Below are 238,932 nucleotides of genomic sequence, written 5' to 3' on the forward strand. Positions count from 1 at the left end.
TTCAAAATGTTTTACTATCTTAAGAGGGAAAGAAACCTGGGCACGCAGCTTAATTTTAGGAATAAAGAATGGTGTGAAGAGAGAGCTGTAAATTTTGGGGTTTCTATAATAAACTAGCAAAGTGAAGAGCTAAGCCTCAGAAGTAGAATCCCAGTTCTTTGTAAGTAGCCAAAGAACTGTAAAAAGAATTGCTCTTTTTCACTTTTTTTTTTAAAAAAAACATCCTCTGGTCCAGATGCACTAGTTATTTCCAAAGCTTCCCTGACACACGACTACTGCATGTTGCAGTGGCACCATCCATAGGTAACGCCACCAGATTCTATGCTCCAGCATCTTTATGCCATTAAGGTAAGGTTAGTCCAAGATTTCAGACCGGCAGATTGCAATAGTGGTGAATGTTCTTAGCCATTCTCTACCGATGGCATTCAACGCCTCTTAAAGTTGTTCAGCAGTAGCGATGTTGAAGGCTTGTCTTTCTTTTTTTTTTTCCCTTCTCCAAATTGCTTTTATTAAATACTGTCCAGAAAGGGTTGGGGTTCCTGTGCGTTATTTCACGTTCGCGTTATGAAACCTGGACGTGTCGGGTTTTTTAAAAACGGCTTAATCTTCAGCAGCAACTGAGGGTGGGTGGGTGGGAAAAAGAATTTCCCCCGCGCTGCTCCTTTTCAGGGGTGATACCAAGGAGAGGGATCCGGAGCTTGCGAAACTGAAACGTGCTAATCCTGCCCCATCGATTTGCCAATATCGTTAGGGCAGCGAAGAGCGCGTTGTTAACTCCAGCCCCCTCCCCCAACCAAACCTTGAAAATTGGCTCAAGGAAAAATCTTTTCTCTCTCCGACGCGGCAATAGATCCCTTTCTCCCGTTTCCACCCACACCTGGAAGACCATTGAAAAACCTAAAGGCAGTTTTCCTTCCTTCTCTCCCCCCCTCCCGCTCGCTCTTCAATGGTGCAGCCCATAACGCTACCCTTTCCTTCTATGTCACGTAGAAAATGTTCTAGGCTTCGTCGATGCCATTCTGCAAATGGGGCGGGGGGGGGGAAATGCCGAGATTGCATATACGCCCAGCTGCACGGGCTGCAGACTCCGACGCATGCGCACCCTCGGCAGGGAACACGCACCTTCGTAGCGGGCGGGCGTCCATTTCTCTTTTTGCCTCTCTCTCCCCATTCTCCCCCCCCCCGTCGTTTCTCTGCTTCTCCCGGCCCGCTGCCTCACGTGGCTACGCCGACGGGGCGCATGCGCTTAGCGGCGACAGCGGAGGCGGTTTGTTGTGGTCGCCATTTTTTGTTGCATTACTGGGAAATCCCGGCGCCGGAGCAGCCGCCGGAGAACGCCCCTTGCGCTGGGGGTGGGGGCGCAAGACGCCCGCCTGCCGCGCCCCGCCCCCAGCGCGCTTCTCCTCCTCAGCCCCAGCTTTGAAACACGCCGCGGGCCGCAGCCGCCTCCTCAGGTAAGAGACCCGCCCGGCTGTAGCTCCCTCGCCTCCCGCCCTCCCGTTCACCTTAGGGCCCTTCCCAGCGCGAAGAAGGGAGCGGGAGCGGGGCGGGCGGGAGAGCCTCCGGGTCGCCTCAGCGAGCTCCCGCCCGCCTTCCCTCCACCTCACAGCCGGGCTGCGGCGGGCAGCTTCGCCCAGCGAGCCGGGTTGCCTCGTCAGGCCCCGCCCCTGTCCGGCTCTCCGGCTTCGCCTCGGGCGGAACCCCGCTCGGCCTCCCGTCCGTCCCGCCCCGCCCTCGTCCCCTCCCCGCCGCCCGACCCCACCCTGATTCCCCCGCCGCCGCCGTCGCCTTTTTCTCCCAATTCCTGACCCCCAAACTTCTGCCCGCCGCAACCTCCCGGCTGCTGCCTTCAGAATAGGCCCGGCCCGCTGGATCGCATTCGCCGCCGCCGCCTCCTTTTTTTTCTTGCGCGCTGCTGCTGCTGCTGCTGCTGCTGCTGCTGCTTCTCTGGTGGTGGTGCATGGACGGCCCATCTCTCTTCTCCCTCTTTTTCCTTGCCTTCGTGATAGTCAGTTTCAACCAGGCGCTCTCTGCCTCCTTTCCTTTCTCGCGCCCCCCCTCCCCCTTTTGGTACCTTTTCCAAAAGGAATGAGATCTGTTCTGGCATTCATCCATTTCTCTTTCGGAGCTTTTTTTTTTTTAAATAAAAATGCCATTATGATTGCTGATGCTGTTACAGTTGCTAGAGTCATTGCTGCTCAAGATCAGCGATGTACTAGTAAAATTGAGGTTCCAGTCAATTCGGTAGCCTTTAAGATACCACACGATTTGGTGGTGTTCTCTCTCCCCCCCCCCCCTCCGTCCCACTTTTATTTTTTCAGAATTTGTGATGGATAAATATCTCTGGGTGAGCTGATTGCTCTGTACTGTGCTTAAAAACGCTAGCACAGATTGTGTCTCTGATATGTGTGTGTTTTATAATCTTGTATTACAATAAAATGCATTTGCAATCCTTTAACCATTATTTCAATGTTTGGTATTCAGGATACACGAAGAGATAGTTAGCTCTCCTAACTTTGGACAAGTTAGGATCTAAAGGCCCTTGTTTTTCCAAAAGTGTAAATTGTGCCTCAGTGTGCCCCATTATTTTTAGGAGACTGTTGGTTGAAGATTTAAGTTGGATAAATCTGAACCTTAAAATTAAGTGTTATTATTGATCTTAATGGGATGAATTGATTTCTTTAGGATTTATCTTTAGGGAAGCCAAATTATGTTTCCCTCACATCATTTAAATATTGTGACATGTAGTATATTTGCTTCTGTTTCTGTCACTCTTCTTGAAATACATGATCTTCAAATGCTTTCCTTGTCCTAATATATATTGTATTTTCGCCATTGCCCCCAATCAAATGAAATTTTAAAAACTCAGTATTACTTATTCTAGTGTGACCTGTTCCTTATCTCCTGTCTGAGTTTATTATGTTAAATATAAATGCCACCATAAATAATGCTAGCAACTGTAATGATATAATTCAGAATAGTTATGAATTGTAGGAGCAGAGAATGGAAAAACTCCTTGATGCCAATAACTTTGAGGAGAAATTCATGGTGAACCTATTAGTGCTTCTCAGAAATAAATACCATTGTGTTCAGTCAGGCAATGCAAAGCTGCAATCCATTTTTGCCTGGATATAAACCATAAAAATACAATGAAACTTATTTTTGACTAAACATTAATAAAATTATGCAATGTAGATAATTCACAATAAAGCTAGGGAAATAAATTGCACTACATATCTGCCAACAGTAAGTGATGGAATTAACTTAATTCTCTAATCTGGACAGGTACTGGCATATATAAACATGCTTTTATGACAAAAATGTTACAAAAAGTAATAAATCAATATGGTTTTTGACTATTATAAAATAAGCATTTAGCAAGTAACTCAGCTGCTGAGTTCCAAAAAATGCTGTATTGGTTTGTCAAACTGTAGTAGCACAGAGTGATTTTGTTTGTTTGGAAATATTGTGGATGTTGATGGTAGATTGGATTCCTGGAATTCTCAGCTGTTCCTGAGTTGAATCTGATGTTCATTGAGGTTAGGATTGGCTTATGTGGTGTTGTATACAGCCTTCACATTTCTCTGTTAGTATCCAATTTGTGCAAAAACATATCATGAAACTCTTCCAAAAGCATAAATAATTATGGTTTCAGACTAAATTGTTGTTGTGCTTCTTGTTTAGTCTAACTCTTGTATGGTTTAATTTGTGAGGATTTAGTTTGATTTTTGTGGAACCCTGTTCTTGATCACATTTTGACCTGGATCATTAAAAACCTGGAAGCCTTTGTGACCAAAAGCTCATGCCCAAAAAATTGGAGGAGCTTTTGGTCACAAAGATTCAAACCTGAGTGATTTTGTGTGTGTGTGTCTGTGTTTGTGTGTATCCAACCCAGATTTAAATTTCTTGTGAATGCTGCTCTAAGATCATAATACCCTATATAACTATACTAGTGGTATTGGGTAGTGAAAACAAGTAATATAATTGTCTGCTTGGTTATTGGGAGGCAAAATAAAGAGCATCACTGATAAGTGAATTCTGTTATGCAAAAGTGAATGTAAACCAGGAAAGCTCAGAAAATTTAATGGATATGAGGCAATGGAAATCATTGGCAAAGGACCATGGGATGATAGGTTATACAGTCCATGAACTTTAGCAGGTAGAATAGGGAGTTGAAATTTTGTTAGGAGAGAAAAGCAGCCTTGGAAGTTTAAAGAATACATTGTGGACTTGGTTACTTCTGAAGATGAGGATGAGGGGACGGATACTTCATCTTGAAAATCCAAGTAGATAATTTCTGTAGCTTACTCTGCTGTTCAGGTATGTTTTGCTTATTTTTTGTAGTTATAGAACCTTTCATATTTGGGCTAAAGTTCAGGGTACTTTCTGCACTGAAGAAATGAAATTGCCCCAGGGAACATATAAAGGTTACCACATTGGAGGCATTTCCTGTTGTTGCAAACTGATACTATGACATTTGCTGATATGTTGATAAACATAATAAAGATAAGTTCCAGTTATTTCTGTGACAGAGCTGAATGATTTCATAAATCTGTATATAATGAAAGGTAACATACTTGAGAGTCTGTAGCCCAATATAAATGATTTTGAATAACAAGCCACTGTTTCATTGCCCCAAAACAAGAATTTGGATTTTTCATTTGGATATTGAGAGGCTAATACTTTTACATGTTATTAATGAGAAATATCTCTAGTGTATAAGAGACATCATTTTTGACAATCACAGAGCTGAAGGAACAACAGAAAATTTAATTACTCTGTTACAAAAGGGTTAATTCACATGTCAATTTAAAGTTAATTTTTGAATCCACAGTAGTACAATAAACCAAGAATGGGTATACTATAAAAAAGGTTCTGTAAGAACATCTAATTTGGTAATTCAACAAGCAAGTCAAGATGCATACTTCAAATTCATAATGATTACATTTTCCCTTAAAGTGAAATAGTTTGTTGCATGGGTCATATTCAAGAATCTAATTCACTGGATGTAGCTTTCCCACCCAAATTTATCACTTTTGCACTGGTTGTCTAGAAACCAGTTCATTGAAGATGCCAAATCATAATTTCCTATAGGCAACCAAGGTAAACTGCTGTAGAGACTAAAATACAAGTGTCCTACAAAGACATTTATGGAGTATGGCTGAATTGCAGTCACCTCTATGACTAACCTAGAGTATCACTGTGTTATGTAGAAATAGCTTGGATGAGGTCTTAAACTTGGATGGAACATGGAGTCATGTTAGCCAACATTTTTTATTTCTAAAGAGAAACTAAAATGCCATAGGATATGAAAAATGCAAACTAATATTAACCTATATTTTATCATCTTGAGAAATTATTTTCTGTTAAATGTAAGCATGGACAAGAATGTTGTAACCTGAAAGTTATAATTGAATCCATGACTTTTAAAAAGTTTCTGTTTCTGTAAATAGAGAGTTTTCATTACTAGTCTGGTAGGCTGCTTTAATTTTCCTGAATACTATGAAAACACAAAACTCTTAGCTGCTTAATTATTCTAATACTGTATAGTTTTAAGACTTGGGTCAACACTGTATGTTAATTTAATAGGAGTTATAGGAGTTTTAGAATTCGGGAAATGTGTAAGGTTTGCATATAATTGCTGATAACCTATTCTTTATTCATATTTCAGGCAAGAGGTTGGATGTTATGGCAAATCTTATTTTACAATCATAGTATAATAGTGCATATATTAGGATCAATGTTTGTCTTTAATAGAGAAAAACTACAACCGTATTAAACTTTGAAAGAGTATAGCTTGGGAAAATCATACAGGTATTGTTGGTTGTACTTCCGAACCAACAATTCACATAAAGCAACATGAGAATATGGAGCTAGTAACATATATAACTCCAATAAACATTGTACATTGACAATCTTAGAAATTTCAGATGCAGTCGTATAGGCCATTCGTGTTTCATTACTATTTGTCTAAATTCTAGTCTGATTCATTTCTCCAGCAGTTTAAACCACTAAAACTTGCTCCTAACCTACATAGCCTTCACTTTAGTATATTCTGACAATTCATGCAAACGGATGTTTTGGGGGTTCCTTTAGCTCCAAATTGGTGACATAGATTCAGATTTGCTATAAAGAATTTAGCAGAGAAGAATTACTGTCTTCTCCAAAAATCTAAACCTATTACATTTAGAGGTTATGATAGACTCTCAAATGTTCTTTTTTTCTACAATGTAACTTCATTGACCAACATTCCTATGATCTGTTCCTTACATGCTTAATTTTGGGGCCATAAATTCTTTGATATGGATTTTTTACCTTCTTTTCTGATGCCTTTTAATGTCTATTTGCTGGTATTTTTTATATTTGATGCCTTTTATAGCTTATTAATAATAGTACATTTAATGTGAGAAACTTGTTTTGGTTCAAGAGGAGGATTAGACTAAAACTTGGCATTTATCTTTTCGGACTTAACTTCTGGCTACTCCAGCATCTATCAACCTTGTGAACAAAACTTGCAGTTAGGTAGGAAAAAGAGAATTTTCTAAAGAAAAAAGGATTTAAAGTGCAGGTATTTTTAAGTCTTATGAGTCCAAAAGAATATTTATGATATAGTAATCATTCAAATTCTTGTAATTTAAGATTAATTTTGTAATATTTCAGATGTACAATAGAAGTAAGAAGTATGTATGACTTTAACTCCAAGTGCCTTATGATTTATTTTACAATTAAGATGCTAAGAGCAGGTCATTTCTGATATTCTAAAAGGAATAGGTAAATTCAGTTGTTTAGTTTTGGTTATCCTGAATGTAATTAGGAAAAAGTCCTGAAGGTTATTCCTATAAATGTCAATTTGAGATATCCTGTATCAGAAGAGAGAAAATAAAATTTCAACTTTAAACTTAGTTTGAAAAGAATCCCTAAAAATAAACTTTAACATGACTCATGTATGTATTCACATATTTTTACTGCGAACAATCTTGGCTCACTCACATCTAAAAATGTGATCAGTTTATCCATTTCAATAAGTGCTAAAAATGTTAGAACCCTTTTCCCTGAAAGTGCTAACAACTTGATTAAAAAGGTAAATTTGGAAAGTTTTGTTCATATGATAAAACTTTCAGAAAGGCTCAGTTTTGATGTAGCACCTATCCGTTAAATTCTGTTACATGAAGTGGTTTTAAAAGATTCACCTATAAATTTATGGAAAAGTAAGTAAAGGGCTGATATTTTAGCATCTTGAGCTATTAAAATATATTGGCTACCTTTCCCCGTCTTCGCTGTATTTTCTTTAGCACACTAAGCCCAACTTATGTGTATCTCCAGTATACATGTCTTCCCTCCTTCCTATGAAGTTATCCAGAAGTGTTTTTATTCCATTTTTGAACATTAGAGGTTGAGTTTTGTCAGAACTCAATGTACTACTTAATTTTAACTATGATTCAATTTAAACAATTCTGTCTTCAACGTTTGAGATAATGAAGCTGGCTTGTGATTTATTATGCCATCTGAATGATGTCTTGTTAACACTCAAATGTAATTACTGTTGGCAATGAGTTACTTGGCTGATAAACTTTCAGTTTATCCCAGAATGGCTTGTCTGTTCAAGGTTTCTGCACCGAGGCAGGATCTTTCACACCCAAACATGGCTTGTAGGTTAATCATGTCATCTATGTTACTGCCAAGTATGGTGTGCACACTTTTCCCGCTATAACTAAGCTCCATTCACTCGCTATTTGAGCTTTCCCTGTACCTTATTCAGTAGGAAAGCTGGCAGCAATTCTAGGTACTGTATTTTCATTTACAGTTTGTTTTCTGCTGTATGATATCTTCATACATTTTTGTGGTGCACTGAAAATATTCTTTGGGCTTCTGTAGATCTTGAAGCTTGTGATGTGTGTCACAGTGCCCTGAGTCATCTCTGTAGAGTCTACCTTTTACTCAGAAGTGTAGCTCATAAGACTTCCCAGTAAGTGTGCTTACTGTTTCAAAACATGCTGCTATCTTAAGCACATTTGGAAGTAACTTCTGTTAAAATCCAAGAGGTGAATTCAGATTTACAAACCTTTTTTTAAAAAAGATTTTCCTTTACCTAATCATTCCTATTTTATTTTAGGTATTTATGATATTATTTTTGAGTTTCTGATAAGGACAGGTTTAGGAATGACTTCCTTATGTTATATTTGGGTTCCATGTAATTTAATAATTATGCAATTGATTTTTCGATTCCCCCCCCAATAATTTGTAAATGAAGCTGATATGTCTGCTTTATTGTTATGAGTTCAGTTGAAGGTGAGTAATTCAGGTGCTTTCGGGGGAAAAAAATTGTGACATATAAACTTGGTTTAAATATTGTAAAGTAATTACATACACTTTTAATAAATTTTTATACGATTTTCTGTATAAAAGCAGTTTACAAACTATATGCTATCTCTTATTGACAGGTTGCAATATATTTGAAATTATTAAACAGTGGGGAGTGAAACAGTTGTGGAGCATGGAATGAACTTTTCCTTAAAGAAGGAGATATTTCTCATCATGTATTGTTTAAAATAAAAGGAAATCTGAAACCTTTCAAGATGGGAATGATCTGTGTACCTTTTTGACATAAATTATAACCATAGCTTAAAAAAAATCCCAAAAGACTGTTTGGCATCCTTCCTCATGAGATCATATGCCCTTAAAATGTTCTGCAAGGATTTTGCTTATTTTAATTTTTCAATGTGTTTCTGAAACGCACATTTAGGACTGCAATTGCATGACCTTTTGGGGCTTTTCCTCACCTCCAGTGGGTTGCAGTAGGTTCCCAGGTGCATAATTCTCTTGCCAGGAAATAACTACACTATGTCAGGGGGGAAAACTGCTCTTTCTGGCTAATTAGGGCAGTCCTAGAGTAGAAAGACGTGGCTTGATCCAGACCTTGATTTATCTAAGGGAAAGGTTCACAGTTTACTCCAGTGGCCTTTGGCTACAGTCTGAAGCCTGGAGAATATACAGTCCTTCTTTTAACTGCCCAATATTATAGCACAGCTGTTTCCTGTTCGTAGGGCCATTCATTTTGGCCACCTATCTTCCTTAACTATATAAAACTCACATAAGCGTCTGATCTGGCACTGAGCCTCTTCTGAGAAAGATACTGGATGCTTTGTGGTTGGCACAAAAGGACGCAGGACCTGCTAGGGCATTGTGGCCAAACCAAGAAGCCCTTTATGATGGAGTTGCTTGTTACGCTGAAGATGGAGAAAGATACGAAATGTGATTCAAGCACCACTTGGGATTTTTTTGGGGGGGGGGTTGTGGAGGGCTTCTGACCCAGCTTGGCTGTAAGAGTCACCACGCAAGAGAGATCACGGCTGCAGTGAGTGGCTATGGCGTTCTGCCAACACTGTGAACCCTGTTGTTGCTGGGTCTCCCTTTGCAGGTTATTTCTAGCCCCTGTTCCTGGAAGGAGAGCCAGTTCTTCACCGAGGTATTTTTGGAGACTCTCGCCTTCTCTTTCTTGCTTTGTTTGGGCATAATCAGCCCATTGCATCCCGGAGAACCTAGCAACACCGCCTGGCTTCTCATTGGCTCCTCGGCAGCTCTGATTGTCCAATGAGAAGCTTGTTGCCATGGCAGAGATAGCATTGCACAGAAGCAAATGAAGAGGCGGGGATTGAATTTGCTGCCTGGTGGAAATCTGCAGGGCAGAATAGGGACCAGGCAGAGGGTTAATGTGTAGCCTGTGGCCTGGAAGCAGAGTGCAGGCTTGGCCCAGTGCCAGTGACGTACAATGCCAGGGTGGGCTGACAGACTGAAACTCCCCTAGGTAACCCTGCATACATGGCAGTTTGGTTCCTTGGCTAATATTTCCTCTGCTGCAAAGTGCCTGTAACATGCTTCTCTTTCCTTACCCCTCCTCACTCTCCTTTTCGTGTAAGCTCTCCTCTCTTCCTCCCTTCCCTCCCCTCCTCCCCCCCATCTACTCTGAACAGCAAGAGTGTTCTGACAAGAGACATATGCAGCCTCAAAAAGCTTGTTGTGCATTCTCCTTGTGTAGGGGCCATGTAATTGCACTAGCTACACAGTTCCATCAGAAGCCATTGCAGCAGCAGAGCTGGCAACGTTGATATGTATAGAACTCACCGGCAGCCATGAAAGTCTAAAATTTTAAATTTTTACTGGTATGCAGTGCAGTTTTTCAGCTTGTGCTGGCATCAAATTCTTATCTCTTTAGATGTGATTTGTTTAATGCAGCTGTTTCTAAACCAATCACTTTTTTACACTAGTGTATCTTTGCTCATTGATAAATGGAACACAATCCAAAATTGCATCAGAAGAGTCCCATTTAGTAAATCTAATTTGTTAATTATCAGGTTGCTTGCATCCACCTCCTTTTGGGATTATATGGTGGCCCTAGCATAGGTGTAATTTTTAATTACCACTAGTTAGTGTTGGGCTATAGAACAAGTCTTAGTCAGGAGTCAGGATCCTCATTAGAACTGCTCTGATAAACTGCATACTTTTTCATGGATTCAAGGAACTCAAATGATAAGCAGCTAGAGAATAGATAAATTGCCAGCTAAAGAAGAAAGATGGAAAATGTTGTGTTTTTGTTTCCAGTTGAGGGTGCCATGTATTATCTGGGCAAAAATCCAAATGACCACTAGATGGCAACTGAGGCTTTTCTGTATCATTCTTCTGCTATCCAGCGGTCATTTGGATGTAACTATGATGTAGTAACCTTACTTTTTGCAAGAAAAGTAATGTAATCTTCCAATTTAAAGGAAGGAGTTTTCCATTTTTTCTTCTGTCAGTAATTGACCAGATTACATTGAGAAAATGTACAAAAATAAGGCTTTTAAAAAATACTTTTTGATGAACACATGTCCTTGGCTCTCCAAGTTTTTGCCCCCAATGCTTCAAAACTTGGTGGAGATCAACATATGAAAAGGTAGAAAGCAAATAGAGATCTCCAGAAATGACAACTGTACTTATTTTGATTACATGTTTGGAATTCAATAGGCAGCTGGGAAAATTGTGGTATTTGCATACAGCTTCAAGTTCTTAGTTGAGTTCATCATATTGCCAGCTCAAATTGTATAAAATGCAAGTTTGATCTAGAAAGCATCTCTGAAACCATTTAGATGGCAAAATAATGTTATTTCAAATAAACATGAGGTTCCATCCTAGTATCTTTCCTAAAAGCTATTCCTTACTGTTCAGGTGGAGCTTTTACTGTGCAGTATATATATATATTATCTCAGTGATTCCAGATAGTACTTGTTTGTGGCTTGGAAACCATTCCTCCAATCACTAGCAGAAGATGTGGCAAGTACATACATGGGCACAGCAAAAGTATGGACGACACAATTTTGAAAGCTGTCAGGAAAAACACAGTACCTTCTCAAGACTTACAGAAATGCCTTAAGGGACCCAGAAGTTAAGGGAAAAATCCTGCAAAAAAGAAGCAGAAAAGTCTTCATTCCTTCCAGGAATGTAACTGGGACCTTTTTCATTGGAAGTTCTCTAGACTTCTGTTTTCCCGATAGGCGAACGTGCTTCAGATACTTAGAGTGGCATTGAGTATTAGCTACAGAAGTTATTTCATTTTTCTTTGGTCTCTTCAGAGAATATATCAACATGTACTTTAATTTACTTAGCACTGGTAAGACCTTATTTGAGGTTCTGCATGCTAGATTTTTTAAAATAAACATGTTAATATACTAGAAGGAATTAATCAGAGGATAGAGAGGCAATGATATGAGGGATAATCAGGTGTCATTGGGGTAGGAAAAACTGCAGGACTTTCAATATTCAGATGCGGGGGGGGGGACGGGGACGACACATATTTTACCCCATGCATTAATGGTTGGATAGAAAATAAATTGTATTTGGTTTAACACGGTTAAAACAGCATCAGCATCATCCCATCTTTAATGCCCATTAATAATGATATAATTTTACTGGCTTATTCTTCATCAGATGTTTCTAAGAAAGAGGGTTAATGGGACCTGGTGTTGATGTTAAAATTGTAGCAGGTTGCCAGAGGCAAGAAACTAAATTTCAAGGAATCCCTTCCAGATTTAGAATTGGATGTTTTATTATCACCAATGTTAGATTTGAACTAAATTTCACATTCTAAGTCTTTCAGATGTATACACAATGCCTCTCTTGTGATACCAAAATATAAAGATAAGGGCACATTTGCCTTCGCCCAATGAGCTCTCCTTGGTCTTTCTTTCTTAGAAATTTCTTAGGAAAGGCGGTGGTATTGGACTATAGTCCAGGGGTAGGCAACCTCGGCTCTTTTATGACTCATGGACTTCAACTCCCAGAATTCCTGAGTCAGCTGGGAGTTGAAGTCCATGAGTCATAAAAGAGCCGAGGTTGCCTACCCCTGGACTATAGGATGGGGCCAATTTATTGAAGAGCAGAAAAATGAGAGATCAGACAATTCCAGGAAGATAGTATAATTTGGCCTACAGCTCCATTCTTTTTTCTTTTTGCTATTTATAAAGTTTCTTTTCAGTTTTATCTCCCTTTAAGAAGGTCCTAAGACAGACTATGTTTGGGAATTGTGTTTCACCAATGCTGTGGCCAGCAAAGTTTACTTTGGGAATTTTCAAGACACAGCCTCTGTCATTTCTATGTGCCAGGCTGTTCTTCAGAAGTTAGGTTATACGTGAATTGGTAACAATAGTATGTCTATGCCAAAACATATACATTACAGTTTAATAAGGCCTTACGTCTCTGCAGATATTTTACACTAATTGTTTGAATAGTGTTTTTACTCATCAGTGAGTCAGTCATTAAAATTTAGCACTGGAGAAGTCGAACAGTTGCTTAAGAGCAGCATTTGTCTTTTCATGGATAGTAAAACTACCAGCCTTGTTTTTATGGGAGGCAAAAGATCGGATGTGACCAATCAGATTAAACTTGAAGTTGCTGGAAAACTTTTTGGGTTTGTTTTTTTTTTTAATTCCATTTATATCCCGCCCTTCTCCGAAGAAGTTGCAAGGTTTGTGCATTTGGATGCATCAGTTTGCTGCAAAATAATCGTGCAAAAGTGAGTGTGCCACTAATGCTCACTGTCTTGTTTAACCATGGTTTATTGAATAAAACATAAGCTGAACTTGCTCAATACATTATCAAAATACATTGAAACAGCATGCTTTATTTTGGCAGAAAATAAATATTTATATACGTCTCCTAAAATCTTGTGGCTCAGGCCTTTACCAACATGTGAATACCAGGGGCAAGTGGCAGCCTAGAGGAAGCATTTGTTAGAGGAGTTGAGAATTGGCACATTTCAGTCCTCTCCTTAGTGGCTTCTCTGGGCTGCATTTAGAAATCTTTTGTCAGCTGTTCCTCTGATCAGTTTCCACTTGGCCATGGCATGCAACCAGCTGTTTGCTTTGATCCAGGCAAAAGAGCATTCCAAGCCCACTGACCTTCCATAGCCTTTGCAATGACAGCTGTGTAGCACTGCTTTCTGGGTTAGCTCACTGTGGTTTTAAGACTCACTCAGGGGCACAACCTGGGTGAGTACTGTCCAAAAAGCCTGGCTGTCAACTCAGTGGATTGTATGTGGTTGAACAGAAGTGGCCTTTCCCTATGGTGATCCTCTCCATCACCAAGATCCGTCTTGTACAATGCTGCTGACATTGCAGACACATTGGGCCCGGCAAGAGCCTTCCTGTTTTCTGCCTTCCACTTGCTACAACAGAAAAATGGTCACAGGTAAGATCTGTTTGTGGTAGCAGAAGGATTCTTCGTAGCCATTTAATAATATCCTTCTCCTAAGCGGTCAATATGGAGATGGAGGATGAGGTATACAGTTGTCTATGATCATAGGGCAAAAAGACAGTGGATTATTTAGAGAAGGAAAAGGCATTTTGTTTTACAGTTGAAGGAGATGGGAGAGGAAGTTGTAATGTGAAAATATTTTTTAAGCCGTATAAAAGAGCAATATGAGAAACTGGAAGCATTCTGAGGAGGAAAGTCTAGCTCAGGGGTGTCAAACTCGCAATGTCCTTTGATGTCATGCGATGTATCGTGACTTTTTTTTCCATTGCCGGCAATGGGGTGGGTGCGATTTCGGCATGACACATCTGGCCCATGGGCCGGCAGTTTGACACACACACACACCACCACCCCGTCTAGCTGAAGTGTTAGGTTTTTTTATTTGATTTATATCCTGCCTTTCTACTCTGACAAGTACTCAAGATAGTTAAGAAAAGTTAAAAATATAGAGAGGAAGTTTAAAACATAGATTAAAATTAACAGTAAAATTGATATTAAAAATTATTTAACAGTTAAAATCTAGGTTAGGATGCCTTTTTATTCCTAAGATGAAGTGACCTAGTTTCTTGAAATGCAAGGAATAGATTGTCTTCAGTGTAATGAGAATGAAAATCTTATGAACCATAGCAGTACATCTTTAGGGTTTGCATGCCTAAGTTAAAAGTAACATGGCTGAGTTTGAATTTCTAAGACTTGACATGATGAATTCTACACCAATGCATCATAAAGATCATGCTTATAATTATTACTATATCAGAGGAATATTCCATATATGGAAGTTTTTGAATCTTATCACAGTTGCAGAATTTTACTTAGACTGAATGAGCAGTGAACTTAATGGGAGTTGCATATTATATTGCTGGTTATCTTTGTCACTTATCTGATGGAAACACTGTTTGATCTGCTTAGTTAAGGTGGTTGCAGTATTTTCTTAAAAATGGTATTGTATGAATAATTTTTTGTGAGAGGAAAAGTGCTGTAAAGAAACAAAATCTTTGTTTAAATGCATGAGTTCACATCCTCCTTTCAAGATATGGAAAGATACTTTGTTTTACTAAAGGGAAACACCTTGAGTAACTTTTATTTTACAAACACAAAAAGCCCTTAAACCATTGTAGGGCTACGAGACATAGGCTTCAACATGCAAGATAATGCATGTGGAATATGAAACTCAAGAAACCATTTGCGGTTGCGTTTAATAGCAGAACATTTGTTGGCTGGACCTAAAAATAAAATACTTCTAGGTCTAAATTATACTTAGATTTATTAATTTCATATTCAAGCCCCGGTTTGCTAGATAGAATCCAAGATACAGAAGTCTTAATAAACAGTACAAGTGCATCCAGAATTGTGTTTCTGAGAATTCACTTGTGACTATCCTTTTTTTTAAAAAGTAAAATTAAAGTGTGAAAGGTGAAGGGAGTGAGGTATCAGTGGGGAGAAAACAAGAGTACGGTCCATAGAGGTGATGCAACTCATAACTGGTAGAGACAGTGCCTCCATAGGCTTTAAAGGTTTTGATCGTCAGTTATTTAAGTCATAGAATCTGTACTGTTTGCAATGCCATATTCCATACTACATAATAAAGCCAATCATGGATGGTCATATATGTACCATGAATAGCAATTAATAATATATTCATCCTGGAGGATCAAAATATGATTTACATTTTAGCTTATTGTTGGAAAAGACTTGCAATTAACCCTAGGATTGGACTGAATTATAAATCATTTTCTGCATTATGTTTAGTAAAGAGTGCGTCGTCACCTACTTAACTGTGCTTTTGGTTGAGAAAAGAAATTAGCTGTCTTAGTTAAGCAAACTCTTCTGAGTTGGAATTTGGCTTTCTCTGCCTGACCAGAATTGTGAACTCAAGTTGTCTGCACAGGGCAGAAGCGCAGTACCAAAGCCCTGTTGCTAAGTATGCAGCTGTAGCTAGCATAACGTTATAGAGATGCTGTCCTGCTAAGAATTGCAGGTAGCTGGGCTGAACTTGCCAAGACAGTACTGGATTTTGTGCTTCAGTGGAGCAGAGCTAGGAATAGAAACAGCTAGCTCTCTAACATGTTTGCTACTGTAACCCATTCCAGCCACTCTTAAAACATCCCTTCCACATCTAAGAATAGCACTTAGTACTTTGAGTGTTGCTGGGGCACCATCCTTAGTAATAATAAATTCTATTTATTATTTATTTATCAAAGTTAACTGGCCACCGATCTTACAAAGAGTGATTCTGAGTGGCGAACAGCAAAAAAAAAAGTATAAAAAAAATAAACACAACAAACACATTTTAAACGTTTTTTTTAAAATAGCACACACAAGAGATTTGACCAGTAACGGCCATCTCAAGATCAAACCTCATAAATTTGCATTTTATATGCAAAGTGAACAGTTGCGCAGATCTAAATTATCTCTGTTTTGAGGAAAAGCAAAAAAAAAAATTCAATGGAAAGAAATCACAAACATAACTGAGAGATAGCCTATAACTTCAGTGCTAATTTTGAAGGCTCCCTTAATATTAGTTTAGTGCTGAGTGGGTTCTGCTGTTCCCTTGGTATCATATTATGTTAATATGGCATCTTGAGAGACATGGGAGCATTTGATTCAAATCCTTGTCCAATTTATTTAAACAACTATACATTTAAATGCATTGATTTAAATATATTGTAATTAATTGCATTATAATTAATTCCCCCACAGTGTCGAACCTACATGCTGTGCAGACATAGCCAGCTCCAGCCCACTGTTTTGACTACTGACTAATATGACATGTCACTGGCTTATGTTATTCGTGGGTACTCTTAAGGCAAGGCTGCATTTTAAACTAAACAGACAGCCTTGCCTCCTTGAATTGCAGCAGATGGTCTAGCCGCATACTTTTCACGTTGAGGTCAAGTCGGTAAAGGCTCAAATCCATGGATGGGACACCACCAGGATGAATATATGCAATACATTAAAAATCCTTCACAACTTATGTGACATCAAGGCATTGGAAGGACGGTACTTGACAGAGAGTCTAAAAGTGTTCATTGAGATCCTTGTTCCTGCAGCATTGCTCCATGGAATCCATTCTTGGGCTATCTTCACTTCAAAGTAGCAGAAATTAACCATTAGTTTGTAACACTATATATCATTTGCAGACTATGCCCTGGGTTCAGTCCTAGCATCTCTAATATAAGGTCTTTGATGATAGGTCTGAAGAAAACATCTCCTAAAAGCCCAAGAGAATTGCCTTTGAGTCAGTGTAGAGTAGACAATGCTGGCTTAGAAGTGTTACAAATCTAGCTCAGCTTCCAAAGAAACACTGTTCACATGGTAGCTAAATTACTTCCTGCCCCTGATGTGTCCTTATTCAGCTAATTTCTTTCTCAGCTGTGTCCCATGTCTTCTTACAGTGGTCCCTTGGAATGTATTGTGAATCATTAAGAATCAAATTTGAGCCTAGATTTACCGTTTTAGTCTAGAAAAGTTTCTTGTGAAGAGGGCAGGTCTTACTGTAAAGCAGAACTAATACACTGTTATGCCTTCTAAGGTCATGTTAGATTATATTGCTAGGAATTTTTGAATTCTGATAATATACAAATGTGACAGATAAATAAAACTATTTTCACCAGTATTGTGCATATCAAGGCTGTATATATTCCATTATAACAGAGTAACATGAAGAAAATGAAGTCAAAATCAGATTTCCAGTAGATATAAAACTAGAATTCTGTGACCTGCACTACCACTTCTCACAACTAGCAGAGAATTTGTGTGTGTGTGTGTGTGTGTGTGAGTGAGAGAGAGAGAGAGAGAGAGAGAGAGAGAGAGAGAGAGAGAGAGAGAGAGAGAGAGGAGAGAGAACTTGCATGCACAAAATTCCACTTCTCTTGGCATATAATTAGATTAATACCTTATATTAGTAAATCCTTCATGTTTTATTTTTTTCATAATTAGTAATGCTGGGAAGAAAAAAAAGTATCCTGTAAAATAGTTCTTCTTTGAAAAAAAAGAATTGATAATAGTAATCTGGTCTGGTCCTGCAGACGTTTTTCATCGAGAAGTTAAAAATTAGAGAAGTCCATTTATATATACTTACAGATTATTAGAAAACACCATGATTTCCTTATTAATATAACATGCAAATGGATGTAAGTTATTTGAGCAAAATTTAAGTTATTTTAAGTTTTGGGATTATTTGAATACTTTGAAAAAAGTGCTGTGATTAGTGTAAAATTGCAAGTAATTGCTGAGGGGGGTGGGAATCAGAGCTGGCCTTCCTCAGTCAAATAAGCAAAGTGCTAGAATTCTTGCTAGATCACATGGGCTGACCAAGAACTAGTTGAGTGAAATTATCTATAATGTCATGTGGAGCAGGTAGCTAGTTCAGAACAAAATATTTGCCTATATTCTTAGTGCTAGTTGTAACTTACAGTGATTCTGCACCTTATTGCCTTTGAGGCATGAACCATGTGAAGATGTCCAGGTCTTTTAGACTGATCTAGTGAAAATAAATGGTCAATTCTATCCAAGTCCCCTCACCACTATGATTGGGGCTGAGGCTGATAGCTAGAATAGCTCTTCCAGCTGAGGGGAGACATTGCCTCTTTGCACAGGGAATATGGGTGGCTTACCAGATCATAAACATCCTGCAACAGCTTCAGAATGAGCCCTTGGCCTTCATCTTTATATCAGTGTAATGGGGAAAATGCATCTGGGACATAAGGCAGCATATATATCATATGCGACATAGATTGAAATTAGAAGCAAGAAGGATGGACACTTGGCACTTCCAGATTATTCAATGAATTCTTGTTCATTACTTTTCTAGTAAAACTTGCTTCTTAAAATCATATTATGTGTTTTATCAGGACCTTGTCTGGACTGTTTGTAATATTTGTGTATTAGGAAAAGTGATTTCCACACATTCACATTGATAATGTTCTTGCACTGACAGTAAAAAGTTGTTTCTTGGAGAAGAGCAATAAACAATAGTCCAGAACCTCAAGGCAGTGCCAGAAATAGTTAAAACACTGATTACTCCATATACTCTTGGGAACTCTTTTATCTAACTATGTTCAAAATGTGATCTTATTTGTAGGGTTTATATTGCTATATGATTTAGATTTAATGATGTTAATGTCTATTAATTTTATATAGTTATTTATACTTTATCAGTTTTTCTGTTATTACATATAGATCATTTTAAATATTTTAAGATATTTAGGGGGTTTTTTCTTCACTGTGTAATCACTACATAATACTGATTCTTCTTTTGTATTTCATTGTTTTAATAAATAAAACTAATGTTAAAATGTGTAGGGGTGCATAAAACAACTAGAAAATGATACAAACTCAAGATTTAGTATTTGAAGATGGCAGGATTTGATTTTCATGTAAGATTCAGGATTTAGAAGCAACAAGATTAAAACTTGGAATTAAAACTTTTAGCTACTTTATTTGCAGAGTGGGATGAAAATAGCTGTGGTGATAGATCTTTTAGAGGACACCAACCTGCAAAATTTTGTCTAGCTACCTTACAGGGTTTAATTGCAATATATTTTTGAACTATTCCCCCTTCACTTCTTTTAAAACAGTCTGCAAGGGATGAGAAAACAGACTATAAAGAATTTTCCTGAATTGGTTTAGAAATAAAAACATCAAAAACCTGTTTTTAAAAATGTTATTATCAAAGATCAATGGGTTCACCACTCTCAGACCACCTGTTTTGCTGGGACGTTTGTTGGTATAGTTCACTACCCAGCTATTCATGTCACCATCAGGGAATCCAGTCGCTTCTACTACTTTGCTCCTCAGCTTTGTCATTTTTATGGAAGGAAAAATATATTTAAAACTACAAAAGCCAGAAGCTGCAAAGAATCTTTAGATCATCATCAAATCACTCCAAAGCTATCTGAAGACACCTCAGATCATAGGCTTGATTTGAAAGGGTATTCAATTGAATCTCATTTGAAATAAGTCATCACCTGAACATTTTGCATGGCCCTAAGCAATTTGGTTTGGTTGCATGAAAAAATGTTGCTTCTTGCCTAAGGCCCACCGAATCATCTGTTTCAATCCCTGTGGTCCCAGCCTACCAGAAAATGTATCTCAGAAGAGGTATTCACCAAAAATTAATGTAAATGCCTTCTTCTATGCCTTCTTCTCGTTTTCTACTTGTTGCCCCTCCTATATGTGTTTCAAACTTGGCCCCACCTTAGTTTCTCCTCCTGCTTTTCTTGTCTGCACCTATGATCCTCTAATCCTCCCTTTCCAAAATCCCATTACAGTAGTGATAGGATGTCCTCAGGAATGTATCTTTGATGCTAACAGGTAAAGAGAAACTCATTTTCGAGGCCTAGAATTGATTAAATTTCTATCCTGTCCTTCCTCTAAGACAGGGGTCTTCAAACTTGGTACTTTTATGACTTGTGGACTTCAACTCCCAGATTTCCTTAGCCAGCGTGCGTGGCTGAGGAATTCTGGGAGTTGAAGTCCACAAGTCATAAAAGGCCAAGTTTGAAGAACCTTGCTCAGAGGGCTATATATTGGGTCTTCCTTTGTTTGATCTTCTTAACCAGGGGTGTCAAACAAGCAACGTCACGTGACATGTCACATATCGCAACTTTTTCCCCATTGCCAGCAATGGGGTGGGCGCGGTTTCGCCATGACACATCCGGCTCGTGGACCAGCAATTTGGCACCCTGTTCTTAACAAACCTCTAAGAAAGAGGTAGGGAAACAGCCTTTTTATGATTTGTGGACTTCAACTCCCAGAATTCCTGAGCCAGCCATGCTCAGGAATTCCACAAGTCATAAAAGGGCCATAGTTCCCCACTTCTGCTCTAGGAGGATTAACTAAATGACAGTTATTGTTCTGAAGGTCACCCAGTAACCTTCAGGACTGAGCATGGAGTTTGAACCCAAATCTTAATGGATAGAGTCTTAACACCATACCTGCCAGGCTGTATTGCTTGATAGTTGAAAGCCATCTTTGTACTGAATGAGGTACTAAAAATGTTCTGGGAGGTATGATATATGCGTTTTCTTTCTCTTTTCCTTTTTCTGTGGTTTTAAATCTCGGTGCCAACATTTCATTCATCTCGTATTTGTCCCTCAAGTTTCCCATTTGGTGCTGTTCAGTAGTTACTTCTAGAAGTACTCAGTCTGAAAAATAAAAGACATGTCATTTATTTCTTAATGCAATACCTTGAAGCCGCACAAATAAATTCTTCTTGTTTGGCAAATATAAAGAGAAGTCAAGGTAAATAAAGAAAATGCTAGGGAATAATGAGCATTAAAATAGTGAATTGTATGTGCTGGACCCTCACTTTGTGGTTTTCAGTATTACTAAAAATGTACTTAATAGATAACGATTTGATGTACTTCTATTGTCATTCTGGGCTATTTTAGGAAATTAGATCCATTGGCACCCCTCCTTCTTTCCTACAGAAAAGCTAGGAATAGAACTAAATATCTTCACTCTAAATTGTAATGGAGATAATCTGACTCTCTTCTTAAACTGTAGTTCATTTTGCGGTCAAGGCATAATGTTATTTTGGGGCAGTACAACCATGTTTTGCAATATTTTTCATCTAGGCTTTTTTTTGTCCTCTAGGTGGCAGCAGCACCCCACAATGCCAGCTGCCTCCCTGCAGCCAGGTTGCCTCTCTGGGCCGCTCTCTTCCTACTGAGACAATCATGTCGAGCCAGCACAGCCATGCTCCCTTCTCCAGCATCCAGACCATGGCTGAGCATCAGCAGGTAGTTCCCTGGAAAATCCTGACTCTGCCTTCCTTAGACATCTCCCATTCAGCTCCTCGTCAGGAAGCATGCAGTTAAACTTAGCAGTTTTCCTGCTTTCGATCTGTGGCTATTCCAACCAAAATCTGCATGCATATCTTGCAGTTTTGAAGCCCTGGTTTTTAGCACCTGCCGTTAGAATCCAGGCACTAGTTCAGTCTGTAAACCAAGGAACATGGATGGAAATTCCAGAGGACGTAAATGGCTTCTATAGTATCAGCCATAACTTCCAACTGAAAGAAAAAATTGGTCAAGCTCCTGGAAGAAGCTGAAATTTGGTGACAGGCTCTATATTCCAAAATCAAAATTCGGTCATCTTAACATCATTACTGCACACTCTTTCCCTTGTGAATCTTTTTTCTCCTAAGGAAACTGCACGGTAAGGGGTGGCAGTTCCATTAGAATTATACCTACAGCATATCTAACTGTTGTCTTTTCATTATTTCTCTTCCATAGATCATGCCAGACCTGGCCATTCTGCAGAGAAGGATCCCACTTACATTTCGGGACTCTGCTACAGCCCCACTGCGCAAGCTCTCTGTGGACCTCATCAAAACATACAAGCATATCAATGAGGTAAGTTCTTTTGAGGACAGCTTTGCTTAATATATGAAATGAGGAAGAGCAGTAATGTCATAAATTCCAGACTCATTTTTCCTTCATTTTATACGTTGATGGTAACCGTTCCATGTTCTCTCAGTAGACAACCTGAGACCTTCAGTCATTGCCCTGAGAAAAAGTAACTTTCATCTTTTAAGAAGCACAGCGTACACATGCATACACACTTTTTCCTGTTTAATTGGGTGGTTGATTGGTTTTTAGTTACACCCTGATCTTTGCTATAATTGACAGGTCTATTATGCTAAGAAAAAACGCCGAGCCTTGCAGGTGGCACCTGAGGACACAAGTACCAAAAAGGAACGGAAAGTGCACAACGAAGGCTATGATGATGACAACTATGATTACATTGTCCGCAATGGCGAGCGCTGGCTAGAACGTTATGAGATAGACTCACTCATTGGCAAAGGATCATTTGGACAGGTCAGAGGATGTGGGCAGCAAAGAAAATAATTTTATATCTGAACTGTAACCCTATGTGGAGCTGTACTCATTTCCATTGTGAACAGGGGCTGGAAAACCCCCTTTGCTGCAGGTAGCGTCTTCCATCAGATTGAAGACAGTATAGAAATGGCAGCAAATTACCTTCAATCTGGCCAGAAAGAAAGAGCCACTGGCCAGTGGTAGAGCACGTGGTTTGAATGCTACGTAACACCACTTTGCATTCCAAAGGAGGGTGTGTAAGCATTCTGCTTGAAATCCCACAGAATTTTTGCCTGTCACAAAACAGTATTATGTGGACTGGTTATTTGTCTCTGTAAGGCTGTAGATCCTGTCTCCTGTAAGTGACTAGGATTTGTACTTCCACCTCATCCTAAGCTATGCTTCCTTTTCCAATTCCCAAATTTGTTGTTGGAAAATTAAGAGTTAACTACTAACATGGTACATGGTGGAATTGTGGCTTTAGACCTTAGTGACAAGCTAGGGATATTCACACGGCATTAGACTCCCTGTCACCAGCTTTATTCCTACCTAGGTGTGTTGGTACTGGAATTTTAGTTTTCCTTCATTGGGAGATGGGGATGCAGCTTTTGAATTCATGACCACTATGACATTCATGGACTTGTTCAAGATTGTGGCCCCGATACATATGGGTGGCTACATGTTCAGATTTTTTATTTGATTTTTGGTTTTGAAGCAGCTAAGATGCAGCTTAGGGATAGAATCACTCTCTGGTTACTATGGAATTGTTTGGCTCCCCACACTTATTTGAGGAAAGACTTGTTTGACTGGCCCATCCCAAGTGCCTAATGGTTCTTGTTGGTTTCCAGTGGACAGCACTACTGAATATTTGCTAAACCCGGGGGAACAGAGTGCAGCTGCAAGGGTTGACAGAATTGCTTCTGAGTAAGCTCACCTTAAGAGAGCTTATTGGAACTTTGAGAAGCTCTGGGAGATTATATGATTTAAGAGTCACATAGAGCAACTGTGGTGTAAGGCGAAAAACATGTGACTGAACCTAGGTAAAGTCTCAAGTTCCAGCCTACACTTGGATTGTAAGAGCAGTGAAGGATATTCTCCACTGTTACTGAATCTGTGAAACACCATACAGCAGTAGCCCTGTTAGGGGAAAAACCAAGCCAGATTGTCTGCTGGGCTTCATGTAGCATTTAAAGGATCCAATCAGCCTACTTCACTCAGAGTTAGTGAAGTCTGGGCAGGGCCATCTGAGTTGATCGAGGCCTCATCTTGCAATACCGTATGAGTTAGGTTTGTGCCAGTGAATCCTAAGGAGTTTCAACAGGATGTGCACTCATGCTGGTTGCGGAATTCTGGGAATTGAAGTCCACCCCTATTAAAATTTTTGAGGTTGAGAAATACTGCTCTAGGAGGAGCTTTTGGGGATCCCTGGAGATTTTGCGGTCCAAATGATGACACTTCAAGCTCCTTTTCATTCTGATACTGATTGGTTGTGCTTTAATTTTACACTGTTATTTGTAAGCTACTTGGGGTCTTCAGAAATGGAGGCATATACCAAAGTAATAAAGAATAAGCATAAATGCAAGGTAATTTTATTACTGTTTTTTTTTCTGCCCCTGCAGGTAGTGAAGGCCTACGATCAACAGGCTCAGGAATGGGTAGCCATCAAGATTATCAAGAACAAGAAAGCATTTCTAAGTCAGGCTCAGATTGAACTGCGGCTGCTGGAGCTCATGAACCAGCATGACACGGAGATGAAATACTACATTGGTGAGACTTTGTGGGAGAGAGATTCTGGAATTGGTTGAGAAACATTAAATAATATGTAGCCAAGACTGGAGGTCGATGAGAAGTTTCCATGCATTGGAGGACTTAATTAAAAACAGGGTGGAGAGAAGTGGCCAACAGCATACCTTTTGATAAGAAGAGAAGATTTCACTGACATGATCCTCTAGACTAGAGCAGGGATAGGCAACCTCGGCTCTTTTATGACTTGTGGACTTCAACTCCCAGAATTCCCGAGCCAGTGCTGGCTCAGGAATTCTGGGAGTTGAAGTCCACGAGTCATAAGAGAGCCAAGGTTGCCTACCCCTATTCTAGAGTAGCGGTGCCCAATCTTTTGGCCCCGGGAGCCAGTTTTGTGAAAGACAATTTTTCCAAGGACCGGAGGGAAGGAGAAGTGTGCAACCTAGATCCCTCGCATGCACAATTTACAGTATGGTTCGCGCTCCTATGAGACTCTTAATGCCTGATGATCTGAGGTGGAGCTGAGACTATGATGCTAGCACTGGGGAGCGGCTGCAAATACAGATGAAGCTTTGCTCACCTACCGCTCACCTCCAGTTGTGCGGCCTGGTTCCTAATAGGCCACGGACAGATACTGGTTTATGGCCTGGGGTTTGGGGACCCCCTACTGTAGAAAGAAATTTGTCACTAGTAGGGTACTTATTAAGGGACGCGGTGGCTCAGTGGGTTAGGACGCTGAGCTTGTCGATCAGAAGATCGGCAGTTTGGCGGGTCGAATCCCGAGTGTTGCGTAACAGAGTGAGCACCTGTTACTCGTCCCAGCTTCTGCCAACCTAGCAGTTCAAAAGCACATAAAAAAGCAAGTAGAAAAATAGGGACCACTACGGTGGGAAGGTAACAGCGTTCCGTGCGCCTTTGGCGTCTAGTCATGCCGGCCACATGACCACGGAGACGTCCTCGGACAAGCGCTGGCTCTTCGGCTTTGAAACGGAGATGAGCCCCTAGAGTCGGAAACGACTAGCACGCATGTGCAGGGGAACCTTTACCTTTTACCTTAGGGTACTTATTACTGAACACAGTATTTTATGAACCGGGTTCTTTCAGTGGGATCCCGTCAAAAGAATTAACCGAGAGTTGTAGCAGGCTAGCAGTGTTGTCATACCAGTTTGCTCTCTTTACGTCCTCAGTGCACTTGAAGCGTCATTTCATGTTCCGGAGCCATTTGTGCCTGGTGTTTGAGTTGCTGTCCTACAACCTCTATGACCTGCTCCGTAACACCAACTTCCGTGGCGTCTCTCTCAATCTCACTCGCAAGTTTGCTCAGCAGCTATGTACTGCACTGCTCTTCCTGGCGACACCTGAACTCAGCATCATCCACTGTGATCTTAAGCCTGAAAACATCCTGCTCTGCAACCCCAAACGCAGCGCCATTAAAATCGTGGACTTTGGCAGCTCCTGCCAGCTGGGCCAGCGTGTAAGTGACTCTCGCGCTCTAACCTGCCCCCTGAAACTCTCTCCCGGGGCCTGATCTTACACACCTCTCTGTCGGCTCACCTTGGCCCTTTCTGAGCTCGAAGAGGCCCCCTGGTTCTCAGATCTTCAGCATTTTGGTCTTGCCCAGTTGGGAGTTCATTTGATTCGGCCACCGTTTGACAAGAGAACCACAGAGAGGAATCCCGTCTGCCTTGGCTTTCTGATACTCTCATCACAGACGTTTGACCATCTCTTTATCTTTGGCCTTGCAGATCTATCAGTACATCCAGAGCCGCTTTTACCGCTCGCCCGAAGTGCTGCTAGGCATGCCTTACGACCTGGCAATCGACATGTGGTCCTTAGGCTGTATTCTAGTGGAGATGCATACAGGAGAGCCCCTCTTCAGTGGGGCCAATGAGGTAAAGTGGTCTTTACATTTCAAAGAACAACTCCCAGCCACCGGAATTGAAACTCTGTCGGGAGTCCTAGTCAGAGAGCTTGGCCAAGCATGGCAAAACCTGGGTGGTTCTGAGTGAAAAATGATGGGTGTGTCTGAGCGCCCTGACCAGTTTTCTCAGTCAGTAAGCCTATAGAATAGATGGATTCCAGAGGTCACTGAAGAAATAAGGACATCAGAAATGCATATCGGGGGATAAGGTCTGCAAGGTTGTGGCTGTCACCGGCTGCCTCTGATCCTGTGACACCCCCCCCTTTCCTCTCTTGCAGGCGGATCAAATGAGCCGGATTGTGGAGGTGCTGGGACTGCCACCACCTCACATGTTGGAGCAGGCTCCCAAGGCTCGGAAATACTTTGAGAAGCTGCCCGAGGGGGGCTGGGTCCTCCGGCGGGGCAAAGATGGCAGGAAGGTAATAACTCTGCATGACTCTTGGCTCTTGGGGTTTCTTCTGATTCCTAGTTCTGCTGCCCTTCAAGAAAAAGTAGACAACTGCGCTAAAGGTCTACCTGCTGTGTTATATCCGTGCCCGAAAATGCATCTGAAGTGAGGAGGAGGAGGAGAAGAATATTTGTAAGGCTGCTCTAATACACCCTCTTAAAGGTGGACACTGGAAAAAAAATGGGTTTTCATGATGAAATTCTTCATTCTAGCATGTTTCCTGTGGAGTACTTTGTTAAAGTAACGAGATGAAAATACACGGACAGTTAGTTGCTGATTAAATCCTCTTTTCTCTTTCTGCTCATATTCTGGTCTTTTTTTTCCCCCTTCAGACTTCTTGCCTGCAAAAGTGGGTGTGGGAAACAACTTCAAACAGCCATCCTGCTGTTCTTTGGGTTGGCTTTTAGGGTCACATTAAGCCTTTTGCTTGAAGGAGACGAGGGCATTATTTCTGGTGGAACTTACATTAAAAGAAAACATTTTGATTCTGTACAGTAATGAATATCGCACATTCTCTCCAACCTCCATTTAATTTTCCTGCTTCTTGATGTCTTTTAGGACTACAAGGTTCCAGGGACACGGCGGCTGCATGAAGTATTAGGGGTAGAGAGTGGGGGCCCAGGTGGACGCCGTGCAGGAGAGCAGGGCCATTCGCCTTCCGACTACCTGAAGTTCAAGGATTTAGTGCTGCGCATGCTGGACTATGAACCCCGTAGCCGCATCACTCCCTTCTATGCCCTGCAGCATAACTTTTTCAAGAAAACTGCTGATGAGGGCACCAATACGAGTGCCAGCACCTCGCCAAGCCTGGGAACAGAGCATAGCCACTCCACCAGCACCACCAGTTCTGTGTCCAGTTCGGGTATGTATCCCTCATTCCCTTCCCCTCCCCTTCTTTCTAGCTCTCCCTCCCCTCCTTACGTTCCCAGCACTCCAGTTCCATCTTCAGCTCAGAGAGTTCATACTACTCCATCTGACGAGTATTCTTTTCTCCTCTCTTCTGTCTTCCCACAGGTGGTTCCAGTGGTTCTTCCAATGACAACCGTGGTTACCGCTACAGCAATCGTTACTACAGCAACATGGGCACAGTGCATGCTGACTGTGAGATGCAGAGTCCCCAGGTATGTTTAGATATCAAGCCCCAGCCATTTAGGGTTGCGGGTCTTCTCTGAAACCCTAGCCCTAAAAGTAACGACGCTACCCCCTTCCTGTGTCTCCATCCATTCTATAATTATCCCTGTTTTCTCTTGTTTTCCTGTAGGCGCTTCCTCAGCAGCAGATGCGTCTCTGGGCCAGCGGTGACAACGAGGGTATTCCTCACATCTTACCTCATAAGCCCACACCTAGTCAGGCCATGCCATGTTTCCCCCCGAGCGGGCATCCTCCATACCAGCGCCCTCCTCTCCCGCTATCTCCTCCACTCCCGGAGGCCATGGAGGTGTCTCTGGGCCCTCGCCATCTGGACTGCAACCCCACCGGGCTGGGCTCCTCCGGCTTGCACTTGGGCGCCTCGGCCTTCCGGACTAGGACTGCTGGCGGCTCACGCCCTGAGGGACTTGGCCTCAACTACCCACTTCGTGGCCGTGGGCACCGAGACACTGACGAGACTGCACTGATGGGCGTCTGTGTGCCCCAGGGCACCGCTGCCAGCTCCTGATGATGGACTGGCCCGGCAGGCTAGGAGCCGGTGCCCAGCGAGAGCACTCCTTTGTTGCACCAGAGCCTGGACGGGCCGGGACTAACTGTAGGGCAGGGAACTAGTGCCCATAGAGCACTTCTCCACATGCGAGAATCTGAGTGGGCCAGGACTTGGGGTGGGATGGGTCGGTTGCCTGGCTATGGCCAGCCTGGAGACCAGGTCCTGCTACTACCCAGGACTCTGCTGCCAGTGGTAAGCATAACTGGGTGGGAACAAGGGAGGGAGGGGGGATTTGAGAGGGGGAAGCATGTGGAGCCAGCATCCTGCCGCCCTTGCAAACTGGATGCTGCCTTCCCCCTTTTCAGTCAGTGCTTTCTCTGACATGCGGTCCTTCCTGGCCACAGCCCCTCTTGATTCACTCAGCGACATGTGGCCTGCCAGCCATTCCCTTCCCTGGTGCGAGAGATTTCAACATTCTGTGCTTGGACGGACAGACAGACTCCTGTGCACTACATGGACTGATGGGCTTGGTGGCCTGTGTGGTCCCATGGGAATTGCTGCTAAAACTCCCTCCCTGCTTGGAAATAAAAGGGTTGCCCCAACCAGCGAATGTTTATGCTGACTCATGCACAGCCATCTTGGACCTGCCTCTTGTTATGTGTATGCCAGGGGATAGTGCCTAGGTCTGTGCTCTGACATCCTTGGGTGGAACCACACGTGCCAGGCTACCTTAGGAAAGGTGGCAAAGTGGGACCTGAGCTGGACCATGGCTGTGAACTGTTAACTCTGCCTTACTTGAGCTCTTGCATCTTTGCACAGTCGTCTGATTCTGCTTTCTTGAATAGGAAGTTTGGAAGCTGTGCAGAGAATGAGGGATGTGACCCGATATCACTATTCATTGTCACTTGAGATTGGTCCTTAACCTTAGCACCCAAGCATGCACCAATATATTAACTTCATATGGGTATTCCCCCCTCCCCCTCCCATTCCCTCCCTTTCCCTGTTGGATAGGCAAGAAACCGATGCACCAAGGCCAAAGGTCTCTTGGAGAACATATCTCCACTTTCCACTTGCTTCTTGTTACTCACCAGGTGCTTAGTGCTATCATACTATGCAGTCAAGAAAAGTGCTAGTGTCTGACCAGAGTTAGAGATGTTTTGTGTTAGTATTGTAGCACCAGCAGATTGCTCTGGAACGAGATGTTCTCTTTGTTCTCTAGTGCAGGACACGTAGTTCCAGGCCTGGCTAAAGTCAGACCAAAGGTGATGCCTCAGTGGAAATATCAAGTGGTTGAATGTGGCTTTTGTCTATGGCGCACAGCCTTTTTTAGTCTAGAAACTCATTCCAGTGGATCAGGGTTAAGAAACTTGTGACGTTCCCATCCCGTGGGCTTCAGCCATTATGTCCAGAGATAATGACAGTTCTAATTTAGCAATATCCGGAGAGCTACAGGTTTCACACACTGTGTTAATATTAGCCTTGCGCTTAGCTGTCATTACACATACACACAGGTACGTTGTAGCTTGACATTTGATATTAGGATCCAGTTTCCTGAAAATCCGCCATAAAGGCTAGCTTTGGAAGTGCAAACAGACCTGGTGAAGTGAGGAGAGGCAGCTCATTAGATTTTAGATGGTTGGAATGAGGACGCTGCAGTTTTTCTCTAGTGTCCATTGCCACCTAGAGAAAGCTGAAATAAAGCATACTTCACAGCCTACGCAGGTTTATGGTATTTTAAGTTTTCTCACTGGTAAGGCTTTGTTGTGTTATTTACAACAAGGTATGTACCTTGCACAGGTTGCTGCTACTTAAAGAAATTTGAAAGACGTGTTACCGCAGAGAAGGAGTGGCGTAGATACCCAGTTAGGGAGGAGAACTATGGAGACATCAATAGCTATAGGCAGTCTAACTGGAAAGAAAGTCGCAACCGTACTCAAGAACAATTCCACAATGGATTAAAAAAATTAAATTGGCACTCATTGATACTTGTACGAAGAACTTTCTACTGGAAACGGAACCCTCAGGCACTGCCACTCAGCAACAAGCATCACAAAAGTTGCACGCCCTGCAGTTTTGGGTGCTGATTCTGAGCTGAAGTTAGTTAGAATTAAACTAAACTTGGGAATGTATTGTTAGCTAGCAAGCCCGCCCTCCTTAAACGATAAATGTTTAGAAATGAGCATCAAAGGATTCTGTGTTCTTGCTTGCCTACCTGTTGTCTCTCCCTCCCCACCATGGAGTTCACATTTTCACGCCTTGTCATTCATCCCTCTATATTCTTCAGAATGAATTCACACAATTCACAAAGGAAGGAACTAGTTTTCATCTTCGGCAACTTGCCTCATGTGTGATTATCTTGGTACCAATGAATTGAAATGCTAGTTACCACAGGATAGCTGTAACTGCAAACACAGCTCTTGCTGTGTTTTAACGAATATTTTACAAGCTTGAAATGAGGAACCACAATAGTAGGTAGTCCGTGCAGGTGCACAAGGGAAGGAAATGATTTCTCAGTTCTGTAGAATTTTAACTTTCTTGAATTTTAACTTGCCCCACCCAAGGAAAGGTTGTCATTGCAAAGAGTCACTGTTAATTTCCGTTAGATACAGATCTAAGAAAAAGTGTGAAATCTAAAGGAAACGTTGACTTTCCTGTTTCAGTGGTTCAATTGCAAATTACCTGGATTAGGCCTGAGTGTTTATGCCCGAGTTTTAATTGGGGGACTTTAAAAATGACCATGGAGATTGGTTTTAAACAAGTTCAAATTAGAGTGGTGGGGGATAAAAGCTGCTGTAAATACAATCCCTAACACTATAAAGTTAATTTGGGTAAGCAAGAAGACTTGTAGCATAAACTTGACATGGGTATTTAAAAACCATTTGGATTTAAAAAGTGATAGGGCTGTTTCTTCTCCTGGGCTGATGTGGTTAAAGGCAAGGACTTACTAAAAGCATAGGAGAGGTTCACACATTGTACTAAGTCATAATTTGATTTGTTTAGATTTGGATTAAGGGTAGCATGTTGGGTTAACCAGTTATACACCATCTACCTGTCAGTCTTTCACTGTAGATCCCCACTGGGTTTATGCCATGAGACCTGTATTTTTGCTTTGGTGGATAGGAAACAAAAACAATAGCGTATTTTTGGTTCTTGAGGAGAGCTATTTTACCATCTTGTACCTCAAAGTGACAAATAGGGAAGAAAATGGAAATTTGCAATTTGCCTAGCTTGTACAAATCATAGCCTATATATAGGGTTGCTGAGGATATTAATGTCTAATCTGCTCAAGTCCCTTCATTTTTAATTCACCATTTTGACTAATGGGTGACATCCCCGGTGTTTCAGGGTGTGTGTTTGAGATAATTACTGTTTTGATTGGGTTAGCTTGATTTTCTCTTTCCAACTTCTAGTCTTGTCTGATTATATACAGTGAAAATACAGAATTCCACATGTTGGACTCCGCTATCGTTACTCTTGATGTATTGCTGTGGTCGCTAATGTAATGGTTCTTTTCATTGCGAGGATATTACATGAAAATGTAATTAGTTTAATCACAAGCAGGTTTTTCATGGCAAAAACAGAAGCTACACACACACACACACACACACACCAATGTTTTTGACCATATTCCTTTTCCAGTTAATAATTCCTACACAATATGTGCTACATTTTTCTAGTTCAATCTAATGTCTTGACAATAGGTCCATAAGAACAACTGTCACATATTCTTATAGGCCAGGGGTAGGCAACCTTGGCTCTTTTATGACTCGTGGACTTCAACTCCCAGAATTGCTCAGGAATTCTGGGAGTTGAAGTCCACGAGTCATAAAAGAGCCAAGGTTGCCTACCCCTGTTATAGGTTCACCCTGATGTGCGATACCGCTTCCTCTCACCTTTCCCTCCTTTTAAGTAAGTTCATTAAGCTCAGCCATGAACTCTACAATTTGTTTCCTGAGCCAAATCAGCTCAAATGTGGTAATCTTTAATATATATTTCACACCAGTTCTACCTGTACATCTGGAGGTTGAGAAAATGGATTATGTACATTACTAAAGGAACACAGAAAAAATATCTGAATAGATAATAATGAGCTAGCTGGATTAATAAACCCAATATAGCCTAACGGCTATTAATTTATCCAGCTCAATACAGCATAGCCATAGCTAGGCCAGTTTGGAAGGCTGTGTTCCCAGTTGACACTCCATCATCGCCCAGTTTCTTCTGCAAGTCAGTGGAAAAGCCAACGCACACTGCTAGGTGGGGGAAATCTGACTTGCCAAATGACTTTCCTTCACACACACCCCTTATCAGTTTTTAGCAGAGATCAATCCCTGCTGCCAAATTAATGGTGCTATTTAACGGAGGGAGAACTCCCTTCAAATCAATTTCTTCCCCTTCCCCTATTCTGGTGATAGTAGTGTGGATTGGGCTTGTTTGGGATAGGGAGATGGTTTTTCTTGGGGGGGATATGAACGAAAATAGTCAAGGTTGCCCCTAATGGGGACAGCCGATTTGTATAGACACAAAGCAGCCTAACAGATCCTTGTGATAACTTCCTTGTTCTTTAAATGTGTCATTTCTGGCCTTTTTGCAGATTCTTCTCCAATACATAGACACTATTTTTATCTGACGTACTCACAACAACACAGAGGTCTTTGGTTAATCAACAGTGAAGTTACAAGTTGATGTGCAAGTAGTCCTTGACTTACAACCACAAACTGGTCACCTTAGCGAATTTCTGTTGCTAAGTGAGGCGTGCCTGATTTTACAACCATTTTTGCCAGGGTGGAAAAAAACAAAAACAACTGTAGTCGTTAAGCGAATTGTGGTAATTAAGCTAACCTGGCTTCACACCTTTTATTTTGCTTGTTGAAAGCTGGCTGGGAAGGTTACAAATGGATGATCCCGTGACCTCTGCGATGCTGCAAGCTGGTTGCCAAGTGCCTGAATTTTGATCACACGACTGTCGGGATGCTACGATGGTTTTAAGTGCAAGGATCCCCAAGTCACTTTTTTCAATGTTGCTGTAACTTTTGGAACGGTTGCTAAATGAATGGTTGTAAGTCGAGGATTACGTATGTACATATGTATTGGGAATGATGCATTGGTATGAAAAAACAGCACGGCAGGAGTTTTAAGTGGCATGGCTACCTCATCCCTCTGATTTCAAACTTTACAATGTGTTACCCGAACAGTGACAGTTGCAGGTTTCCCTTGTTTATTTCTGCTGCTGCTTGTAAACACCTTAGGAGCGCCATCATTTTGTCCCAGGAGCAGCATTTCCACAGGAGCTTTAAATCTTCTGAACCACATGCTTGTTTCATATGCTCAAACTATTTCGAAGCAAAAACAATAGCAAGGGATAAATTGTCTTTGCAGAATCGACAATAATTATTTAGCAAAACTTCTCATGTTAATTTCAACATGCCATTTCCTATTTAAGGAATCATTGGTAAACCCTTGGTTACGTTCCAATTTCCATCTGCAATAACTGATAATAGCAGCAGCAGCAGCAGCAGCACAAATATTTAGGCTCGTTTTGTTTTGTTAAAGATCAGTACATATTAACACATCTCTACCTTTATTTAGGGACGCGGTGGCTCAGTGGGTTAGGAAGCTGAGCTTGTCGATCAGAAGGTCGGCAGTTTGGTGGGTCGAATCCCAAGTGCCGCGTAACAGAGTGAGCGCCTGTTACACGTCCCAGCTTCTGCCAACCTAGCAGTTTGAAAGCACGTAAAAATGCAAGTAGAAAAATAGGGACCACCACGGTGGGAAGGTAACAACGTTCCGTGCGCCTTTGGTGTCTAGTCATGCCGGCCACATGACCACGGAGACGTCCTCGGACAAGCGCTGGCTCTTCAGCTTTGAAATGGAGATGAGCACCGGCCCCTAGAGTCGGAAACGACTAGCACGCATGTGCGGGGGAACCTTTACCTTGACCTTTATTTAGCTCCTATTTTTGAAACTCCATCTTGAAAAGGCCTAATGAGAAACAGGTGTTTTACAGTGGTTTTTAACAGCGAAAAGAGTTCAGGAATTCTGTTCCTCGACAGCCTGTCTAGCTTGCCATTTAGAAGCCTAACTGAATCTCTGGCTATATTTTTAAAGGACATTTGTAAACACACATAATAGGTGTGTTTATAAAACCCACTAAACCAAAGCAAAGCATTTGGCTCAGTCCAGGGTTCAAACCATAATTTCCTGTTACATCTTTATGCTGGCAATATTCACCAGAGATTTTCCCCATTTCCCTAGCCACCAAATTTACATTTCTTGCACCAGATTATTCCCTCCTTCCCTCAATTGGAGTCATACTGTTTTCTCGGAAGTTTTTCTTAAGTTTTATTGCTTCCTTGATGAGCTTATTAATCACACTGGTATCCTTTCAAACTTCCCTATTTTGAAGTACAGATTATATCCAAGTTTCTATTTTGATTTCCTGACTTGTTCAGCTTCCTTTTAAGCTGTCTGTTCATTTAAAAAAAAAAACTTTCCTTTTTGAAAATAAATATGTGAACATCACGAAAATCACTAGGCAGGATAGCGAAGTTGCTGCTGTTATGCTATAGAGCTGACAGAATTCAGACCGCTTCTCCAGTCACTACTCTGCTGCTTCAACTACGACAGGAAAAAAGCATGCCTTTGTCCTCGCTCTCTCTGTATTTACATCAGGACCTGGATGCTATATAGTCCTTGCGCCTCGGCTGATGTATCTGCTGGTTTTAATCCATCTTTGGTCTTCTGAGTAAGTACAAGCTCCTCTTGTCAAAACTGGCCTGCAGAGTTTTTGCATAACTGAGAAATGTTAAAAATACAAACTATTCATAAAGGTCACTGCTATATTCATTGCAAGACAGGTTTTTTTTTGGGGGGGGGAGGAAAAACCCGTAATCTCTGGGCAGCAGAAGAGAGGAAAAAAATTAAAGGTGGCCACAAAATGGTAACAGATGGAAGTCTGTAGTGCAAGATTATCGCCGCCCACTCCCTCGGGAAGTGCAAACTGGCCTATTAGCTCGTTTTCAAGGGTGACAGAACAAACTGAGTTAACTCATAAATGACAAAAGCTAGAAAGTGATATTTTTTTTAAAATAAAATAGCCGGGTATCCATTTGCAGTTAGGAACTGTAGATATCCTGCATGTTTGATCAGACCTAGTGTGATGGCGGGAATCGCCTGGCATTTATGTGTACTTAGAACTGGCCAGATTCCTTTGAAAGTTAGTCTGAAATGGGCAAAAAAAAACCAAACCAGAATGCCATGTGCAACACAGGTACAGATGAATGAAAAATGGAGGTGTTTGCTGAACCACAGAGTTTGCAAAAAAAAAACAAAAAACCAAGAAGCTGAAGCTGGTGTAATTTTTGTCACGTTCACCTAGGCTAGTATTTTTCAACCTTAGCCATTTTAAAAATGGGTGGACCTCAATTCCCAGAATTCCCCAGCCAGCATGGCTGGCTGAGGAATTCTGGAAATTGAGGCCCACATAAAGTTGCCGAGGTTGAGAAACACTCATCTAGACCCTACTGAAGGTACACAAGCAAGCCTACTCTTCCTATAGCACCACTTAGCCCTCGCTTCAGCAGAACCTATGCCTACGTTAACGTGTCGACTTGCATCCACTCCACAAATTGAGCCACTAGCGCTGCCTCTCGTCCAGAAACGCAGCCCAGCTTCTCTCCTTGCTCCCAACCATTTCCTTCTAAAACCAGACTCCCGGAGGGGGGGAGATGGGAGGGGGAAAAAAAAACTGCCACTTGGCCACACCTTTAAAATAAATTGCACTTTAATAAGAAAAAAAAGAAGCCAAATCTGGCAGAACAGCTCTGAAAGTTCAGATTGCTAACGGGAGCCCCACGTGATGCTCCTCCAGCCAAAGTTCAAAAGGCATCCCAGGAAAAGTCAGAACCCACCTCAATCCCCAGGGTGAAAAGGCCCAAAACTGGGGTAAAAGGTTAGGTTGGGTTGGGTTGGCTGTGTAAAATCCTCATCCGGTCACTGCAATGCTGTTGCACACAGCAGCCTGACTGGACTCTGCAGGCAGAATATGATACAGCCAGCCAACTCTGGGCAAGATAATCCCTCGGTGGAATCTTTGGTTTCGTTCATCCAGAAGCAGTGGCAGAGTGGGGCTCCTGTCCCCGTGCCACTCCGTAGGATATGCATCATGTGGTGTGCTGCATGCCCTTCTCAGTCCCAATGAACACAGTGATGTTGGTGTAGAGAGGGTGGAGTTCCTTGGAGAGCAGCTGATACTCCAGGGTGTTCATACCGTCTTGTTTCCATGTCCTCCTCGTCTTGGCCAGCAAGTTAAATCTGCAGGAGACATGGGGAAGAAGTGATGCCTTAGCTTCTCCTTCTCTCTCCTCTTCCCTCCCCAAGAAGGCTTGACGTAAGGTCTCCCGTCTTGAGCAGAGGGTTGGACTAGAAGACCTCCAAGGTCCCTTCCAGCCTAGGATTCTATGACTTGTAAGATCACCAGCATCCCGTATTTACAAATCAAGAGAAGCTTTACGCACCCTCTTAATCACAAATTTCGAATGCCTTTTTAACAGTTTGCAACCAAATTCATTTTAAGCAATAAATCCAGAAACAGTCATCTTAGTATTCCCCCACCCCCCCAAAGACAACTGCTTGGGATCTGAAAAAAGATTGCAACTGAAGTTCAGGAACAAGTCATGGAAGGAGTGAGGGATACAGGAATCAAGGGTTAGGAAACGAGAGAATTGGTACTACAGGTAGTCACTTGTTAAGTGACCATAATTGGGACTGGCAACTCAGTCATTAACTGAAACCATGACTGTGTTATCTTCCTTCAGCTTTGCTTTTTTTTTTTAGACCCACAAAGATTGTAAATGTGAAGATTAGCCATAAAGTTACTATTTTCTTACCAGTATTACTATGTCATTGTATTATCACTGAGCTGTGGTGACGCAGTGGTTAGAATGCAGTATTGCAAGCTAACTCTGCATTCCACAGCCAGGAATCAGCTCAAGGTTGACTCAGCCTTCCATCCTTCCGAGGTCAGTAAAATGGAGACTCAAGATTGTTGGGGGCAATAGGCTGACTCTGTAAACTACTTAGAGAGGGCTGTAAAGCACTGCGGAGAAGGGTATGTAAGTCGTGAGTGCTATTGCTATATTGCTATAACTGAACAATCACTAGACAAGGTAGTCACTAAACAAGGACCACCTGTACTGATAAAGACACAAGAATTGAAGGGGGAAAGAAACTGGGCTGAAACAACAAGCTAGACCTATAGATAGAGGGGATTATGCCATATTGTAAAAAAAGCAGAAAGATGGCTATACGGTTACTGCTTTTAGAACCTGACAGATGATTATTACCAATTATGGCTTCTATTACTATAGACAAAACAGACAAGGGAGGACAAAGTTTAAAATTTGCTTAATTTGCTGTTCTAATGGCTATAGGTTTCTAGTCCATATTATTTTGCACAAGAAACTATTCTGACAAGATCTGCTGTGCAAGGAATATATTAACAATCAAGGGAGACTGAAAAACCTCTTGTCTGTCCGTCTGACTACACTCTGCTTTCTTGTCCTTCCATTTTTCTGCAGATCTTTTCGTGGTGTCAGTTTATCCTTATGCAATACTTCAATCCTCGACAAACTGACAACTTTCCATCAGAGAGTACGGACTTAAGATAAATGAGCAACTGAATATTCGGTGCTACCTGACCGAACTGCTGCATCTACACCAGAGGTCCCCAACCTTTTACGCACCAGGGACCGGTTCCATAGAGAGAGGTTTTTCCGCAGACCAGAGACTGTGTGGTTTTGTGTGCTGCCTGCATCCCACGGATGGGGCTTTGCTTGTTTGTGTGGACCAGTTGCTGGCATGCTGCGGCCCGGTACTGGTCCACAGACCGGGGGGTTGGGGACCCCTGATCTACACAACAAAATTGTTATTCACGATGGTACCTATTGTGGGTCTATACCCAGGCCCAGAGAATTCTGCAAATGTCATGGCTTTTATGAACAGAAGAATTACAGAAAAAGAAGAGAAGGAATCATACTGAACGGGTGAACTGCAGTTGATCTTAGGTGGGAGCAGTTTCTGTCTACAAATTCTTCTTAAATATTTCTTCTTTCTACTCACCTCTTGGGATTCTGTTCATTGCCCTTGTCATGTCCATGTTTGATCATGCGGTAACGGCCATACTGAATAGACGGGCGAGAGATTACCATCCCACTTAGGGCTACCCTACAGGAGAGGAATGATCAGCCTTAGCAGAAGCCAACGAGTGATCGCAACTGAGTCAAAGAGTTACCCAGGCATTGCCCCACTACCCCACCCCAGATGGAAACGGGCTTTTTAATCTCCTGCATAGGAAGAGTGGGAGAAAACAGACAAAACATTTGCTGCCTTAACTGCCTACGTGAAAGGGTTATCACACGAAAGCAGGACACCCGCTGGAATACACCTCTTATTAAACGTTTACTGACTTCTTAATACAGACAGTTAAATTAATAGCTTTGGGGTTTCTCCTTCCTTGGGCTAACTGCTTCCAGCCCAGATTGCAACAGCCCTGTCAGTAAGAGTCTTACCTGACGGCAATGTCATCATCTTCACCACCCCAGCCCCAGTAGTTGTTAGGAAATCCATTCATCTTCATATATTGCTCTGGACTAAGTGCTGAAACTCCTCCAAAATATGTCTTGTAGGGAAGCCTGCCAGAAGAATGTGAAGGATGTTGTGTCAACGCTCATCCAGACTAGTATTTCTCAACCTTAGCCATTTTAAAACGGGTGGACTTCAACTCCCAGAATTCCCCAGCCAGCGTGGCTGGCTGGGGAATTCTGGGAATTGAGGTCCACACAACGAGAACATTGGCTTACAAGAGGCAGCGTCTGTGCAGCAAGGAGGACCTTTATGAAATCTTAAAACCAGCACAGAAACCTATGGGCTGACATTCCTACCCCCAACTCACAAGTGTTAAAGTTTCACTGACAGCTGATTCCCACCAAACGCATAAAAGGAAAGGCCTTGCATTTGTACCCCTGGCTCTTTCAAGGCAGCCTCATCATAACACTGCCAATCCTAGGCACCACCTGCTTACAACTGTCTCCCCGTCTTGAGATGGATCGTAAGATGGGACAGTCTTGACATTCATAGTCCAGGATATCTAAAAGTCCCTCCTCCCACTCGTTTGACGGAAAGCATCGGCCTTTCCTCTCTGCTAGTCAGACAAGCCAATGGAGCCAGTAAGATTTTTCCCATCTAACGAGGCATCGTTTTTTTAAATCAGTTTTCCTCTTAAGAGTTCAAGGCTATGCTGATGGTTCCTATGCCACCAATTTTAACAATCCAGAAACTGTGGCTGGTTCAAAATATGGTAGTGTAGGCAGCCTCCACGTGTCACACCTCTGCTCTGCAAGCTGCACTGGTCGCTGGTATTTTTCTGGGTGCGACGGAAGGAGTTGCGGGTGTGAGACTGCCTGTCAAAGAGGCCCTTTGCAGATCCAGCAGTTAAGGAATATGATCTGGCGGGACCAGGAGAGGAGACTTTGCTGCTGCTGTACCTGCCCTGTGGAACATCCTCCTTGTGGGGATCAGCTTGACCTTAACTCAGGCATGTCAAACTGCCGGCCCGTGGGCCGGATGTGTCATGTCGAAATTGCACCCACCCCATTGCGGGCAACGGGGGAAAAAGTCGCGATACGTCGTGAGTTTGACATGCCTGCCCTAAGTCTACTGGTGTTTTTGCAAGGCCCCGAGTTCATGGCCGTGTTCCTGGATTTGGGGGCTGGACTGCCAGAATCCATTTACGTGGGAATCCATATAAAGTAAAAAGAATAAATAACAAATAAGCTGGGAAACAGCCAGCAACTAAATTTTATGGTTGAGCAAGGATTTAAACCCAGGGTTTCCTGATCTTAGTCACTCAAATTGCACCCTATTTCCAAGGCAGAGACTGAAAGAAATTAAAAAAAAAGAAATGAAAGAAGCTGAGGAACAATGAATTCCAGCCACTAAGTTCTATGGCTGAGGAAGGAATTAAACCCAGAATTTCCTGGTCTTAATCATTCAAATTGCACCTTATTTCTAGATAGGAGTTGAAAGAAAGCTCCCTTCCTGAATATGGTTTTGTTTCCGAAAAGAGTATTAGAATAGGGAAGGGGAAGCAATTACATATTTAAAAAAGAAATACCACTACCCTTAACCTTAAGCTTACTTGTAGCCAAACTTATCCATGGCAACAGCCACATGTTTAGGAAATTGATCGCACGTATAAATATTTCGATCATCCTCTGGAATGAGATCCACGTCATGGAAGAATATGCAGTCCCAATCCTCATCTTTCATAGCTTCCTTGAAGCCCACATTCAAAAGCTTGGCCCGATTAAAAGTATAACTTTCCGTCTGAGAAAGAAATGACAACAAAATAATTTACATGGACAAGCCATTGATATTAACGGGGTTTCCTTACGAGTGGTTTAATCTTGCATCTAGTCCAAAAGCCATTAGGCATTGCATCAGATCAGTCACATACCCATTGGCCGTATTTCCACAAGAACCAACTGCACGTTTACAGTATTCCACTTTACAGCCTGACTCTATTCTCTGTAGCCAAGATTATTTGGTTCATCTCTCCCTACTTCAAGGTAACTACAGTGGCACCTGGGTGCTCAATCGCTTTGAAACTCATCGAATTTGGTACTCAACACATTCTGATGTGAACAGTTTGTGCCAGTACTCATTGTTTGGTACGGTACTCAACGCACAAGCTAGAACTTGTCGTTGTCAATTGCCTTGTGACTCACTTATGGGAAAATTTGTTCGGAACTCATTGTGCCTCCCAGAACCAATGAACATTGAGTACCGAGGTCCCATCGTACTAGATACTGGTCACATCTTTATTTTCAGCTCCTGGTCCCAGTCCTCCTCTATTTAAAATTTGGATGTGTAATCTTAATTCTGATTCTTGGTTTCCCTTGGAGTCCTTGCTTAGACAAATGGCTGTCTAGTCTCTTCTTAAAAACTTCCAGTGTTGGAGCATTCACAGCTTCTGGAGGCAGGTTGTTCCACTGGTGAATTGTTCTAACTGTCAGGAACTTTCTCCTTACTTCTAGGTTGCTTCTCTCCTTGACTAGTTTCCATCTGTTGCTTCTTGTCCTGCCTTCAGGTGCTCTGGAGAAGAGCTTGACTCCCTCTTCTTTGGGGCAGCCCCTGAGATACTGGAACACTGCTATCATGTCACCCCGCCCCCCTCGTCCTTCTCTTCATTAGACTAGATATACTCAATTCCAGCAACCGTTCCTTTTAAGTTTTAGCCTCCAGTCCCCTGATCATCTTTGTTGCTCTTCTCTGTGCTCTTTCTAGAGTCTCAACTTTCTTTAACAACTAAGTTATTAAAGTTCTGCACAGCAGCAAAGCAGGACTCGCTTTGGGGGTTGAGGAGTAACTCCTGCAATCTTCTGCTATTACCTCTCATTGCGGCCTAATTTTGGCAGCAGCTTTGTGTGAATGCTTCTTTCCAACTGTCAAGTCCTTGAAGGCTGAAAACTCAGGAAACAGTTGGATTTCTAGAACAATCTTTATGGTTAGTAGGAGGGAAGGCGTGCCAAAGCAATTTTCCAGATCAACTTATACCTAGCACCGTGTTTCTCAACCGCAGCAGCTTTAAGATGTATGGACTTCAACTCCCAGAATTCCCCAGCTTTTTAAAGCTGCCAATGTTGAGAAACACTGACCTAGCAAAATTAAGGGTCAGTTGCGAATCCCCTTTTCACACTTCCTCTCTGCCCAGCACGAAGGAATCTTCTTGGGAATGGTCCGCCTCCTCCCTATTACCTGGTGGACATTCCATCAGAACAGCCTCCTTCCCATTGACTGAGACACAGAATCTTGGGCCACAGGGGTAGACTACACATCCAACTGGAGATTGAGACTGCCAATTTTCCACAATGGGAAAAATGGGGAGGAAGGACCCAGTCTCCTGAAACCCTGCCCTCCACTTCCTTGCTTTCATCCCAAGCACCTTTCAAAGAAATGTAGGAGAGTTTGTTCCCAGCTTCACCACTGAATCAATGCCGTACCTGATGGATGATATAGATGCCATAACTCAGCTGCTGTCGTTGCAGGAAGGGGTGCAAATAGTACAGCAAGTACTTAAGGTGTTGCTCCCGATTCCGGTGGGGAATGATGACAGCTGTTTTGTGAATGGCGTCACAGTCGGGGGGACGGTAACGCCCCCCTTTGGTCACATAGGGATTCCTCCGTAAGACGTCTTCCAGCGTCAGTCCTAAGGGAAGCGTGACTCGAATGGGCCCTCCTGCACACGAGCAGAGATGTTATTAGTCCATTTCTTTCCTGCTACCCCACAGATCAGCGAATTAGAGCAGGGTTTTCCAAGCTCGGCAACTTTAAAGATGTGTGGACTTCAACTCCGAGAATTCCTACCCAACACATCAAGGAAGGAAATGGGTCAGACTGCAGGAGTTTGAGGCTTGCTCTCCTCTTTTTGAACCAGCAGATTCATTGCGTGGCCAAGCCTCAACATATCAATCTCTGGGCAATTTTTTTCTTCTAAATAAGGCTTTCCAATATTCTATCCTGTGCCTGAAAAATGACCTGGGTCCCAGGCAGACCGCATAGAGGGGTAGGGGAATCTGTTTATGCAGACCTCGGTAAGAGTTACTCCAGCAGGGCATTTCCTGGGCAGGCTTCTCTTATTGGTTGTAATGCCTGCCTCTCCCTCTCCCATCGCCCAGTTCGCTCCCACAGAGTCCGCCTCCTCAGGGTGCCGTCGGCCAGGCAATGCCAGCTGGCAACCCCCAGGGGGAGAGCCTTCTCTGTGGGCGCACCGACCCTCTGGAACGAACTGCCCCCACAGCTGCGGACGGCCCCTGACCTTCGGTCCTTCCGCTGTGACCTGAAGACCTGGTTGTTCTAACAAGCGGGCCTGGACTGACTACGGTTTTTAATTAGGCTTTTTACCGGGTTAAATTGTCTCGTCATTTTGCATTTATTATTTAATTCTTTTTAAAAAAATTTATTCTATGTTTTTTTAATTTTTATTGTTGTGAGCCACCCTGAGTCCTAAGGGAGAAGGGCGGCATATAAATTTAATAAAAGCAAATCTATCAAATCAAATCTTCCCCAACCCCACCACACCTGCCCTTTCGACGTTTAAATTTAGCCGCCCATGAGTCTAGTCAGGAGCTATGGCTTATTTTCAAGAAAGCTGGCCTTTTCCCTTTTGCCACGCACCCCAGCCTTGAAACAAAACTCAAATTCTAGGTCAAAAGGAATGAGAACGGATTATCAAGAGTTCTGCTTCACTTACCGAGGAAAGGCGAGACTTCAGGGCAATAGGGAAGTTCCTCGGGGGGCAGAGGAGGCCGAGCGATCAGGCTGAGGTTGGCGTAGACATCCCCTGGCAGTGACGCGTTGGGGAAGCCACCCAGCATAGTCAATGTGCCCCCTTTGCAAAAAATGCCTAAGAAATAAGCAACCCGCTTCCGGTAGCCCTCGCGGTACAGCAGGGCCATCACCACCAGCTGCACCCCCAAGAAGAGCAGCAGGTAGCGGCCACGCATCTGTAGCATGGCGGCGCAGAGCCAAGATCATCTGTCCATGGTGTCCCTGGGCTGAAATGGCCGGCAGCAATTAGGAGGGCGGAAGAAAACCAACCTGTTGGGAGTTGAAAAGAGTGAATTAGAGAGCTCACCTTCAGACTCGCCCATTAAAAATGCAACCCTTGAAAGAAACTAAAGGTTGGTCCCTACTGAAGCCCTCTCAGTCTCTCTCTCTCTGTCTCTCTCCCTATCTATCTCTATATAAATCTGTCTGTGTTTATCTACATCTGTCTATCAATCTATCTACATCTATCTATATATCTATATATACCTGTCTCTCTGTCTGTCTGTCTGTCTCTATCTACATCTGTCTATATATCTATATATGTCTGCCTGTCTATCTCTCTATCTACATCTGTCTGTCTGTCTCTCTCCCTATCTACATCTGTCTATATATATATATATGTCTGTCTGTCTGTCTGTCTGTCTGTCTGTCTCTCTCTCTCTCTCTCTCTCTATCTATCTATCTATCTTGTAATTCTTCTCTCAGGGCTTTGATGAGGCAAAGGGGCTTGTGTGGGTAAATGAGGCATTCAGCAAGCTAAGCATAATTTTCAAGAACAACGTCCCCCCCCCATGCCTAAAGAGAAAAGTTTTCAATCAGCATGTGCTACCTGCTCTAACCTATGCCAGAGAAAAATGGACACCAACCTCACAATTGACACAAAAGCTACGAGTGCCACAAAGAGCCATGGAAAAATACATGCTTGGCATCACAAGATAGAAAGACCTCCACATGGATTAGAGAACTAACCAAAGTATACGACATCGTCAAGAGATTAAAAGAATGGAAATGGAAACAGACTGGTCACGAAGCAAGAAGAACTGAGTAGACCAAGGCAGCGATGGAATGGATCCCACTTCGAAAGAGACCTCAAACAAGACGGATCAACGACATCAGCAAGTATGGCGGGCCCAATTGGCAAAAGAAAGCTCAGGACTGTATCGGTTGGAAACATGCGGAAGAGACCTTCATCCTGCAGTGGAGAGACCGTGGCTAAAATGATGATGATGATGATGATGATGATGATGACATACTGTAACTAAACCTCTGTTATGAGAGGCATCCTCTCCTCGAAGAACGGAAAGCCTCAGTCAGAAGGTACGACAGCAGCACATGCTCGCATCACACAAAAACAGATTCCCTCCTCTGACTTATAAATTAATTTTTCTTAGGAGAAAATTTAGGGAGATTTGATCGTTTCATTGTCTTCTTTAAATCGGCCCTAGTTAAAGTGCTGGATTCGTATCAGATAACTACTCCAGTTTGGACTTCAACAATAAAATGTGCTTCATTCTGAGGTTCCTATCCTTGGGGTTCATGCTGCAATATTAGTCCATTCTTAGAACAGCAGTAGTATGTTACTGGCGAAATCTCCTGAGAGAGACAGCTCAAGGGGAGAAGCGGGCGCATGGCTGAAGTGTCTTCCTGCTTTGTCAAAGGCAAAATGCCCAAAGGAAAAAGAGAGGAGTGTGGAAATGGGTAGGCAAACACGTGATTGCAAATATGTGCACCAAAGAGGGGAAAGGATGCTAAACGGCAGATGAACAGAAAACAACTGGGTCTTTTTTTTTTGGGGGGGGGGGTGTTGTCATATTTCCTGGCACCTCATTTTATGCATTCTAAACTGCTTTGCTTCTGGATTGCCCCAGGTTGCAGTTCGGGTTCTTTAGGATGAACGGCTTCCACCCGAAACTCTTCACTTTCAATCCTTGCTGACCCAGTAGGTCAGGGACACCACGATAAGGCTTCTGCTCAAAGGACTGGATTGCAACACAGAAGGAGGGCAAATTCCTTGGCTGCAAGCAAGCATCGGTGTTACTTCCCTGTTCAGCTCGAAGAGACCCACTAGGATTGCATGGGTACACCTACCCTACTGAACACAATAGGTGTCTTGACATCATGCCAGTTTGCAACAACTAAGGAGGAACAAGGAAATGGCAGGAAAGATTTCTGAGTTAAGATGTCACTGGCTTATTTTGGGGGGAGTGGGGGGCGAGAGGAATGAGTATGTCTAAAGGGCTTCTTCCCCCAGGACAGGGGTAGGCAACCTCGGCTCTTTTATGACTCATGGACTTCAACTCCCAGAATTCCTGAGCCAGCATGGCTGGCTCAGGAATTCTGGGAGTTGAAGTCCATGAGTCATAAAAGAGTCGAGGTTGCCTACCGCTGCCCCTGGAGAATATTACCTTTGGAAAGAGTTTGCTATAGAAAAGTTGTCAGCTGTTTTGAAATCTCTCACACAATGCCCGACTCTCTACCTCTATTAAGAAGGCAGCTGTGTTCCAAAACTTAGGAAGGGACTTAGCATACTAAGAAGCTTCTTTAATTCCAGTGAGATCCTTTTTCATCTTCAAAAATTGCTATGCTATCCTAAGCTAGACTTTTATAGAATGTTTCTTTTGTCTGCTTTCAGGTTTTGTTGTTGTTTTTTATAAAAAAAATAATAATGTTCCGGCATTAATATGCAAATACATGATTTGCTTCATAACCGTCAAAAAAAGCATAAACTGATTTTACAGTTGGCACGCAAAGACGGAAAACTATTTGCTTCTAATTAAGGACATGTGTTTTGTGTGTGTATTACATAACAGCTTTTCAGCTTATTTCCTATTAGGAAACAATAGCGTTTCATTCATTAGCTATTTATCAACTCTCTAGATAAGCTTTAGCCTTCTTGCGTCATGTATGTCAAGTCATTTGGAACATGAATGCCAAATAAATTCCACTTTGACAGACATCCTTTTTGGAAACTGCCACTCCGCTATCTGAAGTGGTGGAGTTAATGAGTAATTTTTGGAGCCAAAACACTGTCAAGTATGTTGGGAATTACTTAGCTGGAAAAGAACACAATTGATCCTGAAGGGATGTGGATCTCTCTCTCTCTCTCTCTTCTCTCTCTTCTACAAATAATCTTGCTTCATGCCCCACAAAAAGGAATGGTGGGGTTGTAGCTGTGTACTGAAATGCAAAATGTTGAGCAGCCAGGATTTTTGTGCACACTACTCAACTTTGCAATGTGCCCTGACATAGCTTCCTGCCTACAGCAGAGTGAAATCCCCAGTTCACACTTTCAAGGCAAAGAGAGGAAAAGAAAAGGATGCAAGGAAGGGTAGAGCTGATCAGCAAAGCCAGGAAAGAAGAGATGAAAAATCAAATAATGCTAACTTGCTGCTTCTAATACAGCTCCGGGCTGCTAAGAAAGAAGAGATAAAAGCTGTTCTTGAGTCAATTAAAACTGATCAATGTTCGATAGAGATGATCTCGGCGCTATTGCTGAAATAAACACACCTCAGAGAAAGCCTGAGATTCAGAAAAAGAGACACGGGAGAAACCCTCCAAGTTTGGAAAAAGCATCTTCTTCCCCTTTTCAGAACAGAACGAAAGATTTTGATTTTGAAGATTTTGTCCCTTTGGCTTATGGAGGCAATGAACTGCATTCCCTTCCTTCCCCTGGAGGGATAAAATCCAATACTTGTGGCATTGAGTTCCTCAATTATGCCAAGCTCCCTGCAAATTCCTCGGTCCTATAATATCACACCCTAAACCAGGGGTCGGCAACCTCGGCTCTTTTATGTCTCGTGGACTTCAACTCCCAGAATTCTGGGAGTTGAAGTCCACGAGTCATAAAAGAGCCGTGGTTGCCGACCCCTGCCCTAAACCAATTAGTGTCTTTATTAGGCATTTATTGCAAGCCCGTGTTGGACTTTGGTGTGGAGTTTACAGTGTCATTATACTGTAAAATTGAGGAAACAGTGTTGATGCTTCTGAAATAAAACTGATCAATTCATGCAATAGAACAAGATGTAGACAGCTCATTAGCTGGTAATAAAGTCCCAATGGGCTGCTGCCCAACTTAAGACCAAGGCGTGAGAAAATACTGTTTATGTCTAACTTCCTGATCTGCATTTATCTCCTCAACCTTCCTCCTCTGCCCTCCAAAGATGCAGCCACCAGATAGAACTGTTGCAACATCTTCTAAAGCTCCTTGAAAATCCCCAAAGCCACCCACCCCCCTTTTCACTTTCTATTGCTCCTCTTCCTCTTCCTCTTCCTTTCCTTCACCATACTTTGCCAGCTTCCTCCACAAGCACATCAATCCAAGCACCACCCAAAGAGTGTCCAGAACATTGGCCAGCCATGTTAAAGAGACCTTATTCCTTGAACTTACATTCTGAGTCTCCAAGTTGAGGTAATATTGGACAAAGACGTGTGTGTGTGTGTGTGTGTGTGTCTGTGTGTGTGTGTGTGTGTGTCTTCAAGGTTAAATTTCCCCTCTAGGGAAAGAACAGTGATTGCCCAACCCTGACAGCCTTCTTCAATCAGTGACTAAGAAAGAATTGCACTCAAAAGTGTAAAACCAAAACTATTTGGCAAATAGTCCTTCCCAGCTCTTTCATATTTCTTCATCTCAAACACATCATCACTGAGGAATGAAAAGAGCATAACAAGAGATTTTTCACTTGCTGGGTCAACGCCTGATCCATCCCCTTTCCACCTCCAGCGAAAAACAGTTTCGAAGGACCCAGCTCCCAAAGACTGGGCCAAGACCACCCTTCTTACAATTTTCTTAATGATCTTGTTTCATTGACAGTATGCAGTTCAATCTGATTCTTATGGAAAAAGCCGGTTCTGCTTGGGATTTGGCTAATCCCCCACAGGAATGTTTGAAGGTTACTCTTTCACTACGAAAGGCCTTTATTTCTGCTTGGCAACGCTTCCTGAAGCATTGGGAGCAGGAGAAGGCCGGGACATCAACTAAGTGTGATGTGTGGTAGCTGGGAAGTAACCTATACATATACACCTCAGGGTTTGTATGTGGATCATATCTCCAGCAGCTTTGTAGGGGCACATAGACGTTTTGACTACGGTAGTCAAAAACCAGAAGGAATCTTGTGGCACCTTTTCAAACTACTGTAATAGAGTTTATTAAAAGGAATAAGCTTTGGTGAGCTACTGTTCCATGGCCACTCCCTAAAACTTATGAAGTGAGCTGTAGTTTAAAAACCAGTATGGCTTTTAATAAAAACTTCTTAACTCTGAAAAGATGGAGGCCAGACTCCTTCTGATTTCTGTATAAGCTGATGTATATTAATAGCTGGTTCACTCTTTACCCACTGGATGCCAGTTTGAGTTGGCTGGTCATACAACTCTGGTTTTATAAAAAATACTGATAATGCTAACTACAAACAAAGTTGCAACAATGGTCAATTGGAACCTCTGCATGAAATAACTGTCTACTTTAGAATTGAAACAGATAGGCACCTGCCACTTAAGACCCCAGACTTAATAACTGTTGATCAGAAAGGCAAAAATGTCTGAATAGTGGTGTGACAGCACCCGGAGACAGCAGAACAGAAGAGAACATCACAAAATTCAAAGACCTGCAAACAGAAGTAGAATGACTGTGGCAAAAGACAGCAAAGATAATACCAATAGTGATACATGCCTTGGGTGCAGTCCTTAAACATCTGGCGCACCACTTGAATACCTTTGGCATTGATAAAATCATCAGTCAATTGCAAAAGGCAATTTTACTTGGAACAGCTTACATCCTGCAATGACCCCTTTTAACACCATCAAACAATATCTCCCTATCCCTGATCTTTGGAAAGGACTTGATAAGGTAGTCCCAAAGGGTTTCGGAAAGAATGCAAACAACCAGACTGCAACGAATATAAATCCTTCCATTCCCCACCATTCAGTCAGAACTGAAGAAGCTTGGCAAAACATCTTCAAGGAAAAACAGTCCAGTTGCCTCTTGGAAAAAATCACCTTTGGAGCAACCATGACTTGGATGACTGAGAATCTCCATAGACTTGACTTGATAGGTAGATAAAAATGCCAAGTCCAGTCTGAACATTTGGCTGTCTATGCAACTAGCAATAATAATCCTTTTGCAAAGCCGAATGCTGCCCTCCCGTTCTTAAACAACATATTCTCTAAAGCAGGGGCCCCCAACCTGTGGGCTGTGGCCAAGTAATGGGCCATGGCCTACTGGCCACTGGGCCATGGGACAGGCTGGCCAGTGCGCGTACGTGTGTGCGCAACCCCCCCACTCATGTTAGTGCCACAACTGTGGGGTGCAAAAACAGGATGCCACCATGCCTTGGCGTGCAAAAACAGGCTGACACCGTGCTTCAGGGCACGAAAACAGGATACTGCCCTGCCGCTGGGTGCAAAAATGGGCTGACGCTGCACCGTGGGGCTCGAAAATGGGATGCCGCCGTGCCTTGGGGCAGAAATGGGGTATTGTGCCATGCAAGAATGTGGAAGGGCTAGCAGGTATCACACAAGCACTAGCCCCTACCCGTTTGCCTCACGTATGTGCTTGCGGCCCCATGCGCAGATGCGTAAAATCCGTCCCCCTCCCTTTCTCTCCGGTCCGCCAACCGGGACAGGCTGGTGACCTCTGCTCTGCAGCCCTGTCCTTGCCAAGGAGCCACTTCATACATCCAGCAGGAGAATGAAACCATCCAATCTGCCAAGAAACAAGAAAGCGAAAGACAGGAAGCATTGTATAAATGTGCCTTAAATCCATATATAAACATATGGGAAATAACAACATGCCAGAGTTGTAATAAGAAAATGTAAAGATGTGTAAATAGTGTTTTTGTTTAATCAACCCGTCCACCTCTGTTTACAAATAACGGAGAGGAATAAAAAGCATATAATTAATCCCTTGGAAAGTAGGTACATCAATATCTGCACAATTTGTAAGAATAACAGCTGTACTGGCGGATGCCTTCATCTACTGTAGGTGAATTTTTCATCTGCAATGAAGAAAACGGCTTCTACAAATAAAGAGCAACGTAGCTACTTTTAAGAGATGGGCAAATTGTCCCTGAAATCTTAGTAAAAACTATGGGGGATTACCAAAGACCTGACCACCTGGGTTTTCATTGAGCTAGATATTGGACAGCTATTTCTATCAAGCCTTTCACGTAATGCTATTTATCTAGTAAAGCATTTCCTTCAGAACATGCAGAAATATCCATATATCTACGTAGTTCTTCAACTTAAATAGCTTCCATATTTTGTAAAGGAGGTACAAATATCATCAACAATATAAAGGAGGAAATCTAGGAATGCAAAGAACCCATCTGAATTGTCTGATGAATGCTCAAAATATGAAAAAATCATTTAGGTAAGAGGGTTTTTTTAACACCATATCCTCCAATGCCAACAGAATAACAGACCTGGAAGCGACCTTGGAGGTCTTCTAGTCCAAACCTCTGCTCAAGCAGGAAGCTCAAATGGTTGTCCAATCTCTTCTTTAAAAAGCCCACTGTTGGAGCATTCACAACTTCTGAAGGCAAGCTGTTCCACTGATTGTTCTCACTGTCAGGAAATTTCTCCTTAGTTCCAGGTTGCTTCTCTCCTTGATTAGTTCCCATCTGTTGCTTCTTCTTCTGCCTTGTGCTTTGGAGAATAGGTTGGCCCGCTCTTCTCTGATTTTTAAGGTCAGAAGACAAAACAACTCTATACATAGACCCGAAATGTACTCTAAGCCAGGGGTCTCCAACCTTGGCAACTTTAAGACTTGTGGACTTCAACTCCCAGAATTCCTCAGCCAGCTTAAAGTTGCCAAGGTTGGGGACCTCTGCTCTAAGCAGTCCCCATTTCACAGCTGAGTTGACTCCCAAGGAAACTCTCTGAATTGACAAGACTGAGGTCCCCCCACCTCTAACAATTAATATGCACCACAAGCTGCCTTACTCATCATCACTGGACAAAAATCAACCTGCCCTTTTTTAGCCAACCTTATCAGCTGCATCCCAGCTAAAGGTTGCAAAACCTGAAAGTTGTACCCTTGTGGCTCCTTATTGCTGAATCAGAAGGGTCCAATTCTTAACTTACAGCTCTGCATTCATGTTGAAAATTATGTACCTTCTGTGACACAGAACAAAACTTCCTGGAGTCCATACTGGGCAGAGACACAGTCATGAATCAACCTTTCTGTTCACATCTGAAGAAGCAGCCTGGCTCTTTAATCTGGGGACAGCACTTTTCCAAGTCTTCCATCAGCTCATTCAGAAATAAGAAGTGCTTCATATTAAGGATAAAGCAGTACTGTACCCCCCCCCCAAAAAAAACCCTGAAACTGCTGCTCTTCAGAGAGAAATGGAGGCTATCCAGCTTGTCAACTCCTTAGCTACATGGCCATCTGACAAATCTTTTAAAAAATACTGTGCCAACATACATTAATTTTTTTTTATTAAGCACATGTATATCGCCACCCAACTCACATTAAGGCAGCTTTGTTTATTCAGCAGAAATATGGTAAATCCTTGCTTCCTGGAGTGCAGGATTTGCCTGATTCCAATTTCAATAGAATTTCTGCAATGAATCAGACACTAAAAAGATGTGATAACTTAGAACCGGGGCACGCAGCCAGGCCAACCAGCCCTAAGGCAGACGAGCAAAACCTGGCATTTACTCAGAGTAATATATATAGTCATTTCGAGCCAATAGCATTCAGCCAATTTAAACAGGAAGTGGAAAGCTGCTGGTGCAAAGCAAAATCAGGAAACTGGAGGGGGTGGGTGGAGGGGTGGGGGTAATAGGTCCAGAATGTGTAGTGCATTCAGAACAAGGACAGAACTTAGTCGATACCAGATGTCACTTCTTCAACAGATAACAGCTCTCTGAACTAGCTCGTGTCATTTGCTAAACATTCCCAATTTTTTTTTCTCAAGATGAGCCCAGCATTCGCCATAATGGAATGGATGGAATGATACAATAATTGGAATTCAAACAACAAAACAAGAGAATCCTTCTCAAGAATCAAACCATTACTTGGGTGTTTTTCCCGTACCTCCGGCCTAGACTATTTCTTGGCTGCCTATTTTACTTATTATTCTCTAGGGAAAGCCACAGAAGCCATACCAGAGTTAAGCAATGGTACATTAACTCCAATCCTCAGAGCAGACTTTGCATTCTGTTGCTCAGACAACGATAGGTTACCAAGACTTCACCCTTGGATCTAGTCTTTCTTAAAGGGCTATCTGATCTAGAAGAAGGCTGCGTTGTTGTTGTTGTTGTTGTTTAAAAGAAACGAGCCCCAGCTTGCACACAATATCCAATCCATTTTGACAACTTACGTTCAAGGGCATGAGTAATGCACTTTTTTTTCTGAAGTCCACAGATCTTGATTTTAATGCATTCAAAACATAATCCAGTGGGTTTATCTCAATCCATGAATTTTTCTAGGAACTTTTTCAGGACTCTCAGAGATGAGTAAGCAGCATGTGCAACTCTAAAAGCCTTTAGCGCGATTCCTACTCTCTAAAAGTTGCTGCTGTGTAATTTTTCATTTGCCTGTTGTTGTTTTTTCATATAAAAGTTTTACAGAAGAGCTATAAACTATAACATGAAAAAAAAATGGCAAAGAGAATTTTACAAGGTAAATATACGGGAGGTAAATATACAGGAGACTTAAAAACCTGTAAGTGATTATAATTTTTCCATACATTCATTAATTATGAATAATTGGATAGGTTACATTAAGGAACCCAAAAAAATCAAAACTTCAAGGTAGGATAAACAAGAACTATAGTCAACACAGTATAAATCACCAAATCATTTGCTGAGACACACTGGACTGTAATTTTTAATGTAACAGGAGAAAGTATAAAAATATGATTACAGAGTAAATAATGGATTTGCTGCAATTTCAACCAAAATAAATTAAATCCAGGCTTTTTCTCATTTCATCCACTCCTTTTTAGGATGCAGCCCCCACCCAACACAGCCCTCAAAAGGCATGTACTATACCCGTAGAAAGTGACCCTAAATTCTAAATATAATCTAGAAAAGGCTACTCCAAAGCCCCTTTGAGTTTTCCAGAGACCGTTTTTAAAGTCATCCAATCCTTAAAATCTACATGGTCAGTAGGAGTCAAAAAGGACTTGATGGGACAACGCTCAATAACCAATCTTTACAAGCAAGGGTGACACCACCCTCAGGAGATTACTTCTTACAATTATTTCTGAACAGGGTAACTCAAGACAACATTGCTTGTGGGCCATTCATTCAAAATAGGAAGTTGCCATAGTAAATATGGACAATATGCAACAGAGTCTTACCGGTCGCATTTTCTTCTTATTTGTATTTGATTTGACCATAAGAGTTGAATCCTACCACTTCAAACACCACATGCCCTCAAGTACACTCTATTCGTTCTCTTAAAACGTGAGGTCACGGTGGCAATATTGGGTACATTTAATATTTATTGTACAACATAATTCATTTCACCTTTCATTCTGCCAAGCTGTTTAGATCACCAATAAGAAGATATCTTAGAGGTCATCTAATCTAGCCTCCATTTTAATGCAGGAACTGAATGCAGTGGTGTTCCAGCTTTTATTTAAATAGCTCTAAATAAAGGAACATCCCTGCCAAATTTTCAGAGATAATCTCATGTCAATCATTCCTGTTAGGTTTTTTTCCCCCCTTAAAATTGTTAAAAAATGCTTTCCTTCAATTTCTGTCTCCTGGGCTCTAGTAGTCTTAAGGAGCGAAATACAAGCACTAATGAGACACAGTCTTGTTTGTGTACCAGGAGGAAGAATGGCTGCAACCTGAACAGGACAGAAAAAAAACATAAATCTGAGCTAGCTATTAAAAGGTCTATGTGTGGACCTGCACATACTCACAAGAACAAAGGGGCTTCGCAAGAGAACCCAAATTTTGTCTATCCTGGTTCAGAGATGGGAAGCCACCGAGAAAATGATTAACCAACCTGATCCAAGCGTTGAAATATGTTTTATATGGGGGACACTTAAAACATTTCTTTTGAAAAAAGGAATAAGATAGTGGCTTACAAAAACTACGGTATTCATCATTGAAGGCAGTTAGAGAGAACCTCTTGTTACTTCAATAACCATTCAGAATCACCCAATGAAAGTGGTCGGTTATAGCTGCAAATCAAACTACAAATGTATTTCTTTGTGCAATGCAAAAGCTATCCAACGCAATTTGCTACCATCAGGAGTGGCAACGGCCCCGCACTTAGGTAACTTCAAAAGGTAATCAGACAAATGAACAGAAGAAAGACTGAAATTAATGGAGCAAAACTCATCTGCTGCCATGGACACCATCACAAAGTTTATGTTCGGGGTTTATTTTTTTTAATTAATTACTGAATTTACACCCTGCTTTTCTGCTCAAAATAAACCTTAAGGCAGTTTGCCGTCATTAAAAACATGCAGAGAATAAAACTATTCCAATAAAATCAGTCATTCAAATACAACCGTTGGGAGAAAACAACAGGAGAAAAAACAACACGGGCGTCTTGCTTCTGAACTCCGGAATAGCGAACTTGTAAACCTTAGCTTTTGAAAAGCATAATAGTTCTTAAACCTTCATGGACCCCCTGTGACAACACTGCGCCCTCCCCAGGGTCCGCAGACCAGAGTTTCAGTGGGTTAGGACACTGAACTTGTAGATCAGAAGGTCGGCAGTTTGGCGGGTCGAATCCCGAGTGCCGCGTAACAGAGTGAGCGCCTGTTACTCGTCCCAGCTCCTGCCAACCTAGCAGTTCGAAAGCACGTAAAAATGCAAGTAGAAAATTAGGGACCACTACGGTGGGAAGGTAACAGCGTTCCGTGCGCCTTTGGCGTCTAGTCATGCCGGCCACATGACCACGGAGACGTCCTCGGACAAGCGCTGGCTCTTCAGCTTTGAAACGGAGATGAGCACCGGCCCCTAGAGTCGGAAATGACTAGCACGCATGTGCGGGGGAACCTTTACCTTTACCTGAAGTAATCAATTAAGCCCAATTCATAAAAAGTTTACCTTTTTCTGGATTTGAAGTCACTCTTAACAGGATACTTTAGATAGAAAGAAAGCAGGAAAATTACTTCCAAGAGAAGATAAGAAAAAAAAGAATATTGTTCCCTCCCCACCTCCGACATTTTATTTTTGCTGTTTTTTTCATCACTTTTTTATCACTCTAGCTGGGTTGAAGGTTAGGAAGCCTGATGGATCAGACAAAAAAGTCTACCAAGCCCAACAGCTGAAGCCATCACCCTATTTTATTTATAAAGCATCTAAAATTATGAGGTGCTGAACAGTAAAATGGAGAGTGATAGTTCTCTGCCCACAGACTCAAGTCTAAAATTAACCAACATTTTTCCTTCTTACAATGAAACAAATCTGGGAGGAAAATGTAGAGAAACAAAAGAAAAGACTGAACAATCTTTGCAAAGACAGCCTCTTTTCTCACTTCTAGAAAATTTATTGGTAAGCATTGAGGTTGTTAAGCAAGGCATCAAAATGACTGGACCCAATTTTAACAATATTTTTTTGCTATAGTCATTAAGCAAGACATCACAGGATAGCAATTTATGACCTTCCCTGCCCAGTTTCCCCTTCCAACTTTAGCAGCCGACTAGGAGGGTCACAAATGGCAATCACGTGATCCCAGGATGCTGCAATTGTCATGAATGGGACCATTTGCCAAGTGCCTGGATTGCAATCAAATTACTTCAGGGACTCTCGTAAGTGGGAAGACTCGTCATACGTCACAACTTTTTTCAGCACCGCTGTAATTTCGAAGGTTTAGCTGCTAAGTGAATGGTCGTAAGTCACAGATTATCTGTATTTACAAACATCAGCATGACAACAAACAATTTATCTGCAAGAGTAACTCGCAGCTGACATGGAAGCCCTACTCCAGCACATACACACTTCCAGTTAGAATTATAAAATAAACTGCTATAGTGCAAAGCATGATCCATTGGGAATATCACTGCCTTTGGGATGTTGGATCTATATGGTTTGTGTTAGGTGAGAGTCCTAGGCAGGGACTGCACTCATGGTAGACAAAAAATTAGTCAGGTCTCTGAGAAATTACTGTGTATGTTGTTCAGAAAAGCTACTTCCAAAAGCCAATATTTAGAATTGGCAGACAAAAAGAAGATAACTGAGCATTATAGGATGCATGTAAATAAGGTTGTACCTTGCAAACCACCAACTGTTAGGACTGCAGAAAAAACAACTGCAACCAGCCTGCCTCGCACTGAGGACTTATGCACTGCATGAGCCAAAAGAGGGCTGAGAAAATGTTTACAGACCCCTCACATCCTGAACATAAACCATTTCAACTCCTCCCCCCCCCCCCCCAGGATGCTGCTACAGGGCAAAGCATGTCAAAAACAAACAGACACAGTTTTTCCCCTATGCCATCACTCTGATTTCCCACAGTAGTCTCATGCCTAAGGATATTTACCCATGTAGTAAGGCTGTAATCCTATTCTCATCTTTCTTATTACCTTCTCCTATTGGTATCTTATGATTATATTACTTTATTGTTTGTATATACTCTGAGAGCTTATGTACCAGAGATAAATTCCATGTGTGTCCAATTATACTTGGTCAATAAAGAATTATGTTCTTATTCTTATTAGCCATGATGATGCAGTGGTTAGAATGCAATATTGCAGGCCAAGTCTGCCGACTGCTAGCAGTTCAGTCCTGACCAGCTTAATATTGACTCAGCCTTCCATCCTTCCGAGGTCAGTAAAACGAGGACCCAGATTGTTGGGCGCAATAGGCTGACTCTGTAAACTGCTTAGAGTGCTGTAAAGAACTATGACGCATTATATAAATCTAAGTGCTATTCTATTCTATTCTGTTCTGTTCCATTCCGTTCCTTTCCATTCCATTCTCAAAAGGAATGGGATTCTGCACCCTGTAATAATATACAAATGAAAGCTCAAAGGGAAAAAAATCTATTTTCTTTTTAGAGCATAGGATTTCCGTCTTGAAAAGTACTAAATGTTCAAGTTAGAAACATACTGTAAGAAAAAAAATCAAGGCTGTCTTTGTTGAGAACTCCAAGATAAAACAAGAAAAAGATACATTCATCTAAGGAGGATTTGAATGAGCCAAAAAAGCTCTTCAATTATGAAAAACATTTATATAATCTGGAAACCTTGGATGCTTAGGTAGAAAATAAAAGGTTACAATCTATCCTATATTGAGAATTCCCAACAAGGCGCAGAAACTGGATGTCTCATTATGCAGTTTTGTGAATTACCTATAATTGTGGAATAAGCAACAATTGGCTTGATTATCAAACACATAAAATCCAAAACTAGCAACCCATATTATGATTCTGCATGATATATAAATGCTTCCAAACTTGCCAGACTTGCCAACCTAGAGGGGCTTCAATTTCCATAGCCAACAGCCAGTAAGGAAAGGCTGTTCTATCTGATGTGGTTTCAGAACTACCTGTCCACAGCAAACATACTTCCAGTGGATGGAAGAGGTACCCTGAAAGATGAGTCCCATCCATGGAATAGATAAGATGCAAGCATTGCATAATATTTGAGGTAAGGGCCACTGATTTCCCTTGAATGGAGAGGGAAATCCAGATCTTAGAGATCCCCAGATACAGCTTTCAGGTTTATAAACTGGTTGGATTCACAAGTTAAAATATGACTTGTCACTTTGTGGCATGTATTAATGCTGCCAGCAAATACAGTTTAGTATCTGTTTAATATGTAATTTAATACTTTAAAAAAATTCTTAAATAAATCTTGCATACATCTAGTCACTTAAGTTAAATCAATAGGGTGGTCTTCTACTACCTGGGAAGCCTTCAAATATATGGCATTAATTAATTAGATTAGCCTGCCTTTATTACTTTACCTTCTTCTTCCTATTTTCCCCCAGGACAATCCTGGGAGGTGGGCTGGACCAAGAGTGACTGGACCAACATCACTAAGCCAGACTTCATGCTTAAGACAGGACTAGAACTCACCATCTCCTGGTTTCTAGGCCAGCATTTTAAGCACAACACCAATCTGGCTTTCTTTTTAATTCCCCGTCCATCACAACCACAGCAAAAAAATTCTGAGCGATGAAATCTATACAACGAAAAGACGCCAGGTGTAGGGAAAGCTGGGCGAATATATTGTGTGAATGCAGATTATTAACCCCCAAAGGAAGATCACGCCACTCTCTTCTCTTCTTTCCTATCCGTGCCATTTTATCAAAGGTGTCAAATTGTGCCTTCCCCTTTTATTTTCTCTAGGTTTACAAGTAGAGAAGAAGAAAGGACAAGGCCACCACCGCTAACCCTCCCCCCCTCCACTGTACAGGAAATTTCAGGCTTCCCCATCCCCATATAAACAAGAGAGAAACTTGCCAAGTTTGACCAGGCTTCCAATTTCTTCCTCTTAGCATTGCCAGCAACATTTTTTCTTCATTTTTTTCCTCTACTGGTACCAATTTTGTCTTTCATTTTAAAAAGGAAGTGGAGAACTCACATGTCCCCACAACCCTAGATATCCCCATTCTTCATTTTTTTATTATTATTTCTCTCTCTTCCTTAAACTGAGAAAATAGCATTTCTTCCTCTGGCCGAAACATCTGATATACGTTTGCTTAAGGGAGAAGGTCGGGAAGAAAGAGGGCAGGAAACGAAAAACTTGCGAGGGGGGTCAACCCCACCCTTCGATTCCCATTACCAAAGAGGCGGAGAGGTTCCTCTCCCTTCTCCCCTGACCTCCGGGTTGGGAGACGGAGGGCGCCCGGACGTTCAACTCTTCGGGGGACGCGGGTTGAGGAAGGCGGAGAGAAGCCGAAAGGAACCAAACACGCAGGCTGGCGGGTTCTCACAACACGCCAAGCCGACACGGGGTCTGGAGCTGCTGCTGCTGCTGCTCGTGGGAACCCAGCGCCGAGACGGGCGGGCTGCGACTTCTGTCCAGCCTGTTGCACCAGCGCGGCCAATCGGGGGTGAAAATCCCGAGGTTGGAGAAGTCGCCGCCGCCGCCGCTACCCAGCCATCGCCTTCCGAAGATTCGGCGCCGCGGCCGCACCAGCGGACAGACCAGCCCCTTCCGACGCCCCGGGGGTTTCCTTGCGAGGAAGCCCGCACTTACTGCCGGGGCGCTGCCTCCCCTCGGGAAGATCCGGCGCTCGCTGCCGCCTCCTCCTCCTCCTCCTGCTGCCCGCGCGCCTCCGCGTCGTCGCTCCCGCCGGCCGCCCCGCGATCGTCGACGGACCCGAGGGCCGCCCTCCCGAGAACGGTCCGAGGCGACGCGCCGAAGCCAAGAGAAGGCGAGGCGGCGCTGGAGCAACGGCGCGCCTCACGCCCCGCCCCCCGAGCGCAGCCGGGGCCAGAGTCGAAGGCCTCGGCCAATCGCCTTCCGAGGCGAGGGAAAGGGGCGGGCCGCGCGAGAGAGGGGCGGAGGCGCGCCAAGGCCGACCAATCGGGGCCCGATCGCTCTCGACGTCATTGGGCGCAGAGCGGTGGCAAATTCACAAAAACCCGGGAAAGAGGGCGGGGCCGCGGGCTTAGGGGCCGGCAAAGCGTCCCGCTTTTGTGGCTGCGGGAGCCAAAGCGGCTCGGTGGGTGCCTCCGTCGCTCCGCCGCGGTGAGTTTAACTATGGTTTATTGACCGAGCCACGGACCGAACGAAATCAAGCCTCACGCTTTGCCAGAAATCTTGGTTTACCAACTTCAGCGAATGAGTTCGTCCGTCTGTTCAAACGGGCAGTGTGGAGTCCCGGGTTCTCTTCGAGGTTTGTTGTTTGTTTGCAGACTTTTCATTACCTGGCTAGGTAACCTCACTGATGCTCCCTCGCAAAGGTGCTTCTTCACGAAGCAACTGGACTTTCTTGTTTTTCTTGGAAGACGTTTCGCTTCTCATCCAAGGAGAAGCTTCTTCGGGGATGACTTAGGACCTGGATGAGTGAGAATTTCCAAAGACATTTAGGTGTCACTGATGCTGTTACCTAGACTGGTAATGAAATATCTGTAACCTTTTACAGACACCAAGCACTCTACAGATCAATCCTGAGTAGTGTATATTCTTTTTTTATTAGTCTGCACATTCTCTGAACAAATCCAGCAGGAAGTTAGTTTATGGCTTAGCATATTGCTCAAACCCAGGAAAATATTTATTTATTTATTTATTTAGTTATATTTATATACCGCCCTATTCCCTGACGACTCAGGGCGGTTTACAGGGAATTAAAAATCCAAAATACAAAAATTAAGAACCAAATTAAAAAATATTAAATTAACCCTGTAGTCAGTTAAAAAGAACCCCAAATTAAAAATTCCTCCTCAGTCTGGGCCCGAGAGCTCGAAGAGCCAGGTCTTCAGGCCCCGGCGGAATGATCGAAGGTCGGGGGCAGTTCTCAGCTCCACCGGCAGCTGGTTCCAGAGGGCAGGCGCTCCCACCGAGAAGGCCCTATCCCTGGGTGTCACCCGCCGGCAGTCTCTTACCGGCGGGACCCTGAGCAGACCCTCCCTGTGGGAGCGCACTGGGCGAAGGGCATTTGATGCCGGCAGCAGGTGTTCCCTCAGATATCCCGGACCCAGGCCATGTAGGGCTTTATAGGTGATAACCAGCACCTTGAATTTCACCCGGAGGGCAACCGGAAGCCAATGCAGCTCACGGAGTAGAGGTGTTACATGGGAGTATCGGGAAACCCCCATTACAACTCGCGCGGCCGCATTCTGCACCAGTTGAAGCCTCCGAGTGGTCTTCAAGGGCAGCCCCATGTAGAGAGCGTTACAGTAGTCCAAATGGGAGGTCACAAGCGCATGAGTAACTGTGCGTAGGGCGTCTCGGTCCAGATAGGGACGCAACTGGCGCACCAGGCGAACCTGGGCTTTGGATCTGAATAACAGATGCTTCCTACTTTTTTTGCTGAAGCCAAGTTTGCCCACAAAGATCACTTGGAATGGGGAGTGACAGAAGCCCCCAGAACACCTTAAGAGGTCATTTAAGATGGCACATTGAATGCAGAATCATTTTATTTAGTTAATCCCATTATTTCTCTGGGGGAGGGGGACCTAGAACTCATTATCTCCTAGTTTCTGGGCCAGCACCTTCACTATTTCACCAAACTGCCTTAAGCTTCATTAAAACTCAACCCACCAAATTAGGGAGACAAGGTATGTTGTGGGTCTCTCCATCTAGTCTAGTCCATCTTACTGGCTCAAGAATTCCGGGACTTGAAGTCCACAAGCCATAAGGGGGCCATGGTTCCCCACCTCTGATCTAGTGGGACCAAGAAGAAGCACCTTTTCTGTCATGGCTCCCTCCCTGTGGAACATCAACCCTGTGGAGATAAGATTGGCCTCTACATTGATACTCTTCCAAAAGGTCATGAAGACATGGTTTTGCCAGCAGGCCTGGGGGATCCCAGGCAGTGGTGGGATTCAGGCAGTTTGCACCACTTTGACAGAACCGGTAGCTAATTTTTTGTTGCCCAGGCCCAGAATGGACTTTTGGAAGTGGCATCCACACAGAGAACCGGTTGTTCACATATTTGAATCCCACCACTGATCCCAGGTGGATATGGAGCCCATCAAATGGTTTGTTTGAATGTTTGAATTTTCTAGTGGTTCAAGTTTGAAGAAAGATTTTTTTTTTCAGGGGCAGAGCACACACTTGTAGTACAAAATGTATTATTCACACACAAACTTGGGTGTGGGTGCCTCCCCCGGTAGATCTTGAGAAGTTATTATAGCCTAGAAAGTGCTCAAATATAAACAGGAAATATTTATTTTATTTTATTTTTTTTTGCTTCAAGTGACGTGTGATCAGGATGTGACAAGGCAAACCTTTATAAAACCTAATTTGTACTTTTAACAGTTGGATTGGTGCAAACAGTCTTCGATATTACCAAGATTTATTTCTGTGTAAACATTTTTATGTTTGCACCATAAAAGGTGAGGTGAAACTTGACAATGGACTTGATTAAACTGGAATGTTCCTTTCTGCACTATTTAATGTTTAATTAGAGATCCGGGATTACCTTGAAGTTGAGTCACTTAAGGTCACTTTTTCCACTACTGTAATTCCAGATGAGCCATATCAACCATAAGAAGCATGAGAGATTGCACACAGCATTCAAAGCAATAGGGCTGAATTCACATAACACATTTAACCCGCTTGCCGAATAACCAAGCACAGAACTAACCAATGTTAAGGTAGCAAATCACAGATTTGTAGCTGATCAGGTTAAACATATCAAGATATGCTGCAAAGGGCATACTTCATAGTTGTAAAATTGTAATTTGCATAGTTTTACTATGGTAATTATTTTTCATTTTATCTTTTATCTGTAGGTTACCCAGAGTCACCTTAAAGGAGAGATGGGTGGCATAAAAATTTAATAACTAAATAAAACCCTCAAATTGTATTTTAAATTCTAAGATATAGTTCAGTTTATTATAGGTGCTAGAAATCATACTGTCCTCCTTCATCTATGCCAAAAACCTCAACCTCACCTTGAAAGAGAAGGAAATTAAAAGCATTATATCAAGACTTCCCATCATCATGTGATCAAAGGAATGTTGCAAAACTAGGTGTACAACTTTTAAGAACACTTTAAGTGGTAGAAATTGCCACAAAACTGCTGATCTGGAAGGCATGTAGCTCAGTATAATGAACTAATGAACTAAAACAAACCCACAGCATTAGTGACAACAAAACTCATGTGAAATCATTGGGGGGAAATGCTGTATTAAGAAAGAGCATATCAGATACTGAGATATAGGAACCTTGAATAAGCCAAGATAGTGATTGTCCCCTGGTTGGACGGTTGTTAATTTAGCCCAGTGTTGTCTGTTGAATTTCTGCTACATACCTCTTCCATCAGAGGACCTCAGAGCTTTTAATTCTCAGATATTCTTAAGGACTGCATAGGCTTGGGATAGTATGTTCATAACTGCCTTCCAGAACTGGAAAAGAGAATTTGAAGAATTTTAAAGGGTGTATATTTTAGAACAGAACAGAATAGAGCTGGAAGGGATCTTGGAGGTCTTCTAGTCCAGCCCCCTGCTTAAGCAGGAGAACCTATACCATCTCAGACAAATGACTAAGAATAGGCTACTATTCTTTAAAATCTCCAGGGATGGAGAGTCCATGATTTCTGGAGGCAAGCTGTTAGGAAGTTTCTCCTTAATTCCAGGTTGCTTCTCTCTCTGATCAGTTTCCTTCGTTTCTTGTCCTGCCCTCTGGTGCTTTGGAGAATAATTTGACCCCCTCTTCTTTGTGGCAACCTCTCAAATACTGGAATACTGCTATCATGTCGCCCCCCGTTTCTTCTTTTCTTTAGTCTAGCGGCTAGCTAGCCAAACCCTGCAGCTGTTCTTCGTATGTTTTAGTCCCCAGGTATAGGTAGACCTCAATTTACAACCATTCATTTAATGACCATTCGAAGTTGCAACAGCACTGAAAAAGTGACTTAGGAACATTTTTCATACTTATGACCATTGCAGCATCCCCATGGTTATCTGATCAAAATTTGGATGCTTGGCAACTGGTTCATACTTAATGTTGGTTGAAATGTCCCGGGATTATGTGATCACCTTTTGGGAACTTCTGACAAGTAAAGTCAATAGGGAAGCGAGGTTTACTTAACAAAAGTGTTACAACTGCGGCAAGAAAGGTTAAGTGATTCACTTAACAACTGCCTTGCTTAGCAATGGAAATTTGGGGTCAACTGGTCATAAGTTGAGGACTATCTGCAGTGGCAGGGTTATTATGCTTATGTACGATGCTTAAAGAATAGATTTCCTTTTTAAGATTCCCCAGAATGCATCCTTTCCCAAATTCTGCGGAAGCTCTGGAAAACAATTTTGTTGTTGTTTCCTTCATTTAGAGTCAAAGCCACGGGGACTTTTCCTGAAGTATCTAAAGCACAATGATTGTTAGAGGTGAAAAGCTCTCCTGAAGTTAGAATATGAGACGTATTTCCCAGGCCAGAAACCCAGAGGAAATGGAATAAGAAATCAGTGTAAGGAAAGATTAGAATCAAAATTTTATTTTACTTAAGGGACTGTACAAACACTTAACAGACTTATGCCAAATTTGGAGGGTACTTGCAGTACCTGTCATTTTAAATTTTAAAATTGATAAAAGAAAAACAGGAAATATGCTATATATATATATATGTATATGAGAGTTATGTTCATGTGACACCTTCTGTACAATGCTGACTATTGCAGAACATCGGAGAGAGGGAAATGCTCATGTTTTACCAACAAGGATCTATTGTCCACCAGATTATCCTGAACTGAAACACCAGGCAAACATGGCTAATGCCAGGAGCGTTAGTTAAGCAATATCATATCTGTATGTTGTCAGCAGCAAGAATGCTTTATGCACAAAAATGGAAAGATATTTTAATTCCCACAATGGATGAAAAACTGATGGAATCAGCAGAGATGGTTAAATTGACTGCTTTAATCAAAGACAAGAACACATCCAATTTTGTTTCTGCTTGGCAACTTTGTGCTTGAGATGGAAAAAAAATGAAGCTTGACTTTGGTTTTTGGCTGATTAGATAAACTTGTTGAAATGGTTAGTATATATTAGTATGTAAAAGTAAAAAGTTGAGGCTGCAATGTTAACTATCTTAATGAAATTAACCATCTTAATTATTTTCTCTAGCTTTGTTTCTACATAGAAACCGTTTTTGGACTTTTTGCTCGACACCGAAAAAAATTCTATATTAATTTTGGGATCTGATGATTAGAATTGTTTGATTATAGAAATACTGTACAATACTGAATTTTAAATCAAAAGATTGTTTTATATCGGTAACTGTTTTGAAGAAAGTTGGAAGTTACCTTTTTTCTACTTTTTTTCTTATCCCTTTGTATTTTCCCCCTCCCATTTATTCCTTCTTAATTCTGCTTCCTTGTTTTATTATAGTTTAACTTTTCCAGAAATTGAATAAACTATATTTTAAAAATTATCTTTGCTCTGATCTATAGCTCTCCTTTTCCAATACCATAGTACTTGAAAAAAATATTTTGATCAAAAACTTTCTCTCTGGGCCCCTTCCGGAATGCAGTTGCAGAGAAGACAGGAAATTAAATTCTTTTCATCCCAGGCAAAGAATGATGGAAAAATAACAGGAAGCAGCTTTTGGAGCAGAGCCCTTCTAACTTTCCTACATAATGCATTTCTATAAGTTAGGCGAAGCTGAATCATGACTGGGCAAGTTGTTGAGTGCAAGGGGGCCTTCTCCCGGGTTCGACTGGTGCGCCAACTACGACCGTATCTGGACCTGGATGCCTTACGTACAGTCACCCATGCCCTTGTGACCTCTCGCCTAGACTACTGTAACGCTCTCTACATGGGGCTGCCCTTGAGATCCACTCGGAAGCTTCAACTGGTGCAAAGTGCAGCGGCACGGACACTTCTGGGAGCCTCCCGATACTCCCATATCACACCTCTCCTCCGTGCGCTGCACTGGCTTCCAGTTGCCTTCCGGGTGAAGTTCAAGGTGCTAACAATGACATACAAAGCCCTACATGGCATGGGTCCGGACTACCTACGGGAGCACCTTCTGCCAATGTCAACACCCCACCGCCCTATGCGCTCCCACAGAGAGGGCCTCCTCAGGGTGCCACCGCTCAAGGAATGTCGGCTGGTGGCCCCCAGGGGGAGGGCATTCTCAGTGGGTGCGCCAGCCCTCTGGAACTGCTTACCAACTGAAATCCGGATGGTCCCCGACCTCCGCACCTTCCGGCGCGACTTGAAGACTTACCTATTCCAGCAGTCCGGCCTGGCTTGATAGCTCTAATTGGGGTCCCAGTTTGTTTTGTTTATTGTTTTTCAGTACTGTTTCATTATGTTTGCCTACCTTACTCTGTACACCGCCCCGAGTCCCTCGGGAGAAGGGCGGTTTATAAAAACAAACAAATAAATAAATAAATAAATAACATAGGGTGTCACAGGGGTCCCTGGAACTTGCCCACTATCACCCAATATGTTGTTGGGTCATCAGAGTCATGCAGTGTTCAGGAAAGGTAAGAGGACCTAGGATCTTCTGAAAAGTGGTCCATGCTCCAGAAGATGCTTAAGATGAGGTTGCCCCCTAGTGGCAGTGTCTTACTCTTCATCAGAATGAAACATTCAGTGGGCAAGAGATTTTGGCTGAGATTCAGAATCTAATGTTATCACTCAGTTTATTTTATTTATACTTATCTAGCTTTCATTTTTACCAATAATTCAAGGTGGGCAAATGTATCTTAATATTCCTTCATCCTATTTTTCCCCACAATAACAATCCTGCAAGGTGAATTGGGCTGAAAGAAATTGACAGCCGGCTTTCATCCTTAAGGCGGGACTAGAACTCACAGTCTCCTAGCTTCTAGCCTGGTGCATTAACTGCTAGACCAAACTGACACTTTTCCTTTTGATGATCCTTGTCTTCCTTACTGTTAAATCACGACAATACTGTAGTTAAGCAGTGCTGTGAGAGTCCAGAAATCACTAGGGAGGAAATTAGAAGCATTTTACAATTTGCTTTTAAGAACAAAAGTCATAACTCTACCATAATTATTGCAGAAGCCACCACAAGTAGCTGAATGAGCTGTTTTCAGGGTGCAGTTTTCCAAAAAAACAGAGTGCCATGTGCTTCAGAAATCTTTTAAGACTGTTTCCTGGTCTGGGGTTATTGTTTACGGAGCTCCTGTCAACTCTTGTAATATTGTCTTGTTTTTTTATTATGTTTCTAACCATGTTTTTAAATGATGTGTAGCGTTACCCCCTCAAGGGCCACCAAAGCCCAGGGCTCCCTACCCCCTCCCCCTTCGGTCTCGCTCCCAAACGTTGGCAACAACGTCCATTTGGTGGGAGCTCACGCGGAGTGATGACCAGCCCCCAACCATAGCAGTCAGTGCACGACGGGACTTAGCATCCCAGGGCAGTCGTGGCAATAATAGTCAGTAGTATATAGTAGCCGTTTGGGACGCAAAAGGGGTGGGGGATCCTCCGGCTCCAGGCAGCAGCGGGAAACACAAGCGGGGACGGTCAGCGCTCCGCAGAGGCAGCTCCCACAGCCTCTACACTTACACCGGTGATAATAAGCAAAGAAGTGGTTTGCTCTTGCCTTCCTAGGACCGAGACAGGGTGCCTGGTCCAAAGTTACCCAGCTGGCTTTATGCCTAAGGCAGTTTTAGAACTCACAGCCTCCTGGTTTATAACCCGATGCCTTTTAGCTGCTACACCAAACTGGTTCTTATATTAACTTTACACCTCGAACTACACTTTAATTAACCTACTCTAATGCAGCGTTTCCCAACCTTAGGAACTTGAAGATGCGTGGACTTCAACTCCCAGAATTCCCCAGCCAGCATAGCTGGCTGGGGAATTCTGGGAGTTGAAGTCCACGCATCTTCAAGTTCCTAAGGTTGGGAAACGCTGCTCTAATGGACCAGCGGTTCCTAGGAAGCAGGTAGTGCTCGGTTTACCATTCCACTAAACCCCGATCGATTTATCCCTGGTTTATGAGAAAAACAACAACCCCACAGCGACCCGGCTTGCCAGCCACGAGGCCAGCCCCCCACAATCATGCTGCACGAACGGCAGCAGCCGGGGCGGCGCAACAATTCAGCCACCCAACGCTGTGCGGCGTGCGGAACTCAGCGCCGAGCGCCGCGCAGCTCGGGCGCCGCGAAAGGAAAGGGCACCGAGCAAAAGCGGAGCATGCCGGGACTCGTAGTCCTTCCTGCCTCGCGGGCGTCACCAGCTGGGGCGGCCGGAGCCATTCTCCCGGCTTGCGGGATGCCGCCGGCGCCCGTGCTTTGCGGGAGCTGCGGGACTCAGCGCGCCGCACTCCGGCGCCCCAAGACCGGCCAAGGGCTGTGCCGGAGCTGCTTCGCGGCCGCCTTCGAGGCGGAGGTGCACGACACCATCGTGACGGCGCGGCTTTTCCAGCCGGGCGAGACGGTGGCCATCGGGGCGTCGGGCGGGAAGGATTCCACGGTGCTGGCGCACGTGCTGCGCCTGCTGAACGAGCGCCACGGCTACGGCCTGCGCCTCTTGCTGCTCTCCGTGGACGAGGGCATCGCGGGCTACCGGGACGACTCGCTAGCCGCCGTCCAGCGCAACCGGGGCCGCCTGGGCCTGCCCCTGCACGTGGTCTCCTACCAGGAGCTTTACGGCTGGAGCATGGACCGCATCGTCCAGCACACCGGCTCCAGGAACAATTGCACCTTCTGCGGCGTCTTCCGGAGGCAGGCGCTGGACCGGGGCGCCGTCTTGTTAGGGGCGGACAAGATCGCCACAGGTAAAGGGGCTGCGCCCGGGGATGGGATGGTGGAAAGGGTGCGAAATGTCTGTATAAATCAGTATGTCTTGGAGCAGGAGTCTTCAAACTCGGCCCTTTTATGACTCATGGACTTCAACTCCCAGAATTCCTCAGCCAGCATGCCTGGCTGAGGAATTCTGGGAGTTGAAGTCCATGAGTCATAAAAGGGCCGAGTTTGAAGACCCCTGTAGACTTGGAGCGTGTGCAGAACGCCGGGGTGGGGGTGGGGGTGGGGAGAGGGAGAGGAAAGACCAGCCCGCGCACCAATCGGACGATGCAATTCATAAATTGATTATGTTTGATTCAATAGAACAGAATATATGTAACTCGTATGTTGAATTGTGGAGTCCTTCGTGCTCTTTGAGGGCTGTAATTTACTTGCAGCAGCTTCATTATTGAACTAGGCCAGGGGTTGGCAACCTTGGCTCTTTTATGACTGGTGGACTTCAACTCCCAGAATTCTGGGAGTTGAAGTCCGTGAGTCATAAAAGAGCCAAGGTTACCTACCCCTGAACTAGGCGCACTGATCTTGTTCCCTAGTTGGGTAATGAAATGTCTGCAAGCAAATGACCAAGGACTCCACCTATCTGGTTATTGGAAAGGCCACCGAGATTTTAGGGAAGGGTGCCAATGTTCAACCCCTGTTTTGAGTTTCTGCTTACTTTTCAACAGAAGTAAGTCCTCTTGGTTTTAACATAACAACAACTTTATTGATTAGCCCTTGGGCCATATCGAAGTACAAAGTTCCAGCAACAAACCGTCCCTCTTGGTTTTACTGCTCCCAAGTAAGAGAATGCAATACGTGCATATGTTTCATACTTCAACACCCATAAGCTGCAGCCAAAATGGCCAATGGCGGGGATTGTGGGAGCTGTATTCAGAACATCTGGAAGGCACCGGGGTTGCTTCAATTAGTAGATGTAATGCTGGGTTTGGACAACGTGGTAACCATATTGTGGTATGAGTTTACTTTGGGCTTACTTCATTGTGTGAGCCCAGCCATTTATGATTTATTAAATCATAGTTAAATAAATGGGGGTTAGTATGTTGTTTGTAATTATAAGATTAACTCCTTTAAAACTTAGTAATGTCCTAAAGCTTTTGGAATAATCGGGAACATTAACTTTGTTAGCATGATGGATAAGTACAGACATCACATTGAGTAGTAGGGCAGTGTTTCTTAAGCTCAGCAATTTTAGGATGTGTGGATTTCAACTCCCAGAATTCCCTACCAGGCCTGCTGGCTGAGGAATTTTGGGAGTTGAAGTCCACCCACCTTAGAAAAGCTGAGGTTGAGAAATACTGTAGTAAAGTATTTAGTTTGGTTTGGATTGAGCATATTATGCGAATGGACCTTGATGTCTAGCTGAGGAGTTTGTGAGCCTGACCAATTGTATCTCGGTGAACAAAGTGTGATGCAGAGCACGTGTAGAGTCAGGATTTTTATTTTCTTTATTTTCAGCTTCAGAACCATGCCGAGCTTGCTTATTAAAAGACTTGGAGTTCCTTCTTTCTCAGTGTTGCGCCTTAATTTTGAAAATCTTCTAAAAGTCTTTGAGTTGCTAAAATTACTGCTCCCGTGTGTATTATTGATCCGTCAAGGATTTGCTAGTAAACACAGACCAACTTTCTGGCAGCTTCAGAGGAAGAGGGTTGAGTTTCCAGCTGACTCCTGTAAAAGAAAACCCAAAAGCCTTTTGGTCCATTTCACCCACCCTGTCTCTCTTCTCTTTGCTTCCTAGGCCATAATGCCGATGACGTGGCTGAGACAATCCTGATGAATTTCCTGCGGGGTGACGTTGGCCGGCTTCAACGCTGCGCCGAAATCCTGACGGGCGGCGAGGGAACCCTGCCTCGCTGCAAGCCGCTGAAGCACGCTTATGAAAAAGAGATTGTGCTTTATGCTTACTTCCAGGGCTTGGACTACTTCAGCACCGAGTGCGTGTACGCCCCCAATGCCTACCGGGGCCACGTCCGTGCCCTGCTGAAAGACCTGGAAGCTATCCGACCCAGCTCAGTGGCTGACCTGGTGCACTCGGGGGAGTGTCTGGCTGTCCGCAAGGACATTCGCTTGCCCGTCCAGGGCACCTGCCGGCGGTGCGGCTACTTCTCCAGCCAGCCCCTTTGCAAAGCTTGTGTGCTGCTGGAAGGGCTCAACCGGGGACTCCCTAAGCTGGCCATTGGCAAAACCAACCGCCTGCAGAAGGCTTTGTTGGAGGGGGAAAAGCCAGAGGCTGGTTTAGAAACAGAGGAGAACTCAAGGAAAGCAAACCGAATGGGAAGGACAATAGATTTCTGAATGCCCTTTTTTAATGCCCTCATTTCCTGGTTAGGTTTGCTGAGGTGGGATGGGATTTTTTTTTTAAAAAAAAGATTCTTAACAATTAATTGCATAGATCAGGGAGTATGTTTCTACTGCACTTTGGCAAATGCAGTTGTCCTTATCAAGGTTCAAACGGCTGTGTGGTCTTTAAAATAGCAGTTTTTTTGGCTTCCTTAAAAAAATTGCTTTGAATATAAATTGTCACGAATTTGCTGCATCTCCCTTTTGAGCCACCTGGCTACTGGCTATCTTGCACACCTAGAAATACCCAGCCAATCGCTTGCTCGGTGTCACAATTCTCCCATTTGGAATTTTGGATGGCAGTTATTAAACAGTAGCCATATCTGACAGGCTGTGTCTCCGTGATTGTGAAGTAGTGAAAACCACAGAAAATGGATTTGTTGCTTTTTGTAGACATTTGAACGAGGTTTGTCCTCCTCCTGGCTATTAGATACCTTAATTTCTCACCCTCAGCCTATGGCCAGGTTCTCCTTAGAGATGAACTACCACATATTATTACATCCTGTTGTACTATCATTTCTACTTGAACCTTCAGCCCCTTATAAAGGAATTCCTAGGAAGAGACAACCACAGGAAATTACCATGACTATGGTTTTAGGACATCTGGGGATCCTCCAAGACCATTTGAGAGGTTTGCAAAATCAAAATTATTTGCCAGATATTGAAGATATTTAGAAAAATTTAAAACAATGTCACTCTTCTCATTATTTTTAATTTTTTAAAAATACTATTTTTGCCCCGTGAACAATATTTTATTTACACTAATGTCTAGTAAAGGGGTATTCAACCTTGACAACTTTAAGACTTTGGACTTCACTCCCAGAATTTCCCAGCCAGCATGCTGAAGTCCACAAGTCTTAAAATTGCCAAGATTTAACATCCCTGATCTAGTGGATTTAATACTCTGTGTGTGTGTGTGTACATGATTCAAAATTCCACAAATGTGTTAATTTTAAATACAGCAAACATCCATAAATATAACCATACAAAAGCTCATCCATCATTTTTAACTGAGAAGGAAGTCTGACGGTAAAAAATGTAAACACTTTTAGCAGAAAAGACCACTCTCACCCATAATGTAGCCGTATTTTGTCTTGCTGCTACAAGAATGAGGCCGTAAGCATCATCTAATAAAATTTTGTTTCTGTGACATTTTAAATTTCCTATTCATTTCCTTTTCTTCTTTTAAACTCTAAATGGCTACTTTTTCCATGTAGAATGTTTATATACATGTATAAATATATACACTGGCCAAGGACTGCAATAAAGTTTATATGGCTACCATAGCACACAGAGATTTTGCACAGCAGTGTGTAAAATCCACCGGATTTTGACAGCTCAAGTTCCTTCTATATATTATGTAACTCTAGCTATCACATTTTATGTAATTTTAGGTAGTGGCTCAGTGGATTAGGACGCAGAGCTTGTCTATCAGGACTGCCCCTGACCTGCGTTCATTCCATCGGGACCTGAAGACTTGGCTCTTTGAGCTCTCTGGCCCAGGCTGAGAATTTTAACGGGTTTTATTTTCAGGGATAATTTAATCTCTTTAATTGTCTTTTAACTTTTGTATTTTGTATTGGTGTGATTTTTTAAATGCCCTGTAAACTGCCCTGAGTCCTTCGGGAAAGGGCGGTATATAAATCTAATAAAATAAAAATAAATAAATATCAGAAGGTCGGCAGTTTGGCAGGTTGAATCCCAAGTGCCGCGTAACAGAGTGAGTGCCTGTTACTCGTCCCAGCTTCTGCCAACCTAGCAGTTCGAAAGCACATAAAAATGCAAGTAGAAAAATAGGGACCACTACGGTGGGAAAGTAACAGCGTTCCGTGCACCTTTGGCGTCTAGTCATGCCGGCCACATGACCACGGAGACGTCCTCGGACAAGCGCTGGCTCTTCAGCTTTGAAACGGAGATGAGCACCGGCCCCTAGAGTTGAAAACGACTAGCACGCATGTGTGGGGGAACCTTTACTTTTACCTTACCACTTATAGCCAGGCATAGTACACTTACGGGTCCAAGTCCGGCTGTTTTACAGATGCATTTTAATTTGGTTTTAATTTTTTATTTAATGGTTTCTTCAGCTAGACCATTTTATAGGTGTTTACAGATCACTTACTATTACGTTTCCTTCATTGGTCTGAGATTACAATAAAACGACTGACATATACCTGTACCAATGTTAGCTACAGCATCCTTTCCTGTGGAGGTCAGGAACAAGACTGCGTTCAGGAACTGTTCCATGATAACATGGCAAGCAAATCAACAAGGGAAATTGAATGTAATGCCAACTGCTATAGTTTGAAGTGCATAGTTAACAAAGGAATGAATACCTCTTTATATTCACTATCCTGAACCTAAAGCTTTCAATTTTCCTGTTGGTTTTCATTGAACCAATAGTACAAGGCCTGGGTGTAAAGCAAGCACTGACTCACTAGAGTCAGAATGTAAGAGGGGATTGATTGGGCGGGGTCCTGGATTCAGAATAAAAATATGGGAATGGAATACACAGCTTAAGAGATTGTTTCAAGAGTAGCTTGGAATCAGCCTGGAGTCTGTCTTCTCATTTTACACACCATATTGAATCTGCATAAGTAGGAAAAAATGGGGAAATTATCATAAATAAGGTCACAGCAAAATTGTACCTGGAGAAATTCACTCTTTGCCTCCCCCTCCAGGCTGTTGCATTTAGGAAAAGGATTCTGATAAGAGAGATCCTCTCGTTGCATGAATCAGCTTCAGAATCTCAACACAGGAAGCGCTAGCCCTTCAATCTGGCTTTAATTGAGATAATTATGATTTCTTCTGCCTTAATGGAGATACTATCAGCATTTTTTTAAAAAAATCTTACAAATTTGATAAAAATTCATTTATGATCACCTCTGTCCACAAGATTTTCAGTAGTTGATTCATACAATAAGCTAAAGCTATCACCCAAGTTAACAAACATCCTATGTTCCCTCCCTCCTGCAATAAAATAAATATCATGGCTTAACATATGCTTCTAGACTTGCTGCCAAAAATAAATTCCAGAACTATGAAATGAACATGTATATTTTTAATTTGTTCAGGAATACCATGTAGGAATAGTTTAATTTTGAATATTGGTTTAATAATAGTTTTGCTAGTATTTGATAGTGTTTGTTATGCACTATTAATGTGGAATCATCTCCATTCTGTAATTTGAAAGGTGTTTGCTATAGAATTTTTTAGTCACCTGTTAAAAATTCAAGTCTTCCTGTTATGAATATTTTAAGACCATTTGCCTTTATTAAAACACTGGGTGTTTTAATAAATATTTAATTTACTAAATTTTGTTTCATATCATTTTAATGTAGTTTATTTTACTGTTTTAATTGTAAATCATTATGAAATACTTTGGCATAGGAAGCACCATATAAATACATTAAATACATTTGATATTTTATTTTCTCCATAAGGTTAGCATTTTGAAAAGATTTTATAATTACTTTTGCTTCTGTTACCTAGAATAACATAGTAGCAGGATAGTTTAGTGGTTACAGCGCCTTTCTTTGATGTAAGAGATTAGGGCTCCGATTCTGGCCGGTACCTACTCCAACAGACCTATAGAAATCTTGTCATGGTTCCGATAGATGAAACCAATTAAAAGAACTTCAAGGCAAAAAATTTTTTTCTAATCACTGAGTAACAAAAGATTTTCAGAAATCAGCAAAAAAAGTCTTTCCTCCTGAAAACTTAAAATAAACAATACAATTAGTAGTAGAAAAAGGGAAAAATTAAGGCAGTAGTTGTTAGGGAAATAAATCAATAATTCCTTATCAGAGGGCGATGAACCGTGGTTCATTTGACGCATGGTAAACATCAGGTAAAAATAAAGAAACCCGAGGTACTTAAAAAACAAACACTTAAAAAAACCCGCAGTGACAGTAGTTAAAGCCTGCAGTTAGTTAAACATTTAAAATATTTTAATTGAAAAGGAAAATATTCTCGTATAGCTCCAATAAGAAATATATACGCAATTATTTCCAATCAGTCCAGATCAGAAATCATAGCCTAGCTAACCTATTCAAAACGGTTAAAAAAACAAAAAAAACCCCTCACAAACATTTAAAAAAAAAAGATAAAATGGGGGGATCGCATTAGAGCTTTCCGCTGCAGCACCACGGCCCAGGCTTCCCGAGCCATCGCCCTGAAGCGGGAGCTCCGCCCCCTCCGCCTCATTGGCTCGCTCGGGGGGAAGAGGGCGCCCGGCGCGATGTGTTTGCGTCACGGTTCCGAGAGAGAGAGAGCAGCGGCCAATGGGACCTACCCGCTCGCGGGTTACCCCCCGACGGGCGGGCAGCATGCGCAGGAGGAGAAAGTGGGCGGGGCCTCCCCCCGAGGAGGGCGGGGCCGGCAAAGTCACGTGACGCGTCCCCGGCCGATGTGGTCAGCGACGGCTGGGGTCACGTGATTCGTTGCCTACGCGCAGCGGGGCCGGGTGCAGATGGCGGACGCCGAGGCTGACGCGGCCCTGCCGCCGGAGATGCAGCGGCTGGCCGCTGGCCTCCGCTCCCGGCTGGGGCAGATGCAGGCGGAGCTGCGCGAGCAGGGGGCGGCCGAGGCGGCCTCTTCCAGCGCCTTTTGCCGAGGGTTCTGTCAAGTAAGCGGGCGGGGGGGGGGGAGGGGAGGGGAGAGGGACGTCCCGGGGCTGGCCTGGGGTGGAGCGGCTTTTGGCGGACGAGAACGAGGAGACCGGACCGGACCTGGCTGCCCCTCGGCCCGGGAACGGCAGGGCCTGGCGGGGCTGCGCGGAGGGGCGAAAGGTGGCAGCGAGCCGTTGCCTGGCGCTGGGAGGCGGGGCTGGGATAGAGCGCAGAGATCGCCGCCGCCGACCCTTCCCTCTGCCGTGGCCGTTCGCAGGCTGGGCTGGGAATCCCCTCCTCTGCCCGCCTCTTATTTATTTATTTATTTTATTTATTTTTATTTTAATTCCATTTATATCCCGCCCTTCTCCGAAGACTCAGGGCGGCTTACAAGCTTAGCAGTAGCCTTCCTTCTATGTCTATGCCTGCTTGTTAGGGCTTTCACACACACTCCAAGCGGCATTATTACAAAGTCAGCTTAATTGCCCCCAACAATCTGGGTCCTCATTTTACCTACCTCGGAAGGATGGAAGGCTGAGTCAACCTTGAGCCTGGTGGGACTCGAACCTGCACTAGTTGCAGGCAGCTGGTGTTACTTAAGGAGGCATTAGCCCTCTGCTCCACCAAGGCTCTTATTCGGGGGGGGGGGTTCCCCTTCGTGTCCCACCCCCGCCCCGCTTTCCCAAGGCAGCCGCGGGTCCAGGGCTCTGCTTTCGGTGGGGGTCCGTCCCCGATCCGCCGCCGCCGCCGCCTCCTTTAATCGCGGGGCGGGAGCGGTCCTGATTTCTTGGAAGAAAGGTCCGATGTTTGTGATGGGATCCGGCTCCCGCACCCCACCCCCCGGGGAAGGGGGTCTCCCTCCCACCCCCGGCTGCCACCCATTCCTGCCCCCGCAGCCGCTGCTCTCCCAAAGCCGACCCTAGCGGGGACTGATTTGTAGCGCCCCGCGTGCAGGTTGGCGCAACCGCCCGTTTGAACTGCCCCGCGTGTCTCTCGCGGGTTGGCCTCCGAGAAGCGGGAGGTCCTGAGAAGCGAGCGGAGTTGGGGGGGGGGGCGGGCGGCGGGCTGGGGGCTCAGAAGCTTCTGTCTTTCCTGCCCTCGATTCGGCTGCAGCAGCGTCGCTGCTCTTGTACGGCTCGATGGGGACTTCTTGGAGGCAGGAAGATAAATATTTTTTTTTCTTTTTTTTGGGGGGGGGGTGTCTCAAGACAAAATAATGTAAGCCAGTTCACAGTTCAACTGTCCTTGTTGTTGTCCCAGCCTTGCAGACGTTTCATTACCCAGCTGAGTTACAACATCATTGACAATGAACACTTTACACCAGGGGTCTTCAAACTTGGCCCTTTTATGACTTGTGGACTTCAACTCCCAGAATTCCTCAGCCAGCAAAGCTGGCTGAGGAATTCTGGGAGTTGAAGTCCACAAGTCATAAAAGGGCCAGGTTTGAAGACCCCTGCTTTACACGAATAGGTAATGAAAGCGTCTGCAAGCAAACAACCAGGGCTTTTTTTCTCATAGAACGCTCAGAACGGAGTTCCGGCACCTTTTTTGGATGGAACCTTGTAGGGTAGGCAAGGCGGGTTGTATGACATGTGTGAGTTCCGGCACCTTGTTTCTTTTACAAAAAAAGTACTGCAAACAACCAAGCTCACAGAGCACCCGGGACTTCCAAATGTAGTCTGTTAGTTTGGGCAGCTTTTTGCTCAGGAAGGATGAAAGGACTAGGTTGGGTGATTCGCATCACGACCTTTCTTGCCACAGTTGTTAAGGGAATCAATGCAGTTGTTGTTGAGTGAATCTGGCTTCCCTATTGACTTTGCTTGTAAGGTCACCAAAGGTGGTCACATGACCCCGGGACACTGCGACTGTCGTAAATATGAATCGGTTGCCGGGCGTCTGAACTTTAATCATAGGGATGCTGCAACGGTAATAAGTGAAAAATGGTCATGGGTCACATTTTTCAGTGCCGGTGTAACTTCAGAGAGTCGCTAAATGAACTCTTGTAAGTCGTGACTCGTATTTTTGACAGTCGCAGTGTCCCAGGATCATGTGACCACCTTTTGTGATGTTACAAGCAAAGTCAGTAGGGAAGCCAGATTCACTTAACGGCTGTATTATTACTTAACAACTGTCCTGCTTAGCAACATAAATTTTGGGCTCCATTGTGGTCATAAGTCAAGGACTACCTGTTTGGGTAGTGTTTCAGCTTTGCTTCTGAGGTCTGTGTCCTCACCTTGATGGCCACCACCTTAGAGATCTTTTCCAATTCTTTAATTGAGTAAAAGGGGAAAATGTATCTTGAAGGATGCTTGAATCCAATCTCCATGTAAGGAAATCTGTGATTTATTTTCTTTCTCTATTTCATATGAAGCAAAATATCTATTGATTTTGGGCCGCTTTAGGAGCTATCTGAAGTCTCCAGAACTGAATAAGTATGCTGGAATCTTGCCTTTGGGGTTAGATAGATGCTTGTTTGTGGTAGTTCCTTAACTGGGATATCTTCTTAAAAGCATATTTACTGGATAATTACTTTGCGTTCTTTTCAATTTCACATGGCTGCCGTGCATTTTTAAAATGAATGTTGTAGGTGTATTAGAGAGCAGTTGGCTTAATTTGTGTTTGTTATAGATGCTTTGTATTTTAATCAGGGCTTTTTATGATTTGAGTTGTGTTTTTATGCTTTGGAAACTTTGTTGACTAGAAGCTGGCACTTATAAGAAAAAAACTAGTGGAACGATAATGGAATCTGGGTTCAATTATATGTTTGTCAATGATTTGGAAACTAATCTTTGTGTGGTATTCTTCTGGAGAGTATAATTTTTTTAATAAGAAAAAATGGGTTTGCCATTCTTTCTCTTCATGCTAATTTTGGTAGTCTATGTATGATCTGAAAGGGACGCGGTGGCTCAGTGGGTTAGGACGCTGAGCTTGTCGATCAGAAGGTCGGCAGTTTGGCGGGTTGAATCCCGAGTGCCGCGTAATAGAGTGAGCGCCTGTTACTCGTCCCAGCTTCTGCCAACCTTAGCAGTTCGAAAGCACGTAAAAATGCAAGTAGAAAAATAGGGACCACTACGGTGGGAAGGTACAGCATTCCGTGCGCCTTTGGCGTCTAGTCATGTTGGCCACCTGACCACGGAGATGTCCTTGGACAAGCGCTGGCTCTTCGGCTTTGAAACGGAGATGAGCACCGGCCCCTAGAGTCGGAAACGACTAGCACGTATGTGCGGGGGAACCTTTACCTTATATATGATCTATGTGCCTTACAAAAAAATAGTTTGATGCAGGAAATGGGAACAGTTTATGTATGCAAAAATACAAACAAATGTTTCTTTGTTGCCAAATAATTTCAAAGTTAATATTCCAATGGATCCTACAAGTGCAACCCCAAAATTTGGCTGCTTATTTGTAAAATTTACTGACAATCCATATCATGCATGCAAATTCATTGGAGAAGTCAGTGATGCTAAGAATCAAGATTAAAAGGGGCAGCAAAGAACTTGCTGGCATCACAGCTGATAGAAAGATAAACATCCAGCAACTGAAAAAAGCTGTGCTTGATCAGGTAACATGTAGAGCACTTGCATATAAAGTTACTAGGAGTCAGACAAGGCTGAATGGTTAAAACTACTATATTTGTAAAATTATCTGCTAAAAGGAGAGAAACTTAAACTTCTGGATGTTTAGGAACAGGTAGTAGCAATTAAATTAAAAGTTGTGAAATACAGCTCCCAATGGTAATGCTGACACACTATACCAAGCCAATCAATTATAAACTAATTGCTTTTAAATGGCATTCGGATTTATTTTAATATTGGTGAAACATGAACTTAATCCCTTCCATTAGATTCTGATTCAAAATATTGTCCAAGTAGTTGACTCAGCTAGGTTAAGCAGCTGAATTCTTCACATTTGCAATTTTGACAAGTACTTTGAATAACTTTAATATTTATTTTATTAACAGATTATTATTATTTATATATCTATTCCAAAGAGATTAGTCTTAAAGTGGATGTAAGGAAGGAAGGGAAAGATAACCAAGAGAAGAATTTATAACTAATCATCTTCATAATAGGAAGGGACCATGGAGGTCTTTTAGTCCAACCCCTTGCTGAGGCAGGAAACCCTGTACCATTTCAAATAAATGGTTGTCCAGTCTCTTTCTGGAGGCAGGTTGTTCCACTGATTAATTGCTCTGTCAGGAAATTTCTTACTTACGCCTATTTACTTTTTTGTAGAGGTTATTTATTCTAAAGGCTTTAGTACTTGGCATATGACTCATTCCAGTTTTAATTAGGCTGGCTTCATATTTAATAATAATAATAATAATAATAATAATAATAATAATAATAATAATAATAAGAAGAAGAAGAAGAAGAAGAAGAAGAAGAAGAAGAAGAAGAAGTAGTAGTTCTAAGGGACCTTGGAGGTCATCTAGTCCAACCCCCTGCTCAGGCAGGAAACCCTATACCAAATGGCTGTCCAGTCTCTTCTTAAAAACTTCCAGTGTTGGAGCATTCACAGCTTCTGGAGGCAGGTTGTTCCACTGGTTAATTGCTCTGTCAGGAAATTTCTCCTTAGTTCTAGGTTGCTTCTCTCTTTGGTTAGTTTTCGTGCGTTGCTTCTTGTCCTGCCTTCAGGTGCTTTGGAGAATAGCTTGACTCCCTCTTCCTTGTGGCAGCCCCTGGGATATTGGAAGACTGCTATCATGTCACCCCCTCATCCTTCTCTTCATTAGACTAGACTAGACATTCCCAATTCCAGCAACCGTTCTTTATGTGTTTTGGCCTCCAGTCCCCTGATCATCTTTGTTCCTCTTTGTACTCTTTCTAGAGTCTCAGCATCTTTTTTTTTACATTGTGGTGACCATAACTCTTTGCGTGGATCCTGCATGATCACTATGCTTGCCCAGTCTCTTTCCTAAATCTCCTTTGTGTCCAGGAAAAGCCAGAACACAGTCAATAAGTTGATGGTGCTTCTAGGTTTGGGGTTGACCATTAGCTGTTCACTAGAGCTGTAATTTAAAGCTACAAGCTAGGAGTCTGCTAAATTGAACTCAGACTCTGGTTTATTCCTTCTCCAGTTCTGCAGGAGGAGGAGAGAGAAGGAAAGCTAGAAGATTCCTTTCTACATATGTATAGGCAGATTGTGTGGTGGGAGTAGATGTAATTTGCTTTACCAAACCTGTGAGACTCGGGCATTATCCACAAGGTCTATAGGGAGGCTAGGCAAAGTGCACACTGCAAGGGTGAAGAGCTTTAGAACAGAACTCTTCAAGCTTATATTTGATTTTGTATGTTGACAGGGCTTTAGTAAGTAATTTCTGGACAAATGTTGTAAAATGGACCTCTGTTTTCACTAGCTTCCTATTTTTTTTTTTTTTTAATTCCATTTATATCCCGCCCTTCTCCGAAGACTCAGGGCGGCTTACAAGCTTAGCAGTAGCCTTCATTCTATGTACATGCCTGCTTATTAGGGCTTTCATACACCCCCAAGCGGCATTATTACAAAGTCAGCTTAATTGCCCCCAACAATCTGGGTCCTCATTTTACCTACCTCGGAAGGATGGAAGGCTGAGTCAACCTTGAACCTGGTGGGATGCGAACCTGCACTAATTGCAGGCAGCTGGTGTTACTTAAGGAGGCATTAGCCCACTGCTCCACCAAGGCTCTATTTGGGGAAGACATTGACCTGCAAAGCATCCTAGCATATTTACAATAAGTAAAATAAATTTCTAGATTAAAAAAATGCGATTGAATTGGGTTGGCTTACAGAAGTGTTGGTGTTGTGTCCGAGATTCAGCAGACAAACTCTCTTGACTGTCTTTGGAGTGCAGATTAGATATATCATTCTCCTTGTGCGATTAAGTGTTGTACAACTTTTAAAACATAATTTTAGATTTTTGCCTCTTACACAATACCTATTAGATTTACAGATGAGGGTATCATAGGTGCCTCGTATAGTCAGATTCTCTGTTCTCAATTAACATTAACTCTCAAATGGCTTTCTTTTATGGAGCATGCTATTTCTCTGGATTCAACATAATTTGGTATTTAAACCATGAGATTGAGTTTCTTCAGCCATTATATTACTTGCATTTTATGCACCTCAGCTATTTCTACGTATTCAGGCTTTGACATTTGAGGATTTGTGGAAAAGTGCTTCGGTTTAAAAAGGCAAAAAAAGGGCAAACGTGAGCACCTCTCTTTACTTAAGCTTCATTTAACTTACCCTTCCAGCTAATCAAGCAAAGAATACAACTTTTAAATTAAGTATCCATAAGAAATTGCAGTAACTTCTATAATCTGTGATGCTCATTGTGGTGAAAGGCACTATATTATGTGTAGCTTCAGTTTTCTTAGATGGCTTGACATACCTGGAAATTCCTGAATTTTCCAAGCTCATTACATCATAGTCCTTGGGCAAATATAATCACTCTTAGGTCCATGATCTGAAGTAACTACTTCAAATGAATTTCAGGTGTCTGCACTTTGGGGTTTTTGATCACAGATTCTCATGCATTCTTAATAACATTGCGACTGTTTTTCACCTCTGACTGCTTTACTGTTTGGCACAAGTCACTTGAGGAAAAAGAAGTCCCAGATCCCTTTAGCTACGGCAAACTGGCATTTTTAAGAATACATATATTCCCAGTGCAGGGTACAACATATAAAGCATGCCATTTAAATTCTGTTTACAGAACATGCTTACAAAGAACAACTGAGTGGTATTGCTTTCCAAAGTTTGATGGATTCATGTAGTGTGTGTCAAATATACCGATGTATCTTGCAGAGTAATGTAAGAGTTAGCAGGAGAACATAAGTAGGGCAGGTTGAGCACTCAAAGCAATGTAGAAAGGCTGATTAATGTTTTCCATTCATAAGGCAGCTGTAATTTGGTGTGCAATTCCACCACCTGTCTTTGCATTGAATTCGCAGTCTTATTCCTCCTCATAGGCAGACTGAGGCAATAATATATGTCATGAGAGGTAGCAGAACTTGTATTCTTGTTGGGAAGGTACTCCAAAACATGATCTTTGTAGGTGATACAATCTGAAATGGAAATGGAAACCCAACCAATTGATATTTTTCCCCTTCCTACCCAGATATGTTATTGAGAAAACAGCTCCCATGAATAGGTCAAGGCAAGGTCCTTAAACATTGGCATCTTCAGGTGGTTGATTGGTTGTGGAAGTTTCCAACATAATCATGACTTTGATTAAAGTTTGAGTAAAAGGACTAAAGTTGGGTTTTGAGCAAGCTGTAGAGGTCTGCTTTGCACAAAATACTAAACCATGATGAATGAATTCACACATTGTGCAAAGCCAAAACCAAGCTGTTTAGCATGATATGAAAACAAGCCCTAGTTGAGATGATTTAAAACATTTAAAACAGTTTTTTGATATGATATACCGGTATGTTGGTAAAAAGCAACCATGTTACTGAGAAGATTTGGACTAAGGTTTCTCTATATATTCTATATTGCTTTCACTATCGTTCTAGCCTAGTGATTCTGTTAGAGTGAGATATGGATTATTTTTAAGCAAGGAGAAAAACTTCAGGAAATTTGATCTTGGATTTCTCATATTTAGATTAAACGTTTAGATTACAAATTCAAGTTCACGCATCTCATTGATGTGTAATGTGGTTTGTCTGTTTTTGGCATATTGTGATTTGTGAAGTCTAGCCATCACAGATTGTTCCGTAAGCTGTAGATAAGACAAACCATTGTTTTGTATGGTTTGTGACATGGACTAGTATGTTGGGAAGAAACATTGTTTATTTTGTGTGAGCAGATGTGACTGTACATGTGAAATATATATATTAAGCAAGCTAAAACCATTTCTGAAAATACAGTTGTAATGTTATAGTCATATTACTTCACATTATCATGGATTCAGAAAGCAGATCCTATTATTCCAGTAGGCTACAAAGATTTTCTAGTTCATAAGCTGCTTCTGCTTCCACTCTTTCAAGAGTTGCATTTTCAAAAGATAAACAACAACAACTACAAGTTTTATGAGTGCAGCAGAAAGAAATGCCATCTCCTTTTTTCCCTTTTAAAACAACTTAAAATGTCTAATTCCCTCAGTGAGTTACTATAGAATCCAGTATTGCTTGGCAGCCAGAGTTTTAAAATTTCCAACTGATAACCAAAAAATTTTTGATCTTGTTTTTGTTTTCAGACCCTGCTACAATATGCTGGCAATCAGGGTACATCGGAGCAAGTTTTGCCTTTTTTGGAAGTTTATCGAGTTGCCATTCAGAGTTTTGCCAGTGCCCGACCTTACTTGACTACAGAATGTGAAGATGTTCTTCTGGTACTTGGCAGGCTAGTATTGTACGTTTGGTTTCAGGAATTCTGTTTTAATTGAATTTTTGCGCTCTGGTAAAATCCTTCTCTCATATATATAGATATAGATATACCTGTGGTCTATTTTATTTCTAGACAGTCTGGCACCCTCCAACTTTTCCGGCCCCAGCTAGGTGTCTGTTGTAGGAATTGTAGTCCAAAACATCTGAAAGGCACCAAGTTACATATCCTGTGTGGAATAAAAAACTATGCATGGTGTCCGTGTACAGGGATTCTAAAAACCATAGGAGGAGGACTTGTGGAAAGTCATAATCAGGAGGGTGTTGTTGTTTTTTTAAAAAAGAACCCTACATTGATGCTAATATATAAGAATAGTTACCAAGAATCTGTTGATATGGTGTGTTTCTGTGTATTAATAGATGTTATGCTGAAACCTCAACTTAATGGAGCTCAGCATTGTGGACCTTTCATGCAACAGGCCATATTTCCACAGTGATTCACACCATGCAATAATGCCATCGCCCAAATGATATTGTTCACAAACGTAGTAGATTGTGCAGTGTCATTCTTTACTATTGAATAGGCATTTTTGAAGAAAGAACATGCCTCTCCACAATTATAGTCTATTAAAACAAAGTTTCAGTGTGTCTGATTATATTTTCACTAAGTGAAAAGTCCTCAGATTCTTAGCTTGCTTGTATATCCTTCTGGCTTGGAATGACCAGAAGACAAAAGTATAAAATGAGTCAACAACAACGGTCGCTGCTTTTCTGCCTTTCTAACAACCTACTTATTTCAGGAGCTGTTTTGAACAATTGCTGTCTGTGCCTGAAAGTGAAGAGCTGTCTGAACCATTTTTAAGATTGTGTCAGTCCATACAGGCAAGTTTATTGACTTATTTTATCTACAAAGAGCATTGTTTCGACCTCCATCATTTATAATCAAACAGTCTTAGGTCTGTGTGTGATTATTTGAATAATATCCAGGCCTGATTGGCATATTTGCACGAAACCACAATGTTTAATCCTCAGTAGTTAAATGAACCAGGGTAGGTAAGGTCTGTAGAATACCCTGAGCTATGAACTGTGCTTTAGAACAGACATGTCAAACACAAGGCCCGGGGGCTAGATCCGGCCCGTGAAGTGGTTTCATGTGGCCCGCGAAGCCATCCTGGAAACAGTGAGGGAACGGCCCCCACTGCCTTGGCCCTGGCCCAGAGACCCTCCTTCTGCCAGAGACCCTCAGATCTGTCCCACTCCTGCCCAGGCCCCCATAGGCACCCTTGATGCGAATGATGTAGAGCTGGCCATGCGCACTCTAGCCACACCCACCCAGTAGGCCACGCCCACCCAGGTCATACCCACCCGGCCCCCTGAGGGCAACCGCAATGCTGATGCGGCCCTCAATGAAATTGAGTTTGACACCCCTGCTTTAGAAAGTAAACTGGAAACATCCACCTGTTAAACCAAAACCAAGCTGACCACATTATGTTAAGCAAAACATGTCAATCCAGCCTAAGTATATAATCTTTGTGTCTTATTAATTCAGAGATGAAATCCAAGGACACATTTTTGTGCTGTATTTATTTGCCTCTGTCCTGCAGTGTTCTCTGTCTTTGGATCAGTTGATAAAAGAAACAGAGGATAGGTGGATACGGATTTGAAGATAGCAGTGTGCAGCCTTGAAAAACATACAGATCTGTAGTGTAAAATGCATGCGACGTGTTTATACATTTTGCCCTTTTAAAATTCAGATTGAGTTGCCACAATCAGCAATGATTCCAAGTTAAACATAACAATTTAAAAGGGGTTTTTTTTTCTTGTAGGGTTCCCATAATGCTTTGCTTGAGTTTGGAGATAATAGCCTTGAAATTCTAGCTGATATCTCAAAAGAAGGTGTATGGAAGAATCCAGTTCTTTTGAAGATCCTTTCACAGCAGCCAGTGGAAACAGAAGAAAGTAAGCCATTAAGTTTACACCCCAGTGTAAACCAAATCTACCTTTTCACTCTGGATTTTATTTTATTTTGCCTCTGAGGAACCAAGCAAGAAGATAGGTGTTAAAAAACTGCTGTGTGTAATAGCACAGTGGTTCTCAACATTTTCTTCACCACAGACCCCTTTTGTGGCCACAGACCCTGAAGACTTAAGATTTAAATCATGCCATTTCTTCAAGCCTTCGTGGACCCCCTGTGTTGATATTGCAACCCCCCAGGGGTCCGCAAACCACAGGTTGAGATCCACTACAATAACAAACTTGCATTTATAGCTGAGCTCTCATTTTAAGTCTTTTAACTCACTTTATTCACCATTTTTATTTAGATTGACACCCACTATCGTAGTAAAAGAAGCCTCCTTTTAAAAAAGTTCTGCTGGTGATCTTTTCACCTTTCCAGAGCATTTTTAAACAGTCTGCAAAATGTCAAGTATTAGTCCTTGAGCATCTACAATAATCTGATCATTTTTCTGTTTATGGTTATTGCAAATTAGCCACCGCCTTTATTTATTTACTTTTTAATCTACTGTTAAAATATGTTATACTGGAAATAGATGATCCATACTGTCTTGCATTTCATTTGCTTGTGGTGGCAGAGACAGATTAAATGCCATGGGGTAGTTTGTTTTGCAACTTTCCAGAAAAATCACTGTGGAGATGATCAACCATTATGCCCCAATGTAGGGCTACTCTAGATATGTGAATTTTGACTTTTCAAAAACAAAACAAAACACAGGAATGGGGGAATGGGGAAGTCATCTGAAAGACACCCAAGAAGACTTGGGGAGACTAATGTGGCCCCTGTGCATTAATCATACATATGGTCATTGCAAAGCCATGGGACTTGGGTCATGTAGCTTTAAAACACATGGCATTATGGTCTATGCTCAAAGATAGCTCAGTTGAAAGAAAGCGTTATCAGTCTTCCGTATCACAAGACGTATGAGCAAATTTGTAGAAGAGATTTGGTGGATCATGCAGTCTCACTCCAGTGCCACAAATATTTAAGTTGCATTTGTCTAGTTGTAGCAAGGAAGAAATGGCTGTGCGCCATTTTTCTAGCGAATTTCAAAATACACTGAAACCTCTGTGTGTAACATTCAGGAATTCTTGGAAGCGGTCACTGTCAAAGATCTTTCCCTTCATCTTCTAAGCTTTCATAATAAAACTAGTACTTAATACTAGTACTTAATAACATTTTATTGCCTTTTTTCTAGTGAATCAATTGATTAAACGTGAAGGGCTGACATTTCTGCAAATGAGAATAAAACATTTGATGAAGACAAACCGCCTCCCTCAAGCCGCTTCCTTGTCCAAATTGTGTAAAGAGTCTACAGAAGTCCCAGATGTCTCTCCTTTTCTTCAGGCCTATATCACGTGCTTGTGCTCCATGCCTCCAAATGAAGAATCTATCAAGGAGGTGAATGGCCAATCACTATGGCTTGTTACTGTTAAGACAACTGATACTAATTTTAGTATCTGAATTAACGGAATCAAATTTGGGAGGGGATGGGAGAATTGGCTCCCATCTCAGCAGTGGCTAAACCCTCTTTCTACGCTTCAGAAGGTTTGAGGAGACAAGACGATTCCATTGTGTGAGATAATCCTGTGCTATTTCTCTTTGTCCTTATCAGAAATAAAATTAAATGTACCTTCTTGTTTGGCATCAGAAATCTCAACTTTTGCAGTATTTTTTAAGCTACTGCATGTAGGAATCCACATTAAATTATTCTTAATTGGGATTATCCCCAATGGACTTTAAACAAGTTACTAAATGATCTCTCGGTATTTAGAACAGAATGCAGAGGTTCTCCTGGGGCATAGCTTATTTTGTTTTGCAAGGAAAGAGGTTTTGTCTTAAACTACTTATGATGTATTTTTTCCCCTCTCTTTTTCAAAAAGATTGCAAAAGTGGACTGCAAAGAGGTCCTAGATATGATATGCAATTTGGAAGCTGAAGGCCAGGACAGCACTGCTTTTATTCTCTGTACAACGTATTTCACTCAGCAGCTTCAAACAGCAAGCGTGTACTGCTCCTGGTAAGTGGCATGTCCAAAAACCGGCTTTCAGAATTTCCCATCCTGACCAAAACAGCTTCTAAAAGTTTCTAATTCAACATCTGACAAAAATACGCTATGGTGCATTCTGGTTTGTTGATGAGAAGCATTAAAATAAAAGAGAAAGCAAGTATTTAAAAAAGTTAAAGCCTGCTATATTTGCTGCTACATTTCAAGGAGTGAAAAGGGTGTTGATAACAAAAGCCCTGTCCTACTCCACATGGTAAAGTTAGCTATATGCAACAGGTGTGCAGGTCCCTTTCTTGCAACTTTGTGAGCCCCCTTACTCCACCTGCATCATTAAAATTCAAGAACAAATTTCTAGGTTGTTTTAAGTATAAATAAGTGGATGAAATGTGTTAAATCCTTGATAGCTGTATCATTTCCGGTTTTTTACTTAAACATAAAGGAGACCGCATGTTTTGGGGTAACATCATTACATGCACTTTACATCCTTGGACATTCAGTTTATTCTAAAATAATCTGTGGGTGGCATTAAAAGGAAGTGAAATGGACTTAGATGGTAAAATTGACTCAGATATTTCCCTAGATCCTATTTTCCAAGTTTGGGACTACATAAATGCATTGGGCTATATTTTCTCAGCAAGTTTGTCTTGGGTTGCTTGGTAGTTGTGGAAGTTGTGAGAATTGTCTTGCGTTCCCTCTTGATTTCTTGTTTTCTTCCCCAAACCTCTCATGCAGGGAACTAACTCTGTTTTGGAGCAAATTACAAAGAAGAATCGACCCATCCTTAGATTCCTTTTTGGAGCGATGTCGGCAATTTGGCATCATTGCTAGAACATTGCAACACTTGTTCTTCCTCATACGAGTCATACAAGCTGAAGTACGTATCCATTTGCGTTTTACTAACATTTGCTGTTTGATTTTGTGGAGGGTGAAAATGTATCACATAATGGGAACTCTAGAGATTATGAAATATATATGTATGTAAGGAACTTGGAGGTGCATTCTTGCCTTGGCTTCAGAAAGCAGGGTGATTGATTGATTGCACTATGGTGTGACTAGATTCCACAGATTGAAGATTCCACTGAGAATTTGTATATTTATACATAACACATCAAAGTTTACATGTATTTTTGCCACTTCAAATTATAGCTTGCTGCCTTCTAGTTTGCACACTTTTCCTTTCTATTCTCGTTCAACCTGGGACTCTAAAGTTTTCTTTACTCTTGCTAGCCCTCTGCTTCAGGCTGCCTTTCAGACAGTTCTTGCACGGTGGAATTTCCTATCTTTCAAGGCCTCTTTATCCTAGTCTATAAATGACAGTGGAGCACAATAAATTTTAGCCTAGTTCCTGCAGCCTTCTGCTCTGGTTATGTTGCTCTTCTGCTGATTTTTCACAGTGTCTCTGTCTGAAAAGATAAAGAGAAACAATTCAACAGCATAAAGGTCTGGAGCTGAAGCAGGAAGTGATAAGGAATTTGCAGAGAAATTGAGAGACTTTTCTTGTCTTGCATCAGAAGAGAATCTAGAATTAGATGCCCGGCCACTAACATCTTTGGCCATTTTCAAACTTTCAAATGAATCCTCTACAAATTTAAGCGTCCTTTACTAACTATACTTAATCCATGAGAAAGCTAAAATCCCTAAAAAAATTAGCTTTAGCTTAATAAGTGATGCTTTGACTTGCAACTTTTCAGACGGCTTTCTTTCAGTTTGGGAGAATGTTCTTGCTTGTTTCAAAGGCAGAATAAATTTAGAACACCCTATTAATTTTTCCTCTTAGCTTTTGATTTACTTTTCATCCACAGCCTCTCACTCTGGATCAGGTTTTATTTATTTCTCATGGTACAGTAAGAATGGCTTTATTGTTGGAGACTGAATGTTGCAGTTTGAGAAAAATATAGATTTAGCTTTCTCCCAACTTGTTGGCCCTCCAGAGTTTTTCAGAGAAAATTCAGAGAAAAACAGTGTCATTGATTTGTCTCCTTTTTTTCATTTTACTAGGCAGAAGAAGCTGGTCTTGCTGTATCCGTCTTGCTGTGTGTGAGAGCGTTGCAGCTCCGGTCCAATGAAAAGGACGATATGAAAAGCTCTGTTTGCAAAACAATTGCATGCCTGCTGCCAGAAGACCTTGAGGTCAGAAGAGCTTGCCAGCTGACCGAATACTTGCTGGAGCCAAGTGAAGAGGGATACAACCTCCTGGAAGAACTGTACCTACAACCAGATCAGAAATTTGATGAGGAAAATGCACCAGTTCCAAATTCACTCCGTTGTGAGCTTCTGCTAGCTTTGAAGGCATACTGGCCCTTTGATCCAGAATTTTGGGACTGGAAAACCTTGAAGCGGCATTGTCTCAAATTGTTGGGGAAAGAAGTGTCCGAGTCTGAGGACGACCTGAGTTGCAATGAGATGTCCCTCAATGAAACGGAGCTGTTAGATAGTCTCCCCAGCGACTGTGAAGAAAGCAGGGAAGGGAATCATTTTGAAAGACATTATTTAAACCAGCCCAAAGAGAGAGCGAGAGTCAAAAAGCCCATTGGCTCCTCGGAGAGATACCAGCGGTGGCTTCAGTACAAGTTCTTCTGTGTCATTTGCAAGCGGGAGTGTATCGAGGCGCGAATCCTCCACCATTCTAAGATGCACATGGAGGATGGCATTTTTACCTGCCCGGTGTGTACCAAAAAATTTAAGAGGAAGGACATCTTTGTGACCCACGTGATGGAACATGTGAAGATGCCCCCCAGTAGAAAATGCCGGGCAGAGAAGAAGTTGCTGCTGAAGAAGCAGAGGCTGGCCCGGAGAAACATCTCGGGCATTGCTTCTGTAGCCCTTGATGAAAATCACCCTCTCGAAATCATGGGTTGTGAAAAGCCCCAAAGTGACCCACAGGACTATGTAACGTTTAGCAAGCTAGAAAACTGTCACCTGCAAGACAGAGACCTCTACCCTTGCCCGGGCACGGATTGCTCCAGAGTATTCAAGCAGTTCAAGTACTTAAGCGTTCACCTCAAAGCCGAACACCAGAACAATGACGAGAACGCCATGCATTACTTGGACATGAAAAACCGGCGTGAGAAGTGTGCCTACTGCCGGCGGCATTTCATGTCTGCCTTCCACCTGCAGGAGCACGAGCAGGTCCACAACGGCCCTCAGCCTTACATGTGTGTCTCTGTGGGCTGCTACGCTCGGTTTGGCTCGGTGAACGAGCTGCTGCATCACAAGCAGGGGCACGACGATCTGCGTTACAAGTGTGAGCTGAACGGCTGCAACATAGTTTTCAGCGACTTGGGGCAGCTCTACCATCACGAAGCCCAGCATTTTCGAGACGCTTCTTACACCTGTAATTTCCGCGGTTGTAAGAAGTTCTACTACTCCAAAACAGAGTTAACAAATCATCTTTCTGTGCATCTGTCGAACGGCGAAATGAAGGAGGTGCCTGTGAAGCAAGAAGGTCCCGTGTCTCAGGACGGGCTTGCCTGCCTTTCGGATTCAGGGTTGTTAGAAAGCAAAGCATCTTCTGACCAGCAGGAAAATCTTAGCTTGCCTTCTGGATCCATCAAGAGAGAAGAAATGTTGGACGTGAAACAAGAACCCCTTTCTGATGGAGAAGAGGGTGGCAAAAACAATGGCAGCTTGGAAAGCCATACTTCATCCCTGGCCAATGAGAATCAGGTGACCTCAGGGACTGAGACTGTGGATCAGGGCCAGGCCTTTTCAGGGGCTGCGCTACCTCAGGAGAAAGCCCGCCTGCCTTCCAATTTGAAAGAGCGCTACTCTAACGTGGCTGTCTATTTTGATGGAAAAAAGTTTACCTGTGGTTTTGAAGGCTGTGGATCAACGTACAAAAATTCAAAGGGCATGCAGAAACATCTGCGAAGGGCCCATCCCTACCATTTCAAGCCTAGAAGGAAAGAGAAAGAGATCGGTCAGCTTGAAGGCCCTGCGGGAGAGATTAGCTCAGACTCCCAGGACGTTGAGGATTTTAGTGATGTCTATAAAAGCAAAAACTATTTTAAGGAAGAACTGTACCCTTCTTCCCCAGACAGCTCGTTCTATGTACATTCAAAAATGTCAAATACCGAAAACAACATGTTAGAACTTCTCCTGGGCTTGAAACACTTAAGTTTAAAGAATTCTACTGGTCATACTTCTTCCAGGTTGCTGCAGTCCTGTTCCTCCAATTGCCCCAACTCTGAAGACGAATCTACCTCTGACCATTTTCCCGAAGAACAGAGGGGCAAGCTTCCAACCCAATATCTTACCCAGTTGGCTGCCAAGCCATTTTTCTGCGAGCGTCAAGGCTGCACGTGTGAATTTGTGACCAGGGAGGCGTTGCTGACACATTATGTTAGAAAGCATAACTATTCAAAAGAGATGGTGCTTCAGCTGAACATGTTCCAACATCGGTATTCACCTTTCAAATGTCACATTTGCCAAAGATCCTTTACAAGAAAAACACATCTAAGGGTTCATTACAGGAACAAGCATAAGCTTGGCAGTGTTTCAGTTGCCCAGAAACTATTTGCAAACGAAAGCTTTGAGGATATGAATGAATGTGCTGAGGACAGGCTGAACAGCACAGAAGATTCAATGTCTGCTTTCTACGCCAGCACAGATGGAGAACTTGACAGCAAAATGAAGCTCGCTGTGGATCAGCACCGTCATTCCAAAAAGGAGGACTTCAGTTCTGAAACCGATTTGGAATCGAGCGAAGAGGCAGAAAGCTGCATCACTGGAAAGCAGGCTAAATTATCATCGCTGGACAGCCATCGGAAAGAATTGGAAGCCAATGAAGGGAGAGGAAGTAAAAGAACTGTGGCCAAAGGAAACCTGTGCTACATTTTGCATAAGTACCACAAACCATTCCATTGCATCCACAAGAACTGCAATTCCGCATTCACCAATCAGAAAGGGTTGATCCGCCACTACAGAACTGTGCATCGGTATAACAAAGAGCAGCTCTGCCTTGAAAAAGACAAAGAAAGAACCAAGAGGGAACTTGCCAAATGTAAAAAGCTCTTTGTTTGCAAACACAAGGCCTGCAGCAAGCGTTTCCTGTGTTCCAAGTCGCTCGCTAAGCATTGCATTGATTCCCACACCTTTGATCACGAAGACGATTCCAAAGTGCTTTCTGAAACAATGAGGTTTCCTTGCCATCACCCTCACTGTCCGGCTGCGTTTTATTCTTTCCACAAGTTAAATCACCACCTGATGGAAGAGCATGACAAGGAGGAGGACCTGAACAAAGGCATTGTGATCCGTTGTGATCTGAATGGCTGCAATAGAGTGTTCACAACTTACAGCAGCTATTCCCAGCACGTGTATTTCCGGCACAGTGATTACGATGGTGTCTTGCAAGGAGCCAAAGACAAGGGGAACGATCTTAAAGACCAAGCGGAGCAAAGGTGCTTAAAATATCGGTGTCTCAGGCAAGATGGGAGTGAGAAGAAGAGGCAGAACAGCGAAAAAGGTGAAAGGGGTAGCAGCCGAAATAAAGGAAAGCAATTATATGCCTTCAGAACAAAGGTGGAAGCCCTGCAGATGTGCAGAGACAATTGCAACCAGACGCAGTACCCTTGTATGATTCGGGGATGTCCCTCGGTGGTCAAACTGGAAAGCAGCATTGTGAGACACTATAAGCGCACCCATCAGATGGCGGGTGCTTATATCGAGCAGCAGTATGACGAGCTTGTTCTGTGTGTCGACTGTGGCACAGCACTGAATGACCTCTGCGTGGAAGCAAATTTGGAGCCAGAGAGCAACTCTGACTTCAGTCAAGACGTTACAGGGCACCCTGCAAGCGAGCACAAAAGGGAGAGGCCTCTTCCGAACTCCAATTGCGGTGAGAAAGGCAGCCAACAGGAGCGGTATTCTGATGGGGAGGAATCCCGGGAGGCTGACGTCCTTGTGTATTCAGGCACTTTAAAACATATTCATCATCCCAAAACCAGATGTTCAGAAGATTGTAATGTAGTAGGGTCTCCTGAACAGTCTGAGGCAGGGAATATCCTGAGAAATCATGGACAAGAGAATGCCTCTTACTGTGCGAAATCAAACCCACCGTTATCGAGAGAAAAAGATGCTAGTGACTGGCAGTCCTCCTCGCAGGAGACGAGGAAGCTTCCGTTTCCTGCTCCAAAAGAGAAAGCTCAGAAGCCCTTTGATCTAAAGTCTTTCAAGCCCATGGGCTTTGAATCTTCATTTTTGAAGTTCATTCAGGAAAGCCGGGAGCAAGAAGACGATGATGATGATGATGATGATGATGATGATGATGATGACGACGACCTGCTTGGGAATGAGTGGCAGCCAGCTGGACCTTATGGAATGGGTGGTGGGCTAGAGAAGGCGAAAGACTCCAAACGGGATGTGTCGCAGGGCAGGGGCTTGTATGCGAATGCCCCCCCTGCAGCCATGCCCAAGAAGAACAGTGGCACCAAAGCTCATGGGCAGCTGAGAGGAATGCAGCCCCTCCTATCCACGGACCCTTCTTCCCTCCCATCTCTGGAGAACCTGAGGGCCATTTTGGGCAAGGCATTAACAGACTGTGGGGACCACGCCTTAAAACAACTTCATTACTTGCGGCCGGTGGTGGTTCTCGAAAGATCTAAATTTTCCCCCTCCCTCATAGACTTTTTTCCCACAAAAAAAACAGATCACCTTTGTGTGGGAAGTTCATAAATAGTTGTGTTTATTTAAAAAGAAAAAAAAGGAAGGAAGGAAGGAAGAAGGATGAAAGAAGAGACTTGGGGAAATGGTAAAATTGATTCTGTGCACATGTTGTTGAGGTTAGATCATTAGACTGTTCAGTTCCATGAATGTATGACATCTGTCTACAGTATTGGCTAATACAGCTCCCCGACTAAATTAAGAGAGGAGAGATAACTTGATATTTTGGTGCTAATTGACAGAATATCAAACGGGGGGGGCCCTTCCTCTTGCAAATTTAATGTGCATGATTGTATATGGAACAAGTACTTGGGGGGTACCAAGGTGGGGTGGGAGAGGGTGGGGAGATGGTGATCTTACTTGACTTGAATGTGCACCTCAGGGTGCTTTGTGTAACATATTGTACACTACAGCATCTTATATTTTTTGAGTTATGAGTTTCAATAAAAGGAATTTTTTCACCCACTTTGGTTGACTACAGCCAGCTGTTGGCAGCATAAAAACCTTTGAATTGAGGGTAGTGTGCAGCAATTCCTGGACAATGTGTTTTATGTCTTAATAGCGATTGGAGGAAACTCAAATCAAGGTGGGATAACACGTGGGGAAAAAAACATGCTGGGGAACTGTGGTGAATTTAAATGTAAGGAGGTTTTTATAAGGTATGTTGAGAACTGAGCAGCTCACTAAAGATACGGACATTACCATGACAGAACTGGAAGCCAACTCCACTCTAGGGAGCCTTCTCCATAAGAAAACCCAAATATAAATAAAAATCAAGATTGTTCCTGGAAGTAAAATTTGCACTTCAGGTGGAAAAATGAAACTGATTTAAGAAGTTTAATTGGCAGAATGTATTCTGAGCATTCGTTCTCCCCCTTTCACTTTTTAAAAAAAATATTAAGGAATTTTTTTTCAATAAAGCCAGAATATAGTTTTCTTTACTGAAACTATCAAATTAAGTCAATAAGTTACTAGTACTATATGAGTACAGTAGCATAAAGGGGATACATTTCATTTATAAACCCTAAACCTACTCTGATAAGTAAACTAATTTTTATAACTTATATTTTCTAACTCAAATGGCTGTTCTCAAATGTTCTGTATTGTAAAATTTCAGGGTTTTGGCAAACGCTCCCCCCTGTCCTCTTTCTAGTTTTCCCTGTCCCCTTTCTAGCTTTATTTTTGTTGTTAATCACTAAATGCAGTATGTGTGAAATAGGTGACAAGAATTGCTTTCTAGAATCAGACCAAACAGCTTTCACATCCTTTGTGAACAGCTGCAAGCAGATACCCACAGTTACCTAACTCTGAAGAAGGAACTTGAAAAGCTGCCAGTGTATATTTGCCCTAGCTGGTACTAGCCAATCATAACTTTTGAAGACAAATATTGACTCTTCTTCAGGGAATTCTAATGACTAAACTGCTTTCTTAATCCAAATCTGTTCATCGTATTTCTCAAATTCTATGGAGTTTCCAGGTCCAATCCATTCATCAGGATTTACCAGCTTTAGTGTTGGGTCACCATTAGTTAATATTTGGGCAACATTCTGCTTTAAAGAGGGACACGGTGGCTCAGTGGGTTAGGACACTGAGCTTGTCGATCAGAAGATTGGCAGTTTGGCGGGTCGAATCCCAAGTGCCGCGTAACAGAGTGAGCGCCTGTTACTCATCCCAGCTTCTGACAACCTAGCAGTTTGAAAGCACGTAAAAATGCAAGTAGAAAAATAGGGACCACTACGGTGGGAAGGTTCCGTGCGCCTTTGGCGTCTAGTCATGCCGGCCACATGACCACCGAGACATCCTCAGACAAGCGCTGGCTCTTCGGCTTTGAAATGGAGATGAGCACTGGCCCCTATAGTTGGAAACGACTAGCACGCATATGCAGGAGAACCTTTACCTTTACCTATTTGCTTTAAAAATGATATTTTACTTAATGTTTGTACATAATACTTTTCTTTTACGAAATACTCCTCTCTACCAAATTATAGGTCATAAGACTGAAAAATGATCTTTTGATCATTTTGCCCCCACCCCTTATGAAAAACTACTGCCCAGAAGTGCCACTGGGAATGTCATTTTGTGGTGCTTTGATTCTATAGAGCTGATGAGACAGTGGGCTGACCACTTTTACTTTAAAATATTAAAATCCCTATGCCAGTCATTCACAACACAATTCAAGATACCAACTAAGATAATAGTTACCAGCAACTGGACTAGCAAAATAAGTAGGCCAGTAATTATTTTCTCTTGGTCTTGTTTCCTTAAACTTGCTGCTTTGACTTATAAAAATGGTTCTATGCTTGTGGCTTATTTGGTATATATTTTCATACTGATGTGCCAAGGTTGGAAGAAGGATATTCTATGGCAAAATATGTCCGTTATCACCTTAATTGTTGTCCATCCCTCAAGCTCCATTGAACTGAAGATACTTTTCACAGCTTCATACTTAACTATGACTCTTGCTTTCTACTTTAATCTCTTTTAATACTCAAGGAAACAGTGCCCCTTTCCTCTGATGCAAAAATCCTGAAATTTTATAGTTGATGTAGTAGTAAAAGTGCATGATGCCTCTCATTGTCAAAGTAGAACAGTCTTTAAATGGTGATACTGAAAAACTCTTAAAAGAACCTTAGTTTTAAAAACAAATAGAAAATCACTGAGGTACAGGAGATCCTGGATCATTAGGGAATTTTTGTCCATATCAAAAATTGCCTTGTTCCTACATTTCCAAATAAATTGGTACTCCCCGACTTTAAAAAAGTAAACCATTTTAATTGAGTCAATTGTTTTAGCTATAGTTTTTCTTTGGGGGATATTTCAAAGGGTAAACTTTGTGATGTATTTATGAAATGATTAAGTGCCCTCACACATATAGATCAGGGGTCTTTAAACTTGGCAACTTTAAGGCTTGTGGACTTCAACTCCCAGAATTCCTGAGCCAGCCAGGGCCAGCTGAGGAATTCTGGGAATTGAAGTCCATAAGTCTTAAAAGTTTGAAGACCCCGAATATAGATTTTCTCTGTGACGATCTGTATCTAGCCTGGTCCTTCAGCATTTCCAACAGTGCCCCCATTGGCACTGTAGCTGAATTCCTCCCTTGCTGCCAGTCGTTTTTTTCCTTCCATCTTTCTCAGCGTTAGAGGCTTCCACATAATGTGTCTGAAATAAGATAATTTTTTTCTATCATTTTTTTCTTTTTTTATTAAAGAGTTTTACAAAAAAAAATTACAATACATATCCCCAAAACCCACCCACCCCAAACCAGCCCCCTTCCCCCCCCCCGCTTCCCAGAGCTAAATACAGGGTTATAGATATAATAATCATATTCTAACTAAAAATTATCCATGATATAAAATTAACCAAATTCATAATGTGCTTTAACTCCCCTTTAACATAGATACATACAAAGTACTAACACTAAAATTAATAACAATATCCCTCTAAAATCTACTCATAAGCTAAATGGAACTTTTTAGTCCCATATTTATTCTGAATATAATCTATCCATCTCCTCCAGACTGAAATATATCTTTCTTGTGAATGATCCTTCAAATAAGCAGAAATCTTAGACATTTCTGCAAGATTCGATACTTTAAACACCCATTCTTCTATGGTAGGCAAACTATTCTTCTTCCAGTATTGCCCCACCAGTATGAAATAAGATAATTTGAACCTTTTCATTTGCACTTTGCATGACAACTCTGAAATGATTTGTTCAATGGTTTAAAATAACTGCGCAACTCACAAAGCCGTACATCAAAATCAGAATAGTTCACATGAACCAAGTGAACTACATACAATATCTGATTCGGTCGTATACATGATGCAATTTATTTATTTAACGTATGGCTGGTCACACACAGAATCATTATGATGAGTTTTGTATTAAGTGAATAGAGTTACATTGTTTTCCATGGCATGAGTTAAGCAATTGCTGAATATACTGAATGGTGGGTTTTTTTATGCTATCTCCCCCCCTGCCCCCACGCAGATATTCTCCAGAGGCTTTGAGGTTGTGAATTGTGCCTCTTATCATTCTGTTCAGTACTACCAAGTTTGTCATAATTTTGTTCAGGATAAATATGCTGATTTCAGTGGAAACATATCCTGATGAATAAATAACCTCTGTCTGGATAGGATGAACCAGATCCCATTCAACACCTCCCTTCTGTTCATGCACATCCTGTTTGGGCTTAAATATAATTTAGAAATATGAAAGTAAGAAATACTTCCATTTTCTTGAAGGTTCCCCACTTCACATGTGGACTGAAAATGTCAGGTGGGAAAAAAAGGTGATGGTCAGGGACTCTGCTCTATCTTTCTGCAGTTAAAGCCAAGGCTTTCCCCAAGAGGAAGTGAGATTGGGGTAGAAGGCAAGATGCAAAAATAGCAAACTCCTGTGCTGTAAAGTAGCGGAGGAAATGTGGCTCAAAATAACAGCAGCTAGATTTTCTGGTCTGGAAATTATTTATTATACTTCTACCACACCAAGAATAACTCTTGGTAGCTTGTAAACTATTGAGGCTTTTTTTTGCTCTGCTATTTCCTTTTATAATTATGAAAGCTACTCAGAGTTCTTAGGAGGTTAGCAATCTTCCAAGTTTTTTTTTTAAATACATCTACCCAGATAATCCACCCTCTCAAAACCCCAGAACCTTGGCAGGTTGAAACCGTTAAGTTTCAAGACTGTCGTGAACTTAATATAGGTAGTCCTCACTTAATAAGGGTAATTGGAACTGGCAACTATTACTAGGTAATATGATTGTAATGTGTGTTGTCACACCCTTGCTCTGATGACAGCAATTGGGACAGTTTCTAGTTGCTATTGTTAATTTAATCCCATGCAATGAGTGACCAGCAGTTACTCAACTGGTGCAGAATGCAGGCGCGCGAGTTGTGTTGGGGGTCTCCCGATACTCCCATGTTACACCTCTGCTGCGTGAGCTGCATTGGCTTCCAGTTGCCCTCCGGGTGAGATTCAAGGTGCTGGTGATGACCTATAAAGCCCTACATGGCATGGGTCCGGATTACCTATAGCAACACCTGCTGCCGGCGTCAACCTCCCTCCGTCCAGTGCGCTCCCACAGAGAGGGCCTCCTCAGGGTGCCACCGGTCAGAGAATGTCGACTGGTGGCCCCCAGGGGGAGGGCGTTCTCTGTGGGCGCGCCAGACCTGTGGAACCGCTTACCGGTTGAGCTCCGGATGGCCCCCGACCTTCGTTCCTTCCGACGTGATCTAAAAACTTATTTATTTGAACAAGCCAGCCTGGTCTGATGGGTTTGGGGTTTTAACATGGATTTTAACTAATGTATTATATCGGGCATAATTATTTAATGTTTTTAACTTTTGTATTATCGTATTTTAATATTTATTGCCCTGTACACTGCCCTGAATCCTTCGGGAGAAGGGCGCTATAAAAATTTAATAAATAAATAAAATAAATAAATGATCCATCACTATTTGCAACCATCTGCTGACTTCCCCGCTGACTTTGTTGGAAGCCAGCAGTAAAGGTTGCAAATGATGGACTCTTGTGACTGTGGAATGCTGCAATGTCATAATTATCACCTAGATGCCAATCGCGGTCACGTGACCGGGAATGTTGTGACACACACCCCCTCCACAACTACAAGAATCTGTTGCAAGTTTCTCTTATTCAGCGCCGTCATAACTTCGAACCGTCTATTGCTGTTTGGGGAATTCTGGGAGTGGAAATCTGCACATCTTACAGTTGTTAGGTTTTGGTAAAGAACCAGTTTGGTGTAGTGCAGGGGTAGGCAACCTTGGCTCTTTTATGACTCCTGGACTTCAACTCCCAGAATTCCTGAGCCAGCCATGCTGGCTCAGGAATTCTGGGAGTTGAAGTCCAGGAGTCATAAAAGAGCCAAGGTTGCCTACCCTTGGTGTAGTGGTTAAAGCACCAGGCTGAAAGACTGTGAATTCCAGATCTGCCTTAGGCATGAGGCCAACTGGGTGACCTTGGGTCAGCCACAGACACTTCCGAAACACTGACTTGAAGATGTTTTTTTTAAAAAAATGTTTTACAAACGGCAGACTACAAACATCCAAAATGCCACGGGAAAAAAAATATACATCTTTCTTTTCCCCCTCCCCTCACTCCTCCTTGACCCGCACAGGGCCGACTCTGAGAACCGGAAGTACCGCGACGTAAGGAAGGCGCTTTGCCCCGGAAGTTCTTCGGGCGGAACTCCTTCCGGGGTTTGCTCGCTTAGTGTCACTGCCGCCGGAAGCCGGCTGAGAAGGACCAGGCGTGCTGGCGGGAGGCTCTGTGGGAGAGCGGGGCGTCGAGGCCGGGCATGGCGTCGGCGCAGCTGGGCGATATTTGGGCCGAGAGCCCCGTGGAGAACCGGATTTTCGGCTCCGTGCTGCTCTTCTCCTGGGCCGTCTACCTGTGGGAGGCCCTGCTTGCCTGGCGGCAGGTCAGACCCTTCTCTTCCCGCCCAAGCCGAGAGAGCAGCCCCGTCAAGTTTAGGGCCGCGACGAGCCGGGTCATCCCCGCCTCCTTGTGCTGCGCCGAGCGGTGCTTCCCTCCGGGGCTGCCGCCTGCCTCTGGGGACTCGATCGGGGGACGGAAGGCTTGGTTTCTAGCCGGCGGGCTCAGCTCTCCCGAAGCCTCCGCAGACGGCCGCGGGTCTCGTTACTTCTGCCCTCCTTTGGACGTAACGCAGGGCTCTTCAAACTTGGCCCTTTTATGACTTGTGGACTTCAACTCCCAGAATTCCTCAGCCAGGCATGCTGGCTGAGGAATTCTGGGAGTTGAAGTCCACAAGTCATAAAAGGGCCAGGTTTGAAGACCCCTGACGTAACGGGTCGGCAGGAGATCCACGTTACAGTCCTGTGCCACGCGAGCTCAGATAGACAGAAGCCACGCTTGGCGCACGACCACGCGGGTTGGGCAGAGGCTTGCTTGGCTTTGGCCGGAAGGCTTGCAGTCCGTGCACGCCTAGGAAGGAGCACGCCGTGTGAATTACACCCGCCTAAGCCGCTTTCGGACAGGGGTCTACGGAGATTCTCAGTCGGGCAGGTCGTGGTTGTCCCCAAGGTGCTTTTGGAAGAGGCAGCTGGACTTCCTTTGTTTTTTGCTTGAAGACGTCTCGCTTCTCATCCAAGAAGCTTCTTCGGTTCTGACTGAGTTGCGATTGGCCATTCAGTCAGAGCGGAAGTAGCTTCCTGGATGAGAAGCGAGACGTCTTCAAGGCAAAACAAAGGAAATCCGGTTGCCTTTGAAAAAAAAGCACCTTTGGGACGCTGGAGGACAGACTCTTCCTTAAAAGTGGCTTCATTTGCATTAAGGCTGTGGTCATTGCTAAGCTGCCCTTCAACTTGTCTTCTCCCAAGGGGTGTTTTCAGATTTCCGCTTTCATAGAGGCTAGGAAGGAAGGAGTTGGAAGTCCAGTGCGCAGTGGTGTCCTATATTTTCAAAACCTATGTAATTAACGAAATGCGATATTTGATAGATTATAAAGCCTGTTTCCTGAGGTGCCACCTATATAATACTGGTTCTAAAATGCCCCTGGTTCTCTCCCCCCAGCAGAATTGCTGTGTCTTAGCTTGAAGTACATCAAAACACTTGCGTGCCTCAAAGTCTTAACACGGCGTTTATCTTCAGAACTGGTATTAAGGCCAATATCATATGAAAATTACACACCCTTCCCTAGGGTACTTAGAAGGACCTCTTAACTGGTAGAGTCAATCTATTAATAAGCCAATCTGTTATATCTTTGGAATGTTTGACATTGGAATATTACCATAGAGCAGGGCTTATTTTGCCACATAGCCTCAGAAACAAACTTTGATTAGTTTTTCCGAGTGGTTTTGGCCCTAAACCTTAAAAGAACTGATCATATCTATTCAGTAACAGCTGTCGGGTAAACTAAGGAAGATTCTTTCTTCACCCAGCAATATAATTCATAGAACTTGGATTCATTGATTTAGAGATGTATTTCCTAGTCTCACACGAGTGTTTTTGTAATCATGGTGTCTTTTAACTATCGTTGTATATTGTAACAATCCTTGCACTGTTGGACATTGAACTTCCAGTGGCACATGAAAATATCCTTAAAAATGCAAGCTAAATTACTGCTTATTTTTAAATATTTCAGAGGACTGTCTACAAGACAACCACCCATGTCCCACTGGAACTAGGACCAATCATGGACTCGGAAACATTTGAAAAATCCCGTCTTTACCAATTAGATAAAAGTGCATTCAGCTTTTGGTCAGGACTGTACTCAGAGTTAGAGGGCACGGTAGGTATCTTGCTTCTCCTTTGGTTTTGTGTATTTTGAGCGAGCTGGAATGTATTCTAAAATGTAAATTTGTGAGTATATTTGCATGCTTACATCAGAATATTGACAAAGTAATTGAATAAAAATGCCAGAAGGACATTTTCTGTGATAGAATGTAGAAATCCATAGGGTTTTTTTTCTTCATAGAATATTGAATAAAAGGGATCTTGGGCTGGAAGCAAATGCTACAAAGAAACCCAAATAGATTTCCTTCAGGCAGAATTGAGGGTGGCTTTTCTTCTGTCTGCTAACATTTCCTGAAGTTTGCCCCTTTCAAGGACAATAGTAGCGGAAGACCCAGTAGATCAGGGGTGGACCAACTATGGCAACTTTATTACCTGTGGACTTCAACTCCCAGAATTCCTGAGTCAGCTGGCTCAGGAATTCTGGAAGTTGAAGTCCACGATTTGTAAAGTTGCCAACCCCTGCAGTAGATAGTAGAGCAAAAACTAGCCATGAATACAGTTTGCAGGATTAATTAATGCACTTGCATTCCCTGTCATCTGTCTTATGCAGCATTTTGTCTATGCTCCATTTTTCTCTGCGACCTGCATACAATTGAGCTTTAGCTCAGAATTTCCATGTCCCTCTTTTTTCCAATGTTTTAGAGAATGGAAGAAATTTTCCGTGAAAGTAGTGCTCAGGTGATTAAGCTGCAGCATTAAATTACAGTATTTGCTGATACATGAATGAGCTTTGGGCTCACGTTAGCTCTGGCTGTTAGTTGATTGACACCCAGCAAGGTTTACAGTTAAATACAGTTTTAAATCTGGACCTCTCTTGATTTCTGGAATCCCACACTTAAAAAAGATTGTACCATGTTAGCTTCTTCCATAAAATCATGTTTTTGTTCTTACAGGTAATCCTTCTTTGTGGAGGAATTCCTTTCCTTTGGTCTGTATCTGGAGACATTTCAAATCGTGCTGGTTTTGGACCTGAATATGAAGTAAGTGTATTGGTTTGCTTGAGTCAGCTGAATACTAACCTAATCATGTTCGATCAAGCGCCAGGTAGTCCCTTAAGAATTTCTGTTTAAATTTTGGGTATGTAAGAAAAGGTGTGCTAGATCAAACCAAAGAAGTATCTGGTTTAGAAGGCAGAATAATATTCACATTTAAAATCTCTCTAGCTAGTTAGTATCTAGGGGGGGACAGTATTCAGACATTCCTCTAAGAAAGCTGAAAACAGGGTCAGAAACCTGTGAATGGCCGTTAAGTGAATCCAGCTTTCCCTGTTGACTTTAACTGAACAGTCACTAAACAAATGGTTGTGTATCATGATTATAGAGCAGTTCATGTTGTTTTGGTGCAGTGATCAAGCAGTTAAAAAGGAGGAAGATACATTTGAATTTTGCTTCATTGCTGTGATTGTAGAAAATCTCAGTAACAACTAAGAAGGTGTCAGATTTCTTGTTCTGGGAACAGAAGGTTCTGTGCCACCCCAGCAAAATGTCCATCTGACCATTCTCTGGTTTACAACCATTAATCATCCAGATTGCAAGTTAACTGTTGCATTCATCCAGAACATGACAAACGATTTCCTGTTTGGAAGACTGAGTACGCCAGGTTGGTAAAATTAAGAGGGGAGAATGGAAAATACAAGTTTTCCAGAATGCTCCTTTCCTGGATTTATAGATTTTGCTGATTTCCATCTGATATTTTTCATAATAGCTTTTCTTGGCTAGTGCCTGTTGCTTGATCATGCAAGCTGGGCAACTCAGTTCAGTGGCATTGACTTAAATAAATGTGACAGCTTTGTAGTTTGGCTAGTGCTATAAATGTATCAAATACTTTGTTTTGTTTTTCCAAACAAACTGGTCATTAGCCATGATTTATACTGGCTCTCCGGGAGAGAACCCAACTGGGAGTCCTGGTTTGTTTGTAATCTACAGATCTACTCATGGTTTTTAAACTCATTTTTTCCTCAACCTTGGCAACTTTAAGCTGCGTGGACTTCCAGAATTCCTTAGCCAGCATGGGTGATGAATTCTGGGAATTGAAGTCCATACAACGTAAAGTTGCCAGGATTAACTTTTATTTAAACCTAACCTTAATTTAAATTTGCCAAAGTTGAGAAACTTGATTAACTGCTTTCAGTGGCAGAAGGAACTTCAAACTGTTTGCACCAGCATGTAATTTCAGGGATTTGCCAGAAGCCCTAAGCAAAACTGTAAAGTGCATAGGAATTATAGGCTGCAATTCAGACTTGATCATATTTAGGCTAAATCATTAAAATCAAAATAGTTGTAACTAATTGATATCCCGTTTATATTTATATTTATTAAATTTTTATACCGCCCTTCTCCCGAAGGACTCAGGGCGGTGTACAGGGCAATAAACATTAAAAAACAAAGTACAAAAGTTAAAAACAATTAAATGATTTATGCCCGATATATACAATAGTTAAAACCATATTAAAACCCAACCCCAAACCCATCAGACCAGGCCGGCTTGCTCAAATAAATAGGTTTTTAGATCCCGCCGGAAGGAGCGAAGGTCGGGGGCAATCCGGAGCTCAACCGGCAAGCGGTTCCACAGGTCTGGCACGCCCACAGAGAACGCCCTCCCCCTGGGGGCCACCAGTCGACATTCTCTGATTGGAGGCACCCTGAGGAGGCCCTCTCTGTGGGAGCGCACTGGACGGAGGGAAGTTGACGCCGGCCGCAGGTGCTGCCGTAGGTAATCCGGACCCATGCCATGTAGGGCTTTGTAGGTCATTACCAGCACCTTGAATCTCACCCGGAGGGCAACCGGCAGCCAATGCAGCTCGCGGAGCAAAGGTGTAACATATTGTAGGGAGACTTTGCAAGTAGGACTAAGTCTCAGTCTGACCCTATTATGTAGCTAAGAATAATATTTATCTAACAATTCTCCTCTTCATTATTCTGATGCGCAGATTGTCCAGTCGTTGGTGTTCCTACTGCTTGCTACACTTTTCAGTGCAGTCACAGGTCTGCCCTGGAGCCTCTATAATACTTTTGTCATTGAGGAAAAGCATGGTTTCAATCAGCAGGTATTACATCATTTCTACCTTCTCTGATGTCTTCTCAATGTTTTGGAATGTAATATCTTACTGTGGATGCTGCACTTGTTTGAGTTCTCCTACCCATCTTCTATTGGTCCTTATTGCGGATGTTTCATGCTGTAAACTGTCATGGGTCAATTGATTGAAATCAGCTATGGAAAAATTTAATAACAAATACCCATGACTAACCATGCTGCCTAGTGGCTGAGGAAAACTATAGTCCAGCTAAACTTGAGGAATTGCTATCCTACATTCATTAACAGGCAAGAGCTCTCCCTGCCTGTAACAATAATAAGACAACCTTTAGTGTCATTTACCTGTATACGCTGCAGCACACATTAAAATGAAATTCCAATGCCCCACTCTTGAAAGAAGGAACGCCACCGAGGGGAGACATGATAGCAGTGTTCCAGTATCTGAGGGGCTGCCACAGGGCAGAGGGGGCCAGGTTGTTCACCAAAGCACCAGAGGGAAGGACGAGAAACTGGTTGGAAACTGATCAAGGAGAGAAGCAAGCTAGAATTAAGGAGAAACTTCCTGACAGTGAGGAGAATCAACCAGTGGAACAGCTTGCCACCAGAAATCGTGGGCACTCTTATCACTGGAAATTTTTAAGAAGAGACTAGACAATCACCTGTCCAAGATGGTATAGGTTCTCCTGTTTCAGCAGGGGGCTGGACTAGAAGACCTCCAAGGTCCCTTTCAGCTCCTATTCTATTCTATTTCTATTCTGTTAACAATGTCACCACCCCAAGAATTGCAATAATAATAAAATAACAGCAGCATCACCAAAAATGCTAAAAATGACACCAAAACTTCTGTTCATCACAGTCTATTTGGAAAAAAGTCTTGAAGGGTTAACAAGGTTGATACTATATGGAACTGCGCTGTTGTAGTACAGAATCTAGTTGTTCTGCTTCAGATACCACAAAGCTTCCTCCCAGAAGGCAACAATGAAAATGATTGCATTGCCATGATTAATTGCTGAAATATGAGCTTCACAGAGAACAATCAAGACATCTAGTGTACTTTGCCTGTGTTCTTTTAGGGAGCCCTAGTTCCTTTGCAGATGTTTTAGGGAGTTTCCCATATCTTTTATTTTCTGTTTTACTTTAGCTATTTCCTGGTAGCATGTCTAAGCACATTCTCTTTCAGTGCCATCTTGAGTAAACTTTTTATGTCTGGGGATTTTGGACGTGCTGCTTTGTCATACTTGGGCAAGGGATGTTTTTAATGTTCTGTTTATTTTAGCAGTTTTGGCAAAACGGTCAGACAATTCTGAAGTGTAACTAAGATGCACGCAACGTAAAACTTGTCGAATTTATGGAGTCCATTTCAGATTTCCCCTGCTTATTATGTATGCTTCTCTTTAATAGACCCTGGGATTCTTTTTTAAAGATGCCATCAAGAAGTTCATCGTGACACAGTGTATTCTCCTGCCGGTGACCTCGCTCCTACTTTACATCATCAAAATAGGTGGAGATTATTTCTTCATCTATGCCTGGCTTTTCACTTTAGTTGTTTCCTTGGTGAGTTCACAGCATCTGGATGTTTCGTTTAGAATTATTGAAAAATCGTCTCGGCTATTAAGGTTTTGCTCTTTATCCCTTTGCTGATAGTGATTTTCCTTTTTTTAAAAAAAAAATTGAATTTATGATAGAAATTTAAAAAAATGAAAAGAAAAATGAGAAAGGGATAAGTGATAGGAAGAAAGTGGAAAGTGGAAAAGAAAGAAAACGTAGAATTTTGACTTCCCCCTTGTATATTTCGTAAGGGCCGTTTTACTCTTTCTTCTCCCTCCTAAATCATCAATTCAGTCTTTCCTTCTTTCAGTAAAAACTCCATTATGAGACTTCCACTTTTTAAAACAGTCTTAATTGTTTTTTCCCGGACCAAAACGGGTCAGCTTCGCTATTTCTATGAGCTCCCATCATTTTTATAATCCAGTCCTCTGCTACTGATGTTTCTCCCACCTTTGTGCATATAATACTCTTACCTCAGTTATTATATACAAACTTTGTCCCCCGTGTTTTTTTTCCTAGTTCAGCATCCATAAGATCAAATAAAAATAATTCTGACTTCACTGATAATTACTTTCCAACTTGCCCTGTAAGAGTGCAAGCTGGATTTTGTAAGTGAACAACAGTATCGTTATCATTTTGCTCCATTCCAGGTTCTTGTCACAATTTATGCTGACTATATTGCTCCGTTGTTTGACAAATTCATTCCACTGCCTGAAGGAGAACTCAAGCGGGAGATTGAGACAATGGCAAAGGATATAGACTTCCCGCTCACCAAAGTTTATGTTGTGGAAGGTATGAGAATAGAGGGCTCAGGTTTTGATTTTGAAGAAAGTCCTTCACTTACAACCATTCATTTAGTGACTGCTCAAAGTTACAACTGCACTGAAACGGGGATCGTGGCATCAAAATTCACTTGGCAACTGGCATGTACTTACAACAGTTGCAGTGTCCTGGGGTCATGTGATCCCCTTTTGCCGCCTTCTGATAAGGAAAGCCAATGGGGAAGTCAGATTCTCTTAACAGTGGCGTTACTATCTTTAACAACTATAGTGATTCACTTAACAGCTGTGGCAAGAAAGATTGTAAAGTGGGGCAAAACTCACTTGGCAATTGCCTTGCTTAGCAATGGAATTTTTGGACTCGTGGTCGTAAGTCAAGGACTACTTCTATTGCCAAACTACGCTGGTTTTTCTGAAATTATGCTGTTGGGGAGGCAGCCTTAGCTTGCTGACCATGGAAACCTGTTGCAGACAGAGGAAAGAACATGAATTCCTCCAGGTGGTGTTCCCTGGGATCTTAGCCCATTACTTTGCAGCTGAGCATATGATAAAGTGGGGAATTGATTCAACATCTTGAATTGTCCAAATTTAGTGATTATAAGAATAATCAAGCAGTGTCAACTTTCCGGCTGGCAAATCCAACATTAAAGAAACTCTATGGCCTTGAGGTGCTGTAAGAGTTAAATTTTTATTGAATATACATCCTGGCACTGACGAAGTAAAATCAATTCTAAGTTTCCCATGTGAAGTTCTGATTAGTTACCAATAGCTTTTCATAACCCCTCCAGCACGTGTTCATGTTGCCCAATCACATTGTTTCTGTTTGCTATGGGAACGGTCCACTTCTCTGTCGGACACCTGCTTTGGATGACCTTGGTTCCCACAGTCCATGGACAGCTTCTTGACACTCCCGTTTCTTTCCCAGACTCCCCCTCCTCCCCCCTTCAGAGGTTAGCAAGCATCTTAGCAATTCAACCCTGACAAGCAGTCATGTTCAGAGAACTTCAACATTGGCAATATAAGCCAATGTTACAAGTACCTGCAATAAATCTCAGTCCTTTAACTGGTGCTATGTAGCCTGGACCTTTAGATCCTAACCTAGCTTCCTCCAGTCTGGATGCCCTCTAGACGTGCATGACTGCTACTGAGAATGCTGGGAAATTCTGCTTATCTGGAGGTCATCCAGAGTGAGAAGTGTTGCCTTAAGTGCTTGAAACCTCACAGTCATATTGCAGGTTTGCAATGTTGCCAAGATGGTCCTCCAGTCTGTTAGTATAGAAAGAATGGTCCACAGTCACCATCAAAGTTTGCTAGCACACGGTGCCACCTCCTTCCGCAGGTTAAGCAGTTTGATCCTGCTCAGGATCTAGTTGGATGGTCTCACAGAGTCCCACAAGGGAAGACAGGTATGATATTTATACCCTATTCTGCCTGTGCCACTTTGCTCTATGCTTCATGGAAACCATTCGCTGCAGCTACACAGTTTGAAATAACTTCCGTTTAGCACTCAACCTTAAAGCTATGCTGGATGCTAAACTTGATTTGGGCATTTCCAATTGCACTATAGTCCATGTGGTTTGGTCACCAGCTGCGTGCAGCTGGAACAAGTGAACAGTTTCATACCCAAGCAAGCTTACTGGTCTCTTAACAGGAGGCTGATGCTGAAGGCCAAATACACATAAGACCTCTCCCTCATAAAATCTAGTGGGTGGGTATACTAAAGTAAAGCAGAGTGCAGCTGCACGGACACTTTTGGGGGCCTCCCGATACTCCCATATCACACCTCTCCTCTGTGAGCTGCACTGGCTTCCGGTTGCCTTCCGAGTGAAATTCAAGGTGCTAACAATGACATACAAAGCCCTGCATGGCATGGGTCCGGACTACCTACGGGAGCACCTTCTGCCAACGTCAACACCCCTCCGTCCTGTGCGCTCCCACAGAGAGGGCCTCCTCAGGGTGCCACCGCTCAAGGAATGTCGGCTGGTGGCCCCCAGGGGGAGGGCATTCTCAGTGGGTGCGCCAACCCTCTGGAACTGCTTGCCTACCGAAATCCGGATGGCCCCCGACCTCCGCACCTTCCGGCGCGACTTAAAAACTTACCTGTTCCAGCAGTCCGGCCTGGCCTGATAGTTCTTGGGGTCTCAGTTGTTTTTTACTATTGTTTTTTACTATTGTTCATCTGTATACCTACCTTACTCTGTACACCGCCCCGAGTCCCTCGGGAGAAGGGCGGTATATAAAAACGAATAAATAAATAAATGTGACTGAATTTTGTCCTCCTCTTTCTCCCCAGGCTCCAAACGTTCTTCCCATAGCAATGCCTATTTCTATGGTTTCTTCAAGAACAAACGTATTGTGTTGTTTGACACTCTCCTGGAAGATTATTCTGCCCTCAACAAAGAGCACTCTGAAGAGCCTGGTGTGGACACGGAAGCAGCTGGAGAAAATGATGGAGGACCCGAGTCAAAGGCTAAAACCAAAGTGAGCCCTGATTTGTTTATGTTATCATTATTGACAGACCTGATCCAAAGTTTCCAAATAACAAAGATGGGTTGCCTAAAAGGAAATCCCAAGCAGGAATTATAGGAATACCAGCATGCCTACTGAATCTTTGGTTATTAAAATTAAAGTGATAATGAGTTGCCAAGAAACACATTTCAATGTGGTTTATTACTTGTGTATGTGTGTAGTGACAATTTTGGCCTGGGTTTGGGGAAGTGTATAAAATAGCTAATCCAACAGAGTTCTATAGACCTGTTCATTTCAACTTCCACTTCTAAAAAAAGCAATTATTTGGCCCATTTTTAAAGGAGCTACGAGCATCTTAGGCAGTGGTGTGATTCAAATATGTGAACAACTGGTTCTCCGTGTAGATGCCGCTTCCAGAAGTCCATTCTGGGCCTGGGTGACAAAAAATTAGCTACCGGTTCTGCCGAACTGGTGTGAACTGGCTGAATCCCACCACTGATCTTAGGTCTTGCCCTCCTGGTAATCCAAACCTGGTAATCCAAACAAGAACATTGTGTCCTATCCATTCGTGTTTCTGTGTGCATGCCCGCAAGTTAAAGAAATGAATTTATATTTTTCTCCACATGTCTAGAGTAAGAAGCAAGGTTGCAAAAATGAAGAAGTTTTGGCTGTGCTGGGTCATGAGTTGGGACACTGGAAACTTGGCCACACCATTAAAAATATTGTCATCAGCCAGGTATGTAAGAAATAATTAGGCACCTATCTACTGTTACCGTTTACTCAGAAAATAAAGTGGTTCCATCTTTCTGCTCGCTTTCTGCTTTCTTCTGTCTCTGTTGTATAATTGAAAAAAACGGAATGAGGACATATAAAAGCTTTGGGCAACGTTCATAACACAGACTAAATGAGACATTACATAGGAAATCTGAATCTTTAGCCTTTTTTTAAAGTTATAAGAGCAAGCCTGGATAGGTGTAGGCAGCAGTGGACTGGATCAGAGCTGGAGAAAGGTTGCTTTTATTTATTGTTTGTAATTTCCGTTTTATGTTTTAATCTTCCTTGGGTTGTTATATAGAAATGATTGCAATAGAACGGCCTGAAAGATTGCTGTCTCTGAGTGAAGTACATAGCCAAACAAAATTGAAAAAGTCCCTCTAGAGTTTGGGAATGCTTCCATATTCTATAAAATGGTATATCTTTACCCATGGAAGTGTCCATGGCCCTTCTAATAGGAGAGGTTCCAGTCTTTGGAGACTCAAAAAAAGCTGTGGTAGACCAGGCCAAATACTTCTCTGGTCCAGCATTCAATGCTAATGGTAGCCAACCAGATGCTCTAGGACACGGGTGTCAAACTCGCCATGTCACGTGACATGTTCCAACGTATCACGGCTATTTTCACATTGCCGGAGCTGGGGTGGACGTGGTCTCCATATGATGCAACTGGTCCACGGGCAGGCAGTTTGACACCTCTGGTCTAGGAGTATAGCCGTGCAGGCAGTATATAAAGCAGGGGTAGGCAACCTTGGCTCTTTTATGACTTGTGTACTTCAACTCCCAGAATTCCTGAGCCAGCCAAGCTGAGGGGAAAGGGAGAGGTTTCCAAGCTGAGCCATGCTGGCTCAGGAATTCTGGGAGTTGAAGTACACAAGTCATAAAAGAGCCAAGGTTGCCTACCCCTGATGTAAAGGATGAAACACCCACTTCCCTCTTGCGTTACCCAGCATGTGATATCCAACCTTGACATGAGGAGATAAAAATGACAGATTAGCTATTAATAATCACTTGTTCAATGTATCTTCATAACTTTGTGTACTCAACTTGCCAAGACCAAGCACGTCAGCTGCAATGTGCTACTTTTTCCTTCTGAATGCCCAACTGATTTATTATAGATCATTTTTAGTGTAACATTTACGGTAGTTAACAATTCCTAACACCCTGTGTCTTGTTTTCTCTCAGATGAACTCCTTCTTATGTTTCTTCTTATTTGCGGTGTTGATTGGTCGAAAGGAGCTTTTTGCCGCCTTTGGATTCTACGAAACCCAGCCTACCCTGATAGGCTTGCTGATCATTTTTCAGTTTATTTTCTCACCTTACAATGAGGTAAACTTCAGTTTTGGTTGGCGCTTTACTCAACTGATAAGAGCTGCTTTCCTGGAAAAGTTACCTGGGTTCCATGTGGAAAGTTTGGTTCCTAAATTACTGTTACAGTTTGTCTAAATGGGTTGGATCCTGGCATCCTCCCATGAAAGGAGACGACTTTTCTGTTCCTAGTTCTCCATCCAGACCTTTGGTCTTTCCAGAAATGTTTTTCCAGGACATCCTTCTCACCCGTCTCCCAGAGGTTGTTTTCTGAGGTTTCCCAAAACCCTTCCATCTTCCATTTTCCAATTCATTAACTCATAAGCAAGTGACTTCTTTCACTCTTTGTAATATTGTTTTGGAGGGTGGAATCTGGGGCCTGACAAGAAGGAAAGAGAGCTAGTTCCTTTCTGCAAATACTGTATCTAAACTTAAGAATTAATCCCAAATGTGGCCTATTTTCTCCTCCTTTTTAGTCTTTGGAAGGTTTGATGAGATTTGGAGAAGTGGTTTTGAAAGACTGTTAAACTCATTCTGAAATCTCATCCTGTGTCATCCTCTTGTTTTCCCACTACAGGTGCTTTCCTTTTGCTTGACTGTATTAAGTCGGCGATTTGAATTTCAAGCTGATGCATTTGCCAAGAAACTCGGAAAGGCAAAAGATTTGTATTCTGCGTTGATCAAGTTGAACAAAGATAACCTGGGATTCCCCGTTTCAGACTGGTTATTTTCAATGTGGCATTATTCTCACCCTCCACTGTTAGAAAGACTTCAAGCTCTAAAGGAATCTAAACAGGACTGAGGGGGAAAGAATTGAGGAGGCCCAGAGGAGAAACCTAGTCTCTCCAAATCAAGTTTCCAGGTTTTTTGTTTTTTTTAAAAAAAGAAGTATATACAGTATACCCATTTCATTCCTAAACACAGCATCCTGCATAGCTCTATGCGCTGTTCACTTGAATTGAAACAACCTCCCCAAAGTCCTGTCTCTGACTAACAAATGAATTGTAATCAGGAGCTGAGGGAGAAATGTAATGTGTAACATTTAGCTTAATCACAAAAGCCATGCTTGAAAGGAAAAATAATTTGTCACAACCAATGTGTCCGTGCTTGAATCTGTGAAAGCTTTGTGACTTTTGTACCTTTTAAGCACTTTGTCCAGATGTTCTTACACAGTATGGAAATTCTTACCTCATCTGTGGCAGAGGTGGGTGGAGGAAAAGGACCTGAAAAGTAATTTTTGAACCACTGGGATTTGACATTTCTAAACCCAATTGCTATCTGGATAGGAACAGTGGAGCTTTCTTTCACGGTTCAAGTTCTTATCTGCAATGAAATTACAGGTGTGATGAAAACACCTCTTTCCCCAAATAGGGGAAACAGAAAATAAATTACAGATGATATATACCATAGTTATGTGTCCTACATATATTACTGTTACAATGGTTTGGAATTTGGTTTACCTTGTCTCCTCTCCCTAATTTTTCCTGGTAGGAAATAACTGCAATTCCCCCCCAAATATCGTATAAGGTGTTGGCATACCTACAGACACCCCCTTGGTTTCTATTGTCTGTCTTTTCGACTTTCAGTATAAGAATGGGAAGTTGACACATTCCAGATTAAAGTTCCAGCCTCCCTATTGTATCTGTTTCCAAGAAAACCTCTTAAGACAGGAGAGGTTTTTTCCTGTTTGGAGGCTTTCGTAATGCATCTGTTGAGGGAAAAGCGGGCAGGCAAAAGTTTAATATTAGAATATTGAAGCCAAGTTTGTGAAAAAAAAAACCTTTTACTATAAGGAGTGAGTGGGTGCCACCCATTCAGGACTATTATTGTATTTCCATACAGCGTTGCTGTTTTTCCCCAGGGGAAAACAAATCTGAAATTAATCTATCCTAACATAATCTTTGAGGGACGCGGTGGCTCAGTGGGTTAGGACGTTGAGCTAGTCGATCAGAAGGTCGGCAGTTTGGCGGCTCGAATCCCGAGTGCCGCGTAGCAGAGTGAGCGCCTGTTACTCGTCCCAGCTTCTGCCAACCTAGCAGTTCGAAAGCACGTAAAAAAAATGCAAGTAGAAAAATAGGGACCACTACGGTGGGAAGGTAACAGCGTTCCATGCGCCTTTGGCGTCTAGTCATGCCGGCCACAGGACCACGGAGACATCCTCGGACAAATGCTGGCTCTTCGGCTTTGAAACGGAGATGAGCACCGGCCCCTAGAGTCGGAAACGACTAGCACGCATGTGCGGGGGAACCTTTACCTTTAACGTAATCTTTAAAACGAACCAATCCAGAAAATAATATTTCTTAACAAAAAAAATGTTTGAGACGTATATCGTGTGCCGTCTCTGGGTTCACAGTCGTCCCTTTGCTACACAGGCACTATACCAGCGTTCCTCAACCTTGGCGGTTTTCAGACATGCAGGCTGGCTGAGGAATTCTGGGAGTTGAAGTCCGCGCACCTTCAGCAAGTCACTGTGCTAAATAAACCCTCCGGCTTCTCGCACGCGCCGCATTTACCTGGGACGGAGACTACGGCGCGCGCGAAGGGACAAAACACTCGCTTCCTCGACCGTCTCTCCCAGACCCAGAGGAACCGGCTTCGGGCGGGGCTAGAAGGATGGTGACGTAGCCCGCGCCGCGGGGGGGGGGGGAGGGAGGAGCTTCCGGCGCGCCCGGCCTCCTCGGAGCGGAGTTGCCTTTGTCCCTCTGGCTGAGGCGATGCTGTCGTCGAGCAAGAAAGTGGCCGCCGCGGAGGCCCCGGTAAGCGGCGGCGGGAGCGGCGCAGGGAGCGATGGCGCTTCCGAAGCGCCGGCGCCCCCGCCGCCTCCGCCGCCCCCGGCTCTCTCCGCTTCTTTGGGGGCCGCCGCCACAGCGGCGGAGGCCGGCGGCGCCTCGGAGCGCACGCCTCGCAAGAAGGAACCGCCGCGCGCCTCGCCGCCCGGGGCTTTATCCGAGCCGCCTCCCGCCGGCCCCGGTCCCGCCGTGGGCTCCGAAACGACCGGCATCGCCGAGACCCCCGAAGGCCGCAGGACCAGCCGCCGGAAACGGGCTAAGGTGGGTTGCTGCGCCGGGTTCAGGATCTCCCGCTGGGCCAGGGGTAAGGCAACCTCGGCTCTTTGACCACTCGTGGACTTCAACTCCCAGAATTCCTGAGTCAGCGTAGCTGACTCAGGAATTCTGGGAGTTGAAGTCCACGAGTGGTCAAAGAGCCGAGGTTGCCTTACCCCTGCCCTGGGCTTTCCTGAGGGAAGCGGCGGAGGTGATGGTGGCCCCAAGGTCGACCTGCTCGCCAAGCCCCTTTTCCTGGGAGTTTTTTTATTTTTATTTTTATTTTAATTCCATTTATATCCCGCCCTTCTCCGAAGACTCAGGGCGGCTTACAAGCTTAGCAGTAGCCTTCATTCTATGTATATGCCTGCTTATTAGGGCTTTCATACACCCCCCAAGCGGCATTAGAGTTGCCCCCGACCCTTGGAAACCTCTCTCCCCGGGTCGAAATATAAAATTAGGATGGAGCGGTGGTCCTTGGGTGACCTTCGACGTGACCTTTCGGGCAGGCCTGCATTGCAGGGGTGTTGGTGAGGGCAAACTGGGAGGGAGAACGGCATTTCATCTTGTTAGGCATAGGACTTGGTTAGCCTCTGCCTTTAAGTCTGCAGATATTTTCCTCCTGCTGTATTTTTATAAACCGCTCAGTCCAAGACAAGAGCTTTAAATAAAAGTGGCATTCCCCTCCTAGACAGAGATTTATTTATTTTTATTTATTTTTATTACATTTATATCCCACCCTTCTCCGAAGACTCAGGGCGGCTTACAAGCTTAGCAGTAAATTGGTTTTATTTTCTTAGTGTTGACATTATTGAAAGCTTATGTAGCATTAGTAAAGCTTGATGTCGTAAGCTTAGTGTTAAAAAGCTTATATGGTTTTGAAAGACTGTTTTGTAGTTTAACTTTTCAAAGGACTATATATAAAGCACGTTTCACTGAAAGCAAATTTTTATGTTTGCTCAATCATTAAAATTGTTTTGCATTCCCCAGAGTCATCCCTGCCTTTTTTGGGAGGTGGGGGGGGGGGGCGGGGCTGGCCTGCTATATACCCATTCTAAAATCCTTTAATATCCCAAGCGCTTAAAGAGGTAGACAGCGGAATAGGTTTTTTAGTTTAGTTCTCTAATTTAATCGGTTTATGGGTGGAGTCATGATACAGTTGTTCTTCCCATGTTCCGTTTTTTTGCCATTTGCAAAATGTCTTACAGAATGTTACTATTTGGATAGGGGGGGAAAACTTGGGAGCTTCTAGAATTCTTCTCTTCTTCCTAGGAAGAGTAATCTTATTTGCAAAATTACTGAAATAGTTCTGAGAAATGTAATTCCATATTCTTTTGATATCTTGTGCTATATCTTTTATGATATCTGACCAGATTTCCTCTGTGCTAGGTTTGAGGGCAAAACTTAGTTGTGAATGTGTGATAGAATATGTGTGAGAGTATGACACTGCATGATATGAGAGGGGAGTGGATGTGTATATTATACAATATTAACTGCTAGCCCTAAAATTAAACTCTGTGGTTGAACATTGTTTTGAATAAATATTTCAGGATTGTATAGCATATTGAATTTGCATATCATTGTAGAATAAAATCAAATTCTATATCAAAAAGCACTGGTACTTAACAGTTTTGAATTTGTAATCAAATCACGAAATAATGGAATCTGTAACGACCAAGTGTGGATTGATCATCTTATGAGTATAATTCTGTGCTCTGTCTATGATGTATTGCATCTTTAAGCTTGTTCGTTTTATTCAATACAATTTTGCATTCAGTGTTTTTTTGTATTAATCACCTCTCCTGCTGCAATTTACCTGATTGGTCAACATTTTTTCTGGCCAACTCCCAATTACAGGTGGAATACAGAGAAATGGATGAGAGCCTGGCTAACCTTTCTGAAGATGAGTATTACTCTGAAGAGGAAAGAAATGCTAAAGCAGAAAAAGAGAAGAAGCTACCCCCTCCCCCTCCCCCTCCCCCTCCTGAAGAAGAGAATGAAAGTGAGCCGGAAGAGCCATCTGGTGAGTGGAAGGTCCCCCATCCAGCAAGGCCACAATTATTTTACTCCTGAGATATCTGTATTTTTTTTTCCAAGACAGCACAGACAGGCACACACCCTCATCCTTGAGTTCGCCATAGGCTTTGCTGTGGAGCAAAGAAAAAAAGTTATTTCAACCAATTTCCTTTTTCTCTTTAAATATAGTCAGTTACATCTTTTAAGTACTGCACATTTTCATATTTTAATTACTTAGCAAGGTAGAATTGTTGGACATCGTTTTAAAACAAGTTAATTTTTTTTGTGAGAACCGCTTATGGTGTGTTTTTTTCCTCTGCACTTTATTCAATAATCATCAGACGTTTCTGTTTCAGAGAAAGAGTCACCCTGCATGCTAGGCAAGTTTCTAGCATCTAGTTCTTCTAAGGTCCAACTACATGTACAGTATAGTGTTGACATTGTGTCATGCCTTAAGGAAAAAGAGTTAACATCTGGTTTTTTTAAAAAAACACAGTGAACCTGGCCTGGCGCATGGTTGCTAACTGGCAGTCTTTCCTGCAGTTGAAGTCCTAAACCCATTGTTTCAATTAAGAGGACGGCATCAAACGAGAAGGCATAATTTAGTAGATACCACAGTTTGGTTTTAGACAATTGAGTAGATCCAAGTTTAGTCATTATTGAATTGTTGAAATATATCTATTTGGAGTATTGAATGAACTTTATAAGATTAGATAACAAGCCAGTTTAAGTGTATTTGGAGTTGTGTAAATAGGTTAAAGATTAGTTTTGTGTTTCTTGACTATATTATTTGTGGAGAAGACATGGCTTGGTAGCATTTCTAATTATATATTTTCTAACTTTCAGTCTTAATTTGCTCAATTGCCAATTGTGTTAGCCATTTGTGTTGCTATTCTTAACAGATGCCAGCTTTGGCTTTTGCTGCTAGATATTTTTTGCCAGTGTTCTCTGTACCAGAAATCATTTGTATCCTTTTTCTTTTTAATACTTAAGTGCTGGGAACATTTTCCTCTGATGCAGAAAGACACTAAAATTTGTCAATCGATAGGAGTGCAATTATAAAGATAACAGAAATGAAAATCCAGTTGTAACGTGCACTTATATGGGTAGTAGATAAATACAGTCTTCTCACATAAACATTCATTTCAGGGTCACCCAAGCTCCTTATTTTAGTGTGTAATATAGGGCAGGCTATTGGGAAATACTTGGGGGTCTTGCTGATCTGTTGCAAACCTACCAGAGATCTATCAGTAATTCCAGATCTGTCTTACTGTTTGTATTCTGTTATATATGTAGATACTTCAGAGAGAGCAAGAGGGAATACACAGTTAAGCCTGAATATTTTGAAGGTGCAGATGTATCTCCAAATTGCATGTCTTGGAAGGAATTTAACATAATTATTTACTAATTTATGTACTGTATGAATCACAGAATTATACAGTTCATTTGAATTCACTTCTTTACCTGGAGATAAGAGGAGGCACAATAATTGAATAAAGCATGTAAGTTTCTGCTAATAAGAAACTTTCATTAACAGTTTAACGTAAATTTCATTAATTAGGAATTTCAATCTTGGTCTTTGAAAAATGCTTTGACTAGAATATCTGGTACCTTGCTACTTTGTCATAATCTTATTTTTTTGAAAAATGTATTTCTACTGACTGCAGAGTTAGCAGAATAGTACACTGGCTTCAATTTCACTACAAGGTATCTAGCTATTATCTTTATTCTTTCGCATTATTTTCAATCTATTTCTGTTGTCAGCTTGTTTATGATACATTATATCTTTCAAATTTTGACAGAATGCGTGTTCCTTTTCCAGATCCCAAGTATTTGTTTCATTGATTGCTTGCCTTTTGTTATAGAGCTCAAGGCAGTGTTCATAGTATTTCCTCCTCTCTCTTTTCCCATAGCAACATTCCTGTGAGGTAGGTTGGATTGTGAGACTGTGACCGGTCCAAAATAACTCAGAAAACTTTTACATCAATTAGTGGATTTGAATGTGGATTTCCTTAGTGCTAATCGTAAATTCAACTAATAAATGAATAAATAAATAATCCAATACCACTGCAAAGTCAAGTTTCCTTTTCATTTCTGGAAAAGTTCTATTACTTCCCTCAGATCCATTCTTACAATTATGTACTTCATTTTTTTCCATTTTTTGACATCGGCAGAATATTTGAATAAAACATGTTGCAATTCCCCCGATTGCATTTCTGTGATTTTTTTTTAGTTTGCAACAAAATAAGAGGAAACTTTTCAGTTAACAGAAATTCAACAGCTTTGAATATATCTCTGACCGTAAATATTTCATGACCTTTTCCTGCACATGAACACTTGTTCAGAGAAAAAGATTCTTCTACTTTCCTATTTTTGTCAGCAAAGAAGACAGGTAGGGCTACAATAAGAATGCTACTTTAATAATTTTGCCATAGGAAAGGGCTGCAAAATAAAATAGGATGAATTACTTTCAAATATTGTGCAGTAAATATCAGAGAGGTTATGAACTCCAAACACAAAAGACTACTCTTTTGCATGTATTTTGTTGAGAGTGAAAATAACATGTAGAAAGGTAGGAAGAGAGAGCTGAGTTCAAATACAGTGAAGTGCTGTGAGTGTTAAGTTGTGTTAGTGCTGTGCTAAATACATTTTGAGCATTGCCCTCAACAATAAAGGAAGGCAATTTACATGCCACTTACCCAAAAATGTGGAAGGAATTATGTTTTTAAAATTCATCTGCAAGTGGGTTACAAAGAATCAATATATGTGTAATTCAAAGTCGCAATCTTGAGGAAAGAGGAGAGTACACATTCCTGAGATTAAACTGTACCTAAAATTGTCTTACAAGGAAAAAGATGGGCAAAAGACACAGTACAAAAGTTACTTAATTTAAAAAGAGGTTTGGCGTGCCTCTTCATCCACAAATATTGTTCTAGGATGCATCTCTATTCATTTTCTGTTAAGCAATTAAATAGTCTTTATCATATTTAAAAATTACGTTTTAGTTTACTCTTAATTCTTATTTATATAGTAATCATACAGCATTATATTTTACTGAGGTTGCTGTAAGCTGTGAAGGGGAAATTGATACCTGCTAATGTTTTTGTTTGAAGGAAGTATAAAGCTTAATTTTCCTGCAGTACAGGTTATCTACTAATTTGTTTTTCTACAACAGAAAGGGTTTACCGAGATTGAGAATTGCTGTTCTACAACTCTTGTCATCCCTCAGTCCTGGCCAAGCTGACTGTACAGTTATACTTAATCTACATTTAGAGGGCTGCAGAATTACCAGCTGTATCTTATCTATCCACTAAATAATTCCATGTCTCTGTTGATAATTAGAAACCTTGCTGTTGTATAACCATGTCCTTCTAGGTCTTGGCCATTCCCTCAGGTTTTCCTTCCTTTGTAGTATTGTTAATTGTGCAATCCTTCTTTCCTACACATTTCTTTGCTTGCACTGTCCTTACTGTAGCACTGCATTGTGTGCATTAAAGGGACATAATGGTACCAAAAAAAAGAGTCATGCCTTATCTCATCTCCCCTTTCATATGTTATTCCTATAACCCTTCTGTTTTCTTCTTTGTCCATTGTCTAACACTAGGTCCCCCTTCAGTGCCCCAACTCCACTTCAGTAGCTGCATGAAGGTTGACTTTTTAATAGGACACAGAGGAGGTTCATTTTCTATAACACCTTTAACTTCCCCTGCGTCTTCCGATGAAAAAGTGTGTCATCCCATTTAGGTTGCTTGTTTTTGCAAATGAAAGGAAACTTTGGGAAGAATTGAGAGGAGCTTTCTTCAAAATTAGGCAAATTTTGAAGAAGGCTTTTCTCACTTCTCCCTTAGTAAAGAGGCTCTGTTGGTTATGAGTTCTTTAAAGTTCTTTTACTCTGAGTTGGGCTTCCCCCCCCCAATTCCTTACTGTTAATGAGGGGAAAGAAAGCTAATGGAAGAAGAGGGAAATTATCTTTTTCTGTTTTATTTGGCTTATATTACTGGAATATTTATTTATTTATTTATAATGAGACTTGTATGCCGCCCTATCTCCCGAAGGACTCAGGGCGGCTAACAACAATAAAATACAAATGAATACAAATATTAAAAAAGAATTAAATTGTGCCAAAGTCCCACTAAAACCAATAAAAACATTTAAAATCATAATTAAAAACCCCATTATCATCAGTCCAGGTTGGCCTGTTGGAAAAGATATGTCTTAAGGTCACGGTGAAAGGACCGAAGGTCTGGGGCCATCCGGAGCTCCCGGGGGAGTTGATTCCACCAAGCAGGTGCCCCAACAAAGAAGGCCCTCCCCCTGGGGGTCGCCGGCCGACAATGTCTGGCCGACGGCACCCCGAGGAGGCCCTCTCTGTGTGAGCGCACAGGGCGATGGGAAAACGTTCCTGGCAGCAGACGGTCCTGCAAATATCCCAGGCCTAAGCCATGTAGGGCTTTATAGGTTTATATATTACTGCTTTTTGTTTCCATTTGCTTTTTGGAAGCGGCAGTAAGAAAGTTGATACTTCTTATGGAAGCTCAACTTATTGCAGGTGGAAAACCCTTTTTCTTTTATCCAATTGTGCCTCTACTTCCTGAAAAGTCCTGATGGGAAAGAAATTAACAGTTCAAGTACAAACGATCCTTCCTTCTGTTGGACATGCCATGGGTTTCTAGAAAGCACACTTTTGGGGGCTGATATAACAAGACAAAATGAATTAACACAGTACAGTGTGGTATATTTAATGTAAAATAATTGTTAACTATTGCTAACAGTGTTGTTCTATAGCCCTTAACTCAGCAAAAATGGGTGAGGTTGTATTGTGTTCTGTCTGGACTATAATCACTGGCTCAGTCCTGATAATAGTTTCTTGTATTTATCAAGGATGCTGTACTAATATGTTGTGCTTGAGTCTCAGTAAATTCTATTCTGCTGACAAGACTGGATAGAGATAGACCTTAGTGTCGGAGCTTCTAGTGTAGGACTGCTGTGATAAAAGACTACTGATAAATAGCTGAATTACATAATTAATTGCATGGGGAAATTTTTTTATTAAGGTTTATTATAAAATACAAATGAAGAATTGAGAAAGTTAAGAGAAGAAAAGTGCAGAAAGATAATTATATAACTATATTTGCAAGTCTTCTCTTCCGAAATGAGACACACGGTAGAAGATTATTATTTTTTTAGTTTAGCCTGTGGGAAAATAGGAGGAGGAAAGTCTGTGAAGTATGTTTGCCCCCTGGAGTTATTTATAAAAATAATAAAAGAGGGATACAAATAAATAATAATCTGTCCTGCAAGGAGATAATTTATTGAAACAACCTGAACATTTCTTCTTCAGAGTTGCTTCAACAAATTACTCCTTGAAGTATTCACCATTATTTAGGTTCTTTATTTCTGGTATTGGGCAAAAGTGGAAATGAGAGTAGAGGGAAGATTAGGGCTTCCTTCAAGTGTATTTACTTCTCTGCCTCTTTCTCTGAATAGGCCAAAAGCTTTAACACTCTTGGATAATTCAGTGATGCGTGAATAAATATGACAGCATTGTACATAATGTGAATCCTAGCATAGTAAAAGTTATGTAGCATTTAAGTACTTGAAGCTGCACAAAATCAGTCTTAGAAAGTATGAGGTTATGGGAAATAACAATATATCAGATTTCTTGCCCTTTAAATAATATGTTTCCAAGGACATCCCAACCAAGACTTTAAAAATCCTTGGTGTTTCAAACCCTTGGTTAGACTACTCACCTACATGGTCTTCCTAATTATAATGGGAAGTATATTTTTTATTGTGTCATTCATAATCTGTTAATACGCTGGTTCATGCATATTTATCCACCAGGTGCCCTGAAAATACTGTGTATATCCTATCTTTTCCCTATAAGAGTCTGACAAAGGGTTCCAACAACAAGGATGAAGCATTAGAAGACTGGAGAGTATGTGAAGCCCACGACTCATATTTCAAAATTTCGAATTGTCAGAAGGATGTTTTCCCTCCATTAGTTGGTGAACTTCTAAACTTGAATCGCCAACTGTCAGGCCTTCCTGTCCCCAAATGACTTGAACTTATGGAGAAAGGTCCCTGAGATCTCCTCTTTCCTTCCACAGGGCAAGCAGGAGGACTTCAAGACGACAGTTCTGGAGGGTATGGAGACTGCCAAGCATCAGGTGAGGGTGGCGTTTGATGCTGGCCACTTAGTAGCAAGAGCCCCCAAATCAGGGATTGATGCTTGCAAATGCTTGTGGGTGGGCGGGCCCAGACTTAATTTGAAGTACAAGGGACATGCATTTGCTTGTTGAAAAGGGAAAGTAAAACTTTATGTCCCAGCTGGTGAAGACAATGCGAAAAGGAAAGCATTCTGAATTTTTTAGGCAGAATTCCCAGCCCTCTGTTCTTCCATGAATTTGGTGGAAATCAGAGGCTTATGATTATACAATTTAAAAGGCAGTTTCCCTCCCTCCTTTCAGAGCTGTAGGCCTTTTACATTACATACTGTAATTCTGCATATGATTCTAAAGAACAAACAACTCCTTAGTTAGATGCCCACACTTTAACCAATTTGGCTTACACTTTCTGGTTATATATCCCACTGAGTGTTAGACTTATTTTCAAATAAACGTATATAGACGTGTCCTGTTAATTTAGGGATTGTTCACAAATCTGTCTCAGTTTCTTACTTCGACAACCTTTTTGAGAACCTTTGATACAAATGATAATCTCAGTTCCAGCTGATGCCTGCAGGGTAGAATTTTTGTGTCTAAGGATAGACGTGGTCAGTTTCAGGTGCAACTTTTGGTCTGCTTTTCAGAGCAATTTATCATATGTTTAATTTTTGAAGCCTTACCTGTTTAAGTGGGTGGTTATTTTGGATATACATGTTGAAGAGATAAAAGTATAGACCTTGAAATAAATTTATTTGGCATGTCTTAACGATTATTTCGAAGTATGGATTGGGTTTGAAATTTTGAGCAAACAGATCTGTTAAGTGCTGCTATACTGCAATGCTGAGAAGTCTTGGCAAGTCTGACAAGAATTTAAGGTCCAACTAATAAGTCTTTACTAGTATTAGACATTCTAATTCTTTGATCTTCTTTCTTTGATCTTCCTTAAATGTCAAAAAGGTGGTATGGGTATCTATCTGGAATTATGTTCTAAGTGTCAATGGTTCTGAATTTGTGATTTTTGTGTTCTGTTCTTCCTTGAAACATTTCCCAGTTCTGATGCTCCCCCGGGTATGCTGAATAACAAATGATCCTCAGTCATCATGACTTGGATGGCGGCTAAGCAGGATGATTAACACTTGGGTGGCATCAGTTGGGAAATTATTATCTTAGACAACTTATTGAGATTTACCAGCCAAGCTCAGGTACTCAGGAAGCCCTTTATAGCTTAAAAAATGGTAACTTTGGGAAGGCAAAAATTCCAGTGGTTGATATATGCTTATATGAGGACCACAACAGTGTCAACTTCCAATTGCTATATTCAAATTACTGTTACGTTTGTGTCAGTGACAGAGATGAAAGATTCTTCCTCCTAAGCCCTGAATCTTCCTTTCAGCACACTTTCATTCCACAACCTTGTGATTCTGTGGCCTGCACATTCCCTTGAAAAGAATACACTTAAGCTATTGCTTAATTACAGGCAGTCCTCAACTTATGACCACAATTGAGCCCAAAATTTATGTTGCTAAGTGAGAAATGTCTTAAGTGAGTTTTGTCCCATTTTACAACTTTCTCGCCACATTTGTTAAGTGAATCGCTGCAGTTCTGAAATGAGTAAAGTTGAGTGAACTGGGTTTCTCCGTTTACTTTTCTTGTCAAAAGGTTGCAAAAGATTATCACGTGACCCTGGGACACTGCAACCAGCATAAAGGTGAATCAGTTGTGAAGCATCCAAATATAAATCACGCCCTGGGGATGTTGCAATGGTCATAAGTTAACTTTTTCCAGTGCCATTGTAACATTGAAAGGTCACTAAATGAAGTTTGTAAGTCGAGGACTGCCTGTACACTTTAAATAACCTGTGGCTTATTTACGGTAGTAATATTTTATTTAGTTGTTTTTCTTATACCATTAGGCAGTCACTCTCAGCTGAAATGGGAAAGCTGGTCATCTTATAGGACATCATCTAGCAAAAGCTGATTTGTCAGACAAATCTATTTTTGTTTGCACAATTGGCTACATCTATGTTACACAAGGATTATGTAAATGTTACACTTAAATATGCAGATTTGTACTCATATATATGTTGCATATTTCAGTTTCAACCTTGTAATTTCAACTTTTGTCTACAGAAGAGCTAATTATAGAAAACAACATTTGAGAGACTCAGACTGTTACATGCTATGTAATTATTCAGCTCTTGCATTCATACAGTATTGTAGCTATACAGAGCTCTTATATCTGTAAGAATGTGCATTATATCAATTGTGTTTCCTGAAGGTATAAGTTGTAGCTGAAAGTGCTGCTGGCAGACCTTTGTGGATAGGAACAATTGATAGAAGAACAGAATGCTGGAAGAATTGCTCTATGGATTGGGTCCAGCATAAAGCCAATTTTGTTTCTAAAAAAGTTCATTACTCCATCCTAACTGCATTTGGATCACATGGTTTATTTTTAAAAATGCAAGATTTATTTGCACTTGACATGTTATGAGTAATTTAATGAATTTGTAACTGCAACAAAAAACATTCTAAGGTCAGTTCAGGGATTTATGTTTTGCCCAAAGCAAAAATCCAATAGGAAGAGAAACAGCAATGCCCTAATTCTCCCAGTGGTTGCTCACCATAAATAATGGGTAATATTAACTTGGGCATCCATTTATGCAACCTCAGACCTCCATTTATACAATAATTGCAATTATGCACATTTGTGGGCCTGTATTAGAGTTTATTACTGTTGTAGATCAAGTATCACAAATGAGCATATGTGAAACCTTAATACTAGGATTTTGTACAGAGATAGATGCTTCAGTGTGATTTCCTCCTATGTTCAACTCTAGTACCGGTAAGTACTCAGGCAGAACTGTTTTCTAGTGACACATAAATCATAACTCGGTCCTGCTCCTATTTGTGTTTTTCAGTGCAACTAAAATATCCGTGGTTTTCATTCTGAAATGCTAGTGTTCCTCGAGAGTTAAAAATTTTAAATATACCAACTTATATATTAGGCACATTGGCATCTGATATTGGAAATCTGATATTTCTTTTTCAATAGTTTTGGCTTAGTGGATATGTTTAAAAACCTGAGAGAGATAGCCAAAAAATATGCTTGGGTTTTTCACCCAGAAGCTAGGAGAAAGATTGAAAGTCTGATTTATATAGCATGTGAGGAGCTTGTGTGACCCTGTCTTGATCATATCTTGCTAAATATCTTCTTGGTAGTGTGTCATAGAAAGACACGATCTTTGCCATGTATTTCAGGGGTCTCCTTTGGCATTGGGGTGCAGTCCATCTCATTGCCATCTTGGGGATTTGGTTGTTCTCCATACAGAGTATATGACCTGCAAGCTGACCATTGCCGGTCCCAAGCCCAGATGAAAAAGGAGGAGGGTTGAAACTGGGCCAGCAGATATTTACGGATAGTCCTCGACTTATGACCACAATTGAGCCCAAAATTTCTGTTGCTAAGCGAGACATTAGTTAATTGAGTTTTGTCCCATTTTACAACCTTTCTTGCCACTGAACCACTGCAGTTGTTAAGTTAGTAACATGGTTGTGAAGTGAATCTGGCTTGCCCATTGACTTTGCTTGTCAGAAGGTCACAGAAGGTGAACATGTGACCCTGGGACACTGCAATCATCATAAATATGAACCAAGTTGCCAAGCGTCCTGATTTTGAGCACATAACCATGTAGATGCTGCAATGGTCATAAGTGTGAAAAATGGTCAAAAATCGCTTTTTTTCAGTGCGGTTGTAACTTTGAACAGCATTAAATGAATCCCTGTAAATCAAGGATTCCCCGTAGAAGGAAAGGGAGAAAGAATTAGTGTAACTGTCCAAACACTTCACCCTAAAATCTAGGCTAAAATAAAGCTTTCTTATTAGGTAGGTGTGATTTGCTGTGAAAGCAGCATCAATCAATCAATCAGTTTTCTGCATCCCATTTGGCTGTTAAATGATTAAGAAAAAAAACATTATAGTTCCAAATGTCAGCAGTTTAAAAAGAATAAAAAGAGGGAAATACCCTAAGGAAAGCAAGTAGAGAAGGGGAACTTCATTGCATGTTGTATCTCATCCTTATGATTCCATTTCCTTTTTCAGCATTGGTCTAATAATGCTTGCTCATCTGTGGCATTAGTGATCCTTACGATGAAACCATCACAGATTTTGTGAGACGTTGTTCCTAAAATAGGAACATATTCTTGGATTTTTCTAGAGAGCATTATGGAAGACCTTTTGCTTCAGTTCCAATGAAGTCTTCTCGAGGCTAAATGTGATCAAATGCCAAGCAGCTAGACCAGGGGTAGGCAACCTTGGCTCTTTTATGACTCGTGGACTTCAACTCCCAGAATTCCTGAGCCAGCAATGCTGGCTCAGGAATTCTGGGAGTTGTCGTCCACGAGTCATAAAAGAGCCAAGGTTGCCTACCCCTGAGCTAGACCATATAATTTTAGGCTCAAATTTATGCTATCCTAATATGTAATTGTCCTATAAGTTCAGGAAACCTAGGGCGTTATTAATAAAAAGAGCCATGGTGGCGTAGTGGCTAGAATGCAGTATTGCAGGCCAACTCACTGCTCGCTGCCAGGAGTTCGATTCTCACTGGCTCAAGGTCGACTCAGCATTCCATCCTTCTGAAATTGGTAAAATGAGGAGCCAGATTGTTGGGGGCAAATAGGCTGACTCTGTAAACCGCTTAGAGAGAGCATTGTCAAGCGGTATATACAGTAAGTCTAAAAACTAAGGCAGAACTGGAGGCAATAGCACCACATATATGACTTTTATAGAAATCAGTCCAGTTTCCCGATGTTACAAACACATTGGAGCTAAGACTTATAATAAGGTGTTAGAAAGTTCAGAATGGGCCAGCTTTCTAAAAGCTGGAATAAGCGTAATTACAAATCTGTGGGCCTAATAATGTGTTTGCTGATTACTCTTGCTCTAGAAATTTTTATTGTAGTTGGGTGCATAATTGGTGCCATTATGGTACCATGATACAAACTTACGTTTCCAAGTTTGTGGACTTGGAAAGTAAAAGGCTGGTTCTTTCCAATTTACTGAGCATTAAAAGAAAGTGTCCAAGTAATTTTTCAATAGAGATTTCATTAATTGCTTGTTAGAAGGTCGTGAAAGGTGATCACATGACCCCAGGACAACGCAATTGGCATAAATATGAGCCAGTTGCCACGCATCTGAATTTTGGTCACCATGGGGACACTGCAACAGTCACAAATGTGAAAAACAGTCATAACTCATGTTTTTCAGTGCCATTGTAATTTTGGTCACTAAACAAACTGTTGTAAGTGGAAGACTACCTGTTCTTTTGTTTATTTATTATTATTTACAATTTCCACTTTTAAGGCCTGTACCCAAACATGAATCCTGCAGGACAGATGCCTTTGTGAAGCATTGGCTGCTTCTTTTAGCAAGCCTCCTCACTTACTAGCAGGATCCTGATGGATGTTTGACTTGGTAACTAAATGCTTCATTGAGATTGCAGGGTCTACACAGAAGCTCAGTAGTACAATTTGACTAAAGATGTCTTAAGACTAGACTGTACGCTGAAGTCTCAATCTTTTTTAATAAGTTTCCTGAGATAAGAACCCTCCAAGTAAACTCGGTTAGGTGTGCCCTTGCAAAAAGTAGAATAGGATTTAAGAGGATTGTCTAGTCCAGGGATAGGCAACCTCGGCTCTTTTATGACTCATGGACTTCAATTCCCAGAATTCCTGAGCCAGCATAGCTGGCTCAGGAATTCTGGGAGTTGAAGTCCATGAGTCATAAAAGAGCCGAGGTTGCCTACCCCTGGTCTAGTCAGTTCAGTGAACAAAACTGTGAGAGGTTGGTTGAATTGATTTTCATTCCTCGGCTAACTGCGACATTTTCCAACGTCTCAGCCAATAGTTTTAAAGAAAAAGAGTTGCATTTAGAAATGTAAACACATTTGAGTGTGATGTCAATAGTGCCTTAAGAGATGTTCTTTCTGTGAAAGAGTAAAGAACATATATCGTCTAAGACTGTCTATTTCTTAGTTTTTGCACTGTGTAGCAAGATTTTGCTCTGTCCTGTACTGTTGCATACTTGTCACATGCTTGTTCTTTCATTGTAGGTGTGGAAGGCGCAGCTTTCCAGAGCAGGCTTCCACACGATCGAATGACATCACAAGAAGCAGCTTGTTTTCCAGATATTATCAGTGGGCCCCAGCAAACTCAGAAGGTTTTTCTTTACATCAGAAATCGAACGGTATGCTAATTATTTCAAGCTCAAATACCTTTTTCCCCCTAGGTTGATAAGGTTTTCCAAATAGTTTTGATTCTCTCAGACATGCGCTTTGTAATTTTGTGTTTACTGAATTCTTCCAGTGTTGCTGTTCTGTTCATAGGTAAGAAAACTGAAGCTGTTCAGTGTAAAGTAGCTTATTTAATACTAATTCTGGTGGCACATACTGAGAAATTTCCCTTTGTTAAGAGAAGCCATAAAATAAGGGAATCAAAGCCATGTTTTAGTATGCAATTAATGTGTTCCACAAATGTAGCCGCACACATTAAAACTCCCCTTCCCTCTCTTTCCACAGAGTTGAAATTATTTTCTGCTGGCACTTTTTGGTTGGTTTTCATAACATTTTGAAATGAAAAACCTGCAGTTCTGTTATTTAATAATAGGGAGTCAGTCTGGTCTAGGGGTTAAGGCTCTAGGCTAGAAACTGAAAGACTGTGAGATCTAGTCCTGCCTTAAGACATGAAAGCCAGCTGGGTGACTTTGGGCCAGTCACTTTCTCTTAGCCCAACTTGTCTCAGAAGGTTCCTGTTGTGGGAAAAATAGGAAGGAGCATTAAGTATGTTTTCTGCCTCGAGTTATTTATTAAAACAATAAAGGTGGGATATAAATCAATACATAAATTTAGCTAAGGATGTGGTTTCATGATTGGTTCCACAATAGGGACACAGTGCTGTGGACTTTATGGGCACAAGTAAACTTAAAACGTTGTTTAATGATGGTTCAAATAAATAAATCCACCCCTTCCAATGTTTTCTTCCTCTTCTTTGATACTCACAACTTCCTCTTAGCCACCTGGACTTTCTTTCTTTCTTTCTTTCTTTCTTTCTTTATTTCTTTCTTTCTTTCTTTCTTTCTTTCTTTCTTTCTTTCTTTCTTTCTTTCTTTCTTTCTTTCTTTCTTTCCTTCCTTCCTTCTTTCTTTCTTTCTTCTTAGTTTTTCTTCCAGTTTCAGTTTAGGGTGGCAGCTTATATGATGTATACACTGCTTTTCTGATCAGTTGCTTAGAGAAAGAAGAGGAGAATTTATCACAAAACCATGCAGGCTTGGTTCACATGAGCTTGCTCACAGCCCCTTCAAACTCTTCCACTGGCATAATGGTGGGTTTCAGGTCGAATATTTTGTTTGCTCTGTTTTTGAAAGCCAAGTGAATTTCTGCCAGTGTGAGTTACATGCAGCCTGTATCTAAAACGTGGTTTTGCAGCCTTGATTCTTTTTAAGCAATTTGTTTTCACTTTTAATATTCTACAAGAATACAGGTGGTCCTCAACTTAATGACAATTCATTTAGTGACCATTCACTAAAAAGTGAACTTACGACCGCTTTTCACACACCCATTGCGGTAGCCTCATGGTCACATGATCAAAATTCAGATGCTTGGCAACTGACTCACACTTATGACGGTTGCAGTGTCCCAGTGTCATGTGATCCCCTTTTGCAACCTTCTGGCAAGTCAATGGGGAAGCCAGATTCACTTAACCAACCGTGTTACTAACTTAACAACTGCAGTCATTCACTTAACAACTGTGGCAAGAAAAGTCGTAAAATGGGGCACAACTCACTTAACAAGTGTCTCACTTAGCAACAGAAACATTGGGCTCAGTTGTGGCCATAACTCAAGGACTACTTGTATAAATGGATCCTGATGCTTTAATTTTTTCCCTTAGTGTTAAATGCATGTAAAATTGCAATGCAAATTCTGCTTTTAAAATGGTTAATACCTGTATTAATGACATGCTAGATATTGACAACAACATTTTGTGTGTGTGTGATTAAACACAGTTGCAGCTTTGGTTGGATAACCCAAAGATTCAGCTGACCTTTGAGGCAACGGTACAGCAGTTAGAAGCACCCTATAATAGTAAGTTGCTGACGGGGGCGGCGGGGGTGGGGGATTTGAGCATGTCATAGATGGTCCTTTGACTGGACCAGTATGGGACTGTTTATATAATAACCACTTCAAGTGAGCCTTGATTATTTCCCTTGGGCCCTGTGTTCTTTTCACACATGGAGAAAAGGGCTGTGTTAAAAAGTAAAAGTCACTGGTGGGCTATGAAATATTTGTTTATGGAGATTTTTAGGAAAAGGGTGGTTAGTTCTACTGTGGCACTTTTTTCATTAACTCTGACCCTTTCCTGTTTGTTGAACTTTGTATTGGCAAACGTGTAATCAGAAGTGAAGAGTGGAGTGACACTGTCATGACCTATAGAAATATCCTCACCTCGCCATAATCCGTGCTCATTAAAAAATATTTTGTTGTAGGTGATACGGTACTTGTCCATCGAGTACATAGCTACCTAGAACGGCATGGCTTAATCAATTTTGGTATCTACAAAAGAGTGAAGCCCCTACCAAGTAAGAACTTAAATTATTATTATTTTTATTTCAAGATATATCATTTCATCTTTTAAGTTAAGGCTGAGTGATTTGTGCCATATGTAAACTGCTCTCCAAAACTGAACGCTTTTTCTAGAGACTTCCTTTTTTTTTCAAGGAAGTAGTTAGGCTCACACATCCTTCTAAGCTGTGCTTATTTTGACATGGTTTGGCACACAATTTATGTTAAATGCTAAACCATTGCCTGTAAAACATTGTAGCTAAATTTGCCTATCAGTAGCTCAGAATGAGACAGATCATGTTATAGCTGATTGCAGTGTAGAAGACCGGCTATTGAGTTGATCCTTCTAACCAACGAACATAGCTCACTTGTCAGTGAATAGTTATATCCCACCTCAAAATAATGTGTGTGTGTGTATATGTATATGTGTATTATATGTATACATGTTAAATGTCTGCTAAATATTAAATATTCAGATTACCTTGCTAGGCCCCAAACATGGGACAAATCTTATTTCCTGTTTCAGCCCAACCCAGGGCCATCCACAGGCAGTGGTCACAATAGTGACAGCTCATATTTGTGTAAATTTTTTTGAATTGCTAACAAAGAATTATCAGTCTCCCTTTAATTCTTTGTTAGCAATTCAAAAAACTTTACACACACACACATATTCAAATTGGTAATAAAGAATTAGGGAGGCTGATATTCTTTATTAGCAATTTGAATAATGTACACAAATAATGAACTGTCGTAAGTTGTGACTATAGCCTGCGGATAGCCTTGGGATAGGCTGAAACAGGAAAGAAGATTTAACTAGCAAGGTATTCAAAAAGACTTGATAAATACTACACACACACACACACACACACACACACACACACACACACACTATCCCAATAGATCGAGTGGTCTGGCTGATCACGTTTGAAATCAGGAAAAGGTTAGATGGCAATGGGGGAGGAGCAGAGAAATGCAGGTAGCCCTCGATTTACAACAGTTCATTTAGTGACTGTTCAAAGTTACAACTGCACTGAAAAAAGCGGCATGACTGTTTTTCACACTTACGACCTCTGTAGCATCTCCATGATCAGGTGATCAAAATTCAGATGCTAGGCAAGTGGTTCATACTTACGACCTTACCTGTGTCCTAAGGTGATGAGATCGCCTTTTGTAACCTTTTGACAAGCCATGTCAATGGGAAAGCCGAATTCACTTAACAGCCGTGTTATTATCAGCTGCAGTGATTCATTTAACAACCATGGCAAGAAAGGTGGTAAAACAGGGCAAAATTCTCTTAACCAGTGTCTCACTTAACAACCAAAATTGTGGTTGTAAGTCAAGGACTACCTGTATCCAGCCCCTGAGCTGGAGAAGCAGCAGAATGCCTGGGTGCCAGTCAGGCTGAAGAATTCAGCCCTTGTTTAAGTATATTTGATATTTTATTATGCTGTATTACATTCAGAGGATCAGGATTTCCAGAAACCTCTGGCCCCTTTGGAAAGATGAGGTGTTTAGCTCATATTCGCTCCTTTGGTCAGAGCCCGGTCTCTGTTCATTTGCTCTCTAATGCAGTAGCACTTCTTGATCTTTCTAGCCAAGAAGACTGGCAAGGTCATCATAATTGGTTCTGGAGTTTCTGGGTTGGCAGCAGCTCGGCAGCTCCAGAGTTTTGGAATGGATGTCACACTACTAGAAGCACGGGTGAGTGGGCAAATGTCAAAAGTGTATCAGTCTTGTAAAAAGTACACTCTTATAAGCCAATTTTCTCCATTAATTTTGGCTGGAAGGACTCACAATGCATAAAGGAGAGGCTAAGTGGCTCAGTGGGTTAGGACGCTGAGCTTGTCGATCAGAAGGTCGGCAGTTTGGTGGGTCGAATCCCGAGTGCTGCATAACAGAGTGAGCGCCTGTTACTCATCCCAGCTTCTGCCCACCTAGCAGTTCGAAAGCACATAAAAAGGCAAGTAGAAAAATAGGGACCATTACGGTGGGAAGGTAACAGCGTTCCATGCGCCTTTGGCGTCTAGTCATGCCGGCCACATGACCACGGAGACGTCCTCGGACAAGCGCTGGCTCTTCGGCTTTGAAACGGAGATGAGCACCAGCCCCTAGAGTTGGAAACGACTAGCACGCATGTATGGGGGAACTTTTACCTTTACCTTAAGATTCTTTGTTGCCCTTCTCAGATCTTCACTTTGCGTACTAACTGAGTATGTAAATTTCCAGTTCAGTTTATTTATGCAGAGAACTGTCTTTTACAGAAGTGTAAGAATAAGGTTGAATAGACTTCCTTAAAATGGCACACGTATGAGGTTTTCTCCTTGCCTAAGTTGAGGTATTTCAGAGGGCTTGCTAATATGTTTATAGTGAGGACCCTGAGGTTGTCAGTCTTCAACATTGTGGTGTTGTTGTTTTTTTAAAAGGATCGTGTAGGTGGCAGGGTTGCTACTTTCCGCAAAGGAAACTACGTTGCAGATCTAGGAGCCATGGTAGTAACAGGACTTGGTGAGTGTTACCTTGAAAATGTGCCTGATTTCAGTTTCCACAGCCATGTGCTTGTACAGAATACAATCTCTAGAGACGTGGCTTTGGTAATTGCTTTTTTTCCACACAGAGTTAGAAGTTGACTCTTTCTAACTTCCTCTTTCCTTGTTCTTTCTTCTCAGTCTTGTGAACTGAGATCTCGTTATCGCTTTCACATCTGTTTTATATAGTAGTAGAACCTAGCAGTTCCAAAGCACGTAAAAATGGAAGTAGAAAAATAGGGACCACTCCGGTGGGAAGGTAACAGTGTTCCGTGCGCCTTTGGCGTCTAGTCATGCCGGCCACATGACCACGGAGACGTCCTCAGACAAGTGCTGGCTCTTCGGCTTTGAAACGGAGATGAGCACCGGCCCCTAGAGTCGGAAACGACTAGCACACATGTGCGGGGGAACCTTTACCTTTACCTTAGAACTTCCCAATAAGAAATGAACATCTTGGTTGCAAAGCCTCTCCTTTCGGGCCAGATAATTTGAATAAAGCTCAGAATGTACTACAGCTTAGTGCATGTTTTCTACATCCCCACTGCCTTTACATTTGTCAGAGTTGAGCTACCATTGGCTATCCTGGCTGGGATGCCAAGAGTTGTCACCTAACATGCCTGGAATGTGCTGGTTTAGGAAAGATTAATTTAGTCCATTCTCTTAACAGGAAAAAAATGTACAAAAAAGCCTAAGGATTAGTATGCCACGTTGTGCCTAGTACACCACATACATATTATCTAACTTTTGATTAAATGCTTGGCTTTGATTGTTATAACTCTAGGTACTTCCAGATTGTGAGCCCTTGTTTTGTTAAATTTATGTTTTTTTCTCTGTATAAAATCTTTGCAGGTGGAAATCCAATGGCTGTGGTAAGCAAGCAAGTAAACATGGAACTGGCCAAAATAAAACAAAAATGTCCACTTTATGAAGCCAATGGACAAGCGGTAAGCCTCGTTTTTGGAAAGCAGTTTTGAGGAAATAGTTTAGTTGAAAATACTGTGATCTGTTGACTGAATGCAAGAGTCTTTGCCAAGGTCGTTTTCAGCATTAAACTCTCCTCCCTAAATTTCCATGTTGCACGCAAAGAGTGAATGTTTTCCCTAATAACGTTTAAGTTTTAATTAAATGTTATTCTCACATCACATGCATTTTCAGAGCTGATACATTAAGTCTGATGTTGGAAATATCAGTATAGTAACCTCCTAAACCTCAGTGACCATTTAGTCATAAAACAGAAGCTAACCTTCTGCAAGTCATTCCTTCTCTCCTGACTGAGTACTCAGAATTAAGTTTCCGGCAGAGTTTGAAATGCACATTATATGGGAAATGCACTTTTAGGTTAAGGGCTTGATTTGACCTCTCCATTTTGAACTATCTGCACCCGTTTACTTCCCCTTGCTAACCCACAGGTTCCAAAGGAAAAAGATGAGATGGTAGAACAAGAGTTCAACCGTTTGCTAGAAGCTACCTCATACCTCAGTCATCAACTGGACTTCAACGTCCTCAACAACAAGCCTGTTTCTCTTGGTCAGGCTCTGGAAGTTGTCATACAGTAAGTAAAGTTAAAGGTCACGCCAAGAGACAAGCCGAGCATTAAGTCTCAAGAGTTTGCACCCATGTTGGGGTGGTGGCATTGTGTTGTGTTACAGTCATGCACACCTTATGGCCCAGATGCTGATAGCAGCTTCAAAGTCCTCCTTTTTTCTGCCTCCACGATTCATTAGCTTCTTCTGTTTCACTTTACTGCTCTTTTCTACCTTGAGAAGACTAAATACCAAATGTCGTGCACGCTCTGGAGAGAACTGGCATGGGAAGGTGTTTCAGTGTAGTTTTCCTCACTGAAGGATAGTGGCGTCCTTGCTAAAGGTCTGTGGTAGTTGCTGACTCTATGGCTACTTCTTTCCTTTCCATAGATTACAGGAGAAGCATGTCAAGGATGAACAGATAGAACATTGGAAGAAGATAGTGAAAACTCAGGAAGAGCTTAAAGATCTCCTTAACAAGGTGAGCGTTGTTTTTAACGCATGACTTTGAAGAAAGCTGATTTGCTTTTAAGGAGTTGGCTTAATTTAATTATAAAGCAGCCCCAGCTTTTTTCATGGAACTCCAAAAAACCTAGGCTTCTTTAAAAGATTGCCAGAATGTGTTGTGCTTACGCTTGAGCAAAATCCAACGTACTTTCTTTTAAATCATCTTCAAAGTATGCACAGTCCTAATATTTGTGAACGCAGATTAACCAGTGCATTAATAATGGGCTTCAGTAAGCCAATGATTTTACATGTTCAGTTTTTATTTGTATTTGATAATACAAATAAATCAGTTAATAAACCACAGGGTTCACATTAAAAAAAAGATAAATTTCCTTTCCTTAAAATTCCGCAGCGATCAGGAAGCGCTTGGCTTTTCTCTGTTGACTAATGATTTTCCTCCCTGTTACAGATGGTGAACTTGAAAGAGAAAATAAAAGAACTTCACCAACAATACAAAGAAGCTTCGGAAGTAAAACCGCCTCGAGATATTACTGCAGAATTCCTTGTGAAGAGCAAACACAGAGATCTTACTGCTCTTTGTAAGGTATGAATTACTGGGTCTACTGAATATGTATCTTTTTTCAACATTGGCTATTGTTGAAATATCTAATTTAATATTAGCTATTCTGTATACCTAATAAGCACTTTTTTCAAATGTTGCCTTTTTAGCAATCATCCATATATTTGTGTCTGTATCTTATTTTGTGATTAGGAGTATGATGAGTTAGCCGAAACACAAGTAAAACTGGAAGAGAAGCTCCAGGAACTAGAAGCAAATCCTCCAAGGTAAAATTGTAGGAAATAGGCTGGCTTTTTTATGCTGATGGCTGCCCTGGTCAAATAGCTCAATTGTGAAGGAAGAATACTTTGTTGTTTAATTGATAATATGCAAGTACATTCATAAGTTGTCCTATAGTTATGCAGATAAACATAATCAGAAGAGTTGCAGATTCCTTTGAAGAGGAAACTTGCACCTCAACTGAAATGCAATGAATTAAATTTTAAAAACTGTTTTTTATCTCATGCTGTAGAAACATGTGAGAACTCCCTTGTTCTGTAAAATTTTCTCCTACATGATCAGTTAGCTAGGGAGTAGCAGTAAAGAACTAATCCAGCATTCAGATTTCTTGCCAGTATTATTCATACTAAACCATAAAGGATAAGGTATGTTTTTAATCCAGGTATCCTTCATTTAGCAACCGTCTCATTTAGTGATCATTCACAGCTAAAGTTACTTTTTCATCACTGTTTTATGACCTATCCTCTCATTTATGCCCTAGGTAGGCAACCTTGGCTCTTTTATGACTCATGGACTTCAACTCCCAGAATTCCTGAGCCAGCCATGCTGAAGGGAAAGGGAGAGGTTTCTAAGCTGAGCCATGCTGGCTCAGGAATTCTGGGAGTTGAAGTCCAGAAGTCATAAAAGAGCCAAGGTTGCCTACCCCTGCCCTACCCTGTTAAACTCTATTGTTTTCTAGAATAGCTAAGAACTTTTTTTTAGACCAGCTCAGGTGCAGGAAGCCTAAGCATAACACTGTTAAAAGTTTATGGAGGAAAAATGGTGAGAGCATATACTCAAGTGTTGTATTTTTTTCCCCTTCTCAAAAATGTGCAGTGATGTGTATTTATCATCAAGGGACAGGCAGATTCTTGACTGGCATTTTGCAAATCTTGAGTTTGCAAATGCCACACCACTTTCTACTTTGTCACTGAAGCATTGGGACCAGGTAATTATTCTTTTTTCCCCCCCTCCATACTAAAATTTCAGTGGGGCTGAATGAATAAGCACAAATGGCAGGGGAATCCAAGCATTCTTCTCCATTGAGGTATACAAGTGATACAAGTGACAAATATTATAATTTACTTGATAAATACCTGAATTTCTACAGGGGAATACAAAATTTAAAAAAGACATGGAGGGGAAGAGAAGATAACTAGACTCATGCTCTTATTCGTCAAGACAGGAACAACCATGTTCTTAATGATGAAAAGCTAGGGCAGGAGGGTTTTAATCGGGCAGTCCCCACAACTCCTGAATATTGATTTAAGGTTGGAGAAAGTTTGATCTGGACTGTGTTTAACAACAGATAGATGAACTTCTATTCCTATTGGTTGCCTGTATTCAAGCAGTATCCTTTTGGCCTGTCACCCGTGGCAATTAGTCACGGAACATGAGAACAATATGAGGGAAAAATTATTGGCTTGTTACAAATGCTTTGTGCTGATGAGTTTTCTAAATCTCTTCCCCTCTCCCCCCCTTTCAGGATGATGATTTTGAATTCACAGGCAGTCATCTGACTGTGAGGAATGGCTATTCTTGTGTGCCTGTGGCTCTAGCAGAAGGATTAGATATCAAACTAAATACAGCCGTTCGTCAGGTTCGCTATACCGCTTCTGGTAAGCAAAATAAGAATTCTCTCTCTGATTACCTTGTTGGCTCAAATGCTTTTTTTTGGAATTCTCTGCCAGCAAAGCCCTGGCTGGATTTGAGCACGCGTTCACGCACAACCTGTCAGTGCTTGGAAGTCATATTATCTGTAGGTGCAAAACTGATAACAAACCTGTTTTTCCCATAAGTCTCCCAGAATAAATAAATGCAATAAAGGGAACAGTCAGGTAATGGATGCAAGTATGGATGCAAAGTTAATGTTGGTGCACCATAAATAAGACTACTAGTCTTATTTATGGTGCACCAATGCTATTTTATGCAGGAGTTTAAGCAAATGTAAGACGTTTGAAATGGGCAAACCCGTTTGCACAGGAACTTCAGAAGTGCAGCTAAAATACGGTGTGCTTGGTTGGAATTACAGAACACTTGGTAGGAAGTAAGAGGAATAGAACTGGTAGAAAATAATAAAACTTCCAAAATGGTTTCAGACGAGGATAATCTGGTTCCAGTAGCACAGGCATTTTGTGGCTCAAACAAAGGCATATCTGGATTAAATCTCTTCAGTGCCATCATGTATTGGCCAAGTAACATGGGAAAATTGTCAACTAAAAGAACGCTAGATGGAGATTATGGCATTGAGAACTGGTAGAATTTGAATCCGTTTAATTTTCTGAAGCAGTGAACTGAAAACAGTCCCACAGGCACTTAATTCACTCATTCATCCTCCTTCCGTCATTTCCTCACAGGACGGTCTCTTTTTCTCCATTCTTTCTCTAGGATGTGAAGTGATAGCTGTCAATACCCGTTCTACTAGTCAGACTTTTATTTACAAGTGTGACGCTGTCTTGTGTACCCTCCCCTTGGGAGTACTGAAGCAGCAGCCTCCAGCAGTCCAGTTTGTCCCTCCTCTTCCGGAGTGGAAGACCTCAGCTGTACAGAGAATGGGATTTGGAAACCTTAATAAGGTAACGTGAAAAGCACAAAGAGGTATTTAGCAGAACTGGTCTGCTAGTGGACTGTCTGCATGAATTGGCATCTTGAAGTTCTTTCATCTGCTATTAAACCACATGAGGACTTCTTTAATTGGCATTGTTTTCCTCCTTTGCTTGATAGGTTGTTCTATGTTTTGACCGTGTGTTTTGGGATCCGAGTGTTAATTTGTTCGGCCATGTGGGCAGCACAACAGCAAGCAGAGGAGAGCTTTTCCTGTTTTGGAATCTTTACAAAGGTAGTTGTGTGAAGGCGTGTAACACTCTCACGTTCCAAGGAGCAAACTGGAATCGCTGAGTACAGAAAGCCCTGTACTGGGAATGTAAACTAAGTGTTCAAAGCGCATGAAATATTAAACACTGATATCTGTTTAAAAGATTGAGTACAAAGTTGTGCTTCCTTTTAAGAACATGGAAGCCTGCCAACCTGGCAAAGTCTGACGTGGCAGTAAACAACAATGTAGGAAATGCAGTGGAGTTCTTCAGGTTGCATGGGCCTCAAAGGAAAGAATCAGAACTATATTAAGTGAAAAGTAGTTCCTTGATCCCTGTATAGCTCTCACTGGCTCCGTCCCTCTATAACTCGGGACGCCAATGCCAGCCAACGTCCCAGCATAGTATGAGAGCTCTTCTTAAACCTCTTCTTCTTTTGGACAGACCCGACTGAACAAAATAAATCTTAGGTTTAGCTGCTGTCATTGGCCTACTCAAGGCAGTTTATAATACCAAGCAGTACAATTCAGCAGCATCATAAGACCACCTTAACTTCAAACCAATTGCATGGCTGAGAAATCTGTTTCCTTTCTAGGCCAGAGGTCCCCAACCTTTTGGGCACTAGGGACCGGTTCCGTGGAGAGAGGTTTTTCCGCGGACCGGAGGGGGCGTGGTTTCATGTACTGCCTGCATCCCGTGGATGGGGCTTTGCTTGTTTGTGCAGACTGGTTTCTGGCATGCCGCAGACCAGGGGTTGGGAACCCATTCTAGGTTGTTTGCAGACATTCACGAGGTGAGTGGCATTAACATCTCTCGGACTTGCTCTCCGTTAATGCCCCATATACTCTTGTTTCCCTAAACAGCCCCAATCCTTCTGGCCTTGGTGGCAGGTGAAGCGGCAGGAATCATGGAGAACATTAGCGATGATGTCATTGTTGGACGCTGCCTTGCTATCCTCAAGGGTATTTTTGGCAGCAGTGCTGTCCCCCAGGTATTGTTCTGTGTCCTTTGTAATGCAGGAAGTTTTGTGTGATGTGTAGCAGCCTAAAAGCTGGACTGTTCTAGAAGCCCTTTGGCCCACATGGCCTCCTGTTGTGTCTATCATAGTAATGCCCTGCAACTTCCTTCAAGGGAAGCAAATCTATCAAAATAGAAAAGGGGCTGTTACTAAAGCTAGTGTGTTTAGAAAAGGGGCTCTTTTCATAACACAGCCAACTTTGCCTAGCCTTAATCGTCTGAGACGCATAATTTAAGGCGGGGACTGCTTCAAAAAAGTTCTTTTGATTTCACCATCATCTGCTATCAAGGGCAAAGAGTTCTCCCGGGCTGAGAATTCCCTTCTCTGCTTTATCTTTTTTAATCTGTCTAAAGAAAAGTTATGGTTGTGGAATTCTCCATGCTAGTTCAATAGTTTAATGCCAGCATCATTGCTGTGTGTTGTTGTTAATCTGATCAGCTTTGAAGTCTCATTGCAAGAGGGAAAGCAAAAAAATCCTAAGATCTCATGTTTATGGCTTGGCAAATGTCTCTTTCCATTTTGCATACTTTGTGAAGGAGGCGAGTTGACAGAAATCTACCTGTTGCTTGTCCTCTCTTGGATGTTAAGGAACCTTAAAACCTTTTCTGTCGGTGCCACAGAACTTTTCGGGGGTTTTCCTGCTTGCAAGACTTTTAAAGTTTGTTGTAAACTTGATTTGCCTATTAATACATTCTGGCCCTACCCTTATCCCAAGGGCTTCATAAAAACCTCACTTCAGCAGTGTTCCCATTGAATTTCTCTTCTCCTTCTCTCAGCCCAAAGAAACGGTGGTATCTCGATGGCGGGCTGATCCGTGGGCCCGAGGCTCTTATTCCTATGTAGCAGCTGGTTCATCAGGAAACGATTATGACTTGATGGCTCAGCCAATTACTCCTGGACCAGCCATTCCAGGAGCTCCTCAGGTGAGTCGAGAACAGCCGGGTTTAACCTTATGTTGCTAGGATGTGACTAGCATAAGGAAGCCAGCAACCTGGGCTTAATTCTGGCACTTCCAGTGATGTGTTTTTTTTATTTATTTATCTGACGCATGACCTGCAGTGATCATGTGAAAAATGGCTTTAAAGTCACTGTTTTGAGTGCTGTTGTAACTTTGGCCGCTAAACAAACGGTGGTTAAGTCAAGGACTGCCTGTCTTCTACTTGATTCCTTGAATCAGCTTCCCCCTCTGAGTTCTTATTAATTACATGCCGCCAAACCTAGGGTCCTGTTGTCCGTAGACGTCACCTGGGCCCTGCTCTGCAACCATATCAACCTGATTCTCAACAACACACGCAATTAGAAGAAAGTGAATTGGGAAATTTGTGTGCTGCGGAAAACCCAGCTGTTCCCTTAGACCAGGGGTCTTCAAACTTGGCCCTTTTATGACTTGTGGACTTCAACTCCCAGAAAGTCCACAAGTCATAAAAGGGCCAAGTTTGAAGACCCCTGCCCTTATACTGTGTGGATCAGGCTGTCATGCTAAACTGCTGTGTTATTTCATATATATGTATTGCAACTGTGTTTTGATAACCCATTTTAAGCAGGGGGGGATTGAATGCATTCAGGCGCTAAGGGGTCAAGGAGTTATGCCACACGGGAACAAAGAAACCGATTGTACTCACACGGGGCTGTGTAGAAGTGCTGCATTAGTCTATGATGGCAGAAAAATCAAGTAATTGGTGGCATCTTTTCCAACTAACCAAATCTTATTAACCGGCCTCAGCTTTCATGAATTGTACATGGTCAAATACATAAGAGCGGTTAGACCAGTTTTTCTCAGCCTTGGTGACTTTTAAGATACTGAAGCTTCCAGAATTTTCCACCCAGCATGCTGGCTTGAACCCCGTGCTTCTTCAAGCTGCCAGAGTTGAGAAGCACTGGGCTAGACTGATGCAGAATTGAAGTCTTTGGTGTAGGGCTCTGGGTAAATTCAAGAAAGGAGATAAGAGGGCAGGCTGAATGTATTTCATACTGTGGAGGCCGATGCTTAAGAACGGATGTCTTATTACTTGGTTCGGAAGCCAGTTGAGTCCCCACACCCAATTGGGCAAGTCCTTCCATCCCTGTTTTAAAACGTTTCGAGGTTCACCATTATCATTTGCTAAATTTAAATTCTTGTTTTTTGTTATCAGAGGAATATTATGCTGTTTTCTTTTGCCCTCTTCATCTGTGAAGCGCTCGACACCTTTTTGCCATTCTTATTGCTGCTTCTGCAAAATGTACAGATTATTCTCCCATCCAGTCTCCATTTCCCCGGGGACATCACTAAAAACAAAGCTGACTCTTGACCGTCCTTATTTTACCAGAGCCCCATTACCCTCTCCAGAGGGTCTCAGAGCCATTGCCCACCTGCTCTTTCTTTTCCAGCCCATTCCTCGCCTCTTCTTTGCTGGAGAACATACAATTCGTAACTACCCAGCGACGGTTCACGGAGCACTGCTAAGTGGCCTGAGAGAGGCTGGGCGTATTGCAGACCAGTTTCTTGGTGCGATGTACACTCTCCCTCGCCAAGCGACCCCCGTGGCAACAGCACAACAGACGCCTCCCATGTGAAGACGCCAGTGCTAGAGACGGTGCAGCGGGCTCAGAGTTCTTGGCGTCTGGACTCTGTTAGAAGCAAGTGGAATTGTGTTCTGTGGCACTACCAGTTGGAGGGCTTAATCCAGAAGTTGGAAGCGGAGAACAGAGAAGCCCTTCAACGGTATCTATCCATCACTTGAAAATGCTGTCCCACCAGAGTAGCATTCATACTACTCAGAAAATAAACTTGAGTCTCTCAAGTTGGAACATTTTAGGTACAGATATGGTTTGGGTTAACTTTCTTCCTATGGTTTAGAGGTCTTGTAAGATAGCTGTTAGTAATTAAGGTAAGTTCGTTTTACATGGATTTCGCTTAGAAAGCAAAAAAATAAAAATAAAAAAAATAAACCTTTGTAATTTTTTTAAAAAAACTTCCAATGTGTTCTTTTTCTTTGTTTGAGTACGGCATGCTATTGTGTTCTAGGGTCCTTGGTGCTCCGAGTTTGGTTGTTTTCTTGCAAACATTTCATTATCCAATCAGCACTGATAATATTACCTAGTTGGGTAATAAAACGTCTTGCAAGAAAAACCACCAAGTACGGAGAGCACCAAGGTCCCCACAGTTCAACCTTCTGTTGGGTCTCCTTTGCGGGTTTATAAAATTTAAAAAAAACTCCAAAGGGTGAGGAGATGCAGGCTTAACAATCGGAGTGGTGCACTTTGTGATCCGTAACACTGTCAACGCATCATAATGTTGTGTAGAAGTGGCTGGATTTTCTTTCCCACGGAAGAAGCAAAAGGACTTTTCTGCCTCACAAGTTGCATTAACATACAAATAATTTTATTGATTATGTACTGCAGAACAGATAGCATTAGTCAGAAGATAACATGCGGACAAAAAAACAAATGTGTTTAAACATAACATGCAGACTCGTTGCTCTGTGTAACTGGCAGATTCACACTGCCTGCTGTCCAGTGCAGAGGCGAGTTTGAGAGGTGAAAGAACGGGAGCCTTTCCCCCAGCCAGCATGCTAGTATTCTATTGCTTCCTTGCGAGTCAGGGGGAGCGTGACCTGGATAATGCTGGCCACGGGCTGAGCATGTGGCGGGCTGGGAGCTGAGGCGCTCAGGATATTGTGGGCTTAAATTGCACTTGCTTTTTTTTTTTCTTCACCTGAAAAGAAATAGAAGGCAGATGATGCTCATCTGCCTTAGAACTCAACATTGTCTGACTTCTGCAGTCCCTTTTTTTCACCCCGTCTGGACATTAGCAAATAGAAAAAATATATTTTCATCTCTTAAAAAATACATTCCACAGAAGTTGAAGGATTCTCAAGTGTTTCATACGGCAGGAAGACCAACATGCCTCTCCCTTTGTGCAGGTATGGAAGGCAGATTTGGGCTTCCAATAGCTACAAAAAAAAGAGAAAGTAATTCCTTTGGTCTCCAACCAAGAAGGAAAAAGGGAGGGAGAACTTCTGCACAGCAGTCTCCCCCTGCTCTTTCCCTTCTTCGGCAATCACGTTGGGCTTTTAACTAAAGCAGCAAAACACAGCCTTCTCATTATGTAAATTGAGTGGGCAGGAAAGGGGCATCATTTCAGTGCTTCAGGGGCACCGCCCTTGTGCTGCATACATGCAGGGCTTTCTGACCAACCCTATGGCTAAAAACCCTAAGTTCTTGGCACTCAGATGTCAGCGTTTTATCACTAAATCAGTCTTGCCTCCTAATGGCATACTAAAGTATGAAGCTAAGTACTGTCTACTCTGGCTGGCAGCATCTTGCGTATGGGTCTCATGAAGCTGGGACTTCATGCGTACAAAACTCTAATTTGGTCAACGAGATACCTGGCTCTCGATCAGAGCTGCCATGTTGTTTCAGCAGCGATAGGAATGGAGCAAGAACAGGTCATGTGCTTGTTAAGAAGCGCAAGTCTCCTGATCTCCTGGCGGGAGAAGCTGCATGGTTTTAAGTTTCTTGAGTTAAAGAAAGAAAAGAAAAAAAATTCGCGTGCGTCAAATACAATTACAACACTGGATTATCTTTTTTGTTCCTTAAAAAATCATACAATTTTTCAGCATCAGAAAGTCCCTGGGGGATTCCCTACGGTAGTTATACATCTTACAGTTTAAAACACAAATTAATTAGTTCACCCCAAACACTGGCAAATATTTACAAATACACTTTACAGTTGTTTTTCATTAAAAGTGTGCAAGCTGAGCCAATCTTCATGTCCTGAAATCCTCACTTATGTCCACAAATACAATCGGCTCTTATTGCACTCAGGGTTAGCCTTTCTGTAGGGTTTATAATCCTGATTTTAATGGAGCCGTTCACTGAATAACACCCCTTCCCCTCTCTGGCAATAAGGATTATTTATTGCTCTACATCTAGTTTAATATAAGATTGCCGACGCGGAATTGCAAAACTGAGAACGGGAAGCAGACTCCCTGATATGTAACAGTGAAGACACGGTCTTAATATTTAATTAGGGAAAACACATTCCTTCTGCAGAATCTTATTTCTGCCCCCACCCAGTAGTCCCTGATAAGAATGGATATGGTAGCTATCAATTCAGTGGATTTTGTAAATACACAGAGCAGAAGAAAACTTTGCTCAAATGAGGACAGGTTTATGTCCCACACCGTTCTCAGAAAGACCTCCTCTTCCCAGCGGTTCAAGTATATTCTAAGGCAGGCGGTGTCCAACCTTGACCACTTTTAAGACCTATGGACCTTAACTCCCAGAATTCCCCAGTCAGCTATGCGTAGCTGGTTGGGGAATTCTGGGAGATGAAGTCTGCATCACGCCCACACCCCCAAAATAAAGATTGTGGTACTGGAGAAACAAAGCTGATCCTATCAGCTGAGCCAGAGCTGCGCTAGCATGTTGGCAACCTTTTAGAGCTAGCATAGGCTTGTAAGCCGCCCTGAGTCTTCGGAGAAGGGCGGGATATAAATGGAATTAAAATAATAAAATAATAAAATAAATTAAACTTCTGGAAGGAATAAAGAAATGAAAAGACCTCTACTAAGGTATACGGACCACTTATATTGGGGCTAGGACAAGTTCCTTGTTTTTCACTAGCGAAAGCTACAGAGTTCTGAGGAATTACCGTAACTGAAGTAATCTTGGAGATAAAAAAAGAGATTGTCCCTGCCTTGTTGAGTTAAAAGACTGAAAATATTTTCAGGGGCTGTGTTTGCCTGTCATAGTAAACTGACATCAACACGTTGAACCTGGTTACTGAATTAAGCTACTTTCTGCGTTTGGACAATGCACTGAACCATAATTTAATCCAAGGGTTTCAAACGGAGTTGGGCCAGCCCAGGAAGGAAAGGATCTTTTTATAAGAGGGTTATAATCTTCGTAGCCATCAGTCTAGCACAGGTAGACGGATTTAAAATTTATTCTGGCCTTTGCTCTTCCCTTTATCTGTTGGCTGCAAATTTTATGACTGCCTCTGATATGCAGGCTAACAATGATTCAAAGTAAAGGGAACATTTATTTCTTGCTGAACTCTACCCATTAAATCAATGATTGGGAGAGGGTCTCACAAAAAATGCATTTATTGTTTTGGGAAAGCACTAAAAAAAATTGAAAAATCCCTGAACTACCCAAAGGGACTTGGATCAGTCCACAACCTAAGCCCAACCAACTACTCCAAGTTTAAGACTAATAGAGCTTAGCATGTCACTAAATGGTGCTCAGCTTTGCATAAGTGTCTTGTTTAAGTATCTAGTAGGGCTGCAGTTGAAAATGAGGCACAAATGAAAATGGCCATAATGCAGGGGTCTTCAAACTTGGCCCTTTTATGACTTGTGGACTTCAACTCCCAGAATTCCTCAGCCAGGCACGCGTGCCTGGATGAGGAATTCTGGGAGTTGAAGTCCACAAGTCATAAAAGGGCTAAGTTTGAAGACCCCTGCCATAATGTTAGCTGATTGAGCAACGTTAACACCTGGAATTTCATTGCTAAAAGCAATATGCTTTAGGAAGGAATTAAAACACCCTGTAGGAACCAGAGTCCTTAGAATTAGGGTTAGATGCTGCAATTCCCCCCTTCCCCCGGCATTGCAGTATCTCTGACCCAATTGAAGGAATGGCTCAAATAGCAGCAGAATCATTGCAGGTTTAATTTTCAAGTAGCCTGAGATCAAGAAGAATGGAGCTGTTTATATCATGTTTCATATGCTAAAGTGCTTTCTTTAATTCATAGTGGAATGGCTTCTTTTTGAAGGGGGCGCTATTAAAAAAAACATCCTTTTGGGGGGATTAATCCATGAGCCTCAACTTATTACTAGATCAGGCACACAAAGCACACTCATTAAAATGGCTACTACAGGTTGGTTATCACACAGAGCAAATAAGACTTTCGTGCAAACTTGGCACCCCTCGGTGGACGCAAATCAATTAAGGTTTTCTTCACTCCCCATCCCTCCACCCACCCCCCCCGCAAGCTGGAAGACTTGCCCAAAATTGGAGAATAAAAATAGTGTTACGTTGCAACAACCTATCCAGAAATTGCTGGAGCATGAAATAAAGGCTTAGCTCTTTAAAAAGAGGTGCAAAACTTGGCGACCATCATTTGGTCCGATTCCATCAAAGGCTGAGCCTTAGCCCACTTGAACTAACCCTGGTTATGCAAATACAATGTGCAGAAATGTAGTTTTGGAAGTAAGGCATTCAGTCTGACTACCTCCCCAATTTTCCCTTTATTCTGCTATGAGACAATAACCAGCTGTGATACCCTTTCATATGCCAAACCAACAGTGGATTGTTTCAGCTTCATGTCCGAAGCGGTAAGCAAATAGAAGCCCACAAACATTCTTTAACTTGCCTTAGGCTTCCCAGGTTTTTTTAAAACAAAAAAACAACCCTTCCATCTCCTTTTATTCCTGTTGTGCTACAGAAAAACGTGGCATGCAAATGGGAGCGTTAGTTTAGAGTCAAAATATTACAAGGTAAAAAAAAATAAAAACCCTTTGTGGTTCCAGAACTGAATTTATGTTGAAATCCTCAAAAGGTACCAAAACGGCTGGTTTTTTCAACAGCAATGAAGGAATGACAACACTGGTTGTGTTCCCATGACATGTGTCCCCACCTGGCCCCTGTTCTGCCCGTGCATGAGTTTTTAAATAAAGTCTGATTGTGTTATTCAAATCCTTGTTTGACGTAAAGAAGAACTTTGCACATGCAGCATACTCTGGCTATAGTCTCCTGTTTCTGTTACATTTAGCATGCTGATGACTCCAGGCATGGCTGCCACAGTAAGTCTAAACTTTCTATTAAACTCATATTCAGTGGGATTAAGATCGCATGGAACACATGCACTTGTTAACGGTGCTTCTTTGTTTAGCCTATTGTGTGAACACAGGAATTCATCTTTGCGGGAAAGAGACGAGTGTGGGATGTGGGTTCTTTTTCCTTGGGCAAAGATATTCCAATGGGATTTCCCCTTTTATATGGTTGAATAAGATGACGATGGCATAGAGCAGGGCTCTCCAATCTTGGCAATTTTAAGACTCATGGACTACAACTCCCAGAATTCCTCAACCAGCCATGCTGACTAAGGAATTATGGGAGCGGAAGTCCACAAGTCTTACAAGTTCAGATACCCTTAGAGCAGGGCTTCCAAATATTTTCCTTCATTACCCAAAACTGCTTATCAAAAAGCCTCACCAAACTTTGAGGACCTGTTGTAACTCCCTTCCTCCAGCACCATTGTAACTTCAAACTGTCACAAAATGGATGATCGTAACTCGAGGACTACCGGCATTATACAAACAATAATCACCCAATGATCTTTATGTCATTTCAACAAATTATCAGTTGTAATTTCCTGAGCCTTCATCTTAATAGGAAAGCTTTAGGAGATATTTTAGTGCATGTGGCAATCTTTAAAGTCAATTGAAACGTCCCTATCCTGGTTGGTAAAGGAGTCGTGTGCTGTTGCTCAAAGAAAACAACAAAAAAAAAACAATTTTGCTCAGTTTTGGGTAACGTCTTCCCATCTGGGAAGCACTGGCTTAGAGGGAGGCAAATCTTTTTGAAGCGCACAATGCTACACTCTGAGGCCTAACACCGTCAGACAGCCATCAAATGCTTTTGGAGGAAGAGATTGGTGGTGGGTGGTAACAAAAGGTGATGACTGACAGTGAGGAGGAGGTGGTTGATGGTGAGGAGGCGACAATGGAGGGTGGTGCTGATACAATCCTCCCCTCCCCTACAATTCCCAGAGGCAAGGGAATATAAGGCTATTCTGGAGGGCGGGGGGGAGAGAGAAAGTGACCAAGGACCTGGTTTTGAATGCCAAGAACATCAACTCCATGCTTACTTCTCGGCGTGTGGGTGAAGCAACTTGCAGGACAACACTCACAGGCAAAGGAGAAACACGTTACCCACAGATTCTCACACCTCAAAACTTTCCCATGTTTGCTCCCAGCTACCCAGACAACACAGAAGCTTTGCAGGTAGTTGCTTTGCAGTGAGGAAGGTGTGCAGGTGAGTGAACTCAGCAACCCACTGGCTGATTCTCCTCCCTTGACCCATTCCTGCCTTCTGAGCCACCTGGGCTGGCTGCCATAATAATTGCATTTTTAATGAACTCTTGGGACCCGTGCGCCCCTCTTCTCAAATAGCTGGAGGGGGTGTTATTTGGTCACATGCCCTAGAAAGCCTCTGGACTGGTCCCCTGCTCATTTTAGCACTTGGCATGTCCAGGCGCATGAGAGAGATTTGTTTAAAAGGGGAAGAGCAGCTAATTCTGATCAGTTCTCGAGTCGCACCTTGGCAAAACAGGGGCAGAGGCGGGTAAGAAGGCTTCCGATACAGCAGCATCTGAACAAAGCGCATAGAGGACGATGGAAAGCAGGCCTTTGGAGCGGGGTGGGTGGACTGGGATGATTGTGTGAACAAAATTCAGTTTGCTGTTTCAGAGGTGGAAGAGGGCAGCCACTGGGTCTCTGGAAGATCATACGCTGGTCCTCCTGCCCAAGCAAGTGGTGAGGTAGCAGAAATAAAGGAATGTGTCCCCCCCCTCCGCCCCCCCCCCAAGGATGCGCTGAAGAACTGGACAAATCGGACACCTCCAACTGCCGGCCACACACGAGTCTTCTAGGGCTTAGTTCAAGTGACGTCAGAACAGCCCTCACCGAGCAAAGCTGGGTCCCTTTGGATCGGGCTGCAAGTTGACTGGGAGCAGAGCGGGAGGCTTGTCGATGAGATTTGTCGTTGTAGACCCCAAGTCTGGCTGGGTTTGCAAGGAGTGTGCTGTGCCAACAAGAAAGGAAGCAGAGACCTTTTTTTTTTTTTTGAGGCCAAAGAGAACCGGCCAACCTTTGCTGCTCCAGTCCCTAGTGCCAGTGGAGCAGGAGACGCTGGAGGAAATGACTCTCATTTTATTGCTTCTCTGAATGGCTCAGTCAAACATCGGTATGAGCGGCCAAACTGTTACGCTGTGGGGCAAGGAGGAGGAAGAAGAGAGGCTGCTACTGTGAAGCAGTGGCCCATGAGCCCCGCTAGGCCATTCTTCAAGAGTTATGGCCAAGAGGGGCCAGGTAAATGGCTCTCCGAAGCTGAGGACCACGCAGAGACGAGTCCAAAGTGGTTCTCCATGGGACTTTCAAGTCAAACCAAACCAAGAGCTTCTCCTGGAATGGAGTCAATGAACAGCCAAGTCGAGAATCCAAAGTTCTTGGAGGTTTCCAAGGAATTGCAAATTGAGGGTCTCCATTGATTCGCGCTCGGTAAAAGTTCCAAAGTGGGATTCCCCTGAGCAAAACCTCCACGTCCTCCTTCGTGGAGGAGGAGGAGAACGCAAAGCCACCATTAAAAGAAAAGTCCATCCGGGTTTTGGGAAGGGGAGAGGGAGACGGAGGGTACTTGAGCACTGAAAGGGGGTAAAGGTCAGGCACCGTATCAGTTCCCCCCCCCCCCATGGTGGACTGGCGGCAGCAGCAGCAGCAGGAGAAAGATGGAGTTCCAGGTCTGGAGGCCATGCAAACTGCAGCAGGAAATACACTGGGGATACAGAGAGAGAGAGAGAGAAAGAAAGAAAGGACAACATCAAGTGTCAGTTTGAGAGCTGGTTTGATGTAATGGTTAAGATGCTGGCCTAGAAACCAGGAGTCTGTGTGTTCTAATCATGAAAGCCAGCTGGGTGCCTGTGGCCAATAACTAGGAGACTGTGAATTCTAGTCCTACGTTTGGCATGAAAACCAGCTGGGTGACTTTGGCCTGTGTCGTTCTTTCTCCGTCCAACTCACCTCACAGGGTTGTTTTTTGTGGGGAAAATCAAAAGGAGGAGGAGCATTAGTTATGTTTGCTGCCTTGGATACCATATTTCAGTCACATTGGGAAAGAGCTCAAGCCTACGGTCTGACAGCCGCGGATAGGAAGGCATTACAGAGGGTGGTGAGCACAGCACAAGACATTGTGGGCTGTCCCCTGACACCACTGGATGACCTCGCCAGGGCTCGCTGCCTTGGAAGAGTGAGGAAAATTCTCAGGGATGACTCACACCCTGGACGGTATCTCTTTACTCTCCTACCATCGGGTGGGAGATACAGGAGTATAGCCAGCCGCACCAACAGTCTGAAGAACAGCTTCTATCCATGGGCTGTTAGGCTTTTGAACGGGAAATAATTTTTATAAACTTTATGCATGATTGACTTGCGAGGCCAGTGTGGTGTGCAATTAGCTCACATGGTGTAATAAGATGGAGGGTTTGTGTCACTGTAAGCTGGAGGGTGGGGGCACGAAGGGAGGCTCAGCCAATCTCAATGTATACATGGTTGTACTTTGACAATAAAAGGTTCATTCATTCATACATTCTGAGGTGAATCTATTCAAGGAGGCCATTAAGTGACCGTCTTCCACACAAAACAATCTTCATTCTGTTTACAGGCCAATTCGAATGCTACATATGAAGGTCTGATTTTTATTGTTTTTTAAAGCCGTATATTAAAAATGCTTGAGGGACAATTGTGCAAGGCCCAGCATGGAAGCCTCGCAGTAGTTTCCGTGTGTAGAAATTTTAATCCATGTACTTCATGTGAGCTATGTATGCACTGAGCTCCATCAATATAACCAACTAAGTGAGTAGCTGAGGTGACATTGCACTCTGAGAGCAACACCACCAGCAGCATTCTGCAAGAAATCAAAATGAGGCCCACATTTGTCCATTTTTGTATCATTTTAGACTCTTGGTGCACTTCCTTGTTTTGGTCTAACTTCTGGCGATTTCCAAATCATCAGTTTAAGAGTTAACAAGAGAAGCTAATTTCAACCAGAATAGAGCCGGAAGGGACCTTGGAGGTCTTCTAGTCAACCCCTGGCTCAAGCAGCAGACCCTATATATCATTTCAGACAGGTGGCTGTCCTGTCTCTTCCTAAAAACCTCCAGTGATGAAGCACCTACATCTTCTGAAGGCAGATTGTTCCAATGGTTGATCGCTTTCACAGTCAGGAAGTTTCTCCTTAGTTCCAGGTTGCTTCTCTCCTTGCTTAGTTTCCATCCGTTGCTTCTTGTCTTGCCTTCTGCTGCTTTGGAGGATAGGTTGACCCCCTCTTCTTTGTGGCAGCCCCTCAAATAGTGGAATGCTACTATCATGTCATCCCTAGTCCTTTTCTCCAGACTAGCCATACCCAGTTCCTGCAACTGTTCATATTTTTTGTCTCCAGGCCTTTAATCATCCTAACTGCTCCATGCTTTTTTCCCCCCAAAAAAAGTCTCATCATCTTTTTTTGTCAGGTGGTGATCAAAACTGGATGCAGTATTCCGGGTGTGGCTTTACTAAGGATTTATAAAGCGGTGCTACTACTTCCCGTGGTTCGAGGTAAGTCTTCCTTTCCAATCCAACCTGCAAGGTTGCTGTGTGGCAAAAAGGGAAGACAGGAACGCCACCTGGGCTGCCTAGAACTCCCAAAGGAAAAGACAAGAGACTGAAGCAAAGAAAAAGGTTCGAAGGAGGTGAACGCAATTCCTAGCCTTACCCTCAGCCAGTTCAGTGGGCTTCCGAGTGATCTCTGGACCACCGCCTCCGCTCCTCGGCCCTGCTGCTCGGAAATTGACGGGTCAGTTCTGCCTTGACCTCTGGCCTCCTCTTTGATATCAGTTGCTCAGAGGAGCTGTAGGCTTTTCTCCTGGGAGCAAAATCTTTGTCTTCCTGTATCAAAAGCAGGAGAAAGAACTTTAACAAAGCAATCCCTTGTGAGTCACTTATACAGCTAGTCCTCGATGTATGGCCACGATTCAGCCCAAAATTTATGTTGCTAAGTGAAACATTTGTTAAGTGAGTTTGCCCCATTTTATGACCTTTTTTTGCTGAAGTTGTTCAGTGAGTCACTGGAGTTGTTAAATTAGTTAAGTGAACCTGGATTCCCCACTGACTTTGCTCGTCAGAAGGTCACAAAAGGGGATCACGTGACCCGCTGGGACACTGCAACCCTCGTAAATATGAGTGACTTGCCAAGCGTCTGAACTCTGATCACATGACCACAGGGAATGCTACTACGGTCGTGTGAAGACATCACTTTTTTCAGTGCCATTGTAACTTTGAATGGTCGTCCCTAAACAAACTGTTGCAAGTTGAGGATTACCTGATGGTGAACATCCACCAAGGGCCAAGTTAGCCGTAGACAGAGATGGTACAGAGATATAAAAATTTAAAAAAATATCAGACAGGAGCAATATGGGGATTGGGTGGAGCTGGGAATCTCGAGTTAGCTGCAAGGTTTCTGGTGACTATGCACCAGCATGATTTACAAAACACAACTGTTCTGGTTTTCCACATTTGGAACCACAGCCTATCAACTCTCTCCTTTTATCCTAGTTGAGGATATTGTATGAATTTAACTTTTCTGTTTGCCCGGCCTAATTTGCTTCATGCTTCTCTGAAACATGGGGCTGGACTAAATGCTCTCTAGAGCCCCTAGTTCTAAACCCAGGCTTATTAATCCTAGTCCTACATTCAGGTTTTGGTTTCCCCCAAATAGTTCTCTCTCTTAAGGAGCCGATTAACTCTGGAAGTTCCATTCCTGCAGGCTTTATCTTCTGAGCTGAACTGATTTCTGCAAATCTCAGGTGGTGTTTAGCATTGAGTTTTGATTTTACTTTTAATTGTCCCACTGCTGTTTTTTTAGATGTGATTTGGATCCACTGGCTGTGACTTTTAATCCATTAAATAAGCCAAACAGACTTCTTACTGTACAATCCTGCACTTTCAGGCTGACGCCAGCAGAGTGCATTGTATTTACAAGATCTAAAATCCTTCAAACATTCAAAACTGTAGCTCCTTTCAAAAAAAACCTGCACCTTTACACATTTTTAATTGCCACTTTCTGGTTTCATGAGCAGTGTGGGGGGGGTGTGAGAAGACAAGACAACCCTTCCACTCCTTGCCGGAAAAAAAATCTATATTTGATTATTGTTTTGCTGAACCAAACTGCTTCCGTAAAACCCTCCTCCAGGGAAGTCACTCCTGAGCATCAGGGACTGGGAGCCTAGCCAGTTTCACCTGTGAAAGATGGACACCTGCCCCCCCCCCCCGCAAAAAATGGGGGGGTTTCAGCGGCAGAGAAAAAAGGCCTCCTTGATGGACCTTTAGTGAAATCGGCGGCCACATAAATTTGTGTGTTTGTGTCCGTGTGTGTATGTGTGGGGGGGGGGGGAGAGAGAGAAAGATGTATAGATAATAGATATAGATGATAAGGCAAACATTGAAAGATGAATGAGATGATAGATCACAGATAGACAGATAGATAATAGAGATATATACTGCTCAAAAAAATAAAGGGAACACAAGATAAGACATCCTACTATTAAATACAGTACATTGTGTTGTTTAAGCGTTCCATTTATTTTTTGAGCAGTATAGATGATATACATATAGATATATAGATAAAAGATATGTTAGGAGAGAGAGAGAGAGAGAGAGAGAGAGAGAGAGAGAGAGAGAGAGAGAGAGAGAGAGAGAGAGAGAGAGAGAGAGAGAGAGAGAGAGAGAGAGAGAGAGAGAGAGGTGTAAATTACTAGCGCATCAGAAAAAGAAAAATCAGGTACCTATTGTTGGTACTTCATGACAGGATCCGGAATTTGGTGAGGAGAAATTTGCTTCCCAAGAGTTACCCCAAATCAATTGGCAGTCATCATCCGCAACTACACAGGTTGCAATTTACAGGTCTCTTACTTCTCGATGGTGATAAAACTAAGCAAAAAGTCTAGTCAGCAGGTGGCTTTTAAAACAGCATTCTGAAGGTCAGTTAGGACAAGGGGTCTTTTTGGCTGGGTATTCTAGTTTCTGAGACAAGATTCCTTTTCTGGTGTTCAGATGGGCAAGAGGGAGAGAGAAAAGCTGGCAAGGAACATGGCGAAACAGGAACGCAATCCACAACCAGCTCTAACCATCTTGTGAATTTTCTGGACAGAGTTAGACTCTGCCAAATAGGGCGAGACTGGATCGCTGGTGCTCAGGACATCCTAATGGTTGCCGGGCACCACCCCGAAGCCAACAGTCACGCTATGTCTTTTCACCGACGCTATCTGACTCACGCAAGCATTCAGCACAAATAGAAGAGGATTTAATTTAGATCTTTCATCATCTAAGAGGCAGCTTTCCAAATGCAATTAATATATAAAGGCTGGAGAACTACAACTCATTTGGGGCAGTTTCCACTGAAAAGGTTTGGCTTGCAGAGACATAACAGGAGGAGAACAAAAATGCAGTTCTGGAGACCGGATACTGTGGTGGCTTGCCTACTAACCATGGCTTATGGGAGAATTTCTCGGGGGGTCCTTAAGGATCCCCAAGAGAAATTCACGCACAGAACATGATTAGCTGAGACATTCAGATTTGGGGTGGAAGGAAGGAACTTCCAAAAAAGCCAAGGAAATGCTCATTGCTGTGAGCTGTGAGCAAGTAGGACACAATGATGTAATAGTCAAAGCAGACTTGTCGGATTCTGGGCAAGAAAATCCTCCCCCAGATTCTTGGAAAATCAGCAGGTTATAAATGGAATAAACAAGAACCTTCCTAACAATCATGGGATTTCCCAATAGGAATTTGGTTCCTTCCCTATATGGATTACTGGTGAGCTGCATTGCACCACATGTTGTGGGCCAGTGGCCTTTGAGTGTCATGACAGGAGCCCGTCCTTTGAAAAGCGAGCACAGCCAGGACAAAATAGTAAGGGAAAAACAATTTTAATTCAATTAGATTTTAATTCCTTTTTTTTCTTCCTTTCAGTGGTGTCTGGTTCTTGGAAACTGCCCGGACTAACTAGGCCAGGGGTAGGCAACCTTGGCTCTTTTATGACTCGTGGACTTCAACTCCCAGAATTCCTGAGCCAGCATGGCTCAGCTTGGAAACCTCTCCCTTTCCCCTCAGCATGGCTGGCTGAGGAATTCTGGGAGATGAAGTCCACGAGTCATAAAAGAGCCAAGGTTGCCTACCCCTGAACTAGGCCCTTGCAATTCACTTGGCAAGGTTTTTCATAAGTGGTTTGCCATTGCCTCCTTCCTAGGGCTGAGAGAAAGAGACTGGCCCAAAGTCACCCAGCTGGTTCTTCAGGCCTAAAGTGAGACTAGAATGCAGAGTTTCCCAGTTTCCAGCCCGATTCCTTAAGCTCCGCACCAAACTGGCTCTCTTTTAATTAACTAAATGCAGTTAATGTGACAACTCCCAAATCTTTTAAAATCTGAAAGCAGCTCTTCTCAAAAAGAGTTTCTGGAGGTTGGATTGCAAGCCTGGCGTGCTAGGCTGGATATATAACTGATCCATAAATTGAGCTGTTAGAACTTTCTATCTGTTGCAATTTGATTCCAGTTGCACAACACAAACAAAGACTTTGGAATGTGCTACTTTTAGACTGCTAGCCATTGTTATGTTTATCTGATTCGGCTGGTTTTCATGTTCTCACCACTGTTATTTTATTTTTACCATCGTCCAGCATTAAGACAGTAAGTACCAGGGATTGAGGGAAAATAAACACTATCAAGTAAGACAGCATTGGTAGGAACTCTTGAAAGAATCAAAACATATCCAATGCAGAGGGACTAACAGAGGCAACCACAAGCATTTTGTGATGGATTTAAGTTAATAAAAGTATAAGAATGGATGGGCGTGCCTATGTTGCTTAAATTCTTTTGCCTGAAATACTTTCATCCCAATTGGGCAGTCCAGCTAAACCTTTTGTCAATCTTGTGCTTAGATTTGTGGACCCCAAATATCTAACTCAACCAACCAACCAACCAACCAACCAACTAACCAACCAACCAACCAACAGCATTCTCTAAAGGAGTTCACCTGTAAAAAAAATGCAATCCAGAATCATCCTGATCAGCCAGCCATACCATCTCCCAGATTACAGATTCTATTCCCCTTTATTTACTATTTCCGATCCCTCCACCACATCATAAATTGGCAAGCATTCAATACTTTCTAGGCATGCTCGATTGTCACACATGAAGACTGAAGAAACATTCCAAAAGTTCCCAAAGGATCTCCCCCAACACACACACACACACACACACACAGACGGGAGGGGGGGGAGAAAGGGGTATGTAGGATTGTGCCTGCCTGTGGTTACTTTTCATCTGCATGAAATTAAGCAGTTGAGAACTGCAGACATAACTGATGCAACGGCTATGCATTGTTGCAAATCCAAAAGGAAAAGGGAACTTTGACTGGCTGCAACTCTTTAAAATAGCCATGTTTTTTCCCTGGGTGCCTTCTGCAAAATCCTGAGAAAAGGCACAACCTATATTCGTATTTTCATGTGCTCAACTACCTTTGGCCCTGAGAATCTGAAAAGCACAAATTAACAGTCCACATTCTGAAGAGAAGCTTGACCAAACTGAAGCAAGGACGGATGACCTACAACTCATATAAAAAGGCAGACACTGAGTAAGATGTTCAGAGGAAACCACTGACATGTTGATGTATTTATTAGTCGGAGTACAATGGGAGGGAATTTAAAGCTAAATGGGTTGTTTTTTTAGGGCCGCTTTTCTTTGACTTTTTTTCTTTCTCTTTATTTTTTTCCTCACTCTTTTCTTTTTGTTTTTTCTTTAAATGATAATATCCATTTATCCTTTCAATAATGATAAATAGTCAGCATACCAATATTATGTTCAGGTTTTTATAAAGTTCTCCAGGGAGGTTTTTTTTAGATGATATAATGAACTTTTATTCAGTGCAGGCAATTAATTAATGAAAATCATGAACTTTAAATTTCATGACAATTGTAAGCTTCCGTCCTGTTTACTATTTTGTTCTCTGCATCCACTGCATTTATTTTTATTTTTCTTCATTTGGTAGCTATTTATTCTTTTTTTATATTTCAGTAAATAAAATGAAAAGTTAAAACAAACCCTACCTAGTGCAAAAATTAGACCACAACCCAAATCTGTTTCCAATATGCCCTGCCATTAAAACTGAAACAAATGTGTACCATATCAGAGGTACAACAAGATCCAAGCAGTAATTGCTTCTGGTCCTTGACATAAATGTGGGGAAATTCCAGACTATCCATGGGAACATAGGAAAGACCCAAATATCTAGAGATGAATCAAGAAGTAGCAGATCCTAGAAATGTCAACTGTAGGACAAGCCTTTTTACTGCTACTCAGTTCTGCCGCAGCTCGAAGCACAGTTCAAGATTTAACACTTAAGGCCAGAAAAAAAACCAGCAGTTTGTGGAAGAGTTCTGAATGAAAATTAACCAACTGTTGAGTTTGAGGCACAAATGAACAGATTGTTGGAAAAAGCAAATATCTTCCCTTCCCTTTGAGGTATACCGAGATCTTGCTGCCCCAGCCCTTTTTAACTGTTCTTGAAATTGTTGTAATTCATATTGTTGTCAAAGTTAGGTTGCAGATGGACCATGAGGTATGCAAATCTAAGGGCTGAAAGTGCAGAGTATAAAGAAAATGTTGATGTACATGGATGACCTACATAAACACCATCATCAAATGCAGGATAGATATGCCAAATCAGCAGAGCACCCAGATTATGGGGCATGAAATGAATGCTGATTGGGTAATTTCTGTCTAATGGAGTTGTACAGACACATCCTAAGCATCCTAAGCATCCCACGTGAATTACATCTAAAACTCTCCTATAGGGCAAGGACATCAGTAGAACCACATTAATAGAGAAGTTGAGAAATTTATAGCGTTGAGTCAGTCAGATGCATACGAACATGTAAACGTGATTATTACCAGAATGGATGGAGGAAGGTTTAAGACCAGTTGAGACAGTTCCCTTGCTTAAAGCAAAGGTTCCAGCCCCAGAAAAGAGTAATTTCCCCTTTTTTATAAACAGTCCCCTTCCGACCTTAATTTAACAATGCAACTATTCCAGAACAAAAGAACACACTTACTGGCATTACTGTGCAATTCCAAGAGGAAGCGGTCACGAGCTCATTGACGCAGCTTTTCTGGCTTAGCATTTCCGAGGCGCTCAAGTTACTTTTGGTCCTTCTAGAGTCTAGTTCTGGAGTATTCCAAGAATTTGTCCCGGCACTTGCCCTTCTGGAATTCTGCTCAATCGCATAGATGCGTGCCATGGTCCCTTCTGGTTTGGAAGGATCAGTAGATGACCTACATGGAGTCCGAGGATTTACGTGTTCAACCTCTTTGGCTAGAGAGTCTTCCAAAGAACGCAATCCTCGTCTCGTCCGCCATGAGCTTCTTACCGTGACGTTCTTGGCCTCAGATGAGTTTGTCCCCAGAGTACTGTGACTCTTCCAACCGACCGTCTCCATGGGCGATTCGCTGTTTTTTTCGGTGGTGTCTGAAGGCCTTATCGTAATGCTGCTTTTGGAAATGACTGTTTCTACTCTGCTCCTCAGAACAGAGTCTCCATTTTTATCAGGCTCTGGTAACTTGACGGTTATGCTGCTCTTGTTAAATGAGAAGTCGTTAGGAATGCTGGCTGCATCTGCTCCTGGAGAGAGTTCACTTGGAATGGCTTGAACTGTTGCATGAAGCTGTTCCTTTGTAGCGTCAGCTGTGCTGCTCCTTGGAGTAATTGGCTCAGATGGGTAAATGGTGATGCTGCTGGTCATTTTATGTGCTACCGTCTTACAGGTGGCAGGCTGTTTTTCACAGCTGGTTTCCAGACCAGAACCCACACCACCCATGACTTCCTTCACATCTTTCTCCACAATTGCAGGTTTGATGACGGCTTTCGAACGCAGAGCTTCTCTTGGGCTAAATGGCCGCCGGGATTTCAAACCTGACATCGTGCCAGCTGCTGTCATTTTGGATGGCCTGCTGAGGTCTTCGCTGCTTGCGCTTCTATTGTTTTCAAAGGAAGAGAGATGAGCGGATGCCCTGGAGGTTGTGAAGTCTTGGGAAGTGGTTTCTTTTTTTATTCCTAAGTCTAACGTAGCAGAAATATTTCCAAATTTGCTTGTCCCTTCTTCAGTGCGGGATTTCTCAATGCGGTTGGGATTGACAGCTTTGGATCTTGTTGCTTTTAGGTCCAAATTGTTGCAGTTTACAGTCGACGAAAGAGCTTGGTCCATTTCCTCTTTTTGAGCAATTGGATGGTTCTGCAAGGTATCTTCTGGGCTTTTTGAAATGAGCCAAGGCTTCGATAAAAGAGAAGGTTTTGTCATTCCAAGTGGAGGCTCCACAGATTCTCGGAAGTTGACTACCTTTTGAGAATCCTCTTCCAAGTGCTGCCTGCGAGCTGAAAACGTAGCTTCCATCTTTGAGCTCCCGGATTCATAAGTCAGGGTTTCTCCTGAGGGATACTGCCCATAGGATGAAGCAGCACCATTTGGAGGACCACCATTAGTTTTGGAGGTGCGAGTCTCAGCAGTAAGAACCAGTGATTCCGTGACATGCATCTTCAGGCCCTTTTCAAAAGATGGTCCTGCGAATTCTGATTTGCTGGTCTGGTCTTCGAGGTCATCAGGTTTAACATGATGAGCGTCGTTCAGTGGCTGGGGTTCTTTTTCAACTCTATTCCTTGTGGTGTGTTCATTTTTGGGTTTTGAAGAGATCTTCCAAGATTTATGCTCCTGGGCTGCAGGTGGATAACGGCTAAGCACTGAAGGCTGCTCCCTAGATTTCTTCACTTCGGTGGCCGAGGTGCTGCTGTCTTTTGGCGGAGAACTGTTCACACCTAAGGTTGATTTGTCTTCTACCCGTTTAGCATCAGTTGAGAAAGAGTCTAATGCAGGATATGTGCCAGATGTTTTGGCTGCTCTTCTGCTGTTCATATTAGGGCTTGTAACTCGCTTGCTACTTTGGCCATAGCATTCATTATTCAATTCTCGATTGCGTAGCCTCTCCCGCCGGTGTTGAGGTGAAAGTTCCCGTGACTTATGCTTCGAAACTACTGACTCAGATGTAACAGTTCGATGCTTGGGTCGGTCGTGCTTAACTCGGCTGGGCACGTTCACGTCCTCCATCTCAGCTTCACCGTTCTCCAGCTCTTTCTGCTTTTTCATCTCTATTTTTATTTCTTCCAGCTGGCCCACGAGGATCTTGTTCTTATTCTGTTCACTCAAGTAGCTGTCGTGGAGGTCATTGTTTTTGGCTCTAAGGGCTTTAATCTCCTCTTCCAAAGACTCAAAATGTTTCATTTGGGTCTTAAGCTTCTCAATTTCTTGATTGAGGTCCCTTACTTTGTTGTCTTCTTGGTTTTTATTCTTCTGGTTTTCCGATTTGTTTCGAGTTTCATTTTCCACAAGCTTTAGGTAGTCCAAGCCAGCTTTTCTCCTGGTTTCCTTTGAGGATAGTGCTGAAGTTGTCAAGTCAACCTCAATCCTTAGGTCATTTCTGTCAATTATACTGTTGGACGATCTCTCCAACAGATTTGATGTATTGCGAGTTTGGTCAGCCCTATTAAGTTTATTATTCTGTTCCAGCTTTTGGGTGAGCTCTTGGATCAGCTTTTCGCTCTGCTTCTCCTTTTCAGTGAAATGTTTTCTTTCACTGACAAAAATGAGGGCTAAAGATTTCATCTTTTCCAGTTCACTCATTAAGTTTTGCTCTGTTTTATCAAGCCGGTCTTCTGACTGTTCCAGTTCTTTCACTTTCGCCCTAAGAACTTCCAGTTCTGTTGAAATCTTCTTGGTCAGGTTTTTCTCCTCGTTGAGGCTGAGGCAAAGCTGAGTACAGTCATTTTTACTCCGACCGAAAGCCTCCTCCAGTTTCTCCAACTCAGCCATTCGCTTCTGAAGCCTCTCGATTTCAGATTTCAGCTCTCGGGTGAGGCTCTCCTCGTCCTCAAGCTTGGTCTTCATCAGCTGGCACAGCTCTTCTGCCTTTCGGATCTCCTCGTCCTTGCCTTCTATTTTCAAGACTCTCTTTCGCAAGGTTTCCACGTCAGCCAACATGCTGGAGTTGCTGCCTTCCGCCTGGATCACTTTATCCTGCAAGTCTAAAAGCTCGTCCTCTGCTTTCTGGAGATTTCGTGTGGCTTCCTCTAACTCATCAAGGCGGCGGCTGAGACTCTGAAGTTTGAAGCGCAAATGCCGATTGGAGGTCTCTTTGTAAGACGAGTAGTCAGCCATGCTTGCCCCTCCGTTTATTTCCCTTTCCTATGTCTCAAACGAAATTTTCAGTTGGTGCGTTCTTTTCCGCGATTTCATAAAGCTTCGTAGAGAATCGGCAGCTAAAAAAGAGAAAGAAAGAAAGGAGAAAGTCAATACAAAGAATGTGACCTCAGTTTTACCTTTGAACGTGTAAATAGTTTGTGAATGGTTTCATATTCGCTCACTGAGAGTGTAATTGTGATGTGTTTTTTAACATTTTCACCACAGCTTCTTCTTTTTTCTTTTTCTTTTTTTGCAAAATGTTCCCAAATTCAAGTATGGAGCTAATTTGGAGCTAATTTCTACAGGCCTACAACCTGATCAACTATACTATTCATACAACACAGTTAACCAGGTCAGTTACAAGTCTATTGGTTCCTCGAGTCCAAGGCATTGTACAAATCCAGATTGTGGCTTAAATTCAATAAACATTTTGTATGTAACAACCAGAGTAAGATTGCTTTCCTTACTCCTAACTCCATGCTAGGTTCAAATATCACACTAAGCCACAAAGGGATTTGTTTGGTTTTGGTTTATGAGGCCTATGAATCCAGCAGTGTGTAAAATATTCTTTGTGGTTTAGTACTATGTCAGAATTAGATCACTGTGGCTTGTTCAGACCAAGCACAGTGTGTCTAACAAAGCAATATTTTAAAAGATATTAGCTTTTCCCAATATTTTTACCAAGTCTGTGGGCCTTCAGATGCTGCTGATCTACTATCCTAGCATAGCCAGTGGTGAAAGAGAAGTGGAAGTTCTTGTGATGGGATGTCTTACTAACCTGGAAAAGCAGAAGAGGAAACAAGACCATTGCAAATATCTACGGAGAGTCTCAATCATCCAAGTCATGGTTGTCCCAAACATGCTTTTTCCAAAAGGCAATGAGACTTTCTTGTTTTTCCCCCCCTTTGAAAACATTTCGCTTCTCATTCAAGAAGCTTCTTCAGATAATAAGTGAAATGTTTCAAAGGGGGGGAAAAACCCCAAGAAAGTCCAGTTGCTTTTTGGAAAAAAGCACCTTTAGGACAAGACCATTGCAAGAGACACCTTGGCCCAAGACAGTAGGGAGGCTTCTGGGGAGAAAGATACTTAGAGCACTTCCTCCTTAATTACATTATGTATAGGCATGCTGGCTGAGGAATTCTGGGAATTGAAGTCCACAGGTCATAAAAGGGCCAAGTTTGAAGACCCCTGTGTTATATTATTCTCCTGGTAGTAAATATCTTCCAGAAATCCAAAGGGTTCTTCTTTCCTACATTTGCCAGCCTCAAAGGGCTTGGCCCCTGTAGTTGAACCATGGTTATTTGGCTTCACAAAGCTATTTAGCCTTTGACCTACACACAAGATCTTGCCAAGGCTGGGAAACTCTTGTCTTAGTCCAACATCTTATTTCTCATTGTGGCCAAGGGACTGCTTCTCTAATGCATGTAAAAAGAAGATAGGCAGAGGTGCATTGCTCCCCTGCCATTCTTCCCCTGCAACTTGAACTAGGCTGCTCGCAACTTGGGAGGTAAGGTTAGGTCTTCAAGGCTAATAGCCCTTAAGAGACTTGTCCTTCATGAATTTATCCAGTTTATTTTAAAGTCATCCATGTTCAAGGTTATCATCATGTATTCTGGCAATGAGGTCCTCAAGGTAATTTGTGCCATGTGAAGTTGCTTTTTCCTTTGTTTATTCTAAACCTCCTTCCAATCAATGTTCCAGGATCACCCTAGAACCACCCAACCACTTCCTTCTAGATCTTCCTCATTCCATCTAGGTCTTCCTCACTGCTTTGCAGAATTTATTTATTTTTTTTAAATCCCATTTATATCCCGCCCTTCTCCGAAGACTCAGGGCGGCTTACAATCTAAAGCCCAAATCAACGTGCTTAGCAATTATCCTTCATATGCAAGAGCTCTTTTTTGGCTTCTTTTAATTTGATCAGCTGTTTCCACAGCTTTCTTTGCAGCCTTAGAGTACTAGTAAATTGCATTAAAATATAAATCGCAATGCCCCGGCCATTCAAGTAATGGATTCTCCATTTTCCCCATGAAGTGCATTCCAATGGCAGGGTTCTAATTATTGCAGAAAATTTAGGGTTTAAAGGGAACAGGGGTCCTTTTATCATGAATATTTATATGTTGCCTTTGTGTGGAGAGAAGTATTTAACACAAAAATATTCAAAATAAAAAGGAGGGTGTGGAGATGGTGAAAGCTCAGAGGGCAGGAATAATATAAACAACCTCTCCCCATTCCCTTTTTTAGTTTTATTTTTCCGTTGCTTTTTTATCATTCTTTTTTTTATTGGGACAAACCAAACATCAACAAAACATTCAAGATAAAAAGGAACTAAGTAGTTGTAAAAAAAATGGAACAAGAACAAAAAGCAAACACTGGAGGGGGGAAAACACAGTTGTGGGCATATGGGAACATGCAAACACACATTTGTGGTCTTAAGGAAAAAGGCAAAAAAAAACCCACATTAAACATCTGCATTCAATACTTCTATCTGGAAAGGCACTGACACAGATGGAGTTTATCTTCTATAGAATGACATTATTGCAAATAGTGAAAGATTTTTCTTTCCATTCCTGAGATGGCACTGCTGTAGCTGCTCTTAAAACGATAACTGAAGGTCGGCCTGACTTTGCCTCTGGAGTATTATTTAGCAGCCAAGACCATGCCACTCCAGATGTTTTCTTCCCTTTTTAAAGGGCAGGGCTTCCTGTCAACCAGACAGGAATAGGGTTTTTTTCCCCCTCCTTTATAAATAGCAACCACTAAAGGTAGCTTTGGGCGAAGTTAAATTAAAAATGTAAAATGGCCTCTCCCAGCTCCTTAGACTAAGAAGACTCAACATCTGATATTCTCCAGATGTTTTAGATGACACTTCCTCCAATGCTTTGCCATAAACCATAAATCTGGAAAATACCAGGTGACCTTAGAATACTCTTCCTTACCCTGATGCTTGGAAGGCACTCCTGTAGCGAGAAGAGGTTTGCTGAAATGTCTTTATATTGTACAAATGAGAAGATAGGGCAATGACAGCCAATTTGGTCTAGTGCAGGGGTCTTCAAACTTGGCCCTTTTATGACTTGTGGACTTCAACTCCCAGAATTCCTCGGCCAAGCACCCTGGCTGAGGAATTCTGGGAGTTGAAGTCCACAAGTCATGAAAGGGCCAAGTTTGAAGACCGCTGGTCTAGTGGTTAAGGCGCCAGGCTAGAAACCCAGAGACTGTGAGTTCTAGTCCCACCTTAGGCATGAAAAAGCCAGTTGGGTGACTTTGGGCCAGTTAGTCTCTCTCAGCCCAACCCACCTCACATGGTTGTTGTTGTGGGGAAAATAAGAAGAGGATGGGGTGTTGTATATGTTCATCGCCTTGAGTTATTTGTAAATAATTAGGTAGGATACAAATCAATAAATGACTTTCTATATGGTCTAGATTAGAGGTTTTCAAACTTTGCAAGTTGAAGATGTGTGGACTTCAACATCCAGATTTCCATACTTTTTAAAGTTGCCTAGTTTGAAAAACACCGATCCAGGATTTAATAATATGCTAAATGTCGAGCTAAATCTATATTAAATGCGTGGATTTTTTTATTTTTTGTTCATTTTAATTGCTATGCTAATTTATCGCTGTATTATCACTATATTGTGTTAGAGATGATAGATAGATAGATAGATAGATAGATAGATAGATAGATAGATAGATAGATGATAGATAGATAGATACAGATAAACAGACAGAAAGACAGACAGATAATTGAGATAGATGAGAGGCAAATAGAGAATCAGAAAAGAAAAATCTAAACTCCAGAGATTACATAGGTCAATCAATGTTGCATTAATTACAAACTTTCTAGTGCCTTGAAACTCTTCTTCATGATAGAGTTTTGATTTAATGATGTTACTTTGCTGAGTATTCTTCTAGTCCTCAAGACCCTGAATAAGAGTGGAGAATTTTAGGAATGTAGAAATATGCAAAAGTAAAGCTCTCGAGTGTCTCTGCTCTCATCACTTCCCAATTCTCTGTCCAGAAGCTTTGTGTCTCATTCTGTAAGCTAAAGTCAGCAGCTTTTGCTGACAGCATTAAGCACACTAATTTACTGAGATTCCAACAAGTTTAGATTTCCTGATGATTTGCTGACCTTCTAAGCTAAGGGAAACAAAACAAAGTTTAAAAAAAAACATTTACACACTATGCAGATGATGTGTTCTGCTGCAGGAACAAATTATCTTGTTTCAGCCTGTCAAGGTAGGCAAGAAGAATAAGGGACTGAAAAGGGGAGGGGATATTAAAGATAAACGCTTTCTTTTTTCTATAATACTAGTAGTGAAGAACGTTTTTATTAAGACACACATACAAATTCAGAGGACTATTAATGTGTTCCCACAGCACCTTTTTTGTGATCATTTTTTAGTTTATCTCTCTCTTTCACCAGTTCAAAGGCTCCAAGTGACTGGAACAGGCAATAAAAGGCACAGCCATGGCCTCATATTACCTTTGAAATGAAGAATAACATGGATGCTACCTAATAGCACTTAGACTTATATACCGCTTCACAGAGCTTTACAGCCCTCCCTAAGCAGTTTACAGATTCAGCATATTGTCCCCAACAATCTGGGTCCTCATTTTGCCAACCTGAGAAGGATGGAAGCCAACCTTGAGCCGGTGATAATCAAACTGCCGGCAGTTGGCAGTCAGCAGAATTAGCCTGCAGTACTGCATTCTAACCACTGCGCCACCTAAGCAGAAGGAAAAGCAAAAAAATAGGCTCATATGGCTGGAAGGGACCTGGGAGATCTTCTAGTCCAACCCTATGATCAAGGCAGAAGACCTTATATCATCTTAATCCAAGGGTAGCCAACCTCGGCTCTTTTATGACTGGTGGACTTCAATAATAAGAGCCTTGGTGGAGCAGTGGGCTAATGCCTCCTTAAGTAACACCAGCTGCCTGCAATTAGTGCAGGTTCGAGTCCCACCAGGCTCAAGGTTGACTCAGCCTTCCATCCTTCCGAGGTAGGTAAAATGAGGACCCAGACTGTTGGGGGCAATAAGCTGACTTTGTAATAATGCCGCTTGGGGCCCCCCGAAAGCCCTAATAAGCAGGCATATACATAGAATGAAGGCTATTGCTAAGCACATTGATTTGTGCTTTAGATTGTAAGCCGCCCTGAGTCTTCGGAGAAGGGCGGGATATAAATGGGATTTTTTAAAAAAAAAACTCCCAGAATTCCTCTGCCAGCCATGCTGAGGGGAAAGGGAGAGGCTTCCATGCTGAGCCATGCTGGCTCAGGAATTCTGGGAATTGAAATCCACGAGTCATAAAAGAGCCAAGGTTGCCTACCTCTGTCCTAGTCAAATGGTTGTCCAGTCTATTTTTGAAAACCTCCAGTGATGGAGCACTCACAACTCTGGGAGGCAAGCTATTCCACTGATTAATTGTTCTCACGGTCAGAAAATTTCTTATTTCTAGGGTGCATCTCTCTTTAACAAGCTTACATCTATTAGTTCTTAACCTGCCCTCAAAATACATCAGAAAGCCCCTTTTGCATGGAAAAAAAAATCTCCATTTACCTCACAGGAAGCTCCTTATGTCACTGTAGGTTCCAAGGCGAAATCGATACTTGTTTGTATGCAATTTTTATTAAAACTTTTAAACAAGAAGATAAAAAATAATGCAAATATAAAGCAACGAAGAAAAAAAGAATTTTTTTTAAAAAACCCTGAAAAGTGCCCCCCAAAAAGGAAAAAGTTGAAGAGAAACAGAAAAGAAAAAGTTATAAAGTAGCAGCTTCTCATATCCTTCACAACAGTTACAAAGTACAAATATGTTTTAACTTCTCTCCCCAAAGTTACAACTCATTACTCTTGTTTCTATACTCTATCCTATCTGATCCTCAAAACCATAAATCAGAACTTCATTTATTTTCGTGTTTATGCAAAATGGCCATAAGAGGCTTCCAGACACCAATAAATGTAGGTAATACCTGTCCTCTAATCAAAGAAGTCAATTTATCCATTTCAGCAAAGCCTGACAAGTCCACTAAACATTCCTCCACGGTGGGCAGTGCTGAATCTTTCCACGGAGAAAAATGACAGCTTCATCACCACGCCTGGTCATTTGTCAAATACAACCCAGAAAAAAAGGAAAGGAAAAATTCTGGTCTCTGAAAAAATGCTGACCAGTCAAACTGTGAGCCAGCTCAGTCTGTGGCGGATAAATTTGTGCAAGGAGAAAGCCTGAAATGAACTCTTACAGAGCCGGCCGTTTAGGGCACCAAGTACAGATCTGGGACGAAGTGATGGATGGTCACTGGACAGCATAACAAGAGAAGGACGGTCACTAAACAGCATATCAAGAGAAGGTTGGTCTCTAAACAACGTAACAAGATTCTTAATACAGAGCAAGGAAGAGAGAATGGAATGGAATGGAATGGGATAGAATCTGGAAGGGACCTTGGAGGTCTTCTAGTCCAGCCCCCTGCTCAAGCAGGAGAACCTATACTATCTCAGACAAGTGACTGTCTAGTCCAGGTGTAGGCAATCTTGGCTCTTTTATGACTCATGGACTTCAACTCCCAGAATTCCTGAACCAGCATGGAAACCTCTCCCTTTCCCCTCAGCATGTCTGGCTCAGGAATTCTGGGAGTTGAAGTCCACCAGTCATAAAAGAGCCAAGGTTGCCGACCCCTGGTCTAGTCTCTTAAAAATCTCCAGTGATGCAGCGCCCATTTATCACCTTGATGTATATATTTCAATAATAGTGCGATTTACATGTTAGTCCTTTCCCAGAGTCTCTGAATAGCACACAATCAACTTTTTGTTACAAGGAATTTCCATCCAGGAAGCAGCCACACAACACACACAAAATGTGTGGTCCCACTTTCTCGCTCTCCAGATGTTAATTGCCTCTGAACAAGCAGGTTCATTTAGCCATTGAGGCTAATCCTGGCCTCCTTAAGCTCAGAGCTGATGTCACACCTTCGGGGACTCCGCCAAGTATAAATACTTCCAGTAGTCCTCAATTTACAACCATTTCTTTAGCAACCATTCAGAGTTACATTATTGAAAAAAGGTACTTAACGGCCGATCCTCGCCACTTACCACTGTCGCAGCATCCCCAAGGTGACGTGATCAAAATTTTGGGCTTTGTCCATTGGTATGCAATTTATGAGAGTTGCAGCATCCCGCGTTCACATTATCACTATTTTGAGACTAGCCGGCTTCTAACAAGCAAAGTCAATGAGGGAAGCTGCAATGGCTCAATGGCCACATGATTCATTTAAGAGCTGCAGTGACTTGCTTAATGAAGCTGGCAAAAGAGTTTGTAAAATTGGGAGCATCTCACTGAACACCCTGCCTTGCCTAGCAACTGAAATTCTGGTCCCTATTGTGGTCGTAAATAGAGGACTACCTGTACTTCAATAGCATCCTCAGGATTCTGGGTTACCCAGTCCTGCTCCTCTTCTGTCTCCCACTAGGCTGATGATTGATTTGTGTTAAAGGCCCTGCGCTCACCTAAGCAAGCTCACTGTTGTACAGCTGAGATGAAATAGCCATAATGTTCAGTTTATAGACATTGATATCCATGCTAATAAAATGCAGGCTGAAATTAGCCAAGCCTTTCTGGAGAGTAACAGTTTATCCCATCAAGCTGCTTTTTCAATTTTATTGCTGAATTAGCCTGTTAATATTAATAAAACCCAAAGCGGATAGCCCCCAGGGAAACCAAGGTGGTTAACCTTTTCATTTCCATACTGCAAAACAAACATGTACCTCTCTTTAAATCTGCCTTTAACCCAACTGAATATATCTGGCTTCAGGGGGAGGGGGGGCACTGCAAGCAGCTCCCCCAACCTCCTTGTTTACAGCATCAAGACACTACCAGGCTCGCTTCTTTTCAACAAAAGGAAAAGCAACATGGGTGCAAATAACCAGGAACGCTTGCTGGGTTCAAAGCACTAAAGCAGGGGTGTCCAACCTGGGCATCTGTAAGATCTGTGGACTCCAACTCTCAGAATTCCCCAGCTAGCATGGCTGGCTGGGGGATTCTGGGAGTTGAAGTCCGCGGGTCTGAAAGTTGCCAAGGTTGGACATTCCTGCACCAGAGTTTATTATTGCTACCTATGCCCAAGAATCTGGTCAACTGACAGTCAAAACTAAATGGGCACTAGATAAGAGTCAACGGAATTCATGGGGGAGGGGCTAGACTTGAGCTTCTCGTGGCTGCGCAATGACTCCAAACTGATGACACGTTTAACTCCGCCTTCCAGTTCAGCCTGCTCATCTCCTACAATGGGTGTGTGGAACCTTCGCTAGGCTTAAGTCCCCTCTATTATTAAAAAGCAATCAATCTGCCCCGCTTCCCTTCCTCACACCTCAAATGGCTGCCAAATGTATTTTTGCTCTTTCCTGCTGATGCTGCCATACCCGCTTTGCTCCTTTGCTCCTTAAAAGTGACCCAAAGCCATCTCCTTGATCAGTGAATCTAACCCAAACCTTGCTGAAATTCCCCATACAGGTAGTCATCAACTTACGACCACAATGGGACCCAACATTTCTGTTGCTAAGCAAGGCAATTAAGTGGGTGTTAAGTGACTCGTGCCCCATTTTATGACTTTTTTTGCCATGGTAAGTGAATCACTGCAGTTGTTAAGTGAATCACATGGTTGTTAAGTGAATCTGGCTTCCCCCATTTGACTTTGCTTGTCAGAAGCTGGCTGGAAAGGTCGCCAATGATCCTGGGACAGTGCAACCGTCATAAATATATGCCAGTGGCCAAGCACCTACAATTTTGATCACGTGATCTTGGGGATGCTGCAACCGTCATTAAGTGTGAGAACTGATCATATCATAAGACACTTTTTTCAGTTCCGCTGTAACTTTGAATGGTCACTAAACAAATGGTTGTAAGTTGAGAACTACCCGTAATATCTTTAGAATGGACTATGTTGGGGCTGACATCCACTGGCTCAAAAAGCTGCTTCTTCCACTTTATCCCAAGGGTTTTCCTAAGGCCCAGGACAGAAATTGACTTGGAGTCTAGGGACAACAGGAAGTCATGACCTGCAGATTAGGAAACCTTGCTTTGCAGTTAATCAGAAATGTCAGCTACTTCACCCATTTCTGCTAGACTCTGAGTCACCTGCCAAATAGGTCTTGCGTGAATCCCCTGCCTTTGCATTCCAGGTTGGTGGCAGAGCTGAATAATCAGCTCTGTCGAATCTTCCAACACGTCTTTGCTTCGCACACCCCTCCGGAACCCGGCTGCTTGGCTCACAACACCGCACACTTTTGAGTTATTGTTCCTGGATTTCCTCTTGGCATTCAAACCCAACTTAGGAAAACAATGCCAGGGCCCCGTGTGAGTCAGCTGCAGGAGTCACAACATTCCATGTTGGTGTGGCTCAGGAGTCACAAATACGCCAATGGGGACCGTTCAGGTTAGCGCACAGCGCTCCGGGCAGTGCGACCCAATGGGAAAGCCACAGATACAAGCACAAAATTTAGTGCTGTGCAGTCGGTCTTTAATTCGGCATTGTCAGGATGTGTTCAATTGGCTTCTCTGGGATCTCGCCAAAGAAGTCCATGGAATCTGGCATCTGGAGTAAAAGTCAGCACTCAGAAACACCCAGTTTTCCTGTTTTGCTTATTCTTTTAAAAAAACAACAACCTGGCATGAAGCCTGCACCCTAATCTCTATGCCCAAAGCAAGCTCTGAATTTGATAATTCCTTTCCTCTCCAGCCTCAGAACTATCAGCAGGCTTAAGAATAGTTGCGGACATTTTGAAGCCAAGTGCTGCTAGTATGGGAAGTCCTTGCTAGGCAGATAGACTACTCCTGTAAAGTGGGTGCTGTGTAAAAAACCTAAGCCTAAAGAGCTGTCTATTTTTCTCCTCTCCAGCCAAGGGCACATTCCTGTGTTAGGCTCCAAGAACAATCTACTAACTTCCCGATTTCTTCTGTTTTCATTCTAACTAGCCTTGTGGAAACCAAGTCTGTTTTTTTTCTACCATGTTGTGGTCCATCTAGGTTGCACGCAGATCATTTTTTAAACTCCCTCCTTTCAGCCAAGCTCGGTTGAAACAGGCAGCTTGAATTGGCAAAAATCTGGTTTGAAGCATTTCAGATTGCGGGCAAGGAGCTGTGCACAAGAAAGTCACGGATGAGCATAAAAGGCCCGAAGCATCGCCTATCTAGTTCAGAATTCTGGAATGCAGAACAGGAAGTCTCATGAATCCAGACAGTTCACAAATATGGACAGAAAGGAGACTATCTCATTTTTTTTATCCTCATTCTCCAGAAACTAGTATTGAAGGAATGTTGTCTACAATTCTAGGGGCAATAAACAGCCAGCAAGTTGACTTACTACTGATAGGCCAGACCTGTACAAATTTGTCCATTCTCTTTTAAAAGCCTCCCTACAGGCATCTAGGACCCCACAAACAATGGAAACAAATTCCATTGTTTAATTTAGCATCATGTAAAGAAGACTTTCTTGAATCCGTCCTCATTCTCCTTGCTCTTCATTCTGACTGCTGACCTCAAGTTCTTCTAACATTATGAGAAACAAAAACAAAATTGCCTTCATTCTAAGCTTAAAAGCCCCATCTCTGAACATCTTTCTCCAAAAAAGATCTGCCTCATCTCTCTAGTCATTTGGTGGAGCAGTGGGCTAATGCCTCCTTAAGTAACACTAGCTGCCTGCAATTAGTGCAGGTTCGAGTCCCACGAGGCTCAAGGTTGACTCAGCCTTCCATCCTTCCCAGGTAGGTAAAATGAGGACCCAGATTGTTGGGGGCAATTAAGCTGACTTTGTAATAATGCTGCTTGGGGTGTGTGTGAAAGCCCTAATAAGCAGGCATATACATAGAATGAAGGCTACTGCTAAGCTTGTAAGCCGCCCTGAGTCTTCGGAGAAGGGCGGGATATAAATGGAATTAAAATAAAAAATAAATAAATAAAATTTCAGTTGCTCTCTTTTTTTTCTTGCAAACTTTTTAGCTAGGTGTTCCTCTGCTGAGGAGGCTGGGTTTGCAGTGGCTCATCCTTAGATGCCTGGTCAAAATTTGCTACCCTAGAAAGTCTGAGGTGGCTTTTGAGCTTGGTTGTTTTCTTGCAAATATTTCATTACCCAAACTAGGTAGCATCAAAAGTGCTCATGTTTGGGTAATGAAACGTCTGCAAGAAAACAATCAAGCTCAGAGACCATCAAAGACCCCTCATTTCAACCCTGAGCTACAAATATTCTCTTTTATTGGTACCTAGAAAGTCTTCATAAGAACATTTTTTGCGGGGCAAAGTCTACCTGAGAGCTGAATGTTAGGATTCTCAGGCTGGATGGAGTCCTACCTGAGCTTTTAGGAGCATAAAACCAAACTTTTCTCAACTCTTCCATTGCCTCTGACCACATCACTGTCTCTTGGTTCAAAGCAAAAGAAAACATCAACAACAATGACAACACCTTCCTTAGAGCACCTAAGCTCCCAGGACAGGCAGGATAAGAACACGTCCAGACGACTTGCAGTGGGAAGTAACTCCAATAAACCCCATTTGGGAGACTTACTTGCTTAAAAACTATGATTTACTATATCCTACGCAGCTGTTCCTTCCCCTTCACTGGAAAGTCATCTATCAGAGATGGTGTGGTAGTGAATCCACTAGTCCACAAGGGACTGAATTAATGACCTCTTAGGTCTCTTCCAATTCTATAATCTGAGTGTATTAAATCCTGACTAATCGAAACAGAAGCCAGCTAGCAAAAATAAAAGCACAACACTTAAGGACTTTCCTAAAGGAAAGGAAAGCAGAGTGTGTGTGTATGGTGGTGGGGGATTGTGGAAAACCTGGTGGGGGGATATTCCAGACTGCCCCAAACAGGCACATTCCTAGGTCCCATAAGGGAGCAATGACGGGGCATCAATTTAGGCAGCCAAGAAATTGGGGCAGAGCCAAAGGAAATGTCTTAGCTTTGTTATATGAATACAGCAAACAGAAAGTTCCCTGGCAATTGGAAAGAGCTAGATCAGTGTGTGTGTGTGGGGGGGGGGGTTCCCAAGCTTGGCAACTTTAAGATGTGTGGCTGGGAGAATTCTGGGAGTTGAAGTCCCGCACAATTGCCAAGTTTGAAATACACTGAGCTGGATCATGGCTGATCTTGCCAAGGGTCCAGAAAACAGCACCCAGAGTGGGCAGAGAGGACAGGCTCTCCACAAGGAGGTTATGCCTGATGCTGAGTCATTCCAGAAGAAAGCATCTTGTCTTTAGCAGGGACTGGTTTCTGACTGGAGGCAGAACTGGTCTGCAATTATTTTCCCTCAAGTGAGGAAAGGTGGTTCTTAAGGGTGGAGCTGGATTAAAATGGGTTCCAGATCCTTAATTTGCCCATGAATTTCCTATGGACAAACCCTTTCAAACTTCATTTCCCCACCACCACCACCACGCTCTAATGTCATCCTCAGATCCCACCTGAAGTCACCAGGAATTGCTTCAGATGGACAACTCTAGGGAAAATGAAAGACAGCATAACCAACTTCCAATTATTAACCAATTTCTTTTCTTCTTAAGCTGGTGCTTTGCTTAGAACTTCCCCTTGGCTGTCTTGGACAGAGAACTGAGCCAGTGGACTCAAGAGCATCAAGGTGGGAAAGCCGTTCCACCTTTATCTCCATTAACAGATAGTCCTTGAGTTATAAACATTCTTTACTGATCATTCGAAGTTACAAACGGCACTGAAGAGAGACTTATGACATTTTTCACAATTACAACCATTGCAGCATCCCCATGGTCACGTGATCAAATTTCAGATGCTTGGCAACTGACTCATATTTATGACGGGTTTCAATGTCCCGGGGTCTCATGATCACCTTTTGTGACCTTCTGACAAGCAAAGTCAGTGGGGAAGCCAGGTTCACTCAACAAATGTGTTGCTACCTTTACAACTGCTTTGATTCATTTAACAACTGTGGCAAGCAAGGTCGTAACATGGGGCAGAACTCACTTAACAAGTGTCTCACTTAGCAACACAAATTTTGGGCTCAGTGGTGGGTCACGAGTCAAGGACTGACTTTATTCCACCAGGTTATTACTCAACAAGATCAAGGTGGGAGATCCATTTCATCTTCATCTCCAAATTCGCTCATGCACCTCCTTTTCCTTTGATATCATGTCTCCTGGATTTCATACTCATTATTTCCAACATACTTTGGTGGGATGTGTCATTAGAATTGCCTTTCCCAAAATGACGGCTTTCTTAAATAATGCTATCAATATCACACAGAATTTCTGGGTTTCTCTCACACTGACCCGTACCACGGGTAGCCCTTTATCCAGTCTGATAGCGGAATCCTAGGAACAGCTACTCAAAAGCCTGACCTATTCAGTCGAAAGGATTGGATTACTGCCTTAATTGGAATTGGAATATTAGACTATTCTTTATTGGCCAAGTGTGATTGGACACACAAGGAATGTGTCTCCGGTGCATAAGCTCTCAAGTGTGCATACAAACAGCAAAGCGGCAAGTCGCAGATCATAAGCTGCAATCATAAATCGTAAGAAACAATAATGAAGGCTCTTGGTGGACCAAAATCCTTGTTGATATTGCTTCATCAGACTTTTACCAATTTATTTGTAACTACTAAAGATGCTATTTTATTCTGATGTCACCTGACCCATATAGCAATCCCAACTATTTTCACCTATTTTTTGTCTTCCTCCTCCTCATCTAAAAATCTGTCACAGAAATTTACTCCATTCATCAAAGGACTGGAAGCTTAGGACAGGGGTGCAAAAGGGGCACTGAAGCACCCTATGTAGCCTACCAATGTATCATTTTTAGCCTTTTGCAAGTGGGCTTTGTATTTTGAGGTGTTCAGGAAAGCTTCCAGGACAAAAATAAGTATTAAGTTATAACTGTATTTCCTCAAAACCCCAGAATGTTGTTTTTTTGGTTTGTCACAAAGCAAGCATGCATCAGTATCATGTAGTAGTCAAGATATTGAATTCGAAGTTCTCTGGCTGGTGTGGGGTCAGCGCTTCCCTCTCAGCTCAACCCACCTCACAGAATTATAGCAGTGTGGGGCGGGGGGGGGGGGAATGGAGGAAGGGGCACTAGGAATGCTGCCTTCCACTCTCAAATGAAAAGGCAGGATATCAATCTAGCAAATAAATAAAGAGCATCTCTGGCTGTGGTATCTTCTGAAATGCAGCCTTCAACATATTGCATAACGCCTGAGATAACTTTAAGCCAATGGCCTAAGACAGGGATAGGCCACCTTGGCTTTTATGACTCGTGGACTTCAACTCCCAGAATTCCTGAGCCAGCCATGCTGAGGGGAAAGGGAGAGGTTTCCAAGCTGAGCCCTGATGGCTCAGGAATTCTGGGAGTTGAAGTCCACGAGTCATACAAGAGCCAAGGTTGCCTACCCCTGGCCTAAGACATTACCAAATTGGCTTGTGTTAAATTCTTTTTTTTAAACGGTGTTCCTTCAAAAAGACCAACCTCCACACTCCCTCCTTGCCCTTCCCAGATCACAAACGCCCACAATTCTATTACTGTTTGGGTGCATCCACACTTGACTGAAGCTTCAAAGTGATGTCACCATCTTACATCTCTCGCAATGCCTCAGATGCACTATTGATCAACGGAACGGCACCCATGATTGGGAGTGAAGAAGTGATGAGACATGAACAAATGCATGAATCAACCCCTTAATTAGGAACAATCCAGGGCATTGTTGTTAAATCAAGATGTGAGTGGGCAGAAGCTATTACTCTCTTCCTTAATGGGCGAATATGGTGATCCCGCCCTTCAGCAGGCATTATTACCCAGTTACAACACCCTGAGTTGACTCTTACGTGGGGAGCAGGCATAGCCAAGGATGCCACGTGCTCATGATTTGTATGGAGTGTCCTGTATATTTTTGGGAAGGTGTCTGGGGAATTCTAGGAGTTGAAAGTCCATGTATCTTAAAGTTGCCAAGGTTGAGAAAATATTGTTTAGGCTCATTCTTCTTTGTCAGCCAAAAAGCCAATGTGGGACAGTGATGAAGGTGTTTAGCCTGGGAACCAGGAACCCCAGATTCAAGTCCTTCATCAACCACAGAAGCTCCCTGTATGACAGGATGCCAGCCACTCTCTCTCGGCCCCACCTACATTACAGGGAGGGAAAAAAAAAATAGGAGGGAGTCTTATGTATTCTGTCTTCAGCTCCTGAACGGAAGGCAGGATATCAATCTGGCCAATCAATCAATCAATCAAATTGCCTTTGTTCGATTTCATTTCTTCCAACCTTAATTGAAGGTTGGCTATTGAAATGGTTACATTTTCCATTTAGCAGCATTTCGTCTAAAAAGATTTCTAAGAAGCCTCCTTTGCCAGCAGAGTCTTCTCCGCATCTTCACAAATGGAAACAAAAAAAAAACAAAAAACAAAGCAGCAGCCCCAAACTGCAATTAAAACCTCAATGCAAATCAGAAATGCAGCAGATAAATTCTGCGTGAAGTGTAAAATTCGCAGTCAGCAGTTCAGACTCTGAGCTAAATTGCCTGCTGAATATTGTCTTAAGAGCTGGAATGACATCACAGGAGAAGAGGGGGGAGGGGGAGGGGGAAGACTCTCTTTTGAGGGCATTCAAAAAAAAAGGGATTGAAAGTGAATTATTTCAGTTTCTGGAGAGACCTTCCGCCGTGGATTCAGAGATATTCTGGATTTCAGCATTTCCCAACTTGGCAGCCAGCTGAAGAAAGTTGATGTCCACACATTTTCAAGTTGCCAAGGTTGAAAAAGATTGGGTTAGACAGGGTTGCAGCAGAACGGTGTTTTGGTTTTCCGTAGTGTTGACAAGCAAAATTAAATTTAAATGAACCTCAGTAATAATAAAGCACATCAGAACATACCAAGAGCAAAAGATTTTTTTAAAAAATGGGGGGGAATACACAGACACACTTCTGATTATATTCAAGATAATCGTGGATGTCAAATAATTCTTCATAAACATATGCATGGAATATAAACAATTAAGGATCACATTTTAAAATATAAGTAAAAAGATTATCTCCTTTCCCTCCTCCCTTCCCCTCCCTCCCTTTCTTCTTTCCAACATCCCCCCTATTTTTCTATTTTTAAAAATCACTGAGCAAATATATATATATATATATATATATATATATATATATATATATATATATATATATATATATATATATATATATATATATATATATATATATATATATATATATATATATATATATATATATATATATATATATATATATATATATATATATATATATATATATATACAAAACTGGCAGCTAAAAACAAATGGGAAAAAAAGTCCTAAAGCTGGGGGAAATAGCCAAGAAGGCCTGAGTAGAATTAACTGCTGAGGATAGTAAAGTCATTTTTCCACTTCCCCCCACTAAATCAGCTGAGCTCAATACCAACAAGAGGCATCCATCTGATGGCAACCAACTCAACCTATCTAGAAACGTTTCTTGAGTTTTGTGTCAGGATAAGTGGAGGATTCAAAAGGGCCAAGAAGGCTACTCAGAGGGCCCACGGCTGCACAACTCATTCCCATCAGCAAATCCTGGAAGAAACTACGCCTTCTCCTGGGCTTGTGAAGCCTGGAAGGTGCGACAGGCATGCCCACACATGCTTTTTTATCCCCATTCCACTTTTGAATCTAGATTGCTGCACAAACTACTGATCAGGAGCCAGCCTCTCTATTTAAGGAGATGGTCTATCCAAGTTACACGGTGGTGTATGGTGATAGGACCAGAAATGGGGAGATCCAGCTTCTATACTCGCCTTCAGCTATGAAAGCCCAGTGGGGGACTCTAGGTTAATCCCTTGGTTTTAGTCAACCTACCTCACAGGGCTGTTGTCGTAAGGAGAAACAGGAGGTACTTTCTAGATCAGGGGTCTCCAACCTTGGCAACTTATACTTCCACTCCCAGAACTCCTCAGCCAGCAAAGTCTTAAAGTTGCCAAGGTTGAGGACCCCTGTTCTAGATACTTTTGAGCGTGGGGGGGGCAGCGGCAAGGGTCTTCAAACTTGGGTGGACTTCAACTCCCAGAATTCCTCAGCCAGCGTGGCTGGCTGAGGAATTCTGGGAGTTGAAGTCCACAAGTCATAACAGGGCCCGAGTTTGAAGACCCCTGCTTTTGAGTTTCTGAACAAAAAACAAAAGCAGGCCATTCACCAAATAAACAAACACGTATGTTCCATTAATGATTTTCCAGGCACCAACCAAAGACAACCCAACCTACTGGCTAAATCTTGCAGGGAAGTCGGGAGGAGAGCCAAGAGGTCACTTTAAGGGGCATTCCCGTTCCAGGATGACCGGGCCCGAGTTACAAAAACCACCGACAGCAGCAACCCTTGCGCGCTCCTCCGGCCTGTTTGGCATTCTCAGCTGCACCGCCAAATTCAGGGAAGGCTTTAGCAATCCACCGCGAAATTCATTCTCTCTCTCACTCACTCACTCACTCCCCACCACCACCACCACCACACCCGTCCGGGGGAGGGGGGAGAAGAGGGAGGCGGGGAAGGCCCTACTATCCAAATTATTTATGGCAACAATGGAGGAAACGAAAGATGCCTCGGTTTCTGCTCTCCGCCGGTGCCTTTCACTGAAGTACCGCATGTAAGGACAAGTTCACAAAGGCGTTTTCAACAGCTTCCTCCCTCCCCCGGCCCCGCCAGCTTTTCCTGGCTGCTTCGCACCCTCCTATGGGAAAGGGGGCGGGCCGGCCAGCCATCAGCAAGCGAAAAAGTTCTGCATTGGAATCAGGTGACTGACTGCCATTTCGATGTCTGCAGTCACCCCGCCAAGGAAGTGGGTCTCTCTCTCTCTTCCCCCCCCCTCTCTCTCTTCCTCTCCTCTCTTCCCCCCCCCCTCTCTTTTTTCCTCTCTCCCTCTTCCCCCTCTCCCTCTTCTTTTCCTCTCTTCCCCCTTTTCTTCTTTCTCTTTCCCTCTTTTCCTCCCTCTCTTCTCTTTTCCTCTCCTGTCTTCTCTCCTCTTTTCCCCTCTTTTCCCCTCTCTCTCTCTCTTCCCCCTCTTCCTCTTCTTTTCCTCCCCCCTTTTCCTCTTTCTCTTTCCCCCTTTTCCTCCCTCTCTTTTCCTCTCCTGTCTTCCCTCTTTTCCCCTCTCTTCTCTTTCCCTCTTTTCCCCTCTCTCTCTTCCCCCTCTTTCTCTTCTTTCTCTTCCTCTTCCTTTCTCTCCCTCTTCCCCCTCTTTTCCTCTTTCTCTTTTCCCCCTTGTCCCGTCTCTCTCTTCTCTTTTCCTCTCCTCTCTTTCCCCCTCTTATCACTTTCCCCTGTCTCTTCCCCCTTTATTTATTTATTTATTTATTATTTATTTTATTAAACTTATATACCACCCTTCTCCCGTAGGACTCAGGGCGGTTCACAAGGTTTTTTAAAACAGTCTCTTCCCCCCCCCCCGCTCTTTTCCCCTCTTTTCCCCTCTTTTCCTCTCCCTCTTCCCCTTTTCCTCTTTCTCTCCCCCCCCTCTCACACGCACACACCCTTGTCGAATCACAGAAGCAGCTAGCACTGGCAGGCATTCCTTGGTGTTTTTTTTTTGTAATGGTAGGGTACATTCAAAGCAGCTAATCCCACCTACGGAGCACAAAGGGAAAGGAAGGAACAGGGCAGGCTCTCAGCAAGCCCGCAGCTCTGCAGCAAAGGCAGAGAGCAAAACAAATCCTCAGCATGCTAAAGTGCAGTTCCTTAATGCAGTAAAACTCCAGCAGGCTGTAAAAAACAGCAAGCAAGCCGCCACAGCCCCCAGGTCAAGCCTGATGAAGGATCCTGCCCATTGCTGAAGGACACCTGCTGACAGCTTTCCTTTTTTGTGTGTGCCTTCCCTGGCATATGCCCAAGGATGCAGACCAGCTTTCTAGAGCCCGGTGCTTTCCAGATGTGCTGAGTCAACAGATCTCCCATGTTCCCAGCTGCCAACTGGGAGCATTTAGAGCTTCAAGTTGTGGAAAACTGTAACGGGCACAATATTTTCGGGCAGAACCCAGGATCAAATCAAATTATTTTGTATTGGAAGGCGACACAGGACCCAGAATGAGGACTTTTGTCGTTAACTGGGATGCAGGAGTTTCTGTGAAAGATCTCTAAAAGAAAGTGACTAAAATAAAATCTGGCTCCTGGCAAAACCTGCTCGGTTTCAAACCGGGCCATTATCCCTCATGGATTATGAAAACAGCTTATTAAAACTAAATGGGGCTTCTGCAAAACTGAACTCTTTGGCTCACACAACACAACAAACAAAAATTCAGCAAAAAAAAAAGAAAAAGAAAAAAAAGAAGTTAAATGCTTAAATGCAAACAAAGTTCTTTGGCTGGAAAAAGACCAGGTGCATCAATTAGGAAGGAGGCAAATAGGGTTAAAAGAGGTGACTTCTCTCACCAAGATTACAGCACAGTGAGAATGGATGCTGTCAACAATTTCTCTTGAACCAGGGCACCCCCACTGGCCTGATCCGAAGGAGGCTCAACTGAACGTGGGTCATGTTTGCAGTGGAATTGAGAAGGTAACAAAAATTTATCTGCACTGCTAAAGATTAAACGTGACGTTTCAAAGGGCAAAGATAGTCCTCCACTCCAGGACCATTTATTTAGCAAGCAAAGTTATAATGGCACTGGGGAAAAAATTATGACTGGTCTTTGCGCTCACAATCGTCCGCAGTGTTCCCTCAATCGTGGGATCAAAATTTAGGCACTTGGCAACCAGCATGTACTGTATTTATGAGGGCTGCAACATCCTGGAGTCCTGGGATGAGTATATGCGACCTACCCAGGGGCTTCCAATAAACGAAGTGTGTGGGGGGGAGATGGATTCACTTAATGACTGCAACAAAAAGGTAATAAAATTAGGCATGATCCACTTAACAAAAGCATCACTTAGCCCAGGGGTAGGCAACCTTGGCTCTTTTATGACTTGTGGACTTCAGTTCCCAGAATTCCTGAGCCAGCATGGCTCAGCATGGAAACCTCTCCCTTTCCCCTCAGCGTGGCTGGCTCAGGAATTCTGGGAGTTGAAGTCCACGAGTCATAAAAGAGCCAAGGTTGCCTACCCCTGACTTAGCCATAGAAGTTGATAGGCCGATGACTACTTGTAGTTAAGAGAGAAATATTTGAGGGGCTGCCACAAAGGGCGGGGGTGGGTGGGTTCAATCTATTATGCAAAGCACCAGAAGGCAAGACAAGAAGCAATGGATGGAAACTAATCAAGGAGAGAACTAAGGAGAAATTTCCTGACAGTTAGAACAATTCATCAGTGGAATGTGTTGCCTTCAGAAGTTGTGGGTGCTCCAGCACTGGAGGCTTTTAAGAAGAGACTGGACAACCACTTGTCTGGAAGACTCCTGCTTGAGCAGGGGGTTGGACTAGAAGACCTCCAAGGTCCCTTCCAACGCTATTATTCTGTTAAATGCAGCGCCTTGTACCAATTTACACCGATGGGGTGGATCCAGCTCACAGCTACAATTGTTCTCCAGAATTTTGGAGAGATGTTGCTTTCCAGCCCCCTTGATTATGTCAGAAATTCCTCCTAGGACTTTTTGAATGTTGAGCAATTTTGAGTTGATGCTATGCATCTTCCTATGAGATTATGGGGCAACCGAAAAGGCAGGATCCAGAGCAATTCCTTTCTGCTGGAGGACAGCAAAATGGTTCACCCTTGATGGCTTCCTCCTCTCCCCGTTCTTCCATTTCATTCCATAGGTACCTGTCCTAGTTCAAGAGAAAGTTCTTCAACCCATTGTATTTTCCCTTTTTTTTTATTGGCACAATATAAAGCCTCCAAAACTTCAGATCTAATAGAAGAAAACTCAAAGGCCTAAGACAGTTAAGGTAGTCCTCGACTTACAGCCACAACTGAGCCCAAAATTTATGTTGCTAAGTGAGACATTTAAGTGAGTTTTACCCCATTTTACGACCTTGCTTGCCACAGTTGTTAAGTGAATCACTGCAGTTGTTAGTAACTTGCTTGTTAAGTGAATCAGGTTTCCCCACTGACTTGGCTTGTCAGAAGTCGCAAATGGTGATCACATGACCCCGGGATCCTGCAACCGTCATAAATATGAGTCATTTGCCAAGCATCTGAATTTTGATCATGTGACCATGAGGATGCTGCAATGATCGTAAAGTGTGAAAAATGGTCATAAGTCACTTTTCCCAGTACCGGTGTAACTCTGAACAGTTACTAAATGAACTATTGTAAGTTGAAAACTACTTAGTACTTTTTTTGCTGCAGTCATTAAGCGATTCATGCAGTTATTAAGGAAATCCAGCTACTCCCACTGACTTTGTTGTTAACCTCCTGGGAAGATTACAACCTTAATAAATTAACTAACCATAAGATTGTTAAGGACTTGGGGTGACATGATAGCAGTGTTCCAGTATCTTAGGGACTTCCACAAAGAAGAGGGAGTCAAGCTATTCTCCAAAGCACCTGAAGCCAGGACAAGAAGCAACAGATGGAAACTAACCAAAGAGAGAAGCAACCTAGAACTAAGGAGAAATTTCCTGACAGTTAGAACAATTAATTAGTGGAACAACCTGCCTCCAAAAGCTGTGAATGCTCCAACACTGGAAGTTTTTAAGAAGAGACTGGACAGCCATTTGTCTGAAATGGTATAGGGTTTCAGGCCTGAGCAGGGGGTTGGACTAGATAACCTCCAAGGTCCCTTCCAACAACAACAACATCATCATCATATCATTATGTTAAGGAAAAGTTTCTAATGAAAAGGCAAAAAACTCTGTAAGCCCACCTAAAACCTCAGTGTAGCTCCAAGTATATAATTGCAATTAAACTTTAAGCAGATTAAAAGATTATGGCCTAAACCTGAAATAGCTTATTAAAATCAGTGGAGATAATATTAAGAAAGCGTAAGTTGGTAAATACATTCGTTGTTGTAACCACAGGTCAGGATACAAAGCAGGCCGTAAAACACAACAGAACAATAAGATGGTGAAATTATAAAATAAAGTAATAGAAAAAGGACTGGATGTAAAAAGTTTATTTTACAGCAAAATAAAACCAAAGAGACAGCTACCAATTTAAGCATTTCTTTCTAAATTTAAGTGACAGCTTGGTTGCCAACAGTCCGAACACATCTGCAAGAAGATAGTTCAATTTTTCAAGGTCAAGGAAGCGTGTTGACTCACATCCGCCATACAGCTCTCAAAAAAAATAGCACAAATAATGCAACACGGACAGCACTTTGGCACATACTGAATTGAGGAGCCCCCCCCCCCGCACTGCCTAATAGCCAGCAAGATGGTCTGCGTGGTATAGAACGTAAAGCCAAAGTTGAAAAGATGCAATGATACACAGCTACAAATGAGCCCCAGATCTCTTGCTAAGCAAGACAGCTGTTAAGTGAATTTTGCTCCATTTTAGACAATTCTTGTCACCATTGTTAAATGAACCGCTGCAGCTGTTATGGTAGTGACACGGTTGTTAAGTGAGTCTGGCTTCCCCATTGACTTTGCTTGTCAGAAGGTCACAAAGGGGGAGATCACATGACCCCAGGACACGGCAACCGTCATAAATATGGGCCAGTTGCCAAGGGTCTGAATTTTGATCACGTGGCCGTGGGGAGGCTGCCACGGCCGTAAGGGTGAAAAATGGTCATAAATCGCTTTTTGCAGTGCCGTTTTGCACTAAACCAGGGGTGGGCAACCTTGGCTCTTTTATGACTTGTGGACTTCAACTCCCAGAATTCCTGAGCCAGCTTGGCTCAGCTTGGAAACCTCTCCCTTTCCCCTCAGCATGGCTGGCTCAGGAATTCTGGGAGTTGAAGTCCACCAGTCATAAAAGAGCCAAGGTTGCCTATCCCTGGACTAAACAAACGGTTGAAAGTCCTGTATTTTACTTGGGCTGAGGAAGTTGCAGTTCAAATAAGTGATCAGCCAATAACTCCGGGAAACTTAGCGGCTGTAATTGTAATAGCTGGTACAAGAAAATTCTGCACTATCTTTCACAACCGGATAGCAGTGCAGTCCTTGGCTTTTTAAAGAAAAGTCAATCAAATGTTTTTGAGAGGAAAAATGTATGAATCTTCAGAAGTTTTAATACAAGCAATCCTTGACTTACGACCAGCCACTTAACAACCAACTTACAAGTTATGACGACACCCCAAAAGCTACTTACAACATGATTATGAAGCTAGGATGGTCAAATGTACTCATGCGATTGCCTTTTGGGTGCTAGGAAATCAGCTCATCCTTACAGCCATTTGCAGCATCCTGCAGTCGCATGACCATAATTAGCGATGTTTTTGGACAGTTTCCGGCATTACTTCCAGTTTCCATTGGGGAAAAACTGATTCACTTAATAACCACAGCATTCACTTGATGATTGCCGCATACAATGTTGAAAAAAAAGAAAAAAAAGAAATCAGGTTTGGACACGTGATGTCTCAATTTACAGCCGCAACAACTTATAACCATAATTCCGGGCTTAATTAAAGTAGTAAGCAGAGGACTACCTGTGTATTAATTATACTAAAAATAAATAAACCACAAGTAAATGTCACCCAACCCCCCAGTTTTAAAATCAGAAGAGGGGTGGAGAAGAATCCTCCCTCGCCCCCTCCAGTGATGACGTTAGAACATTTGGAGGGGACATGGAGCTTAGAATGAATAAGAATATGGGGTGGTTTACACACACTAGACTAGGCTCAAATGGGTTTGAAGACTTTGTGGTTCAGTGCATAAGAAGGAGCCCAGCCTCAGTATAGTGAGAGGGTTGGACTAGATGACCTCCAAGGTCCCTTCCATCATCGTTGTCATCATCATCATCATTACTTTCCAGTTTTCATATCAAGCCACTATACAATTCATTGCAAAAGCAGCATGTGATGACATATAATTGCCACTGCACTTTTGCTCATCCAGATTTGGGTCTAGTGTGTTTCATGATCCCAGCCTGATGATGTTAATCTATCTTCTCTACAGGTTTGTGTCCCTGCTGTGCACTAACCCCACAGACAGGGGTTATTCTTCTCAATGCTATTTATTCCTCTTAGGCAGAAATCCCAAAGAGGCAACCTGGCACCATCAGCAGATAAAAAATGTGATCAAGCAAATAGGATCAAGGAATCTAGGATTCAATTTCTGGACTGGGTATCTAGATAGCCCATCTTATGAAGAATATCCACCTAACTCTTAGAGCCTCTGAACAAGCCCACCCACCCAATATCAGTCTGATGAAGAGCTGTTACGATCATGTTAAGGAGAAAAAGGACCCAATCTAGTGATTTTTCAACTCCTGTACCAACAAAACGCAAATTCATCTAGGCTGACTTCCACGTAGAATAATCAAGCATTCTTCCTCCACTCTGAGTGAGATTGTATGTTTTAAACACTATTGTCTTTGGCCTGGAAATAGGAATGAGCTAACAAGTATATTACTGAAAAGCTGGACTCATGAGAAGCAACCTAATATGAACACCCTACACACTCAATAAGTTCATTAATAGCACTAGTGAATATTACAACAAGGAAAGAAGGATGCAAAGTGTATGGCTTGAATTAATATTTCAGTAAACAGCTGTGATTTATGAAATATCCTCATCCTTTTTTTCCTGTGATGACATGTAAGAATATTGTCGCTGGAGGTGAAGGAGGGAAGACCAGAGGCAGAAATGTTAAAATAACAGAAGGGAAATAATCAAAACTAACTCTGTATCAAACCCAGCTCCCAAGGACTCCAACAGTTTTCTTGGCAATGGGTCAATATACAATTCTTGCCTTTGCCTTTTTCCATAATTATTTTGGATTTTCCAGTCTGAGTTAGTTCTGGCTTTTTTTTAGTAGTCTCCCATCCAAATAGGTTTTTTTTTTCCTGTTCAATCATGTCCAATTCTCAGAGATTGCCTGGACAAGTCTCTGCAGCTTTCTTAGCAAAGTTATTCAGGTGTGTGGTTTGCAATTGCCTCTTTCCAAGGGCTAAGGGAAAGTGACCGGCCCAAGGTCACCCAGCTGGCTTTGTGCCTGTGGTAGGGCAATAATTCACGGTCTCACAGTTTCTAGCCAGATGCCTTAACCACTACACCAAACTGGCTCTCATCCAAGTAGTAACCAATTCTAAACCTATGCATTTAGCTTTTGAAATCAGCCAAAGTAGACCAGAGGCTGCTACCTATGTGGGCACATTTACTACTATTAATTTTAATTACATTTAAAATTTATCAGAACAAATTCTTCCAAAGTAAATCTGCCCAATTTCCAGGTTCGTGGACCAGTACAGGCCCGCAGCATGCCAGCAACCGGTCCGCACAAACAAGGAAAGCCTCATCCGCGGGATGCAGGCAGCACACAAAACCACGCCCCCTCTGGTCCACGGAAAAACCTCTCTCCACAGAACTGGTCCCTGGTGCCCAAAAGGTTTGGGACCTCTGCCCTAAAGCCTGTCCTCAAGTTCTGGCTTTTTTTTTTTTACCTGCACAGTTGCAGCAAGAAAGAACAAAATCTGAAGCACATAACACTTAAACTGGCAGCACTAATCAAATCGAAGAATTCTACGTCAACCAGGTTTTGCTCCTGTAAAATACGAACATGATAACATCAATATAAGGCACCTAGAAAAATGGGCAAGCAACCTTAATTCCAGACAGATGTGCTGGACTTCAAATCCCACAAGATCATTCTGCGTGGCCAAGGGGCAAGAGATTGTGGGAGCAGTAGTTCAAAGTATGTGAAGAATTTTGAAGAACTATCAAAATATCTGCATTTCACAAGTTGAACTAGCTTCTTTTTAAAACCTCTTCTACACTGCTGGGATAGGGCGGCCCATATAAGCACTATCAGCCACTTCTTCCCATGAGTGGAGGATGGAGCTATTGTCCCACCCCCTTTGTAGTACAGACAGTCAGCTGAGCCCCGGTGTGTGTGTGTGTGTATGCATGGAGGGGATAACTAAACAAACTGACGTGCCTGGGAGCTATAGAGATTGCGGACACCGGCACTTCCCCATTCCTACTTCAAGGGGCTTGTAACTGGTTGGACCGGTCCCCCGCATCCCCCTTTTGGGAATCAGGGACCGCAGGCATGCAAAACATCCTGGCTAGCAGCTGCTGAAATCGCTTTTCCCAGCTGCAACCTCAGTAGATAGAATGATAGTTTGCATGCAGAATATTCCAGTTGCAATTCTTAACATCAAGAGCTTGCTTGCCTGCTCACTCGCTCATTCATTCATTCATTCATTGAGATGGATGGTCTTCAAATTCCAGAAGCAGAACCAGCATTATCCATGCTGACTAGAGACGTTTTTCTGACAGATTCTAGAAAAGACTGGTCAATCCGAACAGATTATAGTACTAAACTAGATTAGAATTACCATATCTGGGCTGCTAAACTCTACAGATGACTGGGATTTGGTTGAAAAGAAATACAGAACATTCTCACTCATTGTTGCCATCTAGTGGTTATCTGGGATTGTGCAACCGAGAAAATATTACCCTAAATTAGATCAAGTGGCTGCATTGGAGATTTTGTTGAACACAGCAGTAATTTCCTGAGTTAAATATCTCTGTGTGTGTTTTTTTAAACAGCCAAAATAGCAAAAGATGTCAACCAGATCTCAAATTAAACTGTTAAAAACTTCAAAGATCTTATGCAATTTGGACAGTTGGAATTAACTCTTTGAGTCTGATGGATGTTACATATCAAATCGGATACCATCACCATGATAAACCATCATAAATTTATTCAATCTGTGACAAAGATCAAGTGTTGTTTCAGATGTGAGCGCTTAACTTAGTTTCTGGGATTATGTTCTTTTTTGGATAATATTCAAATAACCAGCTTAATTAACCCAGCTTATGGATTTGTACAATACACTCCACCATAAACTCACTGAACAATCTGGGTTTACTCAGCACGCAAAGCCACACAAAATGTTAGCCAAGGTTTTAAAACCACTGCAGCCATTAGGTTTCTAAATGACTTGGTTGACTAAAGTATGTGGTGTGGATGCAAACATGAAATTAGTTTTCTATTATGTTTCTGTTCCCGATCTGAATGTGGTTCCTATTATATGTATGTAGTATTTGTTTCTGAAACTTTTGTGCTCTTCTGACACGCTAACAATTTTCTCATTCCTTCTCAACTTTCAAGGATGCCTGGATGTTGTAAATTATTGGATTTAATGCATTCTTTTAAAATTACAGAGCCTCCTCCCCCCTCCTCCCCCCCATGGCTTTTTGGTTTTCAAAAAACATCTTGCTTACCACTGGAGGGATTATTCTAGCACATCCTAGTATTTTATCCTCTGTGCTTAGTAAAGCCCTGAATGTTGAATAGGTAGGTAGTCCTAAACTTACGAACGTAATTGAGCCTGGAATTATAATGGTAGATTCTTGAGATCATAAGTTGATTAAAAACTCCCAAGTCAAAAAATAATAATCACAAATTGCAGCAATGTGACCACAGGAGTCGCAAATTGCTATAAAAGTGAGCCAGTAGCCCAGTGCCTAAAATGCGATTACATGACCACAGGGCTGTGTGCAGCCATCATAATTCCGATGTAAGTTGCAATGTAAATTACCCTATAAGTTGAATTGGGGAGATTGGTCATAAGTTTGAATGGTCGTTAAGTGTCCATTCAGGAGGACTGTTTTATACTGCAAGCATCGTCATTAGAAAGCTGATGATCTTCATGGAGCTAAATTGTCATCTTCACCACCATCAGGAGCTAAACAGTCCTTGAAGTTTAGCTATTTTATCTTTGCTCTTTGATATTTTTTGCAATCTTATCCAACAAGATGAGGCTCATCAAAGCCATCCTTCTAAAAGTTAATTATCAGCGGCGAAAGAGATGGTTCAAGATGACTTGCTAAAATGCTGAACAAGTTACTAGTTCTGAATGCAAACATTAATAGGCTTATTACATAGTATGACTGTTCAGGCCTTAGGCCATGGTGAAAGGGCCAACAGCCAGTGAGGGAAACAAAACAGTAAGTAAGGTTAATTTCATTATGCAGTACTTGAACAGGAGTTCCTGAAGTCCTCAATTCCAAACACAAAGTGATGGCCACAGCATAGTAAAACGTGTTCTTCAAGCAGAATGCCCTGACATCTTTATGCAGAGCTGGAAGGACTTCATCCTAAAAACTTGAATGTCTTTGGAGATTCTCAGTCATCCAGGTCATAGTTGTCTCAAAGGTAACTGAACTATGTTTTTTTTTTCCCTTGAAGAAGAAGTTTTGCTTCTCAACCAAAAAGCTTCATCGGTTCTTTCTTTCATCACCCCCACCATCCTACCAGAACTGATGAAGTTTCTTGGGTGAGAAGCAAAATGTCTTCTTCCTCAAGGGAAAAAAACAGCCCAGGTGCCTTTTGGAAAAGTACCTCTGAGACTAAAACCTGGATTTTTCAAAACATTTGATCTAGAAGAGCGGTTTCTTGTGTTCCTATAAGTTTGGGACAAGTAAAAACTCAGTAGCAGAGGACATATGCTGCATGTGAAAGGTCTCACGTTCACTTCTGCTCCATTTATATCTCCAAGTGAGACTATGAAAGATCTCTGGAGATTAATTGTTAGTCCATGCAAAGCAAGTTAATCAGGGATCTGGAGATCTCACTGGTTGTAAGGTTCCAAATGAAATTCCTGGCCTCTCCAATTAAGCAAATTTCAAACATAAAAGGTGGAAAGATCTACTGACACAATGGAGGAGGACCATTTCCATTCAAACACCTCCTAGATAGGTTGGGATTATTCCTCCAGTATTCTCAAGCCTGCTGCCTGATATGCTACCTATATTCTCAAGCCCTCCCCATTATGGCTTGGAAACTGTCATTTCAATCCATCTGGAAGGCGGAGTAAGATGGGCCAATGTTTAATTGCTCTGTATTAAAATATGTGCTGTCTATTGAAAAAATACAGCTAATAAAAAAATAAGGTGTAGCAGAGTTATATAATGTCATACAACCTGGCAATATTGTAATTAAATTTTATACATTTAGAAAATGTATAAAATTGCAATATATAGACGTGTAATGGTGGCAAATATTGGTAGCTCGGGTGTAGGATGAGGATGGAGGTTTGTTCTCTGAGCTTGTGGGTTGGTTTCTGAACATTTGATTACCAGGCTAGGTAACGTCTTCAGCAGCTTTTAGGGGATGTTTGATATCCCCTAAACCAGGGGTAGGCAACCTTGGCTCTTTTATGATTCGTGGACTTCAACTCCCAGAATTCCTGAACCAGCATGGCTGGCTCAGGAATTCTGGGAGTTGAAGTCCATGCATCATAAAAGAGCCAAGGTTGCCTACCCCTGCCCTAAACTCTGCTGAAGGTGTTACCTAGTCTGGTAAAGAAACGTTCAGAAACCAACCCACAAGTTTGGAGAACGAACTTTCAGCCTCAATATACAGACATGTTCTCCAATTTCAATTATATACAATATTACAATTAAATTGTATAATATAGTACTGTATGTTTCAAGCTACTTTTCATAAAATCAAAGACAAAATAAACCATATTCCACCTTGGCATAATATGCAAATGCAGCCACTGAGTTTAATAAGGCCAACTGCCAAATCACATTCCATTTTCTGGAAGTAAGTAAGAGACATTCAATTCAATTGAGAAGGAAGCTGCATTTAGAAGCAGGGTGTTAAATATCTAAACTTTTTTTAAAAAAATCATGCTTCTTTACAATATTTCGACAGTTGCAAAAAAAAAAAGATGTTTTTGTAAAGGGACCTGTGGCCTGCAACATCTGGCTTTAATAGTTTGTTGATACAATTTTATGCTACCAAGACGAGGTATTAACTCAGATATGTTATGATTTTTCTTGCTGCCTCTCTAAATTATCCTTCCGCAGATTATGTCTTATCTCACTGTTTTATGCTGCTGAGACTCTGGATCTGAAATGTTAATAAGCAGCTTCATTAATCCACCTTAGATTTTTAATGAAAGGAGGAAATTAATGTCATCTGTCTAAATCCTATTCATAGCTACCCTTAAATACTTAAGCCATACTAGGATCAGTGAGACTAAGTCCCAGGTAAACAAGTAAATGATTTATGGAACAGTGATTTTGCATTACAGTGAATCTGCTCCCAAAAATATTTGTGGCTCAACCTCCCCCACTTTTTAGGAAGTCCGCTTCCTCCACCCAAATCAACACAGGTAGTCCTCAACTTACAATTGAGACCAAAATTTCTGTTGTTAAGCAAGGTGACTTTTTTTGCCATAGTTCTTAAGTGAATCAGTGCAGTTGCCAAGTGAATCAACTGGCCATTAAACAAATCAAGGTTCCCTCATTGGCTTTGCTTGTCTGAAGCCAGCTGGGAAGTTTGCAAATGGAGATCACACGATCTCGGGATGCTCTGCAGCTGTCCTAAATACCTGCCGGTTGCCAAGGGCCCAAATTTTGATCACGTGATGGTGGGGATGCTGCAATGGTTGTAAGTGTCAGGACCAAGTTGTAACTCACTTTTTTCAGTGTCAACTGCAACTTTGAAAAGTCACTAAATGAATGTTTTTACATCAAGGACTACCTGAATGCAACAAGATTTTACCATTCTGATGATGCTAAGCAACTGGGTAGCATCCTTCCAGATGATCACATTTCATTAAGTGGTATAAGCTTTCTTTAGCTTATGAAAGCTTCTGCCTTTTAATAAAATTTTGTTAGTCTGGAAAGATGCCACTGGATTCCTTCTGATTTTTGACTATCCCACATAGGCAACTTTATAGAGTTTCCTACAATGTCTACCGTTCTGAGGGATGTTCCTTCACAGGAAATGAACTGGATCCAGACTTAAGTCATCCTTATGGACAGGCCTACGGAAATAAATGAGTCTTAAGATTATCCGGAATTTCATAATTGCAATGATTCTTCTCCCCGTTCAACTCTTTAATGTTTTAATGTTCTTGCTGTGTGATGATGCACTACAAGCTTTAAATTTGGTGCTGTTGTTTTTAGATCCAGTGATCAATTATACCCAATGATGTGCTATGTTTTTAAGCTGCTGGTTTTGTTTATGGTTTTAAGTCTTTTGTAAGCCACCCTTGTCTTGGCAGGGCGTCTAATAATTTGGCTAATAACTTTTTTTCAAAAGAAATGAGTAAGCTTGGAATGAACCCTGGTAGCTTGGATGTATCATCAGGATTTAAAAAAGCTTAACAAACTATTCAACAATCACATTTAATCACAAGCTGGGGCTGGAGAGAGAGGAAGGAGGAAACGCACAGGAATTCAACTGACTAATGCGATCGTTCACACTGTTTTACTCAGTAGATAATTTCAGATGTCTGGCTTCTCCAAAGAAATGGGCCACACCTCCCCGAAAAACACTTTTAAAATGTTGGCCTCCTTTTCTGCATTTTAGCCAAGACATGACCCTTCTGTGGTCACTTTTATGTAATCTGGAAAGATAGCTAATTGTGAAATATAGCCTACACATAATTTTCCACGGAACTTTTAAGAAAAGGAGCAGTTTTAATATTTGTGGAAGGCTTTCTTTTCTAGACATCTTCTTTACTCAACCCTGAGTAATTTTGAAGAAGTCTTTTTTTATAGATTTTTTTTGAGGGGGATATTCCACAAATCTTGGCATCCTTCTTCCACCCTGTCTAGTGATCATCTTTCTTTGCCTCCCAAACTGCGGCATTCAGCTTGAGCACAGGCAACTGACAGAAACATTGGGGGGGGGAGAGGGGGATAATTTCAAGATGGCTATTGTTTCCTTAAAAAAAGCAAGATTATAGAGAAACTTACCCCAAACCATAGCTTTCTTATGCCTTATTCTTCTTCTCCCAATGAAGTTTGCAAACATTATGGATTTATCTAGGGAAATAAGTGTTGGGAGAAAGATTCACACATGCTACCAAGCCACTAAGTAGATTATTGGGTTTTTAGTTTAGCATACTGTGGGCACTTAACCAATCTTGCTGACAGATTATGGATAAGCTTACTGTACAAACTCAGCAATGGCAGCTTCTTCAATAAATACAAGCTACAACTCCTGCCTTAGTCTCACTATCACAAACTCAGAGAACAATCTTCCTATGTGTGCTGAACAGGCCAACTAATTTACAGATACTGTCATGTGTGCGCAAACACACACACAAAATCCAGCCACCCTATCATTAGTGACATCATATTTCTGTGATACGATCAAATAAGGTCAGTATCACCAATGCAACGAACATGAATTTGGAAAAACTCTGGAAGACAATGGCGGACAAGGGGGCCTATAGTGCAGTGGTCCATAGGGTTGCGAAGAGTCGGACACAAATAAGAAACAGAACAACAAAGATTGAATGAAACATTACTTTTCAACCTCTGTTGTAAACATTAAAGCAGGAGTGAGCAACTATGGCAACTTTACAACCAGTGGACTTCAACTCCCAGAATTCTTGAGCCAGCCATGTTGGCTCAGGAATTCTGGGAACTGAAGTCCACCAGTCATAAAGTTGCCACAGTTGCCCACCCCTGCCTTAAAGCATACCATGGTGTCCTCAATGCCTTGCTTTCAACAGTTTTCATTAATCTATATTCTCCCACACTTAATATTACAGATTGTTTTATGCTTATCTTCATATTACGAAGGTGGAAATGGATAGGGCAAGATGGAGAGGGGATTAAACATTTGCTTCTTGATTTAGAAGCTGACAAAGAAAAAGTTTGAAAAGCCCAGGTATAACCTATTGATGTTGCGTGTATTTTTTTAAAAACAGAATTGTATTTCTCACTAACTTCACTAATTATTATTCCTGCCCGTTTCTCTCCCTTGAACAGCTCACGTTATTTATTTCTTCATGAACTTGTTCCCACTGATGATTCAACAGCCACGAAGCCCAAGAAGCTTTTTCTGCAAGTTCCTATTGTGATTCATAACACAAACTAGAGTCCTTTTCCCATGGCTCAGCCAGTAATGGGACCAAAAGTGATTGTAAAAAGCTCCGGAAGATCTTGCTTAACTGAAGGATGGCCAACCACATGACAGATGCGATTAATTTTAAATATAAAATGATGCATGCTGGAGCAAAACTCTAGCTTTACGCCTACAGTGATGGGGACTGTGCAACCTTGGGCATGTAGCTTAATGGAGGCATCAAGCAAATGTAGCAATCCTTGGTTGAGAAGTAAAAGGTCTTCAAGGAAAAACAAAGGAAGTCCAGTTGCCTCTTGAAAATGCACCTTTGGGACAACCGTGACCTGGATGACTGAGAATCTCCACAGACATATTTTGAAGGCATCACTAATGAGGGTGACTAGATTATCAGAATGTACAAGGAGTTTTGCTGAATAGGACCAAAACCCTTTCTGATCCTGCATTCTGCTTCTCCCAAAGACCAACCAAATGATCTTCTGGGAAGTCTTCAAAGATGATACAAGAGCTAAGATCATATCTGCAAGAATTCCCAACTCCATGCTCAAACCGTCTAGGAATTTCAGGAAGACATCAGAGGAAGATCCAAACATGTTTGGTATGAAGAATGTGGCCCTTTTTTCACAACGTAAGAACTGGAGGGAGAGTGCATCAGGTATTAAAATGAAATACAAGGAGACCTGGGGCTGATACATAGATGTCTTTAAAAGGGGACTGGACAAATTCACAAAAAAATGAAGTTACTATCAGTTTATTACTTTCTGGATCACAGACCGACTTCCCAGTAAGCATCAGGGACAGAGGACAGTTGTTAATTCAGGAACCACAAATGAACTATACAGCTACACCTCGACTTACAACCGCAACTGAGCCCAGAATTTATGTTACTGAGAAATTTGTTAAGTGAGTTTTGCCCCATTTTACGACCTTTCTTGCCACAGTTGTTAAGTGAATCACTGCACTTGTTAGATTAGTAACGTGATTGGTAAGTGACTCTGGCTTCCCCATTGACTTTGCTTGTCAGAAAGTCGCAAAAGGTCCAGGACACTGCAACCATCAAAAATATGAGTCAGTCGCCAAGCATCCGAATTTTGATCACACGACCTTGGGGATGCTGCAATGGTCATAAGTGGGAAAAGTGGTCATAAGTCAGGTTTTTTAGTGCTGTTGTAAGTTCAAATGGTCACTAGATGAACTGTTGTAACTTGAGGACTACCTGTATTGTCTAAACAAGGGCTAGGCCACCTTGGCTCTTTTATGACTCGTGGACTTCAACTCCCAGAATTCCTGAGCCAGCATGGCTCAGCTTGGAAACCTCTCCCTTTCCCCTCAGCGTGGCCGGCTCAGGAATTCTGGGAGTTGAAGTCCGCGAGTCATAAAAGAGCCAAGGTTGCCTACCCCTGGTCTAAACACAGGCATATTCTTTAGAAGTAAATTGACTAATTGTTTGATTCTGCTTGCTATAGTTTCTGTGCCATTTCAAGCAAACTAACTTGAAGCAACTTACAAAGTCAAGATGCAAAGTACCACCAAGCACCGTAATACTGCCGAATAAAGCACTGCCGTGTTGCATTTTTCTCCAACATACCTCCCAAGATCATAAATTCTCTGATTTCCTGAAACAGTCAGCACCTCTCCCCGGCAAGAATTCTCGTTTCTTGCCTGGTTTCCCATAAGCGGAGACCCTCAACAGCCCTCCTCTGCTTACGTGCCTTGGGCAGCAGTTTCTATTTGAGATAGGCAGTCTTGAAGATATATAGGGCTTTGTAGGTCATGACCAGAATCTCGAGTTTTATGCTACCAATGCTACTCCTGTGATAAAGGTGTTGGACAGCAATACGTGGCTACCATATTCTGCACCAGATTTACAAATGATGTTACAGGGGACGCCCTGGGTACAGCAAGTTGCAGTAGTCCAGTAAAGAGCCAACGAGGCCATGAATTATTGTCGTTGGTGTTGTCACTGTGAGTTGGGGGGGGGCGCACGAAGGGAGGGTCAGCCAATCTCAATGTATACAGGTTGTACTTTGACAATAAAGGTTCATTCCTTCTCACAGCAATAAATACAACTGGTATACCAGCTAATGCCAGTTAAGATCATCCTAGCCAGACTTCCACTTGCTTTACTAACAAGAGTAATGAATCCAGGACAATCCCTAGATAGGGATCTGTTTTTCGGGGGAGCCCAATCTCATTTAAAATCAAATTCCTGGAACCGCAACTCCATCTTGTTTGAGTTAAGTCCAAGTCTGCTTTTCTCCACCCAGAGTATGATGGCCTCCAAACACCAGTCAAGACTTCCCCTGCATTTCCTTTCCAGCCAGGGTGGAGACATATGACTGGGAACCCTTCACATATTAACTGATTCCCCACCTCGTGCTGACAGATGACCTCTCAAAGGTGGCTTCTTGCTAAACAAAATGGAGCAGAGAACTTCTCCAGGTCTCCAGTGTCCAAGAGAGAGACCAATGTTTGAAACTAGCTTCTCCGCTTCTTTCCTGAAGCAATTTTGTTATTTTTATATCCCACTTTTATTATTTTTATAAACAACTCAAGGCAGGAAAATATCTAATATCCCTTCCTCCTCCTATTTTCCCCACAACTGCAACCCTGTGAGGTGGGTTTGGACCGAGAGAGGGGGACTGGCCCACACTGGGTGTTTGCTCCCTTCAGAATCGCAGGCAATACCTCTAAAAGGGTACCAATGAAAATGTCTGAAATGGTATACTATAGGTTCTCCTGCTCCAGCAGGGGGCTGGACTAGAAGACCTCCAAGGTCCCTTCCAGCTCTATTCTATTACATTACAGAAAAGGGGAGACTGCCCATTTTCCTGAGCTTCCTGAAAGCATCTGCTCAGTTTAATGTATGTGACTCAATTTTTTTATTTTTCGAAATGTGTTGCCCACCCAGCCCCAGTGGACTCCTACATAAATGCTAGACTAGATACCGATGGTTGATCGGAGAGAGCTTTTCTTAACTCCTTAATCATGCATCGGAAAGGCCACAAATGAGGCATGGCTGCTATAATTCTAGACCCAGAGTTTTTTTTAGAATCAGTATTCCCACCTCAATAGCACACATAGACAACACACACACACACTTTTACTTTTAAATGTATTGATCGATATATTTTTTTAAAAAAAAAAGTTGCAAGGAATTATAGTACAGGTAGTCCTCAACTTACAACTGGTCATTCAGTGACCGTTCAAAGTTACAATGGCACTGAAAAACTTAGAAACAATCCTCTCACTTAACAAACAATGCAGTCTGAAAAGTCGGCTGCTTGGCATCTGGCTTGTATTTACAACGGTTGCAGGGTCCTGAGGTCACGTGATCACCATTTGTGACCTTCCCACATTCAAAGTCAATCAGAATAGAGGGAGAAGGGACCTGGGGGGGGGGTCATCTAATCAACCCCCAGTTCAAGCAGGAGACCCTATACCATTCCAGACAAGTGGCTATCCAGTCTCTTCTTAAAAACCTCCAGTAATGAAGCACCCACAACTTCCGACGGCAACTTCTGTCCTCACTGTTAAGAAGTTACCCCTTAGTTACAAGTTGCTTCTCTCCTTGATTAGTTTCCATCCATTGTTTCTTGTCCTGCCTACAGGTGCTTTGGTAAATAAGTTGACCCCCTGCTCTTTGTGGCAACCTCTCAAATACTGGGATACTGTACTGCAATCCTGTCACCCCAGTCCTTCTTTGCTCTAGACTAGCCAAACCCAAATCCTGCAACCCTTCTTCATACGTTTTAGTCTCCAGGCCTTTAATCATCTTAGTTGCTCTTCTCTGCAATTTTTCCAAAGTCTCAACATCTTTTTTTTGTAATGTGGCGACCAAAACTGGACGCAGTATTTCAGGTGTGGCCTTGGTAAGGCTTTATAAAGCAGTACTAATACCTCATGTGATTTTGATTCTATGCCTCTGTTTATTATACAGCCAAGGATTGTGTTAGCTTTTTTGGCTGCTGCTGCACACTGCTGGCTCATAGTCAAGTTTTCGTCCACTAGGACTCTAAGGTGCCTCTCACAACTACTGTTTTTGAGCCAAGTCAATAAGGAAAGCTAGATTTGCTTAAAGACCACATGATTTATTCAACAATTGCAGTGATCCTCTTAACAACCATGGCCAAAAAAAAAAGGATTATTAAATTGGGTGTGAGTCACTTAACAACCACCTTGCTTAACAACGAAAATTTTGGTCTCCATTGTGATTTTAAGTTGAGGACTACCTGTGTCTTCCAAACTGAACCAGGAGTCCACCAACAGAAGTGTTACATTTTTCTAGGGAAAGGCACCCTTGCTATCCCACACACACAGGGCTTTCACACTGTGGCACAAGCAAACACAATTAATCATGACGGAAAGCCGAAAGCCTTCCCTAGGTTTTCTTCCAGACAATAGGAGGGCCACGGCCAAAAAGTGCTAAATTCCAGAGATCTTTAGTGAAAACAAATGCCATGTTTCCTCAGAAACCTAACGGGCCTGGCTCCCTCCACTCCCCCCTCCCTCCCACAAAAAAAAACAAACAGACTCACCCTCTTGTCAGCTCCGAATGGACAAAAATGGACTTACAAGGCAATAAACAAGCAGAGATTCACACCAAGCCCTGCCTTTCAGCACAAGGATGGTTTCACTTTAGGGAGAAGGGGGGGGGAGAGAGGAAGGAGGGAAAAATGCTTGAAAAATTCCTCAGAGTAAATTGAGCAAAAGTATTTCTACCCAGGGGGGGTGAGGGGGAGGCTGGCTGAGTAATATATAGTCTTTTGGACGACAAGGAATTCTCAGCTTGTTATGGGGTTTAAAAATTCCCCGCTCCACCTGCACGTAGGTGGATTCCCCTCACGACACACGACACACGGGCAGCCTAAAGATTTACACCACTGTTTTAATTAACCAAAGAAGAAGCAAACCGACACTGAGACAGACATGTTTTCTCCTGTTATGCCAACATGTAAAAGGCAGCAAATACTTTTCCCATCCCCTTACATCAGGAGTCTTCAAACTTGGCCCTTTTATGACTTGTGGACTTCAACTCCCAGAATTCCTCAGCCAGCATGGCTGGCTGAGGAATTCTGGGAGTTGAAGTCCACAAGTCATAAAAGGGCCAAGTTTGAAGACCCCTGCCTTACATCAGTCTCCACTCACTCCATATTGTTTTTCTTACAGGTAGTCCTTGACGTATGACAGTTAGTTTAGTGGCTGGTCAAAGTTGCAGCGGCACTGAAAAATGTGGCTTACGACCGTTTTTTTCACTTAGGACCTTTGCACATCCCCATGATCACGGGATCAAAATTCAGATGCTTGGCACCTGGTTCATATTTATGACCGTTGATGTGTCCCAAGGACATGTGCTCACCTATTGCGACCTTCTGACGAGCAAAGTCAATGGGGGAAACCAGATTCATTTAACAACCAGGTTAACTAACTTATCAACTGCAGTGATTGACTTAACAACTGTGGCAAGAAATAAGGCAAAATTCACTTTAACAAATGTCTCACTTAACAGAAATTTTGGGCTCAACTGTGGTCCTACGTCAAGAACTACCTGTATTTATTTGATGGAAGGTAACATTCCCATCCCCCCTTTTCTCCAGAAATTCAAGCTGGACATCTTTTTTCTCCAATTTTCCCAATAACTACAGGTAGGGCTGAGAGAGTAAGGGACTTGTTCAAAGTCTGCCATTCAGCTTCCATGGCTGAGGGTAGACTTGAATCTGCCTCTTACTTTGGTCTTAGGCCAACGCTTTATTCAATATATGGCTTTTTCAAAGTGAATTATATTATACTGTGCTACCATCTATTTTCTCCACAACAACAACCTTGTGAAGTAGGTTGAGCTGAATGAATGAATGAATGATTGGCGTAGGTCCCTCAGACAGATTCTGTGGCTGAGGGGGAACTAGAACTCCAATCTCTGCTCCTACTTGAACATCTGATTCAATACAGGCAGTCCTTGACTTATGACCACAAATTGAACCCAAAATCTGTTGCTAAGCAAGACAGCTGTTAAGTGAGATTTTCCCCATTTTACAACCTTCCTTGCCACAGTTAAGTAAATCACTGCATTTGTTAAGCTAGTAACACGGTTGTTAAGTGAATCTGGCTTCCGCATTGACCTTGCTTGTCAGGAGGTCACAAAAGGTGATCACATGACCCTGGGACATAAGTACATGCCAGCTGCCAAGCATCCGAATTTTGATCACATGACCATGGGAATGATGCAACGGTCTTTAGTGTAAAAAACAGTCATATGTCACTTTTTTCAGTGCAGTAACTTCAAACGGTCATTAAACAAATGGTTGTAAGTCAAGGACTACCTGTACACTACACTGGCTCTTATTAACCTTGTCCATATTAGTCACAGAATTATCAGGTTGGAAGGGATCTTGGAGATCTAGTCCAACTTCCTGCCCAAGCAGAGTTTTTCTATACTAATAAGTATAGAGAGAAAGAAAGAGAAAGAGACAGAGAAAGACAGAGAAAGACAGAGAGAGAGAGAAAAATGGAGAGATATGGAGATGTTGTAATAGTGACTGCTTCCACCTGTCCTCTCTGAAAAATCTGCAGGAAGGGAGGGCCACCTACAGCTTCAGTGAACTACATTCCCACCAATGTCCTGGGAAAGAGCCAAGGATTTAACACTCACTGCAGCTAAAACCCATGAATCTTGGGTTTAAGAACTGCTTGACTATGAAGCCTTTGACATGATACAAGCAAAGTTTGCAATACAATGTGAAATTTGCCTGTTTCTAGCTTTGCACACCGAATGAACACAAACTCTGTGTCTTTAAAACCATGGTTAACAGCTCCATGTTAGAAGGGAGCAAAGTCAGGATATAGCCATGATCTAGCACTGTAAGGAGGTGGGCGTTTCAGCCTGCTGCCTCAAGAGAGGCTGCCATGAAGAAAAAAGCCATGTGCTAGCTAGGTGCTGCTCATAAAAAGGCTTGAAAGATAATAAAATGCTGCACCCGAATACTGCAGAAAGAGAAGCCACATTTAAAGAAAAAAAAAGCTGTCAGACAGTAAACCATACTCAGCAATGAAGATGAACTCATTTAATAGTCCAGGCAGCCTGAATTGTAGTTCCAAATATCGAACTGGAAGCTAAGAAATCTTCAGTCGATCACGCTCATCCAAACTGCATCCATATTTATTCCCAATTTTAAGATGCAGCTTGGAAGGCCTCCTGCTTTTTTTAAACACTCAATAAAAGTCAGCTTAAGAGGCAGACATTCAATCGATGCCCTTTCTGCAAGACACAGACACTACATCAGTTGAATTTCCACCTGTCCCTGTTTTCCAAAGGAACTGCTGTTAGGAAGGGGGGGGAGAGAAAAAATCAGGAGCAACCAGCACACCACCTCATAATTTACCACTTTCTCCCGGCAGGAACGTTGTAACAGTCCCGTGAAATACATTTACAAGCAATACTTTCTCCCCAGGAAATCAGGGCAGGATTTGCATTTTAAAAATAAATAAATATTCGGGTGTCGCAAAAGCCTCTCCAAGGCGCAGTTCTGGAGAAAAAAGGAGTACCCTTTCAACTGCAATGGGATCACGCTCCTCCACCACTGCGGGGAAACAGCCCCAGCACACCCAGCCAGCCTGCCAAAGAAAACCCCATCCAGTTCGCGGAAGCCCCCTCCCCTCCCTCCCTCCCCCCCCAGGTAAACCGTACGGTGGTCCCGCCGACACTTCTGGACCCCCCCCCTCCCCGCAATTCCTGAGATGACCTTGGACTGGCTGGCTAGCCGCAATCTCCAGTCCGATCTCCCGACACGGAGGGGCCTGACTTGGACGCCAAGGCGCTTCGGAAACGCCGCAGCCTTTCCTTTTCCAGTCCCGCTTCCCGGGCAAGCCTACTCAGGATCAGGCTGCAAAAGGGCCGCGCTCGCCCCTCTCTTGGAGGGAGCGCCCCTCCTGCAGCACTGCTGCCTTCCCAGGGGGCACCGTCCCGGGGAAGGCAGCCCGCCCCCCCCGCCGCCGCCGCTATCCCTTCCACGTCTCCTCGGCAGGAAAGGGCCTGGCCGCGCCGCGTCCGAGCGGGAAGAAAACTTGGGACGGCTTCGGGAAGTTGCAAGCGCGGGGCCGGCAGCCTCTCTGCCGAGCTCCCGCCTTCCTCCTTTCCTTCGCCTCCGAAGCCGCTGCCAGCCGGGAAGTGTGCGGGGACCCCCCCCCCCCGACTTTTGCTGGTTTTGCTCCGGGGTTGTCCGCACACTGGCAGGCTGAACAAAGCGGATGCCTTGAATTCCTTCCCAGCCCAGCACGGCTTTGGCAGCCTTCGGAAGCTCGGATCGGCCAGGAGGAGGAGGAGGAGGAGGAGGAGGCAGCCCCTCGCCGCCGCTCCCCCAGCCCACCTGATGCCCACGCCGGCCCCCAGCCCACGCCTTACCGGTCCTCCTCCCCGGCGCTGCCGCCGCCGCCGCCACTACTTTCCCTTCGGCGCGGCGCGCAAGAGCCCAGGGCGCCCCAGACTTTCTTCGCCTTCGTCTTCTCCGCCTTTCCCCGCTTTGCTCGCAAAAGGCCCGGCAGGAGCCGCCCGCCCCGGCTGCCGGGGGGCGCCCACTCCGCGGCGGCCCGCTCAGAGCTGCAGATCCGGCCCCGCGGACTGGCTGGCTGGCTGGCTGGCTGGCGAGTTGGGCTTCTCCTGCTGACAATGAGAGGCGGCGAGGAGCCGAGCCGAGAGAGCCGGAGCCCCTGCGGGCGGGCCTGACGTCAGGAGGCGGAGGCAACGGCCGCGACGCCTCGCTCCCTGGACGCGAGCCCCCGAGACGCCTTCCGCCCGCCAAAGGAGGCGGGAGCCCCGGCCGGACTCTCGGCCGGCCTTCCGGGGAGCGGCGCGCAGGCGGCTCTCGACGGGCGCCGGAGGGGATCCTGCGGGGAGCGGGCCGCCGCGGACCCCGGAGCCGCGCACGCTTAGGCCGGGATGGGCCACCGGAGTTTGGCTGAGCCGCAGCCGCGGAGAGAGGGTGCTGGTGGCTCGGCCTCTGCTGGAAACGCCGCCCTTGCTCAAGCCGCGCCGCCCAGCCGGCCTCCAGAAGCCGCAGCGCGGCATAGTTGGGTGGGCATCCTAGACGTGTGAACGCTGGGTCGCTTGGTTCCCCCCCCCGGGCTTAAATTCAATATATAAATCCGGCCACTGAGCGAACCTGGTTGGCTTAACGTTACTGCTGCTGTTGCTGGCTGATTCCTGCTGGCGTAAGGCTTAGACTGCGGATTTGGGGAACTTCCTGTCTTACTACGGGGTGAAAAAGTGCCCTAATTTTCAGCCCGTGTGGTCAGAGAGAGCAAAAAGTGGGGTTGGGTCAAAGGTGAGCTGATTTACCCCTGGTTTCAATGGTATTAATGTTTATAAACTGACATACATGAAAATTGCCGGTAGATATGTTTATGATTCGTTATTTTATTATGCCTTTCCTCTGTATTGGGCAACACATGAAAGGCCCCACTAACACTCTTGAGCAAGGAGTGAAGAGTGATTTACAGCAAAGAAAACACCTACAGATCTGGAAGGCTGCTGATCATCAGGAGAGACAACATCAGTCAGAGCAGACAAATCTGATGTAGTAATCTTAAAATATTCACTTCCAGAGGCCCAGGGAAAGGGGTTAAAACAACAAGAATTGTATTGCTCAGGTGTGTAAGCTTACTGTTTAGAAACCAATTGCCTCAAGTAGGCGAAGTAGAGTTATTTAGTTATTTAGACTATGTGAAAGACAGTTATAGAACAAAAGTAACAAAGGCAGAGCATTATTTAGACAATTATATAGAAAGGTAACATAATGTGTTAAGGGCCCTGTTTCCTGGCTGTATTGCTAATTGGCCAAATATCTTATTCCAACGTATATTTAATCTGGATGTTTTTATGTGTTTTTATTGTTTTAATCTTTTCAGTATTTTTAACTGTAATGCATTTTTTTGAATTGCAAGCTGCCCAAAGTCATTGATCGAGGTAGGCAGCTATAGAAATTGAATATTTTTATTGCAAGAAAGTCATGGGTTGGTATATAATTGTAACATTTGGTCAATGTCAGTGTTTTCCTTTACTGCCCCATAGGGTCACTGTTTATTAGGGACATTGACTAGAAAATAAAATAGTTTGTTGTTAAATAGGAGTATCTTTCAACATGTGCAGAGTCCCCAGGTATAATTGTTTTGTAATCCTTTATTTAAATTCTCAGGGTGATACTTAGCACATATTTTAAAAAGTCAGGACCTTCAAAGCATAAATTCAACTTTTGAAATGCTGAGCCTACTTAATACAATAGATATAATTGGACATTTCTTCCTTATGGATATTTACTTTTCTTAAGAGATCACAAGGAGGCATGCCATTGTACAAGTTGGTTATTCTGCCAGTACAGAAAAGGAGTTAGAAGATAGTTTCAGATGTATGCTGATTAATCCCAAATAGGCAGGAATAACTGATGATCAGAATCTAAGAAAGGGTTGTTGTTTTTTCGGTTGGTTGAAAAAAGTAAAGATAATTCGATAACAAACATTAGTCTATGAGCAATGCCAGTGAAGATTGAAAAGCGAAAATGCATCATTTTTCCCGTGGCTGTTATTGACTCTGTGACTAACTTTTCTCCATGTGTTGTACCAATTGTGTTAGGTTGTCTTGCTTTTAATCTTATTGGCACTAACCATGGAGCATCTTCACTTTACCAACTGCACTTCTTACCCACCCCAGTGGGGTTCCTGGTGTACAAGAAGGAGAGGCAGATCCTGGGGGCAAAGTCAAGAGAGGAATCAGTCTGGAGCCCTTTCAAGCAGTCTTTAAGTTCAACCCTTTTTAAATTCCATTACCTCTTATCTAGTGCCAATGTAGTGCTGACCATTAGTTAGCTAGATTCTAGTGTACAGACGTGAGCAATAAATCAGCTTAACTACAGTAGTGGCCAAAATTGTGGAAATCTTTTGGGAAAAGTGTACAGTAGAAATGTTTCCGCCATTTTTTCTTCTAATTTCTTTGTAACTGTAGCCTTGTTCACCTAATAATACTATTTTACATCGCTTTCTGGGCAACCAGTCAACTCTTTGCACCATTATTTTAATTTTATTACATTTTACAAGCTCACTAGATGAAAGAACACAAAAAACCCAACCAACTTTGATAGCGATCACATAACACCCTGACAAATGTCCTCCTCTCAGCTTCAATACATGACATCACTAACTGAATCCTACTGTGATCTGATTGGCTCATTGCCAAAACAAGTTGACACCTGATTGGCTCTCTAAACACTCTTGCTCATTGGCTACAATCAGATGAAGGAAAGCTACTTGATATCAACCTAAGCTTCCTTTTTCTGGTTATTTGGCTATAACTTTTCATAGAATACAGTACAGATAATTGAACAAACTATGTTGCGATGGGTCGGACACGACTTCGCAGCTAACAACAACAACAATGTTGCATTACATTCTTGATTAAATTATCTTTCCATTGATATATAATTTTATGGTACTACTTCAAAAAAAAAGAGTGGTGTTATTAGCCATCAAACCTCAAAAATACACTTTTCCCAAAAGGTTTCCACAATTTTGGTCACTACTGTAGTATTTAATGTGTGGTCCTGATTCTTCACACCTGTCACCCAACGCCAAAAGCTTGTGCACACCTGTCCTAGGGGGGTTTCAGCCCTATCATGCACAAGTAGTGTGTGATGCATGCAAAAGGGGCATTTTACAAAATGTAATGCCAGCAATGTGCCCTTCCTCAAAGCCTTCTCTTGAAGGCTTAATATAGCTGCTACACAGTTTCCTTGGTGGGTATCCATGCGTGGGTAGTGGCCCAGCCTCATTAATGCTTCCAAAATGTCACCTATGTAAGTCTGCAGACTTCAAAGTTTGCAAGGCAATGACATCCTTAATCTGGCAGTTAACTGTCCAGATGTGAGAACTTGTCCTTTTAGACAAGGTTGGGTTGATGTACAATTCCCATGTCCGACACTGGTCTGTTAAACACATCATGTTATACCACATATGGGAAAAGAATCGTTCTAATAAGCGCAATACTGATCTAAGAGCAAGGGAAAAAGAATTAGAAATCTGAAGAGGGATATTTGTAGCTCAGGGTTCAAATGAGGGGTCCTTGGTGCTCTCTGAGCTTGGTTGTTTTCATGCAGCTGTTTCATTACCCTAAGTAACATCAGCACTGATGTTACCTAGTTTAGGTAATGAAACATCTGCAAGAAAACAAGCAAGCTCAGAGAACACGAAGAACTGCTCACTTAGAAATCTGACTTGTGGTACAATCATCTCACAGATTAATTCAAAGCATCCTGTGCATAACCTAGTAAACACATTTCCTCTCATCAAGGATTAGATGCTGGTGCAATCAGATTACTCTGATCCGTGTGTGAGAAAGAGCAGCAATCTTAGGATAACCTTAGGATAATTATTTCACTAACAAAGTTTAATGTAACTTGAGCATTGATTCGACTTTTATCATGCTAACTGACTAATAGAGAAGGAAGGAGGTGAAAAATCAGAGATAAAAACCACCAGGTCAGCAGGAATCTGGCTTTTTGCTTCTACAACTGTTAGCACGAAAAGAAAGCTGCTAAGCTTCAGGAAGACTTAAAGCAGGGCTGTTCAACTTTGGCAACTTTAAGATCTGTGGACTTCAACTCCACAAGTCTTAAAGTTGTCAAGGTAGAATACTTCTGCCCTGCCATGTGCTTTTTGCACCCTGAAATTAAATAGACACAGCTTTATTTTAAAGCAAAAAAAAAAAAGAATAATACATTAATTTAAATCAACTTCTCCAATCTTGGAGATTTTTTTTAATCTCCCTCATTGCCCCAATGTTTAATTGTTTAAGGCCTATAAACATTGGTTTTTTTTTCCTTTTATTCCCCCTTCCTTCTTTCCTTGATCAAATCATAAATTACATGTACTCAGGACCCAACATAGAAAAGGGCAGGAAGTTTGTGAGATTTGTGGCACGTTAGCACAATGACAGTATTCCTGCATGGAAAAAGATGCTACACATATCTTAGTATTTTTTGCAGGGGCTTCATTGATTTCTGAATAATAGCTTATTTCCTCCCCCACAATCTTACATTTCAAAATGCAGATTTTATTTACAATATGCTGGCTTAGCTACCTCATATGGTTGGTCTTTAAATTCTTGAACTAATGGAATGTATGCAGGAAGCAGAAATTGTTTTTTTTAAAAAAAAAGAGGCATTCATAAAATCTGAGTGTGACTCTTCTAACCAACCTTTGTTGGTTCCCATGTTTTAATATGCTAGAGAGGGCAGAGCAAAAATCTATTCAGTGGGTTAGATAAGAAAAATTCACACCCTTTTGTGGTTCAAAGCCAGCTAACCTAAACCATCTTGTGGCAGCTGCTTCAAAGCTTGCTGTCAATGCATTATTCCTTCCTTTGCTAACTCAGCATACGGTATGTGTTCTTTGCATGCTTCCCACCCTGATATATAACCCATTTAATTCCTAAAGAGCTCTTAGATTCAGCCTCATCCTTTTAGTTAATAGCTCATTTCCCCTTAAGTATTCACAGTATAATATAACCCAGACTCCATCAAGCAACGATTTTCTAAGCTCATGAAGGAAATGGATAGAAATTCCCAGCTGATTTTGTACTGATCAGCACCCTCCCCCATGCCAATTCAGAAAGTGCTAAGTCCTGAAAATCTTATTCTCAAGCCTCAAGGTGGAGGGGAAAAAACCGGTTCCAACAAAATCGCTTTAAAATTTGTTTTCATTTATTAATTCAATTTGTATGGCTGCCCATACAAATGACTCTGGGTGGCGAACAATCTTAAAATAAGCAATTTTCTGTCATAAATATAAAAATGAAAACACCCACAGCAGCCAAGGACGCTGTCCTAATCAGTGGTTGTTAGCACAACCAAGAGAGAGGACCCTTCACACACTCAAGCCACAGGGGCAGAACCAAGTTTATGAAAAGCCAAGATTTCTAATTTCTGAAGGGAACATGTTCCCCCAATCTCATTTCAAATTAGCAGAGCCCTCTGTCACTTTGAGGTACATCAACTGCAAAAAATGTGGTAGATACATACGCAGAAAAACAGAGTATGACGGAATCTAGAATTAGAAGGATATTTGTAAGTAAAACTCATTCAGTATAGCAGCCAACTGACTTTTTCAATCTCCTAATAATAGTCTCAGTGCAACAAATTGCATGCAAATAGCGCCCTCTCCTAGTAAGAGACAGTTATTTCATTCATTAACATTTCTGGTTTAAATTGAATTGAAGTATGACTATTTTCCTTTCGGCTCCAAATGTGCAAAACCCAATTCATAATAAGACAGTTCCTGTGTGTCTTACTTGATTGCTCTGCATGCAAACAGAAAATGATCTCTCTCTCTCTCTCTCTCTCTCTCTCTCTCTCTCCACACACACACACACACACACACACACACACACACACACACATATATATATATATATATATATATATATATATATATATATATATATATATATATATATATATATATATATATATATATATATATATGCAAACTAACTCTACAATAAAACAGATGGTCAATTTTTCTTCCTGCCGAATCAGAACTTGCAAAAAATCCTTCTCTGACACACCAACAGGGGGAGCCAGATCCGGCCAATTTGTTCAATCGTAATTAAATTTAATGCAAATAGAACCAGATGTATTGTTCTTTTTTTTGTCTTGACCTTGACTGTTTCTTTGGTCTGGCAACTCTGGCTTCTGAAAGTATAAATCTGCTGTGCTGTCATCTAGAGATCAAACATGCCCCTTGTCTCAAAATAAGTCACACACCTCTGCCTTTGGACATGTTAAGGTCATTTCCAGACTTCTTAAGTGGAAACAGTTGTCTCTGCTGACTGCCTCATCCTGAAATGCTGATTTCAAATCTTCTGGGTCTTGGTTATGTCAGGGATCAAATGTTTTTCCTTCCGACAGTTAAGATTTGTTGATGTACAGCAGGGGTCTTCAAAACTTGGCCCTTTTATGACTTGTGGATTTCAACTCCCAGAATTCCTCAGCCAGGCACGCTGGCTGAGGAATTCTGGGAGTTGAAGTCCACAAGTCATAAAAGAGCCAAATTTTGAAGACCCCTGCTGTACAGTAAGTCCTCGTTCAGCAACTGCCTTATGGAGCGGCTGTTTGCAGTTACAACGATGATGAAAAAGTAACTTTGCGTACCGTTCCTCACATTTATGACCTTTGCAAGTCTGTAAAGCAAAGGAAAGCTGAAGGAAGATGACAAGCACACTTAGCAGCCACTTTGCTTGAAGACCGAGTTGCCAGTCCCCGTTGTGCGGTCACGAAATGAGGACTGCTTGAAGTTGGGCTCTAGTATCAACGCTGGGTTTAATATGTCATTGGTTTTAAAACAGAGCTACAACAGAGCACAGTCAGCATTGTGGTGTGTGCTCTGCACCATTTCAGCATCCATTCTGTTACACACATACACACAAGTAGCTTGTATCACAACCTTGCAGTGCTGCCGTCATCATTTTGATGGCAGGAACCAAAGGTCTTAAAGTTGCCAAAGTTGAACAGCCCTAGATTACAGAGTCCTGAGAAAGAGAGAATGTGTGGGAAAGATACTCAAAATGACCCCACCTTGGTTTTGTTTAGTATCAGATGGGACAGAGAGAAACTGGGAGAGGTTTTCAGGATTCTGTTATTATCCTTTACAATAATAAAGTGTTTGTGTGGGGCTGATTTTGAGTTAGTTTTCGACTCCTGGCAACTGCCTGGACTACTCCTTGCAGTTTTCCGGACAAGATTTGAGAAGCGTTTTTGCCAATGTCTCCTTCCTAGGGCTAAGAGAGAGTGACTGGCCCAAGGTCATTCAGCTGGCTTTATGCCTAAGGCAAAACTAGAATCCAGGGTCTCTAGACCAATCCCTTCATCTCTGCACCTAACTGGCTCTCAGCAGCATCCCTGAAATTCCTACCATGCCTGTTCCTTGACTTGTCCACCCTGAAGGGCTTGCAGCATGTACCAAATCATAGAAATAATATTTTGTTTGGATTTCTGCTGTTGGATCATTGAATTGGAGGGAAGGCATAAGGTAAAGGTAAAGGTTCCCCCGTACATGCGTGCTAGTCGTTTCCAACTCTAGGGGCCGGTGCTCATCTCCGTTTCAAAGCCAAAGAGCCAGCGCTTGTCCAAGGACGTCTACGTGGTCATGTGGCCGGCATAACTAGACGCCAAAGGCGCACGGAACGCTGTTACCTTCCCACCGTAGTAGTCCCTATTTTCTACTTGCATTTTTACGTGCTTTTGAACTGCTAGGTTGGCGGAAGCTGGGACGAGTAACTGGCGCTCACTCTGTTACGCAGCACTCGGGATTCGACCCGCCAAACTGCCAAACATCTGATCGACAAACTCAGCATTCTAACCCACTGAGCCACCGCATCCCTTAGGGAAGGCATAAAGACTGACAAAAAAACAGCAATAATTTTTCACGATACCTACTTTTGCTAGGGCCTTGACAGCTCGGTCAAGCATGTGAAAAGGTAGAAAAATCATTTCCAAACATGACCATTCATGTTACAAAGTTTTGCATTTTTAAAAAACAAAGTATTTCCATACAGAGAATTGACAATGCTCTGAAGAAACATTATCTGCTCTAGAATGCATGCATTATCACTTTATCCAGGGTTAAACACAATTTAATAGACACACATGTAAGCACATCTGCCTTGTAGTTACACCAGCCAAGACAAGAAAGCAAAGGTTGAGGATTTGTTTTTGACAAAGTATTCACTTAATGTCCATGGTGTTTGCTTAACAACTACAGTGATTTACTTAAAGATCGCTGGAAAAAAAGTTGCAAAACCAAATTAAGATGACCTGCTTAACAACCAGCTTGATTTATAATCATAATTCTGGCCTTAATTATGATCGTAAGCCGAGGACAGCCCATATTTGCCATTGCTACTACGGCTAAGGCTGGAATAACTGTATTTTATTACTTTGTTGTTGTTTTGGTGCCTGAGTCAGTGTTGACTCTTAGAAACCGCCTGGACAAGTTTCAGACGTTTTCTTGGCAAGATTTCAGAAGTGGGGCTTGCCAATGACTAGGTCGTATGGCTGAGAGAGAGGGACTAGTAAAAAAACAAAAATCAACTTTTTTGTTACCTTTTGTTATGTTTTCATCTCAGATCTTCATCTCTGCCCCGGTTATGCAGAAAAAATTAACAACAACACATAGAGCAAGATAAGACAGTGAATAATCATGCTTGATAAAACTGTAGTTTGGATGATCATTCTTTAGGTCAATAGCCCCAAACCTAAACAGTCTTCTAGGTGAAATCAGAACACTAGGCCTTCTTCAAACCACAACTTTGTAACCTGATTTAGTTCCAAAGCCATTAAGTGAGAAACTGCAGTCCATGGAAGAACGTTTCTGGTTTGTGTACTCAGTTCTTGGAAAGGAGGAGCAAAGGGGGAGACAGAGAAGGGCTTATTAACATGTCAGCTAGTTCAGCTGATTCATGATTGTCTGAATGCAACCAATGAGATCAAAGTAGTAATTAAAGTCCCCAACCAGTAGCATCAAGCATATGATATCTGTGATACCTCTAAGAGCTATCCACAGGACAGCAAAGTGAAAACAGCCACAAACAAGATACATTAAATAAATAAAATGGCCCAAACCTCAGGAATTCACTAAATCAGGGGTGTCCAACCTTAGCAACTTTAAGACTTGTAGACTTCAGTTTCCAGCTTCTGGGAGTTGAAGTCCACAGATCTTAAAGTTGCCATGATTGGACACCCCTGCACTAAATCACACAAGATTTCAACATTTATGTGCAAGATCCTAGGCCAGAAGGCAAAATACTATTGAGATTTCAGTGTTCTTATGCAAAAATCATAGGAACTGAATTGCTAAAATCTCAAGAACTCTGGTATTTCATGGATTCATTTAATTATTTTTAGTGCCTGGCACCGAAAAAAATCACCAACATCTCCTAATCCACCCCAGAGAACTTCCAGAGCCTTTGTGCGTAAGAGGTTAAAGTCTATGACTAGGGTCCAAAATCAAGATGGCTAGAAGCAGTTTTTAAAGTGCATTATTTTCTGAAATGCCTGCTTGAAATCTTCATTAAAGATAGTATATATAATGGGGTTAATCAGGGAGTTCAGATAACCCAACCAGGTGAAAATGTCCATCAGGATATGAAGAGGCCAAAAGGCTCCTTGGCAAATAGGGTTGAACAAGGACACCACAAAGAATGGCAGCCAGCAAAAAATGAACGCGCCCAGAATAATTCCCAAGGTCTTTGTAGCTTTCCTTTCTCGCGCAGCCAAAATCCGCTTTCTTTCAAGGGCAGAATCGGCTAACTTGATCCTCACGTGATTGATAACCACTGGTGAGCTCTGCGGATGGGAAGGTCCCTCATGAAGATTAGAGGTAATGGAGCAGAGAGAAGAACTCGCAGAGCCTGTGATCAGCTGGGCTGTGGTGAAACGCTTCCCATACAGAGATGGTGGCTTAAGAATCCGGGATCGAGCAGTGACGTAAATCCTGCCATACAAGATGACCAGCAACACAGTTGGGATGTAAAAGGCACCACAGGTAGAATAGATGGTGTAGGAGATCTGATCTGTGTTGACCGTGCAAGTGGCCAGCTCCTCATGAGCCTTGGCTTGTCTCCAGAAAAGGGGAGGGATAGAGATGCAGATGGAGAGAACCCAAACTGTAGCAATCATGATGGCAGCCCGGCCAGCCGTCCGACGTTTGGTGTATTCAAGAGCATCCGTGATGGCCCAATATCTGTCCAAGGCGATGATACACAGATGCAGGATAGAGGCTGTGCAGCAGGTGATGTCCGAGGACAACCAGATATCACACATCACTTGGCCAAAGGTCCACCGGTGAGTGACCGTGTACACAATGCTGATTGGCATGACCAGAATGGACACCAGGAGGTCTGTGGTAGCCAGGGAGCCAATGAGATAATTGGCAGGAGTGTGGAGTTTTCTGGTTAAGATAATTGTGATGATGACAAATGTGTTGAAGAGTATGGTGGCCAACGTGATCAGAATCAGAGCTGCTGCCAGCAAAACCTTGAGGCCTAGCAACGTCCCTTCATCCCAGTTCTTTATCATGTCACTGGCATTGAGAGATTTGTTAGCTGCACTTTGGAAAGTCAAGTCTGAAGACCCATTGTACACATTCATTCTCAGCTGTGCTGGGTTCTCTTTGTCTCCTTTGCTTTTAAAATCTTTGCATCTCTCAACTCTTGTTAAAAACAGGCTTTGTGGGCAAAATCATTAAGGGCTGGGGTGAGAAGAGGCGGCTGTTAAACAGAAATCAAAATCACAACAAAAGCATTAGCTGAGTCTGAAGAACTCAGAGAAGATGCATTCACAAGTAAAAAGAGAAGACTACAATTTTCAGCCACGTTTATGGACTTACAGCCATAAACACAGAGAAACAAGGTTTGTTTCAAAGCAAGACCCAAACTGGACTACTTGAGAGTCTAACATCAAGAAGCTAGCTGAGAGCTTCTGTGTTATGGAGTTAAATGGATTTTAAATTTAAAATCTTTTTTATACTTTTGTCAACATTTTTCTTCTTCTTTTCTTTTTGCTTTGCATGTTTTTATTCTGTAATTCTTCTCAATAAAAATTATTTTTTTAAAAAAATCTGGGAAGCCATCTGAATATACAGGATTCCCAAGGAATGGGATTTTCTAAAGAGGACAGCTTGGCTTTTTACACTGTTAGAGATACAAAAATATTCTGAAAAATAATCTTGTCCTTAATCGTATTATACTGTATGGGATTTCTGTAATCATTATTTTGAAGTCAGAATAAGATTCTATGCATTGTGCAAGCTGCATCCAATTTTCTTGTGAAGTCTAGATGAGTTAAGGAAAGTGACCAAAAGATTAAAACAAGAATAATATATATTTTACCTGTTCTTAGAGCTGCAGACAGACACTGGCTAAAAACCGTCTGGAATAAAACACAACAGATTAGACACATATTTCAAAGCCCCAGTAAAGGAGAGCAAGAAAATGGCCAATTTCTTGCAGGCAGTCCTTACCTCTTCAATCAACTGTACCAGGGTAAAAAGGTGCAAAAATTAAATATATCTCTCTCCCTGGTGATACAAACTCCTGTCAACCCAAGGATTGCAGATGGGTTTCTGTCAAAGAGCCCACAGCCCCAAAATAGATGGAGCCTGGAATTTGGAGATAGGGGGAATAAAATGACCCAGGCATCATTTTTGCTCTTCAAACCTGGTTGACTTAAATACAAATGTAAAAAGGGGAGGGAGATATAAATGTTTGGCTCCACCCGTTCTGAGATTATCCACTCACTCTGCAAATCACAAAACAGGATACTGTAGGGCCTCATATAACATTGATGGGGACCTCCAAAAAGTCAAGACGGAAAGTCATGGGACTGAAGCTCACTTCCTTTTTATGGGTGTTGTGCCGAAGGTTTGCAACTTTGACTTCTTTGTCATTACAACAGAATTTATTTTGTCATCTGATGCCTTCTTTTAAACTGAGTAATTCTGCTCAAAGTTCCAGCCTCAAGTAGTTTTACAATCTATAGACACATATAAGGAGAAAGAATGCGCTTTCCAAATTTTCTCAAGGTTAAAGGCTACTCATTAAATGGTTTTTCCCATGCCTTGCCTATTCTTCAGAATGTTTTTATGGTTTTCAGAGTCCAGTTAGGCATGCCTCAAGTTATGCAACACGATGAAGGAGCAAATTAAGTCAATGGAACCTAAATCCAAGAAGAGAAATCATCATCTAGATATTTTGCCAACTGTGGAAATATGTTTTCATTTTTGTTCACATTTAGCGTAACTGACTCAGGACTGTGGGAAAGTCTACACAGACCTCCATTTTTACCGATCAACTTTTAAAGAAATATCTTTTTTAAAAAAAGAAGTTATGTGCCCAGAATCCCTTCCCCATAGGGCCAATGGCTGCTGGGAGTTATAGTTTATTATTAATGGAAAGGCTGGATTTTCTCAGTCCTAGATTAAGGCTTCTAAGTGTGGACCTTACATAGAATTTCTTAGCCAAATGACAAAAATATTGCCCCAGTCATTGGGTTCCGGATGTTAGCAAAGCTCTGGCATGGATGAATGAGTAATAATGTTTTATTGAGCCACAATGCAATTTTAGTTGGGTTTTTCTACTTGAAATGCTATGTTTTCATTTTGTTCATCACCCGGGCTTCTTGGATAGATGGGCGGACAATAAACTGAATTAATAAAAAAGGATAAATAAATAAATTTAACATATTTTGTCTAAAAAGCCATCACTTTCAAGATTTAGTCACAGTGATTTCCATCTGTACATGCTGAGTCCACCTCAGTAGAGATCTGCTGTTGAGCAGCAGCTAGCCAACCTGGAATGGCTCAGACAATCGAAACAAGCTACTTTAGAGGGAAAACCACACAGAGGGAACAACCGCACAGACATACCAGGATTATAAACTCACCATCATAAATAAATGAAGACCTGGAGGAAAGCCACAATAAAGTTTCTATATTTTTGCCAAAAGAACAAGAAATAAAAACTGCGTGAATGTATTCTGCAGTCAAGCTCATCAGACTTTATCACTGCGGAAAAGCAGATGCATTTGAACTGGGTTTTACTGCTCAGTTATTGGACTTTTGTTTGTTTTATTTTTCAAATCAGCTACTGTCAGCCCGTTCAGATAGGCCAAGTCAAGAAACAGGCTCATCAAGGATTCCAGGAATCCTCTATGTTGTAATAAAATAGAATAATAAAACTTTGGAAATCTCTCTCTTTCTGTCCCACCTGATTCGAAGCAAAATCAAGATAGCATTGAGTTGCTTTCTCACACTCTCAGAGCTGTATAAGCCTTTGTCCAAATGCTTCCTTATGGGGTCTCTCTGAATTTAACAATAAGGCCTCATTCTGAGCCTTGGTGGAGCAGTGGGCTGATGCCTCCTTAAGTAACACCAGCTGCCTGCAATTAGTGCAGGTTCGCATCCCACCAGGCTCAAGGTTGACTCAGCCTTCCATCCTTCCGAGGTAGGTAAAATGAGGACCCAGATTGTTGGGGGCAATTAAGCTGACTTTGTAATAATGCCGCTTGGGGTGTGTGTGAAAGCCCTAATAAGCAGGCATATACATAGAATGAAGGCTACTGCTAAGCTTGTAAGCCGCCCTGAGTCTTCGGAGAAGGGCGGGATATAAATGGAATTAAAATAAAATAAATAAATAAATAAATAAATTCTTCAGAGGACAAATTATTTTATCGATCCCATAATATCTTCCTCACCTGAACCCCAAAATGTATCTCTTTGGCTGAAAATCAACATCAGGGGGCACCAGTCAGCCAAGAGAAAGCCGAGCTTCAAAGCAACATCAGAACCATGTTAGTCCATAGAAGCCAAAAATCAAAAGCAGTCTGACAGCACAATTTCCAACCAGCCAATATTACTAAAAGGACACACATTTTTGTGAACTGAGGTTCATTTCATCAGGCACACAGAGTGCCCGTTGACTGCAGATCACACAAGCTTGTGCCTCTTAACAAAACGTGTTGCAAATAGTCCTCAGCTTACAGCCACTCATTTAGTGACCACTTAAAGGTACAATGGCACTGAAAAAAGCGACATATGACAGATTTTCACACTTACAACCCATTGCAGCATGTGATCAAAATTCAGACACTTGGCAACTGGCATGTATTCCTGACTGTTGCAGTGTCGCGGGATCATGTGATCCCCTTTTGCAACCTTCTAACAGGCACAGTCAATGGGGAAGCCAGATTCACTTAACAACCGTGTTATTAACCAAACTGCTGCAGTGATTCACTTAACAATTGTGGCAAGAATGGTCATAAAATGGAGCAAAACTCACTTAACAACTGTCCCGCTTAGGAGTGGAAACTTTGGGCGCAGTCGTGATCAGAAGTCAAGGACTACCTGATGTCAAAAAGGTGTTTCAGATTCCTGAGTAAGAGTGAACAAGGGTTCCTGATTTATTTGATGAGCAGCTGACAGGGAAATTAAGCATGAGTGGAGTGGCAGGGTCCTTACTGCTAAGCCCACCTAGCATAAGGTTTGCAGCCCATGGTCATCTTTTCACACTCACGTATTCCAAAGAAGGAAAATAATTTCCTGCAGCCAGTTCCAGTTCTCCGGATATTTTCATAGTTCAATGGCACTGACAGCTCACCAGATGAAGGAGCCAAGAGATCAGGCTGGCACTGAGTAGGGTCTCCCGATACTCCCATGTTACACCTCTGCTCCGTGAGCTGCATTGGCTTCCAGTTGCCCTCCGGGTGAGATTCAAGGTGCTGGTGATGACCTATAAAGCCCTACATGGTATGGGTCCAGAGTACCTAAGGGAGCACCTGCGGCTGGCGTCAACTTCCCTTCGCCCAGTGCGCTCCCACAGAGAGGTCCTCCTCAGGGTGCCACCAGTCAGAGAATGTCGACGGGTGACCCCCAGGGGGAGGGCCTTCTCTGTGGGCGCGCCAGACCTCTGGAATTGTCTACCGGTGGAGCTCCGGGTGGCTCCCGACCTTCGCTCCTTCAGGCGTGATCTAAAAACTCATTTATTTGAACAAGCTGGCCTGGTCTGATGGGTGATGGGTTTTGGGTTTTAATTATGGATATTAACTAATTTATTATATTTGGCATAATTGTTTAATCTGTTTTTAATTTTTGTATTGTATTTTTGGTATTTTATTGCCCTGTACACCGCCCTGAGTCCTTCGGGAGAAGGGCGGTATATAAATCAAATAAATCAAATCAAATCAAATCAATGCCAACTGGTAACACAGACACAGACAGAGAGGGGAGTGTTTGAGACCCCTCTACAAGCCACCACACAAAAGGGGTTAAGAGCCCAAGAGAGGTTTCAGAACGCACGGAAAAGAGCCACAGAACTGACCGGGCGGCTGTGCAGTTATATTCCGGGGGGGGGGAAACAAAAAACAAGCGTCCCCCACCACCACACACACACACCCACCCATTTAAAGGTCGGAAGGCCCGGCGCTTGGGGGTCTTGGCCACCGCTGCCTTCCTTCGCACTGCTCCGCTTTGCTCCGACGCGCAAACGCTAACTTACCGAAGCGGTGGAGAAGAGCGCCCGGCGTTGGGGAGCCGTCGGAGGCGGTCGGTCCAGCGCTACCTGCCGCATCTTGAAAGGCCGGCTCCCGTGTCAGACCCTTCCGCGGCTGCTCGAGAAGGCAGCCGGGGAGCTCCAGACGAAGCGTTGGGGACCCCGAGGGGGCCGCACCCCTCGCCCTCCTCTCGGGCTGCGCTGCAGAGGAACTCGGGCCAGCCGGGAAGAGCAGCGCCCGAGGAGACGCGGCTGGAGCCAGCGCCCGAACGAGTCCCGTTCCCGCTAGCGCGCTGCTGGGAACGTGGCAGTTCCCACTCCGGTCGGAAGAGGGAAAAGCCCACCGGGGCTTTCTGAGGTCTGCAAAGCTTTAAGCGGCCGCGCCCGGTGACTCCGCCGTAAGGTGTAGTTCTCACTCCGGTCGGAAGTGAGAGGGGGGCCCTGCCTCCCCCCCCTTCTCCGTCTCGTCCTCCCTATTAGCGACTTCTCTCTGTCGAGGTTCGCCTCTGTTCTTGAGTAACTGGGTAGTTTTCACTCTGGTCGGGTGGGAGAAACCTTACACCCTTACACCTTACACCCCCGGCCCGGACAGACTGGTAGGTAGCGAAGTCGACCTTTAGGAAGAAATGGTGCCGTACGGGCTGCCGGATCCAGGCAGAGAAGGACCTCTTGGGATTAAGGAAGACATTTGTCAAGGGGGGGGGGAACCCCGTTTCATCTGGGATGGGGTGGGGAGACCTACGCATATTTAGACTTTAACCATCCCGTTTTGTCCAATGTTCGTTCCAATACAGATTGAAAGGCACGTTTCAGAGTAGTTATCCCCGAAAGGAGTCCTCTTTATTTCACTTTTAGTTGTTGCTTAATGTTTAAATGTGTAAAATGTTGGTATGAGTTCTGCCCCACCACCACCACCCCGTTTTTTTTGCCTTGGAAATTTAAAGAAATTTAAGACCGAAGGGGGTGGACAAGTGAAAAATAACCTGATTGATATATTTTTTTAAAAAAAATTACAATGCTGAAAAATAAAAAATAAAAAATCCAGTGTGGCTTTTGCATTTTTTTCCCGTTAGAAACCTGAAACTCAAGGAGGTGCTTCCTTGATTAGGTATTTTTAGTATTAATGTTAGAGCCACTTGGGTGTAGCGGTTAAGGCAGGGGTCTTGAAACTTGGCCCTTTTATGACTTGCGGACTTCAAGTCCCAGAATTCCTCAGCCAGCATGCCTGGCTGAGGAGTTCTGGGAGCTGAATGAATGAATGAATGAACCTTTATTGTCAAAGTACAACCATGTATACATTGAGATTGGCTGCAAGTCATAAAACGGCTGAGTCTCCTAGCTGAGCAGGGGGTTGGACTAGAAGACCTCCAAGTTCCCTTCCAACTCTCTTATTCTGTTATCTGGGAAGAGCTGACAAATCCACCAATCATTTAATTCAACATAGGTAAAGGTAAAGGTTCCCCCGCACATGCGTGCTAGTCGTTTCCAACTCTAGGGGCTGGCGCTCATCTCCGTTTCAAAGCCGAAGAGCCAGCGCTTGTCCGAGGACGTCTCCGTGGTCATGTGGCCGGCATGATTAGACGCCAAAGGCGCACGGAACGCTGTTACCTTCCCATCGTAGTGGTCCCTATTTTTCTACTTGCATTTTTACGTGCTTTCGAACTGCTAGGTTGGCAGAAGCTGGGACGAGTAACAGGCGCTCACTCTGTTACGCAATACTCGGGATTCGACCCGCCAAACTGCCGACCTTCTGATTGACAAGGTCAGCGTCCTAACCAACTGAGCCACCGCGTCCCTTTAATTCAACATAAGACAGGCTAAACTGCAGACAAGTCAAATATTTAAATATATTGGCAGTACTAAGATATTTTCCCCTCCCTATATAGTCAGTCTTGTTGACAAACAGAGAAGGGTGGTACTACTTCAGGAAAAGGTTGTGGTTTTTTTATCACAAAAATTTCCATCTGTTTCCCTGAAAGGCACAGAGCCAGCTGTCCTGAACATAATCAATGATCCTTAACTTCTTGGGGTGACATTAATGTGATGCCGGCAGGAGCTCAGTGACAATTCCACAGATTGTTACCTGCTCCTTTTGGTCCACAGTATTTCTCCAAACCCCACTAAATTGCATTTGAAAGCAACATTTTTGAAACTGGGTCTTCAAAGTTGCTTGGTAGTTAAGATAATTAACTGCCCAGCATCCTTTCCCATCCAAAAGGCTTTGAACACCAAGCCTAAGAACATTTTAATTTCTTTCCCTGCTTCTCCCTCTTTTCCAAGTGTCCACGCCACAGGGCAAAAGGCAGCTTACCTTATTAAAACACCATCAAGTACATTCCAAAGCAGGGTTTTCAAGTGAAAAGAGATGGAGACACGTATAGGGCACAGCGAATGCAAAAGGAGATGTTAAAGCGCTCTGCTTTTAATTTCCTCATTGCTGAGGATGACCATAGAAGAGAGATTGTTTAGATGAAAGACAACAACGCAGCAGGAAATTTACAGAAAAGGGGTGAAGTTATGAATGTGAGAAAATGACACCATCGTGCAGAAAGTCTGAGTCATGGCAGAGAAAAAAAATGTCTGAACTTGAAAGATGAAAAAATACTTGAGATGAGCTGGCTTTCCCCATCCCAAATCCCAGATTTCCCTTTTTTTGATTCTTATATTTTTAGGGACTTATTTAAAATGAGGTTGTTGAAACACCTGGAAGGAAGGCAAAGCAGGAAGGCTTTTGTTTATAAACATGATGCTTATGCTGAAGTTTTATTATTTTTTGGTAGCAAGTTGCAAGTGAGCATTGAGGATAAGAATTGCCTGGATCAGGTTTTCTTCCCTGCCTTCAGTTTGCCACACCAACCAAAAAGAGGCCTACAAGCATTGGTTAGGAGAACGATGCACATCAGATCAGGCACTGGTGGGCTTGGATTGTATTGGATCATAATCCACTTTGGCAGCCACAATACAAAAAAGATGTCGAGACTCTAGAAAGAGTGCAGAGAAGAGCAACAAAGATGATTACGGGACTGGAGGCTAAAACATACGAAGAAGAGTTGCAGGAATTGGCTATGTCTAGTTTAATGAAAAGAAGGACTAGGGGCGATTTGATAGCCGTCTTCCAATATCTGAGGGGCTGCCACAAAGAAGAGGGGGTCAACCTATTCTCCAAAGCACCTGAAGGCAGAACAAGAAGCACTGGATGGAAAGTAATCAAGGAGAGAAGGAACCTAGAACTAAGGAGAAACTTCCTGACAGTTAGAACAATTAACCAGTGGAACAACCTGCTTCCAGAAGCGGTGAATGCTCCAACACTGGAGGTTTTTAAGAAGACATTGGACATGCATTTGTCTGAAATGGTATAGGGTTTCCTGCTGAGCAGGCAGTTGGACTAGAAGACTTCCAAAGTCCCTTCCAACTCTGTTATTTCTCTTCATTCTCTGACTTTGGACTGCAGTACAGCTGGCTGAGAAAGGTGGGATGGTGGAAGAACGGGCTGCTTGACAAAATTGTGGGCACCTGTGCCTCCTTTGTCCCGTCCCATCTGAACCTTTCACTCAGTGTCAGCAGAGCAGAGTTGCCAAAAAAGCAACAACCTTGACTCAGATGTAGGAGGTGATGTATAGTCTGGAGCTTTGAAACAGAGTGAGCGCCTGTTACTCGTCCCAGCTTCTGCCAACCTAGCAGTTCGAAAGCACGTAAAAATGCAAGTAGAAAAATAGGGACCACTACGGTGGGAAGGTAACAGCGTTCCGTGCGCCTTTGGCGTCTAGTCATGCCGGCCACATGACCACGGAGACGTCCTCAGACAAGCACTGACTCTTTGGCTTTGAAACGGAGATGAGCACTGGCCCCTAGAGTTGGAAACGACTAGCACGCATGTGCGGGGGAACCTTTACCTTTACCTTTACCTTGAAACCACCATCAAACAGAGACTTGAAGAAGCCAAATGAAAGTTTTTTTTTTCCTTCAGAGGAAGTGGATGGTGCAAAGAAAAAAGTAGCATGGCTATTTTGTTTATTCCTGGCCAATAAGCAGGCTGCACCAGATTACAAAAGTCTGTTATCTTCTCTTGGTCTTAAGGCTGGTGAATAATGGGAGGACATGGTTGGTCTAAGTTGATCTGCCAGATAAGGGAAAGCAGAATAAACTTACCAGCCTAGCTGCTGCATTCATGCAAAGCTCATTGGTTCAAAAGCCGCAATAGTTAATATAAATGGGAACTTGAGCTAACCCACATAACTGTTCTGACCAACGCACCTAACTAATATTACAATTTCTGCAAGCAGTTCATTTAAATGTACTTTTTTTTTGTTCCTGATTAAATCAGATAGTTTATATTCTTCATTCCGTTAGTCAGGTTCTTGGTGGTCTAGGATACAATTAAATGAATGGAATCTCAGTTGGATACAATATATGAAACTGAAGAAACCATAACCTTTTATTTTTATCGACTAAATGGTGACATCTGACATGTGTGGTTACAGCCTCAGCGATGTGTTTTGACAAGTGCAATACCAAAGTCAAAGGTTAATAGCTGGAAATGCGGCTAGATGCAAAATGTCAGGCCAACCATTTTTATTTGGTTGCAGAGGATCTTGAGGAGGATGCCAGAGGCAGCAAAGAAATGGGTGGCCACAAGACAAAAGTTAAATTGGAATGCATCAGGGTAGAATTAATTGAATAAAGTGGGCAGGATCACTGTCAATGTGTGTGATGGGCTTCCTGTCACAGTACAATTTGATAGCAAGCCTTGAAGAGAAGGGACTTTTGTAGGCTGTATCCTGCTGTGAGATTCCATGTTATTCATCTTTTGAGAACAGCCGGAGAAGCAGTCGTGACTTCCTTATCTTTGGAAGCTCCCAGGGTACTTTCATTTCTGTAAAGTGAGTTAAGTAAATTAAGGGGGGGGGGGGAAATCTGTTTATGTGGCAATGGATTGGCACTTCAGCTGCATTAAGCAAAAATTAGCTCAGATGAATATCTGCATTATTTGCACTCTTGTAGTGTTAAATGTTTGTCCAAAATCTCTTTCCAAAGGAGGTAGCTCAATCAGTCTGTTACAAAAAAACAGATGGGAGTCACTTGAAACTCACAAGTCTGGTGCTTCTGTCCACAAGGCAATGGTGCGACAATTCTAAGTGTGAATACAGGTTGTAAGTCACTTTTCCCAAGGCCGTCGTAACTTTGATCTGTCATTAACTGAATGGACACAAGTGGAGGACTATAATTCCCAGCTAGAAAGAGCACTTGTATGTTAAAGAGTACTTCTATAAGCCCAGATTCTCTAGAATTCTGATTTAGTGTTAGATAGGCTCTATCGCTTCTGCCTTAATTATTTCTTTCTCTGAAATATTTCCCAGAAACTGAGTGATTATTTTGTTCTTCTCCAGAGGCTTTCCACCAATGCAGATGAGACTGATTGGCCTTGTCACTCCGGATAATCAACCATGGAATATTGATACCAGTAATATCAACTCTGTGTGAAGTTAATCCTGCTTCTTCCTCAGACCCAATGTCACATTTCTGGATAAACAGATTTGCATAATTTTTCCTTTAGTAACATTTCTTTAGGATTGTAAATTAACTACTCATGTAATGCACTCCTGTGTTTTATATTACAACAAGCCATTTATTACAGTTGATAGATCTCTGATAATGGAAGAAATGAAATCAAGTCCCTATTACCTGAAATGAAATATTTGTTAATTTAGTCAAACAGGAGTGTAAAGAACTGGATAATGAATGAAGCTAAACAGTTCAGCCATTAATGACTACACTTTATTCAGTTGAGGAATTCCTGTACATGTTTTATATGATTTTCTGACCTCCACTCTAAAGTGTATCCCAACGAAGCTGAAGGTTGCACAAATACCTATTGCTTGGTTGTTCGTTACAAGTTTCAGTTTTGGACTTTTAGAACATGTAAACCAGGGGTCCTCAACCACCGGTCTATGGACCAGTACCGGGCCGTGGCATGCCAGCAATCGGTCTGCACAAACAAGCAGAGCCCCATCCACGGGATGCAGGCAGCACAGAAAACCATGCACTTTCCGGTCCGTGGAAAAACCTGTCTCCACGGAACCGGTCCCTGGTGCCCAAAAGGTTGGGGACCTCTGATGTAAACTGTTTATTGTTTACACTTTTTAATAAGCTAAAATGTAAAAATCCCAACAGCACTGACTTTATAGCTGGTCCCAATTTTAATATGCACCCACCGAGCACAGATGTCCTCGTTACCAAGTTCTTCTGACTTAAGAAGTACCACTCAGCTTTAAGTTTCTCTCACAACGCTTATTTAGATGTAAATTAATTCCAAAGTCATTTGTTTTATTGAACATCACTGTGCCCATAAGACTGAGAAGTGCAACTGAGTGGATGATATGCAAATTGGAGAAATTCCAGGTGGCTCCGTCAAGCTGAGAACAGGAGCAAACTCAAGTTATCTTGCCACACATGAATGAGCGACTGGCTTGTTTCCTTGCAAGTCGCGGAGCGAGAGGATGAACCACTTTTAGCGGAGAGCAATTAAAACCATTTGAATATCATTTCCATGATTGTGTAGCAGACCAAGCCACAATTAAGGATTGCCACTTGTTATTTATTTCACCCCTCAACCTCCAGCCCAGTAGAGGATTGATGTGATTGGCAGCAGCACATGGCAGGACAACATTTGACAGATACTTCTTTGCACTAGCAATTTAGTTTGAGCAGTGTTTCTCAACCTCGGCAACTTTTAAGATGTGTGGACTTCAACTCCCAGAATTTCCCAGACAGATGAATTTGAATCCATCCCATTAGAAACTAGCCATACTTCTCCGATCTATCTAGTACAATCAGCCATGCTGGCTGGGGAATTCTGGGAGTTGAAGTCTACAAGTCTTAAAGCTGCCAGGTTTGGAGATGCCTGGTGTCTTGTTAGGTGTCTCCATGTATGGAAAACATAAGAGAAAAAAATTATAAATTCAAGGACAGTCATTTTCCAGCCTATGTCTTGTCCTATTTATTTATTTAGTCAAATTTGTATATCTAGCCATCTTCTAAAAAGAAACTCTGAATGGTGATGTGTACAAATTGCAGAGGTAACCATTGTAGACAAACCAGCCGTAAAATGCCACATTCTATCTTGTGAATGCAGTTTCTGATGGTTTCAGGTATGGAAGCTAGATTTCCCCTAAGACCACTTGTGAAATTGAGATTGAGGTTTCTACAGAAAGAAGGGAATTATTCAGATGGAGGCCGAGGGACTTCTTTAACGCATCTCCACTTTTCCTCATTCTATGTCTTCAAAATGCAGAAAAGCTTTTTAGGTCTGTGCTTGTGCAATAGATGTTTGCCATGGTAACTAAACAGAGCAAAATGCCGGCCTCTTCATTCTGTCCCCCAATTCCCAGGGCTTTAGGAAGTTAATGGGGATGCATATTTCCCAAGCCTGTTGTATGGTTTCTGGGATTTATACACCACTTTTTCTCCAGAGCTCAATTGTGGTTGACCTCCTGAAGACCTTTTGTCATACTCAAAATGGGTTTTGATTGCATCATTGTGGTTGCTATGTTGACTTTTTTTTTAATCCACATAGCATGGATACCCTTCAGCTCTGCCTTCATGACTGTCCCACATTGACAGACCTTTGATGTAGTTTAGGCTGAGAAAGAATGATGGTCCCGAAGTCCTTCAGGAAACTTCGGGGGCTGAGAGTGAATTTGAAATGTGGTCTAATCCAGCTTCTTGACCACTCTACAGTGCTGGATTTTTCCTTTTAAAGCAGTAAAAGTGAGTAAAATCCCTCTTATGTCCAGCTGGAATCTTGTTGACTTTATGGATATCTCCATACGGTTTTCTTGGAGATCATATTGATGTATCAAGCTACTATATTTTCTGGGAATACTTTTTCAACTTCCCAGTCTAGCCAACAATTTTGTGATTTCCTATTCTAATCCAATCACTGCAGGTAGTCCTCGATGTATGACCACAGTTGAGCCCAAAATTTCTGTTGTTAAGGAAGACAGCTGTTAAGTGCGTTTGCCCCATTGGATGACCTTTCCTGCCACAATTGTTAAGTGAATCACTGCAGCTGATAAGTTAGTAACCCAGTTGTTAAATGAATCTGGCTTCCCCATTGATTTCGCTTGTCAGAAGGTCACAAAATGTGATCACATGACCCTGGGACACAGCAACGGTGATAAAGATGAAGCAACTGCCAAGCATCTGAATTTTGATCACGTGATCATGGGGATGCTGTGTAAAACAGTCATAAGTCATTTTTCCCAGTGCTGTTGTAACTTTGAACTGTTGTAAGTTGATGGCTACTTGCATTTCTGTCCAATCATGTTTATCTTTTCAAGATCCTCCAAACCTATCTAGATCAGGGGTCCCCAACCCCCGGTACGTGGACCAGCAGCAGCATGCCAGAAACCAGGCCCTGTAAAGTGTAAACAAGCAAAGCCCCATCCACGGGATGCAGGCAGTACACAAAACCACACCCCCTCTGGTCCTTGGAAAAAGCTCTCTCCACGGAACCGGTCCCTGGTGCCCAAAAGGTTGGGGACCCCTAATCTAGATGGTGCTATCTACTATAGTTTTCCAATAAAGAAGAGGAGGCCTCTGCATTATAAATTATGCATAAAAGTATAATTTCTGAAATTAGCTCATCCACCCAACTACTGAAAGTTAACAATCCTTTTGATTTTAGTTCTAGTCACTGTATCTTCTTTCCATAGGTTGATGTGACAGGAACCACAAGAGGCTAACCAGATCAAGGAGGCTAAAACATATAGGGAACGGTTGCTGGAATTGGGTATGTGTAGTTTAATGAAGAGAAGGGTGAGGGGTGACATGATAGCAGTGTTCCAATATCTCAGGGGCTGCCACAAAGAAGAGGGAGTCAAGCTATTCTCCAAAGCACCTGAAAGCAGGACAAGAAGCAACGGATGGAAACTAGTCAAGGAGAGAAGCAACCTAGAACTAAGGAGAAACTTCCTGACAGTTAGAACAATTAACCAGTGGAACAACCTGCCTCCAGAGGTGGTGAATGCTCCAACACTGGAGGTTTTTAAGAAGAGACTGGACAGCCATTTGCCTGAAATGGTATAAGGTTTCCTGCCTGAGCAGGGGGTTGGACTAGATGACCTCCAAGGTCCCTTCCAACTTTATTATTATTATTATTATTATTATTATTGTTGTTGTTGTTGTTGTTGTTGTTATTATTATTATTATTATTATTATTATTATTATTATTATTATTATTATTATTACTATTTAATACAGGGCTCCATGACCAGCTATATCCATCTGGAACATGCACATCTCTCTTTCACTGTAACTTTCAAATAAACTGTATTTAAGGGATGCAGCTATGCTTCAGAAGGCAATAAACCATCAATTTAAATTTTTAATAAATGTTTAACAAGGTCCCTCTGTGGGCGAGATGGCTGGTTTCTAAATATGATAATGATGGCCTGATCCTTGACAAAACCATCCTTATAAAACCATCCATATTGGCTGCCATAAGGATTACTGCTGACAACAGATTCCGCAATTTAATAATGTGCAGAGTGAAAAAGTATATATGAACCACAAAGTCTTCTTGGATATAGACAGTCATATGTGGGGAAAATCCCAGCTCAACCAATTTTAGAAGTTACTCTAAAATTACATTTCGATGTCGGTCTTATATACCTTTTGTTTCTTAGTCTAGCAGAATGTGTGCAGCCAGCCACTGTGGCTGGCAAAGGCTTTGCATGATACTTGAATTCTGTCAAGGTTGCCCAATTCACTGCTGGAAGGCATTCAAGTAATTTGGCAATAATGTCCTCTTAATGTGAAGATGAGAGAAATGGAGGAGCAGATCTCTCTGTTTGCTTCTCTTGAGCAACTGCTGGTGGGGAAGATTTAGTCAACATGACAAAGAGCCAAAGCCCACTGTTCTGTGAAGATATCTAACTTTCTTATACAACCCGCTTAATCCTAACTTTAGTTTAACAAAATCTCTCTGCTGTGGTCACAAAACATGAACTGCAACGTATGTCAGGGATGCGTTCATAATGTACTTAACAGTAATCACAGCTCATTGGCTTCACAGCGACTAAACAACTGAGCACATTTGTTGTGTGTTCCCACTTCTTCTTAGGCATCATCAGGAAATTACCATTAAAGATGCTGCATCTTAAGAGAACTGGTCATCACTCCTTTTTAAAGCAGATTGTTGTTGTTAGTTGTGAAGTCGTGTCTGACCCATCGTGACCCCATGGACAACGTTCCTCCAGGCCTTCCTGTCCTCTACTATCTTCTGGAGTCCATTTAAGCTCATGCCTACTGCTTCAGTGACTCCATCCAGCCACCTCATTCTCTGTTGTCCCCTTCTTCTCTTGCCCTCAACCTTTCCCAGCATTAGGCTCTTCTCCAGTGAGTCCTTCCTTCTCATTAGGTGGTTTGAGTTTCAACTTCAGGATCTGGCCTTTTAAAGAGCAGTCAGGGTTGATCTCCTCTAGGACTGACCGGTTTGATCGCCTTGCAGTCCAAGGGACTCGCAGGAGTCTTCTCCAGCACCGTAGTTCAAAGGCCTCAATTCTTCGGCGCTCAGCCTTTCTTATGGTCCAACTTTCACAGCCATACATTGCAACCGGGAAGACCATGGCCTTGACTATTCGCACTTTTGTTTGCAGGGTGATGTCTCTGCTTTTTAGTGTGCTGTCTAGATTTGCCATGGCTTTCCTTCCCAGAAGCGTCTTTTAATTTCTTGGCTGCAGTCCCCATCTGTGGTGATTTTGGAGCCCAGGAAAATAAAATCTGTCACTACCTCCATTTCTTCCCCATCTGTTTGCCAGGAATTGAGAGGGCCGGATGTCATGATCTTGGTTTTCTTAATGTTAAGCTTCAAGCTAAAAAGCAAAGATACATGCATAAAATTGTCCCACTGGTGGAGTGTGAGATTGACAGACTGAAGCAGGAAACAAGATTAGCAGTGGTTCCAGGGAAGAGGTAAAAGTGATGTATTTGTGAGGTGGCTAGAGGATCCCAGAGCCATGTCTTCTTAGTGGTGGCCTCCACATGACCTTGCCTACAGAGTTTAAAACATTTCCCCACTTACCTTTTGATATAATCCTGGGCTTCATTATCTGATATTTTGTTCATTTATGATTCCACCCCCTTGTATTTTCCTGTTTTATAAATTGTCCCAAGACTGTTGGTGTGCATGTGTATTGTGTGAATCCAACCAGTGTTGCCTGGAAACCCTGGTTTGCAGCTTAATGCATTGTGTGACTCTAACCAATTGAGGTTTATTCAATAAGCCATGATTAGAGCCATGGTGGCATAGTGGTTAGAATGCAGTACTGCAGGCTACTTCTGCTGATTGCCAGCTGCCAGCAGTTCAATTCTCACTGACTCAGCCTTCCAAGGTCGGTAAAATGAGGACCCAGATTCCTGGGGACAACATGCTGACTCTGTAAACTGCTTAGAGAGGGCTGTAAAGCGGTATATAAATCTAAATGCTATTGCTATTAAACGCTTCACTATGGGGAACCTAATATGCAGGCAAGAGTAGGTGAATTTTTTTTTGGCCTGGATATAAAAAAGGCAGATTACCAATTTAAGTTATGTTAAAAGCATAACTTTAGAAATGTACCCTGGCATCTTCTCATCAAACCACCAGGCTTTTCAAAAGTAACAAACAGAGTATTGTTCCTCATGTTTTAAAATCTCTGTTCAGGCAGCAGCTAATAAAATCATATCTAATCTCTGTGGACACAGGCATAACTTCCCCTTTCTTCAAAAGGAAATGAAAAATGATGATGTTCCTCTTAGGAAGCAAGAATCTCTGGGAAGTGTGTTGAAAGGAAACTTAGCTTTGCCCTGCTAGGACTACAACTTTGAAAACAAGGATAATGAATACACACATTGGGATGGAGGGATGAGTTTTGGGGAAAGGCTCAATCAATCAAATAAAACCAATATTTAGTTCTCAGAGCAAGACCTAGAACTTGCTCATCTGAGAAGGGCAGAGAATTAATAATCTCAGTATCTTTTCACACATCAATGCAGGGTGAGAATGTGGGACCCCCATTCTTTTGCATTTTCTTACATGGGGCATAAACACAGGCTCTCAAAACATGCTAAGCTTTTGTTTATTGAATGAATGATCATTAACACAGCACATTCATCTTACCATCCAAATTATTTAGGGTCAAATGATATACTAAACCAAAACTAAATATGCTTTATTTATTTAAAGGATTTGCTAATTGCCTCTACACCAATGGATTCCAGGCAGCATAAAAAATATAAATGCCTTTGCATGAAGCAGGACTCCCAACTTTTGTGAATTGTCAGCCCTGGTTTGTTACTAATTATCACATTATAACCTTGCCACATTGTTATCTATTATTATAGATAAAACTAAAACTCTCATGCCTGTAACCTTTAACTGGGGAAGTGTGGAATATAGTTTTATAACGCTGAGGCTGTCATACTATTTCTTGAAATATGGAATTGCTTAGGAAGAAAACAGTCAAGTATAGCTCTACTATTCAACTGTTTCCATGTATTGATTCAGATATCTGGTATTCAGATTTAAATAAGTGAGAAGGAAGCCAGATGGCGTTATCCAGAAAACAACTTCTGACAAGGGGATGGAGTAAAAAAAAAAACCCACCTGTGTGGAGAGTTTGCTAAGAAGGCACTTTGGGTTGCAGATTTATTTCAATCCCACTGCAGTGACACTTTCATAAGAACTGATGACTACATTTGGTGGCACTGAGTGGGGGAAAGATTCTTTTTTATTGACAAGTGAGCTGTAAACAGGTGGGAACAAATCCACAGGGAAAACAACAGGGTCAGTACATGCATTTTAAAGCAACACACGAATGCTAAAAAATGCCAGTTTTATATATTTGGGAAAATATGGCAAATTACGAATTCTTAAGTTACCTTGTATTTAAGCTGTTGTAGACAACTGTGCAAAATTCTGTATTAATGATTATACGGGTGGAGGAAGATAAAACATGCAACTTTCTCCATATGGTACCAAGAGCTCGTAAAATCTCAACCAGGATGTCGTTTGCCAAATGGCCTTGGAGAATCCTTAAGCGCATTTAGATTTTCCAAGGTGTCGTGTGCTATAGGCAAGAAAGGCAAGTTGAATCAAAACAAACATTGCTAGGTTTGAGAGGCAATTTGAACAGGAGCTTGGAATCTCCTCCCATTAATTCAACATGGAAAGTTTTCCAATTTTCTCTGTTCCTTTCTTACCAAGTCACGTGGACTGAATCAAATGGACCATTGTGATCAAATGAAGTTCTTGGGGCTGCACCCAGCTGTAGTTAGACTATAAAACAATTTATACTCAGAAGCTTCTGCTAAGGTGCAAATATTTTCCAGAGAAAGACAGATCATTCAGTTATTTCTTTTTGACACATTTGGGCATCAAACTGTTCTTTAGCACCTTAAGTTTCAGTGTTTTTTTTTAAAGAAACTTAAGCCTGTAATTCAAGAGCTGGTGATCATTTCAGGCACCAGGTCCCCTTGTTCAATCTTGTGCAAGAACCGGGGCCCTTGGGACACAAACACTTCCAAAATGATTGCATCTGTAGCAACCACAGCATAGGCCAGGGGTGTCAAACTGGCGGCCCATGGGCCAGATGCGTCACAGGCAGGCCACACCCATCCTGGCTTTGCAAAAGGAAAAAAAATCAGGATACATCACAATACATCATGTGACGTGATCGAGTTTGACACCCGTGTTCTAGACTGTCAGGTGCTAGAAAAGAAAGGAGGATAATTTGCCCAAAAAAAGCAAGGCAGGTTAAAGAGACTGAAAGGGAAATTCAAGCGAGTGATTAGGAGGTAGAACAAAAATTGTTTTTCATTGGTTTGGACTAAATCCTGAACTACAAACAAGCTTTGTGGGACACACAGGGCTCGTCTCATTTTTGACATGAAGATTCCAAGTTGACAACATTCCTTAATTCCAACAATCACAGGTGTTTGGGGGGGGAATGACATATGCATCACACAGCTGTCCAGTCTTACAAAGTTGTGATGTAAGCACATAACCTCATGTTGCCATTTTGATGTTATAACTTGTAGGGTATCTGTACAAACAACCCTAATATAACTTCCTCATCCCGTATGTTGTGGGAGGATAAACCCTATCCCCTCCTATTGTGTTTTAATTGTATGACTGTAAGCTGCCTGGAGTCACCTTGCCGAGATGGGTAGCATAGAAGTTTAATAATAAAATAAAAATAAAAAATATTAGTATCTATTGCAATTTTGTTCATGGGTTTGAGCACTGGGAGACAATAGGATTAACCATCTTGCTCACAACCACCATGGAAAGTTTTAAAGGACACTAAGTTTGCAAATCGTTTTAACCAATTTTGGAAATTGCTCATTAACAAAAATGCCAGATGAATCTGCCTTTGAAACAAAAAAGTTTGAAAATGCCAGATGAAACTGCCTTCAATTCAGAATGAAAGAACATTTTAATCATAAACTTAAGAATTTTTTTAAAAAAAAATCTGAACAAATCTGATTTTGATCTAAGAAAATTATAAGCAGACTAATGGTTCAGATAACACTGGAATATTGAAACTTTTTACAATAAGGTTTTGGAATTAATTACAAAGAACAATTAGCTTCTTGTGGGAAAAGGATTGTTTTGAGTTTTGTTAGTCGTATCAGAGATAATGAGAGGATTCCCACGTGTTTTCTGGATGGTTGCTACTCATGAATAGATTACAGGACAGTAGTTTCCATGATTTCAAAAACTGGACACTGGAGGGACTAAAGTTTTTAGGTAGAGAAAAGATTTACAAACCTGTAAAACGTTGCAAAACATAATAATAAAAATACCAAAGGACTTCTGAGGAATGGAATCAGAAAATTGTAACCCGATACCAATGATATCAGTAATGTCTAGTTCTGAAGACTATATCCAAAAGATGTTATTGAAGAAATGACAGAAGAACAAATTTTATTTGATAAGAGATTATACTGAACATGGATTTACAACCTGCAGGCTAAGAGAATGATTTTTTAAAAAGGATGTTTTACTGGATCCACATAAGAAACTGCCTGAGATTTTAAAATTTAAAAGAGAAATATAAATGACCTGGATACATTTTTCCTAGTGGATTTACTTACCAAAGCCTTGAATAACTCTGTGGAGTGTGACAAAGAATAAAATAAAATCCTACAATATTTGAATGAACTAAAGACTAAAACTGTGAGAAGCAATATAAAATTGGTTTATTTGATCAAGGTTAAAAAAGATGTTACTTCTGGCAAGCCTTAGTGTGCTTTCTGCTGACACAAGACAGAAACGATATTTTGATGAATTTTTTTTATAAAGAAGAAATGGTATACAAGATGAAAAGATAAATGTTTAAAGGAAAGAATGAATATATGAATATATTTCAAAGAGTAAGTCTTCTTCTACAGATATACATGCACATTAAAATATTTTTAAATGGGTAATAACAGTAGATAAAACAGAATCAGAAATAATAATCCTTCATGTTGCACTTAACCCAAATGCTTTACTCCAAACTATGTTTTCAAGGAGAATTCAGTGTAATTTTGCCTTTGTTCCTGTGAACACATCCACCAGCTTAATTTTGGAATTTATCAGCATAGCTTGTGCTCACAGTGAGGTGGTTATGTACATTTTGGGCACAGAACTTATCATGCTAAAGAAAGACGGAAAATCACACATACTGTGTTATGTTGGAACAAACTTTAAAAAAAAAAACAAAAAAAAACCAACAAAGAGAGCTTGCTAAAAATAAAGAAAGTTGATGCCAAACTTGCAACAAATTCTTTGAGGGTACAGAAATTATCAGTCTGAACTAACCCTGTCAACGTTCAGTCCAGTCCAGGCAATTTGATGAGACATTTTTTATTCATCACCAGACTTTTTAATGAATTACCTTTGAGCAAAAGCAGCTGATAGCTTCCTTTCACTGTTTTATTTAAGTTTGCCATGAACGCTCGGGAGGCATGTTCCCCAAATCTTTAGAGGCCTTACTTATACACCATGACTGCTGAACATTGAAAACAGTTTCCTGTCATTTTCCTACACCATCCGTATTAAAAAAATGGATTTAGGGAGAGAATGTTTCATAAACGTTTATGAACCTTCCCCCCTGAAATCCGTTGTCACCAAATATGTAACGTGGCCTCGTCCATTTAAGAAGGACCTAGTTGTTTTTAACAAGTGGAAGGCAGTCTTTTTTCTCCAAAGCTATGTGCTCAAACCCACAAAGACCCAGGCACGCTCAGCTTTTCCCATATCATATCATATTAACGCCTATTCTGAGAAAATAGTAAGGTCAGCCAGGTTTCATTTAAGTCCTAGCTGTTCTTGACTTATTGTTCTTGACTAATATTTATCTAAAAAGCTAAGTGGCTGTGATGGCAGCCCTTGATGCAAATGTTACAGAACTAGGTCAGCACATCCAATGCCCTAATGTTGGTGCCTCAAATGTATTTTTCATGGCCTTCAAAGCCTCCTCTGACAATTGCTAAACATTGGTGATGAATGTTTGTCATTTTGAGATAGGAAGGATGGGAGTAGGATTAATGTAGTATAAAAGCAAAGAACAAAAAAGCAGGAAAAACAATTTCTCTCAATTCGTTGCTCAGCCCTGCCCCATCCCACCAAGACTGCCTAAATATGGTGTAAGGGAAATTCCCATTTCATCTGTGAAGTTTAAGTGCACAAAACGAGACTTGTTTGTATACATTAACACTTCACATTAGCTGAGGGGCTCATTTGAGCAGGTAGGAATTAAAGAGGTTTGTGGAGCAATTACAACTCACGTTATGGAAGACTCCGTTTTATAACCTGTTAACTTTATAATTTACCCACCCTGTTTAAATTAGAAGATCTTAACCTTTTTGTATCATGGACCCCTTTCCAGTTGAATTTTGGTTATCGGTTATAGGTGATTTTTTTTCCCCCATTCACAAGACCATCTGAAATCTACTTGTGGACCCCAAGTTAAATGACTGGAGCACAAAGTACAGAATGCTCAAGTGTGTTTATTCATAAAGATGGCACAAACTGATTTTCAGGCACACTGGAGATTCATTCTTCATGTTTGCTATTCACTTGGTCTGTTTTAACGTATGTGATAGTCACACCATTAAATCTACACTTAAAATATATTTAGATATGACCCCTTTGCTTGCATTCAACTCGGTGCAAATGCTTCTCATCCAGGGCAGATTTTAGGGGGTGGGGACTGCAAGTAGTAGTGGAAGACTGCTGTTCAACACAGCTAATCAAAATAGAACAAGCCCCACCAAACATACTGACTTCAAATAACTTTCCTGCAGTGGCCTAATTGATGGTTCTTTTTATAAACAGCTGTTGTGAACGCTTCTGGCAGACAATTGGCAGAAACTAACAGGGAAAAGCATGCACAGATGACTATGCTTAAAAATAAAAGCCCTGCTTTCAGTCTGAAGATTTACAGACTCCCACCATATGCAGGAATGGTTGAAAGGGATGGATGCTGCTGAATTATTCAGGAGAAAAGCAGCATTTTTTATCTACAGTATACTGCCATCTAGTGGCCCAAGGGATAGTACTTCTGAATGGCTATCATCCTATTCTGTAGCTTTTAAAATTATACGGAAACTTTTTTTGATGTCCAGAAAAGTTAAAATGTACCGGGAAATTTTTCTGTTCTCTTGGGGAAAAAAGCTTGGTTCTTAGAAGAAGCATGCTGTTCCTTT

At 42.3% G+C, this 238,932-nt stretch overlaps 8 protein-coding genes across 15 annotated transcripts; 5 read left to right on the forward strand and 3 right to left on the reverse strand.

Moving 5' to 3' along the window:
* Positions 1-13,593: 13,593 nt before the first annotated feature.
* On the forward strand, positions 13,594-31,815 carry LOC308671799 (dual specificity tyrosine-phosphorylation-regulated kinase 1B-like; the record flags this gene model as incomplete). Its single annotated transcript, XM_081334259.1, is given in 12 exon segments — positions 13,594-13,624; positions 13,627-13,719; positions 21,382-21,527; positions 22,023-22,142; positions 22,419-22,607; positions 24,227-24,374; positions 25,538-25,824; positions 26,096-26,242; positions 26,550-26,690; positions 27,278-27,581; positions 27,734-27,840; positions 27,981-31,815. Coding segments are annotated over 12 exon segments (2,109 nt in total). The 3' UTR covers positions 28,377-31,815.
* A 4,308-nt stretch (positions 31,816-36,123) lies between these two features.
* LOC308671810 (beta-1,4-galactosyltransferase 3-like) lies at positions 36,124-60,026 on the reverse strand. Of its 6 annotated transcripts, XM_081334285.1 has the most exons (8): positions 51,161-51,185; positions 50,272-50,442; positions 43,669-44,937; positions 42,419-42,654; positions 40,555-40,742; positions 38,927-39,049; positions 38,478-38,582; positions 36,124-36,671 (listed from the first exon to the last, which is right to left on the reverse strand). In XM_081334285.1, the coding sequence occupies exons 3-8, from the start codon at positions 43,928-43,930 to the stop codon at positions 36,521-36,523; spliced, it is 1,065 nt and encodes a 354-aa protein (XP_081190411.1). In that variant the 5' UTR covers positions 43,931-44,937; positions 50,272-50,442; positions 51,161-51,185; the 3' UTR covers positions 36,124-36,520. The 6 variants fall into 6 exon arrangements, with proteins under 6 accessions (XP_081190411.1, XP_081190415.1, XP_081190410.1 ...); XM_081334289.1 differs by lacking the exons at positions 50,272-50,442; positions 51,161-51,185 and adding an exon at positions 59,861-60,026 and having other exon boundaries at positions 42,419-42,624; positions 43,669-44,015; XM_081334284.1 differs by lacking the exons at positions 50,272-50,442; positions 51,161-51,185 and adding an exon at positions 59,861-60,026 and having other exon boundaries at positions 43,669-44,015.
* Positions 60,027-68,486: 8,460 nt separating this feature from the next.
* CTU1 (cytosolic thiouridylase subunit 1) lies at positions 68,487-72,541 on the forward strand. Its single transcript, XM_081334291.1, has 2 exons — positions 68,487-69,026; positions 70,790-72,541. The coding sequence occupies exons 1-2, from the start codon at positions 68,522-68,524 to the stop codon at positions 71,344-71,346; spliced, it is 1,062 nt and encodes a 353-aa protein (XP_081190417.1). The 5' UTR covers positions 68,487-68,521; the 3' UTR covers positions 71,347-72,541.
* A 3,294-nt stretch (positions 72,542-75,835) lies between these two features.
* On the forward strand, positions 75,836-95,426 carry RLF (RLF zinc finger). Its single transcript, XM_081334299.1, has 8 exons — positions 75,836-76,015; positions 84,181-84,335; positions 85,108-85,189; positions 86,134-86,266; positions 87,520-87,722; positions 88,205-88,341; positions 89,062-89,203; positions 90,328-95,426. The coding sequence occupies exons 1-8, from the start codon at positions 75,860-75,862 to the stop codon at positions 94,999-95,001; spliced, it is 5,682 nt and encodes a 1,893-aa protein (XP_081190425.1). The 5' UTR covers positions 75,836-75,859; the 3' UTR covers positions 95,002-95,426.
* Positions 95,427-101,213: 5,787 nt separating this feature from the next.
* Positions 101,214-114,635, forward strand: ZMPSTE24 (zinc metallopeptidase STE24). Its single transcript, XM_081334269.1, has 10 exons — positions 101,214-101,429; positions 103,113-103,259; positions 104,158-104,244; positions 106,194-106,310; positions 107,699-107,851; positions 108,496-108,637; positions 110,918-111,105; positions 111,725-111,829; positions 113,050-113,193; positions 113,750-114,635. The coding sequence occupies exons 1-10, from the start codon at positions 101,307-101,309 to the stop codon at positions 113,972-113,974; spliced, it is 1,431 nt and encodes a 476-aa protein (XP_081190395.1). The 5' UTR covers positions 101,214-101,306; the 3' UTR covers positions 113,975-114,635.
* Positions 114,636-115,844: 1,209 nt separating this feature from the next.
* KDM1A (lysine demethylase 1A) lies at positions 115,845-145,125 on the forward strand. The gene is made up of 20 exons (XM_081334258.1): positions 115,845-116,222; positions 118,074-118,239; positions 124,343-124,402; positions 130,506-130,639; positions 132,455-132,533; positions 132,935-133,027; positions 134,605-134,711; positions 135,434-135,515; positions 136,385-136,479; positions 136,945-137,087; positions 137,449-137,539; positions 137,975-138,109; positions 138,278-138,351; positions 139,181-139,292; positions 139,830-139,962; positions 140,732-140,919; positions 141,068-141,182; positions 142,020-142,147; positions 142,951-143,097; positions 144,542-145,125. Exons 1-20 carry the CDS (start codon positions 115,887-115,889, stop codon positions 144,725-144,727), a joined length of 2,604 nt encoding a protein of 867 aa, XP_081190384.1. The 5' UTR covers positions 115,845-115,886; the 3' UTR covers positions 144,728-145,125.
* Positions 145,126-145,519: 394 nt separating this feature from the next.
* LUZP1 (leucine zipper protein 1) lies at positions 145,520-205,749 on the reverse strand. The gene is made up of 4 exons (XM_081334257.1): positions 205,513-205,749; positions 161,078-164,328; positions 154,691-154,863; positions 145,520-152,716 (listed from the first exon to the last, which is right to left on the reverse strand). The coding sequence occupies exons 2-3, from the start codon at positions 164,225-164,227 to the stop codon at positions 154,702-154,704; spliced, it is 3,312 nt and encodes a 1,103-aa protein (XP_081190383.1). The 5' UTR covers positions 164,228-164,328; positions 205,513-205,749; the 3' UTR covers positions 145,520-152,716; positions 154,691-154,701.
* Positions 205,750-213,750: 8,001 nt separating this feature from the next.
* Positions 213,751-217,882, reverse strand: HTR1D (5-hydroxytryptamine receptor 1D). Of its 3 annotated transcripts, none has more exons than XM_081334276.1 (3): positions 217,546-217,882; positions 217,042-217,081; positions 213,751-216,420 (listed from the first exon to the last, which is right to left on the reverse strand). In XM_081334276.1, the coding sequence occupies exon 3, from the start codon at positions 216,299-216,301 to the stop codon at positions 215,168-215,170; it is 1,134 nt and encodes a 377-aa protein (XP_081190402.1). In that variant the 5' UTR covers positions 216,302-216,420; positions 217,042-217,081; positions 217,546-217,882; the 3' UTR covers positions 213,751-215,167. The 3 variants fall into 3 exon arrangements, with proteins under 3 accessions (XP_081190402.1, XP_081190401.1, XP_081190400.1); XM_081334275.1 differs by having other exon boundaries at positions 217,450-217,882; XM_081334274.1 differs by having other exon boundaries at positions 217,173-217,882.
* Between the last annotated feature and the right edge of the window lie 21,050 nt (positions 217,883-238,932).

This window comes from Vipera berus (assembly GCF_964194415.1).
Source record: "Vipera berus genome assembly, chromosome: 9".
Classification (NCBI taxonomy): domain Eukaryota; kingdom Metazoa; phylum Chordata; class Lepidosauria; order Squamata; family Viperidae; genus Vipera; species Vipera berus.

Bases quoted from the DNA above. Each gene is read 5' to 3' on its own strand.
- ZMPSTE24 (XM_081334269.1), top strand. From the start codon at position 101,307: ATGGCGTCGGCGCAGCTGGGCGATATTTGGGCCGAGAGCCCCGTGGAG. The intron at 101,430-103,112 runs GTCAGACCCTTC...TAAATATTTCAG, and splicing joins CCCTGCTTGCCTGGCGGCAG to AGGACTGTCTACAAGACAAC. The intron at 104,245-106,193 runs GTAAGTGTATTG...TCTGATGCGCAG, and splicing joins GTTTTGGACCTGAATATGAA to ATTGTCCAGTCGTTGGTGTT.
- CTU1 (XM_081334291.1), top strand. From the start codon at position 68,522: ATGCCGCCGGCGCCCGTGCTTTGCGGGAGCTGCGGGACTCAGCGCGCC. The intron at 69,027-70,789 runs GTAAAGGGGCTG...TTTGCTTCCTAG, and splicing joins GGCGGACAAGATCGCCACAG to GCCATAATGCCGATGACGTG.
- LOC308671810 (XM_081334284.1), bottom strand. From the start codon at position 43,930: ATGCTACAGATGCGTGGCCGCTACCTGCTGCTCTTCTTGGGGGTGCAG. The intron at 39,050-40,554 runs GTAAGCTTAAGG...TTCTTCTGGCAG, and splicing joins ATGGATAAGTTTGGCTACAA to GCTTCCCTACAAGACATATT. The intron at 38,583-38,926 runs GTAAGACTCTTA...CCTCTCCTGTAG, and splicing joins GATGATGACATTGCCGTCAG to GGTAGCCCTAAGTGGGATGG.
- RLF (XM_081334299.1), top strand. From the start codon at position 75,860: ATGGCGGACGCCGAGGCTGACGCGGCCCTGCCGCCGGAGATGCAGCGG. The intron at 76,016-84,180 runs GTAAGCGGGCGG...TTTTGTTTTCAG, and splicing joins TTTGCCGAGGGTTCTGTCAA to ACCCTGCTACAATATGCTGG. The intron at 86,267-87,519 runs GTAAGCCATTAA...CCTTTTTTCTAG, and splicing joins GCCAGTGGAAACAGAAGAAA to TGAATCAATTGATTAAACGT.
- LUZP1 (XM_081334257.1), bottom strand. From the start codon at position 164,227: ATGGCTGACTACTCGTCTTACAAAGAGACCTCCAATCGGCATTTGCGC. The intron at 154,864-161,077 runs GTAAGTGTGTTC...CTTTTGATACAG, and splicing joins GGAATTGCACAGTAATGCCA to GAAGACAAAGATTTTGCTCC.
- HTR1D (XM_081334276.1), bottom strand. From the start codon at position 216,301: ATGAATGTGTACAATGGGTCTTCAGACTTGACTTTCCAAAGTGCAGCT.
- KDM1A (XM_081334258.1), top strand. From the start codon at position 115,887: ATGCTGTCGTCGAGCAAGAAAGTGGCCGCCGCGGAGGCCCCGGTAAGC. The intron at 118,240-124,342 runs GTGAGTGGAAGG...TTCCTTCCACAG, and splicing joins TGAGCCGGAAGAGCCATCTG to GGCAAGCAGGAGGACTTCAA. The intron at 138,352-139,180 runs GTAAAATTGTAG...AAAAATGTGCAG, and splicing joins CTAGAAGCAAATCCTCCAAG to TGATGTGTATTTATCATCAA.